Source organism: Atractosteus spatula, chromosome 14 (genome assembly GCF_055471065.1).
Source record: "Atractosteus spatula isolate fAtrSpa1 chromosome 14, fAtrSpa1.hap1, whole genome shotgun sequence".
Lineage (NCBI taxonomy): Eukaryota > Metazoa > Chordata > Actinopteri > Semionotiformes > Lepisosteidae > Atractosteus > Atractosteus spatula.
In genome coordinates, this window is record NC_142719.1 from 17,213,781 (window position 1) to 17,482,618 (window position 268,838).

General features: G+C 47.5%; 10 protein-coding genes and 2 non-coding genes across 32 annotated transcripts; 3 read left to right on the top strand and 9 right to left on the bottom strand.

Moving 5' to 3' along the window:
* The first annotated feature begins 10,065 nt into the window (after nt 1-10,065).
* keap1b (kelch-like ECH-associated protein 1b) lies at nt 10,066-26,985 on the top strand. Of its 4 annotated transcripts, none has more exons than XM_088932146.1 (8): nt 10,083-10,147; nt 14,573-15,866; nt 16,231-16,538; nt 17,356-17,601; nt 19,902-20,587; nt 23,339-23,544; nt 24,206-24,382; nt 25,178-26,985. In XM_088932146.1, the coding sequence occupies exons 3-8, from the start codon at nt 16,233-16,235 to the stop codon at nt 25,339-25,341; spliced, it is 1,785 nt and encodes a 594-aa protein (XP_088788272.1). In that variant the 5' UTR covers nt 10,083-10,147; nt 14,573-15,866; nt 16,231-16,232; the 3' UTR covers nt 25,342-26,985. The 4 variants fall into 4 exon arrangements, with proteins under 4 accessions (XP_088788268.1, XP_088788272.1, XP_088788271.1 ...); XM_088932145.1 differs by adding an exon at nt 11,965-12,040 and having other exon boundaries at nt 10,085-10,147; nt 14,573-16,538; XM_088932142.1 differs by having other exon boundaries at nt 10,066-10,147; nt 14,573-16,538.
* Nucleotides 26,986-29,048: 2,063 nt separating this feature from the next.
* On the bottom strand, nt 29,049-33,569 carry spc24 (SPC24 component of NDC80 kinetochore complex). Its single transcript, XM_088933036.1, has 6 exons — nt 33,496-33,569; nt 31,784-32,044; nt 31,514-31,658; nt 31,297-31,401; nt 30,141-30,217; nt 29,049-29,557 (listed from the first exon to the last, which is right to left on the bottom strand). The coding sequence occupies exons 2-6, from the start codon at nt 31,953-31,955 to the stop codon at nt 29,451-29,453; spliced, it is 606 nt and encodes a 201-aa protein (XP_088789162.1). The 5' UTR covers nt 31,956-32,044; nt 33,496-33,569; the 3' UTR covers nt 29,049-29,450.
* Nucleotides 33,570-40,797: 7,228 nt separating this feature from the next.
* LOC148820790 (volume-regulated anion channel subunit LRRC8E) lies at nt 40,798-46,313 on the top strand. The gene is made up of 2 exons (XM_088931850.1): nt 40,798-40,939; nt 41,957-46,313. The coding sequence occupies exons 1-2, from the start codon at nt 40,799-40,801 to the stop codon at nt 44,264-44,266; spliced, it is 2,451 nt and encodes an 816-aa protein (XP_088787976.1). The 5' UTR covers nt 40,798; the 3' UTR covers nt 44,267-46,313.
* Nucleotides 46,314-46,964: 651 nt separating this feature from the next.
* kri1 (KRI1 homolog) lies at nt 46,965-62,722 on the bottom strand. The gene is made up of 19 exons (XM_088931851.1): nt 62,497-62,722; nt 62,090-62,166; nt 61,154-61,259; nt 60,591-60,693; nt 59,283-59,340; nt 58,466-58,515; nt 57,894-57,984; nt 57,266-57,343; nt 57,025-57,131; nt 55,490-55,622; nt 55,216-55,311; nt 54,753-54,923; nt 54,263-54,338; nt 53,435-53,544; nt 52,094-52,268; nt 51,254-51,384; nt 50,453-50,517; nt 49,399-49,494; nt 46,965-48,074 (listed from the first exon to the last, which is right to left on the bottom strand). The coding sequence occupies exons 1-19, from the start codon at nt 62,579-62,581 to the stop codon at nt 47,597-47,599; spliced, it is 2,286 nt and encodes a 761-aa protein (XP_088787977.1). The 5' UTR covers nt 62,582-62,722; the 3' UTR covers nt 46,965-47,596.
* LOC148820792 (Z30 small nucleolar RNA) lies at nt 51,022-51,123 on the bottom strand. Its single transcript, XR_016094179.1, has one exon. It is a non-coding gene; the product is annotated as a Z30 small nucleolar RNA (small nucleolar RNA).
* A 1,445-nt stretch (nt 62,723-64,167) lies between the features above and the next one.
* cdkn2d (cyclin dependent kinase inhibitor 2D) lies at nt 64,168-67,421 on the bottom strand. The gene is made up of 2 exons (XM_088931856.1): nt 67,225-67,421; nt 64,168-64,605 (listed from the first exon to the last, which is right to left on the bottom strand). The coding sequence occupies exons 1-2, from the start codon at nt 67,360-67,362 to the stop codon at nt 64,204-64,206; spliced, it is 540 nt and encodes a 179-aa protein (XP_088787982.1). The 5' UTR covers nt 67,363-67,421; the 3' UTR covers nt 64,168-64,203.
* Nucleotides 67,422-68,403: 982 nt separating this feature from the next.
* ap1m2 (adaptor related protein complex 1 subunit mu 2) lies at nt 68,404-97,038 on the bottom strand. Of its 3 annotated transcripts, none has more exons than XM_088931852.1 (15): nt 96,938-97,038; nt 94,645-94,684; nt 81,480-82,512; nt 79,998-80,256; nt 78,965-79,121; nt 77,968-78,035; nt 77,369-77,499; nt 76,741-76,888; nt 76,195-76,321; nt 75,459-75,601; nt 74,314-74,385; nt 73,000-73,158; nt 72,227-72,352; nt 71,322-71,397; nt 68,404-69,918 (listed from the first exon to the last, which is right to left on the bottom strand). In XM_088931852.1, exons 4-15 carry the CDS (start codon nt 80,037-80,039, stop codon nt 69,893-69,895), a joined length of 1,275 nt encoding a protein of 424 aa, XP_088787978.1. In that variant the 5' UTR covers nt 80,040-80,256; nt 81,480-82,512; nt 94,645-94,684; nt 96,938-97,038; the 3' UTR covers nt 68,404-69,892. The 3 variants fall into 3 exon arrangements, with proteins under 3 accessions (XP_088787978.1, XP_088787980.1, XP_088787981.1); XM_088931854.1 differs by having other exon boundaries at nt 96,906-96,949; XM_088931855.1 differs by lacking the exons at nt 94,645-94,684; nt 96,938-97,038 and having other exon boundaries at nt 81,378-81,646.
* Nucleotides 80,594-80,712, top strand: LOC148820795 (5S ribosomal RNA). Its single transcript, XR_016094189.1, has one exon. It is a non-coding gene; the product is annotated as a 5S ribosomal RNA (ribosomal RNA).
* A 1,145-nt stretch (nt 97,039-98,183) lies between the features above and the next one.
* On the bottom strand, nt 98,184-117,608 carry ldlra (low density lipoprotein receptor a). Its single transcript, XM_088932718.1, has 18 exons — nt 117,347-117,608; nt 109,575-109,697; nt 109,182-109,304; nt 108,077-108,460; nt 107,403-107,525; nt 107,014-107,136; nt 106,775-106,894; nt 106,295-106,420; nt 105,905-106,076; nt 105,574-105,801; nt 104,973-105,091; nt 104,721-104,860; nt 104,406-104,547; nt 103,929-104,081; nt 103,507-103,650; nt 103,181-103,258; nt 102,756-102,919; nt 98,184-102,632 (listed from the first exon to the last, which is right to left on the bottom strand). The coding sequence occupies exons 1-18, from the start codon at nt 117,426-117,428 to the stop codon at nt 102,597-102,599; spliced, it is 2,580 nt and encodes an 859-aa protein (XP_088788844.1). The 5' UTR covers nt 117,429-117,608; the 3' UTR covers nt 98,184-102,596.
* A 6,900-nt stretch (nt 117,609-124,508) lies between these two features.
* On the bottom strand, nt 124,509-161,617 carry LOC148820797 (SWI/SNF-related matrix-associated actin-dependent regulator of chromatin subfamily A member 4). Of its 16 annotated transcripts, none has more exons than XM_088933232.1 (34): nt 160,678-161,617; nt 156,754-157,017; nt 154,476-154,608; nt 152,038-152,421; nt 150,966-151,064; nt 150,224-150,482; nt 149,109-149,235; nt 148,429-148,602; nt 147,145-147,318; nt 145,987-146,154; nt 145,578-145,628; nt 144,895-145,025; nt 143,304-143,385; nt 142,136-142,260; nt 141,316-141,463; nt 139,698-139,861; nt 139,327-139,393; nt 139,131-139,241; nt 138,497-138,739; nt 138,105-138,218; nt 137,665-137,772; nt 136,618-136,704; nt 135,873-135,919; nt 134,739-134,905; nt 134,424-134,587; nt 133,663-133,890; nt 132,949-133,026; nt 132,298-132,516; nt 131,109-131,371; nt 130,231-130,336; nt 128,620-128,721; nt 127,703-127,835; nt 126,420-126,559; nt 124,509-125,105 (listed from the first exon to the last, which is right to left on the bottom strand). In XM_088933232.1, the coding sequence occupies exons 2-34, from the start codon at nt 156,973-156,975 to the stop codon at nt 125,073-125,075; spliced, it is 4,851 nt and encodes a 1,616-aa protein (XP_088789358.1). In that variant the 5' UTR covers nt 156,976-157,017; nt 160,678-161,617; the 3' UTR covers nt 124,509-125,072. The 16 variants fall into 16 exon arrangements, with proteins under 16 accessions (XP_088789358.1, XP_088789356.1, XP_088789350.1 ...); XM_088933230.1 differs by having other exon boundaries at nt 130,231-130,339; XM_088933224.1 differs by having other exon boundaries at nt 133,624-133,890.
* An 841-nt stretch (nt 161,618-162,458) lies between these two features.
* On the bottom strand, nt 162,459-176,353 carry atg4da (autophagy related 4D, cysteine peptidase a). The gene is made up of 11 exons (XM_088933237.1): nt 176,035-176,353; nt 172,375-172,627; nt 171,501-171,584; nt 170,632-170,805; nt 169,813-170,155; nt 168,990-169,054; nt 168,667-168,815; nt 167,978-168,056; nt 167,809-167,885; nt 166,764-166,883; nt 162,459-166,059 (listed from the first exon to the last, which is right to left on the bottom strand). The coding sequence occupies exons 2-11, from the start codon at nt 172,613-172,615 to the stop codon at nt 165,880-165,882; spliced, it is 1,512 nt and encodes a 503-aa protein (XP_088789363.1). The 5' UTR covers nt 172,616-172,627; nt 176,035-176,353; the 3' UTR covers nt 162,459-165,879.
* An 8,824-nt stretch (nt 176,354-185,177) lies between these two features.
* Nucleotides 185,178-236,443, bottom strand: mast1a (microtubule associated serine/threonine kinase 1a). Its single transcript, XM_088932949.1, has 27 exons — nt 236,318-236,443; nt 220,962-221,050; nt 218,318-218,393; nt 215,693-215,713; nt 214,838-214,916; nt 211,239-211,399; nt 211,043-211,118; nt 210,240-210,449; nt 209,274-209,375; nt 206,714-206,846; nt 206,075-206,142; nt 204,130-204,206; nt 202,931-203,139; nt 201,492-201,630; nt 200,595-200,727; nt 198,578-198,743; nt 196,404-196,505; nt 195,508-195,630; nt 194,741-194,850; nt 193,796-193,956; nt 191,417-191,670; nt 190,299-190,505; nt 189,474-189,703; nt 189,087-189,209; nt 188,513-188,649; nt 187,597-187,787; nt 185,178-186,902 (listed from the first exon to the last, which is right to left on the bottom strand). Exons 1-27 carry the CDS (start codon nt 236,398-236,400, stop codon nt 185,278-185,280), a joined length of 5,085 nt encoding a protein of 1,694 aa, XP_088789075.1. The 5' UTR covers nt 236,401-236,443; the 3' UTR covers nt 185,178-185,277.
* Between the last annotated feature and the right edge of the window lie 32,395 nt (nt 236,444-268,838).

Sequence of the window (268,838 nt, forward strand, 5' to 3'; positions counted from 1 at the left end):
TCACATTAATCCAATTATTACATTAATTAAGGGTTCAATTGTGTAACTGAGCATCATTGGGAGTCTCTGTAATAATCTACTTGCCTCTCAACGCAGTGATGACTTGGAAAGGTACAGTAGCTTCCCAGAAAAGAAGGTCAGTTGCAAATAAAGTGCTTTTTAAAGCTTTTAACATTTTAGTTATTAAAGGCATAAGATGCGTAAAACAAAAGAAATAGGCCTCGTGAATTTATTTGGGTGGCCCTTTTGTCCAGAATGACTTAAATTTATGCCACTTCTCAAACAGATGAGCATTTAGTTGGAGCACCAAGGTGCAACAACAGCACTGACCCCGCTGGGGATCTGAACCCGTGACTTATTTTCCAGTCCAGAAGCTGCACCTCTGTGGCACAGCTGCCTGGTGGTGCCACATGGGGCTGTACATGCGCTCATCCTGCGATACGCGACACATATCCCTTGCCTGGTTTCACAGCCACAATCAGATTCACGTTTACGGCCAATGAAAACCATGAACAAAGTAACTATAGGAATTGTTTAATTACAAGTTTGGGGGGAACTGCCTTAGTCATGCGTTTTTGCTTCACTCAGCATGTAAGCATGCCAACTCATGACAAAAGACTAACGCTAGAGCCTGTAAGTGCCCGGCACGTTTGGGCACGAACTGGGCATTTCTAATCATTTAGCTATTTGTTTTGATCTGGAGGTTCCAGTATCCACCCACAAGCCTAAGCAGCATTTTTGCAACATCAGGTGCATTAATTCAGATCTGTTTTCTCAATCCATTTTATGTTCTTCTGCCAGTGGCCCCCAGCCAAATAGTCTTGAGGACTCCATTAGGCTTTACGATTCCCCTGGGTGGCATTGAAGATTGTTTAGCTCCAGAAGTCTAATTACATGCCACTCCCCTTAGGACAAGGCCCAGCTTCTCTCCATGAAATCCTCAGCCTGAATGGAGATGGAGATTCACTGGCCTCTCTTGTCTGTTCACTTGCCTTCACTCAACATCGGCAATCCTAGTGAGGCACAGACGCCTCTGGGTAAAATCTAATGTTACCCTCTGATGTTCCACAAGGACAGTGGAAAATCAGTATTACTGGGAAGGCTTATCAGAGAAGGGAACAAAAGGAAAAAATTTTCCCCCACAATGCATCATTTCCCTAGCTCCAGTTCGGAACACCACTCTTGAAGAGCCCGCAGACCTAAGCGGTAGATCTTCAGTGTTTTTTCGTTTTCATCAAAATGTATCACAAACATCAGAATTTAGGTCGCAGCTTCTTGGAACAGCTTTTGCACTTTGAAGCTTAGTGCATCTTGCCTTGCAGGCTTACTGCAGCCCCTCCTCAGTGGCTCTCCGAAACGATCACCACAATGAAACCCTCCACACGATCCTTGCATTTTGTTCCCACTGTCATGCATACGTTGACATTTTGCAATTCTGTGTCCTGTTGCAAGTCATATTCTCAAGGAAACATTATGTGCTGGAATTGTTACCTCAAATGCCCTTAAATGTGCAGCTGTGACCCCGACTGTTAAAAATGCAGCATTTAGACTCCATTCTAGTCAGAAATTATCTGCTGACATCCAATTTAACATTTTCCGCAAAGGTTCTGGTCTGGGCTGTTCAGCTACAAGCAGTCCATGGATCAAAGTTCATCCTTCTTCTAACTGCTTACTCCCGAATTCCCAGGTGCACCAAGGCCAGCTGAGAGATATAATTGCCCAGCATCCCAGCAGAGAAGCCTTGTTTCCTCTGCTTGTCCCTGCAATCTCCTTCTTTCGCTCACTACCCGAAGCTCCTGAAAATTAAACTGAAAATACCACAGCCCACCTTGGGGGCTTGAGCAGTCTGGCTCCCAATGGTCCTACTAAACTCTTAAACTACCTGTGAAACTAAATGTCCTTTGCACCCTTTGGACTCTGGCCCTCTTTCAGCACCCAAAACAAAGCTCTGAACTCTTGCTCTCCCAACAGATATCTTACAGGTCAGTGAACCTTGTCGCATCCTGGACACCTGCCTCTAGCATTATTTTTTTTTTAATTGTAAAATGATAAATTATTTCAGAAGATCTACCAAGAAAGGCACCGTTTTAACATAAAAGTTTTACTACTACTGAAAAAATGGCCTCTGGTTACTGTAACCTCTTATATGTCTCTCATTACTCCCTACCATTAATCAAGACTGGTACAAGCTGTTAATGTCAAACACTGTTGGCCCTAGTAGCCAGTTGGATGGAGGCCAGCTCAGGCGATCTCTGCCTGGCAACCCTGGGCACTGTGTCAGCTGGCAATACCAGGCCTCATACCAGCTGACGGCCCAGGTCTCAGGAAAACCAGGGCTGACAAAAGACTTCCCACTTCCCTGTTACAGTGAAAATCTAATGTTACCCTCTGATGTCAAATCGCGTAGGGTAATGAAAATCGCCGCCCACATGGCCTTCAACACATCCCTGTTTCACACATACCCCCCCCACCCCCCCCGTTCGTCTTGGCATTGGCTACGGGTGGCAGCGTGTGCGACAGGAAACAGGCGCCCATTTCTGGCTCGTGCCAGACCTCAGCACCCCTGCCGCGCGATGCCTTCACCACACCAGCCTACCAGCTCTGCTCTGAGACACAACTCCGGGATTTCAGACCGCCCGCCTCAGCAAACCACAGCCCCACGGCTTCAGAAGAACCGAGTCGCTGGGGAGGGCTGCAAAAAAACACGAGCCCCGCGCCTCCTCTCAGGACGTGGGTCAGACGTGTTTTACTGTAAAAGGTAAAAGGCAAACAGCCCCCTGCTCGCACGAAAAAGACAACACACCATTACGTGCTGCCAAAGGAGAGATCGCCCACGTTTGTTTTGCCCACTCTTTGCCACAAACCCAAGCAAAAAAAAAACACATACTACAGAAAAGTTACTCATTTTCGTAAATGGGTCCTTACACGTGAATGGTTAAACGGTTTATTTTTTTTGCCCTATGGGCTGTGACCCACAGGATGTGACCTCCACCATTCACTGCGTTTCTGCAATATTGCACATCTTTTGTTAGGGCAACCTGAATTTGTTTTTGCCTGAAAAAAAAGTTTCAAAAGGTACTGCATAGTTCTTCTGAACCACTCTGGAACTTGTTTTTGTTCTTTACGTGGAGCTAAGCTGTGTAACCTGAAGTGGAAATACAAACTAAAGAAAAATCACAAACAAAAAACATGAAACTGAACAAAGAAAATCCATCAACAGAATATGTCAAAAGAATATAAAGTAGTACAAAATGTTACTAGAGCCATTTAGTGTAATTGGGGCCCAACAGGCCTAGACAATACTGAAAATCTTTACTATAATAGCTGTCATTATTTAATCATGCGGTAGAATATCCTATAATTAATCAAAATGGGCTCCTTGTCTTTTTGATGAGCCAGGAAAGTGAGAGGCTGAAATGAGGGAGAATTAATATTATATTTGAAAACACAGGTAAACCAATTTCTTTTTAATGTAGGACAAAGTCGGGCCTCTATGAAAGCGCTGAAGGTTGCAAGGCAGAATGGGACAGGCACTGAAAAAGCATGGCAACTTATGCTTGGCTTACCTTGAGTGAACTGGGAGGGAGATAGTTTTAGGGGATAGGCGAGTTAGTATTTCTCCAGGATTCCACCCAACTTCACACACCTTAAAATATTGAACCATTCCAAATAGATTTGTCTTTGCGTATAGATCACAAACATTTCAAATGCCAAAAACTTGCAGACAGACAGGTTCATATACTATGACATTTTGAGTGCATGGGGCTGAAATCTGAGCCTGTTGAAGAGCTGCTAACGACAGGACTAAGACAATGAGTCATTTCAGGTCACACTGATATTAAAAATGTCTTTGTGGGAACTGCTTGGATGGGTAACAGTGGCAGAACTTCAGCCTTTCCTTTCTGCAGAAGCTACACTTTTACTCTCACCCACATTAGTCATTGTGAGAAGACATAATGAATCACCAGAGCTTTCTCACCTTGGGCCCTGGGGGCAAAGTCACATCAGACAGGAGCTGGTGTTGTGTAATGGGAACAGAAAAGTTGAGCGCATGACCGCGATTCTGTGGCACAGGTCTGAGCGTGTCTTGGGTGTGCCAAGTGACAGTTGTGCAAAGCTGCTTGTCTGGCACCTGTGCCAGAACCGAGCGGAGCCTATTCTCACCAAATGCTCATTCCATGTGGTCATACAGACACTAACATCCCCATCTCCAGCAACAGGAAAGTATAAAAAAAAAACCCAGGACAGACCCGACTGGTGCGTCTCCTCTCCCTTGGCCATTCGGCTGCAGAAGAATCCCTCCTTTGTTCGTCGACTCCACGGCACCTCTCTGTCCATCCCGTCGGAGCCAGGAAAGATCCTCTGAAACCTAGGAACAAGACAAGTTTGCACACCTGAAATCCAAGCTCTTTGGAATCAAATTCCCAAGCTTTAAAATGTTTTATTCTGCTGACAAGCCCTTTAAGGCCGCTTTATTGCTGTCACAGCCCATACTCTCACTAGAAAGAGAGAAGTTTTACACGTGCTGCACTAAGCAATTGGGATTTTTGCATGAAAAAGGGTCCCAACATAAAAGGACCCCAAAGATGCAAGATGTGGACAAGTGAACCACCTGGCACCCTCTGAATTGCATGTGATTACTGCCGAAAGGGAACCATCCATTTTCTAACCACTTCTGACAATTCAAGTTGTGGAGGAGCAGTAGCCCATCCCAGCAAGCAACGGGCATTGGCAGGATACACCCTGGACTGGACGCCAGGACACACACAGACACACCCACACCAGGACCAATTTACCTACCAGAGTACTTTTAGACTGGGGGAAGAAACCGCAGCTAACATGAGGAGAACGTACACACTCCACACAGATAGCACAGCAGATCTGGAGTTGAACCCAGAGCCCCAGCATTGCGAGGCAGCAAAGCTAACCACTGCGCCACTGTGCCATTCATGAAAGGGAACCAGTCTTAGCAAAATACAGAACTAGGCAAAACAAAAGGAAGTGAACAAGAAGCTACTGGCTTGTCGGTGGTATGAGGTAGATCAGATAAGAACTGTCCAGTGTGGGTGCCCATGCATGGATGAAAAAACGATTCTTCTGCATGAATTAACGAGAACAGGGACACTGTGCACATTGTATTGCAAAAGACAAAGCGATTGAAGTAAGGGTGTGTCCGAGAACCCTTTGATTTTCTGCAACATGCAAAGAATGAGATTAATACGCAATAGCGGTAGCGGCTCAATACCCTACTGAGTCTTCAATCTGATTTATTAGTTGTATAATTATGTTCCAAAAAGTCTACGCAGAGCAGCTTTGATGAATCTTTGAGAAAACAAAAAGACAGCTGAACTGCAGGGCATGTTTTCGCACTGCCAAGACAAGAGGTGGATGTGCAAACCTTACAGGCCTTAATGTGGGTTATGCAAAGCAAGGGCAGGCCGTTGCCTTGTTGCTGGAGTGAAATGAGAAGAGTTTTAACTGGGCATGCCCATTACCTAGGCATGAAATGGCCCGAGGCAGATCAGAGCAGCCATTCAAATACAGCCTAAATGTCAACTCTTCCATCACCAGCATATTGCTTGATTACACAAGATCAAGATTTTATCGCACAGTTCACCTGAGCTATATAGCTCTCTGGGTCCAGGTTCTGTTTACAAATTGCCAGATGTATAAGGGATTCACCCGGATAAATCAAGCCTAGGTAGATCAAGACCAAACCCATGAACTAAGTTATGGTGGGCCCTCAGAATGGGCAGCAGGAGAGGGAGGTGTAGCAAAGATGACTGTCATTACGCAAATGGGCAACACATGACTTTAAAACAAACCTCAAATATCACGACTGTTGGCCCCTCCTATCGCAACCCCAGACTTCCAGGCCGCTTTCAAAATCTCCAGTTGTCCATGTTCTTTCCCCATTCACCCACCCATTTTCTAACCATTTCATCCAACTCAGGGTTAAGATGGCCCAGAGCCTGTCCTGGGAAGCAAGAGGCACAAGGCGGGATACACCCCAGACTGGGACAGCAGTCCATCGCAGGGCACACACAGACACAGACACACACTCACATCAGGACCAATTTTCCCTGAAGCCAATTAACCTACTGGAGCGCCTTCAGGACACCCACGTGAATGGGAGAGAACATTCAAACTCCACACAGACAGCACCCCAGGTCCAGAATTGAACCCAAGACCCCAGGGCTGTAGTGCCGCGAGGCAGCAAAGCTAACCTCTGCACCACCCCGCCACCCTCTTACCCTACGCAAAACACAGCAAATGCCATTTCTTGAGGACAAGCTGGAAAAAACACTCTATAACAGGTCAGCTTGTCATAGGAAGTGGTCTTTGTGATTGTGAATTGTAGATCTTGTCATTAAACGCAAAACGATTGAACAGTTCCTGCAATTAAAAAAAAACATTTGTAGACATTTCATAAACGGAAACACATGGCGCACTAGTGACACCTTGTGGGCATCTTTTTTTTTACAAGTAGACGCTAGAATTGCAGGCGACTCTTTTTAAAACCAGCCGTTTTTAGTAAGATACATAAATTTGCAGGCAGCGTTGGCGTAGACACAGAGCAACAGGTAAGAAAGCCTGATGGCCATGTATAAATACTGTCTGTACTCCTATGGAGGCTTACCATAGGTAACACCGACCCTGGAAGTCAAAGAGATAATTCCAGTCACGTTTCACTCATGATTGCTTTTATCCAGAAACAGGCCAGAGGAAGTCTTAGGCTAACTTCCCACAGACCAGAGATTTAGGACAGATACTGGATCCTGAATCTGGGACTCCATAACACAAAATCCCAAAGGCCCGATACATTCCTGTTTCAACTCGCCAGCAGCCATATCACCCTGCAACCCACTGAAACTCAGCAGGTGTGAGCCTGGTCAGCACCCGGATGGCAGACTCCTGAGAAAGCTAAGGTTCCTCCTGAAAGAGGTGTTAGGGGGGCCAGCAGGGGGCGCTCACCCTGTGGTCTATAAGATCACTTTATTGGCCACATACAATTTCTTGTATTAGGAATTTATCTTTTCGCATACCCCGACTTGTTCTCCATGAGACACATAGACAGGGAGAGAAGCTTGGGGTCAGAGCGCAGGGTCAGCCATTTGTACGGCGCCCCTGGAGCAGTTGGGGTTAAGGGTCTTGCTCAGGAGCCCAACGGAGTAGGAATCATCTGCCGGCTATCCCAGATATGTGGGTCCTGATGCCCCAGTATAGTGATGGGGACACTATACTGTAGAAAGGCACCGTCCTTCAGATGAGACGCAAAACCGAGGTCCTGACTCTCTGTGGTCATTAAAAATCCCAGGGTGTTTCTCGAGAAGAGTAGGGGTGTTATCTTGGTGTCCTGGCCAAATTTCCCATTGGCCTTTACCAGTCATGGCCTCCTAATAATCCCCATCTATGAACTGGCTTCATCACTCTGCTCTCCTCCCCACTGATAGCTGGTGTGTGGTGAGTGTACCGGTGCACTATGGCTGCTGTCACATCATCCAGGTGAATGCTGCACATTGGTGGTGGTGGAGGGGAGTCCCCATTACCTAAAACGTGCTTGTAGTGGAGGGTCCAGAAAAGTGCTATATAAGTGTAAGCAATTAATTAACTCAAAAGGGAGATTTTCCACACAGCGTAACTTATCCCTACACACTCCACTACTGCCAAGACAGGGTCTGTTCTGATCTGATCTTTACCTCCTCTGCAGTCACCGCCCTGCAGGTTATATGGTGAACTACAACCCTTCAATAGCAGACTGTTATGAAAATGAATTAAATCAATCAACAATTCAGTTAAAGCTTCTGTACATCCACGAATTCCTCTCTCTAATTGTCCAGATCCACACATTATTTAATGTGATTAGACTGTCTTCCAAAAAAAAAATTGCATTCTGGAGGGCATTTTTAAAAGACGCTTAAATGCAAGCGCGTGTCACTTCGTATGGCCGAGCCCTTGGCAATCCCAGAATCCTCGCCAGGAACGGGCTGCATTGCTGCAGATTTTGCCCACCCCTGTGTCGGCATGTCACAGCCTTAGCTCTAAAGCAGGGGAGTCCAGTCTCAAACCCAGGGGGGCCACTGTGTCTTTAGCGGGGATTTCCAGTCTTGGTCTTGGGGACCCTCACAGGTCAACCCTGATTTGAACCAATTGCTTGGCATGGGGCTTTTTTTTCCAGACTAAAGGTGGATCTTAAGTTACTTACGAAACAGAATAGCTAAAAGGCAACTTACAACATGTTTATGAACAGAAAACAATGGAAGTGTTCAAATTAAACTTATAATTAGGTCTATTAAGCCTGATTATTTGATTGAGTGTGCAGGTGGAACAGAAACCAGCAGGTATGGGGGTGCCCAGGACCAGGACTGGGAACCCCTGATCTATAGAGCTTCATTCTAGCTCTAGCTTAATTGGATTTGTGCTGCGTGGCTGCTGGGACATAATGACTAAGAGGTGTTAGTGTGGCCAGCAGGGGGCGCTCACCCTGCGGTCTATGTCGGTCCTAATGCCCCACTATAGTGACAGGGACACTATACTGTAAAAAGGCGCTGTCCTTCGGATGAGACATAAAACCGAGGTCCTGACTCTCTGTGGTCAATAACAGTCCCAGGGTGTTTCTCGAAAAGAGTAGGGGTGTAACCCTGGCATCCTGGCCAAATTTCCTCCTGGCTTTTACCTATCATGGACTCCTAATAATCCCCATTAATGAACTGGCTTCATCACTCTGTTCTCCTCACCACTGGTGGGTGGTGAGCGTTCTGGCGCACTATGCCTGCCATCGCATCATCCAGGTGGGGCTGCGCAGTGGTGGTGGAGGGGAGTCCCCATTGCCTGTAAAGCGCTTTGGGTGGAGTGTCCAGAAAAGCGCTATATAAGTGTAAGCAATTATTATTAATAATTATTACTGTGTGTCACCCAGATGCATCCAGCACTTCAGGGCATGAAATAATAATAAAACTATATAGAGCCCTTAAAAGAATCTTCTCAAAGTGCTTGACGGTCAAAGTAAAGAAAACAACAGTTAAAACAAACAAGAACAGTAACAGGAAAACTGCAAACTCAGTAGCCTTCCTGGACCACGAGTGGACACGCGTGCTCGAAAGCAGTGGTCCCCGGCTCTAGTCACGTGTCACCCTCCCCAATCTCTGGGGGTCTTCAATCGCTTAACTGACCTCACGGCACAGCAATATAGGCAATATTCGACATTTTCTTCTCCTGCAAAGACATTTTTTTCAAGTTACTCGCAGATTTTTAGATGTAAAAGAAAAAATCTGACTTCTCCAGGATTGAAAACAATCCAAAAAGGTCCAACTGATAAGAAACTAAAATCTGGGGTTCGATTAAATAATCGCGAGCTAAAATCATCTGCGGAAGACAGCAGAATAAACAGTAATTCGCAACTGATCATTCAAAATCGCAGGTGATATTATCTTCTGTTTTGCGTCTTAAAACCGCAACTGTCACACGTACAGTACGCACTTAGACAAATACAACACTCCCTGTCAGCAATATATACACTGTATTTTTAATAAAGTGTTAGTTTTGCCATTTGAATAAGACAAATCGATGACGGCATCTGCTGGGCACAGCATACGAATGGCAATAAATTACTTCAAGGGGAGTTCCTGTTTTGACGCAGGTATACAATAATGGCAGCACAGAATTAAAAACAAAATACAGAGTAACGAAAGCGTATGCAGTCACTACGTGGTGGGAGGTAGAGATGTTTGGCACACGAACACGGATGACTGACCCATAAAGGGGCTGTTATTCTCTCTAACCAAAGACCGATCTGAACAGTTGTATAGCGCACTGCATTAATGCAATCTGGATCAGGCTAGGCTGCGTCCCAGGACTGAGGGCATTTCTATATTTCCCCTTTTCCTTCTGTATTATTTTCCTGGTCCTCTTCCGTAAGAGTCTCTCCCTTTCTGCCAACATGAGGAAGCCCCAATTGTTGGCGGTGGGGCTCTTATTTTGGCACAGCGAGAAGGTCCGTACAATGCTTAGTCATGGTGAGTTACGTCTTCCCTCAACCCCCCCGCCGCCCTCCCTTCTTGCCCTCCCCCCCCTTTTTTTTCCTCTAAATTCACGGCAAACACTGAGCAGCGATAGAAATGTACGTCTTGTGCTACAAAAGATTTCTGTAAGTAACCACCGCCTGTATCGAGCGAAGGCGTCTTTTAACGCGGTTTGCTATTTGAATGTTCTTCCTGCTGTATCGGGCTTTTTATTCTCGGGAATTATTTCTTAACACTGGTGACTAAAGCATGTTATCATCATAGACACGCTTGCTTTGCGAGCCGCGATAAACAGCTTACAGTAGCAGAACACAGATGGTGTCGGGAGAGCCTGCGAATACTTAATCAACAAAGCAATACTTGCTTGTGAGCTAATACATTACTGGGTTTTTACTGTTTTAGTTTGCTGCATGAAAAACGAAAAATATGAATACCGATTCCTCAGCATTGCTGTTGAAATATTACTCTAATGTAGTATAGTAAGCGCTATGCATCATCGCTGATGTCTTTTTTACGTGTTTGTGACTGTCAGTTGGTTATGCAACAGGATGACAAAACTACAGGGCTGATCGCTTTTTCTTCTGGAGATACTGCTTATAGTACTGTAGCGTCCAAAGAAGTGTTTGCGCTCTTGGCGCTCTGGTACACTTTGTAATCAGTAGTGTTTCTCTCTCCGCTAACTGGTCATGGAAAGGTGAGTCACTAGTGGGGGGGGGAAGGGATTTTATGCACAAAAGAATTAATTGCAGTTTGTTTTTCGATCCGCGATCTTGTATGCTTTAAGAAACGGTGCATTTTTTTTATCCAAACCTTCTTAAAAGTGTTTTGTCTCGGATAGATGTGCAGACCATACAAAATAGACCATTACGTAACGAAGTGTAAGTGACAGTGTTAACTTTAGTGCCTTCGATCATATGTAAGTAGCTTCTGGAACCGCAGACTAACGTGCGTTTTTATACATTAACTCCTATTAGATGCGAGGAGACATTTGTACTCTCATTTTGTGGTGTAGACACAGATTAAAATATTTTAAAGGTCCACTTGAGTCGCTTTTACTGATGTATGTTAACTTTCATTCAACTCGTCCATCGGATGTTTTCTGTGTGGGAAAACATTACCTACGTGATAAGTAAATAAGTTGTTTTCCATAGTCACAGATTATGGAAGAGATCCTTTGCGTTCGTTTTCAGAGTTTTTAGTTAATTTTACACCGAAAGAGGAAACGGCTATTAAAATATTACTGTACTTTGACCGAAACTTTCAATTTGTGTTCCACCTTTTCAGTGTTAAGCTTGGTCTCGATTCATATATCTTATATATGAATATAACACTCGATGACGGGGTTTAATTACCGGAACATTAAAAACAAACGCGAGGCGTGTCACTGTTCCGTTGTTTGCAGCAGTTTGTTTTTCATTTACCGGGGGACGCGTGTTTTCTCAAGCGAAGTCGGTATCGCAGGGTGGGGTAACAAATCTCTACTCTAGTCCGGGGATTCTAGGCCATTATTCGAGTTGCAAGGTAACCCTGTGTATTATCCTGTTTAATATTTATAAGTAACCACATGAAACACTCTTGTAAATATTAGCGAGACGTTAAAAATAAAGGGCAGGTTTGCTGTATAGACTACGGTTAAATAATATAAAGACTTACACCAGACTGGCTGTAACGCGAACATTTGTTGACCTGGTTTTGTAAACCAGACCGTGGCACTATAACCTATCATCGCCTTAAGTTTTAGAATTTTACAGGTATATTATATGGTGCATAAAGCTTCCGCTTGTGAAGAAGAAAAACAAAAAATATTCCAGCGCACCGAGTCCATTTTTTAACCACTGAATTATTTTTTATGCTTGTTCTTCCAAATTCTTTATGCGCCGCACACCAATGCTTATTTCATACACAAAAGTCTTACACAATCACACCTCTCTTATTTTTTCAGTTTTCTAGAGATGACGAAGCTGTACACTACCTGATTCCTTACATCCGGCCCAGCTATTGGAATAAGAAAGTTGCAGGTCGGGTTGAACGATGTTGCTTTTAATATAAATTATATAAGGAGGGAGCACTGGGTCATTTTTACGTGACCCACTGTATTTCCCAGTGCCTCCCACAGTCTTGTGGACACGAGTGGATCACGCCAACAGCTAATTACACGAACGCACTTTTTTTTTCACGTGAAAACTCTTGGCTTTTTAAATGTGTATATATATTTGTGACTTGGCAAGTTTTGAAAGCCCCATTCATGTTAACGAATCATGACACAACTCATTTATTTTATGCAATCTATTTTTTCTCAAGCCATTAAGAGCTGAGGTATAATGGAAAAACAAATTATACTTTTTTGACACTTCAGGACCTGGAGTGATGATCACTGCCCAAACATTTGTATCTTCACAGCTGTAAGCTCTCAAAGGACTGATATAAATTACACACACGTGCTCACTTTCATGCCAAACAAGCTTAATTACTTAATTGAAGCCTTAATTGAACCCACAAGGTGATTGGTTGGAGTACTTGCCGGCCCAAGCCTCCTCTCCCATTTTTTTTGCCATTGTATAGCTTGTCCTGTCTTGGAAGGTCCAATATTAGATGTCCCATTTACTAGTTGAAGAGAAGATTAATAAATGAGAGTTCTTAACTGAACTGTGGGAGGGAAGACAACACTCTGTGCCACAGCTGTTCTAAATCATAATCATTGTCGACATCAGTTCTTGAAAGTTGTATATATCATAAGCAGACCCCACTTTTCACATTTCATCTCTCTCCCGGGGGGGGGTTCCAGCGTCTTGGCCCTGGGGGGCCAAGACAAATTTCTGTCCACTTTCTAACTGCTCTGTCACAATCAGGTCCGCAGCAGAGCTGGAGCCTATCCCAGGAAGTAAAAGGCACAAGACGGGGTACACCCTGGAAGGGGTGCCGGTCCATCACAGGGATAGGGCACACACAGACATAAAAATACACACACACACACACACACACACACACCTGCACAATTTGTGCAGAAATTGACCTACCAATTAAGGGCCAATTAAATTACCACTATGTCTGTGGACTGTGGGAGGAAACCCGGAGCAGAAACCCACATGAACAAGGGGGAAACATACAAGCTCCACACAGATAGCATCCCAGGTCTGGAACAGGACCTAGGACCTCAGAGCTGCAAGGCAGCAATGCTAATCACTGCACCAACATGCAGCCTGAGCCAAATGTCAATCAAAGGCACCTGTTTCTTGGCTGTCATTATTCCTCATGAAGCCACTTTCATGCATGCTTTGTAGTACTGTCCCAGCGTGCTCTCCACAGCCAGCTCTGCATTGTACCTGTTCAAACTAGTGGCAGTATCAGAGGTCAGTACAAAGGACTCAGATTGCAAAACATGCCCAAGGTTTATTGTGTTTTGCAATATACTTCAGTGTTTGTTGTTGACACTCGGCAACAGCACCCGGCAAGTTCTTTTCTTCTGAGGGGAATCCTGCGTTTCACAGCTCTTACTGAAACTGTTTATCCTGAAATAAACCCTTTCATAAACTCCTTTTGTTTAAAATTATGCTGCTTGGAATGAAGCATTTCCACCCCTTTCCTGTGAAATGCATTCCACACGTAACCATGACCAATCACTATTTACTGTCATTAGAGCATTTAATTCCTGGATGCAAACAACAGGAGCAGTGTTCAGCTCTGCAGCTGCAGATGCTGCAGGGTGTGAAATGTTTTTTTTCCCCTGCGATCCAGAGATGAGTTTGGGTTCCCTTTAGGTCTTACATAGCGGGGGTGATGGGCAGGGAAGGATTCTTCCTAATAAAAACTGAAAAATTGAAGGAACACACAGCCTCTTTATAAAAAAATGCATTCTGTACTGGGCAGAAATCTCAATTTAAGAATATGGGTCTTAGACCCAATAAAAACTATTTTGTAGCTCTTTACATCCTTTGACAGACATGGAGAAGGTGCAGTGCAGGAGACGGCTCTTCTGCATATTTTTTCTGAATACTCGAAACAAGCATTTGTGGGGGGCGTGTCGGTTTCAGAGCAGGCAGTAGCTCTCTGCATTTGTGCAGCAAAGTGGAAAAACTAGGAAGTGAACTGACATCGTTTGTGCCTGCTTCCCCCTTTTAAAAATGCTGTTTGTCTCTAGGGGAGCTGGGCTTTTGACACTCAGCTCTGCATGTGACTCTTCAGGTGGAACAATTCATTGTTATCAATTGGGATTATGCTGCTGTCCAAAGCAGTTTACATTTGTGTCCATTTATACACAATGCTGGTCATTTCTGGGGTCAGGCTGAGTGATGTACCTGGCACAAAGGTACAACAGCAGCATTAAATCCACCTGAGATAGGGACCTACAGCCTTCTAATTACAAATCACTACTCCATGCCACTGCCTGATCCCAGTGCATCAAAAATGAAGATACTGATTCTTCATGCCAACGGGAACAGTTATTTCCAGCTGGGATTAGGAATGTAGAGATGCAGCTGTGAATTGGGGACCCGATGCAATCTGAAAAGCTGGCGGATTGAAAGCTGATTTCTATTTTCTCTCCTCCGTAGGTGTCAGAGAAGCCAGGCGCTTTGCCGTCATGCTGGAAGGGATTCTGCAGCAGGGCACTGAGAGGTCAGAGGAACTAGGAAATACAGGAAAGAAAGGAGAAGCACCACGCCGCAGAAGCAGTGGGAAAACGGGCAGCGGCTAACTTCCAGAACGTGTCCTTGTGCGGGAGAGCTACGCAGCGGTGATGCCTTTAGGAATCGCCTGCATCTAGGGTGGACTTTGTTTCCCCCATATCTCTGCCTGCGAGAACACAGCCAGCAACGCCAGCCCCTTCCACTGCAGTGGGCAAGAAAATGATGGAAGGCTAAGCTCTGTATTGCTGACAGGATAGTACATTAACCAGTTTTGATGCCATGGAACCTTTTTTTTCCCAGAAGGCTTAGTTCTCCCAGCTCCTTGAAAGTGAAACGCTCGTGAAAGCCCATCATCTGTCCTGAGATTTGCTAAAGCCATGCCAGAAATTAAACTCTTGGGATTCAGCCCCCCAAACTGACCAGCAGCCCACCAGACTGATGGCGGTGGGGCGGTGGGGACATGGAACGTGCCACTTTTCTAAACTGGCATAGAGCTCTTCGCCGGTTTGCAGCTCACACCCCTGTCCTTAGGCCAGAAATTTACGCACTGTGAGAGATAGTGTGAGATAGGAGGAAACAACGAGGCCCCCAGAGGAAGAGAAGTGGGCCGCGGTTGTTTCTGTAGATTTGTAGGACTTTCCTGGCTCTGGAGCTCTTCTCTTTTTCCTCCATCATGTTTTCTGCTTTGGGGTCCAGAACCTGTGTATGAAATACACAGAGGCCTGCAGTTGACTGCAGTTGAGCTAGCTAGTCCATTAAAAAGGGTGCTGCCTGTGTGATCCAGCCTGGAATGAAATCACCTTCTTTTTAGAATGGAAATGGGTTCCTTTCCAGTCTGTTTTTCCCGATTTCTCCTGTGCCTCATAGCCAAGTAGACTGCCACCAGCCAGTCACAGGACAGAAAGCTCTAAAGAGGTGCAGTCTCACCCTTGGACATTCCAGCATTTTTCCTTCGGGAGACAAATAGTGCCTGACCCCTTTCCTGGTAGCTTCTTCTAACTGGTATAAATAATTAAACAAAATGACATAATTCCCACAGGGTGTAAAAATGGTTTCACAATCAGAGATCCAGCACAACGGAGTACAGAGCATCTGGCCCCTGAAGGGTGAAGTCGGAATTTTTCCCTGATTCCATACAGCCTGGGCCGAATTCATCCTCGCCAAACTGCGTGGTTTTGCCAACAAAACTGGTTTGCAAAAAAAGGACTTTACAACTCTGGTAATGTTAAACATTTATGAGTTATGTAGCACAGACTGTAGAAATATGGGAAGATACTCTTAAAAAAACATCTATTTGTTTATGCTGTAAATCCAATCCAGTACAGCGAATACTAATTAGTAGCAGAGATTTGTACTGAAACCTCCCCGGGTGCTTTTCAGACAGTAAAAAGTGGGGGGCAGGTGTATTGTGCCTTAAATCCTCTTTTCCCTTTGTATCAAGAACACGTAACTACATATATAATAAAAGTGTAAGCCCCTCCCCATCCCCTCCTGCCCCGCCCACCACAACACCCGCTGCCCCGCCCACCTTGACCCCACCCCCTAATCCCTTCTCCCCTGTGGCAATGGTTCTGGTGCCACAGTGATGTACTCGGCAGCTACGGAGTGCAAAGTGGAGGTCACGCCCTCATCGCGCAATGGCCACCGCTTCTTCAGCTACACGCTGGATAGCCACACGGCGCAGGCCTTCCGCATCATGAACGAGCTGCGGCTGGAGCGGCAGCTGTGCGACGTCACGCTGCGGGTGAAGTACAACGACCTGGAGGCTGTGGAGTTCGTGGCGCACAAGGTCGTCCTGGCCTCCTCCTCGCCCGTCTTCCGCGCCATGTTCACCAACGGCCTCAAGGAGTGCGGCATGGAGGTCGTGCCCATCGAGGGGATCCATCCCAAGGTGAGCCCACCGGGCATCGTCCCCCTTCCTCCATAGCTGGGCAGCCTGTTCCAGACTCCCACAGTCCTTTATGTAAAGCACTTCCTGTTCCAAGTCTCAAACTTCCTTTCTCTTTATTTTAACCTGTGTCACCTGTTCCGCCTTTAACTGATCACGAAGAAGTCCCCTGGGGCTTGGCTTGATCCGCACCATTCGGAGTTCTGTATCCATGGAATAACCAACAAACTGGGGCATTAAAGTACTGCAGCAGGCTTGATTGGACTGTGTGGTCCCCCCCAGCACCAGGACTTCTTTGGTTTATTTGCTTGGTTGGGCACAGTGGGGGCGCGGTCGTTAGCATTGCAGCCTCGCAGTGCTGGAGCCGTGTGCTTGATCCCAAGGTCTTGAATTGTCTGTGTGGAGTTTGTATGTTCTCGCTCTGTTTGTGTGTGTTTCCTCCGTTTGCATATTGGCCCTAGGCATGTCAGTGAAAATTGGCCCTAATTTTCCCAGAAGCCAATTAACCTGCCGCTATGTCTTTGGACTGTGAGAAAACCCATATGAACAAGGGGAGAACATGCAAACTCCACACAGACAGCAGCCCAGGAATTGAACCCAGGGCGTGAGCGCTGTGTACCAGCAATGCTAACCACTGCACCTGCTTAAAGACCTGAGAAAGTGTTGACAATGATCAATTATGCAAATTAGTTACGTCCAGCGGTCAAAAGCTCAGGCTTTATTAAAATTGATGTGTAACTGCACTGATTAATGGCGACAGGCAGGTTAGCAGATGTGGGAGCTCTAACATAGGGGGTGCCCCTGTGTGTCTGCACCCTAGGTGATGGAGCGCCTGATCGAGTTCTCCTACACGGCCAGCATCTCGGTGGGGGAGAAGTGCGTCATCCACGTGATGAACGGCGCGGTGATGTACCAGATCGACAGCGTGGTCAAGGCCTGCTGCGACTTCCTGGTGGAGCAGCTGGACCCCAGCAACGCCATCGGCATCGCCAGCTTCGCCGAGCAGATCGGCTGCACCGAGCTGCACCAGAAGGCAAGGGAATACATCTACATGAACTTCAGCCAGGTCAGTGCTGCCCTGGCCCCTTGCGGGTGTCCAGACCCCACCGTACAGGAAACCAGCGCAGGGCATTAAGAGATAAGAACAGAAGGAGGGTTTCAAACGAGAGGAGGCCATCCGGCCCGTTCCAGCCTGTTGGTAGCTAATTAATCTCAGGATCTCATCCAGCTTTCTTGAAAGAAGCCAGGATATTGACTTCAATAGCATGGCTGAGTAGCGCGTTCCACACCCCCACCACCCTTTGTGTAAAGACGTGCCTCTTGTTCTCGTTTTAAATGCACTTCCACCTACCTTGAACTTGTGACCACTGGGTTGACTTTGTTGAAGCCCTTGAGGATCTTGAATATTTAGATCCAGTTCCTCTCGTGATCTCTGTTCAAGACCAAAAACATTAAGTTCTTTTAGCCAGGCAGTGTAGAAGATTTAAAGGACATTGCAAACTTTAATAGTTTACTACCATACATACTACATACTGTACATACTCCACTAGTTATATCATTTCAAATGAGGTACTGCTGAGAGGAAATCATGGCAAAGAAAAGTATAACCACCTAAAACAAGCACTTTTTGGTCGTGTCCTAAAGTTTCACACTTTGAAAATTCTGTTTTGTTGTCCACTAAAATTAATTTTTTCATAATGACTGGAGCTTAACACATGAGAACTCTTAAAACAGTCCTGTGTGAAGTCCGTGACTCGGGCGGTTGGTATTTTTGATACGAAAACAAGCTCCCCTGTCAGTCAGCTTCAGGAGCCAAAGGACTTGTTGTGGTAGTGCTCTTACAGAACCTGCTGTAGAGATCCGTTTTTATTTAACTATAATAAATGCAAAGACAAGTCTTAGAAGTTATGGGGAAAAATAGCACTCCCAAGGAACACAAAATCTTATGTCTACTGACAACACTGGTTATACCTGATTTTTTTTTCAAAAATTTCCCTCTTATGCCTTTAAGAACCTTACTTTCTGGCTCAGACTTGTGAGCCATGACAACGTGGCGCAGTTTTGAGAACTTGCTGGCATTCACGTTTGTTTTCCCTTCCTCAGAACTTGCGAAATCGTGTGTTGAAATGTCCCCCACGTTTGCTTGTTGATGGTTTTGGTCCAGTATTGCTGAGTCACACCATGTGGAATGTGAGCGTTGCTCTGTAACGCTGGGGCAGTCGGTAGTCGTGCTGTTTGGCAAGTTTTTTTTCTCCATTAGGCGACTCACCCTGTAGTGACACTTGTTTTTAATGGCTCAGATGCACTTTGTTGTGCTATAACAGCTAAACACTGTTAATCAGTGATAATACAAACTTCTATGGTTCTGCTTAAAGTCTGCCTCAGATTTATATCATCACCCTGAGACTTAAAGTTTTATCATTCAGTTTTCCCTCTGAGTGTTTGCCCAGTTATGGGACAGAGCATTCTTACTTTCTCAAATTACCTTTATCCATTTCCATCCACATTAGGTGTATGTTACAATAAGGGACTCTCCAAAGCTGTTTGTTATAATACAGCAAAGCTAGGGGAGATGATCACCAATATACAGAATTATAGAAGATAAGATCACTTTATTGGCCATATACAGTTTCTTGTATTAGGAATTTGTCTTTTCACATACCCCAGCTTGCTCTTCATGAGACACACAGACAGGGAGAGAAGCTTGGGGTCAGAGCGCAGGGTCAGCCATCTATACGGCACCCCTGGAGCAGTTGGGGTTAAGGGTCTTGCTCAGGGGCCCAACGGAGTAGGATTCCTCTGCCGGCCGTGGGATACGAACTGTCAACCTTCCAGCCACAGGCGCAGATGCTTACCACAGTGCCACCGCACTGAGATTTACAGATTTCTTGTGCGTGAGTGCAAGTGCATTCAGCTGTCTTTGAACCACAGCAACTTGCATATCTGTCCATTGGCATAGCTGGATAGTTTTCTGCAGCAACAACCTTCCAGATGCAAGTCACCAAATTCAGACTCCAAGGGCTGTTTTGCCTGACCAATGAATTACAATGTTGCCACAGCAGAGGCAACCAGCTGCTTACAGTAAAGAAAAAATTCTTTAGTAAAGTAAATTCAGTATGGTACATTTACTTACGTCCCATATGACGTTACTAAGAGACAGGCTCGCTGTCTGTTCCTCAGGCTGTGACGGGAGGTCACACACTCAAATTGAGTTTCCCTTAGCCTCGCTCGGTAGGATTGGAAGCAGCTCAGATTCTGGCAGCAGTGGGAATTTGGGGAGCTAGTTTAGGGCAGATTTGTCCGATGCCGGAGTATTTCTGTATTTCTGTGGAGTATATCCCGTCCGGCCTCTCGTCCTCCGCGCAGGTGGCCACGCAGGAGGAGTTCTTCAACCTGTCCCACTGCCAGCTGGTGACCCTGATCAGCCGGGACGAGCTGAACGTGCGCTGCGAGTCGGAGGTCTTCCACGCCTGCATCGCCTGGGTGAAGTACGACTGCGAGAACCGGCGGCCCTACGTGCAGGCCCTGCTGCAGGCCGTGCGCTGCCACTCCCTCACCCCCCACTTCCTGCAGCTGCAGCTGCAGCGCTGCGAGATCCTGAAGGGCGACTCGCAGTGCAAGGACTACCTGGCGCAGATCTTCCGGGACCTCACCCTGCACAAGCCCACCAAGGTGCTGTCCTGCCGCACCCCCAAGGTGCCTCAGCTCATCTACACAGCGGGGGGCTACTTCCGCCAGTCCCTCAGCTTCCTGGAGGCCTACAACCCGCTGACGGGCAGCTGGGTGCGGCTGGCCGACCTGCACACGCCCCGCAGCGGCCTGGCGGGCTGCGTCATCAGCGGGCTCTTCTACGCCGTCGGCGGGCGCAACAACGGCCCCGACGGCAACACGGACTCCAGCGCCCTGGACTGCTACAACCCCATGAACAACCAGTGGCTGCCCTGCGCGCCCATGAGCGTGCCGCGCAACCGGATCGGCGTGGGTGTGATCGACGGCATGATCTACGCCGTCGGGGGCTCGCACGGCTGCATCCACCACAACAGCGTGGAGCGGTGAGTCCCCCAAACCCCGAACCCCCCCCCCGCCCTGCCTTTCAGGTGGCCAGCCCGAGCTGGGAAGCGATCTGTGCCATGGTGCCCCAGCTGCATACTGCTAAAACCCAAAACGGGCATCTGTTCATGGATTTAATGGATTTTCTCCTAGAATATCCAGTCCCCTCGAGCCTTTTACGTGCAAATAATAATAATTGCTTACACTTATGTAGCGCTTGTCTGGACACTCCACTCAAAGCGCTTTGCAGGTAATGGGGATCCCCTCCACCACCACCAGTGTGTAGCCCCCCCCTGCCAGTACACTCTCCACACACCAGCTGTTAGTGGGAAGGAGAACAGAGTGATGAAGCCAGTTAATAGATTATTAGGAGGCCATGACTGGTAAAGGCCAGGGGAAAGTTTGGCCAGGACACCGGGGTTATACCCCTACTCTTTTCAAGAAGCAAGACAACAGCGAGTCAGGACCTTGGTTTTACGTCTCATCCGAAGGACGGCACCTTGTTTTACAGTATAGTGTCCCCGTCACTATAGTGGGGCATTAGGACCCACACAGGCCGCAGGGTGAGCGCCCCCTGCTGGCCCCACTAACACCTCTTCCAGCAGCAACCTTAGTTTTTCCCAGGAGTCTCCCATCCAGGTATGACCAGGCTCACACCTGCTGAGCTTCAGTGGGCGGCTAGTTGCGAGTTGCAGGGTGATATGGCTGCTGGCATTCAAACGACGAGCGATTTAAAATACACAGTGCAAGGTGGTGCCAAAAAGAATTTCTTTGCGGTTTTAATGAGCTGTTCCCTGCAGTCAGCTTCCAGGCTTTTTGCCTTTTTTTTATTTCCTGTCTTAAAGTTTAGAATTCAATCCGGATTCGAAACCATTTAGAATGCTAAAAAAAAGTCATTTCCTGCTTTTGACAGGAGGTGCGGCTTAGAGATTCTGCAGGCAGCTGTGAAGCGAGCTGGCCTTCTCAAAGGCTGGTTTAGTTACACGTGGCGCGGATACGAATGGGATCATGGGAATTCTGTGCCCATTGTGGCCATGTGGTTCAGACTCTTCGGTTGGTCCTCACTTTAGTGGTCAAGCTTGACTGTTCTATGCTGCACCAGATTCCTAACAACAGCGCTTTGAGCCAGGCCAGGCAATTCTGCTGGCTCAGAGCTCACAGGTACCACAGCGGAACTGAAGCAGTTCTGCACTGCAGGGTCAGGCTGGGCTTTTCCGACATGCATGACAAAAATGGTGATCTCCGAACAAAGGAATCCACAGGGAGGTAAAGGGGAAGTCTCCTGTAACTTCCTCAAAAAGCCTGCAAAACTAGACCATGGGCCCATAAAAGAACAAATCAAGTGTGGAAAAATTTAAGGACTCTTCAGCCAGTACCCCAAGAATCTCATTCATTTCTACTGACAGTCTATTAGGGTGTTTGTGCTCATCAATTAGCAAAAGGTTGTTTTTTTCCATCTGGCACTGAAAATGATTTTAAAAATATCCAGAATTTGGGACCTGATTAGGAATGGTTTTGTGTTGATACATTGCTTCATGATCCTGCCATTGATACAGGCAAAATAAAAATTCCAATGCTTTAAAGTGCACTGAAATTACAATTAATGTTCCAAATATGTTGTGTTCCTATTAAAATCACACCTGTTTCAAAAAACATATTAAATAAGCAGATACATTTGTAAATGAAGTTTACATTTGCAGCTGATGGGATCACTGATGACATTATTCTGAGCAAATAAATTTAAATTGAAGATGGTCTCGCAGCACTGGGCCCTGGGTTCAATTCTGGACCTGGAGGACTATCTGTGCGGAGTTTGTATGTTCTCCCCATGTTCACTTAGGTTTCCTCTGGGTGCTCCAGTTTCCTCCCACAGTCCAAAGACATGCTAGTAGGTTAATTGGCTTCTGGGAGAATTGGCCCTGGTGTGAGTGTGTGCCCTGTCACGGACTGGCGTCCCATCCAGGGTTGTACCCTGCCTTGTGCCATTTGCTTGCTGGTATAGACTCCGCATATTTAATGAAGTGGGTAGAAAATGGATAAATGATTTTAATGATGAATGATTGATAAACCATTTTTTTTATAGTTCTGTACCCTTTGTGCGATTTGACAGTGCCATTACATGAACAGGTAAAAAGGATAGTTTAATTTGCCGTGAGAATGGTGGGAGAATATACTCAATCAAAGATGAAGCTTTCCTACCAGGTCAATCAGCTCGGTGCAGGCAAGGGTGGTGCAGTATGCTCTGTAGCTTCTTCACTGAGAGTCTGGCGGTGCTCTTGTGCCCCGCAGCTCACTGCGCGATGTTGGACGTCCCACCTAGAGTCTCTGGCACCCACATTTTTCAAAATCCGCTGCCTAACACAAATGCAGAAGACAACATTCGTGGAATCCACTTTTAATTTATCCCCACTGAAGACAGTTCAGTTGCTTTTCGGTGTTAGGACCATAGAGGCGTGTGACAAAAATACAGGCGAATTTAAGATAATTTAAGATCTTGCCCACAGCAGAGCTTCCAGGTTAGCCTGGCCTAACCCAGCAGCAGAGCTGGCAGAGGGGTCAAAGATCAGTTGCGTTGAGCTTTAGCAGAGCACTTGTCAGGCTAAACAATGAGCTGCATGGTGACCAGATTCAGTCAGATGATGGAGTACAAAGATTTTACTCTTATCCAGGGCCTTGCAGGCCGAGGGGTGCTGGCAGGCTCACGTGTGAGTGTCTAACAAAACGTTCCCGCCTTACCTGTGTTGCATCGGCAGGTATGACCCCGAAAAGGACTCGTGGCAGCTGGTGGCCCCCATGCAGACGAGGCGGATCGGGGTGGGCGTGGCCGTGATCAACAGGCTGCTGTACGCCGTGGGGGGCTTCGACGGCACCAACCGCCTCAGCTCCGCCGAGTGCTACAACCCAGAGAGGGACGAGTGGAAGAGCACTGCTCCCATGAACACCGTGCGCAGCGGGGCAGGTGAGAGGAGGGGCGGGGTCGGGCACAGCAGAGGCCCAGCTGGGGAGCCGCCCAGCCTGCTGTGCAAACTGGATTTGCAGCACAGTAGGGGTCTGAGCTCCCTCTGTAACGCTCGGTCGTCTTCCACATATTACTCATGGTCCCATGACACAAACTGGCACAGACGAGCCTGAGCCAGCAGCCTAGAATAGCTGGAAAATAAAGCGGAACATGCTTTATGAAGGGTTTTTTTTCCCCGTGCCTACCATGGCATCAGAACTGACTCTGCTATTGAATTGCCCTATGCTTCTAACAGCTGTTGTCTCCTGCACTGAGAGGGGCCTATGGATTGGTTATATTTGATAATTACAGTATAGCACTTACTTGAGCGAACCGTGCGATTCCACTCTTACAGGGCCGGTAAGCTTCTGGTTTTCTTTGCACCTTATTTACCTCATGGAACTCATGATTTGCTTAACTGGACCAACTGTGAAGTGTTGAGAAACTGCGATTTAAAGAGATCCTGGAAATGGAGCTGGGCACCCTTGCAGTTACAGCACACGGCTTTAAAAGTGAAACCGAGATCCCCGAGCTGGATCGTGACCGTGAGGTGCTTGGCCTTACCCGGGCTCCTGCGGGAGAACGGGGGAGCAGACGTCAGCTGCTGCGCTTCTTTTCCCAGGGGTCTGTGCTTTGGGCAACTCCATCTACGCCATGGGGGGCTACGATGGCACCAACCAGCTGAACACGGTGGAGCGTTACGACATCGAGAACGACCGCTGGACCTTCGCGGCGCCCATGGAACACCGGCGGAGCGCGCTGGGCGTCACCGCGTACCACGGCAAGATCTACGTGCTGGGTAAGAGCACCCTGTTTTAGAACAACCGCCACAATCCCACCCGAGCTGGATTAGACCTCGTAATGAAGACGTCCAGAGTAGATGGTTAGTTTGCAGGGTATGTTTGTGTGTTGATTTTCTTCAGGCACCTCTGTAGTCCTTAGTCCAGTTCACAGCATAAGCTCAAGGTCTGGAGAAACTGCGACAATTGGCTCCATTCTAATTGATGAGCAGTGGTGTGGAAAAAGCAGTCGGGGCTTTGGCCCCGTAACCTGGGCACTGTAGGGTTCTGGACCCTGTTGTGGGCTCCGTTTCGTCAAGCAGGGAGCTGTACTTTACCCAGAGTGCTCTGTGCAAGACTGGCATGCCATTGAGAAGAGACCTTGTATTCTCAGTTCATTTAACCTTTAATTAATTCATTACCCATCCATCTTCTAACAGCTTCTTCCAATTCAGAGTCGCGGTGGAGCTGGAGCCTGTCCCAGGAAGCAATGGCTGCAAGGCAGAGTACACACAGGGCACACACAAACACTCACACCAGGGCCAGTTTTCCCAGAACCCATCAACCTACCAGCACGTCTTTGTGCGAGGGGAGAGCATACAAACTCCACAAAGAGCATGAGACAGGACCACAGGTCCAGAATTGAACCTAGGGTACAGAGGCAGCGATGCGAACCACTGCACCACAATGCCACATCACGTGAATTAATTCTAAGACGGGGATCCTAAAATCACAGGGAACTGGGACACCCCTGACCTTGGGGCCTCTTGTACGAAAGTAAAAGAAAATCACGCCGGCTCTCCTCTCTTCCCTAGGGGGTTATGACGGGAACACTTTCCTGGACAGCGTGGAGTGCTACGACCCGGAGACCGACAGCTGGACAGAGGTGACCAAAATGACATCCGGCCGGAGCGGGGTGGGTGTGGCCGTGACCATGGAGCCCTGCCGTAAGGACCTGGAGCCGTGTCAGAAGCACTAGGAGAGGCGCGGGCCGGGCACGAAGACGCTCTTCCCAGCCGTTTTCGTTTGCTAGTCGTATATTGGGGTTGTTAAGCAAGAAGGCTCCTTGTGTGCTGTGGTCAAGCAGGGTTTGCGTTCGGGGCTCTTGTAAAACACAGGACATGCACTGGTATAGTGCAGTCGGGCCACTGGGAAGACAGGTGGAACAAAGCCCACTGCGTTGGCTCCTCCAGGGAGTTGAAGAGGGGTGAAGGAACCCCTGCCTCGTTCACCAGTGCCCACATCGGTGCTCCTCTCACTACCCACAGCCTGGCAGAAGGCTATCACACACAATGGGTGCTTTTATGGACCGCAGATTTTTGATTTTTGTTTTGTATCATTTAACATATACTGTATACAGCATCAGAGCCTTGATTTTTTTGTCACAGTTTAATTCAAAGGAAGCCTACCTGTGAAATTAATCTCTTTATGAAAAATAGTGTTCAAACATTCTCTGTCCTGACTAAACTTCATGAGATCAGGGTTCAAGGAAAAAAAAACTGAATGTTTTTCTGCTGACCCTTATCCTGTGCGGGTGGAGTTGTAATCCGACAAAACTCAGGCACTTTTTTCTTTTGTCTGTGGACTGATATCCTACATCTGACTCAGGAGTGGAATTTATGGAGTTTATAAGTGTGCACATTCAGTGCTTTAGGAAAAAAACAATCTTCCATGATGATATTCTTCTGTGCCAGCTATTCAGGAACACAGTGCGTGTGTGGAGAGGGAATAAGATGATGCAACTTCAGTGCCATTTCCTTGCCTGACAAGCTGATCAATACACAGGAGGTCCAGCGCAAGGAGTATGCTTAGGTTTTCCTTGCTCTGTAAATGTCCTAAACAGACAGAGCTACTGGCTGCAGGTCAGCAGACAGGAAGCCTGCATGCCTGGATCTGCACTGTGTTGGAATCCAGTGATGTAGATCGCAAAGGCACTCGGGCGCAGCGGCAGGCCAGAATACTAGCCCTTTGTGCAGTAAGAGGCTGGGAGGATGAGCCAGCTGTGTCTTTTGCGTTGCAAAAAGATTTTCATTAATGTGCCAGAAGGAATAGGGGGCGCAACTGCAAGAGATGATCCACCCTGAGCTTGCTGTTAGGGAATGCAAAAATAAATCAGTCGAAAACCCGAAAGATGTTTTTACTTACAGCCCATGTCCTTGCACACCTGTCACACCGCCAAAACATACCTTTGATCTTAAAATTTGTTGCAGACGGGGGGAGGGTCCCAGTCTCTCCCCCACAGTTTGGTTTTTTTCACACATGAAGTTATTTTTTAACAGCAGTTTAAGCTAAAAAAAATAAACTTTGAAAAGGAGTCTGGTGATTTTTGTACCTTGATATTCCCTGATGTCTTGTACAGAATTCTGGAATTTTATTTTTTGTTTCAAATGTCCTTCTTCCACTTTGTACAGAATATGGATTCAGACGTTCAGTGTTTCTGCAAGTCCTGCACGTTGTAATTTAAGGACTTTCTATGTTTGTAAATCACTCCTCTGACTAACTCAAGAAGAGGACTTCAAGGTATTGAATCTGTTGCTGACATTTACAGATAATTTAAAAGAAGCTTTGTAAAATTGTAAAACAAAGACGCATTGTACATTAAAAATGTTTGTCTATTTTTAAAGTCCTTTTCTCTTCTTTATTATATTTAAATAAAGTTATACATTACCAAAAGGGAAACATTACACAAAAGAGCATGAGACTACAGTATTTCAAAAAGCTTTAAAATGCTGCTGAATTCCTAGCTACTTAACTGACATTTCTCATTTAAAGGTGCTGACAGTACCACACGTGTTAAAGTTCTTACAAATTGTGATTCTCAACAGTAACTGATTACTCCTCAAAAATAGGACATATATAAAAAAAAGATCTCTTGGGTTGTTTACAGGGAATTTGCATGGGCAAATTAACGTTGCAACACGCTGTTAACCCCATTGGTGAAACTACTCACTGGATTTTCCCTCTGTACTTTCTGTTGAAGTGATTTCTCCTCTCCCCACCCTGCACGAAGAATGCTTCAATGGAAACATCAAAACCCATGTGGGACATGAGTTGCAACAATGCAGCAATGAAATAACAGGAAAACTCAAAACTGGATTCCCCCTATTTCTTAAGGAACGGCATTTCGGGACTTGGTATATTGGTACTTTTCCCATCTTGGCCTTTGGAATCAGGCAGTTCCCTTGTCCAACTGATTCAGTTCCTGCCCTGTACTGGAAATTCAGTCTGTATTTTGGTCGAGCAAAAATTTCACCAGATCCACATGTATGAAGTGGCCAACAGCACACAGTTCTTTCTACTTGTAATAAGAAAATTAAGCTTCCGATGTTCCAGGTCTTTCTTGCCTAATGTGGGAACACTCTATAACACCAGGTGTGCCTTATAGAGACCATTAGATATAGGAAAGGGCTCTATTTGACCACTGGAGTAGATACTCCCATCTCGGCGATGCGATATGTTGCAAAAAAGTGGACATTTGTGTGGTGGATAACGTTTAAATGTAGTTAAGCCAATCCTAAAGTTGGATAGTTGATATGGCTAGCAGCCATATCAACCTGCAACTCACAACTGGCAGCCCACTGAAGCTCGGCAGGTGTGAGCCTGGTCAGTACCTGAATGGGAGACTCCTGGGAAAAACTAAGGTTGCTGCTGGAAAAGGCGTTAGTGGGGCCAGTAGGGGGTGGTCACCCTGAGGTCTGTGTGGGTCTTTCTGGTGAGATGTAAAACCGAAGTCCTGACCCTCCGTGGTCATTAAAAATCCCAGGGTTTTTCTCGAAAAGTTTAGGGGTGTAACCCCAGCATCCTGGACAGATTTACTCCCGGCCTCCTAATAATCCCCATCTATGAACTGGCTTCATCACTCTGTTCTCCTCCCCACTGATAGCTGGTGTGTGGTGAGCGTACTGGTGCACTATGGCACTATGCTCACTAGTGTCTAAAAAAGTGCTGTATAAGTATAAGCAATTATTATTAAGTTTAAAGGGAGACTTAAGTTAAAAAAATAATAATTCAGCACATCTCTTTGAAATCCAAACAAGCCACCAGCCTTCAGGAAAGGGAACGTCTCTATACATGAAGTCAGCAACAACTACTGCAGATAACTGACTGTCATGACTACCCCTTGCACAGGGGTGTTGTTTGAGCTTCTTCCTTCTGGGCATCGGTTTATGCTACTCAGATTCAAGTGCAATAGAACTAAGTTTTCCTTTATTCCCATAGCTATTAACCTGCCTAAATTGGACAATGTATTATATCTTTAACATATATTTATTTTCTTTTTCATCGTACATGTATGTCTCTTACTTGTTAATAGGTTTGTGTTGAGTCAAACGAATTATGAATTGCTACTGTAGGTCTTTTACCTGCCTGCAAAACACATTCCCAATTTGTTTCCGAATAGAATTAACTGTTCTGCCACTGGGCACCTCCACCCTACCCACCTACCTTTCACCTCCGGCAAACCTAAGCATGGACCGTCTGGAATCAGGGCACGAGTGAAAGTCACACCTGTGAAAAACAGGAAGAGTGCTCTACAGCTCCATTAAGGCATGCCGGTCAGAAGAAAAGCAGGTTCACTCCTGCTGTGTTCCTGGTGGCTGCACCAGGGAACTCTGACACTGCTGTGCTGCAAATTCCCTCTGTAAAATAAGGCCATGTGCACTGTAAGACACTGTAAGACAGCATTCAACTTTTTCTTTTCCTTTTATTTAGGAAAAATTCTGAATATTCAAACAAGACAAAACACATAAAAAACAACACAAAACAAAAAATAACAGACGGCTTAAACGTGCTTGTCCATTTTTACGGTTTTCTTGTTGAAATAAGCACAAAGTCAAAATCTGTGACAGAAGCAATCACAAAATGACTAGATAGGTAACACTTAAATAAGTACAAAGCCCAGTCTTTTCCAAAACATTCAAGAAGGGGACCCCAGATCTAATGTAAGCTTGTTACAGTGTTTGTCCCATAGAAACGTATCCTGTAAGACTTTTTACAAAGTAGAGTAGGTTGATAATTTAAAAAAACAACATATACATGGCATATACAGCTGACGATAACAAGGGGGTCCTCCCCACCCCCTCCTCTATTCTACCACTCCGTGCTGACCAGGCTCCAGAGGTAATCACTGATGAAGCCCTCAGAGTGCTCTCTCGTGTCGAGGTTGATAGGGGTGACAATATCCTCTCCGAAGTGGACTGAGGTCGCCCAAGTTAAGGCAAAAAACCATCTAGCCGCCAGGGTTTTACCAGAGCTCACACCAGGCGGGGACTCTGAACTCCTGTGCCATACAGCTTGTACCAGCACAATTCACCTCATTAATGTACCGTCGGTGCCATCTCTTAAAAGAACTGTGATCACTCCACTTTGCTATGGCCTCGGAAGTCTTTTACGACAGTAAAAAGACAGGAAATGCAACTTACATACCCCTATATAAAGGACTATAAAGCATGCAGATACTCAATACAGACCGTCACTTCCTTACTGTGGTAACAAGGCTATGAGCTTGCACTGAAAGTTTATTCAGTTAACAAACAACATCTATTATGAACTGGTTTATAATTCACATGACCCAGTCTTGAATAACTGTAATCATTAATTACTTGCACCAAGCTTTTTTAATTTCTTAATTACACGTTTAAAAAGCATTGATTGCAGCAACTTAAACCTTTCAAGTCTGCTACCCTGAAACAGGCTATCAAAAGGGCTGTATATTATTTCTTCTCACAGTTCACGTGGAACTAGGAGGAAGAATAGTTTAAAAGCACAGTAAAAGGATACCTCCTCTGAGGATGTCTGGCTCAGTATTAAAATCCCACTTTATCTTCGTCACCTTGTGGTACAGCTGAACGATGTACCTGGAAAACAGAAGCCACACACTTACAGAGAAACCTTGGCATGCCTCAACTTGTAGCCGAAAAATAAAGGCATTGGTTTATGCTACAAACACAGCAGACAGCCAACAAAACAAAACAGTGTTTCACACTGAATGAACAAAACAATTTCCTTTGCTGATAAAGTTTGCTGTATATTCTACACATTAACACCTAGCCTTGAAATACCATGACTCAAAAACATCAATGAGGCTCCATATTAGAAAGAGAGGCTAATGACTTCTCAGGAAGGGTTAACAGAAAGCTTAAATGTCACCAATATAATCATCAGCTGCATTTGAAGATATTTTTACTAAGTGTTCAAGGATAATATTCCATGGAGTTTTAGCGCTTCTCTACAACAACTCTACATTGTCCACACCCCCTCCCAACCCACTGATGCCAACTACACCAGACTGGACTCAAAAGACCCTAAGGCTCATTCGAAACATCTCGATTGTCAAAAAAGTGGCACCGCGTCAGCTCTGTTAATTAATACCACCCGCTCTCCTGAAGGCTCTTCCAGTTTAACAATCGCTATTTCATGTCCCTAGCCGACAGTCAGCAGGACTTCCCAAGAGTCAGACCACATCGCCAGAGGTAGCACTGGGATTAAATTGCCAGGGCTCCGTTTTCAGGCAACAGAGACATCTGAAAGTCTCAGATAACGTGATAAACACGCCACTTCCTCTGGCCGCTGGGCTGTTTGCGATTGCTAAATGGACTCAGCAGGGAGATGTTTTGGAAGAGCCCATGTTCAGTTTCATTCTCCGCTGAGTGGGTACAGGGTCACTGCCACAAAGCCAAGCAAGGCGACAGAATATCTAGAGAGTCTGTTAAAAAAACTCTGTATAATGCTGGAAACGTCTCCTTTAAAGCAAGAATCAGAAAGGCAGAAGCAAGAAGTGAAACTTGGATTCAGGGGAGCAGGTATTAGGTTATTTTGCCCCCCTTTTGACTTTTTGGAGGCCTGGAAATGCAGGAAGATGCAACTTTTCCCAGGATGCACAGTGGGCAAACCGTGTTGGTAGCCAAGAGAAGGCAGTGCTCCAGCCTGACCGTACTTGGTAGAGGGGATGATCTCAGTGGTGTCCTCGTCCACCTCAGCTTGCAAGACCTGGACCTCCCTCTCAGCCTCGCGCAGGCTGTCGATCTCCTTCTGGAGAAACCTGCTGCACAGGTCAAGGCTCAAGAACAGAGAACAAGAGGGGAAGGCTTCACACATTAAAAAAAACAGATCACCTAATGCATCCCGTTTTTGAGGCATGCAGGAAAGGATATTCTATTTCAGCCTGGAGCATGTCCTTCCTCGACTTGCTCCTCTGGAGCTCCTTCTCCAGCTTGTCCAGCTCCTCCAGGACACCGTTCCTCTGGCTTTGAATGTCCAGCAGGTCGTGAGCTACCTTCTCCTCAGTGTGCAGCAGATCTACAGACAAACAGAAGTCACTGCAAAGGGCAAAGGGACACCATGCTGCAGGAGGACAATAATGTTCGTTTCAATACGGGCAATGCAGTACCATCATGCTCTTAAACATCTTGCAGCGCCCGCACCTGAAACCAGCTGTGCTGCGGACTTCCTCGTCTCCAACAGGCGGCTCAGGATGAGGGCCTGCTTCTCCATGGCGGTCTTCACCGTCTTCTCCGCGTTGCTGTTGGTGATGCAGTCCAGCAGCACCTCGCCGACCTCCTCCAGGGCCTGGATCCCCTCGTGCATGGCCGACATGCCTAGGCACTTCCTGCAAGAGGGCAACTGACTTACCGTCCCGGAGGTTCACGACACCCCAACCCGGATGGTGTCAATCAATGGCAAGACTGCAAAACAGGCAGCAGGAGTTACAGGGAGAAAGCAATGCAGGAGGATTACAGAATCTGGCCATCACATCCAAAATAACAATCTGACCATCATTTTTAATTTTTAAATAAAACTGTTGTTATTACTGCTAAAACACTTCCAGGGAATACTGGAGGCGAGGGGGGTGGTTAGTGAGTAAGAAAGTAACTAGGGAAAGGGTGATGGGGAGTGGATGTTTATATTGCTCCTGTACCTTTTATATGAAACTTTTCTTGTAGAAATCTAATAAATATATTAATTAAAATATAAATATATTGATGAAAATGATCTGACGATCACAGGGTACAAAGAAAGCATCATGGTCTTCTGAACACGGAGCCACAGATAGCAGACCACACCCAGGCAAATGTAATTATTCATAGTCCTGCAACAGGTTATGTAGGCCTTATCAAATCAATGACAACTGAAGACCTTTAAAAATGTTAAACTGGTCTCATCTAACTGATCAGTGCAATTACATCATTGAGACAAACCCAGTGACATTGCAGTCTTCCTGGACTGGAGTTGTGCCACACTGCCCTAAACAGTTTTGACAGTCTAGGTACTTTTTAGATTTCAAAGACAATACTGTGTGGTTTGTAAAAAACAAAACAAAAAAGTAATTTGTCTTGTAAGAACCGCCTGTTTCCCAAAGAATCACAACCTCTTTGGAATTTTGAGACGTGAGATTCAGAATATCATTTAAATAAAGTTTTAATGAACAACATACTGTACTTAATATACTGTATATATATTTTACGTTTCAGTACAAATCCTTTACTTATGACTTGGGAAATGCAAAAGATAATATCACTATAAATATCTCTTTGAATGTAATAAATTATCATACTTCAAAAACAATTAAGAGAGTATCCAGGCATAAATTAAAATGAACAATAATTTTAAAAACCGATTAGTTTTCCAGCACTTCACACTTAAATCGGTCATAAATTGACATTAGATTTATGCTGTTCATCCAAAATAAACAGCGATCATCCTGAAGTCCCCAAATTTGTTAAAAACGTATCTATAATGTTATCCAGAATAGAAAATGAAAAGATCTTATGTTTAAACACACAATGATTAGATTAGTACTAATCAAGATAAATCAATCTCTATCGTGTTATTTACTGCCCCGTGGTAACGTTTGTTAATTGTTAATGCAACTCTGCTCTTAACTCCAGCTGTCGCCATCAGTGCATTACTAAGATGTAAAAAATGCGTGTTGTGCCGGCGTTCCTTGATGGCAAACCTTTAAAGACAACAAATTTCAAACTACAAACCCAAAACAAACAGCAACCCGGGCAGCTATCTTGAGATTTCCATATTCGCTTCAAATATAAAGACTCCAATCATCCGCCCTGCTTTCCATTTGTAATTTTCGAGGGAACAGATTGCAACACTAAAAGAAATCCAATTTTAATACGCTTACCTAAACAAATCGCGTTGAACAGAAACAAACTACGGTTGCCTTTGCTTCCGAAATTCAAACTGTAAACTCCCGCCCTACACTGCCGCAGGCGTCCATGTCGCGCCTGTTCAAATGTGATAAAGAGACAAAAGCAGAGGAAAAGTCTGGAACAAAGGTCAAGAGATTGTGGAATTTCACTCGGTAACACAATTAACATGTTTAAGAGAATGGTTTTGATCACAACCTTCACTTTCTTCAAAACTGGTTACGTTTTGTTTTATTTTTGAACAGGCGCCGCTGTGGATTAGCTCAGAAGGGGTCAGTGGCAAAAATGTTCACAAATATTTTGTGATGTGCCCCTTGGGCGTGCAAAAGCAGTTGTGTATTGGATCATGGTCATTTTAAAGTCCGTTTTTATAATTATAATTTCGTAATGATAATGCTGTCGAAGTATAGAAATACTTCAGTGCTAGCCCTTGGCGTTTCAGTTATATAAAGGGCATATTGTGTGGATTTAAAAATAATAGTCAAGAATAAAATATGATGTATGTAATAGTATACATATTTAAAAATATATTACACTTTTGATTGGTTCAAAACAGATTTTGAGTTTAGGTTACAATCTTTGCAATGCAAAAATACCGAGTTATACCAGCTAGTTTTAAGTACCGTGTATGTGCTGTCTCTCCAAACCTTACTGCGCCATCATGAAAACGGTGTCTTAATCTGTTCCTGTCCTCAAATAGGCTTTATATTTTTATTTGTACATTTATGTCGCCATCCAGGGCACATAATACGTACAGTAAAAGCTGCCCTACCAACTCGAGTCCCCAAGTCAGCTGGATGTGGGTCTGTAAGAGTGGTTTTAACAGTATTTTAGATGTTGAGTTTTTTTGTATTTTAATTTTTCTTCTATTCCGCGTGTCCTACAGTTCGAGGATTTCTAGTCCTGGGAACCTCACATCTAGAACCTCACGTGTAGCGGAGCTCTTGATTAAACGAATCCTCGTTGCTTGGTTGGTCCCTTTGCAAGTGTTGTTTTTCCTCCTCAAACCCAAAGTCGGAGATCTTAAATGAAGTACCAAACACAGACGTTAGAAAATACAGCTTCCAACATGTGTAGGAACTGAAAACAAAGAGCTGAAATGAAACCCATCATTTGGTGTATTAAAGGGTTCAATTATTTGAGCGCTCGGGCGGAAAAGAAACCATTAAGTGTGGGGGTCACCAGGGCCAGGATGGGGGAACCCTGCAACTTGAGTGATCAGTTTGTAGAAACGCATTGTGAGAAAATAACCTGGTCCTGGAGAGCTGCTGTCCTGTCTGTTCGAACACCGGGGTGCAAGTATTCTATCAGTTCAGGGGTTAAAGTCTAATCATCTCTAAATGACTTAAAATGAACAAATAACCTGCTTCAGTGAAAAACTAAGAGATGGGTGATTTTAGGGTGACCCATGAAAACTGCTGGACTGCGTCTCTCCAGGAATTGAAGTGGCGTTCGCTGTATACACCCACATTTGTAAGACAGGCACCAATTCCTTTAACTTTTAAAAATAAGAAAAAAGTCCCAGTGGCTATCTCTGTGAAGCCAGAGAACTCCAGACTATGGTACTAGTGCCTGACTGGCGGCAGGTTTATCCGTGACCCCATGAAAATTCCTTTTTTAGGGAGATTAAACGTAATACCGTAGTCAGTGATAGTATAGTGAATAACAGCATTGAACTAACCACAGGATGGCGCTAAAGGAGCCAGTGAAGACTGCTTTCCTATTTGTATCCAAGCCAGCGCAAGAACTCATTAAAAAGATGATCCGCAGTACATTTTATAAAGCATGAAAGAGATGCATTGGAACATATACCCAGTTAAATTAAAAAAACAGGCCCTAACACATCAATTTCTATTAATACAATAATAGTAATATTGCTTATGAGGGGCTGATAGGAAGTTCTTCACGAATGTAACAACTACATGTCAACGGAGAGAGTCGGCTACAGCTGATATCATCAATTAGTTTCATTGCAGTCCATGTGCTTTTCCTTTCTATTCGCGGCTGTTTATTCATGTTTCTCCCACAGAGATTTAAATACAATCTACCAAGAGCACAGCCATTTGCTTTGCACTGGGGCTTCAAGTGACCCTAAAACTATGGTTTTTAGAACTGCAGATCCCCGAAAATCTAAATCCATGCATTGCATATATACTGTATCGGTCTCCTCCGTGCTGTTAGGAGAGTGGCGCTTACTCTGGCCCGTTTCCATACGGAATCAGCGATTTTATTCCTGTAATGGATGGAAACAGACACCAGCTTGTTTTTTTTCTTCTGGTCATAGGATTCAACGGCCAAACCACAAACAGTTATCCAAGACAATGTCCCATCGTTTTATTTAGACACGTACCCAATGTGTGGCCCGTATTTAATTCGTGTTTATCAGAGCAAAATAACTTTTCTTTTTTTAACCTTTTGCCTGCACCCGCATGCCAATCATCTTTAAGATCCGAAAGCGGCGGGTGAGGTAACCTGATCATGGTACGCTCACAGTCTAATTTAGTTTTTTTTAGTGGCTTTAGGGGCGGAGAGGAGACGGGGGCAGGCAGCAATCACCGCAAATACAATGGGGCGCATCATCATCACACGCAACAAGCTTGCCTGGTGATATATCAAGAACTTCTCGGGCCAGGAAAACGCACAAGCTAAACTACTGCTACACCGACAAACTGGTTCACAGACCAGTATAAACAGCACAGCTCGAACCGAGCCGAGCTAAGGTGTAGGGTATCTCTCCATGGAAACAGGAACATTTGAGAAGATTACGCCAAACGCGAGGATCTAGTTCAAACCCAACCGGCTGGCACTGACTGGCACAGGTATGTTGTGAGAACTCAACTTTTACAGTGCTGTCTCTTGAACAGGATTTGAGAAGTTTCGAGTGCACTTTGCAGAACAGCTGTGTATATATCTCCACCAAACGCAAAATAAGCGCTGTGCCGCTAGCATCTCTTAAGTCTTTCTGAACGCAATGAAAATGAACACCGACGTTACCGGTAATAAAAATGTAGTTTAAAGTCTGAAACTATATACCTTTTGGAGGAGGAAGCATACAGATTCTCATTGTTGTTAGTGTTTTACCCGGATGGAAAACTACCTGCATGTGCGTTCATGCGCTTCTCCAAAAGTGACCTCAGCGCGCACGCCAAATTGTTCAACATTAACTCATTTCTCAGCTTGAGAAAAGTAATATAATGTTGATTGTGGTGTCATATTGCTTATGTTTATACAAAATACAGGACGAAGGACACATAAATGAATGTTTAAGTCAGAGTACAGCGCAGTAGTGTCTGTAGTATGGATTAGTTTAAATTGCAGTTTATCCTGACTAACGCTGGCGTATATTCCTGCTATTATGAATTTCTACAGCTCATTATGGCATCCACAATATGCTTGTTTAGCTTGTCTTGGCGTTTGCATGGTACCGATAATGCAGTCTCAAAAACGTTCTGTTTAATTAGCACTACAGTATCAGGGCAAAAGATTTCGGTAAAAGGTCGCCTCGCATTGAAAGGTACCAGGCGATAAGATACTGAGGTGGGCATACGCATTGGATACACCGCCTTTCTACAGACTGCTGTCCGCGTTGAATAGCTCACAGGAAAAGAAAAAAAAATCCTCCTTACAGCTCTCTAGTAGGGGGTCCATTTTCGCTCAGTTGCCTTGTAAGAGATTAGGCTTCTTCAGAAGGATCTCAGGACAACAACTCAAAGCGCCCATACAGTGCAATTACTCAAAAATACGTCCTGAAGCACTGTCAAAGCTGGATCAAACGATCCCACTGCTGGTTCCTTCATTTCAAACTCCTCACAGTACAAATCTCATTTTATATAATGGACGTTTACAATTACATGTTACTGGATTGCATTTTATTTAACTTTCACTTGGTTGTGAAAAAGTGAACGTTTTTCAGTTTCATTGGTACAGATGGAGGGCAACCACACCTTTGAAACAACATTTCAATACAATACCCATCCAGACAAAAAGGTGGCCCTGATAAAACCCTGCTTATCTTTCACTGTACCAGTGGAAAAACCTTCGAAAGAATTTAATCTCTAACACACTGTTTGCTTTTCCCAATTTGCTTGCTGGAAATCATTTCATATTTCTGAGACAGAAAACTGCCAACAATCCTATCTTGTAGCACTTTGATCCATTCCAGGCAATAGGAGCTGCCCACTCTTTTTCAACTAGTTCTGGATGAAGGGTTTTTTAATTTTGGCTTGTTTTGAATCAGACTGCATTGACCCCCAAGCACAACTTACAGATTATTAATATAGACTGAGCATCAAAGTCTGTTTATCATACTACACTTGCATGGAAGTTACTATACTTGCTTTTTGGAAGAAGATCTTATATGGGTATTGGATATTGATTAGAAGTTCTGACATCATTACGACATCTTTTTGACCCTGACGCACTAGTGCCCTGATCTGTTGCATGAGCTCGTCAGATCGTCTGTGAGAGAGGGCGTGACTGGACACCAGCGATCAGGTGGTTTAATGAGGTGAAAGTCAAGGCTTGTGGAAATAAAGAAACGCACACAGAAGGAACCAGTGTGCCCCACTTTTCAAGAGAAGTGATCGATATGTTGGAAACCCCTCTCAGCTAGACAGTCCCTTTTAGAGATGAATGAAGACGTTTTGCAGAGCACCCTGACTGATATCCTGGAGCGTGGCGCAGATGCACAGAGCGATGTGCCAATTGTCGGGTGACAACAGCCCAGCTGCTGAGATCCAATTGTGATGGAACAAGAAGGGGAGTCTAGTCGCTACAGAGTGATTCATGGCAGCCTGACTACACGATGCACACCTTGATCAGTGATTTTACCTGCTTTCACATGCAACCTGTCCTGCAGGCTCTTCCCGATCTTCCAACACTGCAGCAGGACAGCTCCTGTTCTGCTGCTTATAGAAACAGCATTCTTGCAAGATGAGGATGTGACTCTATGCATTATGTTATGACTGTCATGCAGTGTCACTAAATGACTGTCATGCAGAGGATGCCCTGCTCTCCAGACTTGACCCCATTGATTACTCAGTCTTGAATTGATTACTGTAATCGCCTAAGTATCTAAATCCACATTAAACAAACATCAGTATGTCCAGAATTCAGCAGCCACAATCCTGACCAGGTCTTGGGAAAGTGATCACATTACTCCTATCCTGGAGTCTTTGCACTGGCTTCCTATCAGGTTCATCCTATTCCCCACCTCTCAACTTTTGCTCATCTAATTCTGGTCTCCTGTCTGTCCCCCAAGCTTGTCTACACTCTATGGGTGACAGGGCCTTTTCCTGCTGTGCCCCAAAGCTCTGGAACTCTCTCCCCAAGGATATCAGAGAGTCACCTTGCCTGAGCTCTTTCATATCAAGACTCAAAACCTCCTTTTTTAGAAGGACTTTTATTTAAGTGGTTGTGTGTCTACCCCTTTGCTTTCCTACTTTGTTCCAAACCCTAACTGGAATTGAATAATACCACTGTCTCATCTCATAGTATTTTTTTTATTTATTGTAAAGCGCTTTGAGAAGCCTCTTTTATAGGTGCTATATAAAATAAAGTTGATTATTCTTAAGCACATCTGCAGGACGAGCTGGGATGATGAGGGGCAAGTGGGGCTCAGAGACCAGTGACTTCCACTGGTCCCACACACAACTCCTAGCCTAGGACTTTCACAATAAACCCTGCTGATCAACCCTCACAATAATATAAATCAGCAGAATGAATTTACTTAAGTTGTATCTAGTCAATAAGATATCAGTGCACCTGCAACTAAAAAGGATTGTCATTTTCCCCGATAACTGTGCGAATGTTTGCTGTTATAACCAAGTAAACATTCTGTTTTCTGTTGCAACACCTGGGCCAAGGGGACACGTTTAATAGTGGAGGAAGTTAAATTTTAACACTTAAACAGACCTTTTCTAGGTATAACTGTGATTGGTTTACAAAGAATAATTACTGAAATATTGTTGTTAATGGTTAAATTATTAGTGTTAGGAGGAATTCTCCCACAACATGTATCTATGTTGCTGGAGACTAAGGAGAAACAAGTCCTTTTGAATTTTCCCAACAAGAAAACGAGAGGCAAACCCTTACGCTAGTGCCTGGAAATGGAGCATTCTGTCATTAGTACTCTGAAACCAAAAGCAAACACGAGAATCTACAGATTGTTCCCCCTCACACTCTTTCCCTCTTCAGCAGGTGTGGCTGAACTTGTCCTGCAGCTTCTGGACCCTTTGAAAAGCCCCACAACAGGAGCCTTGTGCTTTTGTGAATGGCCCTCCTATGCTGGGACACAGATCTCAAAATCACTGCTGAGGAGTGTGTGCTCACACACCCTTTCACTGATGAAAAAATCCCACTCGGGGCTTGTAAAAAAAAAAGCTGGGAAATTGGGACAGCGGCGCCCAAGACGGTGTTAAAAGTTTACATGCCAAGTTCGTAAATCACACAGGTGCGAATATCTATTTGGCAGAATTGATAAGACCACAGCTACAAACGAAAACATGCGCAGCCGTGCGGAGCAATTTCTGCCAACACGTGTCTCCGCTCCCCTTGCCTTCTGGCATGTAGAGCAGGTCTTGCTTTTAAAAATAGCACCAGCAAAACAGCTGTCGTGATGTTCTTCCACTTACCCACAACCGGAAATCTGGACTGGCTTTCCTGCAGAGTCGCGGGAGGAGTGCGTCCTCACGGCCCTCGATTTCCCAAAGCCGGGACTGGCGAGGTTACTCCTGCAGGCCGCTGGGCTTTTCCAGGGCGGCTCCCAGGGGGAACAGGAGAGGGTCACACTGAGAGGACTGCTGTGCACCTGGAAGTACTATAGAGCCTGCTGCAGGGCTGCAATCAGGGATTCCCAGAGTGCATTGCAGTGGTGATGAACCACATCTGATGGGGCGCTTGGGTAAAGGGGTGCATTGGCAGAGTGGCAATGACAAGTAACCAGGGTGGGGGCCCTATCCCCTTTATAGCTTCAAGAGCTGACTACACACACTCTCATGTACACGCACACACCATGGAGCCCCTGAGAGATAAAAGTATTTAAGAGGGGATACCCCCAGAAAATCGGAAAACATTTTTTTCTCCCAATCAATGTTATTATCCACCCCCACCCCCCAAGTAAAACCTGCTGCTGGCTCTGTCTGAGAGCGGTCTATGTCGTTCCTGGGATGATGGAGGGTTTGTAGCAACCTGACAAACGTGGCTACTTGGAGGAAGGGTGGGAGAAATGCAGGCTGTTCTCAGTTCATCAGCTCTCTCCGGCTCTCTTTCAGCACCGCCATGATTCCAGTGAACGAGCTCCGGCACTTTGCAGTGGACCAGAACCCCCGGCTGCGGGTTCTGAAGCCGTGGTGGGACGTGTTTGCTGAGTACCTCTGTGTAGCCATGCTGATGATCGGGGTCTTCGGCTGCACCTTACAGGTAGGGACTCAGCCCAGCCTGACACCGTGTGTTCTTATTCTGAATGCTGCGTTCAGATCTGGAGACAGGCACCAGTTTAGAAAGAATTTAAAGAAGATTTGTGCCTGATCTCAGGGCACTGTTGTAAAAGGACACGTTAAAGGAGCTTCAAGTGTATAAAATCCTAAGGGTCAGTCCAGGAGAATATTTCAGCCTCTGAACCCCGACAAGACAAACAAGGAAGTGGGGTCATACTTGGAAACTACAGGATAATTTATTTAGGAGGCAAAACAGCAAACGCTTTTCTTACAGAAAGGTGTGGGAGACTGGCGCAAGCTTCCCAGTTTGATTGTTGAAGCCAAAACTCACGTAGATCCTAAACTGCTACACAAGCAAGATGGGCTGTTTGTAACCTTTCTGTTGACCAGCCTGTTACTATACCCTTAAACACTTGAACAGTTACAGTAAGGAAAAATGAGAAAGATTAGGCACGTTTCTTAAGGCAAGTAGAAACAAGTAGAGATGAGTAGACATGACACTGCAGGGAGGAACTAACTTTTTTTTGTGCAGAGGAATCATGCTGATAGTTAACAAACAGGCACATAAAAAATTCTCGAAACAATAGCTCTTCACAGTTTCTCCTCCTACATAAACACTTTGAACTTGGCAAAAAAACAAGGCTTTGGAAGAAGATGGCCATTTCCCTTGGCCGGTCAATATTCAGACACTCAGAAGTCTTCTCAAAAGCTAGAGATCAAAGGGTGACAAAACTGAAAACTGCTTAGAAGAACTAAGCTTCAGCCATCACACCTGTCAGATCCTGGTCTCTTGGTAATTGGTGGGAAAAGCACAAAACTTTATGAAATCTCCTCTTGGTCCTCCTATCAAGGGCTTTCCTGCACATTCACAGACCCAGCCTGCCAAGCGATTCACTCCTTCTTCCAATATAAAAACTCCAGTCAAGTCTAGAGTTATACAGAAAAATCCTTCCCTGCACACTAAAGCCCACTAAACCTTCTCTTCTCCTTTCTCTGGCAGCTGACGCAAGACAAGATCGCATGTCTCCCGACCCACCTTTCTGCTCCCTCCCCGGAGGATATAAACTGTGATCACATCACAGGCAATCATGTCAACAGGAGCCACCTTGGTCTGCCCACCGATCCCGACCCCTCGCCTCACAGCTCAATGGTCCGTGAGTTTTTCGGGCTGAAGAACAACCTGGACCTTCACCAGTATGTCTTCGTCAACCACATCTGCTACGAGATGGCGCTTCACTGGTATGCCAAGTACTTCCCTTACCTCGTGGTCATCCACACCCTCGTCTTCATGATCTGCAGCAGCTTCTGGTTCAAGTTCCCAGGCACCTCCTCCAAGATCGAGCTCTTTGTCTCCATCCTGGGCCAGTGCTTTGACTCACCCTGGACCACCCGCGCCCTGAGCGAGGTCTCCGAAGAGCGCCGGGAGGAGAAACTGGTCATCCTGCGGGAGAACACCTTCTTGAAGTCATCCTCCTCCTCAGCCGACTATGCCGCCCGAGAGGAAGAGGTGGCCGGCCTTCTGCCGTCCGCCTCGGTCAAGTCCAACCCCGAGAAGAAGCTGGCCGAGCAGCAGGCGGACGCCTCCACTCTGGACAAGAAAGAAGGGGAGCAGGCCAAGGCGCTTTTCGAGAAGGTCAAGAAGTTCCGCCACCATGTGGAGGAAGCGGACCTCCTCTACCTCATGTACGTGCTCCAGACGGTCCTCAAGGTCCTCAACGTGGCTCTGATCATCATCTATACTGCTGCTCTGGTCCCCAACATCCAAATTGTGGTGCGGTGCTCCGTACCGGAGGACCTGACCGGCTACGAAATCTTTTGCTGCAGTCACACCAAAGCTCACCTCTTCTCCAAGCTGGCCTACTGCTACATCTGCTTCGTGGGCATCTACGGATTGCTGTGCATCTACACCCTGTACTGGCTCTTCCATCGCCCCCTAAAGGAGTACTCCTTCGATGTCATGCGTCTGGAGACGGGGATCAACGACATACCGGACGTGAAGAACGACTTCGCCTTCCTTCTGCACCTGAGCGACCAGTACGACGCCCTCTATGCCAAGCGATTCGCCGTCTTCCTCTCCGAGGTGAGCGAGAGCCGGCTGCGGCAGATGAACCTCAACCACGAGTGGGGGGCGGAGAAGCTGCGGCAGCGCCTGGCCAAGAACGCCCAGAACCGTCTGGAGCTGCACCTCTTCATGCTTCCGGGGCTCCCGGACACTGTGTTCGAGGTGACGGAGGTGGAGTCTCTGAAGCTGGAGCTCCTGAGCGACGTCACCATCCCTGCCACCATCTCCCAGCTGGCTGCCCTGCAGGAGCTCTCCCTTATCCACTGCCCCACCAAACTGCAGCTGGCCGCCCTCAACCACTTGCGCGAAAACCTCCGGGTCCTGCGGCTCACCTTTGACGGGCCAGAGCAGGTGCCTGGGTGGGTATACACCCTGCAGGGCCTGGAGGAGCTCCACCTGACAGGCTCCCTCACCCACGAGCTCTCCCGCAGTGCCTCCCTGGACACCCTGAAGGAGCTGAAGAGCCTAAAGGTTCTGACCCTGCGGAGCCATCTCCCCAAGATCCCGCAGAGCGTGGCGGATGTCGGTGGGCGCCTGCAGAAGCTCTGCATCTACAACGAGGGCACCAAGCTGCAGGCCTTCAGCAGCCTGAAGAAGCTGTCCAACCTCATCTCGCTGGAGCTGGTGGGGTGCGAACTGGAACGCATCCCCCACGCCGTCTTCAGCCTGAGCAACCTGCAGGAGCTGGACCTCAAGGACAACCGCCTCACCTCTGTAGAGGAGATCCTGAGCCTGCAACACTGCCGCCGCCTTGTTTCCCTCAAACTGTGGCACAACAACATCGTCTACATACCTGATCACATCCGCAAGCTCCGGGCCCTGGAGTGCCTGTACCTGCGCTGCAACAAGATCCACAGCCTGCCCCCTGGCTTGTTCTACTGCACCAAGCTGCGTCACTTGGACCTGTCCCAGAATCTACTCACCAGCATCCCGCTTGACGTGGGCATCCTGCAGGGCCTGCAGTATCTGTCGGTGGACAGCAACTCCCTGGACTCCCTCCCCGACGAGCTCTTCTACTTGAAGAGGCTCAAAACCCTCGTGCTCAGTAACAACCAGATCGCCTCCCTCTCGCCGAAAGTGTCCAGTCTGACCCAGCTGGTCAGGCTGGAGCTGAAGGGAAATAACCTTGAGGCGCTGCCCCCTGAGATCGGGGACTGCCCTCTCCTCCGCCGCACCGGGCTGGTGGTGGAGGATGCCATCTTTGACCTCCTGCCCCCTGACGTCCGAGACAGGATAAAGGACGGCTAACGGGAATCGAGGAGGCAGTGCCATGGCTAAAGGATGAGAAAGCTGGATAACTCAGGGTCATAACACAGGAGTTCCTCTGGGATGCACTACCAGGACGGAATGTCCTACTGTGGGAAAAGGGGGTGATCAGAACTGTGCCTATCCTTATACAGATTACCAAATAGGTCTCCAAACAGTGAACAATGTTGAGCTTTCTCCAGCCTGTTGCTTAGGAGGGTAGCTAATGATCACGAGGTGTTCTGCAATCTGCTGAGGTACCTGATTTTCATTTATAAACTTAATGAACTGAACAGCTTAACATTTAGTAAAATGACAATCGGGAAGGGATCTGAGAACTTTCTGCAAAAACCTCTTCAGGGTTTTTAACACTATTTTTCTTTATTGGCATTGAACAGCCAAAGGTCAAATTTGACTATGCAATTTGAAGAACACTTTTTGTGAATTGCAGCTACCAAGTGTCTTTTTCATGACCATTGATTCACAGCAGCTGATTTGATGAGAAAGGGTAATTACTATGTAATGCTGCTCAGAAATGGCTACGTATGAGGCCGTACCAACCATCATGCTCTACTTCCTGGGAATTTGCTATGCAGACCTAGCTAGGAAAACTGTTTTTAGTCCTATCATCTTAGAGCCTTGTCATCACCTCATTGCTGAAGCGCTGGAATCCCCAACAGCTACAGGACACATCTCATCAGCCAATCCGATGCAATCCTAGACAGGACAAAAGGGTGCCAGTTTCATAGCAAGCCCCACCCTCAACTCTCTCCACCTGAGCAGAGACCCTTGTTCAGGCTGGTATGCACCTACTAGGTTAATAACGATAGGAAGCATTGCAGTTGCAAGTAATGCTGTGCACATTTGCTGTTACTATACAATACCATCAGTTTCAGGGGTATTAAACCTTGATTTGCAAGGGCTAACAGATGAGCAGGTATTCATTTTCTTAAATACGCTCATTACTACTTAATGGGACCAATTTAGCAATTTCTACCAGCTCACTGGATGCTAGTGCTACAGACAGACACGGACAGCCCTAATTTAACTGATCAATCACACCTTACTTTTTCATATTTCGAGAAACCAATATTTTTTCCATACCACAAAGTACCGTATGTGTGTTACATTTTCGACTAATGAAGCATTAAGAAGTGTGGCTGAACACCTATACAATTGGGTTAAAGTAAAGTAAAGTGCCAGAAGAGAAGGTTTCAGATGCTGCTCTTGACACAGCCCATGTGGGCCTTGTTAGCAGCACAGCATTCCAAAGAGAGCAAGGTGTTATAAAACAACAAGCTCAAAATACCACAATATGAGGTCTCCAAAGACCATCAAAACCCTTTAAGTGCTCAGTCAGCAAGGACTCAAACCTCAGGGATAATAAAAACCTCAGGGATGAACTTCTCCTTTTTCCCCTCACTGTTGATAACACTTTCAGCAGACCAGCTTTGTAGAGCTCATAGGGTTGCTGATGAGGACGAGAAGAACTATCTCATGCAACAGGTTTGAGGCTCAGCTGTGGCCCCAGAATGATTTAAATCTCCCTCGTGCATCAGCATTAGATTAGATTAAAAACAAACACAAGTTTGAGTTTGGCCATCTACACAACCACTGATGCACTGCTGACACCCCATTTCAAAATACAGGATAAAGAGAACAGTATCAATTAAAACCTAAATGATTGTTTTATTGCGTTAATAAAAGGGTCACAAATCTTTTCTTTTTCAAAAGTTAAAGTTGAGTTTAGAGATGAAGGTGTCCTCTACTCCTGAGCTCCAGAAGGTCTTCACACTTTCTAATTACAATAAAAAGATCTGGGGTTGCAAAGAATGGTTTAATTGGTCCAATTACAGCTTAATTTTTTCCTTGTTGAGGATTTAAAAATGCCTATTAAACCTTTTTTGTTTTGGTGTGGTTGTTGGGAGGGGGGTGCTCTGCAATAGGACAAGCAGAACAAGCTCAGGGCAACGCGACTAACCCAGCTGTGAAAACCAACACACTATTCCTCAACTGCTTGGGTAGCAAAATAAAATAAACTTCAAGTGCTCAAGCTTACAGCCTTGTTTGTCTTTCCCGCCTGTGCACAGCTACAGTCCTAGAGGTGCCGTAGTTTCTGCAGCTCCATGTACTGGGACGGACTTTCTGTCTGATCTAACCAGTGGCTCAGCTGGACCCCAGTTCAGCCTCTTTCCCCATGAGGTGTAAAGGGAGCAGTAAGGCCAGCAGGCCTGCGGCTCCCCAGTGACTGAATGAAAATCCAACACTCAGCTGCAGAGGAAAGCTCCAGGCTCACATCACCACTGTTGGCAAGTTACAGTAAAAAAAACAGACAGGCCAGTTGGGAAACAACTAAATTATCGGAAAAGATTGTTTCATTCACACCAAATTAAAGTAAACTCAGGCCTGAACACTTACAAAATGCACAGGACTGTTGCGTTTAGGGATGAGTCTTGGTCCAATCTACCTTTGTCCAGTCTGGTCTAGCCCAGCCCAGCCTAATGAAATACATGCCAGCCCAGATCAAGCTCCTCTTCCCCGTTATCCTGGCCGCAGTTGCCATGGTTCTGATGCTGGAGTGGTTCAAAGAACCGCGATTAAGAGAACAAATATGGACCACATAAAACAAATGATCAGTGTATTTGTACAAAAAGACCTTTAAAAAGGTAGGTCTTGCAATGATGGAAAACACAGACCTAGGTAAACAGAATCCATTTTTATCAGGTACATTTTTTAACTATATTAAAATTCAACCCAACATCTCCCAAGAATTCATGCATTTCACTGGGGACGGCAGAACAGGTCCCCACCTGGAAATTCAATTTCTGAAGACTGAAATTGAAATAAAATGATCACAGTGATTTATCTGAAGAGGGGAGCTCTTGCTTTTGTTCTTCTGTGTTGTTCTGTTCAGTTTTGTGCTCCCATAACCCACATCACTCACAATCAAAATGAGCGAACTGCCGGGATACATTTTCAAATGGGTGGAGAGATGGAAAATTGCAAACGCTGTACAAAGCTGCCTGCAATTTCTTTACAAAATGCTCTGGCCCAATTATATTCTCATGACTGCATGAAGTCTTTGCTCAGGTCAGATCAAGACACTGGGCATGCAGTCACCTGCAGAGGTCAGTGTTGGAACACAAGTGTTGCACATTTACGGAGACCCGTTTTAACTGCCATGTAGCCTTAAATTTGACCTTCTCACGATCCCCACATAGAGGATGCACTGAACTCTTAAGAGGGCTTCAATACTTTGGATTTCCGATGGGGATACATTATCTCTTTTGTGTGCTGGTGTTTGAAAACCCCCTAGTTCCTGCAGCCGGCACACTATTTGGTCTGACTCTTTTCCTTCTTCTCCTGATCTTTGCGTTTCTGCCTGTTCAGGTGCTTGAAGTGCAGCCTCTTGGGGTTGAGCCCGTAGGCCCTGAGTCTCTGCCTGGAGAACTCTCGGCCGCCCACTTTCACCTTCAAGGACCTCCGTATTAGGCGTCCTCCTGGCTGCCTGCGTTTCTTGGTCCCGTCCTTTCCCTTCACTCTTCCCGGGAGCCCATTCTGCTTCTCTCCCTCGCTGTCGACCTCTCTCCTTCTTTTCTCTGGAGTGGAGAATCCCTGTTCCTCCTCCGGTTCTGTGGAAGCTAGAGTCTTGTTGGCGCTCTGCGACTCTGCCCCCTCTAGGCTGGGCCCCGCCTTGTCTTCCTCTTCCTCCTCCTCTCCTTCCCTGCCCTTCTGTTTCCTCAGTCGATCCCTCCTCTTCTTTCCCATTTTCGTCTTCCCCTCCGTCTGCACACGTAGCGTTTCTTCCTCACTGCGGTGAGAAAAAATAAAGGAAAAAAGAGAGAAGCGAAAGGGGTGAGAATTTGTGGTGTCTGTGGCTCATGAGAAAGGCTCTGGCTAGCCACCTCCAAGATTTAAAAGGACCCGGCTGGTCCGGCTGGTCCGTCTGGCCCTTCTGCGAGAGGAACTCCCAAGAAGAATCGCAGGGTGTGAAACACCACGCCCGTGCAAAATGCAGGGGAAATTAGGCAATACACAAGAACCAGCAGGCACTAACTAAGGGTGTAGGCTGAGCTCCTAAACCCCTAATGTCCTGTTTTCCCAGCCTGCAGACACACAGCACTGTCTCGCTCCTGCTGGCTTTACAAACACAAGCATTGTCATCAACTCCTCGCCCAGACAATACACAAACGGAGGCAGGGTGGCCTAACCCAGGGCCTGAAAACACCCACAATGTCTTCTTTTAAGATGTTGGTGTGCAGAGGCGGTGAGCTTTGGGAGGGCCAAGCTTAATAACTGTAAATATTGCGGTGTTTGCCTTACAGTAAATAGCCTTAAAGGACATTCCAAAATTTCACAGCCCACAAATACAGAAACACCTATCATCTCAGAGGCCCTGTGTTCACTCTTAAAACTACCATTGCTCATTTCCCAAATATTATCAAATGAAAAAGTGTGTATAAAAGAAAAACTACACAAACAAAAAACAGCACAATAAACTACTTAAATAACGATTATAAATACTGATTTTGTACACTACCTACATAAATGTGGTAGGTAATAAACACAGGCTAAATCTCTCAAATACCTAACCTCGCTTGTTAATATTCATAATAAAGTGCACCGGGTCTCGTCACCACAGAAAGAGGTTTGGCATTCCAAACTGTAACATTTCCTGAAGTTCACACTGAAATACCTCATGGCGGTTCAACACTATTGTATCTACCAGATGCTCAAGACTTGTTTCCCTTGCAGGAGAGAGTAGCGGATTAGAAGTTTGATTTCTGATCTGACACTTTCGTATTCTTGGATTCTTACATGACTCTTCTTATCATTTTTCAGTAAATCCGGTGAAAAGTACACAAGGACAAAAGGAGGTCACATGCTATAGGGTACCGTGTCCTAATGCTGGCATCTGCAAAGCTAAAAATTAGTGAAGACCAAAGATTGCGCTAAATTTTTAAGTGGCCATTCTTACTTTAAATAGTACCTAAGGGGCCTTTTAAATAGGCTTAATTAAACAGATTAATTTAAATACTACCCTTAGAGGCATTTCAGTAATGGTACGCTGGTCTTTCTGGTCCCTATGCAAACACCAGCTTAACACAACAGTTCCGCGCAGAAAGAGTACTCACTCCATAGTGAGGGATTTGAGGACCTGCTTCTTCTTCCCTGTATTCTGGGCCTTTATCTTGTAGTTCTTCACATCGCCCAGCTCCTCCTTCTCTGACCTGTGATGGGCAACAACTAGGCATGAAGTATCTCACACCAAAACAGTCACCTTCAGTGCATAAAGTGACTTTCTACTTTCTAAGGAGATTATATACATACAATACAAATAGCTATGAAATGCAAAAGTGAAAAACAAAAGCAGTAAGGCATAAAAATGCAACATCATTTTTAAAGGGGAAATGCAGTCTCAATGTCTCAGACCGGTTATTAAATCTTGGTAACAAAATAAATTCATTTACGTTTTAGAAAAAAATGACAAATTTCAAATTAAGCACAAAATTGGGACCTTTGTGAAAGTACTGTAAGTCACCATGTTGTCGTAAACTCACATTTGAGCTACCATGAATTGCAACGTGATGCTGCCCTTCCTGCTCACTAGTCTCTGTAATGACTGATGTATTACGAGGTATGAGTGAACAAGAAGAAGTTGAGCACCAGACATTTCACTCCAGAAATGTTCCAAAGTGATCTGCATGCAAAGTTAACAAGTACTATTTGTTGGCAAAACAGAAATCTAAAACAATATTTCTATTGTTTACAATGTAATAGGGCTGCAATACGTCGCCAGAAGTTTTGTTGCCTTGTTCTGAATCGCAGAACATGGTGCTGCACATACCTGGGAATTTAATCTATTTTGTGGTGTAAATGTGAGGTTTTACAAGTTACTGTGTACATTTTACTTTTATTGTGGTTTGAAATGCATTCATCAATGCTCATTCTTTGTAACCCTAAAATATGAAAATAGCCTTGCAGTTCCCCTTTAAATAAAAACACAAGTAGCAAACCACAGAGTAAACAGATGTATGTTACACCCAGCAAAATGTCTTTGGCTCTGTCTAGACACCGAGCCACAGACAAGGACACTGGGATGGTTTCAGTGTTGGAAACTCCTGAGGGCGAGGGCTGTCCCGAAAAGGACTGCACAGAAACGTCTCTTAGCGCTCCTGTGTGGCTCACCTGTACATGCAGGTCTTCTTCAAGGAGCACCAGCGGTTTAGCTCCTTCTCGTCCGCAGCCAAGATCTGCACACAGAAACACCAGCGCTGGGTCAAACTGCCCTGTCCAACAGGTGCCACATCAGGCCTGCCAGCTCAAAGGTCATTGGCTCTTGACATCACTGAAGCGCTTTCCGTGAACATTTCTTTTAATTTACTCAGCAGCATTCCAGCTGTGACATCTGAGCAGTTAGTGCTCCTATACTGACCTCAAGTGTTCAAGAAGTCTACAGGCCAAATGCAGTGTTATTCAGATCAGTGGTGCTTATTACAAGACCAAGGGAGCTCTGGAGATGTTCAGAGCGGTTCTTCATCATGATACCCACAGTCCAGACTCTGAGAAGAAAAACAATTTCTGTCCGGATGACGCCCACTGTGCAGGCTCAAATAGGAGATTAAACTTATTGTGCCCTGATGATGCCCACTGTGGAGGCTTGGAGAGGAGATTAAACTGATTGTGCCTGATGATGCCCACTGTGGAGGCTCAGAGAGAAGATTAAACTGATTGTGCCCTGATGATGCCCACTGTGGAGGCTCAGAGAGAAGATTACAGTGATCATGCCCTGGTCAGTGCAGTTCCCCAGGAGGGGATTAGCAATACCAGGTCAGACTATACTTCAGCTCATCACCGCCAGGCATGGGGGAACACGCACAGTGAGCAGGGGATTTTCAGGGAGCTACTTCTACGACCCTTAGGATCAGGTTCCAGTATAAGCTGCCCACAGTGGCCATACTGCTGTCTCCCAGGCCGAGTGAGACTCACCTCCTCCACGGACAGCCCGAAGTCATTGGGCACCACCTGCCTGTAGCGGAACCGACAGGGCAGGTCGTCGATGATGTCCTCGAAGTCCAGGCGGTAGTACTCGTCCAGGTACTCCTCGAAAGACTTCTCCGCTGAAAGATTGGCACAGGATGCCACTCTCAACAGTAAGGTCGGGGGGCCCTAACCCCGCAACAACAAGCCGACCCACCCCCCGCCCCTCCCTCATCTCCCCAATCAAAAGCTCTGCAGTGCCTGGCTTTACAAAAGCAGAGCCAGAGCAGGCAGCCTGTGGAGACCCAGAGGAGGGTGCAGCAGGTTAATTAAAAACTACCCTGCATCTCCAGTTTCTTTCCTTGTTCTTTTTCAGCTCGATTGCCTGCAAGGTCAACCCATTGAGCAATGTCTTCGCCCTCTTTCACCGCAGCATGGAAGGACGAGCAGGTGCTTGGGCCCAGTAATCAACATTGACATCCTGCTAGAACGGCTTCTGTCTCGCCTTAACCCCGTTGAGAATGTCAGACTATTCGTCTAACACCATGATCGCCACCAGAGTTTTTTTCTGCCTTATGATGCTTTCACTGGCTGGCTGGGTCATCACAGGAGAGATGATTCTTAAAAGCTTGGCACGTCAGTGCAGTGTCATTCAAGAACAGATGAAAGGTTACCAACGAGGGGAGCCACTGGGCCCATCTGGCCCATTTGATGGTCAGTAGTCAATTTATCCAAGGAGCGCTTGTTCCATACTTCGTTTTTGCTTACTTCAAGAAAACATACAGGGCCCAGCTTCATGAGAATCATGTGCTTGCCAGTCCCAGCCAGGAGACAAGTGGCAATACTCACTGGGGTCAAACACCGGCTTGTCCTTTGTGATGACCTCGGCGAAGTGAGACTTGCGGCGTTTCTTCCCCATCTGCGGCACATCCTCCTTCGTCATCTTCTTCTTCTTCAGCTTCTCCTTCTTCTTCTTTTTCTTGGAGGAAGTGGGCTGCTGGCTGGGGTCATAGTCAGCATCCATCTGCAGTGAAGGGGGTCAAGGGTCAAATGTCAAAGGTCAGATCACCTTTAGCCTCCCCCACGGGCCTGGACTGCAAAAGCGCTGCATCATTCGTAGGTGACTAACAACTCTTCCTGAAGTCCTGGCTGAAGGCCAGGAAACACAGAGGGAGTTTAGAATTCAGGATAATAATTAATACAACAGGAACTTTGTGTGGAATGATAACCTCAGCTCTTCACTTGCTGCCACTATAGTGCATGACTTTCAATGTAGTAAGTAATTAATTGGACTGTTCATTGCTTTTCTGTGTCTCTTTGAGTCACCAGCTGCTTAATACCTAAGGAATAAGTCAGGTTGGTTGAATTAAAGGTTGGCTGGTTCAGTGATCTCTGTGGAGTTTGAATGTTCTCCCTGTGTATGTGTGGGTTTTCACCAGGTACTCCAATTTCCTCCAGTAGTCCTAAGATACACTAGTAGGTTAACTGACTTCAGTAAAATTGGCTCTGGTGTGAGTGCGTGCCTGTCTGCGTCTGTGGATGCCCTGTGATGGACTGGCGTTCCCTCCAAGATACCCTGCCTTGCGCCTGTTGCTTGCTGGGATTTAACCTGGCTCCCTAGCGACCCTGAATTGGATAAAGCGGTTAGAAAATGGATGGATGGTTCAGTGATGTTTGATATTTACACAGGTCTGATGTGCTTGGCTGCCCCTGACGTCCCTCTTTTAAAGGTGAAGTTCTGAAACCCATCACTTCTCATTTCTGCTCAAAAAAGACCCAGCTGGAGCAATCTGCAATGAATCCTTGTCTCCTCATAGATCACCATTAAGAAAATCTGACACAAGTCATAAACTATTTCTTTATAAATTAAGTCCACTTTGGCTATGCAACAGCACAGCCCAGACTCGCTTAAACAGGTCAAAATAGATCACTGCTTCCTGTGTTAGTGGTGTGTCTGGGAGCTGTCTACTTAAAAACTCCATAAAGTACCCTGGCTGTGTCTTCTTGGGTCTCCTGTGGTGTCCACACACTTCTACATATACTCCCTGCCTCAAGCCCTTCACTCTAACTGTGACTCTGGCTGGAAAGCTGAACCAGAGTGAGTGAGCAGAGCTCGGCACCCAAATTCTCCTGGTGTGATTGTTTCCACAGGACAGATCTCACGCTGTAACAAGGGAAGTGGGATCTTACAATGAAGTTGGGGTCTTCACAGTAAGGCTCCAAGCCCTCGTACTCTTCCTCCTGCTCCGGTGCCTCCTCTGCCTCGCCGGGCCCAGTCCAGGTGTCCCAGTTCCACTCCCCTGGCAGAGACGGACACAGATAGGGGCACGTTACAGCCTCCACGTGCACACCAACCCACCCGTCGCAAAGCAGAATGACTGAAATTCCCTTCCCATCAAATCCAATGCAATTGTCTCCTTAATTACTTAATTGTCAATTAGCAGAATCAATTTTATAGTTAAGGCTCAGAATACATTAAAATACACGATACTAATGAAAAGATGCCCATCTCTGTTGGAGCACACTTTGCTACCTTAAAAGGATTCCCAGCTTCCTGCAAGCAAGACATGAAATACCATTTACTATTTCTTACGTCCATCTTTTGTTTTCAAACCTTACTTTTCAAAACTGCTATTACTAATTACATTCACATCCAGTTTGATTTCGAAGTAGCGTCACTGGATAGAAACTCTCATCTGGTTCCTAAACTGTAATTTTCTGACCTGTTGATTAAACCTCAAGGCTGTGAGCTACAGTAAGCGAAGCAAAGTCCTGTCTGGGCTGCCATCTCTCGGCAGAGATGCGACTTAAGACCCCAGTTACAGACGAGAAATACAACAATGCAACATGGGATTGCGGAAACAGATGAAGACACTGCAACAGAGGTAATGGATTGTGGGGGACTTTGTTTGAATTAACCCATGATTCTTAAAACGCCTTCATACTGAGAGGAGCAGGTTCACTGAAGAACCTAGATGCCCCTTAAAAGGTATAAGGAAACAAAAAAAATGAACCTACCATCCAGTTCCTCTTCCTCATCGAACTGGGGCTTCTCTGCCTCCCCTTCCTCGTAGTAATCATCTCCGAAGACCCGCTGAGAAACAGGAAGAGGAGAGAGAAAGGAAGAGAGAAGAGAGGCAGAACAGAAAGAGTGCGTGAGGACGGCTGGAGATTTCAGTCAACTGGAGACACAACAGCAACTGCTCAAAACATGCAACACTCACAGAAATGTGCTCCAGTCTAGAAAACGTTATGATAACATTAGACATACTTTGACTTCATGGATGAACCTCAAAAGATGTTGAACAGCAACGCCAGAATTTCAACCTCATCGGGGCTAAGCATCTTGAACAACATGACACCCTGAGGTGGCTGTTACTTCTGGTAACACATCTACCTCTAGCGTAAAACTCCAACAGGATCTTTTTGGAATGAACAACAGGACCCTGGAAACACGGTGTCTTTGAAAGTACAGTACAGTCGTCAGCCTCCCTCAACGGCACCCCACCTGCATGAGCTGGTCGTGATGCTGGGGGTCAAAGTCCCCCTCCAGGTCGCCCTTGCTGAAGGCCAGGCTGGAGTTGCCGGTCAGTTCCTGCAGCTGACGCAGCTTCTCCATGATCTCCTTCCTCTTCAGGTTCTTCAGCTGCTTCAATTCCTCCTGCTTCTGCTCCTTCTCCTGTGAGAGAGAGAGAAAAATACACGCAGGGAGAGTGAGAGAGAGACAGAAGTGCTGTCTGGAGCAAAACTGCCCAACCAACCAAGCTGTTGAAGACACTGAGATTCTTGTATGTCATTAGTTACTATCAAGGCCAGGTGAGGAAACTGGGCCCAACAGCATCATCCTGCTGTTTTCTCCTTTCCTTAGAAAGAAAGGAGACACAGAGGCAGGGAGTGAGGGGACAGGGAGACGCGTAGGCAGGGAGTGAGGGGACAGGGAGACGCGGAGGCAGGGAGTGAGCGGTCCTCACCTTCTTCTTTCTGTCCTTGACCTCCTCCCTCTTGCGCTTCCTCCTGTCATCTTTGGTCCTGACAGAGGTGGCGATGGTGCGAGGGTATGTCTTGATCTGAGGGGAGAGACATTCCGATTCGTTTTAAGACTAAAAGCTTCCTTCAGGGCCGCCTGCGCCACGCAGCAGTACAACCACATGCAAAAAAAAAAAAGAAAAAATGCCAGCACTCCTCTACACAAAGGGTGGGGGGGTCTGGAACAAACTGCTCGGTGGCAGCAACAGTTCAGCTCACCTGCAGGCCATCGGGCTCCTCAAAGCGGAAGTTGTACTTCCTCTCAAAGTCCTCCTGCCGGACCAGAAAGGACTCTCCCTCCTCCTCCGAGTCCTCGATCTCCTCCTGTACGATCTCGTCGTAGGTCGGGATCCTACACAGATGGGCGTGCAGACAGGTCATACCCAGCAAAACACAACATTTAAAACAGAAACAGTTTTTAATGTGACCAGATGAATGTAACTGAAAACTCACATACAGTGGTGTGAAAAAGTGTTTGCCCCCTTCCTGATTTCTTATTTTTTAGCATGTTTGTCACACTGAAATGTTTCAGATCATCAAACAAATTGAAATATTAGACAAAGATAACACAAGTAAACACAAAATGCAGTTTTTCACACAGGGCCATGTAGGTTTGGATTTTTTTTCCCCTTAATAATAAAAACCTTCATTTAAAAACTGCATTTTGTGTTTACTTGTGTTATCTTTGTCTAATATTTCAATTTGTTTGATGATCTGAAACATTTCAGTGTGACAAACATGCAAAAAAATAAGAAATCAGGAAGGGGGCAAACACTTTTTAACACCACTGTATACACAATCTTCCCCTTACCTGTAACAGGTATAACACCCAACCTCACAACGGAGTGCATCCAAAGAAACTGGTTCTGCTCCTCCTCACTAGATTATAATAAGCACCCGACACTATATGCAGAATATGTCCAATAATGATTAACACTTCATGCACATCAGTCACTGTAAAATATGAGAGAATCGATTTGCCTGCCTCACACATCAATTTGAAGTACTCTTTCTCCCAGGGCTATAGCAGGTGATTACATGAGCACTGAATCCACCACAGCCAACACTCTTCATGATGGAGGCTTTCCTCTGCCTTTACTTTGCACTGGGTCAGGGGGTTCAGGCAGTGCAGACAGAGCCGGGTCAGGGGGTTCAGGTAGTGTAGACGGAGCCGGAGGAGGCAGTGTAGCCAAAGCCGGGTCAGGGGGTTCAGGCAGTGCAGACAGAGCCGGGTCAGGGGGTTCAGGCAGTGCAGACAGAGCCGGGTCACGGGGGTTCAGGCAGTGCAGACAGAGCCGGGTCACGGGGGTTCAGGCAGTGCAGACAGAGCCGGAGGTGGCAGTGTAGTCAGAGCCGGGTCACGGGGGTTCAGGCAGTGCAGACAGAGCCGGGTCAGGGGGTTCAGGCAGTGCAGACAGAGCCGGGTCAGGGGGTTCAGGCAGTGCACACAGAGCCGGAGGAGGCAATGTAGTCAGAGCCGCGACAGGGGGTTCAGGCAGTGTAGTCAGAGCCGGGTCAGGGGGTTCAGGCAGTGTAGTCAGAGCCGGGTCAGGGGGTTCAGGCAGTGTTGTCAGAGCCGGGTCAGGGGGTTCAGGCAGTGTTGTCAGAGCCGGGTCAGGGGGTTCAGGCAGTGCAGACAGAGCCAGGTCAGGGGGTTCAGGCAGTGCAGTCGGAGCCGGGTCAGGGGGTTCAGGCAGTGTTGTCAGAGCCGGGTCAGGGGGTTCAGGCAGTGCAGTCAGAGCTGTACCACATACCTCTCTTCCTCCTCTTCGTCCAGGTAACCCTTGTTGAGGATATAATCCCTGAGGAAGCGCTCCTTCTCATCCAGCTGGGGGTCGTTCCAGTAATCCCGCAGGTACTTCTGTCTCACACACACAGACACAGTGAGACAGAAACCAATGCTACTGTGAACACCCCATGCCAGTACTCAGAAACCAAGGCGACTGCTAGAAATCCAGAAAAAACAGTGAAGATACTGAAAATAAATGCACTCACCATGTCCTGGACCCCACCACCCTCCTCCAGCTCCGCCTGCCCTTTCAGCCACTCCACATAATCAGCCTCCTCCTTGTCCTGTGGAAGACCAGCACAGAACAGCACTGGGTGTGAAAACACTGGCCAGAGGTCAGAGGTCAAGTCACATATAGGGGAAAGATTACTGAATACAGGCCTTACTCTCTTATCCATCTCAGGAAATGCAGCTTCAATAGGAATTTTGTTAAGGAAGTAACATAAATTAAACTGCAGAGAACTTGCACTCTGGCTGCTCCAAGGTGTTGTAAAACCTTCAGGTTCAGGGGCAGTGTGCTGGGTAGCGATCACACCAGGAGAACCCTGGGGGTAAAACCCAGTCAAGCTGCCCCTGCAGTAGCCGCAGTGAATAAACCTGAAGATTTTCTATATCTGGTCCTGGGAGTGATTTTCCCTGCAATTAACGCTTCTTCTCTCCAGGGCCAGTCTTAACTGAACTCGATCACTGACTTCAATTATTTACAGGTGGGACCTTTACAAACTGGTGACCCATGAAATGAAGCGGATTGATCCTCTCCAGGATTGAAGCTCATTAGATCTCGATTAAATCTGTGTAGCTACATAGCCCTCTACTGGCCACGGACTGAATTACCTTCTCCTCCTGGGTTTTTACTCTCCGAGTCAACAGTTCTGCGCCCTCGCTGCTGCCATCGTCATCGCTGTCCTCCACAAACTTCCGGAAACTGTGCACGCCAGGAGAACAAGAGGGAGGGAGCGGGGGGGGGGGGGGACATTATTGCATTTCTCATATCCACCTATCCAAAGGTCCAGATATTTCAGTAAGGAGTTATTAATGGGTGACTGCTTCAGAACTTGGAAGAAGAGCTAGCATCAGCTTGCAGCACCGCTTCAAGAGCAAAGAAAGATCAGTCACGTCGACGTGGGGTTATTTACAACCCTGCAGAAGCAATTTCTGAGGCTAGACCACCCCTCTAAGTCTCTCTACACTGCTTTGGACAGCAGCACCTGCTAACAGACTGATGACAATAATAACATTCTACTCAAGCAGTAACTCTAAAATACGATACACGAGACATCTTCATTCTATTTCATGGTTGAGCCTTTATTTTTCTTCCCAACCTTTAATCGTCTGCAGTGATCTTTAGAAGCAGGATCAATAAGAGGAAAAACGGAGTGGCCCACTCGTGCACAGCCAGACCCTACCTGTCTCTCAGCTGCTTCTGTTCCTGGATGTAGCTGGGGCAGGCGGCTCTCTGGAATGACAACACACACACGGGCATCAGGCTGGTGCTGCGCGAGGAGAAGAGACACCAGCAGGGGGCATCGCATCCGGGCCCAGGCTGAACGGCCGATGCTCCATTTACCTTTCAGGCCCAGCTTGAAGGCGCCGAAACCCCCCAGTCGCGCTCCATGGTGGCTCAACCAGTCAAGACGGAGGCTCGGACCTCAAGTCGAGCTCTATTGGCCCTGAGGTCACAACTCTGAGTTTGGGATCGCACGGGGATTCACGGCTGGCAGACCCGAGCCAAACACGACTCTTCGGACCGACTGGGCGCCCGCAGGCGATGTCACCGAGAGACACGCCACACTTCTCCCCCAGTCAGGCGCCACGGGGCTCCCAGAGCGCAGGGGTGGGCGCGTCGGGGAATGGTCCTCGATCTCCCCAGGCAGCCCAGAAAGCCGGGACTTGAACAAGTGGCGCTTCTAAACCAGGTGCGATTACTTCAAACACCTGCTGCCGGTATAAAGAACATCTCCAGGCCCAGGGGGTCCAGGAATTCTCCTCGGCCTGACAGCGCAGGGAGTGCTGGACCCTTTAAAACATCTCAGAGCGGCTCTCTCAAAGCTGCTAGCGTGGCTTCCCGCACTGCAGTCACGGCCTGACTGTGTTCTCCCTGTGTTTCTCTGAGATCTACTGCGCCTCATCTCCCAGCATCTCCATGCGCTCAGCAAGGCTGCCCCATGCTCTGCTCTCGCCATGGTGTACCCCATAATGTATCTCCACCATGCAGCCCCTTACCTCCTTCCTCCTCTTCATCTCCTCATCATCGCTCTCCTCCTCCTCGTCTTCATATTTGCTGCAGTGCAGACAGACGGAGACACAGTCAGCTTCCAATCCTGACACCCCCACGCACTCACTGTGCTGTTTTCATTCATACATCCATCCATTTTCTAACCACTTCTTCTAATAGAGGGTCACAAGGAATCCTGGCAAGCAAAAGGTGCAAGGCAGGATACACCCTGGACAGGATGCCAGTCCATCACAGGGCACACAGAAACACACACCCCAGACAGGACACCCAGGGCCCCAGTGCTATCAGACAGCAGTGCTAACCACTGATTCTTTTCCTGATGCTTTTCACACAGCTAATGATAAGAAAATGTGACCAAAATTATTCTGCATTCACAGAAAGGCACACACAGAATTACACCGAGATGCACACACTCACACCAAGGCCCATTTTCCTGAAGGCAATTAATCTACCAGCATGTCTTTGGACTGTGAGAGGAAAAACAAAGCACCCAGAGGAAACCCACGTGAACACAGGGAGGACATACAAACTCTGTTGCACCCCAGGTCTGGAAGTGAACCCAGGGCCCTAGCGCTGTGGGTATACTGCCCTCATGGTGCTTTTTAATACACAACAACAAAACTTCTGACCATAAAGAGATTCCACAGCCAGCAAGTGTATCACCTTGCAACTTACAGCTGGCAGCCCCACTGAAGCTCAGCAGGTATGAGCCTGGTCAGTACCTGGATGGGAGACCTGCTGGGAAAAACTAAGCTGTTTCTGGAAGAGGACTTAGTGGAACCAGTGGAACGCTCACCCTGCGGTCTGTGTGGGTTCTTATGCCCCACTATAGTGATGGGGACACTATACGGTTAAAAAAAGGCACTGCTCTTTGGATGAGACAAAAAACCAAGGTTATTAAAAAACCTTGGCCAAATTTCCCCCTGGCTTTTACCAATCATGGCCTCCTAATTATCCCCATCTCTGAATTGGCTTCATTACTCTGTTCTCCTCCCCACTGAGAGCTGGTGTGTGGTGAGCGCACTGGCACACTATGGCTGCCGTCGCATCATCCAGGTGGGGCTGCAGATTGGTGGTGGTGGAGGGGATCCCCATTACCTATATAGCATTTTGAGTGGAGGGTCTGGAAAAGCGCTATACAAGTATGAGGATTATTATTATTCATACTCAGCTATTGTAAATATGCTCTTCTTGGCTCTGTCTTTCTTTTTGCAAGAGGTGAAAATAAATCATGCTAACCAATGAATTAAAGTGTTTGTGTACGTTTTGCCTTTTCTTTTAATAGAGTCTCTCACCCCCCCCTCTCCAGAATGACTTTCCGCTCGTAGTCTTTCAGGTACATGGGCTTCTCGGTCTTTTTTGAGCTCCTCGCCTTCTCCTCACCGGCTGAGTCCGACTCTGGAGGGGAAGGAACAGGATGAGAGAGTCACTACTGAGGCAATTCAGCTACACTAGCTCATTAGCTGGGGGTTGCCGACGGGCTAATTCGGCACACACAGCGGACGAATACATAGCCTGGAACAAGCTCTCTGGCCATGTTGTTAAATCCTATACCAGACACAGCTGGATGAGATCCTCTAGTCAGGACAGGAGGCACTTCTTTGCACAAAGGGTGGTGGGAGTGTGGAACAGGCTGCCCAGCCATGTTGTTGAATCCTATACCAGACACAGCTGGATGAGATCCTTCAGTCAGGACAGGAGGCACTTCTTTACACAAAGGGTAGTGGAAGTCTGGAACAAGCCGCCCGGCCATGTTGTTAAAGCCAGTTGGATGAGATCCTAGGATCACTACCAAACAGACTGGATGGACCACATGGGTTCCCTTCTCCTGTCATCTTTCTTAAGTTCTCACACGCACCCCTGTCAGAGTAGAAGCTGGCATCTTTCTGGTAGACCCTGGGGTCCTTCTTCTTGAGCAGGGACAGCGTTCTGTAGAAGTCTCTCTCCAGCCTGGGGTCCAGCTCCTAAACCCCACACACACAAATTTAACCTCAATTTAGATCAGGACTGATACACAGTAACATTTCAGGTTATTTACAGCTATTTAAATCATGTATGTATTTGTATAAATCACTGATTTGTAGATCAATATTTAATTGTGATATTCATTTTCATTTGTCTCACATTTTTAGGACATTTGTGACAAAGTCCATTAACAAAACATTTATTAAAATAACTACAGTTACAAGCTTACCCGGGGTAAAACACCAAATTGCGTTAGCAAAACGGAAAACACGTTATCATCAGTATTGTATCCTCTTACTCTGATACATAATAATTATAATAATTTTGGAAAAGGTATCAGAAGGAGAATGAGAATGAGAATTTTGAGAGAACGTCTCTCAAAATTCAACGGTGTTTGAAGTAGAATATATGTATTTTTATAAAGAATCACTTCAATTTCTTAATAGACAGCTTTGAGCTGATGCGAACACCCAAATCAATTCCGGGGTGGTATCCAGTTCAGTATCCCTGGAAATCTGTACCCCCCTCCCGAAATGCGCATGCGGCCCACAGAAATTTCCAGGATACTTCAACAATACTGACAGCACCTGTCTGCATGCTTGTGCCTTCTGTTAATTACGATCTGGGTGATAAGGGAGCCCGTTGTCTGTGAGCGTCTATACCGGTTTCATGGTGAATTGTAAATTTAACGCATTTACTAGTAATGTGAACAAAGTAAAGCGACCACGTGAAAGAATGCTTAAACCATCTTCACACAGGACGGGGGAACCCGAAAGAAATCGCACAAAGGCTCTGCAGACACAGATAAAAGCCGCGGTCCGACACTGACCACATCGCTGTCGTCCGATGCCGAATCCGAGGAGCCGGACTGGCTGTCCTCGCCTTGATTGCCATAGCGATCCTTCACTGCAATGAGAAAACAAAGCGCATAAAAACGCGTTTTATCACAGTATTCAGATAGTCGCTCTACAAATTCTGGCACTGTTCGACTTGCAATTTGTATTAAATGTGGGGGAAATAGTTCCATTACAAAGAGAAAAATGAAAATATCGCTCTGTACACTTAAAGCTGTGATTCGCCCATTGTGTAATAAATTAAAACAAAAGTCTATTTTCAAAGATCACATAAAATGATTTTTAATCGCATACTCTCTTCCAAAATACTAAATTTAGCAGCACAGTGTCTATAATGTACTTAAAACAGCTACTTAAAACTACTAAAATACGAAATACTCACGTCTCTGCAACTCCTCCTTCTGTCTGTATTTCTCGTACTTCTCTGCGAATTTCTTGTTGATCTTAAATTCTACTTTGTCCGACATATCATCTATCCTTTAATTTTCACTGCTAGCCCAACATAAAAAAATTAAAGAATGAACGGAGATTAATTTATTTTTAAAATATTTTCCAAAGGGGAAGAGATTTCTCTCACATGGGAAACCGTGACCACGTGGGCGCAAGACTCGGGGTCAGAGTGCAAAGTGTAAAGGACGATCAACAACCAATCAGAAAGAATCCGCTGGCGTCATTTTTTTTTAAAGAAACAGTGCGACAATGAGTGGACCTGCTTTTTTATTTAATTAATAGTAATAATTACTTACACTTATATAGCGCTTTTCCGGACCCTCCACTCAAAACGCTATATAGGTAATGGGGACTCCCCTCCACCACCACCCGTCTGCAGCCTCACCTGGATGATGCGACGGCAGCCATAGTGCGCCACTAAACTCACCACACACCTGCTATCAATGGGGAGGAGAAGAGTGATGAAGCCAGTTCATAGATTGGGATTATTGGCAAGGGCCAATGGGAAATTTAGCCAAGAAGCCGGGGTTACACCCCTACTCTTTTCTAGAAACGCCCTGGGATTTTAATGAACCTCGCTTTTATGTCTCATCCGAAGGACGGCGCCTTTTTTACAGTATAGCGTCCCCGTCACTATACTGGGGTATTAGGACCCACATAGACTGCAGGGTGAGCACTCCCTGCTGGCCCCACTAACACCTCTTCCAGCAGCAGCCTTAGGTTTCTCAGGAGATCTCCCATCCAGGTACTGACCAGGCTCATACCTGTTAAGCTTTATTTGTGCAGTAAACCATAAACAGTATTACGTCAATGACTCTCAATTAAATACATCCAAACTGTTTATTAGACCCTTCAAAATTACAAGTATATAAATTCATAAGTATATTAACGTCATTTAAAATAAATACATTTTTTTAAAACCCAGCATTAAATATTTTCTTGAGTAAACCTTTGTAAAACATTAGAAATATTTTTAAATAAATACAACGCTAACAACAATAACACCCTTTAAAAATGTTAATGTACAAAATCCTAAAAGTCATGGTGGGAGGTATATCAAACTTAAAACTACAAATTTGTGAGGTACTGAGAAAACAAGTTTAAATTAATTAAATTTCGCGGACCATTACCCACGAAACAGTAACATAAGTTTAGAAAGATTTCATCGAGGTGTTTACAAACGTGTTAAAATGCACAATGTGTCACACTTGTAAACTGTACAGCTGACGTTGGGTCAGGGTCACGATTTTAGTCCTGATAAGTACTGCGATACATTCTTAAATACTAGTGCGACATTTTCATCTAAATGAAAACTAACATGTTTAAACATCCTATACGACCGGTTTGGTCAAACTGCTTTGCGAATCTTAAGAATATATATAATAAGAAAACCTGAGAATATATTGATAATATGCATCTAGACAAAGACTCGAAAAAGGTGGCATGAGCTCGACACAAGGAACAAGCACCACTTTTAGTAAATAGCAGAAATTGTGGTTAATTTTGCAATGGGCTGAAACCCATACTGCAGTACGCAAAATAGTGCAACGTATTTCTGTCTTTTCAAGTTAAAGTTCTGTATCGTTTACGTAAACCCCACAGAGTCCGTTTCAAAAGTGTTTGTTTAAAAATGCTCATCTTAAAGACATGGCGCTGGGGAGGCCACGAGTTCAGAGCGAGAGGTCAGGCTGGAAGCCAGCCGGCGCTCCGACAGCTGCACAACATCTGGCCGGCAGAGTTGGCGCGCGCTACCCAGGGCCGTCTCCCCGCAGGTCTCGTGGTGCCAGAGGGTGGACAGGGGCGCCAGGAACCCCGCCACGTCGGCGTGCCCCTCCCTGATGGCGACGTGGAGAGGCAGCTCCCCGGACCGGTCCGGCACGTTGACCGCAGCTCCAAACTGCACCAGGACCCGCAGCGTGTCCAGGAAGCCGGTGCGGGCGGCGTCGTGCGCGGGCGTGATCCCGAGGCGGTCCCGCACGTTGGGCTCCGCGCCGCGCTCCAGCAGCTCGCGAGCCACAGCGCTGCTGCCCATCATCATCACCTGGAGCACGTGACGGTCGGACAGATTCAAGGAAGACTACGATTAGTAAAAGGAAATGACTACTATTCATGAAATATGAATGATCTGTCAGCAATGATAGCATCTTATAACCGTATATTGCATATTGAAAAACAATACATGACCTTCGTATATTGTTTTTGAAAATAAAAAATACCATTTGTTAAACAATACAAAACGGTACAAAACTACATCATGTAGACTGGTACACCGAAAAAATGTTTAAAAAAACAATGTTTTACATCTAGACCAGAAAAAATGAAGCATGCTAAAGCATTGTTTGTTTGTTTTGCTCTTAATGAAGCCTGATATGTTTGTAACGCTTTGGATTAAATTGTTTATTTAGTATGGGAACTGCAGTAATGATCCATCTAGAACAGACTGAGGTTTTATAGGGTGCAATAAAGCATCTTATGTACACTGTTATATACCTTATAGTATTGTTACAAAAATGGAATACTACAGAAAATGGATCAAGTGGGATAATCAATAATTAAAGAATAACCCACAAATTGTAAAAGGTCTGCCAAGAATATACCCAAGCAGTTGGTAGAATCTGAGGTCCTTAAGATCTTTGTTCTCTGGCACAGCTTTGGCGAAGGAGTAATAACTCAGAGGCAAACCTCTGATTTAAACAGTATTTATTACAATAACAAAACACTAAGCAACACACATCACAACATTCAAATTACTCTATTTTTCAAGCAAGGTGTCTCAGAGGCCCATGTCCTGACCAATCAGAAAAACACAGACTGTTACCAAGTACTCAACATCCTGTAAAACCCCCACACAGGCCAAAAGGAGAGAGAAACCTTTCTTCTAAACCAAACAAAATATCACCTAGCAGCAATTCTCTCTCTTGTATGTAAAACAGAGTGCTACAAAACGAATGGAAACCTAGCTCCCTATTCTACAACATGCATTCATAAGCAGGAGAGGCCATTTTTAACCAGGGGATTTTTAATGCAGGAAATCAGAGTTTCGCAAAAACAACAGAACAACAGGCTTCCTTAAGAGGATTCAAATACTGAACGAGAAGCTGGGCTTTGAGTTTGATGTGAACAAACACCTCTCGCCTCCGGTGTCTCCCCCTCCTCTACCCCGTTTCTTGTCGTCTGTCCTCTCCTCTCTTTCCATCCTGCTTTCCTGGACTCTTAATGATTTACCCAGAAATTAATTACCTAAAGTAAACCTTGCGATTTATTTGATCAACATGTCTCACAGACAACCTACAGCTCTGCAAACAACCATTTTTTTACACTTTGCTCCCCCTTGCTTCCACGCTCAGGGAACTGCAGGTGTAGACACTAGCTACAGAAGGAGTTGGTCAACATTTAATCTAACTGTAACAGTATATTATACCACACCTGTGTAAGAGTTAACTGTACCCTTGCTCTAAAATCATCACATACTGAACTTCAGTGGAAACTTATATTAAATGACTGATTATAATAATATTAAATCTTCATCTATACAACTTAATCCAAAGCATGACTAAAACTTTTAATTGGGTGATTAAATCTTCTAATGACCTGTGTAATCTGGGTTGGGATTAAAGGAGAGCCCTGTGGATATTGGCTCACAATACCAGTAACAATCTGTTCTTCAAACGCCATCAGTTAGTCTACAGATCTTCTTATGTATAATATACTAGAAGGGCTTTCATCCTCAACTAGCTAGCTCTACCTTCAGAATTTTACTTTTATTATCACATGATTGACAGAACGAGTTTATTTAGTGAGCCTTAGAAGGAAGAAAAAACCGACAAGCTTGTTCTTTTTCTTAGACTAGATGTGCGTTAGCAAAAACATCAACGCACAATTCATACACCGCAGATCGCATCGGTTTGATCACTTTATCACTTCAAACAGTAATTACAGTACCATTTTGTTTTCTAAAACACAATTAAGTGCAATAACTGACACTAGGCTCCAAGTGCGCTACGCTCGCTATACAGTGCAACAAGTATCCACGCAATAAAAACAGACTGAGCAGGAGTGTGAAGGTAGCCAGCAAAATTACTGGAGGACGACAGCTACAGCTGTCAGAAATCTACTGTACATCAAACACACAGTGCAGAAATAATCCCTGACTGTCATGACCGCCCCTTGCACAGTGAATCTGAGCATCAATTTAGACTCCCCAGATTCCACTGCAATAGAACTAAATTATCTTTTATTTCCTCAGCTGTTAACATGCTTAATTTGGACAACTGTATATTTTACTTTATTGTTATTTTTTCTGTCTCATTTATGCGTGCCCGTCTTATTTGTTAATGGGATTATGTTGTGTTAAATGCATTGTGTAGTGTCTTATGTTTTTCGCTTGCGTGCAAAGCACATATCCCATCCGGGACAATCACAGGAAGTCAAACAGCTGTACACAACAGATCAAGGTGCTTCCATCCACCGCCACGCGCACTGTCGCAGCAGATCCCTTGGAGAAGCCGTTTTCTTTGATCTGCTTCTGGGGTCCCCCCCCCCTTTCCTAAGGGGCACGTATTCTTTGAGGACCCCTGACTGACCCCCCCCCCCCCCCATCCCTTGCACAAGATTTCTCGTGAGATGTAACTGAACCGTCACGGTCAAACACCCTCCTCACCTGCAGGGCGGTTCTCCCAAATTCGTTGGGGGTGTCGGGGTGTACCCCTTTCTGCAACATCCTCCGAACCCCGAGAAGGTCTCCCCTCGCCGCCGCAGCCGACAGGATCTTCCCTGCGTCTGGGTCACCCAGGACCATAGTGGATGATGCCGTTTCTTTTACCTAAAAAACTTGGTCCTTCCCGGGAGACCGCTTAAATATGGGCGTTTCTAGAATTGAATTACTACGTTTTAAATGTCCCCTCGGCTGTTAACCCCCTTTTAACCTGGCTCACCCAAGTTATTCTGTATCTCGTCCTCTCACTAAGCGCACCTTTGATTCGAAATGTATGGCTGTTTTTCCGGCTCGGATCAGCCTACACAGTTTTAATCAAATCACGGTCTATAAATATATACCGTGCCGCCCTATATACCTTAGCATCACGCATACGTGACCTGTATGGCTACTCCAGAACCTGAAGAATATGAACCATCCTGACAGACCGTATCCTCCCCTTCGCCGAGTTTCAGTTTTCCTTCTTTTCATCAGCAGCAGAAGTTTTACAATCAGTCTCAAGAACAGCAACAACAACAAATAGCTGCATTTGTTTCCAGTACCGCGTCCGCTTTCGCCCAGTTGCTCCTTTAGCGCTGCGGGACCCAAGAGTGGTTAAATTTAGACAAACCGGCTTTGGATTTTCAGAACACGAAAACTCCGCCTTCCGCCAATCATCGCCGACTGTCGGGAAAGAGTGGTTCCAAATAAGGCAAAAAAGGCGGAGACGGGGCTTGAAGGTCATCGTATCACCTCGGCAACGATTGAACAATGAACCAATAGGAAACGAATATGAGAAGGCGGGCTATTCAATTAAACGGAGTAGTTCAGAAAGTTCATTCATACGGCAGACGTACTAAACCGCTAAGAACTTGAATTACAAGCTCCTACGAAGCAATGAAAAAAGGCGGTTCATAACGCCCTGTGCATTTACTGACATTTTACACCCTAAATTATATCTCAGACTACATGAGCCTTTAAAGACTTAAATTATAATCGTTATATTCTCGACTGTCTGCCTATGCATAAAACATGATCTGTTTATTATTAACGTTTACATTCGGGAATAGCGTTAGTTCTACAAGTAGTGTAGTAGGGGATTTCTTAATGTTTTAGTCTGAGAGAATGCCACATACACGTACGTTATTTTTTCCATTACGGTTATTACGGTATTTTAATTTTAGTTAAAATTACAGAAAAAACTAAGCTTTACACAAACAAAGTCTGGAAAGAAATGATCTGGTAATCATGCATGCTTCTGTGTAATTTTAACAACGCTCATGACTCACACAGTATTATTTACAATCACTCGATTAGAATCAAAGCAAAATTACAACAAACACCATCAAAGCAACAGTATGCGAATTCCTACAAAATGTAATCTAACAAGGCAGTTTATAGGTAACTGCACCTTTAATGTGTCTTGTGTAATTAATCTTAAAAAATCGTCTATAGGTTTAATTTTGAAAACAATCAGGTTAATTAATTAGCTCCTCGGGTTGAAACCAAAAAAAATCTGACAACACAGAACCCCTCGGGTTTGGGACTCCTGATCTAGAGTTTAGCAGATTCCAACCCCCTGCCTTCCTAAATTCATCAATGGAATCAAACTAAAGCCTAACTGGAGCCTGAAGCCAAAACAGGGAGCATTTCCTTTCTTCCTCACATTTCTCGAAAGTAAAAATATGCTGTATATGTTGTTACAATAGCACTATTGGCAGGCTGAAGTGGATACTGTTCAGTTCTTACAACCCACTTGCAAAGCTTATAGTGTATTTAAAAACAGATACCTCTATATAACTGAGAGCTTGGGTAGAACAAAAACCAGGATATACTAAGTCCTCAAGGATTGGAGTCTGACACCCTTGCTCTTGGATATTCTAATACAGGACTCTTCACTCCAGACCCTTATGACCACAGTCTGCCAGGTTTTGGTTCTAGCTCAATTATTTGTGCCCCAGCATTTGACGTGTTTTAAGAATTGCAAAACTTTCTTGAGTAATTTGTAAGCTGCAACCTTTAAGGAGCGGCAAAGATTAAATTGAATTGTGGTCTAATTAAATTACAAGTTCAGTTAAGCCTGTTAAGAGTCCAGCTGGAATGAAAACCAGCAGACAAGGACAAGGACCAGCACTGGAAATCCCTGCCTTAATGATTTGGGAATCGTTAACATGGTTCAATTAAGACAATAATTAGTGGAAATGGGCAGTTATGAGCACAGCAGCCTTCCAGAACCCTGACCTAAAACGATCACAGAAATATCTATCTGGATAGCAGGGCTGCTCAGCTTGTAATCATGCCTCTCCAGTCCAGTGTTTAACTGGGCTCCATCCACTTCCCACATCACTTATCTGATAACCAGGAGGGTCACAGGACTCGTAAGGGCTTGGCTGTACCAAAGCACTGCATGCAGACAAGCTGACCAGGAGGGCAGCCGTGCTGAGGCAGCCCTCGGTGGCTGGCCAAAGGGAGACAGTAGGGGAGGAAGGCAGGCTATACTCAATCAAATCATTCAAAATCTATTCACTTTAAAAAAAAAGTTGAGAAATTTGCTCTTTATAAATACAAAGGCACCATTTTGGTTGCTTGTTCAATGAAACCACAGGTCCTTGACTCTTTTGCCCAGGGAATATTTCTAGGAGTTGGTCCTCAGCTGGTAATCTGAAATAAATGGGAGATTTCAAATAACATGGTTTGCTTTTCAAACTCCATTTTCATCCTCTCTGCTCTGCCCTGACTGGCACTATAACAAAACACTGTCATTTCTTAAAATGCAACTCTGCAACTCACAACTGGCAACTCACTGAAGCTAAGCAGGTGTCACTACCTGGATGGGAGACCTCCTGGGAAAAACTAAGGTTGCTGCTGGAAGAGGTGTTAGTGGGGCCAGCAGGAGGCACTCACCGCTGTCTGTGTGGGTCCTAATGCCCCAGTATAGTGACGGGGACACTATACTGTAAACAGGCGCCGTCTTTCGGATGAGACGTAAAACCGAGGTCCTGACTCTCTGTGGTCATTTAAAAAATTCCAGGGCGTTTCTCGAAAAGAGTAGGGGTGTAACCCCGGCGTCCTGGCCAATTTTCATTGGCCCTTATCAATCATGGCCTCCTAATAATCCCCATCTATGAATTGGCTTCATCACTCTGTTCTCCTCCCCACTGATAGCTGGTGTGTGGTGAGCGTTCTGGCGCACTATGGTTGCCGTCGCATCACCCAGGTGGGGCTGCACATTGATGGTGGTGGAGGGGAGTCCCCATTACCTGTAAAGCGCTTTGAGTGGAGGGTCCAGAAATGTGCTATATAAGCAATTATTATGATGATGATTATTATTATTAAAAGCCTGTTGAGGACGACAGGCAACAAGCTCTTTTTTTTTTTTCCTCAAAATGCACTTGATAAAGAAAAGTGCTGACTTTCGCATCAGGCAGGAAGCGAGAGATATCTTGTTCACACACCCACTGACACATTTGGCGAAAAACCAGCAGCACAGAGACCAACACTGGGAGACAGACAGACGCACTGATCACAAGAAACAAACTCCTCAGTTCACACACCATCTCTTTCCATGGAAGAGAGTGAAAGGAATTGTGGTAACCAATGCCACCAGCTGTTAAATGGTTTTGTCCAGCCAAAAGAAATGTAAAATAAATGAGTGCATTAAGAGGTGTGAAAATAAAATGATGCCAAGGATATGTGAAGGAGGGTGGCACGGTGGAGAAGTGGTGAGCATTGTTGCCTCGTAGCACTGGGGCCCTGGGTTCAGCTCCTTGAGTGCTGTCTGTGTGGAGTTCGTATGTTCTCCCCATGTTCACATGCGTTTCCTCCCACAATGCTGGTAGGGTAATTGGCTTTTGGGAAAATGGACCCTGGTGTGAGTGTGTATGTGTGTCTATGTCTTTCTGTGCCCTGCAATGGACTGGCGCCCTAGCCAGGCTGTGCCCTGCCTTGTGCCAGCTGCATGCTGGGATAGGCCCCAGCTCCCCCATGACCTTGAATTGGAAGAAGTGGTTAGAAAATGGATGGGTGAGTGAAGGATGAAAGGGGTCATGTAAGAAACATCGTACCTCCGCTTTGCGTGATGTATCGGACCCAGGGCAAGGCTTGGTAGCCACTCTTCTCAATAATCTTCATGTACCGCACCTGACAGAAACACACGCCGTTAGTCACATTCCCGCCCGGCAAAGAAGACAGAGATCAAAACCCCCACCGGTGGTACTTAACAAAACATCACCCAGTCAGACAGCAACTGCAGATTAACGAAGGTTTGGGACCTGTTCATAACAGCTTTTCAGAACTAACAGGGTCTCTATGATAAGTCTTCTACAAAACTCATGAGCTGAAACACCCTCATGTGATTTTCTTGGGAAAAAACACAGGTATAAACTTGACACAAGTACCACAAACTGTCATCTTTCTAAAGCTAGTCAAGGGGGCAAGGCATTCTGAGAATGTAGCTTATTACCAACAAACTCCATTACTATTTGTATTTACTATTTGGTCTCTTCAAAAAAGTTCTGCTTTTCCAGGTTTGTGTGGGGATAATGGTAGGTCCTTAGAGATTTGGGCAAAGATAAAGCAAATTCCCCAAGGAGTTAATACATAGCAGGTTTTTGTTTCTTTATTGAACTAAAATTGATTAGAATTTAAATTAAACCACAAGGTGCAAGATTTTTATGAAGGTTGTAAGGTCACCATCTATACATAGTAGATGTTGATGGTAAATTTTGTTCCATGAATGCTCTGGTTTCTTCCCACAGTCCAAAGACCTACTGGTAGGTTAACTGGCCTCTGGAAAGATTGGCCCTGGTGTGAGTGTGTGTGTCTGTCCGCCCGGTGATGGACTGCTGTTCTATCCAGGGTGTACCCTGAACTGACAACAAATGGATGGATGGGTGTTTCATCAATGTGGTCTCTCGGTCTTGATCTGGGGAGGTGTGGGTATATAAATGTATCTCCCAGTGTGAGCTACCTGGATTCCGGACACAGTGAAGTATGGGATCTCGAAGTTGACCGTGATGGGCGGCTTTCCCTCTGCCTCATCGTTCTCCACGCTGGGCAAGCCAAAGTGCGCGCGCATCAGGAACTCCTTCCCTCCCTGGGCGAGGAGCGAGACACAGGAGCAGACAGTCAGGCAAGCAGGACTGCCAGTGGACTGAAGAGAGCTCTAGTTGACAGCGTTAGAGGCTTTTTCATCTCTAGTCCTTAGGGAAACCCTGGTTTAATAATAATAATAATAATTCTCATTTCATTACAATTAATCTCAATGTGCTTCATGTAAGAGTCTTAATAAAAGTGGGGTCTTATGTTGCCAAGTTTCCATGACCTAACAAGGGTCATTTTCTGTGTCTTTCAGTAGTTTCCCTTCAGCTGCCACTGTAGGACTTAAGACTTGCAAATTAAACACTTCTGACAGTAATGCAAGTGTTGAATTTTTTAACGTGTATTTCTCTTTTTTGCTCCGTTACGTCCATTTTGTCGGTGGTTTTCGTTGGAGATCTTTCTCGTCTTCGATCCAGCCTCGTGCTTCTTGCGCCACCATCTTTTCAGGGGCACTCTTGAACCATGCATTTTAATATGTCTTGGGCCAGGCACCAGCAGGTTTGACTGAACATGCCAAGTGCAAAACACCCCAGTCTGTGCGTCAGGCAATAGGCAAAGCTGTATCTCCCCTGGACACCCTCCGACACCAGCCATGATTTCCCAGTTGTGCCAGTGCTGTGGCTTGCTATGAGCCAAGCTTACCGGGAAGGACTTGATGGTCCACACCACCTGGTTCTGCTCGGGCACATACTTGGCGTGACCCGTGCTGGTCTTGAATTTGGGAGAGTCGGCATCACTGGGCACTGGCACCTTGATCTCCACATTGTTGGCGACAGACTGTCTCTTAAACTGGCCTTTTGCCTGCATCAGAGAAGTAAGGTGGGGGGAGAAGGGACAGCAGGGACAAAAACAGGACAATGCAGAGTTTATGGAGGAACACACATTCACAGTGCACATTGTACATGTATGTTACATTGGGACGGTAGTGCAGCTGGGTGGCACAGTGGTACAGTGGTTAGCACTGCTGCCTCACAGTACTGGGGCCCTGAAGTCAGTTCCCAGCGTACTATCTGTGTGGAGTTTGTATGTTCTCCCCGTGTTTGCATGGCTTTCCTCCAGGTGTTCCGGTATCCTCCTACAGTCCAAAGATATACTGTAAGGTTAATTGGTGCGAGTGTGTTTTTGTGTCGGCCCTGAGATGGACTGGCGTCCTGTCCACAGTGTACGCCGCCTTGTGTTCATGGCTTGCCAGGATAGGCTCTTGTTCCCCTGGGACCCTGAATTGGATGGATGGGTGGTGTAGGGCAGTACTCACGGGTCGGACACAGTCGCTAGAGGGTACTACTGCTCGTTTAGAAATGGATCAGAGGCATAAAATGTTAGTCAGGCTTTCAGCTCCAGCTGCTGCCACAAAGACGCTCCACTTCCGACCACAACGAACCTCACTGCTTGCAGTGTCTACCACTGCCGAAGTGGGGACAAAGATCGCTGTCCTCCTAGATCGTTCTCAGCTTGAGGATCTTCAAATGCGTGTGTTTGGCTTTATTGTTTGAGTTCACATCTTTGTTACAAGGTCTGAATTCCACACAGCCCTGCTGATTCATGACACCATGACTTCCAGCTCTAGGGTTACTAATAGGTGTCAGCTGACATCAGAAAAACAGCCAAGAGGAAATTAGAGGAAAATATTGCAGGGGAACGCCTGTCATATTGATTCTCACTCTTACGGCATGAATGCTGCACTTACTCTCATAATACCGTAAGTATTCAAAACTCAATAAAAATGTAGGGTATCCAGTAATTTTTACTCCTATGTTTACGAGAAAAAATAGTATTACTCATTTATAAACATTTGTTTTTAAATAATTAAATTAGAATAAAGGCCTGTAATTTTCCTATTTTGTGTCATAAAATATAGCTCATTTTCTGTGCTCCAAGTACACTTAAGGTGAGATTTACAGTAACCGGGGTGTGAGTAACAGTTTTAAGGCGTTTGGTACTTCTAAACTACTGTACCTTCACCATGATCTCCACTCTGCTGTGTGAAAACTTCTCGATGACAGACTCAATCCAAATCAAAGGCTTCACCTGCAACATCAGAGTCACCAATTAAAACAAGTTCTCCCTCTCAGTTCATTTGTCTGCCAGCAGTAAATTGACCAAAAGGAAGTCTTTTGTCTGTTTCACAGCACAAATAGAACATGAGAACAAACCAGTGCCTATCACATCAATAAGAACTAATGAGACTTTTACTCTAAGCACATTGTAGTCCGTTCTGCATTGTAGAAAATCAATAGCCAGTCCTTGGCAGTAAACATTTCAAGTTGTACATAACTGCAGTAAACAACAGAGAATTATTAGACTTTATTTCTTACATTTCTTAGCTTCTCTTAATGTGCCCATTAGGCTTATACCCTTGAGAAGCTGAGAGGCTTGACTTTGTTTGTAAGCTTTCTTATGTTCTTTAGGAAAACAGAAGTAGTTATTTTCTTTGAGTTTCACTCTTCTAATATAAAATAAAAAACTAAAAGTGCCAGAAACTTTAGGCAGATTTAAATATCAATTCTGCTCAATCACTGTCTTCACTAGATTAAATATGTTCAGATTGGCATTTTCAGAGATCATTCTACAGAGACAGTGTCCAGATCAGTGGGGTGAATCACAGTCTAATGACTTGTCATCAGGCATTGCTATGGAAAGCTCTCATTCCAGCTTTATTTGTATAATTAGGGCTAAATAATGCACGCATGCTCTTGTGGGTATTCAAGCAGTTACAGTATAGTTTAGCATAGGCCTTGAGAGAAAAGTGGGGAGAAAGGTTTTCTCAAAGCCTAGCTCTGAACCTCATATTAATATTTGTTATTAAAATGGTTTACTCCTGTGTTTCCTTATAAAGTATAAAGCACCATGTTCGGAAAAGAACATTCTTGTAATAAAAGTAAATTTAAACGCCAGCCGGAAAGAATATTTTTGGCCCCTAGAAAAGCAAACCTCACACTGTCCTGCTCTCACAGGTTTTCTTAAGAGTTAATAGCAACAAAAACACATCTCTGCGACAGAGACACACAACAGGAGGCCGGCTTTTTAAACACAAAGGAAACCCAGCCTCTGCATCTCAAAGGTCGGCGGAACGAGGTGCTACAGAAACCAAGTCCACTGACGTGCGTGTTGATGCGGTAGGACATGAGCTCGGACTCCCCGTCGGGGGGGATGAAGGAGATGGTGCGGTCGCTCTCGAATCGGGACAGTCGCACGCACTGGTGGAACTTCACGTCCTCCATCACCACCGACTTCCCCTTGTCTCCTGCCAGGAGCGGGGGCAGACATCAGCATCAGCATTTGAATGGCAGCTCTGCAGTGAAGTTCAAGCTCAATGCTCTTACAAGACAGCCATCACAATACACTAGTGCAGCTGGGTCAGTTGTTATTATTAGTTAACACTTTCCGATATCAGGAGTGAATACTGCACACACCTGGGAGTCCTGGACCATTAAACTGCAAGAGTGAGACCAACCAAATCACCTCCTCTACCCAGTAGAAAGTCTCACGCTGTGCAAACTTTAACTGTTGCCCTTTGATGCTGACACCAGAGCAGCAGACGGCTACAAACACTTCACTGAGCAAAAGACATGGCAACAGACATTCTGTTATTTCCTGCTAAAACAATCCAAAGTGTGTGGGGTTAAGGCAAGCTTGTCCCTCACAGGTAATTCGAAAAATAATACTGATTATACTGAATACTGACTTATTAAAGCAGTGAGATCAATTAAGAAATTCTATGTCAATGCCAATACATGACACAGACTGGAAGAGCCCTAGGCCGAGCACAAGGCAAACAGCAGTGTCTGGGCTGTCCAGGCCCAACGGACAGACAGCGGTCAAGCCTGGGGTACGTACGGCCAGTGAGAGAGAACAGCACCCTGTCGTTCAGTCCCAGGCGGAGCTCCGGCATCCCGGACAACATGGTCTTCAGCTTGATGCTGCCTACGATGTCGCTGCTCATCACATTGCCGTTGGCGTTCACCTGTCGACACACTCCGGAGTCACCGCGGCAACAAGGACCCAACACTGAACATGCCGGCGCAGGCGATCTTATCTTAGCTCAGGGCCTTAGGTCCGATCCCAGCTACGGGCGGGGTGGTAGTGACATTTCAGAAAGGGAATTGGGGGACATCTTTGAAGAGTTTAAGTGCAAGCAGACAAAAAATAAAAAAGCAATTTTCTGGAAAATGTTGATGTCAGTACAGATCTTAACACAAAATAATGCCATAATGTTCCATGTTCTTTGTTTAGTTGGAACCCCATTTTACATTCACTAGCTATAAGGCTGGTTTGAATTCCCTGGTCAATGCTAAACTCTGTGTATGCAAGTTAGACAAGCTGTCACTTCTTAAAATTTCAGCCTCCTCTCCTGTAGGCCCTCCAGATTCCTGATGAACCTACCAACACATTGACAGACTCGATGACATCGATGAAGACCTCGTTCTTCTTGTACTTGATGCCCTCTGACCTCCAGGACACCGCGTTGGTGACAGTGTTGGGCACCCGCGACTTGGCCACTTCCAGCTTATTTCCCTCTTGGGTGATATACCTGTTGCCGAAAACGAAGGGAGCAGAAGGGGAGGACTGTTAAGACACTAATATCAACAGGTGGGGGTGGCACTTTGCTGCAGTGGTTAGTATTGCTGCCTCATGGAGCTGGCGCCTGCCGTTCAATTTTGGGGTGTTATCTGTTTGGAGTTTGCCTGTTCTCCCCATGTTCATGTGGGTTTCCTCTGGGTGCTCCAGTTTCTTGCCACTGGCCACAGACATATTGTTATATTAATTGGCTTCTGGGAAAATAGGCTCTGATGTGCGTGTGTAAGCACATCAGGAAGTGGTTAGAATACAGATGGATGGATCAGCAGGTGGAAAACAGCTTATGGGTGCAGAGCGGAGATTTCCAATTTTCAAGGTTTTCCCAGGTGTGGGAAAATGCACTGGTCTTTAAGGCCCATCTTTGACCGTGGGCACTGTGTGTGGAGGTGAAGGAGCGTGTGTGTGCACACACACATACATGGTGGACACTCACTCTTGAAGAATCTTGCTGTCTGTGGTCTGAGGGAAACCAAAGTCCATCAGCTCATCCAGCAGCTCATACACCACGACAAAGTTGTCCTGGATGCTCTCTTCCTCCAGCTCCTTGAAGTACTCTGTGAACACCTGACACAGCCGTGCAGAGACAGGGTCACCGTATTGCATGGGCACAGCGAAACGTAGCTCAGCTGGGCTGGTCATGCACAACGAACTCCCTCCTCTTGCCTCTATTAAAACTTTGGATTTTGTGAATGGATCCCAAAGCCCAATGAAATAAGCATTTTATTACATAAGCATCTCATTGCATATGACAAATAAACTGAACTGAATTGAAGCCAGCAGCCCAACCTGCAACAGCTTCAGACCTGCGTAGTGAACGGAAGTTTTAATGGAGTTATTTTTTTTTTAATTGACCTCATTTAACCCTCTTTCTGAAGTCTGACACTGTTGATGATTTAAGGAGAATCTTAAAACCTTACGTGACTGCTGGAAAACAGAAGCAGACTCACAAAACACAGGAACAGACAAACAGATGTTTGTGTATTAAATAACCTAAGACTGGCACCCTGACTGTGACCTTTACCCTTGACTCACCTCCACCAGCTTGTACAAGAAGGTGTAGACGAGTGAAGCGTTGCAGTTCTTGTTTGTAGTCGCCACCACTGGGTTAAAGGAACAGTCAAGGCACATAAGGGTGCTCAGGTTTTGCCATCAACTCTCGCTTCATCCCAAGAGAGCCCTTGAGTCAGGGTGCATCAAACACCCTTAAATCATGAGTCATGGGTGTCCCAAAACAAAAGCAGATGACCCTCTGCATAGCCAATAATGCCTAACATTTGGATGCACAAGAGTCAGTCCAGAAAGGAGACAGGGAGGGACCTGTTGTTCTGTGCCTCTGGGGCAGTCAGAGTCCTGCAGGTTTAACACGTACTTTTTAATGAACAACAGATTACTAATTAAAAAAGCAGGTTATCTAAATGATTAGTTCAATTAAACAATTAAGGATCAGGGCCGAATGAAACCCAGGGATGCAGGCATTCCTGCTTTACTGTTGACTCCCCTCCCAAGTCAGTTTGGAAGAGCCGTTCAGAGCAGTGCTCTGGTTATTTAAAACAAATACCCAAGGGTATGTTGCCGGGGTGTAGTAAAAAAAGAGCACTGTTGTCCGGGTTCCGCCTTTGACATTAGGATAGCAAACAGGGGATGGGACTCCTTAAGGGCTGAAGTAATAGCTGGTGTCTGGGGGGAGGATTGAAGAGACTGTCAGTCTGGGAGGGGCTGCCCAAACAGAGTTTAAAAGGGAAGGATACCTACCAAACTATTTTAACATGTATTTCCAGAGAGATCCTCTATTCTTTTCCCTATGGTATTTATGTATCCAGTTGGTTTGTGCACTAACTAAACCCACTAAAAAGGGAATTTTTAATGGCTATAACTGGAAACTGGATTGATTACAGAGACCTATCTATTGATCAAGATCTCCAAGAACAGATTTTGGGGCACCCCTTTAAGAAGATGGTATAGCAGACACCCTCCTGCAGCAAATGCAAGTCAATGGAGGAGACGGGGGGTGGGGACTCAGAAAGGATACAGTAGAGGTTGCTGTGTTTGATCCACAGGAAGTGGACGTTGCCATGGGAGATCAAGGGGCACAGCTGGCCCTCCTCTTCCTGTTGCATCAGCAGAGGCATGAAGTGGTCTATCTCGGTCATGTTCACGTCACCCTTGTAGTTGCGACATATCAGCACCTGCGTGACAGAAGCGGGGGGGTCAGAGACAGGTTGAAGAACAGGGACGAGGAGATAACTGCACAGAGTCTAATCCAAGAGGAATGTCCAACCCTGGTCTTGGAGAGCCACAATGTGCTTCAGTTTTTCAAACTGCTCCAAGAGACTGATCTGCAGTCCCTGAGAGTCCAGACTCTGCTCATTGACTCTTTAAGGCTGTTTATATGCCTTAGCACAAGCACTACAATGCACAGGAAAACAACAGCTGTAAACGGAAAAAATGAACCGTTCTGTGCTGAGTCTTGTGATTTAGCATAATCAAAAATAAGATCTTTCAAGTCATGCATGTACATTCATTTTTTCTTTATGTATTATAAATATAGCCTTTAATTGTGCACTGATTACATAAATAACAAAACATACCGAGCCTCATTATCCTGTTCACGTTAAAAACAACCCAGTGCATCCTGGGTTTTCTCTAAAACAAAATAAAAAAACTTGCAAAGTTACAAAAAAGAACCACTTGGCTTAAACAATGTAATACAAAGTTAGAAAATTGATAAATATAAGCTCCCACGGAAGTAACGAGGCAGGATTCTAACAGAGCTGACACAACGTGCTTCTCATTTCAGGAAGTTGATCGTCTTTGCTGAACGGCGCAGAGCTGACAGGTCGATCTGCTGTCAGGTATTGTTCATCGCCAGATCTAATCTCTCCGCGACGGATAGGACATCAGCATTGCTCTGTCCAAAGTCCGAACTAGAAGTCAGTTAACCCAAATTCAAGACGGCTTAAAGCTCGCAACAGTTAATGACAACGACAGCACAAGCGATTTGGCTAAAAAAAAAAAACTTTCTTTCACGACGTTTCCCAAAATTCCCAGTACCAGTCGCTCACCTTTCCTTTCAGATCCAACACAAACACAGCAGAAGCAGACATCTCGCTTTTCAGTGGGGGAAAAGTTTCTTCCTGTATCACGGTTTTTGTCCTATATTAACAGTAAACTCCAATGCAGTTCAAAGTTTCTCCTTTTTTAGTAATCCCATATCCCTCGTTTCCTATTTCCGGAGAATTCTGGCATTATTGGTTCCTTCACACGTCACCGGGCTTTGGGTGAAATATTCACAGGTATGCCCTCTGCGCTGCTCCCACCTGTCTTAAAGGGATAGATTAACAAGTTTCGCCGACAAAAAACAAAACACTGACGTAAGCTAGAAACTGCATAGACCATTTTTAATTAGTAACGAAAAAAGGTATTTTGTTATTCAACAATAAAACTTAATCTGGACCGGCTCCCAGTAAAATAGTGATATCCCAGTAATATTATACTGAAAGTATAATAATGGAATGTTCCAACAGTAAACAAAAGTCATATCTCACCTATATGTACAGAATCTTCCCAGGAATATATTGAGTACAATTTTAAGAAGCTTTTTGAATAGCGAATCCAACCTACATACAGTATATGAATAGTACAACAAAGTGTATTACTCGCTTACGGCCACACCACCCTGAATACGCCCGATCTCGTCTGATCTCGGAAGCTAAGCAGGGTCGGGCCTGGTTAGTACTTGGATGGGAGACCGCCTGGGATTACCGGGTGCTGTAAGCATTTTCCCCGTGAGACAACAGGGGGCGCTAATTCTCCTCTGTTCCGTTGCATTTTAAATACAGTTATCAAGCGTTTTTCCCCTTTTATTTAGTTCTCTTTCTCTTTTGTTTCTTTATTTTTGTATTTGTATTCTTGGCATTTCATATCTGGAGATGACAAAGCTAACTAACTTGTTAAAGAATTTGCTGGATGTAGCTCAAGGGTTTGGGCTGCAGTACACAATTGAAAATTAGTTTCTGTGACCCTCCAGCTCTACCTACGCAGCTCAACCCTACTCAAGCGTGACCCCCATTCTACAAAACTGTTATAGAGCCATGTCCAGGTTTGCTGTTGAGAGATCAGCCCCAACCAGTGATCTGATGAGATCTGATTTCCTAAACAGTACCGATGAGCAACAGACTTCGAGATCTTCGTGTTCAACATGATGTGTGCTGCCATGAAGGACATGGACCTGGCTGAAGGTGCACGCCCAACTACAGCTAGACACAGAAAAGAGGAATTCGTTTTTTTTTTAAATATGCATCCTGCCATTAAAAAAGTGCTAAAAACAAGTTTATGTTGTAGCTGCAGCCTTTCAGTGAAGTTGAAACATAAAGTAAACTGAATGTTAATCTTACTGTTAATTGTACTTCTGAACTATTCAAAAATAAAGTTATTTAGAATACCTTAATAAGTATTTATTTCATTGTATCCAGTTCCTGACTGTGAAACAGTGAATCTACTTCACTGCTGGCTTGCCTTTACGAGAAATGTGCACTGGCTCTCACCAGATTAACCAATAGCCTTGACAACGGAGAGAGTAGATCCCTGCTGACTGCAGTCCTCCTTAGAGCCATTCCAGCCCTCTGTGTCTTGGGAAAAGAAGTAGCATGTTTCTTTTCCTTATGGAGCTTTTTAAGTACCCTTCTACCTCCTCTTCTCTTCCGTTCTTCAGAGCCTGCTGACTGCTGTGAGCTTTGGCTCCATTCCAGTCCTGGGAAAAGTGGTAACATTTCCTGATCAACATCTTCCAGTCACGAGGACAAACCTTCACAGCACATGCTGTAGGACACAACAGGAAAAATCAAACAACGTAACTTTAAGTTGTTGTGATTTGAGTGGCTTGGCTGAATACAGAGTGAAAACTGCTAGAATTAATGTGTGTTGGTCAGGTATTATATAGCAATTTTGTAACAGCTGTCTATCGAGTTGGACACAGAAAGGATCTTAAAATGCTTATTTGGCAACAATATCTAAGTTGCCAATATTATGATGAATGAGTGTTCAGCTAACCTCAGAAGAGGTGTCGCCAATAAGTAAATATAGTTTATGAATAACATGTTTCTCTCAACAAATCAGAGAATGATCTTAGTTCAGAAAGCAGTGGTAGGAGCCACAACTAACACCTGTAATAGGGCAAGTAACCCAAGTTTTCAATGATCCTAAGATGCCATTAGACAGGATTGATTGAAATAGGTCATCTATACAACCCACTTTAATGAAAGTATAAAATACTAATAAAATGTATAAAGTCATGACACATTCCATAAATGTTTATAATAACACTTTGTGAATCATTGATCTGATTGACCTCTGTGTTATTTAACTACCAGCAGGTGGCGCAGGCCACCTGGGCAAATACAAATGTCAAAACTCAGTTTAGTGGAAATGGAGAGAGATATTGGTCAAAGGATATCGCTGTGCTGTCAGTGCATCTCCAAACCAATGCGTTCGTGGCGGGAGTTCCTGATCGGGTTGATGGTCCGAGGGGTGTTTTTGGCTCGGGCAAGGGCCCTGTTAATCACACTGCTGGGGTATCCTCTGTTGATGAAAAAGGAGTACATTTTGAGGGCTTGGTTCTCGAAGTCGATGTTGTCGCTGCACAATCGCTGTAGCCTAAGGAACTGTGAAAAAGGGAGAGAGTTTTTAGTGTGTTTGGGGTGAAATGAGCTATACAGGATGTAGCTGTGTGAATCCGTGGGTTTGTAATAAACCGAAGTGGAGAGTCGGGGGTAGTTGATGGAGAAGTTAATGTCTAGAAACGGAAGAGTAGTATGTTCCTTTGCAGCCTACGCATGCTGACGCAGCTACCCATCTGAACTACTATAGCCTACACCTGCTGCGACCCACTATGCCTTCCTCCAAATCTTTTTCTAGATCTCTTCGTCATACCTTCTCTTCCTCCCTGTGCCACTTGCCTGCTTCTCTCACTAAACCAGCATTCCATCTCTTCACAGCTATCTGTTCCAAGACCAGGCTTTCTAACCACCTTCTATTCCTTTACAGATGTCGTCGACATAATATCATCCCTAAAGGATTTCCCCTGAAATTTAATACCTTTTCTTTTGACTCTGATACCACCCAGAGTAACACTCAGAGACTTCTAAAACAATTTTCTAGGAAACTAATGGTCTCTACCATTTTCTCCCTCAAAAAACAGATTATCCTTTCCGACAACAACATCAAAGAGGCTAAGGAATTTCTACGGCTGATAGCTCCACATCATCTTCCCTTCATAACTAACCTCATTAGATCTCTCAACTCTGAACTCTACCAGTTTCTCACTACAGAGAAGGACAAAAAACTCAGTCACCTTCTACAGAAGAAAACCATCAACACCCCAAACACCTTCACCAATCCTAACCTTGTTGTCACCATACCCTCTGACCTTTCCCTTTCACAGGATGAGTGATCCCTCCTCAGCAAAGGCCTCAGTTTTGTACCAGTTCCCAGGAAGCTGGACATCCCCCAGACCAATGTCGACCTTAACCGCTTTTACCGCAGGATCCGTCTCAGAGCACATTTTGCTGACGACTCCTCTTCACAGGCAGCTGACAACCCGGTTATTGATGTCATTAACAACATTAATCCCAAACAGAGCTGTTGGACTCCCCCCTCTGGCCGTTTTCCACCAGGTGATTATTTCATTAACCAATGCACTAATCAAGCTCCCAAGGCACTCTCTATACCCAGTAAACACAGGTCTAACCTCACCCAAGGAGAAAATCAGGCGCTCCAGTCTCTCCGCAACAGGGATGATATCGTCATCAAACCAGCGGACAAAGGAGGTGCTGTTGTGGTGTGGCGTAAGGATCTATATATCTTTGAAGCCTCTAGACAACTAACTGACACTTCTGCCTACCTCCCTCTCCAACAGGTCCCTACCACTACCAAAAGGAAGTGGTATCCACCATTTCCCTTCTTATCAGCAGTAATGAGCTCCCCCAGGAGGCGAACCGGCTCATCATGGAACATCCACAGGTATCTCAATTTTACCTCCTCCCCAAAATCCACAAACCGGACACCCCTGGACGCCCCATCGTATCAGCATGTAACTGTCCAACTATTTACATCTCAGCCTTTCTCGACAGCCTCATGAGACCGCTGGTTGAAGGTCTTCCCTCATACATCAAAGACACCAACCACGCGCTCCAACTTTTTAATGATTTCCAATTTCAGGGCACCGAATGCTACATTTTCACCATGGACATCACATCTCTGTACACCGTCATTCCCCATAATGACGGCCTTACAGCCCTCAAGCACACGCTGGACAAACGCACAGTGCTTGATCCACCCATCCACACCCTGGTACGCCTTGCAGAATTGGTCCTCACACTGAACGCATTCTCTTTCAATAATCTTTTTTACCAACAGGCTAGTGGAGTTGCCATGGGCACCAGAATGGGACCCAGCTATGCTAATATTTTTGTTGGCTGGGTAGAAGAACACTTCTTCGCTTCCTACACTGGCTATGTCCCTGACCTCTACAAGCGGTATATTGATGACTGCATTGGTGCCGCCACGTGCTCTAATGATCAGCTTGAGTGCTTCCTGCACCATTTCACCAACTTCCACCCATCCCTCAAATATACGGTTAACATATCTTCCGTTTCTAGACATTAACTTCTCCATCAACTACCCCCGACTCTCCACTTCGGTTTATTACAAACCCACGGATTCACACAGCTACCTCCTGTATAGCTCATTTCACCCCAAATACACTAAAAACTCTCTCCCTTTTTCACAGTTCCTTAGGCTACGACGATTGTGCAGCGACGACATCGACTTCGAGAACCAAGCCCTCAAAATGTACTCCTTTTCATCAACAGAGGATACCCCAGCAGTGTAATTAACAGGGCCCTTGCCGGAGCCAAAAACACCCCCCGGACCATCAACCCGATCAGGAACTCCCGCCGTAACAACCGCATTCCTTTGGTGCTTCCTTACCACCCTAACACACTTCCTATCCCCAGGACTATTAATCACAACTTTTCCATCCTACAGGATGATCCCTCCATTGGGGCCCTCTTTTCTGATCGCCCTATCATCTCACGTCGCCGACCACCTAATCCGCGTAACCTCCTTGTTCACAGCTCCCTTGACCGCCCTCAACAACCATCAACACCAGGCACTTTCCCTTGCAACAGAACTCGCTGTATCACCTGCAAGTACACATCCAACACCACACTCATTCAAGGCCCCTCAGGACAATTCCGGATCACCCAGACAGCATCTTGTACCTCCAGCAACCTTATTTACTGTATCTCTTGCAGTAAATACCCAGCCATCTACATTGGAGAAACAGGAAGGAGACTCGGAGACCGCTTCAGAGAACACATCAGGGCTGTGAAGATTAAAGATCTTTCCAAGCCCATTGTTTCTCATTTCACCTCTGACGGCCATGACCACTCTAATCTCTCTTTCTGTCTTCTCAAAGACGGTTTTCCGAACTCATACATCAGAAAGACTACCGAAACCAAAATTATTCTGGAGCTAGGATCACACATTCCCCCTTCTCTTAACGACAGACTACTGTTCTTTTAAATTTTCTCCATTCATTGGTAGTTTCATTTCACACCTCTCTACACCCATTCTGACTTCACACCTCTTGATTGGCCTCTCTTTCTGTCCCCTGCTCCCGCCTCTCACTCCTCCTCCCTCCCAACCTTTGTTCTCCCGCTACTTTACCTTTGCCTACTGCCCTGTCTCTCTCACACCTGAAGAAGGCTCCACGGCCGAAACGTTGTGTTCTCTTTCTTCTTTTTTTCAGCATGGAATAAACCTATTACTTGTTCCTTTGCAGCCTACGCATGCTGACGCAGCTACCCACCTGAACTACTAAAGCCCTATGTGAACCTACAAGGTACAGCATATAAAGAATTTGTAGAATTTGAAGAACTTGTTGTTTTGGAAGAGCAGCCAAGTGTCATCACTCGTGATCAGATTTCCAGATATAATTGTAAATATCTCATCTATTTACTATTATATTACAGAAAAATGGATTTGTCATTATAAGAATGTAGACAAAGTCCATTAAATTCAGGGGAAAATACAGAAGACATGCTCAAGAAAAGACAAGTTTTAAGAAAAATTAGCATCATTTTATACTCTCAAACCTGTCCTCTAGAGTTAAGGCTTTTTCTTGCAGTTTACACGTTCGAGAAACGAGTGGGCTTTCTCACCCAGGGAATAAGGGACAGTATGAGCCCAAGTTTGAAGGATTTCATGTTTATAAACTACTGATATTAAGCCACAGTTTTTTTTTTACAGTGGACCATTTGCTTATTTTTTTATTTCACAAATAACAAAGATAGGGTATGAGTAAAGGCAGTCCAATCCCTCATCAATAACCCTTGTGCTTCCAGCAATTCATTGCAGGAAATACCAGGTTAAATCACTGGGTGGGACTGACTGACCTAGAGAGGGAAAATGACTGTAAGTGGCTAGATGGGAGCTCTGCTACCAAAAAGGAAGTGCCGAGCAACACTCGCCTCTCAACCCACACTTTGGCATAAGACGTTCTGCTCCTTAGTCACTGCAATTTTCCAGTTCTTCCTATTCCAAAGTGTGGAATTAGTCACTTCAACTCTCTGGGCCTTGGTACCTTATTTTAAATTTATTTAAAAAGGTTTCTGCAGAGAGACTTAAATAAACTTTTTTTTTTGCTTCGTCATCTGCACCCTGGACCCTGAAATGGGTAAGAATCCAGAGCCAGTTGAGGGTAAAACCTGGAGATCCAGAGCTGGACAGGAATTCCAAGTCCCTCTTTTCCTCGGTTGTCAAACACTCTGAAAATAACGCGGCCAGCTGATCTTGTGTTCAGCCCCATCATAAAACTGAGAGCACAGATGTCATACAAATCTGAAACCCCCTGTCAGGAGGCGATGGTCAGCTCTAGAGCTCAAGATCTGTTGGTTGCAATGGCCCTTTAACAGCCAAGGTGTGAAAAGAAATGGAACACCTATCAGATTCCACTGTTCTAAGCAACGACAGTCTTATTCATTACTCTTGGAGCTGCACGAGATAATGAAGCCCAGATTCAGATGGTTCACCCACAGCACAACTCCAGTCCTCAAAGCCTCAGTGGGTGTTTATTCCACCTTGGCACCTAATCACCAAACTCCCATACTTACCGTATTAACTAAACCAAGCTATCAGCTTTCAGACAGTCCTGAGTTCATGACTCGAAACATTAAAAACATTGTCTCTGAGTGATAAGCATTCTGGAAACCTAAGCAGCTATACTGTAACTGTAAATCATTACTGTATAGCTCATAGGAATGTAAATCTGTATTCCTACATCAGACATAAAGGTCTTTTACAGTTGATCACACAGGACATTGACTTTATTAAAATTTATAAAAGCTGTATGGAGGGTGAAAATGGATCTAGGAAAGGGTTCCTCACCATGATTACTACCTGCTGTAATTAATGACTAATTAAGGACTCACTTTAAAACGGGAGCATATAAGAGAGAGAAGATTGTGACTTCGGCATTTCTGACAAAGTGAAAACGTAAAATGTAAGTATTTTACATTTCACATTTAATATAGTTGAAAACCTAGGATCATTAAAAACTGCTAAACAGAAAAGCCTTTTAAATCCAGATTAACTTAATAAATTAAGATATACAAGAAAATAATTAAAAAAGTAGTAGAAGCACCCACAATTGACTTAAATTAAACAGGTTTTCTAGATTACTGCTGCACAGCTGATACAAAATGTAACATTTCTGCTATTGTACAGTAGATGGTGCTCTATGCTCATAGTGGCTCTTAACTGAATCCATTTAGTCCTCACATCAGGCTTTGTAAGAACCCATGTTGATGTCTGAAATAACTGAGTTTACCGAGTCCAGAAAGCTTCTTTTACAAAATAATGAAGCTTATAGGAAAGCACATCATGTATAAGGCCTGTCTTAGTAGTCCACATAATCAATTAATTTCAGCCTTCTGGGCTTCTGTATAGATCCACAGCTTGGACACACATCTCAATCCAGGACTTCTGGATAGCCCTGGTGCTGGGGGCCAGCACACCTGCTGGTTTGCATTGCAGCTGAGACAGCTCTACTTAACCAAACTATTAACTGAACTAACACATTTCTGAATAGGAAACACTTTGCTCTTTCTTCCTCAACATATGGAGAGCTTAAGTTACTTCGGAAATGTAGTCATCGTAGGGCTGCCTCCAGCATGTTCACAAACTGAAAATGGTCAAAGAGCCCCAACAACTCCTGTTATCAGTCAGTCAGGGGGTCCAATATGTAACCTAGTGCTCAGTTGGAAACGAAGTCCTCAGAAACAGAATTGGGAACCCCTGTCTCAAGTCATCTGAATTCCAGAACTCCATCAGACAAGCAGACTATCTATTTAGTTCCATAGAGACGCAAGCTACGATGCTACTCCAGTGTCCTCCTTTTGATTACTATAGTTTGACAAGGGGAGTCAGCAAGCGTACAGAACACAGCTATAACACCGATACCACCGTACGACCAAGGACACAAAACAAGGCATTAAACACTCTGGAAAGGGGATTGTCTAGTTGTTATGATACAGGTGGGCACTAGCCTTCTTTATTTGCCTGCATCACTACGGCTATTGATGAAGTCTTGATTAATGTGCTTTATGTACTGTATTCCTAAACAGGCTAAAAGAACTGAATGTCTGAGAGGATATCGGACATATAGACAAAACTGGCCACGTGCATTATTTCAATTTCAGCAATGAAAAAGTAAGTGCATTCAGGAGTGAAATCTGGTTTTAGTGGCAGGCCTAATGGTCAAACAGGGAGTTTGTTTTTTCTATAGAATGTATATTATTAAAAATAGTGTCCCAGTAGTTGTGTTGCTGGGGGAGATGCACAGCGTGGAATCTGTCCTCCTGGATGGTAACCTGTTTTTTCCATCTCTAAGGAAACGTCTTAGATGGCTCTTTCTGCAGTTTTACAAAGACTCGTTTTCTGCAGGATTTTAGTTGTGAAAGCTCTAAAGTTATCACAGTTAATGATAAAGTGGCAAGATTAGGAGGTGTTGCATTTGTTTTTCTCAGAAGTTCAGGTAGTCCATCCTTTGTTATATGACTTTTATCACAGCTGTGAGGCCAAGGGAAAAGGTCACACACCTTTCTGTGAACACATAAATGTTTCTGATCACGTTTTCTTATCATTTAACGGTGTGAAAAGCATCTGGAGTAGCAGGGTGGTGCAGTGGTTAGCACTGGGGCCTTGGGTTCAATCCCAGACCTGGGGTGCTGTCTGTGTGGAGTTTGTTTGTTCTCCCTGAGTGTGTGTGGGCTTCCTCCAGGTGCTCTGGTTTCCTCCCACAGTTCACAGACCTACTGGGAGGATAACTGGCTTCTGGAACAATTAGTCCAAGTGTGAGTGTGTGTGTTTGTGTTTGTCTGCCCTGTGATGGACTGTCCAGGGTGTATCCTGCTGGGATAGACTTCAGCTCCCCTGGGACCCTGAATTGGGAGAAGGGGTTTGAAAAAAAATGAATGGAAGAAAATGGAACTTGAAATTCCAATGAATAAATCAATGTAATAGAACGATTTGCTCATCCTCTTTGCTTAATGATCTTTTATACACAGTCCAACCTTTCACAAGCATCTTTTTTTTCCCCGTTAAGCAAAACTCTACCTCTTTCAGCATTATTGAAAGGCAGGTGGGGATCAATGCACCAAAAGGTGCTTTATAAGTGAAAATGGATTTCTAACTTAGGGTTTGTGTTCAGGGTGTGTTCGACTTATCCGTCATTTATATGCCTTGAAAACACTTGTCAAAAATAAGCTGTCATTTCTCCTCCTCTTATCTTAGACAAAAAGCCAACACCACACAAACCACCATAGGAAGTTTTGCAGCATTATACTAACAGAATCACATGGTACAGTATATATCAACAGCTCTGGAAGGCCACTGACCTACAGGCCTTGGCCATAAATTCTCCTCATTTCACTGCTATTTGTATAAGAAACAAGAAAAAGGTGACAAACAGGCCATTCAGCCTAGACAGCAGAAAGTGAAATGAGACATTTCACCAGCATGTCATTGAGAAGGATATGATTTCCTTGCATGTCCAGCTGCATTATGACATTGCTGGGTACAGTATGATATCAAAACATGTGACTCTAGATTTGGCCACAGCAATTCCACTCCTCCTACCTCTCAGGTGAAAAACACCCCTCTTGTGCAATTTTTAAGATGTGTTTTTTTCACCATGTTAAAACACCCTTCATGCATCCTCTTGTAATCCCAGGTTGTGGAAGGGAACGTCCTGTATCTGATCACCCTAACATCCCTCCACCCTCAAGACATCATAGACAGTATGACTGAGAGGAAAAGAATTCCACTCTATTGGTTTTTCGAGTGTCCCTTCAGAGATTTTACTGCAGGTTTCATTACATTTTACTTACTGCCTCCAGACCAGTGACTTGTCTCAGTGGGTTGAAAAGACTTTAAAACAAACAGAGTATGTATAAATATACCTGCAAGAAAGGTGACAAATAAGAGAAGTCTAACACCGAGTTCTGACTACTATTGCATATAACACAACATGTGCAGCAAGCAAAGAAATAACTGAAAAATACATTTAAACATTATAAGGGTCCACTATCCCGCTTTGTCTACATTTTAAATTTCTGCATGCACTTAGTGATTGCACAAAATTAGATAAAAGTGCAATTAGCTGTTGTCTTTTTAAATAAGGGTTATTTACAATCCTACTTAGGATCTGAATATGGAATCACTATACTAACAAACCTGACAATTCACAGTACTCCTGCTCCTGATACACATTGGTAGTATAGGGCTAATTTTGTTTACAAAAAACTGCTTTTTTAAAGCCACTACTTTGACAGCAGATCTCTCAGTAACTGGCGGTGATGATTTTTATCAAGTCCCTCCCCCTTTCCATGCAGACCTCTATGGTGTGATGCTCCAGTCCCACCCCTTTGATGTGCCCGCATCCAATGGCAGGGATCAGAACTCTAAACAGGCAGCATTCTGAGCTTTGTGGGCGGGGCACTCAAGTTGCCTTGGTGTCTCCACAGCATTCCGACTCTTAGCACTGTAACAATAGGGATGGACACTATTTGTATCTAAGAGCAAGCTTCAGTCTATGTTAGAAAACAACCGAGACAAAAAGGCCTGCTTATGTCAGACACCTCCCAGAGGAATTTAACTTTAAGTGCAGAGAATGTCCAAACACCAAATACCACTGTTTCAAAGTGCTAAGCGATTAAATCTTTCAGATCTTATTAATGGCTGTGCTTTCACAGATTTTGCTTGCAATGTTGCTTTTCTTTACCATACCACAAATTTACCATGACTTCAAGGAGCTTTACTAAACTCAGTTGTACTTTATCTGTTATATACCCCAGCACCTTTAATGCTGGGAATTTGATTCCATTGTTTCTAATGGTTCTAAATTACCCAAACAAGAAAATGCTAACCTGTAATACTTTGCTGTCCAAGATCCGAAATAAAATAATTTAAAAACAGCAAAACTAGGAATGTTACACAGAATTTTTGAAAACATTTTGTGCCAACTAGCTTTGTTTTAGGGTATTACAATATTTAGTATGCTATCAAACCCTAACATAAAACTCTAAAAACCAGTACTTAGGTGTTTGTTCATTAATAGTTTCTGCAATCTTGCACTTACAAGATATTACATGAAATCTTTAGATCAGCACTTGGTGATTAGAATGAAAAATCACAGCTCAAAATTAGAAAGCAACACAAAAAGTCTAGAACTAAGTCGTAATTTAAGAATTGCATGCCATATCCTCAACATGGGGCTATAAACATGCAAGACGCAGTTCTTTTACAGAATTCTGGGAATCATTATTGCCAAGACAGGTTTGGCCAGGGAAAGTCATGGATAATGAATCAGAAATAAAAATCCCCTAACTTGTGCCATTAATTACTGCTGTAAATCCTTCTGTCATTTTACTACACATATGTCAACTCTAAGAAGAATTTAAAAGTGAAATACGTGAAATTGAGGCTCTCTCGTATTCCTCAGTGTCAGGCTTTGAAATACAGTAATGTGTTCTGTACACCTGCCAGTACATTTTCTCTTTCAATTCCTTGACCTTTGCAAGGACAGCAGAGATGCAGACGCTGAAGGCAGGCCGAGTTGAAGTTAGGTGAAGGCGAGCGGTTTCTTCCCCCACGGATACACAAAACTCTTAAACTGCAATTATGTAGACAATACCTTCTCTGCACCTGTTGTTCACTCACTGTTCCTAGCAAGCATGATTAAAGATGTCGCAGTAACCGAGCCGAGATACAGGCTGAAATACAAGTTGGCTGGTTCAGAAGAGATACCAGAGAGAAGCTCATCCTGAGCCCTGTAGTGCAGACATCAATTGGGCCAAAACCTGGGGTTCACTTAATTAGTGGGGGTGGTTTGGGGCAGCTCTCGCTGGTGCTGTGAGCATGACAAGGGGCATGACAAGGGCACCTTTTGGAAGAAGCGTGGACCTTGTCTCCGTCTCCGCAGTGCTAGCTCGAAGACTGCAATTATTAACCCAAAGGGCCCTCACTCCTTTACACTCTTCATCTCCACACTACCTTCTCTGCCCTGAAGAAAAGTCACAGCACTGTGCTGTAAAGGGAACACACATACGAGGCAAATTCATATCCACATGCAAACACACTGGTGCGTATCTTGTAATACTTTACTTGTCTTAATGAATAGCAGCTGATCCTTTCAGCAGCCTTTTCATCGTTTGGTAGGAACACCCTGTTATTATTATTCCTGAACAGAACACTATGTAGTGGCATGTGGGTGTGGAAATGGACAACAAGCTAGACTTGTCAGTCACAGGACCTGCAAAGGAAAACTTTGACGCAAGTCAAGAATGAGAATTGCGTATGCATTTATTTCCACTACTTTTATTTTTCTTTGGATTGCTTCCAGATGAACCATGGAACAGATCTGCTCAGAAATGTAATTATTGATACAGTATGGGCCAGTGGGGGGGGGGGGGGGGGGCAGGCTGCTGGCCAAAACTAACAAGATGAGAGGCAGTGTGAAGAACGCCCACCGTGTCAGCACTCATCACCTCCAGCGTTCAAACAGCCATCACTGCTAACGAGCGTGACCGGACGGGTTAAGGTAGCAGATGAGCCTTTGTACTCTGGCATCTCTGCGTTTCCTCTCTTGCTGACTGGGCGCAAAAAAATGGACACTGTGCAGCTGACAGGTGCGTCAGCTGCCCCCTCACGCTTCCCCCTGGCACAGCTTCAGCGGTCCCTGACCTTAACCCCAGCTGCGTTCGGAGCGCAGAGACCTGCCTCGCATTCAGCAGGAAGGCGGTGCTTCATCCAACGAGCTGCGGTTTGAACGCCGGGAGACAGCACCGTCAAATCATGACTTTCCAGAGAGATGCACCTTTATGCAACTGGGAAATAGTATTTTTCTCTCAAACCACAAATGAACTCCATAGAGCAGATGAAGAAGAAAAAATCAGAAGCCGCTGTGAAGGCTGCCTCATTAATTCATTAATGCACCATGACGTTCAAGCCACTGACTCATGGTGAGCCACCCAAAGTGAGTTCCTGAGCTTCCTGGGGCACTGGCCTTCAGACAAGATGCAAGGGGTTTACTATAAGAAATGCTTAATTTGTTGGTTTTTTTCACGATTCGCCTAATAAATGATCAATTAGGAGTGAATGAGGTTACAGTTATAATGAGCAGAAACTAAAACCGGTTTAGAGGGGTCAAAGCTTGAATCTTCATACGAGACCATCGCGCAAGTACAAGCAGAGCTTGTAGAATACATGGCTTCTGCAACATCGGATACTGCTGAAACAATCCCAAGAAAACCCAAGCCCAGATGCATCTGCAGATGCCGTGAAAATGGCTTTAACTGCACAGCCTGGTAATCACACTTTAGCCGGTGGCCATCTTTTCAGCTTAGATTCAATGGACCACGGCCTTTTCAGCTCTTCAAACATGAAGGTCTTGAAGTGGGTGGCTCTGTCCAGACTGGAACGGGTAGAAAATGATGGGAGATGTGATGAGTGGGGAGTGTAATCAGCATTGCAACAAGGATTGCGAGAGATGGAGAAATATTAATAATGAACCATGGTGCAAACCTCTTACAGAGCTGCCCAATGACAAACAAATCCATCTCATCTTAGTTTGTTACTTTTTTAAAATGTTTCATTCATTACAGTTTGCTGAATTCGGGACTCACATTTCATATTGTTCGATACAAAACAGAGGTTTCAGGTTTCTCTGCTTTCGCCAGCAATTGCAGAACTAGCTGAACACTATTTGAATGCATGCCTGAACCAATCAATCTAAACTAACCATAAACGGCGAGCTGAGTAAATTAGGTTACCTGTAAAATGAGCAGAAGCCAAGACCTACGGTTACAAAGACAAGCACACACAAAAGCACACAAAAAAAAGAGGAAACAATCAAGCATGTAAACTGCAAGATCAAAGCTTATGTGGTTTCCTGTGGCCTATAGAAGAATCCTCACCATAGGTCTGAAAATGCTCAACAGTCATTTCAAGACCTCTGCTGCATTTTTGAAAAGCTGGAGAAGTAACGAATGAAGGCTGCAAATGAGAGAGGACTCTTTGCACAGAGGAGTTTTTGCCCTCGTTCATCAATCAGATCACACTGGTTACATAACTCAGCTGCCCAGTGCTTACCTCTGGGACAGGGGATCAGATCCAAAGTCCCGTCCATGACCTGAAAAAACAGGACAGAAAAGAACAAAAACACCTGTGAGAAAACTTTACAGGAAAATCGAAGTTCATCACTTAAATGTATCAATGTACTGGTGAGCCGGAGTGACACTGCGTTTTGAATAATAATGAAGAACAACATTTGCACACAAGTAGTATTAAACACTGTGGAATCTGCAAAGTAAATTCAAAAACACTAAGACAAAACAGGACTGGCCAGGTCATTTGATAACATTTTATGCAGATGAGTACAGAGTGTTGTGTTGGTAGCAGAAAAATTGTAACCATTAGGCGGGAAACACTGAGCATGAAAAAAGGATTCCTGTTAAAAAGATGTGTTTATATGGGTTCATCGTGACTTACATTTCTTTGTCTAGACCAAGTAAGTATTAAGAAAGGCAAATAGATTACAAGCATATATAGTTAAAAAGTGAAGAAGGAAAATTAAAGAATGTTCTTTTAAACAATGCACTGCTCATGTGTACAATGTTTTTAAAATCCTTAAAGGCATTACTAAGCAATTCAAAATACATCTACAGCATCAACAATGAAACAAACCAGAGGACCCAGCAGAAACTACATGGATGTGCATTCAGAATTGAGAACAGAAAATATTTTGTTGCACAACGAGTTGTGGGAGTCTGGAACTAGCTACTCAGCCATGCTGTTCAATCTGATACCCTGGAATTTCTTCAAGAAATGTCATTAAGAAATCTTTAGATCAATTAGCTACCAAACAACTTAGGCAGGCTTTGTCCATTCTTAAATTCTAATTTTGGGGTTTCTCATGTCCTGTAGAGCCTTAAAAGACTCATGTTTTGTTTCCCCTGTTACTTGCTATGTAGTTAAAACAGGCAGATTAATTAGAAGATTAGAAGAAATTACTAAACAGACAGATCCTTCACAGACCCCCTTTAAACCTCCAATTCCTTCACTCATTTTTGTTGCCTCTCTTGCTGTTGAAAATCCGAGTTTAAAAGAGAGAGACACTTTTGCCAGTGTTCATCAGTGTTACAGTCATGTGTCGCAGAGGCATCAACACAGGCCTCAAGGCACAGAGGAGACGGTATATCTGTGATGCTTCTTCATATCTCTGTACTCTTAGCCACATAAATTATTTAGCCTTTGCAAAGTGCTTTCTCTTGTTAATTGCTACTCTTTGCCTTCTGCCCAAAGACAGGGCTGACAGGCACTTGTCCATTAACCATAAAACATCCTTTAGGTCTCCAGGGAACACGGCATTCCCTGCAGTCTTTTGAGAGACAAAAAATGAGAACTAATGCAGTAAAAATTCTGTAATTATCCCTTGCAAAGCAGTCTGATCCATTTCAGGTGTTATGAAGTGCAGACCATAGCAGGCTGAAGTAGAAAAGAAAGTAATGTGCAAGTACAATTTTCATTTTTGTTTCACCCCAGCATTTCAATTCGTACAAATTTACTCCTAACAATACAGCAGAAAAGCAATGTGTTGCTGTCCGATTAAACTACATTCCTGACGCAGATAAATCCCAGCTCCTCAGCGCTTTCCGCGCAGTCCAAAGAAATTTATTTTAGAAGTTCTCCCCCCAAATTAAAAGTTGGAGAAAATAAAGCAATATAATTTTACTTTTAAAACGTTGCTTCTGCTTCTTTTGGGTCTTCACCACCGAACCACTTCAAAGGCCAGGAGATGCCCAGCCACCGCCCGTTTACAAAGCACCAAGCGGGGTGAACTTTAATCGAAACCTCGAAAGCAAAGTTTGTCAAAACCAAAATGAAGCTTTTTTTAAGTCTCAAGGGCGGCTCTCTTTAAATTGTGAAAACCAAAACTCAGCCCAGCTGTTACTCTTCAAACCGCAGAACTACACACGGACACAAAACGTCAGTCGAATATTATTAACTGAAGTGAAAACACCCTTGGTCAAAGTAACAACGTCATATAATCTTAAAACCAGATTTTAAAATCGCTCAACGTAGAATGAAAATCTTGTGGTCCAACACAAACTCGTTTGCAAAAAGCCTCCTACTACTATTATAAAGTGGTAGTAACCGAGTTAGGCCAAGATTCTGTAATATAATGTAATAATAACGCATATTTTTTTTCTGTAGCTTTACAAGAAGTAAAACAGCGCCACTGTTTAGGTAAATAAAAAAATAAGATTTATACGTATTCAAGAAATGTCAGTAACTAAGCCGCCAAAACATAGACGTCGTAGCATAAAACAGAACCGGACCATAATACTCACCATTTCATGACAAGAAAAAAAACTTTTTTTACCTGTTTTCTCTCTAAATCGGTGTTTATGGTACGCTTTCGTCATCCCATTCTCTTGCAGCCAATAGGAAACCCGTAACCAAACGAGAATCCATGAAGAACCTTAACAACACAGCATCGCCGGGTGATACTGTAATTCTGCCGCGCACCTGAACTGAACACAATCAGTCCCAAGGTTAATTATTATTAAAAAAACAACAATAATTATTTAAATAATTATTAATATTATTGATTAATTAAAACAATAATTATTGCTTTTCCTTACACTTATATAGGGCTTTTCTGGACCCTCCACTCAAAGGGCTTTACAGCTAATGGGGACTCCCCTCCACCACCACCAATGTGCAGCCCCACCTGGATGATGCGACGGCAACCACAGTGCACCAGTCCTCTCACCACACACCAGCTATCAGTGGGGAGGAGAGCAGAGTAATGAAGCCAGTTTATAGATAAGGAAATATAAGGAGGTAATGATTATGAAAGGCCAGGTAAAATTTGGCCAGGATACCAGGGTTACACCCCTCGCGAGACAAACCTGGGATTTTTAATAACCACGGAGATTCAGGTCCTTGGTTTTTAGGTCTCATCTGAAGAATGGTGCCTTTATACAGTATCGAGTCCCTGTCATTATACTGGGGCATTAGGACCCACAGACCGCAGGGAGAGTGCGCCCTTCTGGTCCCACTAACACCTCTTCCAGCAGCAACAGCAAACCTTCCCATCAGGTCTCTCTTCCAGGTATTGACCGGTTCAGTGGACTGCCTGCTGTGAGTTACAGGATGATACAGCTGCTGGCCAATAAACCCACTGGGTTCATTAGTTCCCATTTTAGTGTTGATTTTAATTTCTACCTTCATTTGGTAAAGCAGATAAGAGGGGACTTTCTGTTGGGTCGCACCACGGCTGTAGATATACTTTCATGGAGGACTGGTGAAAAGAGGTGTGAGGGGTTCTTAACCACTTTGGTTAATTTTACTTTTCTCCATGAAACGTAGAGGAGATATCACTGAAGATAGGTTTGTGTGCAACTATAACTTGCTGCTAACTGGTGTATTTCCCACCCAAAAAAATCCCAACAGTTCAGGCTGTTTCAGTAGAGTTTACACAAAAGGAAGTAATATGAAAGCAGTTTTACTGCTCCCCATTCTCCACCACACACCCACACCCACACACAAGACATGCACACAAATGAGTCATACACAAAGCTTAGTCTTCTGTTATATTGAAATAAAATAATTTAACAATCTCATTTTGCAATTTATAATGTACAAGAACAACATATCATTTGTATTTACAATGGAAATCTCTCTTTTGTACAATGTGATAAATAATACATTACATAGTTCTTGCGTTTATAAGAAAAGTTTGAGGGAGAAAAATGAGTTTAAATTTACATTTGCTGTAAACAATCCCCAGGTGTCTTAATTGCTTCCATTTGTTTGCACTCTAAAAACCACAGTACTCTGAGTTTTGCCTGTCACAGTGTTTAGAGAGGAGCACTGACGTAGTGGGCTCTGTGCCCGCACTTCACTTTCATCTTCAATGTGGTCGTCTTCAAAGTTGAACCATACAGCGTGATGCTTCATGCAGTGATAATAGCTATAAAATTACCAAACTAGAAATGGATCCACAATCTAATGCAGTCCCATCCATCCCTTGCGCAAATTTTATTTTTATTTATTTCCTTTTCAAACGGTGTCTTACAACAAAGCGGGTCTTTTTACATCTAAAAATAACTTTTCCGAGTGTGCTTTATGGTCCCTTTTTTAAGAGAGAAAATTCAATTTCGTCTAACCTGGATGTTTGGAGCCAAACTGACTTACAGTTTGCCTGTAATCAAGCAGTATGCTGCTTTGCTTAGTGCACGCTTGCGCTGAACTCTTCTCACGTAAACTTCTCACACAGCAGATGTACCGATTGTTAACCAGGCTTGTGCTTGGAACGGAAAGATCACTGGAGCTGGTACTCAGGGAGACTAAGTCAAGGCTGAGGCGCAGAGCTTAAGGCTGTAGTTTTGTACAATATGCAGCAACACGTGCATCAAAAGCGGCAATCTGTTTCAAGCCAACATTTCAGACCAGTCATTTCTGCCTAACAACCACCCATCTACACATGACATGGAAAATTGCACTTAGTATGTACGCCTTTAGAGCGCGTGTTCGTGAGGTAATGTCACGTATGGTGAGACCTGCTGTTTCACACATCCTTAATGGCTTTTCTTGACCCACTTTTTAAGGCAAATTATGTCACAACAAAATACTGTAGCACCATATTCCCATTCTGTTGAAGCACAGCCTGTGTCAAGACCAGATTGAAGAGGCTGTGGCAAAACTGACATGTAGGCAACAAAAAACACAAATCCTGCTGTGAAAACAGCACTGAGGTGTTGTTTCTTTAAAAGGACAACTTAAAAAAAAAATCAATCGATTGCTGATTGATCACACGCTGAATTTAGCCATTACATTTTATAACCGCAGCAGAAACAAAAAGTACTGAGTGCTTAACGGTTTGATCCAGCTTACAGGAGATGCCTGCAGGCCCTGTACAGACCATTTGAAACAAAACGGGCCAATATCAGGACTAGCAGGCAGATGGTAAAACCTGAACTGGGCCAAACCCCTAAGCAACAGGAGCTCGACTTGCATTCTTATAAAGATCACTTCTCCAATGTTCATTAGTTCCCAGTGGCGAGCCCCTGTACAGAAAGGTACCCATCTGTTACACAGCTACCAGAGTGAACAGAAGACTGCACATGAAGAATAATAAAATAAATTAAATACAGGCTTCGGTCCGCCACTCCTCTCATACAAGGCAATTCTAGGAAGCTGAAGAAAAAGAAGGCAATTTTTATTTTATTTAAATAAATAAATTTGTTATTTTATGTACAGTAACTTGCTAGTTCCAAAATGTACAAACATAACACAAAGTATAAGAAAGGCTGTGCAAAAGAAGGGAAAAAAAACATTTACAAGAACAATTTTGTTTTTACAAAATATTTACATATTCACACTATCGAAAAGAAAAGAAAATAAGGCGAGTCAGTTCTTGTTAATATTTTTTGGACTTTGTTTTAGAAAATAAAACAAATAACTTCCCGTTCACTCGAACGTGGCTTGCCTTTAAATTAAATTAAGACGACAACTGTTCACCTAAACTTAAAATTTGCTACACCCTACCTTAGGGCTGTCCAATCGTGGTCCAGGAGGCCTGGTGTTTCTAGGACTCTTGTCCTAGAAAGTGCACCAGCATTTGAAGAGCTGAGAGAAGCTGTTCATTTGGACCAATTTAGCCAAAAACAGCCTGATTTAAAGTCTGATATATGGATGTTAAACCAACAGGCATCCCAGTACTAGGGTTGGACAGTCCCACTCTACATCTACTCATGTCTCTGTGACAACCAGAATGCACTGCACTTTCACCAGCTCCACCCCTCCCATGTGGTGGCTGGAATCCTTTTCCCCAAGGTCTGGTTGTATTTAAAAAAAAAGTTTCAAGTCCTTCGGTCACTGCTGTTTGGCATGACTGGTCAGTGGACGGAGCAGCTTAAAAGAAACGTTGTACTCGAGATATTTACATTACTTAATCAAAGCTGTATAAGTTTGTGTGTGTTGGGGGGGAGGTGGTTCACGATAGTATCCCAGTCACCTCAAACAACAATTCCTTCATGTCAAAAACCTTGAGTCTCTGGCTACGGTTCTTCAGGATAGCATTGTGGCAAAGTCTGCCCTTTAGAAGGATAACGGCAATTCTGGGACAAGTGAATTGCCCCTATTTTGGCTTGGTGCGCTTACTTCTCTCAACCTGCTTCAAAGAATTAAAAAAATCTAAACCTATTTCACAGGAGGAGGGGACAACAAGCCGTTTTTGAAAGACCGACAGGCGATGAAAGCGTGGACAGAAGGCAGCGGCCACCTGTAACCCTGAGAAGATGCTGAACTGAAGCTTCACTTGTGTGAGATATGGAGGTCAAAGGCCAGCGCGGTCATGTGATATGTTACCCTTGGATTTAATGTCTTAAGGCTCGTGTGAAAGAGAGGCTACGGGTTTCTGGAAGAAGACAGATCAGCGGTTGCCTCACATTGGGGTTGAGAGGAAGACATGACTTCGGAGAAGGACAGCTCATTTAGTCTCGTCACAGTGTCCAGGTTGAGTTCCTTAAGAACAACTCTCGTCTCTTTCAGACATAACCTCTCGTGTGCTTGCGCCTGTTAAACCAGTATATGAATTCCCTCGCCTCCAACGAGAGCTAGTGCTACTATTGCAAAGGAAAATACAAAAGCAACATAAAGCAGAATTAAAGAAAATGAGGCCCTCCTCACGGGCATCGACAGAATAAGAGGGGCCTCACGCTGATGGGCAGAGGTCTGCCCACACAGCGCATAGGAAACACCAACACCCACAGATCTAGGTGCCTCGTTAAACACAAGGACCTAATCAGCCACAGGACAGAAACACTTGGGGGAGCAAAGCTTCACATTTTGCGCATTGAGCTGCTGGGGCTCAGTGTCTCTCTATGGAAAAACAGGCACAAACAAGCTCAACATCCACAGGAAAACCTTCCTCTGGCTACATTATCGTTCCAGTATTGCAAAACTGGCAAATTAAAAGGCTCTAAAGGAAAACTAGAAACAGGGGAATCCTTGCTCAGGATAGATAGACAGGTCAAACTCTGACCCCATAGTGCAGCTATTATAAGTCAAGTGGTCAGGATGTTAAAATATGAGCAATTTTCCATTTCTCTCAGCATTTAACGCTTTGTAGTGCTTCAAAAGCTGATATTTTCCCTTTGAGTGTTTAAGTCTTGTTTGGCACCAGGTCCATCTTTAGTGTCTTTCTGAATATGGCACCCCTGGGCTCTTCGGAATTTCCTCCTTTTAAGGCAAGCAAAAATTAAATAACAACGGCTCTGACAAACAGAACAAGCCAAAAATAGTGCAAGACATGCAACTGTACAATCGACATTTAGAAACGCAGAGCAATAAAACTGCCTCGGACCCAAACCGGACAGGAATTCTATAAACATCAGTGAAAAGGGTCAAGGAACAAACAAAAAGAAAACCCTTCAGTTCAGTGGTAGCCATTCCCTGGGCATCGTCAAGTATCGCAGTCGAATTTTGGCGGAAAACTGTAAATTGTCCTCGTTAACCCACACAGGCTGTTATCGCAAGGCTCTCTCTCGCGGTGAAGGGCGCGGCCTCTTCTTCCCAGGGGACGAAGGAAAGCCTCAGTCTCCTGGCGCCGTCCTGCCATCCAGAGAGCATCTTCACTTCCAGACAAAAGAAAATCTGGTCAGCAGGTCCTCAGGCCCACTCCATCATGAGGAAGAATCCCAATTCCAACCCAGCTGATAGAGGAAGAACAGTTTTCCTTTTTCCTCTGCCGGTGCCGCCCATTAAACAGACAGGGGCCACACGTGTGGACAGAGATTCAACTGCAGACGCAGAGGGCTTCGCGCTTGTTTCGTTTTCTTCATTTAAAAAAAAGATTTTTTTTGTTCCCGTTTTGGTCTTTTAAGTGCACAGCGGTGAGGTCGCGTTCGGAAGCCAGAGTCCAGGGTGGTGGTGGGGGGGTATTAGAGGTTAGAAAACATAAGCAGCAGACAGCCGTATCCCACCGGCCCCCTTCCCTCCTTCTTCGTTTTCCTTCTCTTCCTGCGCGGTCATCACGCCAGGTCCTCCTCCAGACTGACCATCTGCCGCTAAACAGTGGACAAACGACAAAGAAAAAAAGAAGGAAAGGGAATTAGGGAGAAAAGAAAAAACGGGAGAGGGGATTTCTCGCTCACAGGGAATAGGTGGCATTGGGGATCATCCCTACTCACCGATGGATAGGAGTACCCCTCTTGGCTCTGGCTTCTGCATATGTGGACCTCGTCCTCAGTGGTCTTCTGGTACACAGGGTTGTCGAAATTGATGCTGTTGGTGTTCTTCAGCCTCCAGTTCCTCCACAGGAGGACACCTCCGAACGCCATCAGGCACAGGATAACTACAGGGGAGGCAGCAGGAAATGGAGGATTAGAGGAAGACCGGGAAGCAAAGATCTGAGCGCAAGCCAGGCTTTCCACCCAAACCCGCAGAGGAGATGGGATGTACTGCAATGCCATCTGCATGCAAATCAGACACAAAGCATCCGCACCCGTACGTGGGCAGAACGTTCAGGGCACAGCAGCCAAACCGGTCTAACGGCTGCACACGAACCAGATCTCGAAAGATCTGCCCCCTTGGGAAGTCACGAACGAGCACGTACCGATCGGTATAACGATGTACAAGGCCGTCGGGGATGAATGGACTTCGGTGGCTTCGGCAGCAACGCCGTTTCGTGCATCTGGAAAGGGGGGGGGGGACAAAAGAGAAAAAACTCTCAGAGGCTCATCATCCAACACAAATCCGGCTTCTGCCCTGGGTCGTCGTCGATGTGAGAAGAGCCGGGGCAACTGCACGTGTGACCTCGCGGGTACGAGCTGCGGCGAGAGCCGAGGGCCGTGCAGAAACACGCGCGCGCGTTCCTCGTGTTTCCGCAGGCCTCGCGCGAAACAGCTAAGGGGACGGGGGCTTTCCGAATGTGCCGCGTACCTATCTGGGAGAGGGTGACCACGTCCTGCACCGTGGGCCGTGCTGTGGGCCGCGCCGTGTTGTCTGGGCGAACGCGGGGAGTCCTTGGGGAGGCGGTGGGCGTAGCTGGGGGCTTGGCGGTGCTGGTCTTGGGCTCAGTGGAGACTACAGAGAGAAAGAGAGAGAGAAGACTTCAGATGGAGGATTTCAGCATGTATTGACCTGAACTCTGACAACACATAGCAGCAGACTACACTGGTAATGAGCAGAAACAATGGAGTAACTGAAACCGATATTTCTCACACACATTTCTCTACAATCCTCTTATCAATCAATTCTGCACAAGGAAGGTTACGGGATGAGACTACACAGAAGGCACACAAAACAAGCCAGCACGCAGCACAGCCAAGGTGAAAGGAATTGTGGGTATGAGCGACACTGACCTGGCACACACTTCCTCATGTCCGGGCCCAGGGTCAGGTGGTCGGGGCAGGCGCAGGTGTATTTGGCGGAGTGTCTGTTAATCTGGGGAGCCGGCAGACAGAGGTACTCGCAGCCACCGTTGGGCAGTTTGCCGCTCTCACACCAGTTTTCACCTGAGAGCAACGAACGAGAGAGAGTCAGAGAGGGTCGTCTCCATGGCGACCAGCCCCCCCTCCCCCACTGCCGTTTAACACACCTAAGCAAATACCACTGCTGTAGCAGCTCACTACGGCAACAAAGTGCACAATGATGGTGGCACTTCTCATTTGGTGGCCCCCAAAGACTTTGTGTGTCTCCCACAGTGCCCTGTGGCAACGGGGCAGAAGAACACCACAACAGACCAGGTCGGCTTTTCTGCCTCCCCCCTCCCCCCCACTGTTTTCTGGGGCAATAATAATTCTGTCTTCGGTCCAGCTGAACAACATGTGGCCTCTTACCAGTCGGCTGCTTCAGATTGTGGTACAGGACTATGTCCTCAGGCAACGCCACATTCTCCACCACGGCCACAATGTCTCCTCCTGTCAGGCGATTGGCACTCAGAATAGCACTGTTCTCGATATCCGTCCAGAACACCTTCTCCTGTAACCAGCAAAGATACAAAACCACGGTTAGCAAACATCAAGATTGCGGGTAGTGACCGCTGCACCTCCTCGTTCCAGATTTTATTCACATCTGCCGAAACGCTGGCTGCGTTCTTGGGAAGCTGCTTCTCTGTTGAGTATCGCCCCCGACTCTTGGGAAAAGCCACCCACCTCGAAGACGGTGAGGGAGAAGGGGTGAGCGAGCTTCTCCTCGTCCATGATAACCTCCCGCCGGTTGCCTCCCCGAACGTCGATGCTGGACAGGGAGTGGAGCTTGGAGTCGACCCAGTACAGCCTCTGGTTCAGCAGGTCTGTGGAGGAAAGACAGGGGGGGCTCGTGGGTCACAGAAACTGGCATCGCGAGTAATGGAAATCTGATCTGAGCATCAGCAAGCGTCATGTCCCCAGGCTGACGATGACTACCTAGCGTGATGCCATTGGGCCACTCGATGTTCTCCGTCACCAGGGGCACGCGGTCCACTCCGTTCAGGCCTCCCTTCTCGATCTTGGCAGGGGTGCCCCAGTCTGTCCAGTACATGAAGCTGCAGCAGGGAGGGAGAGAAAGGGTCGACCATCAGGCATGATCCTACACTCATCACGGCTTTTCCTGAGCGTGAGCTAATGAGATGGCACAGGAGTACTACCCTTACAACAAACTGACACAGAAGAAACAAATGCAAACAAGACCTAAGAGTAAACAGCTAAAAACAAATCACCACGTTTTGCTTTGAGAGCCCTTCCACCTGTGAAACCAGCACTGGTTTCAGTGGATCAAGCTTAAAGGCATTGGCGAGACGGGGACCTATTTCCATTCGCTTCCTAACCGTTATCCAATTCAGGGTCACAGGGGAGCCGGGGCCTATCCCAGCAAGCAACTGGTGCATGGCGGGTACACCCTGGATGGGGATGCCAGTCCATCACAGGGCACACACAGACACCCACACGTGTATTTGTCTCCCTCAAATAGCCAAGCACACAGGACTCTGAAGTGTTTAATTGGGTGGGAGGTGTGAGTAAGTCGTACTTGTGCACAGGGTCCACCACAATGGCTCGGGGCCTGGCCAGCCTCTCGCTGATGAGCGTCTTGCGGCGGTGGCCGTCGGTGGTCGCCACGGAGATGGTGCCGAAGACGGAGTCGGTCCAGTAGATGTTGCCATGGATCCAGTCCACGGCGATGCCCTCGGGGGCCTCGATGCCGCTCTCGATCACAGTGCTGTGGTGGGAGGAGTTGCCAGCTTTGTCCATGTGCGTGCTGTTGTAGGGTTGAAGACAGGGCAGCGGTCACAGTCCGGCCTCGTACGGGACACGGGGACAGCCGGCTCAGGCCCGACGGCCACATCGCACATCGCACCCACCTGTAGATCTTCTTCTGGGAAAGGTCGGACCAGTAGATCTTGTTGGAAGGGATTTCCATGTCCAACGCCACCACGTTCTTCAGCCGGGGGATGAGGCGCGTGTACTCGCTGCGGTCCAGCGTCATCTTCCTCACCTCATGGCGGTTGGTGAAGAAGAGGTAGGCCACTGTGCCTGCACAGGACAGCACACACACACACCGATTTTAGTGTCAATATTGTACAAGCAGCACTGTGATCAGAAACGGTTCTTTATCAGAAGGGCCTACTCTCTCTCCTCTGCCGAGGTTTTCACGTCGCACGAAAACGCTGGACGGGACCTTGCGCCGACACGGATTCCTGCAGCTCGGCAGAGGCAAGCCCACCCACCCCTCCTCCTCGCGACAGGCTCACCGATAGCTTTGCAGGACTTTGTGACGGGATCGATCTGGTAGCCCTCTTCACACTCGCACTTGTAGCTCCCCTCCAAGTTGACACAGATCTGGCTGCAGGTGTCAGGGTTGGCACACTCATCAATGTCTAAAAGGCAAGGCACAACTGTCGTTCACGTGTGCAGGAAACAGCATTTTTAGCGAGAGCAAAACTGAGGTAAAAATTGCTAAACCCTTGGGTTAAGGTTTTTGTGAACTGGCAGGGATTCATCACCTGTGGTCATCCAGTATCACTTTTTCTATGTAATCCTGATAAGAGTACACAAAAAACGCAGACGGGAACATTCTAAAGTCTAAATTCCAGGTGCAATCCGACTTTTGCACATGCGACTAACGAACCTCCTCCGGCCGAGCCCAGCTGCTCCAAAAATACCACAAACGTTCCATCATTCAGATCTGCTGTGAGATGAAAAAATAATGAGCACTACACCCCAGAACCCACCTTCACAGCGTTTCTTGTCCACCAGGTGGAAACCTTCAGGGCAGAGACACTCGAACCCGATCTTGAGGTCATTACAGGTGTGGGAGCAGCCTCCGTTATTGATCAGGCACTCGTTGTTGTCTGCAAGGAGAGGAAGGGGATGATCCAATGAGACTTCCAGACTGGCGCCACACGCGGGGCCAGACGTAACCAGTGATACTGCTGCCATCCCCCCAGAAAAGCAGAGCAACCCCACTCACCACACTCTTTGAGGGGCTCGTCGGACCAGTCGCGGCAGTCCCGCTGCCTGTCGCACACCTTGTCCACGCTGATACACTCCCCACTGCGGCACCGGAACTTGGACGGGCCCTCGCACTTGGTCACTGTAGCAAAGGAACGGGTTTCGAGTGAGACAGAATCCGAGAAACCAGCTGGTCCCCCCACCACCTGTAGTGCGCATCGATGCCCGCGTTCAGACATTAACCCTCTCAAGCACGACATGTTTCTTCCTGCCCTCTGTCGGCTAGGAGCCTCCACATGCATGACAGGCGTTTGACCGCAAGTTAGCCAAGGCCGCGCTGGGACAACAGGAGACAACGTAAGCCTGCTCAAGGCCGGCGACTCCCGCGCACAGCGGCGGGGATCTTACCGTTGGAGCAGCCCAGCTCGTCGCTCAGGTCCTTGCAGTCGTACTCCTTGTCGCACTGCCGGCTGCCGTGGATGCAGGCGCCGTCGCTGCACTGAAACTCGTCCGGGCTGCACGTGGACTTAACTGAGAGCAGACAGCAAAAGCGACAGGAGGTGAGTCCGGCATCGCAAGGGGGAGGTACTGTGAACTCAAGCATGCGCAAGGTGTATACGTGTCCCACATCACAGCCATGCCCTTCACTGGAGTAATCCCAGTCGGTTCTCCATTTACAGTACACAGCCCTGCCTGCTACGCCACACGACGGTCGGGTCAGTCAAAGCAGGGGTTACCAATCCCAGTCACGGAGGCCCACAGACCTGCCGAGCTGAATGACTTAATTGAAGCCTTAATTGAATTAACAAGCAGCCCGATTGGAACGCTTGTTTTTTTTATAGTTCTATGTTTAGAATTGTATGTTCTTTGCGAAATGCAATAGGCAAAAGGCGACCTCCAATATGTCTGAGAGCTGAAAACAGCCAAACGGGTCCAGATCCTGGGATTAAGTCAATTAAGGATTCAATTGTAACACTAGGAAACAGGCTGGAAGAAAAACCAGGACTGCGAGTCAAACCCAGCCCTGGCCGAGGGAGAAGCAGCAGGGAAATCGGCGGGCACTAGGACCGGGCGCCACTCACTGCAGTTGTCCTCGTCGGAGTGGTCCGGGCAGTCGTTGCTGCCGTCGCAGCGCCAGCTGCTATGAATGCACTGCCCGCCGCCGCACTGGAACTCCAGGGGGGAGCAGCGGGCGGCGTGGGGGGGCGCCGGCCCCGCCCGGCCCCCGCAGGCCGCCGGCCCCTCGTCGGAGCCGTCCGCGCAGTCGGCGTCGCCGTCGCAGGCCCAGAGGCGGGGGATGCACACCGAGTTGTTGCACTGGAAGGAGGCGGGGCCGCAGGTGGGGGCCGGGCAGGAGGCCTCGTCGCTGCCGTCCTCGCAGTCGTCCTCCTCGTCGCACACGAAGCTCACCGACACGCAGTTCCCGTTGCGGCAGCGGAACTCGTCGTCCGCGCACTCCCTGGGGGCTGCCCGCGGGAGAAAAACAAACAAACGAGAGCGTGTTCAGGGATGCAGCAACGGATCGGGAAGCTCTGCCTGGGAAAGCAGACATCACCCTTGTGCCGAGATACTGAACGCGCGACAGTTCCCGGACTGGTCTGCTACTGCATGAGCTACCGACGCAATAGTTAAGAGGCAACAATGGATTTGCAAGGGCCCGGCTGGCGGTGTACAATACAGCATTCACATTTTCAGTGAGGCTGCGGAAGGGACACTGAGCGGAGAAGGGATTCAGAAACTGGACAGGAGATCAAGTGGGGCTGACAGAGCAGGGATTCTGCTTCTGTTGGTAAACAAATTTGCATTTCTTGGAAAAGAATTTGAGGGGAGGGAAAAGGAAAGAGCTGCCAAGGAACAGGTAAAGGTTTATTCCATGCTGAAGAAACCCAACGTTTCGGGTGTGGAGCCTTCTTCGGGTGTGGGGGAGAGAGGAAAAACGGGCAGAAGATAAAGCATGGGAGAACAAAAGCCAGGAGTGGAGAGGAGGCCGGAGCACGAGAGACGCAGTATCGACACTCGGGCGGTGTGAAGTCAAAACCTGCAGAGAACAGAGAGGCAAAGAGAGGAGAAGAGCTGTCCTGGATCGTCAAAATCAATCGTCCTGGTCAAACCGAGGCAAGAATATAGGCGTCCTGGGACAAACAGCCACGGGGATCTGGGGCCGAGAGAGAGAGAAGTCGGACTCACCACAGCTTTCTTCATCGGCACCATTCTCGCAGTCCTTTTTGCCGTCGCAGCGCCACCCACTGGGCACACACTGGTTCAGCCGCCCGCCACAGTTGAACTCGCTGGGCTTGCAGGTCTTGGCCACTAAAACGCAAAGGCGCAAGAGAACAGGAGTCAGGGCTGAGTTCTCAGGGCAAGGTGGGTTGTACGGCTCATAGTCTCTCGCCTTTCTTTCAGCTGCTCTCCAATACATCCAGGTCCCGGTAAATACAAGGACCACAATACCGTTCCAACATGGAGCCCCTATTCGTTTCCTATTGGGTAGTAAGGCTCTTTAGCGTGAAAAAAAAACGAGTTGCAGTGAGGTCCCCTTAGCGGGAACAAGGAGGCCGCACACGGGAAAGAGAGACTCACTGCAGACGGAGGTGACCTCGTCGCTGCCGTCCCCGCAGTCATCGGTGCCGTCACACACCCACCGCGTGGTGATGCACTTCTCATTGGCGCACTGGAACAGCCCCGCCGAGCAGGTGGCCGAGACTGCCGAGGAGAGAGAGAGAGTGAGGAGCGGGATTCGGTCAGAGGAGCACAGCCCCACACAACCCCGCCCAGCTGCCCACTCCCTCAACACGAACCCCCTTCTGGGGGGGCAGTTTTGGTTTTTGCGATTCCCTCGCCCCCCCCAAAAGAGGGCGATCCTCACGATTGCCCAAAAGTGACACTTCATCATAGACAGTAATTGCCGAGGGAGCAGTTGACCGGTTATTCACATTGTAGGGGTTAAAACAAAACTTTCTACAGAAAGAGAGCACAACCCCTCCTCAGATCACAGTACAGGACCTGGCGCAGGCATGATGGTGCAAGATACCATGGAATATTCTCCGGTACTCATCAACTGATTTCCGGATTGTCATACAGGGCCAGTGGCCAGAGCCAGACAGTTCCTGCCCCAGTCAATATGGCTGTCTGATATTTGCTGAAGCAGCTGCTCCCACCTGGATCTGGCTCAGACTCACCGGTTGGCTCAGACAGGTTTCAGGCGGGTCAAAGTTCCAAAAGCAAACCAGTGTCTAAACTGTTTGGGCGAGGAGGAAATCATGTCTGAATCCTCTTCCCAACCAGACCCCAGAAATAGCCGCTCACACCCCGGCACCATCTTATTCACCCTCTCTGGCCCCCCCACATGAAACACTACAGAGGAGCAGAGGTCACATGAAAAACTACTACCTGCTATTTCAATCGAAAAATTGACGAGTCCCGCAGGATTCCTATGGAACTCAGTCCTAGCCAGATTCTGTGAGCTCACAGAAAATGCACTGCTTAAAACAAAAAACAGACTGATTGGTCAATTAAAGGCATCGAACATGTTTCCACACTGGCCAAATCCGGCTGTTCTCTACCTCAGTATGCCCTGTCATGTCTTTAACAGGATCACACTGCTTTATACTGACCTTTCATCACTGCGCAACACAGTAAAAAAGTAAAATCCAATTCTGCCTCTAGTTCAGGAGTTCAGATCAGAATTCCCAGGTTCTTTAAAAATGACCAGGACATGAATATCTGGAAGAATTTAGTGAATTGGTGTAATTAAGCCAATACCGAGGTGATTCGAGTGTTTAAGAGCCAAGCCGGACTGAAAACCTTGCTCTAAATGTCAGTAACGGGCTGTTCACACGGTAGGCAACACACATCAAAGTAGAGTGCAGACACTCAAATGCTACAAAACCACAGCAACAGCCTTGTGCAAACACACAACACGCAGAAATGTGTAACAGTTAGGCGCAGAGGGGAAAACCCCAGAAACGGTCCTAACCGGGGAAGAGTTGAGATATTTTCAGAAGAGCTGAGCTCCGCACGGTTCTCTCCTCAGTGGGTGCACCTGCAGTGCGGCACGCCTTCTCCAGACACTCAGGAGGGAAGGGGCGGGCTTTCATAATCACACCACTGGCTGCCGATTGGACGGAGGGTTAACTCATTAAAATACGGATGTCAGGTAGACAAAACAGGACATGGGTGTGGCCACACTAACAACCGTCAAGTGCGTAAAACTTATATTGGGGCATAGCAACGGAAACCAATGGCAGCTACAATACAATAGCAACACAGATACAGTTATAGAAATGAAGGTAAAGAACTGCACTAATTATAACCACAGTGCTTTTAAAAAAAAGTGCCGACTCACAGAATTCAAGCCAAATCTTGAGACTCTGACTCTCTGAGCTGGCATTATAAATATTTAATCACTTGAAACAGCACTGACTTTTTGCTGGTGTAAAGAAAGAAAGAAAATTCAAAAAGGCCACCAATGAAGGTTAACTGACTGCCAAATAAAAAACAATTAGCCAGATGGGCCAAATGGCCTCCAGTCATCTTTAACATTTTTTATGGTCTAGAAAATCAATTGTTCCCGCAGCGCAATCAGAGTCTGATCTTTATTCAAGAGGTCACTGTAGCAGGTCTGCTCCAGAGATTTCCAAACCTGGTCCTGAACAGCCCCACTCCAGCAGGTTTTGTGGGTCACCATTAAATTGTCACGTTCAAAGGACTTGAAACAATTTCACTTTGATCAGTTAAGCAGATGATCACCTGACAAATCTAGAGATCATCTGGGACCAAAAGCCCTGAAAGGACCTGGGTTCTCTTAGGTATACACATCGCTTGCTCCATTCATCAGTCACTAACAGGTCTAAAGCAGAATCCAGGTGTCCCATACGACAGGCTGGATTGGGGCGCCCCAGGACCGGGGATGGGGGCCATCCCCTTTGGCCAGGATTTTACACAGTGCAGAACAAGGTCAACGCAAGGTGACAATTTGCTTGCGGTGGCAAGGACTAATTAGTCAGCTCTATCCACGTTCACTGACCGCAGTGGGAAATTCTCCCAAGCTGAGTCATCTTTAAGGACCGGCCAGTCTTTCCACTCCAGGGTTTTAAATCCTTCCCCCCTTGTCAGGAGGCGGCACCGAAATGCCTTTCCCATACAAGGAAGGCCCCACGATCCCCCCTCTCCTTGGATTTCAGGCATGCTGATCTCAGATCTCGGCCAACCGCCCGCCCAGGGCTGAGCCAGGAGTCAACCGCAGGCTCCCCTCTCACAGCTGGGCAAGGAGGCCCGTGATCGGACGGGGGCTGGGGCTTTTTTTCCCCCATTCTTCCCAACCTCTGCCCACGCGTATCGTCCAAATTCCCTTCAAGTCCTGGAAGCAGAGAGCTCACCCCTCTTACTCACAGCTCCGGGAGGTTTACAATGAGCCGGTGTGTCATGTTAAAGACAGCAGCAGCCCTGTCTCGGCTTACAAGCGCACACAGCTGACTTCAGAGTCAGAGGCCCAGACTCGGCACTGCGCAGCCTTCAGAGTGCCTAATCACTTTGGTTTCATAAAAAAAAAGAAGAGGGCTGCTTGAATCTGCTTAAAAATAAACAGGGTGAGAATATAAAAGCTGTGTTGACGGAACAACTGTTAGAAGAAGATGATCAAGCTTGAAACACCCTTTAGAATCAAAAGCCCCCCCATGTTTCCTCATTTAACCCGACGGGCAATTGCATTTTGATTTGCGTCTGTCGTTTGCTGCAAAGCTGAGCTCCCATGCCAGCTCCCAACGTCAAGAGCCAGTGGCCAGGATTTTTCTCAAACGAGAGCCACGCCTTCTCCTCTGTCTCCGCGAGCTGGGAAGGGAGAGAAACGGACAAGGCGATGGCAGGGAGGCAGGAAGAGCTTGCCCAAAAGTGCCGGACAGGGGATTTTCCCTGCTAACTACCTCTCTCTCTCAGGAAAAGGCAGATGTGACGATCGTAAGAGATACAGGTAAATGACATTTTCTGGCAGGCAGTTGGGTATTTTCTTGTGTAGGAGCTGCACGCTACTAAAAAGATGCTATTCACTAAAGCAGAAATGCAAATACAGTACATGCCATTTTTTAGTTCCAGTTATGCCAGGACAATTTTCTCACCAGGCTAAAACTTGGAATGGATCAACCCTCTATGTATTGGAAGGTCTTTTTCCATCAGCAATATAGTTGCCAACATTTACTCTCACTTTCAAACCTAACTTTTTTTATTCACCAACTTTACCATTTCAAAACCCTTAAGACGACAGCTTCCCATCTTCAGTATTCTTCATAAAAAACAAACTACAAAAGACAGGTCCGCAGTGCGATAACAGAAAAGCAGTACTGAAGAAAATCGCATTTCATGATCAAGTGGAATTTAGAATTGCTGCTGCTCTGAAAATAACTCAACAGAACCCGGGTGCGATTACGCAGTGAAATACCAGCAGCAAAAAAAACACTAAACTTTTTGAATTAGCATGAAACCTGTTGATGGGAAAAAAATGACACACCAGTGGCAAAAAAAAATCCCCAGGTTTCTGTTTCTTTGGTATTTTCTTTGAGTTTTTTTTCCCCAGTTTAATTTTAGACACCGGATCTAGAATAAGTCGAGAAACAAAAGCCAGGTAACAATCAGAGTGAGTCATCTGCAGACCTGTACCCCTTGGAAAACACCAACATGGGGAAGGAGGGGAAACTTCTGAGTAACTGTAACTGAGCGAGAAACCAACATTGTTACCTCTTTGACCCATTTTTTAAATCCTACAGAACTATACATGAAGGCTCTGCTGAACCAGACCTACAAAGCCCCACAGCAATCAACCCCTTCTTTCTCGAATACAGCACTGCATTTTTACTGCAACGCTGACTACTGTGCCCCAGGGCTTGTATGTCAAGTTCAGGGGAGGGAAGAAATACTGGCCGAGAGGTGCACGACCTGTATTTTATAAACCCGTGGTTAATATTTAACCCTAAAGCACGTATGTTCTCTGTCAGAGCTGGAGCCATATAACGTAAATTGCTTTTAAATTATAACCTCTGCCCACAAAGAGGATACAGATCACGTTATGAAAAGCGGTTAATCTTGTTAGCCTGGACTGTACCTATCGGTTTATTCAAGCCATGCCCAGTTATGAAAACAACCTCCCGGATGCTGTTAGATGGTTCTAGAGAAACTTGACAATCCCCATTAGATTTCAGACATTTTTTTTTAAGTGCATTCCCAAGATCACTCTGCTGTCTGACGCAACCCAGCTGGGATTCTCCCATGAAGCAAAGCATGTTCTTGGAACCAAGAGGAGCATGGTCTCGGCCCAGCCCTCGCACTTCGCAAAAAACCTTTTCGAGCAGAATCTTTCCTGAATCCCCGCCGGCCCCCAGCAAGCACCAGAGTTCAATGTTGTGCAAAAAAAAAAAAACTCTGCATAAGCAAATAAAAAAAGGTTCATGGTTTGTTCTTTTTATCACCAAACTGGCGTCCAATTTTGCGAGGGCACAGCTTCTAGTGTTTGAGGTTGCACAGGGGACAAAGCCCAGCAAGCAAACAGCAGAGCGCTTTCTGAAGAAAACCCAGTGGTGAAACTGACCCTCTTACTCAAGGTGCCTCCTGCACCAGCAAACTGCGATTGCACTGTGAAGCCATTTGTATAACGCATGCGCAGTGAACTGAACAGCCATTAAACAGTTCCGAATCTGCAGCTTAATAATCCCAGGGATGACATCCCAGATCTTGGTCTCCTCAGAGTGCCGAAGGTCGGGCACGGTCTGGGCTGATGCCGCGAACTGCAGGAGCCCGTGCAATCCGTGCTCTTTCACAATCACCAGCTTTGGCACAATCGATATCAGTAGGTGTCAGCCCTCAGACACACGATGGTGATGGGATAACGTCACGGTTTAGCCCATGGAGAAGGGGTGACCCCCCCCACCCCAGACATAAGGAGGAACTGCATTCTTTCATCTTTGATTATGAAATGTTATTGACTGTGTACAAAACACAGCCAAGGAAAAGGCATTTCTCTTTGTGCGCCAAGCGCCACACCCCATCCCACCACAAACTACGTCTTTACCAGTGCCAGGAGGGGGGAGAGTATGCAGATGTACAGGTTTCTCTGCCTGCATATTTCGTGGACCTGTACCAACATATAACTTACAGGAGGGCATGACAAAGTCGGGGGAAAAGGCAGACATCTTCCCAAAGGTCTCCTAGCTTTCTGCATGGGGAAAAAAAACCTGCGGCTCCCCCTGTACATCACCACCACAACAAAGAGCAGGAAATCTATATTTCCTCCAATTGTCCACGGCTGAAACGTTGTGTTCTCTTTCTTCTTCTTTTCAGCATGGAATAAACCTATTACTTGTTCCTGTACAGACTGAAGTCGCTTTCCCACTTCTTGGGACAGGTGTAGGATCTGAGTTCTCGCTACCATAAAAGCTGCACTCGGACCGCTGTTGGACAACAAAGCTGGGCTCCACCCATGCTGAGAAACACTATACCGGTTCTAAACATGAATTATGTTCCACTGGAAGCGCAGGGGCTGTATTAGTGGATAATAAAACGTCACCGAACAAAATGACGGGACTGCACTAGCAAATCCATTTTTACATCACAGGCTTGATTAAAGAAACTTTTTTTTAAAAAATCATGACAACGGTGCGTACGGTCCACTCAGACACAGAGGATTTAAGTAACAGAAACGAACTTATTTAGGAAACATCTCTGCAATAAGCGATATTTCCCCGGGTTACACCCTCCCCTAAACTTCTGCAATGACTTAAAACGGTCTCCCGAGTTACAGAGCAGATAAGATACACTTGTCACAACCCATAGCACAGTAGGTGCCATCGGTATTCGTACTGTTAACACTATAATATGAATCCTTATTTTGTATCATGAGCAGCAATGTATATTGGTTGTTTTTTTAAAAGAGAGATTTGCAGCCGAAACCGTGTTATTTTAGAACCGCAGTCACGTTCATTTACGAAACTACAACGCGGTATAGGAATTTCACATTCTGCAGAGTACGGGAATATCCCCCCCATCTACAAACCTTTGAAAAGATAAAGTAACCATGCTAAATATAAAAGCCCCGGGTCTTTCGCTATGCTTGTTTTTTTATTTCAAGTCCCTATTTCATTATTTGTTTGTCGATAGTTTTTATTTCAGGCTTCCGATCAAGATTTTAAAACGAAAACTTGCGGGGCTTTTTACTTAAATTACTCTGAACATTAGCGCGTCCCCACCCCGCCCCTGCCCTCGGGCCGAGCGGCGTGCTGACAGGGTGACGGATCTCGTGTTTTTGGATTAGCCAATCAGAACGCCGAAGGCGCGTCCATTCATACAGATTTGTAAAGGAAACGCACTGTACAGGATTTCGCCGGCGAAGTTAAAAAAATACTGTATTTGAAACGGCCGGGCCCCAAATTAGACTTTGATGAGTGCTCTGGGTTTTATTTTCTGAATGCTTCTCGCTCAGATCGCCAGGATATTGTTGTATGTTAAGAGTTTGGATTTTGTTTTAAAATAAATGTCCAAATGCCGCATCTCGACACCGCCAGTCTCCACCCTTGTGGACATATCCCATCGAGCGGACAATAAAATCCGTGGCAAACCGATTCCATCAATAAAAGCCCCACGACATGTTAAAGATCACGGTAAATTGCCATTTTAGAACAGAGCAAACTTTATTTCTTTAACTGAGCGACTAGGGTTTGCATCGTCTTCCAAAACAACCGGTTCGGTTTAGTGAATGATCACTTTAAAACCTAGAGCCCTGCTGTACTAAAGTGGCTTTTGACTACTTGCCTGGCCTTTGTTATAACAACATTCACATATTGCACTGTGTCTGCGTGTAACTATATATATATCCACACAAACATCTCCTGTAGGTATCACGACATACATCTGCCTGCACCTGCGGCAGATAACGGGAGGGGCAAACTCGGATGTCGAGGAGCTTTAGCTGCATACGAGACACGCGAGTTTGAGGCTCGCAACAAATTAGTCACTGACAGCTCTTTTCAGCTCACATCGAGAACAGCGCTGAGCTTCGAAAGTAACCCGGCGAGGCGAAAATCCTTAAATGAAGAGCGTGAAAGCTTCCCTTGACCCACTGACTAGAGCTTCCTCAACCCCACCAGCACGAATCTTCCAATATACACACTGCAACGTCCCCTCTACCGCTGGCCATTATAAACTGCACCAAGCACATCTTATAGCACATCCCTTTTTTATCTTGCGAGCGGTTTTTATAAAACTCATTACAGCACAGGACCACCACCCCAGTCACTATATCCGACACTTCACGGAACCCTGAACAAGGAGGTCTTCAAATGAGACTGAAAAGCAAGAGAAAAGCAACTTACGTGTCGGAGTGACGCCGTGGTTCAGGACCACCAGCAGAAGGGCGAGTGCAGGTAACGTGCGCTGCTGCAGGCTAGCGAACATTTCTAATCTGATCTGCGATTCCCCGCTTGGATTTTTGAATGCGCGATAGCTTGTGCGTTGGCGTTAATCTGTATATGTAATATTTATTTACATATAATAATAATTACAATAACAACACATACAGGACCCTTCCCAGCCCTAGGACAGACTGTGCAGAGCGGTGCCGAAGATAATGAGTCAATTTGGGCTCAGCAGCCCCGGTCAAATTGAAAGAGGCTCTGACGTCACGGGAGGGGCGGGGCCACCGTGGTGGTGTGATGTGAGGCAGAAACTCTACAATCGGAGGGGGCGGGGCCTTGAGAGCGCACCATATTACAACACATGGCCGGGTTAACTCCTCCGAGTCCGGATGGAGAGAGGGAGAGAGTTCAGAGGGGTGGAAGAAGAGGTGTCAGCGAGAAAAGGGGTTGAGGGAGGTGGAGAGTGTTTGTTGTTTTTTTTCGGTCTGATAAGCTCGGGCGCTTCCCAATTCCGCTACAGTTGGTTGCAATAGAAGCGCTCTTTGAACACTTGCGGGATTTGAGGTCGAACTCGATAAAAGGAACTTAGCTCGCACTGTAAAATACACTAAACATAGCCCTCACCTAGAAAACACAAACACTAATTGCATTTTTTATGGAAGAATTCTCCATGATTCTGAATTCTCCCCTCAACAAATTCCGATTTAACACTACCAAATTACATTCTAATATAATGATAAACGTATTTAATAACTATTATAATAAACATAGCAAAACCGGATATAATATCTTACTCAAAAGATGTCATTTGTGGTGTCTTCAGTCACTATACAGGAGGGTTAGTCTGGAAGGTCCGATAGAGGGAGAAGCGCCACCTACTGGTACACAAAAACCACACCTCAGAAAAAGTGGAGAAGAAATTGCTTCATCAATTAAATTAAGGGGGATTATACAGATCCCAGAGTGGAATTTAGCCAGGACAAATTCAATTACTACTTGTCATTAGGAATACCACAATACACTACTTTGCCACTCATTTCAGAGAAAAGTTCCCTATAGCCCAATGATATGCTCTACTCTTTCACATTGATTAGTTCTAATTGGAACCATTTGCTTATAACCAGTGAGGAGAATGATGGGACAGGTCATGGTTAGCTAAAAAAGTCTTAATAGCAATGGGAAAACTGCAGATGTTTAAAATTCCATTTGGGAGGTAGAAATTCAGATACAAATGTCACAAAATGTGCAGTTTTTTACAAAGAAGAATAAAGGTTGTTCCTTTGGGGAGCAAAGGGATTGAGGTTCTGAGACTGTTCAAAAGCTTTCTGAGGAGAATGTTCTTTCTGTCTCTCTCTTCCCCTTACGCCCACAAATTTTTAAAACTCCACTTGCGTCAATGTGGAGGGGCCTCACTCCTGCCCTTGACCATCCAGTTCTTGAGAGAGGGCTGCACAGGCCTTATCTGGATCCCTACAAGGCTGGGCCGGCATCGCCATGGAGACCAGGAGAGGGCAAGGCCTGCGCGTTTACCTCAGAGCTTCGGGCCTGAGCCGGTTCAGGCCCCCTCAGGCCTGATATCATTGCCATTAGGGGCTCTTCGGAGGAGGAGTTTCTCCAGCTCTGGTGTCCGTCACTGGCACACAGTTCACCCCAGAAAGGCTTCTGAGAAATCTGTGAATTTCCTTCCTCGTTTGTAGCCTCTCTATGCAGACGTCAGTGGACACGAGTCCCATTTACCCAAGGCTAGCAATACAGTAAGAGTAGCAGTTGTGTAATCAGCACTTCCTGGATGTAAAGTTTACACTACAAATAAATGTGCAGGTTGAGGCCAGTCCTGAAGAAAACATAAAACCATGGCTAAATCATCTTCTCTCTCTTGGTAAGCTTGTCAATATGATACAAATCTTGGCTGGCACTGCAAATTGTTCCTAATGTATTTGGCTGGCACTTTTATCCAAAATGACTTGGATTTATAAAGGCCTGCTTGGCCTTCCAGCTTTGAATCCAGAGCCTAAACCACTCTTCCACAGTGCTGCTGAAAATACTTCAACTGGTCCGCTTACCAATTTTTCCCTGAAATAGACCAATTAACCTACTAATGTGTCTTTGGACTGTGGGAGGAAGCCAGGGCACCTGAAGGATTCCCAGAAGGAGAGAACATACAAACTCCACACAGACAGCACCCCAGTAATTAAGCCCACAGTCAGTGCTGCGAGGCAGCAGTGCTAACCACCTCGCCACCACACCTTCCACATTTATAATGAGTTTCCAAAACCTAAACGTAAAACCACAGGGAAGTGTGAGCAACCTCTCACAGCAGCAGGGCTCCTTACCAAGGTGAGAGTGCAGGCATACTGAGGAAGAAGGCTTTTCACTGCAAAGGACGGGCTCAGCCTGGACTCACCCTGCCTCTCACCCCCTTAAAAAAGCCTGATTGAGTCTGCACCTGTTTCAGGCCAGCTCACCCAGAGATACTATGCCAGCGTAGTCTCGATCCTTTGTCTTTTGTGTGCGGTGAACCATCTCAGGGGAGCGCAGAGTTATTTCAGGAATGTCGAAATGTTGGTGGGTCACTTTGCAAAAGAGGCATGACTCCAGAGATTGTTCACTCGCTTGTTCACACAGGCTGCTGGGAAGAACAAAGCGTACACATGCGCCGCTCAGGGCTCTTCCTGTTTCCTGTTGACATCTCGAGGAGGAGCCCTGACTCACAACTCCCCACCTTCTCCACACAACATCACACCACGGCTCGGCCCCGCCCCCTCCTCTCCTCCGTCATCGGCGCAGGGAGACAGGATGCTCCCTGGAAACTGGATCCACATTCCACAGCCCCCCCTCCCCGAGCTTCCTGGCGCAGCTGAAAGTGGGAAATTCTTTCCATCCGGCTCTGCAACTGAAAATAAATAAAGTGGCTCTGGTTCCACAGTGGCTGGAGCATGTTTCAGGTGATTCCCAGCTGCAGGCTCTTGCAAGGGAGAAATATCTGCCCTGACACTGAATGAACCCCACCCCTGTCTCCACGCATTCAACTCAAATAGGAAAACGTCCAGGAAATATCTGCTACAGTACATGCTGTTGGGTTATCTTTAAGATTAAAAAAACCTGAAATGTCTCAGACTGCTGTGTCTTGAAAGTCACGTTTCCATCCTGGCGGAGAATCTGGAATCTGGGTTAAAGTTAGGTGAATTCCAGGTTAAAGACACCAGGTGCACCTGGAGGACCTACAGCAACATGAATAACAACTGGAACTAGGGTGAGGAGAATTCACACTCTCCCTGATGTGATTTGCTACCAGGCTAACCATACGTCCACCCAGGTGAAAACTGCAGTGCTTCTGCTAAAGGTGATCTTGAATCAACTAAAAAAATGCCACATTCTAGCATTTTATGCATCGTGAAATTTACACAGCCTGAAACCACAGCTGGTATTTGTCTGTGATGTGCAACAAAGGGTTATTTTTTTGTGTTCAAAAAAACATCTTATGACCATTATTTCCAGAAGACTGACTCCCCTAGGCTATTGCTCACATGTGCCTGTGTGTATTTTTGGCTTTGACTTCTAAAGGCCACGAGTCGACAGCGCTGGGTGCCGTCCGGGGTCTCTTGTCCTGAATGAAGGCTCTGGATTGTCCCTGCGCTTGAAGGTCACGTCTTATCGTGTCCTTGAGGATAAGCAAAGAAAAGAGCCCTGTTTTACTGATGATCAAGGCCGCTGGTTAAGATAAGCTCTTCCTTCAGAGCAGCACGAAGCAGCCCAGGGTGCAGCAGTGATCCGGAGCTGTGAAAGCTGCATGAGACAGCGCTTCTCACTGCCCGATCAGGTTTCAGGTTTGAGTAGATCGCTGACGTACTGGTCACGGGTGGGAGTTGTGGCTCTCAGAAGTCCCGTGAGAGGGGAAGAGAGGAGGAACACAAATTTGCTGAAACTTAGTACGGATGTCAGGGGATAGCAGTAGTGAGGGGTGTCAATAGTTAAAGGGGTCATGTGCTTTTCCTCTGATTCCCCACTCGGAACACGATTGTCTGTTAAAACAGCTTAGAGCAGGAAATACCTTGAAAGCCTGCAGGAGGGTTACGTGCTTCTCACAGTGGGCGGTTTTAAGATGCTTTAGAGTGAGACTCAGAGGTCTGTGAGAGGCCTGCCGTGCCCACTCCCACTCCCTGACCCCTCGATGACTGGACTGAAGTCTTCGCTCCAGTGTGGCTCTCCGCCGCCCCCTGCAGGGGCTGGCACAGGACCGAGAGCCTGCTCACAACATCACGTGGGCGAGACTGTCCTGTCACCGGGCCCCACCTCTGCTCATCACATCACAAGCACAGCACTGAGCTACTGCATGGATGCTTTCCTCTGAATTTCACTTCGCCTCTCAGGGTTCCAAGAAATAATACGTTTGTATTTATGATATAACTATATGAAATAATTTGTATTTAAAGTGATGTTAACATGGCATGAAACAGTATTGCCATTGTGTTACGCATTGTTTTGCAACACGACAGGACAACCTTGCACTGTGCTAATTCACTACTGCACACCCAGGCCGGGTCCAGATGGAGGGGGCTCCTTTGTGGTTGTTGGGTGAGGCGCACAACACACTCTGCAGCATCAGTCTTCATCTCTTCTTCTTCATCAGATGTGCACCAAGTGTGACCAGGGTGTGATGCAGGCTCATCCCATCAAACCTCAGGAGTTCTGCAAGGCCGGGTCGGGTCAGTACTGGGATAGTACAGGCTGCGCACATGATGGCCCAGATGAGATTCGTACCCAGGACCAGCAGCAGGTGTGAAAAGTAAAAAAGAGAAGGCAGAGGGCCTGTATCCAGGACAGACTGCTTATTTCCTCTCTAAGAAACTCACTATTGCCAGTGTGGGAGAGAGGAAGGGATGAAGTGTCCTTTGTCTTTCACCTCTTCTGTCAGGGTTGTGCGTTTTTGCTCAAGTCTTTCTAGAGTTCTCCTTTCCTGACATTGGGACACACCAGTGGAGTAATTCACTCAGTTCAGCCCTCTGAAACCCTGTGATCTCACACCCTTCCGGAACATGAACAGGGTAGTGGGCCAGGTTGTGACACACCATCTATTAAAGTTAGAGTGCAGCTCATTCTTGCCTTGCTTCATTTCCTTCTGTGTTTCCATATTCAAATACAAACAGAGGGAGGTCACAGAACCACCAAGAACACCACAGTGCAGGGCCTGACACGGGTACTGACATTATACCACAGGTGGGTTCAGAAGGAAAAATGAACAGCCTCTCACCCACTGATTTGTGGCACTCGTGTGTGAATGTGTTCATTTTAATGTCAGGGCCTTGCTACTTTTAGTTCTGGGATGTCATTTCTCCTGACTTGTATCAGCCCTTACAAGATTCCTTCAGGGTAAAGCAGTAGGAAGGAGCTCAAGGAGACTCAAGCTGGAGATGTACACTGCTCTGAGGCCTATCCATGACATAATATTACACATTACACTTTTTAGGCAGCGCTGTCAAATCCACTCTGCCTCCACCACAGCTTTTCAACTTGCTAAGAAAGTATTAAAGGGAAACAGATTTGGAATGATTTCTGGAGACATTACAGGACAAGAACATACAAAATTTTCATGGTTGGGGCAGCATATCGTTGCTGTTTTATATTTCCAAATACATTTTTCTAAACGGAAATGTTGGAGGATTTCTCCGGTATGTGCCATAATTTAAAAAGCAGGAAATGTAGATTCCAGCTTTCCAGGCTGCTGTATTATAACTTCAGACGCAGAGTTAACCTTGATTTCCCTGAGCACAGGAATGATAACGGACACAGCAAGCACAGAGAGCAGCTGGCTTCAGGCGGAGACGAGCAGAGCGAATGAGAGAACGGAGGCCCTAGGCAGTTCACGGGGGCAAGCAGAATTTCACCCACGGCTGTCGCTTGCGCTGGGAATTCTGGGAGTGCAGTCCAGAGCTCTGGGCACGCGAGCAGGGGCCAGCGAGCGATATCTGACTGAACGGGGACTTAACCGCTGTGAGTCGGCTGCGTTATTAGCTTCCGTCTGCGTCCAGTTGCTTGGAAAGGACTAAAAGACTAAAAGGACTAAAAGGACTGGTCCAAATCAACCAGCCATGTTAAAATTGCAGCGCGCTCCCCAGGATGGGGATATAGGCTTTGCTGTGCCTGCTAGGCCAGACATGCACGAGGCTGAGACAGCGTACCGATCTAGCGGCAAAGTGCAAAGGAACAAGTAAAGGTTTAATTCCACGGAGGAGCCACAACCCCTGCAAGTTTCCATAAATCACCAACTGGGGAAAAACACTTCAAGTGAGGAGACTATTGACCAACCAGGCCAAATCCCTAATAGAGTTAATTTATTAAGGTCTTGGATTAACATGAAAATCACATAACCTGCTATGCAGGATCCCTCCAGATCTAGGACACCCCCAGTGAATCCCTGCATCCCCGTGTCCTGCTGGGCTGCCAGGCTGTTCCAGTCCCAGCAGTGTCCATCTACAGCACAGAAATGGTGCAGGTTTTTGAGCCTGCTTGACTAGCTCCCTGCTAGAGGAACCCCCTGTCCCAGCAGGATCGCGACTGGAGACGTGTGGGCGAAGAGGTGCGCCCTGCACCACGAGGGGGTGCCCATCCTACCCGAAGGCCCACACTTCTTCCCGAGGGCACTGTGCTCAGGCTTATCTCTTTCGGGGTTGTGGGTTCGAGTCCATGGTCATGCCATGAGCCGATAGTGGCGAAGCACAGAGGGCTGAGCTACACCACCGGCAGTGCGAGATCAGTAAGCCAGAGCAGTCTCAGACCACAGTGCCCCCTGTGGCCTAGCAGATGCTTGCAGGAAAGCAGCACAATTGCTAAGGAATATGCTGCCAGGGTTCGATGGGCAAGAGTCTTGGCCCTACATACAGACAGCAACCCCCATCCCAGATTTGCCACATGCCCAGAAACTTGCAGTCTCTATAGGAGACGGATCACTCCAACTGCTGCTTAGTATCCTGTAAGGCAGCTGTGGAGCCCGGGTTCGAATAGCAAACAGTTTGAGCAGTGCAGTTAATTAGCTATTCTCAAACGGGAGGTGATGGGGGGGAAAAACAAATAACTGCAGGTTCCAAAAAAAGGGAAGAAACAAGACAAAAAGCACAAGATCGGTAAGATTTATTTATTGTAGTCTTTGAGATCCAGTGACATTGACACAAACAGAAAGACACCCCCCCCCCCCATCACAAACCCTTTAAATAAAAGCCCTGGGGGAGGGCTGTCATCATGACCTGCTTAGGTTTAAAATACAGAACAGCACATTGGAGTGCATTTCAACTGACAACACACATGCATTCACAGTTTGGAAAACACAGGCTCCTATTACTGTATCTGTACATACAGTACTGCCATGGAAATAAAAAAAATTAAAAACCAGAACTGTTCCCACTGTCACGATTCCGCTGCAGCTTCACGAGCTTGCCAGAAAATGGCAAGACGGCAGAACAGTCCCACGTTCATACCAGCTGCTGTATAAATATGGAAGTAGGTTTCTCTTCTATTTGCTTTTGTCTTCGGTTTTGTTTCATCCATGATTTTTTAAGATAGTTGGTTTTCGCTAAAAAAAAAAATCTGCTCATCTATGACAACTAACCCCTTAACCCGTTGCTTGCTCTACATAAAACTGCGGGGGCTCGAGGGTGACGGGGGCTGTGGGATTGGTCCTTCATGTAGCTCAGTCCTCTTCGCTGCCACTAGCAGAGCGTTCCTGCAGAGAGAGAGGGAGGGAGACAACGGCACGTCAGTTCGGCACTGCAGCCCTTATGATCCCGCCACATGCCCTGGTTCAACTGCCTCGGAACCTGCCTGAAGACCGGAAGGCTGTTATACAAAGATAGGATACCAGGGACCTGAAACAAGCCATCCCAATGGGCCGGGACACAACCTTGGATTGATGAGGGCGGAGTGGTGGTTCTGTGGCTAAGGATCTGCGCTTGTGGCTGAAAGGTTGCCGGTTCAAATCCCGTGGCCGGGAGAGGAATTCTACTCCGTTGGGCCCCTAAGCAAGGCCCTTAACCCCAGCTGCTCCAGGGGCGCTGTATAAATGGCTGACCCTGCGCTCCGAATCCAAGACTAATTCCTAATGCATAAAAATTGTACATGGCCAATAAAGTGATCTCTTATTTGCCACGAGTGCACCAGGACAAGCAAGACAAGCCAAACGGCCCCCTCGCGTTTGCATCCGTGTTTTTTTACGCAAACGAGGGGGAATCGGAATGTCAACTCCGGAATTGCCTGTGGCAGCCTGTAGCTGGGACATTCACAAAGACTCGCACAGTAACCGGAGCTCGTTAAAGGAGGGGTCACTGCGAGATGGGCGACCCAGGAGTTCTGCAAGCGGTTCCGACGGGATCTGACACCTGTGTTCCCGATCCTCAAAGCCAGTGGACTTCTCCAGAACCAGCAGCCCAATGAGAACCGGAGAGCACAGGTGGAAGCGAGTTTTCAAACGGGGAACAGGAGGCGAAGGGTTGAGAAGACTGAAACAAGCTGCCCAGCCATGTTGATGAAGCCAATACCCTGGTTTTTGCTGCATGAGATCCTGGTACCAATTAACTACAAACTACCAAACAGGTTGGATGGGCCGACTGGCTCCTCTTGTAAAAATTATGTTCTTACGAGCGTTAAGGGCATTACTTCCTGCCAACACCCCTACATGTAAGGTTCTTGCCTGACAAAGTTGATTCCATGAGAGGGATAAACTGGACTCTTGTTCAAGAGAACTCAATAGTGGATTTTCTTACAGAATGTGATAAATCACTGACGTACCAAGCTAAAAAATGGCAATAATTACAATAAGTCAACTGTAACCTGCTTTGAATATATTACGTTTGGATAAAATAATCAGATCTACTGAGAGTACACCCTTCCTTTTCTGGTTGAGCAAGGGAAACACTGCAATAATGCTTTACCTGTTCTTGCAAAAGATGCTAAAAACAGCTTCTGCAATTACCCGAAACCAGCAAAGCGATCGTGTTGGTAATTAAACGGGTGGGGTCTGGCGCCCCCTGGTGGCCCTCACCTCCTCTTGCTCCTCCTCGCTGTCGTCGTCACTGACGACGGGCTTGGCCCTCGAACCCCGGCCGGGCCGGCGCCGGCCCTTCCCGCGCTCCTGGCTCTTCTCCTTGCGCCCCAGCTTGATCTTCACCTTCACGGAGCGAGCTGCGCGGGACAGCGGGACACACAACAGGGGCGTGAGGGTGCTTCCAGCACAGCCAAGCAGAGCATTGCAAAGCCAGTAACACCGGAGGCTCCCAATCCCTCAGGAATGACCCCAGGCAGCTTCTCCAGGGATGCCAGAGCCTCGTATTTGCATCACACAACCAATTTCCATACATGCTCAGTTTGTCTTGTGCAAATGTTAATAATTGCAGTTCAGCATGAGAAGAAGCCCAGAGTGACACTGCAGGTGCAAAGCAGCCCTGTGTATTCCTCTGTCACGCTGTACAAAAAAAGCACTATCATGATCCCCCAGCTCTCCAGCAGGACTGGCAGTTTCTCTTACGTTTTCTAGCTACGCAGCCATGTTGTTGAAAAGTCAGTTTGCAAATGTCCACATTTTCCAGGACACGTTTCTACATTGGGAGTATTTACATGTGTCTGGGACAGTGGATTAATCTCCAATTACATCTTTTTCAAACAGCTGTAGTGCTCTTTAGTTTCTCGGTCTCAGGCATTAAGGTGTTGTGACTCAAACTTAAAAAGAACAGCAAAAGGCTATTCTGGCTGCAGTAGAGAGGGTATTTACAATTTCTGCAGCTTTCGCATCACTATCTGTACTAGACATAAAACCAAGGGCCTGACTCTCCGTGGTCATTAAGAAGCCAAGGGCATTATTCAAAAAGAGCAGGGGTATTACCCTGGCATCCTAGCCAAGTTTCCCCCTGGCCTTTACCAATAATGGCCTCCTAATAATCCCCAACTATGAACTGGCTTCATCACTCTGTTCTCCTCCCCACTGATAACTGGTGGGTGGTGAGTGTACTGGCGCACTATGGCTGCAGTAGCATCATCCAGGTGGGGCTGCACACTGGTGGTGGTGGAGGGGAGTCCCCATTACCTGTAAAGAGCTTTGAGTGAGGGGTCCAGAAAAGTGCCATATAAGTGCAAGGATTATTATTATTAGCAGCAGATTGAAACCAAAGATGGACTGATTCCCTCTTGTGGCAGGTGGTGGAATTGCATAATTGTCAACTGGATCTTAAAAGGGACTCTTCCACGTTTAATGTAGTGGTTTCTCTACATGCCATGGTGTTAAATGCATTCAGTCTTATAGCAGTTCAGGACACAGGACCGATTCCTTACACTCAGACTCGGAGCCTTCGTCCACCTCTTCCTCCTCCTCCTCGCTCTCATCGCCCTCGCTGTCCTCCTCCTTCTCGATCTTCTGCCGCACGCTGGTGAACACGGACTGCAGCACGATGGAGTCCTCGTAGATCTGCAGGGACAGGGAGGGGAAACGCTCGCGACTCCTGAACACAGTCACTGAAGGCCGAGCGGGATTCCCGCAGAGCTGGAGACAGGACACAGCTGGTGTCAGCCTCCATGTGTGCCCCGATGGTGTTAATACTGCTTGCCGGGGGGGGGAGGTCAGCTGTACAATGAAACATAGCACCTCACTATCCACAGCTTTCAGCCATGTTTGCAGGCGGCAGCAGATAAGTCTTTCAGAAAGAAAGGAGTTAATCTGCAGTCTGCCCCGACAGCAAACACTTAAAAGAAACAACACTAGTCTGATCTATATGTGGCAAAACCCTGCTATATGGATATGAAAAAATCATTTTTATAACTGGTGACTGTGTGGAGTTTGTATGTTCTCCAGGTGTTTGTGTCCAAAGACACACTGATAGGTTTATTGGCTATTTGGAAAATTGCCCCTGGTGCCAGTGTGTGCTTGTGTGTTCCCTGTGATGAACTAGCTGGCCTACCCTGCTCTGCTCCCCCACGACCCTGTAATGTTCCAAGTACTCATGTTCTATTTTCTAAGGTTCCATGTTTAGTTAGAAACCAGATTGATAGATTACTGGTTGTGAAAGCTCCTTGAAAGTTAAAATAAAACACCCAATCCCTAGTTTTCAACGGCTAGTGTGTGCATTTTAAGTAACTTTTTTTGGGGAGGGGGGGGGTGGGAGACTTCCTCTGCCCTCCTCATCTGCTGAGCAGTCGGGGAGCTGGTGTGTCGGTGTCAGTGAAAGCCCGAACGCGGGCACAGCGTCTCTCACCAGCGAGCCCTCCAGGTTGAAGGTCTGTGCGTTCTGGCACAGGAGCATGACGTCCTTCTCTAGGTCGTTGAGGCTGCGGTACTTGTGGTTCCGGATTCTCTCCTGCGGCAAAAGACGGGAGCAATTTTGGCATAAGATGGCCTACCTGACAGTTCCATCATCACAGACAGAAAGGAAGGGATTTGCAGAGGGCTGGGAAAAATATTATGCGTCACCACGTAGGAAAGACTATACCGCTCTGGAATCAGTCCAAAAAGAGGACAAAAGGTTAACTGATCCTGGCCCTAGAGGAACATCTTGTACCGCTTTAAGGAACTAAACCTTGTTAGTCTTGAACAGAGGAGCCTTTGTACTCAAAGACTATGGACAAAGTCAACCTGGATAACCGGATTTCAGGACTAAAATTAAAAGCCCTTCTCACAAATAGAAACTAAGAAAGAGTTTATGATTGAAATGAAGATTTGTGAGAGTTGGAACAATTTGCTCCCCGACATGTTATCGAAATAAATTCGCATTGGATCCTTCAAGAAACACAGATCCCCGGATCACTGAACTACTAGCAACATTTTAATAGTTAACAAAGCTGAAGCTCTGCAGTGAAAGCATGACTGGCTCTTAACAGAACACGACAATGAGATCAAAGTGTTCATGCTTTAGAACACCGGGCACTGACGTACAGTACGTGACAGATAGTCCCTTTAAGAGCAGGAGACACGGCTCTCAGACTGCTGCTGATTTAGCACTTTGCTTTGAGGATACTGATCCCACGACCATTGCTTACAGTTCTTTAAGGTGCTGCAGAGGAAAGACAGCCCACTATGTGCTGCTAGACAATGCCTTGTCCCCTGCGCCAAACTCTCTTATGCAGAAGCACTCGTCTTCTGCAATTTAACACTTTCAAAAGAAAGACAGTCTACCTTTCCAATAAGCCTTCATCTTAGGGTCAACTGCTTCCTCAGTATTTTTCCACAAAATCCACAGTATTTTAAAACAGTGCTTTATATTAGTACACCCTGTATTCCTAAGGGGTATGTATCACCAGCTCACTGGTAAATGCTTAAAATCTCTTTTCTATAGCTTTTGTTTTACCACATAAAATCTTTAGTGAAAAATGCATTTTCCTTACTTGGTAGACAGCTGATCTGATAAGCAACTTGTCTCAAAGCTTTTCCAGGAAAGCACTACTGAATGTTTCGAGAAGGGTTAATAATTACACATATGCTTGTCCCAAAATACCACAATAGAACACTGATCCTTTAAATCTAAAGGAACAGTGTAAATTCATTCATTTTCATCTGCTTAATTTATCCAAAACAGGTGGACATATAATTTATGTAGTTCAGGTGGGTTCTGCTGGCCTCAAGCCACTCCCCCCCTAGACACACCTGCCTGCTGGCCTCAAGCCACTCTCCCCCCACTAGACACACCTGCCTGCTGGCCTCAAGCCACTCCCACCCCTAGACACACCTGCCTGCTGGCCTCAAGCCACTCTCCCCCCCCAGACACACCTGCCTGCTGGCCTCAAGCCACTCCCCCCCCCCAGTCTTGTTCCAGACTCCCGCCACCCGTTGTGTAAAGAAGTGAAATGGAAGTGTGGGGCTGCTGCCCTACCTTGATCTTCTTGAAGTCCACAGGCTTGCGAATCAGCTCGTAGTACTCGGGCAGCTCCTTGCGGGACGGGAGCTGGATAAACACTTCGCTCAGCTGCCGGCCATTACTGCTGTGAAAAAGCAGGGGGTGGGGGCGGGGTCAGAAACTGGCCATCCAAACTGACCACCACGGGCCTCAGACCACTCGCCACCCAGGGACAGACTATCTTTCTGCATCTATAACCTTCCCCCTCACATGGTTTGCTTGTGACTCTATTTCAAGGTAATAAATAATAAAAGATTGTGGCCAAAGCAGTTCTGGGTATCTGTGCTGTGAAGAGAATGAAGTAAAGGACTACCCCTCTGTGCAGGTCATAAGGCCAGTGCGGGTATTATCCCAGCATTCCTGGTGCCCTGGAGCTTTCTGGGTAGTGTCCTGTTTAGGGATAAAAGCGCAGAGCCCACACCTAGGAGTTGAACCCACCCCTCTTGGGCAATGAGCCCAGAGCCCTAGCTTTAACACACTGCTCTCAAGTCCTAAAGAAGAGAGTAAAAATATCTTATTGCATCTAAGCAAATCCTATAACAAGCAGCTGTTTTGAGCTACAACGGGTCAGGAGAGCAAGTGAGGGAAGGCGGTGGAGCAATGGTCAAGAAAACGTCTCCGACGCGTTCTCCCGGCTGGACTGCAGGACAACGGGCACCAGGGACTGAAACCCAGAAAGAGAACTGAAATTCTGTGTGTAAAAGACAGATCGCAGCGCCTCTCTGCTGAGGAGAGTGCCCACAGTGCACAGATAAACCCAGGAGCTTTTGGCAGGAGAAGGTGGCACAGCTGCCAGGCCTCGGCCTCTCACTGCAGGCACAGGAGCCCTCCCTGAGGGGCAGCCCGCCCCTCACCTGTCCTTGTACTTGATGACGGCGTCGACGATCTTCTTCATCTTCTTGGTGAGGTTGGGGGGGTTGGGGGAGAGCTTCTCGGCAGGCGGCCGGCCACGCTTCTTCTGCTTCTTGATGTCCTCGTCCTTCTCGCGGCTGCGGGTGCTGGTGGTGGGGGTGGAGGGCGCCCCCAGGTCCAGGTCACGGTCGCGCTTCCTCTTGCGGGTCGTCTTCTTCTGCCGCACCTCCTCCTCGATCTCCTCCAGGGTGCCTTCTTCAATTGCCTGCGGGAGGAAGGACGGGCAGCGCCCTGGTCATCTTCTTGACACGGGCGGCGGACGGCTCGCTCAGACGGGCCTACCCATGCTGGCCGAGTGGTTTTATGTCTGGGCTTTGTCAGCAGCAAGACTGAATGAACTTGGACCTGCTTTGTCTGGAACATGTAACTTTTGTCTGTTCACGGTCCTACGTTTTTAATAGACCAGACTTTAACCATCAGCCTCTTAGGCAGGTGTGTCTAGGGGGGGAGAGTGGCTTGAGGCCAGCAGGCAGATGTGTCTAGGGGGAGGGAGAGTGGCTTGAGGCCAGCAGGAAGGTGTGTCTATGTGGGGGAGAGTGGCTTGAGGCCAGCAGGAAGGTGTGTCTGGGGGGGGTGGCTTGAGGCCAGCATGCAGGTGTGTCTGGGGAGGGGAATGGCTTGAGGCCAGCAGGCAGGTGTGTCTGGGGAGGGGAATGGCTTGAGGCCAGCATGCAGGTGTGTCTGGGGAGGGGAATGGCTTGAGGCCAGCAGGCAGGTGTGTCTGGGGAGGGGAATGGCTTGAGGCCAGCAGGCAGGTGTGTCTGGGGAGGGGGGGGGTTGGGGGGGGGGCAGTGGCTTGAAGCCAGCAGGCAGGTGTGTCTGGGGGGGGGGACTGGCTTGAAGCCAGCAGGCAGGTGTGTCTAGGTGGGGGAGAATGGCTTGAGGCCAGCAGGAAGGTGTGTCTAGGGGGGGAGTGGCTTGAAGGCAGCAGGCAGGTGTGTCTGGGTGGGGGGGGGGAGTGGCTTGAGGCCAGCAGGCAGGTGTGTCTAGGGGGGGAGTGGCTTGAGGCCAGCAGGCAGGCGTGTCTAGGGGGAGTATTCCCACATTTGCTCATTCCCCACTGTGTGGGCTCCACTGTGTAGGCCACATTAAGCAACACCTTAACTGGCGACTCCAAAACAGAAGGGTCACCTTGAGCCACTGCTTCTCGGTCAGCGAGTCACTGTAGTCGACCTCCTTGCGCTGGCGGGAGCCGCGCCCGAACATCTTCTCCTCCTCCTCCTCGCAGGTCAGCCGCTCCACCTCGGCGTCGTCCTTCATGATCCAGGTGGGAAGCTCGTCCTCCTCCATCAGCCGCGGCTTGCGCTTCGGGTTCCGGGCCTCCTCGCGGCGCCGGTCCAGGTCCATCCGCTACGAGACGGGCACACACACACGCACGTGAACCCACCACCAGTTACAGGCTGCAACGTCCCGACGAATCAAAATGGAAACGCAGCTACGATAAGGCAATAAGCAGCTAACATAAGCAAGTTAAATAGCAGGTGCGATTTAATTCGCCTGGTGCAGCAATCTATGACAAAGACGCTTGTGCCTCTCCCAAAATCATTACAGCAAGAGTAGTACCAGAGTTGCAATTGCCTCTCATTGCCTGGCTCATGGAGAGCACGGCCATTTAACAGAAACGATACACAAGCAGATGTAACTGTGTGCAGTTTTACTGCCGGGTAGGAGTGAGAGCACGAGAGCAAGGGGTGGTTTTCATGCCCATCCGTGAGTTCATCCCATCGGCAGTGGGGGGGGGGGAGGAAACAGCATGTCCCGGGTTCGAACAGACAGACTCACCATGAAGTGGTCAAACTCCTCTTCGCTCCTGGCGATCATCTGGTTCACCGTTTCGTCGTCCGGCACCTCGTCCTCCTCCTAGGGCGAGAGGGCATCTTAGTCAAGCGGCATTTTTTAGGGGTACCGGAACACACCAGGGGCTAAGGGATCCGCGATTTATAAAAATCTAAACTATACTCAATGAGCAGAACTATAATTTGTGCTGGTGCTGCTAACATACAAAAATGTTCAGCACGTTTTCTTTGAGGACAACTGGTTTTACAGAAAAGGTGCTGTCCCCCCCCCTTTTTTTAAAAAAAAGAGGCAAATCTAAATTATTAAAAGTCACATTTAAATCGAGACATTTCTAAAAACCCGCCTTTAAAGAAGGGGAAAGGTTAGTAGGGAAATGGAAAAGAGAGCACACGAGTATTAAAAACATTAAGGAGCAATAATCAGTAAGGTGTTAAAGGGTAGAAAGTGTCTGAAACAATTGCAATTTTTAAAGGCACAAGAAACAAAAGGAAAATGAGATCTGCAATTGTTCCGCTTACAGTTTAAAGAGAGGAGCTGGTCAGCACCAGTCAGAAGCGCAGAGCAAAGAGAAGAAAGGGACAGCAGCGAGAGAGAGAGAGAGAGAGAGAGAAGGAGGGGGGGGGGGCGTGGGTATGGATGTCGTAGTGAGGTCACACCCACCCACACCCCCCCACTGCGCCACACCCCTTGAGCCCCGACCTCGTCCTGCTCCTCATGCTCCAGGATGGCCTGCAGGAAGGCCCGCCGCTCATGGCTGCTGGATTTCTGATCGAACATGCCCGCCTGGATCACCTTCTGGTCCACATTCAGTTTGTACTTAGCGGCGGCCAGGATCTTCTCCTCCACGCTGTTGACCGTGCACAGCCGCAGGACGCGCACCTCGTTCTGCTGGCCGATGCGGTGCGCGCGGTCCTGCGCCTGCAGGTCCTGGAATGGGAACGAGACGGGGGAGGGCATAGGGGGTGGGGGGTAGGTGAACAGGCCGGCTGCAGGCTTCTACCCCGCCAACCCCCCTCCTTTAAGCCTAGAGCTGGCCGCACCCCAGCTATCAACTCAAGCCACATCAGCAACCCTGCACTGGCTCAGGAAGGCAAAGATCGGGGTGCGCAGGAGAACCTGGATCATGGTTTGTGAGTTCCACCACCCAGACCCAGACCTGCAACCTCAGGCCTTGATCTAGGCCACGCCTGGGAAACCTCTGATCCATGATCCATCCAAGAGCCCATCGCAATGCCTGCTGCAATAATGTAGCTTGCTTACAGTTTCACACATCAGGCCAAAATACTGGGGGCGTTTTCTCTCACCATTGAGCAGGGTGAATACAGAAGCGCATGGTATCTGTGTGAATCTGAGCTCTGCAGAGTGCAGCTCTCATCGCGGACTGAATCGGTCACAAACCGTGCCCAGGAATCCCGCCGCTAAGCCCCCGCGTCTTGGGAAAGAGGGGTGCTCCCTCTCACCTGGTGGGGGTTCCAGTCGCTGTCGAAAATGATCACGGTGTCTGCGGACTGCAGATTCAGACCCAGCCCTCCAGCGCGGGTGCTCAGCAGAAACACGAAGTAGGAGGAGTTGGGGTCATTGAACGCCTTGAGCAGCATCCCGCGATCTTCAGCTTTGGTGGTCCCTGGACAGGGTGGGTGAAAGGAGAGCGGAGAAAAGGTCAAAAACTAAGATGGCGTTTCCATGTTGAAACGGGTAGCGGAGGCTAGCACGTGGGTGTCAACGTGCAAAAACAGGGATACGGTTGCCAAAAAAAGCCATGCTTCCTTACTCACCGTCCAGCCTGAGGTATTTGAAGTTGCGGTAAGCAAAGTAGTCTTCCATGATGGTCATGAGTGAGGTCATCTGACAGAACAGCAGCACCTTGTGATTGGTGGCCCTCAGCTTCGGGAGGATGCGGTCCAACAGCTCAAACTTACCCGAGGCACGGTACAGGTCAGGCCTGCGCCACAGAGACGGGAGGGGTTTTTACTGACCGCGGGGGAGGACGGGGTGGAGACTGCAGTGAGGATTAGCCCAGGTCAAAGCCCTTGATTACTAGCAAGTCCAGTCATTTCAATACGTGGACAACGATGATACAGCAAACCCTCGGTACAACGGACTTCGGATGGAGCGGACAAAATCTGCTAGAGGAGAACTTTGCCGGTAAAATCAGAAAATCACCAATACCGGACTTAAAATACCGGAAGGTAAAATTAAATACTATGTAGGTTAATAACTCAGTAATATCAATGGTGCCCTATAGGGGTAGGCCAGGTGCTGACAATGGGCATTTGTTTTTGGTATGCTTTAGCAAATGTTATAGAGTATATTTATGATATAAAAGAAACAGGAATCATTTTCATTGACTGCAACAGTAGCATTTTTTTTCTTATATAATAGTGTTCCTGGGCTCGTGATTTAATAGCTATCTGGCAATAATCAAGTAGGCAGCTGTGTCAGCATGCGTAGGCTGCAAAGGACTGATTGCATGCTGAAAAGAAAGAAAAGTCTGGTGTCTCCACACCTGAAGAAGGCTCCACAGCCGAAACATTGTCTCTCTTTTCTTTTCAGCATGAAATAAACCTTTATCTGTCCATCTGGCATTAATGAACACCCCTTTCTACTGTATTAGTCCATTACACTGAGGGTTTACTGTACTTCTGTTCAGGCCCCTAAATCCATCTTAAAGCAGACCATCAAATGCCAAACTTCCCCGAGCCTCAGGAAGGCTGCAGTTCGAGAGCCCCGAGAGAGCGCCTAGCGCATGGGGGGGCTCCTTCACAGTTTGTTGGAAACAAACAATACGAAAAACTTTTCAGGACAGGAGCACAGGGAAGGAGAAGCTTAAAAAAAAAAAAGGCATTTCCACAGCAAGAGGGCCGGCGGGGTCCCTCAGCCCGCAGCCGACCGAACAGGACGACACTCACCCCTGTACGATGCCTCCCGTAAAGCCCAAGTGCTCTGAAAAGGATTCCTGCAAAACAGAATTTCAGACCTTAAAACGTCTCACAACAACAAAAAAAAAGGGGTGGACCTGCGAGCGTGTGGGACCCAGAGCTGAGCCCGACGGGCCTCGCCGGTTCCAGATGCTCCCATCTGGAAAGCACCCTGGGGCGCACGTCCTCTCTCTCTGAGAGGCCATTAGGAACGTCACATTCACACCAGGCTCTAGTTATGGGCTTGGAGTCATTGGATTCAACAGGAAATACTATTCTTCTGAACCTTACCCATGTTTGGTAAACATCAAAACAGCTTTTTGAACAGATGAAAAAAGCAAAACCACAACCGAATCCTAACAGCAATTCCCTGCTCAGCTTGTCCTCCTATCGCTGTTCCGCCTGGAAGCCTGAATCAGAAATCCTGCGATTTAACATGATTCAACCGTCGGCCACCTAATTGAAAGCAAAACTGGGTGAGGGAACATCCCAGATCAATCCCATCAGGATAAGGAACATCTGTGGAATGCGTTTCTTCCTGGGGAGTGTGGTTTACAATTCTGACAAGAGGCTGCGATGTGGGGTGGGGTGGGGGGAGAGTAAAAGTTTCAAGGCACGGATGTACTCACTAACCCCCGTTGCCGACTCCAACCCCCTCTCCCTCGTCCCGACCTCTTTACCTCTCGGGCCAAACCAGAACCCAGCCCCGGCAGACCCGGGCCACGCAGCCCGTTACCTCGATGTGCTGGAACATGTAGGGGTGGTTACAGATCTTCCGCAGCTGCATGATGGTGTTCATCAGTGTCTTCGTGCCGCCTTTGCCCTGCGCAAGAGAGCGAGAGACGCAGAGGCCATCAGTGGGCGCGCCAGAGCGGGAGGCGCAGGGGCCATCAGTGGGCGCACCAGAGCGGGAGGCGCAGGGGCCGCGCCAGTGGGCGCGCCAGAGCGGGAGGCGCAGGGGCCGCGCCAGTGGGCGCGCCAGAGCGGGAGGCGCAGGGGCCGCGCCAGTGGGCGCGCCAGAGCGGGAGGCGCAGGGGCCGCGCCAGTGGGCGCGCCAGAGCGGGAGGCGCAGGGGCCGCGCCAGTGGGCGCGCCAGAGCGGGAGGCGCAGGGACCATCAGTGGGCACGCCAGAGCGGGAGGCGCAGGGGCCGCGCCAGTGGGCGCGCCAGAGCGGGAGGCGCGCCAGAGCGGGAGGCGCAGGGGCCATCAGGGGGCGCGCCAGAGCGGGAGGCGCAGGGACCATCAGTGGGCGCGCCAGAGCGGGAGGCGCAGGGGCCATCAGGGGGCGCGCCAGAGCGGGAGGAGCAGGGGCCATCAGGGGGCGCGCCAGAGCGGGAGGCGCAGGGGCTGCGCCAGAGCGGGAGGCGCAGGGGCCATCAGGGGGCGCGCCAGAGCGGGAGGCGCAGGGGCCGCCAGCATGCACACACGTCGGTGGCAGGGGGGCGGCAGCACTTGCCGAACCGCAGCCATGTCTCGCGGAGGGCAGGGCCGCTCGACTAAGGAGAAAGCTCCCCCAGCTTCTCACCGGCCCAGAACCTGGAGACATTAAGTTACTCACGAAACACCAGAGCCCAGAGGCTGTCAACGTGCTCTGAAAGTGTGCAGAGTAACCCCATTCACATGTCAATTAAGCATTCAATTATTTACCAATTAGGACTCAGCAGGAAGCAACACTTTCAGCGTGACGCAGTCTAATCCTACAGAAGCTCTGACCATGCGAATCTCTTACGGTCTCTCCTCTTGTCACCAGTTATATTGGGCACCAAGTGCTGCCCCTCCTACCTTCTTATCCTTCTCCGAGCCGTCCGTGAGCAGCACCCCCTTCGCCTGCATGTGTCTGTACAGCACCCGCTGCAAGGCCGACATGTCGCACTTGATCACGTATTCGACCTGCAACACACAGGCGCAAGGGAAGAAAACAAATCAAAAAGGCACGAGAGCAGGCGAGATCAGACAAGCTGGTACGGTTTAAAAATAGAAGCCTCTGAAAGAATCCCGTCTATCTGCAAGCTTTAGGTTGTAAAAATCCTGGAAAAAAATCAGAGCCTGTTTAATGCTGAGCTGATAGGAGTGGAAGCAGGTGGTCACAGTGCAGGCTCTGGCTCTTGCCACAGAGATGTTGCAAAGAGGAGACAGCGACGGAAAAACCACTCCCAGTCCGAGCCCTTTCCCAACAGATCATGCAACAGGTGACACAGAACTGACACTGGCAAATAATTCACCTTCTCCGGCAGCTGAGCTTCCACCTCTTTCTTGAGCCGGCGGAGCAGGAAGGGCCGGAGAACCTTGTGAAGACGTCGGATGATCAGGATGGTCTCCTCTTCGTTGAGGTCGACCTGGGAGAGCCGGGAGCCGGACACCGTGAGTGAGGGAAAGATCTTTCAAGAATCCCCCCACCCCCACCCGACCCAATTAATTCTGACTGCCAATCAGGGCTTCCGATACATTCCGCAAGCGTGCCCTCGGCACATGGTGAAAGCATGTAATCAACGGGGTGGGATCACGGCACAAGATCATGCTCACACAATCACAGGTCTCACTAGCACAGACTCATGGGATACATCCTTTAGCTCTGTGAAAGGGAAGGGAGCAGCGAGGTGGGCAGGAGCGCTACCTTCTCTCCAGTCATGGCGAAGGGAGCGTTGAACCACTGCTCGAAGGTGCTGCAGCTCTTGAAGATGGTGGGCAGCAGGAAGTTGAGCAGCGCCCAGAGCTCGGGCAGCTTGTTCTGCAGGGGCGTGCCGGTCAGCAGGAGGCGCCGGGGAGCCAGGTAGTGAGTGTTGAGGACCTGGGTCAGCTTGCAGTGGTGGTTCTTCATGCGGTGACCCTCATCCACGATCATGTACTTCCAGCGGATCTGTGCGGGGGGCAGTGGCAGCGAAAAGCTAAGAAACGCCTGAGGCAAACAGCTTTAAACAGCTAAAACCCACTTTGCAAAAGAAAGTTTTTAACAGGTCAACCGACCAGACCGGATCTACTTTATTCTAAATCATTCGGGAGAAGTCAAAATCATGCTTCTATCAGAAAAACATCCATTTTGGTTATTAATTTTTAAATTAATATTATTCACTTTTTCAGCATTTATTGCAAACTTGCAGAGTTTTTGTCCATTTTGAACAATTGCAACACCCTTGGAAAATATTCCTAGAGGTCGATTAAATAATGAAACGCTACGTAAAGAGCCAGAATCGCACACAGATCCTCTTCGCGTGCAGTCCGAATAGGGAAAAGCCAACTGGACGACCCACCTTGGCAAGAACCTGCTTGTCTTTGATGATGTACTCGTAAGTGGTCAGCAGGACGTTGAATTTGCCGCTGCGGAGCTGAGGGACGAAAGCGCGTCTTGCTGCTGGGGAACCCTGAGAAAAAAACACTGTTTGCACCCGCTTCACTGCAGCCGGACATCAGAAAACAAACTCATCTCTCGAAAGAAGAGCTCCTCACCTTGTACGAGACTTTCACGACCGAGGGAGCCCACTTGTCAAACTCGTATACCCAGTTGGAGAGGGTCCTGCAAGGCAAGCAAGCGACTCAGAGCTGGTTATCAATAAGCACAGGCAGGGCTTGGAAGTCACTGACCACGTGCTGGCATCCAGTCACCATGAACCGGGAATCAAAACCTTACAGGACCTCAAGACATTTTCACCGAACCAAAAGACGCAATCGGCACCGATACATATGTGCATTTTCAAGATAAAGTGTCAAACACACTACCTCAAAATTCCCAGGGGCTTTTTTATGCTGAATTTCTGCACTGAACAAGACCGAACCGTCGGTTCGGACTCGGGCTCCTGGGTGCTGAGTGCTGTACTCACGAGAGAGGTACTATGATGAGGAAGGGCCCGTTGATGCGCTTGTACTCCATGAGGTATGTGATTAAAGCGATGGTCTGGATGGTCTTCCCCAGGCCCATCTCATCAGCCAGGATGCCATTCAGGTTATTGTTGTACAGAGACACCAGCCACTCCAGCCCCTTGATCTGAAAGGCAAACAAGAGGTGCCAGTTTAGGCCACAAGACCGCCAAGATGTGGCCGCTCCAATCCCACACTCCCACTATCAAGAGGCCCGCGCCTCTTCACTTAAAAGGCCAAGAGTGACAAGAGGTGCGTGGTGATCACCCCCCTTCTGGTTTCGGAAAAAGCTGTTACTCTGCAAGAAGAGTTCTTTGGGAACCGAAGTCCACAGACACTCCAGAACAAAGTGAAAGTAAACTTTCCTCCCCACCCCCCTTTCACACACCCCCATTCCCCTTCAGGACGCATTGCAGGTTTTGCAAAATAACAGTTGAGACCCCAAAAACAAATGCAAGAGGAAAACGGCAAGCCTGGGGAAGATGTGAAAGTTGCCAAAGAGACTCTGGCATTTATGTGAAAAGCCGAGGGTGGGGGTTTTAGTCCTGAGGGGTTCACAGTCCAGCAGGTCTTTTAAAACCAGCAGCACCTCAAGAGCTGTTAAGCTGCTCCAATTAGGCCAGCAATTAGATCAACTGGCTGGAACAAAATGATGCCGAGACAGGCAGTCCTCCAGGACAGGAGCTGGGCATGCCTGCCTTAAATCCTTCAGCTCATTTGATCGTTTAGGTCCTCCATTTAACTTAAGTTTCATGAATGTTTATTACAACCGTTTCTTGCGGCCAAGCCAGGCTCCCTTCATGCTGTGCACTGTGATATTTTCAAACCTTACCCTCAAACCTGTTTTGCCCCACTCAGGTTTTTCACAGCTGCCGTTAATTGAAAGCTGCCAACCGTGTTTAAGATCCTGCCAAACCCACTGGGTTCTTGCTGTCAGAGCAGCTGCTCTTGAAAGCTGACGGGACAGATGGTGACAGAAGAATGCAGCTCTGCCATGGGAAAATTCAGTCAAGACTCTTTCAACAGGGACCCCAAGACACCCACCCGCCTCCCTGCACAGCTCTCGGAGACACTGTGCTCAATCCAGCGACCTCTAAACAACTTGTTCGTCATCAACTAGGAGGGTGTGTCCAGATGACAAAAATCTGCTGTGCCACCCTGTGGGTTTTATACACAGCTTTCCTCCCACTTATTATGGTTGGTCTATACACCAGGTGAGCACAACTCTGGGCAAGGGCAGCAGTCCAGCAGATGTACACCTTACTCAGGGGGTGCGTTGGAGAGCAGAAATACTACTTGCTTAACAGCCTTCGACAAACTGCTTTGTTCTCCGCGTAGGAGAAACAGCACACATGCAGCTGTGCCTTCAGAACACCGGCAGGCCTGGATGCCTTCAGCCTGAGAGGTCGAGGAGACCGGGAGATAAGGAGATGAGGAGAAACGAAAGGCTCGGAGGTTGAGTAAGTGACAGCCATGTGTGTAAGGAGCTGCTAGTCTGCGTCACTAAGAATCCAATCGCACGCCAGAAGAGGACCCGTGGGAAAAGAGCACCAAGCCGACTGGCACAGCAGTCTCGTTCACCTGGTACTGCTTGAGCTGGCCGTTGACCAGCAGCGAGGACTGCTTCTCCACCTTCTCGGTGACGGCGTGGGCCACCGAGTAATACGACTGCAGCCCTCTGGCGAAGTTCTGGCCACCGTACTCGTCGTCCACGTCCTGCTTGGCGTGCCTGAAGAGAGCCAGGGCGCAACAGGATTATTTTTACCCGCTGTCCCGAAAATCGGGTGGGAGCCGGTTACCGTCGTCGGCCATATTGTTGGCCTGCCCCATTTCCAGGATTGTACCTGTCCCCGCCCCAACCTCTGGTGCTACTGGACGCCAGCAGCGCGGCCAAGCGAGACGTTAAAATGGTTTAAGACCAACTCAGTGCACCTCCAGAGCCATGGGGGCTGAATACTTGAGAACTGTTGTAATTAAGACCAATTTGAATCACCAAGAGCTCATTATGAATGAAAACCAGAATCACTGACCCATACAGTCTTGGTTCCTTAATTACTGGAAAAACCTAATTAGTAAGCTTGTTACCAACAAAGTATGTTTACATTTAAACTCCTAGGACACCCTCCTGTGCTCAGAGGAGGGCCTGACATTCTGAAACTTGAAGTCACTTTTAGTAGTGTTTTTTTCCAGGATGTAAACAATATGGCAAACTTAATCTTAATCTTTCTTTTTTACTGTGTACTAAAATATAGACCAATCATGTTGTGACTTAAATGGAGGACAGCATCATCCCAACCAAGAAACTGAACCCAAACCCTCTGGTCTGGAGTCCAGAGCTCCCCCCACTGCCCCCCGCTGTTGGCTCATCGCTCCCCTATCAGGAAGCCACTGAGGTCCGTACTCGATGATGTGCCGGGCGTCCACTTCAGAAACATCCTCGCTGTCTGGGTCTGGGATCTTCTTCTTCTCCTCCACCGGGGCCTGCGTGGGCTGTGGCTGCTGCTGCTGCTGCTCCTCCTCATCCTCCTGTAGGGGGCGACAGCACACACGTGAGACAAACCATGGAGAGCTTGCTTGAGAAACACCAATCAGGTGCAATTACAAACACTGCATAGGAATCTCAGCCCCGGAGCTTGCATTCAGAAATCCAAACCTTTAATTACACAGAAGAAAACCTTCTGTTCTCCTATATACCTGCACAACTCAAACCTTCCAGATCAACACCTGGCACTGAAGGGGTAATCCATTATGACTGAAGAGCATGGTGATGAGCCATCAGCTCTTATTTACTTTGTCCCAGATGGGAAATTAGCTTTGCAGGCAGGTAAAAGACAACATGTAACACAACATGAACTCATTAACAAAAAACAAACATGCATGATGAAAATGAAAAAAAAATGATGAAGTAAAATATACAAGCAACTGTCCTAGTTAAACTGGTGAACAGTTGTGGGAATAAAAGATAATTTAGTTCTATTGCAGTTGAATCTGGGGAGTCTAAATCGATGCCCAGATAGAAGGAGTGGTTGTCCGCCAATAATTTTACTGGCAGAAAGGCGCTTATGGGAAATGGTGTAGCCAGGTTTCATCTCTCTAGTGTGCTGACAGCTACCTTTCATTACTGTCCTTTTAATTAGCTCCCATTTTCCTCATTCCCAGAGTCTAGCTCTGAATTTTTGGTCCTTTTCTCCATTTGTCATTTTAAAACCAACACCTACAAGCGACAGCAGCAAAGTGCAATTTATTTTGCATCGGGATTTGGACTGCAAGTACAGCTAGAGCTGACAGCTATCCGACAGACCATTTCCAATCCCATTAAAATGTCCAATTAAACTTATTACACACTTTGTGAGACCCAGAAGCACGCGTCTCTCACAGTAACAGATACCCCTCCCACCCACACACAAACAGCTTTGTTGAAATCTGCAAACCGACCCAGCTTTTCAGCTCGTGCATTCTCAGGGTGCCCACTGGAACCTTTCAATGGGCCTTCAGAAGCTGCCCTCGAAAGAAGCGTCTACCAGGAAGGAGGTGTACAGAAAAAGAAGATGAGTGGCGAGGCGTCTTACTGAGTTCCTGATGAATGACTCGCATACCTCCTCCTCCTCCGAGTCACTGTCTTCGCTGTCCGACCTGGGAGCCACTTCATAGCTGTGAATGAGCGCCAGAGAAACAGCCTGTCAGCGGTCAAGCAACCACACCTTAAAATTGGAGGACAGGAACACCACAGGTCCTCCCAGGTCAACAGAAAACCTCTTCATCCCAAACGCTGCATTCCTCCCCCGGGCAGGAGGGAGGGACCGAATTTGCTCTCCGCTCGCTTCCCTACAGGAAACGAATGCCTCATCACACACACAGACAGTGTTTACACTCGTGCTGTTTGTGAAGTGCAATATCGAGCAGTTTAAAACGACGATTTTCTGCTCGCGGTGTGGCAGTGGCTGTCGAACCCTGATCATGCAGTTCTTGGCACTAGAGCTCTGCGCTCTGAGATCAGATGGTTTCCTGTGACTCTTCCCCACTGTGCCGCTTCAGTAATTATCACCCACACCTGCAACCAATGATCGTTAAGGCTGCCATTTAAACCGGCTTCCCTTGTCACTCACCGCTCAGTCTTGGAGTTCGCTTTGGTCTCAGAGGTTGCTCTGCCCGTGTTGCTAACTCTGGCTTTGACCCTCGCCTGCTCTGGATTTTTGACTCGTGTTTTGCCCCGGGCTCGGGGCAGACTTCGATCTAAGGCGTTGGCGTTTGTTTACTTTCTACCTCCTGCCTTAGAATCCCTTCACAATCTCCACACTGTTTTATGGCCTGTAAAATTATGGATGGAGAGCAATGCCGATACTTTGGAACAAGCTTCATGTTCTTTAATCACCTGGGTCCTGTGACAGCCAGCTCTGTTTTGACTGCATTATGGCAATTTAGCTGCGAGTCTGAAGTTCTGCTGGTTAAAAATCCTTATTACTAAAGCAATCCCCTACAAAATAAGAACATAGAAAGGAGGCAAACGAGAAGAGGCCTTCTGGTCCATCTAGCCTAGTTAAGCTAAAGATCTCATCCTGCTGTTTCTTGAAGGAACAACCACAAGGCTGAATAGCTTCTTCCAGACACCCACCACCTTTTTGGTAAAGAGGTACCTCCTGTCCTTGGATTTAAAAGCCCTTCCATGTGGTTTCCATTTGTGTCCTACGGGTTGTGATTCACTGTTGATTCTGAAGAAGTCTGCTGGGGTGACAGTGTCAAGGCCTTTGAGGATTCTGAATACATGCGCTAAGTGCCCCAGTGGTCCTCTGTTCAAGATTAAAAAGCTTCAGTCCCTTCAGCCTGTCATAAACCTCTGTACTGATAAAGCAACCAGTCTGCCGTCATGAGGTGCTGAAGTATGAACTGATTTGTGTGATCGCAGGCACAGCCCGGCTGAGGAGCACAAGCTGGATCTCCCCACCACCCTCCCGAGCTCTAAAACCGCCGTTGCAATCCCACACACCACTAAACCCTCTCAAGGCCCGCTGGAAACAGGGCGAGACGGAGGAAGACTCCAGAACCTTGTGGAGTAACTGCCCCTGCCACTTGTCAAGGGCTGCAGTTCCCAATATTCCGGCCAGCGAACCTGCCTGCTGGGAGACGGAGAAGGAATGAAAACGAAGGAAGGGGGCGACTCACCCCGGGTTCATCTCCAGCCAGGCCTCCAGCTGGCCTGCCTTGGGGGCTTCCACCCCGGTCAGAATCTTGCCGCTGTCCACGTGAATCACCTTCACGGGCAGGTCACTCATCTGGCTGGTCTCATCCAGGGGCTGGGGAAGGGGGACAAGGGGCCGGAGCGGTCAGCCACCAGCAGGCGATTCGGAATTGTAAAAGAACCCAGGATCTACACGTACGGTCTGTGCATCTATCTGTTCTCCAAAAGCCACTTATTCCCGGTGAAGGTCATGGCCATCTCAAGCCTTTTCTGGAAGCACAGGGCGCAGAGTGGGACCTTCTGCCTTGATACCGCAGCCCACCAGAGACACAGCTTGGAAATGCCAATTAACCTAACCAGCCGGGCTTTGGGCATTGGGAGCAAACCAACACAGAGACAGGAAGAGCATGCATACAGAAGGCAGCCCAGGTCAGAATCAAACCCAGGACCGAACAGCCGAGGGGTAGCAGCACTGGAATGTCGAGCTGTCCGGGGCTGTAGTCCTCCTGTGCTCCCAGGATAGTCTCAGGGTTTGCCGTGACCCTCTCCGGGAAGAAAGCGGCTTTCCGGCGATGGAGGGATGGAAGCTTGGCGTTCACCGAGTTCAAAGGTGAACATCGCCCCCCACCCCCCCGACACGAGCTCCATCTGCACCCCACACACTCACCTCCCCGTCGGGACCGAGAGCCGGGGTTTGACCTTCAGGATTCTCCAGCTTCTGGACGGGAGGAAAAAGGGGAAAACCGTTAGACCTTCGGCTCGTCAGCCAGCGGTTCCATTCCCGAGCAAAAAGATGCCGAAAAACACAGAAGTACATTTGTATCACTGACATGTTGAAAAAATTACAATTTTTCTTTCCTGCGATAGCCTTTAACCTCGATACACAAAAGGAAAAAGGGTTTCACAAATAACCAGAGAAGTGCAAGAGTCAGCAAATAATATTTGACGCCACTGTCCCCCCCTGCCAGACCCACACACAGCTGACGTGACAGGGGATCCACAGTGGGACAGACAGGCCTGAAAAGGAAACGGTGTTGCCAGCGGGCGCACTGGCTGGCCCCGGGGGGACCACGCACCTTCTTCTTCTTCTTCTTCTTCTTCTCCTTGAGGGCCTGGGCGGCCTTGTGCGCGCGCACCAGCTCCGTCAGGTTGGCCACGTACTCGTCCGTCTGCTGCAGCAGGTAGGCCAGGCGCTTGTCCTTCTTCTGGTCGATAAGCTTCCTGTAGCCCTCCTCATCCTCAGCCTGGAGGGGGACAAGGTCTGGATTTATACAGCGGACAGCACTGGGACAGCACTGGGACAGCACTTCGATGCGTGATACAACGGCCGTCATTTAGGGAACCTATTTGAAGAGCTGCTTCCTATTGGATAAAAGACTAAACTGTACCTGGAACCACTGTGCGCCAACCAATTTCATGATGGCGGGTACAGACATCAGCAGCGACCCCTTCCCCCCCCCTCTCTGCAGGCCCCCGAGCTGAAATAATCTTTCAATCTAAAACCCTGACTCCTCACTGAAGATCCCACGAAGAGGCAAGGGTCAAAGTTCACTTATTATGACAACTGTAATTAACTCATCAGATTACTGCCTTGGCATTAGGTTGCCTAATCGGGTCTGCATTTCTTGAGGTCTTGCATGAAGGGAAAGACAATAGCTTGTATTTCAGGACTTGAGTCACCTGCCCCCTACCCTGAACTGGAAATCCTCCCGACACCCACTGCACCTCTCCATATTCTAGGATGGATCGGATTCCCCTTTCTAACACCACACGCCAGCGCACAATACAGCTCCAGCAGCCAATTCCATCCCATGGACTAATTGCTGGTAATTAGAAACAGCTGACAGCAATGAACCAACACTACTTTTGGCAGTGTTCCACTGGCGGAGCAGTGGCTCTGTGGCTAAGGATCTGCGCCCGTGGCTGGAAAGCTGTCGGTTCAAATCCCGCGGCCAGCAGAGGAATCCTACTCTGTTGGGCCCCCGAGCAAGGCCCTTAACCCAAACTGCTCCAGGGGTGCCGTATAAATGGCTGACCCTGCGCTCTGACCCCAAGCTTCTCCCCCTGTCTGTGTGTCTCATGGAGAGCAAGCTGGGGTATGCGAAAAGAAATTCCTAACACAAGAAATTGTATATGGCCAATGAAGTGATCTTATCTTTTCAGCTGCTCACTCTTTGGAAGTGCTCTACAATCTGTGCCCGAGCAATCGTGACCCCCCCCCCCCCCCCGCTCACCATCAGCCGGCGCATGCGCTCCTTCTCGATGCGCTCGTTCTCCTTCTTCTGCTCGCGCTCCGTGTTGGCGTGGTACGTGGCCACGGCCTTGGTGAGCTTCTGGATCTTGGCGGTGACGGAGCGGTGGTACTCCTTAAAGTCCTTGGCATGCTGGAGGATGCTGTTGAGGTACTCCTGTAAACAGGGTGGGGTGGGGGGGGGCAGACAGAGAACACACGCTTAATATTACAGAACCTTTCAAACAGGTGCAACTCAGAGGGAGGGGGGAGGAGGAAACAAGGGGTGATTGAGGACATTTGGAGTCCTGTAGGGTCTCGACCTTCACGAGAGAACCATCACAAATATGCAAAGACTCCCATAACCAAGCCCACTCCTATAGCATCTCATGATGTACTACAGTATAGGGTATGTACAGTTAAAAGGCAAATGACCTTCCCTTATATGGCGATTAAAATACTAATGCATTTAAAGAATTTAAATTTGAGCAATCAGCTGGAATAACCAACAAGAAGCACTCCTCTGTGTCCTGCACTTTCTCTCTCTGCCTCTGTGATTAACACCCCCGTCTCCAGCCCGTCACCCCCCACCCTGCTGACACAGAACCTGGAGGGTTTGCTCCAACGCAGAAACAAGACCACGTTGAGATGTGGATGCCAGGTACTTGGGCAGGAGGCGGGGAGAGGCTCACCCACAAGCTCGATTTGCCTACCGATCCTAATCTTTTGCTCCACTACTTTGAAAGCTGCGGAGAGCAACCTGCAGCTCAGTGTCACCCCGCTCGGCTCTTCTTCCATACGAGACCCCGTCGGCCAGCTCGAATCGCGAATAAGCAAAATATCAAACGTGCAGATGTCCAAACCCTACTGTTATTTCCCCAATACAAAAGGACTGCATAGGTGATGTGGCGTTAGCTGGGCTAAAACACAGTGTGGCATGAACCATTAAAGAGGCTCCCTAGCAATGAAGCAAATCCCAGGATCTCAGGAGCTGCAACACCCAGACTGAGCCGCTGTCGTTGCTGTAAAGCCAGTCCAAGACACTGGATGGACCAATTGATTGCCTGTTTGTGGTTTCCAGGTAGGGCTGCCTGGTGGCAGAGTGGTTGGAATTTCTGCCTCACAGCAGTGTAGGGGCCCTGGGCTCAATTCCTGAGGTGCTGTCTGTGTGGAGTTTGCATGTTGCTCCCCTGCGACTCTGAACTGGACCAAGAGGTTAGAAAACAGGTGGACGGTGGAAGCAGCAGGACTGGGCAAGGCCTCCGCAGGGCCCAGTGGCGGCAGTTACCTGGTGCTTCTGCCTGCGCTTGCGCTCCTGCTCGATCTTCTGCTGCTTCTCCAGCTTCTCGGTGATGCGGGCCTCGCGCAGGGACTGCCGCTTGCTCCTCTTGTAGGCCTTGGCATTGAGCGCCGTCTCCAGGGCCGTGTCCCGGCGCATGCACACCACCACCTCTTGGCGTAACTAGAGGACCATGGGAAGGGCAGGGGGAGAAAGGTCATGTCAAGGCCGTAGTCTTCGCTCTCCTGTTTTCAAAAGCTTCAGTGTCTGATGCGTGAGCAAAACGAGGGCGGTGGAGGGGGAATGACTTGTTGGATAACCTCTTGTGTGTTAATAAAATGTCTCATTCTCTGCTGCTTCTAGACAACAGATAGAGGGTTTACTGGGTCTCGCAAAGGTTAAAGGAAGTATGTAAAAAGAATAGGTGAATTATTTTCAGTCGTAACCTTCCAAGTCCCCATAACTATATATATATATCTTATACTCAGCCTTAAAACTCTAGGGAGACTTTTAAATCATTCTTATTTTTCAGATCCACTAATACCCGTTTACTTCTGATGTCTGCTTAGTGTAAACGAACCAATTGATTATTTTAGGCCAAGTATTTAATTCTTTACTGCTGCAGATCACAACCAGGGTCTGCCGCTAGCCTGTCAGAATCTGTGGGCACTGCCCAGTCTCTATCGCACCTGTCTCTGGAAGTTGAGCAGTCTCAGTGCTTTGAGCTCAATATTGGCTTTGGTCCGGAGGTCCCCAGCTAGCGAGCCTGGGAGGTTCTCAAGCTCCTGTATGCGATGGGCGATGCGAGCCTGCAATCTGAAAGGAGGAAAGAGGATCAGCGACAGCCAGACGGCTCCTCCTTATACCAGACAACTAAAAGCAAAAACTAATGAAACTACAAAACGGCAGCACATGGTACTGCAGGGCTCCCCAAGTTCCGTTCTCAGGTTCAGACAGGTTTGCAGGACTCCTTATATCCAGTGGAGATTCAGACCAGTTCAGGAGTTATATTGGTTCAGTTAAGGTTTAATTGAACTACTCTAACTCCTCTGATTTAAAGGGGAACTGCAGTTCCAATTTCTCAGACTCGTATTAAAGTAACATAATAAATTCATCGATGTTATAGAAAAAATGTACACGTAATTTCGAATTAAGCACAAAATCGTGAACTTTGAGAAGGCACTGCAAGTCACCAGGTTGTCGCAAACTCGCACCCGAGTTCCGACGAATTGCCGTGTGACGCGGCCCTTCCTGCTCACTAGTCTCCAGAATGACCAATGTAATGAGACATACGAGCGAATAAGTACGGGCTGTGCAGCAGACGTTTCACCGCAGACATGTACCAATGTGAGCTGAGCACAATGTGTCTCTTTTCTTTTCAGCACGGAATAAATCTTTACTTGTTCCTTTGCACCCTATCCTACTTAGACAAATAAATGTCGGCAAAGCCATCTTGAAATCGAAAGCAATATTTCTATGGGATTAAAAGAGACGTAGTCACAAGCCTGCTTGTTTACAGTGCAATAGGACTGCAGCACGTCACCAGAAGTCTTCTTGCCTCGTTCTGAATCACAGACAACGATGGCATTATGCTGCTACACATACCTGGAAAGTTCATCTATTCTGTGATGTAAACTGGAGGTTTTACAAGTTATTGTGTACATCTGACTTTTACTGCGGTAGGAAAAGCACTTATCAATGCTGATTCTTTTTAACCTTGAAATGAGAACATAGCATTGCCTTTAGGGGACCTCCGGGCAGCTGCTCTGCTCTGCGATACCGGGCCGGTGGTACGGAGACACACCTGTACTCGCGCTCCTGCAGGATCTCCACGGGGTCCAGGCCGCGCGGCTTCTGGATGGGCGTGATGCGGTTCTGCTTCTGGTGCAGCTGCACCATGGGCGCGGGCTGGGCGGGCTGGCCCGGGGACTGGGTCTGGGGGGGCATGACGGGCGAGGCCGCGGGGGGCACGGACGGGGGCGCGGGCGAGGGGCGTCCTGTGGGCTGCGGGGGGATGAGCTTCTGGGGCGCGCTGGAGGGGGCGGCCGCGTTCACCATAGGCCCTGCGGCGGCAGGAAGGACAGGGGAACTGGGGGACAGCTCTGTGCTCGAACCCGGCCCCCAGCTTCTTTATCAAGACACTCAAAGGCAATTAAGGCTTTAAAAGAAATCTGAAACCCTGAATGCAAATATTGGCAAATTATTACAGAAACCTTAGAAATTATCAGTTTTATCCAAAAATTCTACGCTTCCAACAGAGGAATATTTTAAAACAGTCCAGACTGCTTCTGCATAAGACTCCAGATCAATTAGGAAATAGAAGTTAATTCCTCTACTAGAAAATTAGAAAAAAAACAAGGATTTTAACCTCTACTAGTTTTCTTTGCAGTCTGTTTTCACTGCTCATTCTCTCAGGCATTCGAGATGTATTATAGTTTATTTGAAGTTAAATTGTAAAACTCCCCCCCACAAGGACATGTGACTCCCGTCAGAAACTTAACACGTTTACACTTTTAACCCTCCCTGGAAGATCTGCGCCTCCTCACCTTCAGGCCAGGTTTTTGGGGGTCCGTTGGGGGGCTGTCCCTGCATACCTGGAGGGACACCCGTGGGCCCTGGAGGAAGCATGTTCGGACCCCCCATACCTGCTGGAAGCACACGAGTGGATTTGTGTTCAAAGATTGTCCTGTGTCGTACCTTCTCAATGATTCAATAACCCGAGCCCACAAAAAAGCCAGTCAGGACCCAGCAGAGGTTAATTCCACGCTGCACAGTAGAAGAAAAACATTGAGCCTATTTCAGGTAGGAGGGAGCGAGAGAGGAGAGGAAGGGAGCAGGGATATAAAGTACAGGAGAACAGAGGACAGAGCAGGAGAGAAAGAGTGTCCAAATAAAAGGAGATCTGAAATCTGTAAGTGAATGGAGAGGAGTCTATCATTGGGAGAAGGCAGGGAGGGCGTGATCCAGATTTAAAGATCATCTTGGCTTTGGGTGTTTTTCAGGAGAAGGAGTCCTGAAATCCCATTAAAAGGACACCCACAGAATGGTCAGTGGGGCAAAAAAAGAAAAAAAGATATCAAACCTCTTCCCCAGATCCTCAAGAATAAGAAAGCTTAACAGGCGAAACACTGCTTCTACTTTCTCCTGTTCGGCGTGGAATTCAATTCTGCCCATGCAGCTAATGCACACTGACACAGCCCCCCCTTCCCCCCCCTCCCCCGAGCCTCAGTGCCAGACTCCTGCAGACGAGGGTGTTCATCAGCGCCACAGTGAAGTGGGCCACGCTGCACTGCAGGCTTGCTTCACTACAATGTATAAAGCCAGGGCCGTGCTGGGCTGAGAGACTGCAGATGTCAACATGCGGCATTCACCCAGCAGGCCATCCAGAGACCGCCATGCAAATACCGCATAAAATACAGAAAGCACAGTAAATGAAGTATGTATGACCCGCCCCTCCAAAAGCACTGTAATCAAGACTTTTCAGCTGATCGAATGCAGACCAATCAGATGCACGCACACACTAACTTTCAAGTCAAGCATCCTGCTGAAAGCGGTTACGACAGCTCGCTGCACATGCATTGTGGGGAAAGGTGAACTGGCAGAGCTCTTCTTTTTTACCGTGAGGTCTGTTGTAGTTGGAGGGAGCCGGGCCGGGTCCTGAGCTGGGCCCTGCCCCTGGTCCGGAAGGCGGAGGTAGGCTTGGCATCTGCTGCTGCATCCCGGGCATGGGCCTCTTCCCTTGCACGGCCATCTGCAGGTGGTCCGGGAGGGGCTGCCCGCGGGCCAGCATCTTATAGGCCATGATTTGAGCGCGCAGCTGGTGCAGCTGGTTCTGGTTAAAGGGCGTCGGCCCGCCCCGGTTCTGCTGGCCCAGCGCCTGGGGATCCCCTCCGTCTATGGGCACCCCACCAGGGCCTTGGGGCATGAGGGGCCCCGAGGGAGGGCCGTTGGCGGGGACGGGGCTGGGCGCATGCTCCGATCCACCCAGCGGGGAGGGGTAACCTGTGAAGAGGGCATCATCGAGGGTAAGAGCGGCGCCCCAGCTTGGCCGAGCACATCTGAGAAGCCGTCCTGAACGAGGCAGTTACTCTCGAGAGATCGGCGGGCAGGTCCTCACGGGGACAATAGGACTTTGGGTGAGGAGACATCAGACAGAGAACGGACAACATGAGAGAAGACTTTGAGTTAAAGCAGATGGGCAAAGTAATCATATGTTCAACGTTTTCTGGCTCAACAGCGGGCCTATGGTGATGATTACGATGATGATGACAGTATTTAGTCTATTGTCTAAATTTAAAAGCACCAAAACTGTTTTGGGTCTATCCTCAGTCCTTCTTGAGTTTCTGCCAGCAAAGTACAGAACAGCAAACAGAAATGGAATAAGAGCCAATAGCAGGTCCACACCAGATCAGCGAGACACCCCTCAGGCACCAGTGGTTAAAGAACAGGATAGGATGAGATTGTGAAGAAAAAATATGAACTCAGCACCGTAAACACTAGGAAATCCCCAGCTAGGTCACTGCGACGGCTCGGCGTTCAGAGAGGGGAGCCCTGCATTTCTGTAACATCCTGAGGGCCCACACTGCAGACAAACCCAGTCTCCACAGCGAGCGGACCACTAAGAGCAGGGGCGACAGCAGTGAGCAGCTGCTGCTAGAGCTGCAGGACATGCGCCCCGATTAATTAAGCCATACAAAAAAAAGTCACCGAGCCACCCGGATACACCCAAGCAGGACACAGCCTTGTTTAATAATGCTCCCAAGTGAAAACAATAAAAAGGTTGCTTGCGATCATTGGCAAGGAATAAAAAAGGGGGATTTTTGCTTTGAAGTAGTAATTTCATTAGGCATAGATGGAAATAAAAATTTCTCCAATCGCCCCCTAGCAATTCCACTCTCCCAAATTTATCAGCAACAGACTTGCACTGGATCTGGGCCCCTGCAGACTATAATACTACACCCAGATCAGGTATATCGTAATGTATGAAAACAATACCACAGCTAGCAAAAACAGCACCCATTTTTATGAATTCTGCAGATGATGCTAGGATGCTATTTTTTACCCTTTCCTTAGGGCACACGTGGAGGTGGGGAGGGGCTACACGGGGCCGATATGGAAGAGATCTAGGCTGCACGCGAGCAGGGGTATGGTCTGCCCACAGACAGCACGATGAGCGACGCGCTCTTCTGAAACAGCTCTGCACGGCGCGACAGACACACAGAGCTCGCCGAGGAACAGCCCCTTTCCCCCTCCCTCCCTGCCCCCGGGGCTGGTGCTCGTCGTGCACCTGCTCGGCCTTGTGTTTCTCAAAACAGGAAGCGCAGCCAGCCTGCTGTTTTCAGCAAACACAGCAGAGCCAGCAGAGGACAAGAAGCCACAAGCTGTAGGTTAAATTCAACGCCCCTGTAACAGGTTTTTACTATCCAAGTGAACATCTTAACATACAACAGCAGAATGCCAAGGCCTTTCCAATAGTAAAATTTGTTGTCTAACAGGGACACTTCTCATCCATCCTTTTTAACCACTTGTTCCAATTCAGGGTCACAGGGGAGCTGGGGGCTATCCCAGAGCACAACAGGCACAAGGCAGGATATACCCTGGATGGGACGCCAGTCCATCACGGGGCACACACACTCACTCAAAATAGTGGCTTTGGACAGTGGGTGGAGACCCACACGAACCTGGGGAGAGCGTAGTAACGCCCCAGGTCTGAAACTGAACCCAGGGACGCTTATTACTTGAGAATCCTAATGTGCACATCACTATTCTGTGGCTTGCAGTTTCCCCACTTTAGAAGTGGCTTTTAGCTCCTCAGCTGTGTGGCATGAATGACCTGCCCCCTGTGGCACAGCCAGCTTCCCATGGGGCATGTAAGCTCGGCAGCAGTGCTGGTGCTGATGGGAGGAGCTGGTTCTGTTGGCACTGCTAGGAGAAAGCCCATCACCCCGGCCCAAACCGGGATAGGATAGGAAGAAGGGGGTTTGTCTTTGCTAAGAGGCACGTTTGCAGGTGTACACTGGGAACCCCCACTCAGAAACCGATAATGAAGCACATACCTTGTGAATGCTGGTCCATGGGGCTCGGGGGTGGGCCCATGCCGCTGTGTCCCCCAGGTCTCATGCCCATCCCCTTCATCTGCCCGTAACGGGGGTCATCGGGCATACCTTTCTCGTGCATGGGGTCCATGGGCTGCAGGATACCAAGGGCGCAGATGAGGGAGAGATCTCACTTAAAGGAGTTACAGTGTGGCCATGTACCGATCATCAGAAAGGTGCTTATTCTTGGTCAGGGCTGCAGCACTGAGAGCACATGATGTCTAAACTTCCCCAGCTAATGGCAGGGCCAAGAATGAAGGGGCAGTTTCAAGAATCAGCAAACTAAACCCAGCCTAGAACAGCACTCCTTTCCTATCTGTCGCTCGCTCCAGAACAGCTAACACTCTTCCACTGGATGGAAAACAAGGTGGTTTCCCAGGGCAGACACTTCCCTTTATTCCAGGTTCTTCCAGCTGGGGGATGTTGCAAAAACAGTGCAGAAATGCATGGTAATAACACCACATCACGCCTTAATTTTTCCCACCACTCGTGTAATTGGGAGGTTGTGGGTTCAAATCCCAGGTGAGACGGTGCTGCTGTACCCTTGAGCAACATACTGCATCAGAATTACTCCAGTTAAATACCCAGACAGGCAAACAGCCACAAATCGGCAAAAAAAAATCAAATTTATGCGAAATGCAAGTCTCTGAAAGCTGATTTCCAGGACAACCGGTCCAGAAGTTAATCAAAATGCCCAAGAGGCCATTAAATAGGACTCCTCTGCTGGAAGCTGACAAACCTCGACCAAAAGCACAGACAATGGATCGCTGTACAATCACAGGCACAGTAAAGGCCAAATCTGAAATAACAGGGCAAAAAAAGCAGACATGCTGTGAGATGCTCCTCTGAAAATCGAATACCTCTAAAAAAACTCTCCTGATTCACAGAGAAAGGTTTACTATTGTCTAAGGGGTTTAATCTTTTCTGTCATAACGTACATGGAGATCAACAATCCCCTTCTAGTTCAAGGCCTTTTCACATCATTGCCATGAAAAAAACAGGAATATAACAAAAAAAACACATAACGCTGCCTAAGGATAGACCATGCTTTTCAGCTATTTAACACATTGCGCTGCTCATCAGACTTTGTAAAGCAAACAGGTTTAAGCATCTGCCTCTTTGGAATTTTAAAGCTCTGCAGAGTGACTTGTCTGAATCAGGAGGTTCCAACTCTTATCCAGCAGATTTTCGGCATCTCTTTAAAGCAGCACCACCACCTGTAGAACTGGAAGGAACTAAGAAATCACTGTCACTGAGCCACAAATGAGCTGATTTTAAGAGTTAAGGACAAGATAGCCCTGCTGCAGACACACTGACCCTCCAGGACCGGCACTGGACAGCCCTGCTGCAGACACACTGCCTGACCCTCCAGGACTGGCACTGGACAGCCCTGCTGCAGACACACTGCCTGACCCTCCAGGACCGGCACTGGAAAGCCCTGCTGCAGACACACTGACCCTCCAAGACCGGCACTGGACAGCCCTTCTGCAGACACACTGCCTGACCCTCCAGGACCGGCACTGGACAGCCCTGCTGCAGACACACTGCCTGACCCTCCAGGACCGGCACTGGACAGCCCTGCTGCAGACACACTGACCCTCCAGGACCGGCACTGGACAGCCCTGCTGCAGACACACTGCCTGACCCTCCAGGACCGGCACTGGACAGCCCTGCTGCAGACACACTGCCTGACCCCGCAGGACTGGCACTGGACAGCCCTGCTGAAGACACACTGCCTGACCCTCCAGGACTGGCACTGGACAGCCCTGCTGCAGACACACTGCCTGACCTCCAGGAACGGCACTGGACAGCCCTGCTGCAGACACACTGACCCTCCAGGACCGGCACTGGACAGCCCTGCTGCAGACACACTGCCTGACCCTCCAGGACCGGCACTGGACAGCCCTGCTGCAGACACACTGCCTGACCCTCCAGGACCGGCACTGGACAGCCCTGCTGCAGACACACTCCTTGACCCCGCAGGACCGGCACTGGACAGCCCTGCTGCAGACACACTGACCCTCCAGGACCGGCACTGGACAGCCCTGCTGCAGACACACTGCCTGACCCTCCAGGACCGGCACTGGACAGCCCTGCTGCAGACACACTGCCTGACCCTCCAGGACCGGCACTGGACAGCCCTGCTGCAGACACACTGACCCTCCAGGACCGGCACTGGACAGCCCTGCTGCAGACACACTGCCTGACCCTCAGTGCTCCCCTCAGCGGCTCCATTTACCTTGTGCATTTGGTGCATGTTATCCTGAGGGTACCCCGAAGGTCCCTGTGGAGGCAAGGGGTGCCCAGAAGACGGGGGTCCTGGGCTGGGTCCCATCATGCTGTGAGCAGAGCCCGGAGATGGCCCCGGACTGGGGCCCAGCATGGCACCAGGGGAGGGTCCAGGGCCAGGGGAGGGTCCCGGCCTGGGAGTCCCACCCATAGGGGGGTCCGGGGTCGACATCTTCGCCTGATGCAGCTAGTGGGGAAACCAGTGAGCACCGTCCTGCAAGAAGAAAGAGCATGCATGAGAGAGAGAGAGTCAGCGCCCAGCCACAAGCAGGCAGGACCAATGCAAAAACACACAATAAGAAAGGTCTCAAATGAAAGGAGGCCAGTCTTGCTCGTGGAGGAGCTGGGGATCAGGAACCCCTCCAGCAGGTTTTGCGACATGGCTGGGAGTGAGAATGAGAACAGCTTTCCTTGCCCCTGCTGGGATTCGATCCTGGTCACCTCGCGGGCTCCGAGCATGCACAGCACCCCCACAATGGAAGAGCGGTCTCCTGTCTTGCGATGTCTAGATTGCAGTGGGAGGAGACGTCATATCTGTAACCAGCTCCGTGTGCAAGTCCTGTCTCACGCACAGCAGCGCATTCACTGCAGAGCGGTGGCTCTGTGGCTAAGGATCTGCGCCTGTGGCTGGAAGGTTGCCGGTTCAAATCCCGCGGCTAGCAGAGCAAGGCCCTTATCCCCAGCTGCTCCCTGTGCTCTGACCCCCAGCTTCTCTCCCTGTCTGTGCCTCATGGAGAGCAAGCTGGGGTATGCGAAAAGAAATTCCTAATGCAGGAAATTGTATATGGCCAATAAAGTGATCTGATCTGCTTCCACACGGACTGCAGCGCATTCACTGATCTGCTTGTCTAGACTCTTAGTTTGCTAGAGTCTGCTCAAAATGCCTGCCTTCAAGCGTACGGTTCCAGAACAACTTCAGCATTCAGCGCTTTTAAGAAGCAGCTCTTCTGCTCGCTCTCTCTTGACCCCGTCTAAACAGCGCTGAAGTGATCAGGGCAGGAAGAACAGACATTCCCACACCGAGCTGAGGAGAAACTGCTCACATTTACATGGTTACAACCCCAGCTGGATCAGGGCAGTGCTGAAACTGGATCATTACAAACCCCACTTAGCGTTTTAAGAGAGAAAAGCATAAGTGACAATAGCACTCCAACACAAAACCGAAACGAATTTCCCCCTGCTGTTAAATGAATCAGGAGGAGCCAAGCAAGCACTGAAGACTCGAAGACTCAGCAGTCCCGAACAATCATGGCCTGTCGCTCTTGAGATTTTGGTTCATCGAGAAAAACAGACACCGACACCTAGCAAGATCCTCAGTGCAAGGTGCTCCACTACAGAACAGGGCTCCAGAGAACTGGCATGATCCACATAGCCAATATACTGCCCTGACCCCTTCTCATAAACAATCAACACTGAAAAAGCTTTTCACAGGAGAGCCTAAATTCTACATCTGCAACTTCATCAACAGGTACAGGACCTGCCACAGCTGTCTGTCTAGACTGTGCTATCATCTACCCACTCCAGAAGGGCTTGCAGATAAAGCCCTACCACTGTGCATCCACATATTGCTCTGCGTCGATACAAAGTACTGCCCCTATATACCCACATATGGACTTAGTGGTTGTAAGTAAATATCAAACAACAAGCTTTCAGAAAGTTTTCCATATGTGGGTGTCACTGCCTCTCGACACGGTCAGGTCCCTTTTTCCAGAAGAACTCTTGCATTGAATACTAGAACTTTGATACAGACTCATCAGTCACAAACAGATGTCTGGGCTCTCCATCAGACCGACAGGTCAAACTGCAAACTGGTGAAGATGCGAATATGCTGCACCTTTTGTGCAGAGAGCAGAGCTACATGTTCAAAGGGCCCTTCTGTTTACAAGACAGAACTGGATATCTTAATCCGATTCACAAAAAGATATAGAATCTGAATGACCCAACTGAAGCAACTCTTGACTCGGTAAATCAGTGCATCTTGTTGATCTTGATGGGCACGATCATTTGAAAGTGAAAGACACTGTGACGATCCAGCATTTTAGCACAAACGCATCCTGATGAGGTGGTCCTCTTCAGATCGGCATGGGGAAAACTATCCATCCAGCCCAACGTTGCAGCGAGACCCAGAGTCTATCCTTGCAAGCAACAGTCGCAAGGAAGGATTCACCCTGGATGGGACGCCAGTCCATCACACACTTACAACAAGCCCTGGGAGAAAACTATCATTTCTGCAAATAAGACACTTACACATGGAGGTCACAACAACACAAGGGGAGGACTGGGGTTGTGCATAATACAGAAACACGGAAGAGAACCAAAGACCTTGCGCAACGGGCCGGCACTTTCTCTGAGAAAATAAGAGTTTGGTTTAAAACCGCTCTTGTGGCATGAGCAGGGAAAATAGAACATAAGTATTTTCCTTTGACAACCCAGATTAGAGTTCCCTGAACCCATGGCTACAGCCCCCCTACAAAAGACCCCCCAAATATTCATTGATAAAAGCACCCCAAATTTACCTACACAACCTAACGCTGCTAGAGAGTTTCATGTGGACTCAAAAGCTTACAGAAGCTCTCCAAATGATAGAAAATTCTCAATTAAACACTTGACTTTTACACACCCTGGTAGCTGTAAACCTTTAAGAATGACAAATACAACGACTGCGGACAGGACAGGATTGGCGACAGGGAAGTTTACCGAGAGCTAAAATTGGGGAAAATTAAAATACCATCCCGGACTACAACCTTTTACAAGAAAGGCAGAGTGTGACGGGGCTATTACAACTTTTAAATAATGTCTGTGTTGTTGATTTGTTAAGTAAAATGTTAATTTTGAGCCCTCTAACCCCTCAGATGCACAGGCCTTAAATCCTAAAGAATCCTTCCAATTTGAAAACTCGAGTTGAACTGATGGGACAGATACAATCAATCATTTTCAAAGTATAAAAATGACATTTCCTAAAGATAAAACGTACCTGATACTTATAACCGATTGGGGAGATATATATATATTTAAATATTTCTTCTGTATCTTCTATCCTAAACACGTTATGATAATTTGTAATAAACACAAAATGTCTGTCCAATAACAAAACAGGCAGTCTCAACATTACCAACATCAACAAGGAAAGGAAAAAAAAAACCGTCTGAACAGCCATAGTAGAGTCTGGCGGCTTAGAAAAGGCGTTTATTCGTGTTTAGGTGCGAGGAGTACAGTAATAGAATAAATATATTTAAATTATTTCAGCATTAGAAAACGTCAATATTAACCTACCTCACAAAAGCTTGTTCTCATTGTAAAAAGAAACACAGTAACGCCTATACATCATTATCAGACGCTTTTATTATGGAGGAAAAAAATTGTTTCTCTGAACTTGGCCATGTGTGAGAAGGAGGTATTTAAATTCTTCATTTTTCGAATAAAAACTGGAATTTCGTTCAGCTGGATACAAACGGTGAAAATCGGGAGACAAAGAGCTACCAGCCGGCCATGCTGGTTTCTCTCGATTAGCCTACGCTGGATATATATTTTAAGTTGATGTTTTCAGAAATCCCAGCAGCAAAAAAAGGCAAAACGTTTTTTTTTTAAGTGTATTGATCCGCCCGGCCTCCCGTACCCTTCCCGGTCTGTATTTCCCCCATAAAATAATTTCATTCATTTGAGCTGAGCGGTGGCTCACAAGCACACGGACCAAGGAGAAACATCTTTCAGCTGACGAGCCGAGCGCAGGGGAAGGAGGAGGAGGAAAGGGAAAGAAGGAAAAGCTCCAGACCGGCAAACAAATGAACGAAGGGAAAAAAAGCAAAAAATAGGACCCGTTTTCGTGAAAAGGCCACGTAGAGACTCAACGGAGCAATAATCGAGGGGCGCTTACCAGCTCAGGGCAAATGCAGGTCTCACCGGCGCGTCTTCCCCCTCGCTTTCTGCGGAAACAAAGAGCTCCCTGCTGGCTGCACCCCCCTCCCTCTCTCTGTCGCCTGACTGTGTTTCTCCAGCCACACCAACCATAGAGTCTGAGCGTTAGCGCCCCCCCTTCTCCATCTCTCTCTCTCTCTGTTTTGTTTTTTCTAAAACCCGGCCGGCTTGTCCGAGCGCAGGCGCAGTGCCGGCACCACTGCAGGCGGAATGCGCCGCGGCAAGAGGCCGGCCGGTGCGGCTAAGCCGGACGTGTTGGACGAGGTGGGGGATGGGGTTGCTCTCAAACAGCGCCGAGTACGCGTACGCGGCTCGCTGACGTCTTGCACCTGAAGAGCAGTACACTGTCGTTTACCAAATTACCTCCTTTCACCCGTACTCTAGCACCAAAGTAGATTTAGAAATCGCACCGAGAGCGTAAATAGTTTGGTCGCTAAGCGTTTTTACGCAGTAATCGTGCATTTCCACAGAGTCTCCTATTAAGAGGAACTGTATTCGTGCGTGTTGCGAAAGGTACCTTGGCAACATGTTGAAAGTGATCCCTGGAAACTATTATTCCCTCTCCCTAAATTTTATCATCTGTTAAAAAGTGAGAATAAAGGGTCAAGCAAAATCCCGTTTAGGTCAGAGGATATCTTTTTTTTTTAAATGACTAATCAGTTTGGAAAAAAAAAACCAGAAGACACCAGGCTCTCGAGAAACGGAAGATGAGACTCCCGTTCGGTCGCGGGATGGAGATAGAGCCCCAGCGCTCAGGCTCCAGGAAGCCCAGGAATGTAGTCGAAGACCTCGCTCTCCTCAAGGACCTTCCTGCGGCAGCGGCGGCACATCCGCCCCGGCGGAACCGCGGAGCCCGACGCCAGGCCCTCGGCCGACGCTAACTGTCTCCACGACAGCGCGCAGGCCCGAATCCGTGAAGCCGTTTCCTTGACGCACTCAGCACGCCGGCGCTGATTCGGGGAGGGAGGACGGGCAGAGCAGCCGGTGTCTTCTGGCCCTGGCAGCCTGGCTCGACCACCATCCTGCACAAGCCTTAAGGGAATTCTAGCAAGGAGCATAGACTCTCTCAGAGGCTGGTGCCACAGTGCCACTCGCGTGTCTTCCTCCAGCACTGCACCTCTGCCAGGGGACCAGTGCTGCCCAATTACTGACCCTCACCCCCATTCTCCCAACCCGGCCCATTAGAAGCAGTCGAGGAGAGGCAATACAGAAACTGGAACACCTCTCGCTCCAGAGAGTCAAGTAAATCCCACATAGTTTATAAAGCATACACTTTTTTCCCTCCAGTTCAAATGACTGGGTCCACCAAGTACATCGAACCTAGCTCTAGAGAGCTGGAAGCAGATGAACTGTTATGATTAAGAAAATAAAAAGACAATTCAGGTTGTACTGAGCCAATCTGGAAAGAAAACTAGCCGATAAATCCCCCCCAGAACAGAATTAGGTCATTTTGCTGCAGGTAACTCGAACCAGACTGAACACTAGAAATCTCCAACCAGTAGAAATGGGCAACACCCACTGCTCCTGTGTATTTGCATTGGTTTCTATCATTAAACCTTTAATTTATTATCACACTCCCTACTGTACTGTTAATTGAAGCCACCCTATGTACATCTCACTGGGGAGAGATTTTCAATAAAATTCACAGAAACCCACCCTACAGTTCTTCATTTTTCCCCATTAATATAGGGGTAAATCAAGAAAAGGCAATTAAAGAAAATGAGCAGACTCCGTTGTAAATTTGTTTCTTCTTTTAAAAAAAAAACAATTTATTGTTTTTCAGCATGTTTTGTGCAAACTCTTCAGTGCAAAGACACAGGAAGAGGATTAGTTTGCTTTCAGAATCTTTTTAAGTACAATAAATCTGAATGCAAGGAGAACTAGACCTGATGATTTTGTTTGGGGAAAAAAAATGTTCCTAACTTTAAACATTGATTTAAACAGAAGTGTTCAAATATACACAGTACATAAAGTTGTTTTTTTTAAAAAAAATGTACAATCCCCAGGTAGAAAACTGCATTACACAGCAGGGGTCCAACCCTGGAGTCAGATAATTCACACAGTAGATACGCATCAGGGACTATTCTCCCGATACAAAGTCGGGCGTGACGATTGGGTTGTGCATGGCCTGTTGTGTGGGTTTGTGGCTGGAATGACATCTTGGATCTTCCTCCACCATGCAGAGGGAAGAAACAATAGACTCCAGAAACATAGCTGCTAGGAAAAGAAAGCAAACAGATGTGGCCAAGCGTTACATTAGCACTGATTTGCTATGGTCCTCAACAGTGGTCTTTCGGTTGCTCTTTTGTCTCAAATATTTTAGGCCCAATAAATGAATGGTGCATAGTAACTGCAGGCAATATGGTACTCGAACTAGAGCTGCAGGACCAGAGCTTCTCCATGACCAGGAAAAGGCAAAGCTATGGGAGCTCAGCACCTGCACTTCAACCCTGCACTGGGGATTTTTGGTTTTTCCTGGCAGGAGAGCGCGTGCTAGCAAAGCACTGATGCATACAACGACCTAGGCCAGGATCCACTGCCACCAGCAAGACCCCCCCCGTCACAAGGAAAAGGAACGGGGGGGGTCTCTCCATCACCCCACACTCGTTGCTTAGAGTGCCCCAGAGCGGGCGCCTGCTTTCGAGCCAGCAGCGTGAGCAGAGCCGCCCCGTCCGCCGAAAAGATGGGCCGTGTCAGATGAATAACCCTTCATAGGAAGGCTAATGCTGACTTCGCACGTAAGGTTCAGGGCTGTATATTAGAAAGGCCTCGACCCCACACTACAGACAATGCCTGACAGAGCCAGCCCAGACTGTATAGCTATGAAGACGGGGTGACTTAACCATCCACCCCCTCAAGTTAGTGTGCCAAGCCCAGTCAGAAAGGTGCCGACAAAAACTCTTAAAACCAGAAGTGCGGGGGATCAAGGAGAGGGTGTCAAAGAGCTAGGGATGTAGAAAGAAATCGCAAAGCTCTCCGTTGGCACCTGTCAACGCAGAACACGCAGCACTTCCGGACACGACGGAAACTGTACAAACGCTGACCGGGAGAGGGACGGATCTGAACACGCTGCTCAACTTGCTGGTGCAAACCTGAAAGCGCAGGCTGCTAGACAAAGAGGACCGCTGAAATCCAGACATGGGCGGCGGCGGCGGCGAAAGCGACAGCGCCTGCAGAGAGGGGGGACTACTGCTGTACTGCTCTGCTGACTGGACTGTAATTCAGTGCTTCAACCTGGTGAACCAGGCCACTATACAGCACAGAAACAAAATTACCCGAGTGCAATTTGTGATGAAAACCCAGTGGAGAAGATCTGTGTGGCCAGATTCACATGGAAGGTGCTTGTCTGGACAGAAGTCTAAACACGACCCGCGAATATACACATCAGGCTATATTTGCGATGGCAGTTTCGTTTGGCCCGAGAGGTAGGATGTAATTCCTAGACTCGACATATTCAACATGGGTATCCGATCAGGGCATAATCCCACAATGCAGAAGCCAGAGGAATACGTGTTGCAGCTGTACGAGCCAGGAGTCAGCATTAGGATCCTTAAAGGCCACAATCTGCCACACCAGTTTGGGGTCCCCCATTCCAATTCAATAGGTCTGCATGTCTTCCACTCAGTTCTTGAGCCAACTGAATTACAGCAGTGCAGTACCTTTTAGCAGCCCTTAAAGAGCCAGCGCTCTAAAGAAGGCTATAAGATCTAATATGTGCCTGTCCTCCAGGACAGGACCAGCTGAAGACCCACAGCAGCAGGCTTTAGTAGCTCTGAGGATTTTGGAAAGACTAGAGAGTCTTCTGGACTGGGACCTTGTCGACACAGGTGGGCCTGTTTTCTACCTGAAGAGAGGAATGCTTAACCCCATGGCTAAGCGCCCCATTATCTGCGCTTACCATGCAGGAAGGATCCAACTTCCTGAAAAGATGACAAGTTTAACAGCATCCTCCACTCTCTGCTTAGATAACACACTTCGATACTTTGGCTTGCAGGTGAATTTCAGGTAAGGCCTCTGTTCACAGCACACAGAGGGGAGCAGTGACTGTTGAGATCTTTTGCCCTCTTACTATAAGCCTAAAGGTCACTTTGCTAACATCAGCCTCCGAGTTACTTGGTTTTACTCACAAAGGGTGTGTGCAGGACCTTTCCAAGCATTAGTGTTAAACGGAGCTGTGCAATGCAGAATTCATCTTCCAAGAGGGGGAGCAATTCGAGAAGACAATCTTCAATCACTAAAAACTCCTTTGCCGTTATATAAATATAATCACATAGTTAACGAAAGAACTTTGTCCGATTGTAAAAACGTCTTTAAAAAAAGAAAACCGGCTAGATTTGCATACCCAGGGCTCAGCGCTAACCCAACTCGGGAACAACTGCCCTTCTTTCAGAACAGGTTGTTCCCATTTCCAACTCGGCCGTCTGCACCTGCCCAGCATATCCCCGGAACAATTTGCTTTGAAGAAATAAAAAAAAAAACACCACCAAAAGATGCAAAACAAAATCTGGACTCCCATCTTCTAGACTGTACAACTGAGGAAGTCGTCCTTACATTTCCTGCTAGTGTTAACGTGAGCTAACTAGAGTTCATGACTGCAAACTGGCACTGTAGGCCACAGAACAATGCAGCAGTTGAGAGCACCGGAACTATTTGGGTACCAGCCGTGTGGTACAGAGCACACTATCACATGAGAAATCAATAGCAGAGTGGACAAATGTAGACAGCCAGCAGTTCTTCCACTCCATGCAGTTACAAGTACTTATTCCACATGATCCTTAATTTAAGAGTAGTCAGCAAAGGGGTTGGTTCATTCAGGACCGCTTCAATTAACTGGGGAGGGATCAAAGTCTTGCAATGGCATGGATAAGTAGGACGCTGGGCTATTTAAAGGGGCGCCACCCTTTCAAGTTGCCGATTAAAAACAAAAAAACAAAAGACCCTAAAACCAGGATTAGCGACTCCAGTCCTTGCGAGCTGTAACATCTGGGAGAATCGCACAACTGTGTCTCAATGAGCCGCCGATTAAGACCCAAGAAACGTCTCCTTGTCCAGTCCACCGGCTCGCAGAAGGACAAGAGGCCGAAGGAGACTGCCGGCCCCTGTGGGCCGGATTATCTGAAGAACGGGGCGCGCACGGCTCCACGGCGGTCGCCCCGCGAGGTCACAACAAGACAAAGTCATCCATGCTGCCCCCGTGCGTCCTGGACAAGTGTCCCGCGGGCAGGATGCAGCCCCGGTGCGCAGAGGGCATTCCGGCGTGCTCTCCCAGCACGTAGTCCTGGCTCTGCCCCTCTGCAAAGGTGAAGATGGGGTACTTCTCCATGGGGGAGGAAGCCAGCGCCTGCATGGAAAAAACGGGGATCCTGAGCGGACGTCCGGGTCACAGCAACACACCAGATTACACGGTGCAGAATTAAAACCAAGAGCTGAAAGGAGCTCAGCACAATGCATCGGTTCTAGCAAGCAAACGTTTTAAGTGTGATTTAGTTAAAAAAATTGAAGGTGGCCTTCAAAGACTTTGGCAAGGAATTCTATAGTCTCACAACCCCTGTGTGAAGTGTCTGCTCTCCATAGGCAGGGTTCCCACTCATTTTTTACCAACAAAATTCCATTTCCACTACTTTTCCTGCATAATTTACATCACGTATGTCCTGGGCCTTCATCTTTTTGGAGTCACTCCCTTCATTTGGAGACACTTCCTCTCCCTTGTGCTTTTTGCTTCTCCCGTCTCTCCCCCTTCACACCTGAAGAGGACTCGGAAGCAACAATCCCCGTACCCACACAGGAATCGGGGGACAAGAAGACGCACCCCCTCATCAGTGCGACCTGTCGGAGTGGTTTCATTATTTGATACCGGCCTATCAGGCACCGGTGCCCCACAATTAGAGGTTAGAGGAGTGATGCGTCTCAGCTTGGCACATCTGCTCTTCATTAACGGGGGGTATGCTGTATTAGGTCCTAAATTGGGGCACCCTATTATTCTCTCTCAATCTGGAAGCAGTTAAAAAGGAAAAACAGCTGGGAAGGAGCAAACAGGAAACTCACAGCCGTGACAGCTGAACACAGAGACTCAAAGTCCTTCCTGCTCCTGGCGTAGAAACCTATGGTACAGCTGGGGTCCATTCGGCTGAAGCTCATTTTCCGCGGGGAGTTACAGTGAAACGACTGGGGGAGGGGCAAAGAGAGAGAGAGAGAAAATAGGGTCAGTACATTTTCTTAATCATTTTTTTTTAAAGATTTGAGAAAAAGTTCTCATTTCTAAATCCAACCTGGAGGAATGCGAGTGAGGTACCTTATTGAAGAGTACAACAGCTCTGTCTTGCCCTCTCAACAGAGACTTAACTAATACTCCTCAGCGCCACAGCAGTCGGGTTAACAGCTGAGCGACAGCAGTGAAGCATGGCTCTAAACACACACACTGTTGCTGAACAGGATGAACGTCCTAATCCTCCGGTTGTGTAAACACCAGCAATTCTGTCACATCAGTTAAATGCTTATTTCTAAGGTCAGGCCTTACAGGAATATGGTTAGATGAATAATAGGGCAGCACGGTGGCACAGTGGTTCGCAAAAAGAGCAGCACTGGTGCCCTGGGTTCAATTCTGGATCTAGGGTGCTATCTGTGTGGAGTCTGCATGTTCTCCCTTGGTTTGCATGGGTTTCCTTCCACATATCAAAGGCCTACTGGTAGATTAATTCACTAATGAGCAAACTGGCCCTGGTGTGACTGTTTGTCTGTGTGCCCTGCAATGGACTGGCATCCCTTCCAGAGTGTCCCCTGCCTTGTGCCCGTTACTTGCCAGGATAGGCTCCAGCTCCCCCACGACCCTGAACTGGATGAAATGGACGGATGGATAGATTGGTGTTGGTTCTGCCCATAGAAATAAGCATTGCGAGAGGACTGGCTAAAAATGCTCCCCATTTTTGGAATCATCTCTTCCGCACATACAAAGTACTATTAATAAGCACGAGGACGCAGACTCTTACACACTGCAGGCAGTGGGAAGGAGGGCATGAATGATTTCCCCCTGCAGAACGACAGTGGTCCTTGGCTGCACAGTGTTCCTAAAAAGAACTAGGAATGCTCTAACCTCCAGTGGGAAGTGGTCTCTAGTGACGTCCACAACAGCTTGACAGTAGTGCGGGTCCAAATACAGCAACTGCTCATCTGTCCAGCAGAAAAAGGTCAGGAGGAATGGTCAGAGACAGATGCAGCGATGCCAAAAATTCAGATTGTGCCATATTCTTTCCACATCTTACCTTGGAACCCAATGAAGTAGAGGGAGTGTTTGGGCTTCCCCCCAATGATTCCAATACAGCAGTCTAAACTGAGAATGCTCTACAAGGAGAGAGAAAGGGAGACATTCCTGGTGTCATGAGCAGGGCTCACATTTCCAAATTATATCGCTCACTGCAAGACATGGCAAAACACTTTAGATAGGCTAGGAAACCATTCACACAGAGACGTAGGGCACTATACAGAATTCCTCCACTGGCAGGAATCACTCATATTTTAGGTGTTGGCTGCGTAAAAGTCACTGAATATCAAAATCTTCTGGTTGATACTTCATCCAAATTGATCTATAGTTTAAAGCTGCAAAATTTGTATGTAAACAAGAGAATGGGTTTTGGATTTTAGACCTTTAAAGAGCTACAAGTGCTGGAAAAAATCTGGGTACAGCAGCAACATCCACCACCTGGAGTGTGAATCCATGACCCTCTGGTCCAGAGCCTGGAGCCTTGACCACTATCCACACTGCTGCCCAGGAAGAGCAAACAGGCCTGAAGATTCATGTCAACACATGTTCCCCTGCCACAGATTAGCACACCATTCATGAGGCAGGGGTCTTGCACTCAGGGTATTCAATACTGTAAGGTACTGAAGACCGTAAAGAACTTGAACCTCCCCCTGCGACAGGCGCAGAGCCTCTGTTAAGGAATAGCAGTACCTTGACGCACTCCGTGTAGACTGGGTTGAGAGTCTCACCCCCCAGGCGGACAGGAACCAGGATGATGACCGACTTCCAGCTGGGGCTGGGTGCAGACAGGCCCTCCGTCACGCCCTGCTCACACAGCCTCGCCACGTCGCCCTTGTACACTGAGCAGAAAGACACCAGCACAGCTCAAACCCTGGCCTGTGGCAATCGCCTTGCAGCTGCAAAACTGTTAATCACTCCACAGTGACCAGGAGTCAGGCCAGTCTTAAACAAACTAGACATAAGGTACAGGGTTTTGAGGTTGTGAAAGTTAAGGTAAAACGCAGGGCACTCACCAGTACAGTCCTGAGATACATACACCGCCAGATTTCGGATATCTGTGGCGTTTGCAACAGCTTTGCTGGAAAGACAGAAGAGGAATCCCTTTAGAGATGAGCTTCCTTCTAGATTATACACGGCCTCCTAGCAGCGTTGGTTTAATTGGTCATGGAAGTTTTTGGGAAAAGAGATACAAGGTTAAAATCTGCATGAATCTTTCAGGAGAGGTCGGGACATCACTGTAGTTTAAAACAGTTATCTGGAACATGCAACGAGCCCGGACCTTCGACTAAAGTGCCGCAGGAGGCTCTCCTTTGCATACCAAAAGAAGAAAGTATCAGGGAGCACCAGCACAAAGACCTGCACCTGTTTTGATATCAACCCCCCACCCCCTCCCATGATCAGCTGACTGTACACAGAAACCACTATTCAAAGCAAAGCAGAACTATTAATTAGCCAGAATAAGACATGTATACAGCCATCTGGGATAACCAACAATCCCATTAAAGAGCTTAGTCTGACATCACAATAGCAATAAGGGTTGTGTTGTGTTTTATTAGGATTCAGGTACTGGCATTTGAAGAGGGTAGCAGATGTCACAAGTATAACCATCTGTAACAATACACATCACAAACAAAAGCAAGCTTGCTTGTCTGATTCAGCGTCAAGGTCCTGACGAAATATTAATAACGTAAGATTTGGCTCTTGGAGTCAAGTCCATGCAAGTTTGCTCAGCACAAGTGAGCAAGTGCAACATTTCCCCAGAAACTGATGTCAGCTGATAGAAGCACACACAGATCTCTCGGCCCGCGCAGAGCTGGGTGAAAGCTTGGCTCTTACCAGATGATGTGTGCCACAATGGAGGGCCCATACCAGTCCCCCGCCTTCTTCCCTGAGCTCTTGCCCAGCTCCACCAGCTGGTGCACCCCAAAAGGGGCGTGAGGGTGATCCCCGAACCAGGACACCACTTGGCGGTGCACAGCCTCGGAATGCAGGTCCTGGCTGTGCCCCAGGGGGGCCCTCCTCCCTGACCCCTCCACGCCGCTGCCGTGCCCCCGGGGAGGCTGGCAGGGAGCCCGGGAGAGGGGTGGGCCAGGAAACAGCCCCCCGCGGGAGGGGGAGCGGGGCTTCAGCACCTCCATGTCAACGTCCGCCAGCTGATGGGCGCCCGGCCATGTCCACTCTGCAATGACACCCCATTATTTAACGCTAAAGCGGCCGACACCCCTGCAGTAACTCGGCTCAGCCCGAACCTCAACAGGAGAGAATCCCGAGCTCTTCCAGGGGAAGAAAATCTTAGATTCTGCAGATGATCAGAGCCTCGGCCTGCACAGTTTGCTCCAAGGTAAACCTTGGAGAAATCCCTCGTTTAACATGTTGGCATTTATAGATTTTAACACAAATGCCAAATAGTTAAAATCAATGCATCCATGCATTTGCCTCTCTCTACCCCTTTGTGCTAGAATGTGGAAACTGTGAATCTACATGCATCCTTTCATATTCCTCCTGACATGACCCGGTGCACAGGAATAAAACAACTGGAATAAAAATCAGCCGTGCACTTGTACTTCACAGCCCATCGCAGGAGTACAGCTGGTATTTGTTCACACTGCCTGATCACTCCCTGCTGAAAGAGCTGGCCCGGGCAGGCTCACTGACCTGAGGGCAGCAGGTGTGCCAGCAGGCCCTGCGCCAGCAGCATCTGCCCGCTGCGCAGCATGCAGCCCCAGCCGCAGTCCGTGGTCCACACCGAGCCCTCCAGCTGCGGGAACTCCCGCCGGTAGGTCAGCCACAGCCGCGACACGAAGTCCCGCTGGAAGCGCTCCACCTCGTCTGCAAGGGAGAGGGACAGCTGGGTCACGGGGCGCCCGCGGTACAGCCACTCAACCCAGACCGCCGCTACTGCGGTTACCATCGGACATCTCTACCGGGCCTAGCGGCTCGGGGGGTTCTACAAAACCAGGGGGGAGGGTCCTGTGCGATCTTAAGGTTGTTCTCCTGGGAATTTGCAAAAACTGGGGTAATTCTACAATCCCAAGAGCTTTCTGGCTACACTTTAAAAACCCTGGGCCATTTCTGCACACAAAAACCTCAGTGTGCTGTGCTACAGCTAATAAGAAGTTAAAAAAATGTTAAAAGGAAACAATGGTTAATCAGGGCTGGGTTCAAATATATTCAAAAGCTGTTTGCTACAGAATATTCCTAAAAAAGCACAGCCCCAAAACCAACTCTACCCATATTGCTGCATCACAGTCATTTACACATCAACATATATCAAACCAGGCAGCACACATAGGTACTATATAGGCCGAAATCAGAAGTCCTCAGAACAGTGCGCCCCGCTAATCTAAATCTTCCCCACATCAATATCGCTTTCTCACCGTGTTTTCAGATACTATGCAAGACCTTGGACAGTTAATACGATCAATGTGCTGTCGAAATAAATGAAACGCAATATCGCTTGTCCAACACACAGGAGAATGGTGCCAATCCAAAGTGGTGTCCTCCACTGACAGGCGTGAACATACCTTCATCGTTGAGCACGTAGATCCGGCCCAGCAGGATCAGGGGGGAGGTCTTGTTGAAACTGGTCTTCATTTTGACTGACCACCCTGTTGAAGGGGGGGAGAAGAAGAGAAACGAGAGATTTAGCTCAACGAAAGCCACAAGGAAGCTCCGGTGCTAGGAACACACATTTTCCCAACTGTTCCATCTTTTGTGTGGTCCATCACCCTACAGCCTATATGACTCTCTGTTGTCTGTGCCCGACCACACAAATCCATCACCCTGTAATTAAAACGTTCAGCTGCCAGCTATTGTTTCACTACAGAGTTTAACGCAACATCCCATTTTAACACTTGCTTCTGTTAGGTCAGCGCTCCGTGACAATCTCTTTTTGCTCGTATGGGGCAACTAAAATTCAAGAAAAGAAAAACTATTTTCTAAACCAGATGTTGGCAGCTCTGGTTCTGGAGAAGCAACAGTCCTCCAGTAACAGGAAAAGCAGGTTTTGTTTCCAGCTTCCCAATGCAGAATATTACAATCAGGAAAACCAGCCCAACTTCCACAAGCGAAGCAAATACCATGTCCAGTGAAGACACTGAGCTCGACATACTGACATGTGGGCACAAGTGGAAGCTGCGCAGAAGTGTGCTTAAAACCAAGAGCGGGAGACTTTTTTTTCTTACACAAAGAGTGGTGGGGGTGTGGAACTAGCTACCTAGCCATGTTGTTGAAGCAGATACGTTGGATTCCTTCAAGAAAAGGCTGCAAGAGGTCATTGAATTAACTAGCTACCAATGGGCTGGACCAAAGTGTAACCTGTCTTCTGTTCTGATTGAGAGCCAGGGTCACAGATCCCTGCTGCAGCCGGGCTGGGTGCCCTGCCCGTGCTGTACTGACCGTACTTGACGTTGTTCCAGGCCGACATCAGCTTGGCTTTGAGGCGGTCCACCTCATCCGGCTCATCGTTCCCGAAGTAGTTCCTGGGGTCGCGGGGCGGCCTCCTGCCAGCAGGGGGCAGCAAATCCTCCTGCTGGGCCCCGGCCCTGTACTGTGCTGCGCTGGGAGAGACCGAATTCATGGCCTCGGGGATGTGGCTCGTGGGGGGTCCGTGGCTGTCTTCCGTCTTGGGGACTCTCATAGTCTCCGCACCCTGGCAGGAAGGGGGGGGGGGCAAGAGCAATCAGGTCAACTAACAAAAAAAGTCACACCTAACCCAAAAAACACCCTGGTATCAGTTCTTTTATTTCTTGTGGAACAGGCCATGATGTAGATGAAAAAGAATACCAGGAAACACTCAAGGAAAGCACCGCGTGACATGGTTTGTAGGAATCCGCTCTCAGACTGAAGAAACACGAGACGTAGCCCCGGGAGAAACAACACGACACACTTGCACACAGACAGTGAGTCCTATTGAGGCTGCCTATTGCACAACAGGCCGTGACAGGACCGTCATTTAGCGACATGCACAACAGAAACTAAAACGTAGCCCTTTTAACCACAGAAGAGGACTTTGCAAAGGCTGGAGGCCAAGAGGAACACTGAACATTCAGCCCTTCAAAAAAAAAAAGGCACGGGACTTGCACGAGACTGGGAAAAAAAAGCAAAAATTACACACACCCCCACTTGTAAAACTGTGGAACCCACACTTCCTGTGAACAAGATCTCGACCACAATGGGGTTTGATCTTTCAGAAACACCAAGTGTTTCACTTTTGGTTGGATGGCCATTCAGTCTAAATATACTCTCTGCAGTTTACCTTGGGCAAACAGTCACAACAGTAAATCAATTGGGGATTCTGACAAGTGAAAAAAAGGCATTTAACAGCTAATACCTAGGTGTGCGAACTCTTTGGCATTCAGCACTTTGTGAAGGACACTTTCCCTGAAAGGCACTAGATAAGGTTTGCTGAAAAACGTCAATCACTTTAACAGATCAAATCTACAGCTTTTCAAATTCTGCTTCACCAGAAACTGCATCCTGCAAAGGACTGCGTACAGTCCCGAAATGGATCTCACTGCTATGCAATTGGGAGTCTGCTTTTTGTTTCCCTTCCCAGAAACACCCCAAACCCTGTTTGGGAAGTATCATTTCCCAGGTTCTGTACTTGACAGTGTCTGGAGTTATAGGATATTGTAAAATCAATCTGGGCAGCTACCATTCTCTACAACACCACCTCCTCTAATAAGTACTCCGTGTAGCTCCTCAGCTGTCCCTGTGCTCTGCTAAAGGCCGTCATGTGACATTTTGTAGACTATAAACCTACTATTACATAGTATATTACAGTAGGGCTTTTCAACTCCAAGCACATGCTTTCCTGCTATAGAAATCTAGGGCACATAGAAGAGGAATGCTCAATCAATGGGGGCTATTTCACTACAGAAGCAGAAAAGCTCAATAATACTACCTAATTCCTTATACTCAGATAGCACTTTTCTGGTCATTCTACTCGTTGGATTCTGGACTCCCCTCCACCACCACCAGTGTGCAGCCCCCACATGGATGATGTGATGACAGCAAAGTGCACCAGTACACTCCCCACACATCAGCTGTCAGTGGAGAATAATGAAGCCAATTCAGAGATGGGGATTACTAGGAGGCCATGATTGGTAAAGGACAGGGGGAAGTTTGGCCAGGATACCACTACTCTTTCTGAGAAACACCCTGGGATTTTCCCTGACCATCTCATCTGAAGGGCAGTGCTTTTTTTTTTTTTTACAGTATAGTGTCCCCATCACTATACTGGGGCATTAGGACCGGTGAGCGCCCCCTATTGGCTGACTAATACCTCGTTAGGCAGCAACCTCCGCTTTCCCAGGAGGTCTCCCATCCAGGAACTGACCAGGTTCACACCTGTAGAGGTTCAGTGGGCTGCCAATTGCATACAACTGTTTAGCAATCTCACTCTCCGCCCATGTATTCTAGTGCATTTCGTGCAGAAAAAAAAAGGAATCCACCCATCCATTCGCTAAAACCCTTTTTCCCAATTCAGGGTCAGAAGGGAACTGGAGCCTAACCTGGCAAGCAGACACAAGGTGGGGAACACCCTGGACAGGACACCAGTCCATCGCATGGCAGACGCAGACAAACACACACACCAGTATCGATTTTCCCAGAAGCCAGCTAGACTACCATCATGGTATGGACTGTGGGTGGAAGGTGGAAACCGGAGCACCCGACGGGAACCCACACAAACCTGGAGAGAACATGCAAACCCCACACAGACTGTACCCCAGGAACTGACCCCAGGGCGCCAGTGCTGTGGACCACTGTGCCATGCAAACAAAAGCAAGCCGATTCAAATTAATCCCATTTTTCAGTTCTATTTGTGCTTGAGCCGTCTTGTCATAGGTGTATATTCAGTTGATCAGTGTACCAAGTTTGGACATGTATAGTGTTGTTGATTTTAAAGAATTATATTAAATTATCCAACCCCTGACCAAGTACAAGACAACACAGCCCCTCCAGATTAAGTCACAGGAGGCATTGTTCCCTTATCACCTACTGATTCAATCAGTTGGGGGCACTTAAGCCAACACTGACAAGGGATAAGGAAGACAATAGGTAAGTCCATTAACATAACGGGTTCGAGAGCTCCTTATTTACATTCTGGATTCAGAAGTAAAAGAACAGGCTAGGCTTTTCATTCACTGCATATAGGCACTCGGCACGGAAGAAGGAGGGGGAGGGGAGGTTAAAACAGCACCACGTTTCTCTTCTCCCAAAACCTTCCAGGCTACAAAGCTTTTACCAGAGACCAACCCCGGATTAGACAACGTGGTTTATCGGAATCACTGGACTGACCCCGGAGAAAGAGATACCAACCCTCTGAAGAAATCGCCGGCTTATGTTTTAACCTAGAACTAAAATTCCTCTCGCACCGTGCAAAGAGAGCAAAGATTAATCAACTCCAGGCACACCACTAACCATCTTGCGGAAACGTGTACACAACACGACCAGCAGCATAGAATTCCAGCTCCAGTTTTATTATTAGGCTGAAGCCATTTATGGGCAGTAAAGTGGGCGCACGGTGTCACCTGTGATACGAATGAGAATTCCGACATTTCCCCCCAGAATGCACGTTAATAGAAACCGGAGTGGAGCAGCGATCGTGGGGATGAACTGAAATTGTTTTAGCAAAGCTGCTGATCTTAAGAGGCTTGTTCGCATCCCTAGCTCTAATCTAGATCTAAAGATTTCCCAAGCCCTTGAAGAAAAAAAAACACACAAATCTAATTGAGAATGTGTTCATCCTTCTTCATTGATTCAAGCAGAAGGCTGTAGTTCGGAATTTAGTTGACAATGGAAATGCAATTCAAGATCGATACAAAATTATACTCGTTCTGCAGCACATAACGTGTGCGTGAATTGTATTAACTGCAAATGTCCAAATTCGCTAAAAGGCACGCATGTAATACCACAGTATAATCCATCACACATTTCAAATCTAGTTCTATCTCGGCTCGATGAGGGAACAAAACATACAATGCAACAACCGCAGAGTGTCTAACAGAAAAGTACCCCGATATCCAAAAGATTCGTAAATAGAACAGTTCTCACCTAAATTTGCAGATCTCCATCGTCGCAAACAGCATTTACAAGTTAACTTTCCACTTAAAACAGCTGAAGACAGGAAGATCGAAACACTGTTTTGTTTATCTTAGTGCTGGTCAGTATCATCACTCTTTAAAAATACAGCTAAGCAGAAAGAATATCATTTTAGCCTATTTCTGTGCAACACTCGCATCCTTAATAACTGACGCTTCTTATCCGAGTCCAAATGTTTAAGTCACGAAAACATCAGAACTCGAAATTTTCTTGTAAACGCTGTGGCGAAGAAGATAGATGTTCACTGTTCCGGAAATTATAACAAGCCCCTGCTCTGACGAAAACCGAAAGTCCAGCCCATGGCTTTTTCGGATTGGCTAATGCACAATCATACCTTTTATTGATTGGGTAAAGATACGTCTATCGCGATGGAACGCTCAAATTCTGTCTCCCATTGGTCCTCGAGCTCATGTGACCATAAACACCACCCATGATCCCCCATCATCACCGCTTTTGAGTTCACCTACAAAAGATCACGACGTTTTATCTGTTTCCTTCTGGGAAGTGTAGTTTAATGTGTAGCTACATGTCGCAAAAAACAGAAGACAACGAAATTAGGCCCTCCTGAAGTGTGTGTGTCTATGTATATATACAGTACATAAGAAAGTATTCCCCGTGAGTCTGACTACCTATACAACCCAAATGACTGGTACTCCATTTTTTTTACAACAAAAATCATCACAGAGATGTAATATGTTAAAATGGATAGATTGGACACAGTTGGTCACTTATAATAAAAAATATTGAAGGTATCAAAAGTTTTAAAAAAAAGAAAATATGGGCATAAAAAATAAGTCAGCTGAAAAAAAAACGAAACACGCAAACATGGGCTGGCAGGTGAACAGCATTGTGGGACATCAGGTTCAGGGGTAAAAGGTCTGTGTTATACCCAAGGCCACTGGGAAATACCCAAGAACTTCGCTGAGGGAGCTGTGTGGTCTGGAGAAGGAGGACAGAGTCATATTCCTGTCTCAGGTCCAGACTCTCCCTGTGCCATCTGAGTGAGCTCTGTCCTTCAGAAGAGACAGTAATAACCAAGATCCTCTGTAAGGTCTTTAGACAGGCTGCTGATGCCTGGCTTATTGTCAGAGAGTGAAAAAAAAGGTGTGGGATGAAAGCTGTCAGTGACCATGTGGATCTTGATGGCCAGGGTCTCAGTAATGGGGGGCTTTTGTCTTTCCTTGTTCTTAAGCTTCCCACTGATCAAGGCTCCAGGCACAGACACTTGTTAATTGCCACACAGTTCAGATTGTGTGGCCATGTGGGGTTGCAAGACAGGTTTAACTGTGTTCCCTGTGACCAGGGGTGGGGTGGGGTGTGGGCTCCAGACCAGGGTGCGAATACACCATGCATCGCTACACCTGACCGTCTGTATGCAGCCAGTTGCTCAGAGAGCAGCCCTGAGAACAAGTCCCGAGCCCCTGAATTCAAAACGCCCCAGTCAGGAGAATTCAGAGGACTGGAGATGGAAGGATTGCGAGAGTAATTCCAGGCTTGGACTCAGTTGAGGACTCGGACAGCAGGGAGTCTACAGAGAGCAGCTGAGGAAGGCTCTGGCACCATCTCCCCCCACCTGACGTCGGACTCGGAAAAATCAAGGGGGGGCTGTTCAGGACACACTTGGGATTGAGGCAGATAACCAAAACTACATTTCTTTTCTAATAAAATAAATCTTATTCCACAATAGACATCTTACAATGAGTGCGCACTCCAGCAAAACCATACGATTCCTACTATATAGTTCAAGTTGGGAGCTGAACTCCCAACTTGAAGGTTTACTCCATGCCGAAAAGAGAAGAAAGAAACGCAACGTTTCCACACTCTTCTTCTTCTGACACCCAAAGAAAGCTCCAGAGCCGAAATGTTGCGTTTCTTTTCTCTTTTCAGCACAGAGTAAACCTGTACTTCTTCCTTTGCATCTCTACTTTATTGCAAACGTTCTTAAAAGGGTGATTGTCCTTTCTCGAGCCGAGCAAGGGGTTGCTGGGGCTGGATTCGCCCAGGAAAAGAGTCTCTCCAAGCCTTACATAGCTTCTTTACTTTGGAGCACCAACTCACCAGCCAGGAGCTGTTTTCAGAGGACAGAGAGGCTGGACTGTTCTTCTGGGGCCTTGGACCACTGTTCCCATGCTGATGCAACTACTTTACTCTCATTTTTATGCCTTAAGTTTAAAAGGATCCTTATTCTAGGGGACTTTATTATATACATTGATTGACTCAAGGTCACCCAGTCTGGCTAAAGACTTCCTTTCTCTACTGGGATGTTTTGATCTTACTCAGTTTGTTTGTTTTTGCTTAAGACATTTCATTGCCAGCAACTACTGCTGCACTCTGTAATGTTGTGCATTTGATAAATACACTTTGATTGATTGATTGATTGATTGATTGTAACCCTACACATAACAAAGGACACACCCTAGATTTAATCATTGCAAACGACCCTTTTGTCTCCCACTGCTCTTCCCTTGATCTAGGCCTCTCTGACCACTTAGCTATTCTCTTCAATCTGGAATGACCTGTTTCTAACACCTCCCCCTCCCGCTCTGAAATTGTCCGCAACTGCTGATCAGTTGATCAGCCAAGGTTTGCAAAGTCTGTTCTATCCTCCTTATCTTGTTTCTCTAAGGTTTGTTATCTAAAGCTACATTGAACAAACTGTAGAAAGTCCAAAATTTGGCAGTCAGAATCCAGACCAGGTCTAGTGCAAGTGTTCACATTACTCCTATCCTGGAGTCCTTGCACTGGCTTCCTGTCAAATTCCATGTGGACTTTAAAATCCTCATGCTCACCTATAAGGCTCTGCATGGCTTGGCACCTCAGTACCTGTCTGAACTATTATCGCCCTACTCCCCACCTCGCAACCTTCACTCTTCTAATTCTGGTCTCCTAACTGTCCCCCAAGCCCGTCTACACTCCATGGGTGACAGGGCCTTCTCCTGTTATGCCCCCAAGCTCCTGTAACTCTCTAGCCAAGGATATCAGAGAGTCACCTTCTCTAAGCTCCTTCAAATCCAGACTCAAAACTTTCTTCTTTGGAAGAGCGTTCACTTAACTGGTTCCATTCTTCACCCCTCTGCTCCTACTATACTTAGTACCACCATCCACGGTCTCCTCTGTATATTGTAATTGTGTTTTATCTTGTGTATTTTTTTATTTATTGTGGTTGTCATTCTGTAAAGTGCTTTGAGAGGCCACCTTTCTATATAAAATAAAGTTAATTATTATTACTGGTGTCCATGGTGTACTAATGCAGGTCTGGAGCTGTGTCCCTGGGGAGTACTTACTGTGTCCTGGATTCTGTGTTTTTTTTTTGGGTGGGGAATGAATTTCGCAATTAAAGACAATAAAGATGACACATCAATTATAGTGATGCTGGGTAGTCTGTAGGTACGCTGGTGGTTCTGTTCTGGGAGATAAAGAGAACGTGAGGCCAGGGAAAGGGCCCTAGCACCCTTTTATAAGTGCCAGGTGGTGCAGTCATGCACAAAGGAAAAAAAATTCCTGCATCTAGAGTAGGGGTCACCTGTGGCTTCTAGATATAGTAAAGTGGTGAGCATGGCAGCTTTTCTAGCTGTTGTCTCGGGTTCGATTCCTGGGCAACAAAAGGTTTGGAATGTGTAAGGGGTAGATGGATAGGGTTTGATTCATAGTATGGTGATGCCAAATGTCCAGTTCTCCATGTGGAAGACTGGAAGGAGTGAACAGAGGAGTGGCTGGTAGGTCGCGCTCTCAGTTTAAATAAACGAAGATATCGAAAGGACTAAGACTAACCGTCTCCTCTTAATATTCTTTATTTACTTTGTTATTTGCTCTAAATAACGGTGAATTCTTGTAAATTCCTCAGAGTTTATTACACTATTATGTTCATTATATGTGATGTTGGAGTGTCTTAATATTATCTAGCAAAATGTGCAAATTTTGTCATACGTAGCGGCGCGGCACAACTGGTAATGTTAATTCTCTGTTACGTGTGTGAACTTTGTTTCAGTTGCAAATAAGATGTGGTATTAGAAGAAGTTTTTTAATTTTGTCTGTAATAATAAGTCACTGTACGTTTAAGGAAACGAAGATAACGAAAGCACTAAAACTAACCGTCTCCTCTTAAAATTCTTTACAGTTAGGGCGATCCCATGTTTGTATTCACCGGGATAAATTGAAGAACTCTCTGAACCTTTCAGCCCCCCGGGCTCCTCCGAGTCTCTTAAGATACAGGCATCACAGGAGTCACGTGCCTTGTACTGATCTTCTTATACCAGGAATAATGACTGGAGGTGTTTAATTAGGGATTTTAGTGAAAAGGTGTGGTCAAGCGAAGAGAGATCCCAGCCCAGAAGGTCAGACGGATCAATAATTTGTAAAGACCTGGAATACATTTTGATCAACGTAATAAATTAATTAATTGATTCAGTGGAGTCAAGAATGGCCAACAGTGGCCATTTTAATTGCTGTGTAAAGCGTTGGGCTTTTCATTTCATGTTATTTCTAAACTACTACTAATGAATTATGTGCTTCAGCAGTCAAAATGAACCTCTTCCAGGGTGTTTAATCATCCATGATTTAGGGAGACCTATAAGGGTGGGGCAGTGGCTCTGTGGCTAAGGATCTGCACCTGTGGCTGGAAGGTTGCCAGTTCAAATCCCATGGCTGGCAGAGGAATCCTGCTCCGTTAAGCCCCTAAGCAGGGCCCTTAACCCCAACTGCTCCAGGGGTGCTGTAAAAATGGCTGACCCTGCACTCTGACCCCAAGCTTCTTTGTCTGTCTTATGGAGAGCAAGCTGGGGAATATGAAAACACAAATTCCTAATGTAAGAAACTGTATATGGCTAATAAAGTGATCTTATCTTATATGAACTGATAGGATTATGTCCCATGATCAGGGCTGGTCATTTCTGCCATCCTGATCAGAGTCACCTGAGACGAACAATGGAGCTCTTCTATTCATTAACCGAAGAGAGAAGACAAACACACACCACAGTACACAAAACAATCTTTTCTGTCATTTCTCTGAGTTTTTATTACATTTACTGAACTTCAGTTGTCTTCTGCATTGGATTCATACCCAGTCACAACGAAAAAGTGCTCTAGAAAAAACCCCCAGAACAAACCAACGACAAAAAAAACACCCACACAACGATTGAATCAATTGATCAATTAAGTTCAATGAACCGTAACCCCACTGTGCAGTTACTGAAATAAGAATAACGAACAAAATATACAGAAACACGTGGAGAAACAGTCTCACTCCAAGGCCTGCGCTTTTTAAAGCGTCACGCATGTAAACATAACCGATCAATAAATTTAAATACAGTAAATAGATATATGTGGCAAAAAAATAAAGTGCATTTGGAAATTAAAACAATTAAAAAAAAAGGTCTGCCATCACATTATATTAAACTGACGCTACCACGTTACTTTATTCAGACAGAGGGACATCGTATAAACATGAATTGAGCCAACACAATATTGTTTAACAGAAGTGAGCACTTTCTTTTCCACAGGACATCGTGTACTACTGTACTAATTCTGCAACAACCATATTTTTGTCATAATATCTCATTTTTACGTGTTAATAAAACGAGGAAATAAAAGGGCTGATTTTTTCACGTCGAAAGAAACCGAAGATGACTTGAGGGCCATGGCTTTGACCTCCGTAGAGTAGGGAGGCGCTGCTGTCTCTTTAGGGGTGTCGCTAGCTTCTCTAAGATAAGGATACGTACAAACTAAAGACTCAATTGGCCGCCCAATTTGGTATCGGTTGGTGTATAATCATAGCTCACACCTAACTAAATCTGTTGCGCGAGTAAAGCGTGTTACTGCGGTTTAGACACACATAAGAAAGTTTGTAAACCGCTGGTCATTCGGTCGATCTAAGCCCGTTTGGCTGCGACTACAAAAATGATTTTGTCTCCAGCTCAACAACTACTGTATTTGCGCCACGGGGTTTCCGAGCAGGTGCAGTATTTCCTGTTGCAACGCTCGATACCTTTTACAGACACCCGTTTACTGGTACACCACATGATCTTTTCAGCAATTACTTCCCGTTCTCCACACAAAGAGCTGATTGGCGGTGTTATCTAATCTGTAGATACGGTGCGCGTCGAACAGAGAAGCTGACGACACGTAGAAGCGGGACAAGGGGAACTAAAACGGTTTTTAACGACCGGCAGGTGAAGCGGTTAGGATCACGCTATGGCACCAGAAACTGCCTTGCAGTGACTGATTGTGCGCCCGTCAGCGATTGATCACGTGTGCCCCTAGCTGCTTCGGGTTTGCACTTTTAAGACAGTCAAAAAATGTCACGAGTTCTTGGGACATTTCACGGTTTGGGTGTGTGTGTGTCCTCGCAGTACCCCCTCCTTACCTGGGACAGCCACTAGAACTCACCACTAGAGGGCAGCGTTTAAAAAGCCAAAAGAAAAAAAAAGATGAGGACACATACGACTGTGCGAGTCGGTTCTGATGTTCAGTTGACCACAGCCTCGCAAAATTACTTGCATATATCTCTCCTTAATGCCCCTACATCACAAATAACACAGTTTTTTTTTAGAAATTTGTATATGAACACTTTTTTTTAACACCCACACTATTTCATTTTACATAGTTTTTGCATAAAAATTAACAGTTCGGTCCAACAGCCAGCGACGTTGGCATGGATCTGAAAGTTAGCAAGACTTTTGGAAATATTCCTGAAATTAAAGCAGATCTTTTTTTTTATTTTGAAAACCTAGCTGCTTTTTTCTTGCGGATACACGGCTGCTCTTTAACAATCTGCTACTGGAATTCTGACACGATCTACTGTATATACTGTATATATTTCTAGGCTTTCTACTGAGATCTCCTGGGCACACATCCAGCACGGCTCAAAATTTAATATCTGTAGGATGTGGTGAAAACGCTTACTTCAAAGACACGTCATCATCACGGATTTAAACAATTTGGAAGTGTAAGTGAAGCATTCCTGGACAATGTGTCTAAACCATCGAGACCCTAAGGCTCCGAGTTCAAACGGGACACTCTAAGACAGTAAGATTTTTAAAACAGCCTTATGTTAACACATCGTTATGTGGGAATGAAAACTGGTGATTCATTATCTGAAATAACGCGTTTACCGCGTTCCTCCTGGAATTAACAAATTATTTTCACCCCAACATGGGGGTAACGCAGAATTTACGAATGAATGTCCTTCGGTGAGGGCAGTTTTTCAAGTGTGCCGGACCGCTCAGCGTGGACTTTTATGGTCAGGCTAGTGGAGGCCAGTTTGAGAGCGTGATTAAAAACACGCACATCCCGTGACAAACAGGAGAGCAGGGGCCAGCGGGTAGGTACAGCAGGCAAGCGCAAGTTTTCGCTTGTCACATCTGGATATACTGTATAGTATATTGTCGAAAGAGCCCGGCTGCACTGACGCAAAGAAGAATTTGGTGCGGAGGAAAATGAGAAATTTTCGTATACAGGACACAACGACAGGCTATGCTGTGTTAGAATAACATAGACAGTAACTGTCTGGAGTCGAATGCCATTTTGCTGGCGTGCATGACAGTACGCCAGGGATGAACACACATCTGGGGTGTCTCATAAGGAAGCGCATGGCTGCCATCAAGGGCATCAAGCAATCGATTCCACGGCACACGTGTTCATGTTTAAGGATACGTGTGCGTGTCTTCATGGTTAACACTTTGTGCGCACTTTGAGGTACAAACCGTAACATTTCATTCTGACTAACCCCCACGGGAAAGTAAGTTCGTTGAAGCACTACAACCACAGCTCCCGCAAATATAACAGGTTGGTCATGCACTCAAATGATCATTGCTGTCTCACAGTTACGTGATAGCTCAGATCCCCCCCAAGATGGCAGCAATGCGCTTCCGCATTTTAATAACAGGGTCTCAACAAGGTGTAGGACTGAGAAGGTCTCTACCTGACGCGCCGGCGCGATAAAGGACGCTGGGACACTGCGTCTGATGGTAAGATCTTAAATAAGGCAATGTTTTTGTTTTGGGAGGGCGGAGTTGGGGCACGATAAGACCTTGCACAAATCGGGATAAACATAAATAGTATCTTCAGTCCAAACAACAGCAGTTCTTAGCTTCTTGCCTCCCGCTCGCTCAGGTTTTTCATGACAATATAAAGTTGAAAGGAACTGCCCCACACTCTGGCTTGTTCAGCTTTGAAACCCTTAAGATCTTTCCACCTAAAGCTTCTGGGCATTTGCGTTTCTGTACAGTAAGCACTGTAACGTGCATTGTTTTTTTTACAGAAATTACAGGATCCTTGGCATGAGTTTTTTTTACAAGCTTTGGAACAAGGAGCAGAGAAACGGCTCTGTCTTTCTCCCAGTAAAAAAAAGAACTCTGCTATTCCTAACAGCAATAATTGGAGAAAAAAAAACCGAACTGAAAGGTGGCAGCACACAGCTACACCACTAGGTTTCTGTGATGCCTTCTTAGTTACAAGGAAGGATTGTAAATATGATTTGCTGCATGCCCCCATTACCACCCCAAAATATCGCACCTCAAACCAGGTCCAGGTCAGTCTGAAGGAAACCCTACTGTATTAGGTGCAAACAGAAGAATACATTTTCTATACTTCCGTGCACTGTAGCTACTAAGACATCCTGCAAAGAGTTTCAGAAACGGTGCATGCAGTGACCCCTGCAGGATGAAAAATCGACCTTTTTTCCCACAAGAAATGATCACAGCGGTATTTCCTCAGGTTTTAAATACCACTGTCTATCATTGTAAGTCAAGTCTTACTTAATTTACTGCCATTTCTCTGCTTCTTGCTGTCTTAAGGAGTAACACAACCTAGGCTGTCCTAAACCTATTCACATTGCCTGCCCATTTGAAACCAGTGCCGCTCCAAATTTGGTGTTCACAGTATTCAGCACTGTTAGTAGGTAAAGCACTTATCTTTATACTCCTAAATATTTTTATGCCGAGACTGTATTTATCATGCATTCACACAGAGATATTTTCCTTTATATGTATATGATAGAGCACTGGCTTGTATGTACATGATTCAAAACAGCCGCTGAAGCACCTTTACAATCATAGTCTTTTGCTTTAACTTTTTATAAATCCCTTTATTTCTTTTCACATATCCACATGTTTCTTGTCTGTGTGGAAGTTGGCACCATTCTCACACTTTGAAAGGCATTTGAATTTTCAAGTTCCTCCTCCAAACAGCCTTATAACACTAATGATATTTGGGGGAACTTTCTGTTTTATCAGGCTGACTGGTGCTGACTAGGCCCTGCTGCGTTGCTAGGGTAACCGGCCTACTCCCAGTTGGAGCCTCAGGCTTTCCTGCAGAGCTTCCTCTTCTCTCCTCTCCAGGTGGTTTGGGACTATCTTTGCCCTTGACTCCCTCTGCCCCACTGGAGGAACCCATTTTAATGGGGCCCAGGACAGTTTTTGCCACGCTGGTCAGCTGAGTGACAAAACTGGATCTATCACTGGGGGAAACAGGTCTGGATTTGCTAGGAGAGGAGACGGTTGTAGTGTGCTCTTCAACCACTTCCAAAAACCACTTCTCCTCTTTGTCCTGAGCTCCTCTGTAACAGTTCACCGACGCCATGCTCTTGTCTCGGGCCTCTTGTTGTTTGGTTTGAGCTGGGGCCTGACTGCTGCTTCCATTTGATGTTGTTGCACTAGATTCCGTAGTTCTCCCGTTGGGGGCCGAACCTTTCTGTGACCCCTCGTCTTTTTCGTGGATTCTGTCAGCTTTGGCCATCTCTACCACCACAGTAACAGGGGCTTTCTCATGTCCTGGGCTGACTTTCCCTGCTGCGTCAACCTGCAGGTTGCCCTTAGGGGACGACGCCTTGACTTCCTGTTCCTTCTGGATCTCCTTATCCAGGCTTTTTTTGCCTACAAAAGTCACCTCCGTCTGCACTCCCCGATGCTTCCTGTCAGCAAGGCTCGTGGCATTCTCCTGGGACTTGATCTTCTCTGGGGTTTTGGGGCCACAGCCCACGCTTGCTGTCTCCGTTGTGGGTACCCCTAAATTGCTAGGCACGCCAGCAAGTGAAGAGGGTTTCTGCCCTGGCGTTTGGGCGCCAGGGGCCGGACTGCCGAGGGCCTCTCCCTGCTTTCCCACACTGCCCTGTGAGGGCTCGCTCCGGCCGGGGGTTTTCGGAATCTCCGGAGGTTCAGAGGTCACCTCCAGGGTGGGCGACGTTCCTGGCCCTTCTTTCCTCCCTTCTGGGGACGTCCCGCCCTTGTCTCTCCCGGCCAGCAGAGCGTCCCTGCTGAGCGGAGACTCCTGGCGGCCCAGCTTCCTGACGGGCTTGAGAGAGCCCGTTTCGCAGGCGGGGGTGGGGGCGGGGGCCGCGTTCTCGCCCTCGGTCTCCAGCAGGCTCTGCAGGCCCAGCTCGCTGTGGAAGGACTCCTTGCGGTACTCGGCGTGCGAGACCTCCAGGCTGTGCTTGCGCAGCGCCGCCTTCTTGTCCGAGGAGAGCGGGGAGCCCAGCTTTTCCGCTGACTGCACCCGCTTCAGGAGGGGGGAGCGGGGCGGCTCGGCGCTCTTGGGGCGGGGCCGCACCACGGGGGGGGAGGAGTGCAGCTTGGCCGGGAAGGTCTGGGTGGTGTTGGAGCTGCCCACGGTGTGCCCCGGCAGGGGCGGCGGCGAGGACTGGGTGGGCGAGGGCGTGTGGGCCAGCGGAGACAGGGGGATGTTGCCGGCGGACTTGCAGCGGGCAGAGCGGTACTGGCGGTGCAGCTTCGGGGACAGGCCGTGCAGGCTGCTGGGGCGCATGTGGTGGGAGGCGGCAGGGGAGTTCGGGGTGCTGGACGCCGGGGAGCTGCTCTGGGAGGAGGCGCCTGCGGAGGGGCAAAGGAGAAGAAACCCAGGGCAGATGACTGCAGGGCAGGAAGCCCAGGCAGATTTGGCAAATAAGAACCTACTGAATCGGTGGATTACAGCTGGTGGATATAATACATAGTATGCTGTAACACTAAGGTACTTAAATTAGTTTATTACTGCAGCACAGAATGTGACTCAGACCAATGCATCTTTATCATGCTGTAATACTGTGCATGATCTGGCTGACAATATTTCAGCCAGAATAACGAGTTCCAGGAATTGCTATTAGCAGAGGCAGGGAGATACTACAACTCCAAAACTGAAGTTGGGGTGAAGACAGTTCCTGTCCTTCTAACAAGCTGACAGCAAAGATCCTGTCCTGTTGCTGGGGTTCAAGGTTTCAGGTCCTGAAGAACACCATTAAATACATGTATTTTCCTCTAGCTGTATCCCTTGTCAAAAAAAATACAAATTTAAGTTGAGTGTAACATCTGATGGCAAAGTGTCTTCTCTGCTCTGCTCTGGTTTACAGAGCTACTCTGGGTGGAGTGCTTACTTTGGTCAGTGATGCCACTGTACAGGCTGACATACAGTATCCCCCAGTGGGTGTGGCTGTGGGAGGGGTCATTAGACATGGGTGTGGTCTCAAGTTAGATGGGAGCTCCTCATTGGACAGAGGGGTTATGGGGTGTGTCAACGGGAGGAGCTTACCGAGGTATGAGGAGTCCGGGGTGGACCGGTAGCTCTGGGTTGGTGAGCGAGCAGATAGGCTGTGCGTGGGGGAGCCGGGGAGGCTGTCGCTGGACGACAGGGAGCGGTTGAGGGAGGACAGGCTGCGGCTGGTGTGCAGCAAGTTGGACTGCTTAGTGATCTTCCGGAACAGGGAGCTGCGCTTCTTGGTGCTGCCCAGGAAGAAAGCCAGGAGCAGAGATTGAAGTGTGCAGTCAAAGCAAGCGCAGAAATAAGGTACAATAACAGGAAACAGGTTTAACCAAATCAACGTGCTTTGATTAGAAGAACAAATTGATCATGCAAAACCTGTCGGTGATACCAGATGTTGGTTTATGCTGTCATCCATCCATTTTCTAACTGCTTTATCCAATTCAGGGTCGCAGGGGAGCTGGAGCCTGTCCCAGCAAGTAACAGGCGCAAAGCAGGGTACATCCTGGACTCTAGTTCATCCCAGAGCACGCACACACACTCACTCCAGGGCCAGTTTCCCAGAAGCCAATTAACCTACCAGCATGCCTTTGGACTGTGGGAAGAAAGTGGATCACCCAGCAGAAACCCACGTGAACATGGGGAGAACATACAAACTCACCCCAAGTCCGGAATTGAACCCCACACTGCGAGGCAGCAATGTGAACCACTGCGCCACCCTATTTCTTCAGCTATAATGGGGCAGAAACATCCTGTTGCTATTACCGTAACATTTGTGGTTTGTACGGGACAGGGTTGTTAGCCGTGTGCCCAACATGGAGGACCTGGCGCCCAACATGGGACACGAACCCACTACCCTGAGATCATGAGTCTCGTGCTCTACCAACAAAGCTAGCTGGGGTGCTTCAACTATAATAACATTGCCAAAATTGGTACATTCACAAGACTGGGGAATGGCAAACTTTACCTCTCCTGACCCTCTTTGGTCACTGTCTTCTTGTTGCGGCGAGCCATCTTGGACTTGTAGCTGGACTTGCGGGCCGGCCCAATCTTGATGGAGGTGTTCTCGAAGGGCGTGGTGGTGACGATCACCTTGTTACCACTCTGAGGGGGGGCACAGCACAGCAGGGCTTATAACAGGGGCAGGGAACATAAGATGCACAGCAGATCTAGGCCAATGTTTTAAGAGCTTTAATTTTACTCACTGAAGGGGACTAATTACCTAATTAACTGCTCAAACACTCACACCTTTTTCAGATTGTTTACCAGAGGTGGCAAAACGAATGATCATTTGTATACATTGCCTTTCGTGACACAGCATCTCAAGGCAGATCACAATAAAGAAATGGACAACGAAAAGAGCCCTCTCAAGACTACAGCTTTCTAGGTACCTGATCTGTGCGCATGTCCCAATAGCTGTGTCAAAATTAGCTCTTAGCCCAAAGCAAAGTACACAGCCTAAGAGCAACAGAAAGGAAATGTTATTTTGAAATGGTCTCTAGGCACCTTCCCTGCTACCTGCTCCCATCCCTGAGACTGACCTTCAGAATGAGCTCCACCACTTCTGTATGGACCAATCCGTGGACGGATTCCCCATTGACGTGAGTAATGAGGTCACCAGCACAGAGCCCTGCCTCCTGGGCGGGACCTCCTTCCTCCACGTGCTGTGATTGGTCGAGAGGAGACAAGCGTCAGGGACAGAGAACTAGTACAAGTTTGCAAGCAGCATAGTGGGTTCTTGACTTTGAACATGGTCTGGAGTATCGGCGTGCAAATCGTGGGCCACTGGCGAATTTCAGACGCTAGTTCAAGATTACATTACAATGTTGCTCTGGTTCTCCCTGTGCTAGCCAGCTACAAGCAGGGACGCGAGTCACATGTGTCACACACACCTCCCGTTTCCGCGGCGCCCGGCCCCACCCCCTCACCCAGACGATGTGGTGCACGCTGTAGACGTCGCTGTCGCCCATGTAGACGCGGATGGCACGCAGCGTGAAGCCGTACTTCTTGCCGGAGCGGTGGATGGTGATGGGCGAGCGCAAGCTGGTGACGGCTGGGCAGTAGTCGCGGCTAGGGGAGGAGTCCCGGGACGAGGGGTTGGAGGAGAGCGAGCGAGGGGACATGGGGCTGGCCAGAGGGGATCCCGCGTGCTGCTCCACTGTCGACACAGTAAAAAACAACACCCTCGCCAGCTTACAACAGGGGCTGACGTGATAACCCAACCAACATTCACTGCTCTCCAAAATCTCTTCAGAAACTGTGGATCAACCCATGAAACACCTGCCAGGGCCTGGGGTTGAGATGACAGGTGGGCTGGGAATTGGCCAGGAATCGATTATATTACATTCTGTGACTTTAATAACTAATGTAGCCCCACTTGGATGATGTGAAAGCAGCCATAGTGCTCCAGAACGCTCCCCACACACCAGCTATCAGTGGGGAGGAGAGCAGAGTAATGAAGCCAGTTCATAGATGGGGATTATTAGGAGGCCATGACTTTGCCCTAAATATGTAGAAATTGTTTTGCTGTTGCAAAAAAACAGCTGTTGCTGTTTTTTGGGTTTCATCCTTACAAACATTAGCCGATGCATTTAAGCTTCTCTGCTTCAGGATATATTGTGTATCTACTATAAGCGCACAGCAGGTTCAGACAAGATGGCAGCCTTGTCTGGACTGCATTCCCCAGAAAGCTTCATTCTAAAGCAGCCCAAATCATGTCTAAAGGAGGGACAGCCATTTCTTTAGCTGTGTACCTGCAGGGATGATGACAGACAGCGCAGTGGCGGAGGCTGACTTGATGACTTTGTTTCCTGGGCGTGAGCTGCGCTTCTCCGCTGCATCACCCGAGAGCTGCTGGTGCCGTGCCCGCCGAAGGACCAAGTCGCTGGTGGCACGGGGGGACGAGGGATCCGTAGTGTCCTTCCCGGCTGTGGCCATGTCACCTGCCTTCGGGGCTTTATCTGCGGAATTGGAGAGGGCAATTATTGTACGTCAATCCGGAGGTATCACATTCACTTTCTGGAGGAGTGCTGGTCTGATTTTTGGCTTACGTTCCACCCAAACTCTTCATTCCTAATTGGCTTTATTCGTTTGATTAATGCTGTTCTACCTCTGCATCAGGTCCACTGGTTGCACAGGGATTTCTTACTCATCAGTCTTTAAATTGGCAATGAAATAGTAACTATAACCAGCAGCCATATCACCCTGCAACTCACAACTGGCAGCCCACTGAAGCTAAGCCGGTATGAGCCTGGTCAGTACCTGGATGGGAGACCTCCTGGGAAAATCTAAGGTTGCTGCTGGAAGAGGTGTTAGTGGGGCCAGCAGGGGGTGCTCACCCTGCGGTCCATGTGGGTCTTAATGCCCCAGTATAGTGACGGGAACACTATACTGTAAACAGGCGCTGTCCTTTGGATGAGACGTAAAACCTGACTCTCTGTGGTCATTAAAAATCCCAGGGCGTAGGGGTGTAACCATTGGCCTTTACCAATTATGGCCTCCTAATAATCCCCCCCTATGAATCGGCTACATTACTCTGCTCTCCTCCCCACTGATAGCTGATGTGTGGTGAGCATTCTGGCGCACTATGGCTGCTGTCGCATCATCCAGGTGGGGCTGCACATTGGTGGTGGTGGAGGGGAGTCCCCATTACCTGTAAAGTGCTTTGAGTGGAGTGTAAGCAATTATTATTATAACAACTAATTTAACCCAATAATTACATCAATTAATCAATTAAGAGCATGACTAAAAGAAAAGTATGGCTGTCTATTGGAAGTTAGAAATATCGCATCTAAACAGCAAAATAATCAGTATTACTGTCTGTATTCTCTTTTGTAATGAAAGTAAATCACTCTTTCTCTTTCTCTGTTACCATTGGTGGCAGCAGCTGACACTCCATTGCCCTCTCTGAGCAGTTTGGGCTCTGATTGGCTGGTAGGTGTAGAAGCCCCTCCCTCCTGGGCAGGCCTGCTCTGGGCCTGTTTGAGCTGCTGTGTTTCACTGTCGCCCTCTTGTGGCGAGGCGAAGCGTTGGGTGTCCATCAAGGCTGAGAAGCGGCGGCGCGCCCCCAGTGGGGGGCTGGAGTCACTCTCGGTGTAGGAGGATTCAGAGCAGGAGAGGCGCTTCCTGACAGCGGCAACACAGTTTAAAAACAGCTGGTGAATTTTTCATTTCAGATAAACAAAAACACAACTACATCACTTTCACATCTCTGAAAAGCTCATCCGAATTCAAAATTTCTAGCAGCACGCAAACGAGGCAACTGTTTTTTTGTTCACTCCAGTGGAACAAAAAATGTTCCAAAAATGTTTTGCGCTCCAGTTGAGCCGCTAATTTACTATAACAGTGTTCGATTGAAAACTATAATCTTTCATTTTACCACACCTAGACTGTCTGTTGATAGAACTTTACCTCGTAACTGTTTACTTCTAGAAAACAGTGGAGCATTATTTTTATTGTTGACTTTAAGTTTCGTGGTATGCACCACTTATTTTACATAACTCTAAAATGCTATACCGCTTTAAATCCATGGAGATTCTGGTTATCTTATTTCTCTGCCCAGTGGTGATTAATCAAAATTCCCATTAGATAGGAACTGATCTCTCACAGCCAGGCTCTTTTTAAGTCAACCCTCAGTATACAAAAAAGCTTTGCCAAAAAGGACACTTGTATCTGCGTGGGCAGAAAAAGGATGTCACTGTCACGATCGCTACTCCTCCTCTTAAGGGCGCTCCAGCCCTTCCTCGTTCTACCTCATTCCCCACACCTGTCCCTTATCCCAGCCCCTCTTTAGTTCCACCTTAAAAGCCAGGCGTAGACGTCACCCGGGGTTCCTCATTGAATCCCGGAGTCCTGCTGCGTCTGGCTCCGTTATGCTTTTAACTTTCTGTTCCTGATTCCCATCGCCGGTTCTGACCCGGTTCCTGTTCCCCCACCCCCGGATGGATCGCCTGGCCATGGACTTCTGCCTTTGTTTCTGATTACCCGTTTGGATTTCCTTTATGGATTGTTTGCCCCGGACTCACTTCCCCTGGACACCTGCACTCCTTGGACACGCCCCCTTGTCTCCATCCCTTCTCCTGCATGATTTTATTCCTACTGTGTCTTCACCAACCGGATCGTGTCGTCTGCATAGGGCCCGGAAAGAACTGCTACGTGACAGTAACGCTCACCCTTGCTGATGATTGAAGGGGCAAGCTGGCATTGACCTAGCAGCCAATTACATCACCTTCCAGCCTAGCTCTTAGGACCAGTTACCGTGGATACCAATTGACAAGAGACCTGGACCACCTGAAGATGCCTGCTTCAGGGGGTTCAGAACATAAAACCTTGGGTCTGACAGAGATCGGGAGTTTTGGGGAGTATCGTCTGAGCCTCTAGAGCGTTATATTCACTTGATTTGCTTTGACAGGCAAGGACATTGGTCTTTGCTCTCCCCAGATCTGAGCCTCACATCGCTGACCCCGACCACTCTCTCAAAGGAGAGAATATCTCCTCTGTGTCAGATTGACCATGAACTTGGACTGTTTTCTTCCTGGTTTCCTAGTCTGCCACGGCCCGTGCTGTCTGTCTGGATGGACAGCTGCGTTTCTCAGAGTCCCTAGCTGGCTACAGCACTTTGCTGCTTGCGTGCTCAACACAGTTGCTGAGCAGTTCCCCTTTATGTGTATTGGGGAAGTAACGTTTCTCTATGTGACTATCACTGCAAGCTCCACAGCATCTGATAGGAGAGTCAGCATTGACTGGAGGAGCAGTGTGTCTCTCTGTGACATCACTGCAAATTCCACTGCAAGTTCCCCTGTGCGCACTGACTGGAGGAGCAGCGTATCTCTCTGTGACATCACTGCAAGCTCCACAGCATCTGATAGGAGAGTCAGCATTGATTGGAGGAGCAGTGTGTCTCTCTGTGACATCACTGCAAATTCCACTGCAAGTTCCCCTGTGCGCACTGACTGGAAGAGCAGCGCGTCTCTCCGTGACATCACAGCAAGCCTGAAATTGCCCAGCATGTCATGGGAGTTGCATGACACCCCACTCTGGCGGCTCTCACCATTTGTTTGTAACTCTTTAGGGAATCCTGGTCACAGTCAACTAATGACATGACCCAGGCTCAGATCAGAGATGTCTGGGTCATAGAACTCAACCTCAACTTCAAACAGAAGAGGTGTCTCAATGGGAGATAAGTCTGACTCTGACAATGACTTTGAAGATCAAGGTGTGTCTGTAGATATTACCGCTCAGGCTCACTCACATGTCTGGAGAACTTGTCCTCCAGCTCTTGTCCCGCATCCCGAAACTGCCCAGGCTCTCTCTCTTGGTCACTTTGTCCTCCTTCTGGGTTTTGGGTTCCCTTTTGGTGACGGCAGGGGGCTTCTGCTCCAGCTGGGAGAGGTGCTCCATGCTGCTGTACACCTGAGACACACACCAGCAAAAAACAGACACCCAGAAACCAACACACACACAGAACAAATGAACAAATCTATGTTTAGACACCCCTCATGTTAAACTTGCAGGGGATTTTTTCAGTTATTTTTTGCCGTACGTTGAAAGATGGCTATGCCAGGCTTTTGCTTTGCTATGGTTTCCTATATTTCCTTCTTCGGTATTAAAATGCACTTCAATGACCATGCAGGGTGACTATTGTGCATTGTGTTAGCCTTTGCTCTCTCTCCAGAAGAGAAGAGTCCAGAAAAGGAGAGAGGGACTGTGATGATCAGACAGTAAATTAACAGGACCCTAACGAATTAATTAATGGGTGCTAGAAGCCGATTAAGGAGCAGAACAAAAGAGCTGAAAGAGGAGGGAAAGATAAAGAGGGAATAATAGAGACAATGGCTTCTCGGATGTTACAGAGGCTCCAGGGCCTTTGATATTGAAATCAGCAGGCCCAGTGCTGCAGGCCCAGTGTGTTCTTGCAGGGACCAGCGCCAATGCCGTAGACCCCTCATTAACCTCGTAAGCCCACCCCACACACACATACACACTCCCAGCTCCCGATCCCGTCCTGCTTCCCAAGCACTTGCTGTCTTGTGTCGGGGGCAGCCGGGAGGAGAGGGTCTATTGTGTGAACCCACTGAACCTTTTTCCACTGACATAAGGACCAGGATTGGGGAATTCTGCTCATAAGCAATAAGCTGGAGTGACCCACCGGACAGCTAGAGGCCCTGAGGGTGGGGTCTCACCCTGCTGTACCCACCTTGCTGAAGCGCGGCGAGCAGGAGGAGAACTGTCGGATCTCCACGGGCTCGTCGTCGTTGGTGTCGTCCTCCTCGTACGAGTTGATGTGGTGGTAACGTTCCGAGCGAGCTGGAGATAGTCAGGGAGAAGTTTTATTAAGCTTTTATTAAGAACAAGAGACACATCTTTACCCAAAGGGTTGTAGGAGTCTGGAACAAGCTACCTGGCCATGTTGTTATATCCAGGGTCAGATAGGAATCTGATACTCTGGATTCTTTCAATAAGCAGTTGGATGAGATCTGGGGATAAAATACCTACCAACTGAAAAGGGCTAAATGGGATGAATGGCCTCCTCTCATTTCTAAATTCTCAGATTTTTTATTGTTCCAGTCTTGTCCAGATGGGGCCTAATCTTTACGCCATTTTTGGCTTGTGCCTCTCCAAGTTTGTACTCATATGAATGATGTAGGAAGATGCTTTACTGTTCATTGTCCATCCAAACCGATTTAAAAGAATAGACAGTGGTGCTGTTGGATTAGAATCATTATTTTAAAATCATGTACATGCACCAGAAGAGGCACTACTGCATTACTAGAGGGTTGCGGGTTCAAATCTGCACCGTGTGTGCCACAGCTGTATCCCTGGGCAAGGCGCTTTGATTGCATTAGCAAAACCAATTCCACGGGTTACAACATTGCAGAAAAGGACTGCGGTGCCCCATCGGGCATTACGTAGCTGCAGTACCTCCTCCTTGTCACCAGTGGGCGCCGAGCGCTGGAGACTCACTGTCAAAGTAGCTGGTGTCCTCCTCTGACTCCAGGTGTGGGATGAACTCGGCCTTCTGTCGAAGCAGGCTGTTCCAGTCCAGGTCCTTGAAGAACGAGTGCTGCTTCACCTCGAAAGCTGCGCCTGGCAGGGGAGTGGAAGAGAACGAATTGGTCGTGAAAGACCCTTTTCTGGAACCGCAGGGATCTGAATGTGCTTTGCTTAAAGATCAAGGACTAACATAGCCTTGCCACCTGCAGAATCCTTAATTAACCACCCTGCTTGATCAAGAAGGACTCTGTCATTATAGAGTCCTTCTCTATATGCAGAGAAACCACAATATTTAAACAGGGGGTGGGGTTATGTATTTTTGCAAAACACCACGGAGCTACAATTTTTAAATTGTTCCTATAATGGAGCATCAGGTCAGGCGCAAAACGGGTGCCTTCTCTTAACATACTGCCGGAAAGAGCTAAACACTGTACTGAGAGAACTGGACTGCATCAGCATGATGAAAATAAATCCCTCAATCATCAGTGGTCAAGAAAGCCATAATTAATTTTTAATGCATTCCAAATAATTAAATATATTTAATTCATTTAATCATCAATATATTCAAATGCATTTCACTAAACTGAGTTAACTTATTCATCAATTATTAACAAAACCTTATCTGATTAAATGAAATTAATACACTTTAATAAATTGGATCTATTTATCTAATCCATGAGTTATTGATTGATGATCAATCAATCATCATAAATCCATCAATGCATCTAAACTTTAGATGGACTTTACAAAGGGGCTCCTTTGGCATAAAGTCAACACATACAGTGCCTCCTACTGTCCCTGGGCATGTGGCTGCAACTGTCCTGAGATGGGTGTCCTGCTGCATGTGTCCTGGCAGGCTGCCATACCTGTGCCCAGTCGCATCAGGGGGTTGGTCTGGAGGAGGGCAGAGATCAGACTCTGGGCGTCAGCTGGCAAGGCCTCATCACCCTCTGGCCACACGATCTCATCTGGGAGGCACAGCCACGGGCACAAACACACACGTGCACGTGCGCAGAAGGACCAGGCAGAGAGACACAGGGCACAGTTGAGCTTCTTGTCAGAGCCAGTGTGAATCGTGGGTTACACTAGAGAATCAGGTATCATTCCTCCACCCCCTAGCCTGATCTGATCTATCTGATCTTGGAAGTTAAGCGGAGTTAGGCCCAGTTAGTACTGAGACAGGCCTCTGATGAAAGCCAGGTTCTGCTCTGAATGATGTTGCTAGTTCTGATCCAGAGGGAATGTGGTGCTCTTCTCCCTGGACCACAATTTCCAAACCAGTAGTCCCAAATAATGACCATGGACATTTTGCTGTAGGAGCAAAATTTTGATTTTAAGCTGAGGTCCTGGCTACTGTTCGTAAGAGTAGCTGTGTCTTGGTTAAATTCCCCTTTCTTGGTTAAATGCCACAAGCACAATCTGGCCTCCCTTAACTTCCCACTTCATTCAACATGTGTTGCAGTTTCTAACTCCTCTGCCTGACCTGCTGTGCAGTGGGACTGCTGGTTGAATAATAACTGCTGTGTGTCACCCAGGTGGGGCAGATGGTGCAGAGTGGCTGCTGTGTGTCTCTCAGGTGGGGCTGCTGGTGCAGAGTGGCCGCTGTGTGTCTCTCAGGTGGGGCAGATGGTGCAGAGTGGCCGCTGTGTGTCTCTCAGGTGGGGCAGATGGTGCAAAGTGGCCGCTGTGTGTCACCCAGGTGGGGCTGCTGGTGCAGAGTGGCCGCTGTGTGTCTCTCAGGTGGGGCAGATGGTGCAGAGTGGCCGCTGTGTGTCTCTCAGGTGGGGCGGATGGTGCAGAGTGGCCGCTGTGTGTCTCTCAGGTGGGGCAGATGGTGCAGAGTGGCCGCTGTGTGTCTCTCAGGTGGGGCAGATGGTGCAGAGTGGCCGCTGTGTGTCTCTCAGGTGGGGCAGATGGTGCAGAGTGGCCACTGTGTGTCGCCCATGTGGGGCAGATGGTACAGAGTGGCCGCTGTGTATCTCTCAGGTGGGGCAGATGGTGCAGAGTGGCCGCTGTGTGTCTCTCAGGTGGGGCAGATGGTGCAGAGTGGCCGCTGTGTGTCTCTCAGGTGGGGCAGATGGTGCAGAGTGGCCACTGTGTGTCGCCCATGTGGGGCAGATGGTACAGAGTGGCCGCTGTGTATCTCTCAGGTGGGGCAGATGGTGCAGAGTGGCCGCTGTGTGTCTCTCAGGTGGGGCAGATGGTGCAGAGTGGCCGCTGTGTGTCTCTCAGGTGGGGCAGATGGTGCAGAGTGGCCGCTGTGTGTCTCTCAGGTGGGGCTGCTAGTGCAGAGTGGCCGCTGTGTGTCTCTCAGGTGGGGCTGCTGGTGCAGAGTGGCCGCTGTGTGTCTCTCAGGTGGGGCAGATGGTGCAGAGTGGCCGCTGTGTGTCGCCCAGGTGGGGCTGCTGGTGCAGAGTGGCCGCTGTGTGTCACCCAGGTGGGGCTGCACTTAAGAAGTTCACACTGCAAAGTGTGTGCTCTCCTATATGTGAATCACTCTGGGATCCTTTGAGATGAATAGCACCTTACAAATGTGAGCTATTATGGCTCGAAAAGTTTACCATCACAAATGTGTGCAGCTCTTGCGATTTCAGTTTCACACCTCCACTAGGTTATTTATCCCTTATCATCGCTCCCTGCAGCTTCTTTTCCTCTTCATGCATCCAACTTGCCCTCACAAAGTTTTTCTGCTGTATTACAGTGTAGCACGGTAAACCTTCATGAGACATATCAGGCCCACGCAATCCCTCTGTCCCTTTCCTCAAGACAGGAGAACATTTCTTCTTTCCTACAGGGCGTTTTGAAGAAATAATGAAAGCCTCTTACCAGAGCCTGATGTACGCTGACATGGAGACAAAGCTTACTTACACACGACAAGTAACAGCCGAGGAGGAGCCTGTGTGCAGAAATGCCCACAGGTCCTGTTTAACATACACCACCAAGATGCTTGCAACCCCTGCCTCTGAGGATGCTAAAATCCTCCTCCTGTGCCCTCTCGCTTGTCCCTGCCCGCCGCCCGCCGCCCGCCCGGGGGGCTCACCGCTGATGACCTGGCCGAAGAGCTCCTCGGGGGTGTCTCCGAAGAAGGGCACGCAGCCCACCAGGAACTCGTACAGGATGATCCCCATGGCCCACCAGTCCACCGGCTTGCCGTAGCCCTGCCGCAGGATCACTTCCGGGGCAATGTACTCGGGGGTCCCGCACACCTGAGGGCACAGGCGCCAGGGAGAGTGAGTCTGAGAGAGCGGGAGTTCATACGGCATCACTGGGAATATAGAGGACATCGCTGGGAATATAGAGGAGTTCATACGGCATTGCTGGGAATATAGAGGAGTTCATACAGCATCACTGGGAATATAGAGGAGTTCATACAGCATTGCTGGGAATATAGAGTTCATACAGCATTGCTGGGAATATAGAGGACATTGTGGGAATATAGAGGACATCACTGGGAATATAGAGGAGTTCATACAGCATTGCTGGGAATACAGAGGACATCACTGGGAATATAGAGGAGTTCATACGGCGTCGCTGGGAATATAGAGGAGTTCATATGGCATCGCTGGGAATACATTGGAGTTTATACAGAATCGCTGGAAATATAGAAGACATTGCTGGGAATATAGAGTTTATATGGCATCACTGGGAATATAGAGGACTTTGGTGGGATTATAGAGGAGTTCATACAGCAACACAGGGAATATAGAGGAGTTTATATAGCATCATCAGGAATATAGAGGAGTTTATACTGGGAATACAGTATATGTGAGTTTTGTACAGCATCATTAGAAATGCAGGGGAACCTTTGTTTCAAGGATCAGTTGTCACAGGATGAAATATGGTACTTCTCAGGGTTTTAAGGGAGTCTATATGCCATTATCAGTAATACAGGTTAGCATTCCAACATTATTAATATTAGATGTGTTTATAGTTCATCACTATCAGTGTAAGTTTGTCTGTTATCCTTATCAAAACAGCATATGACCATACGATATCTTTCTGACAAAGGAGAGTCTGTATACCATTATTATGATGATACAGGGCTGTCCATATGTCATCATTAGCTATGCAGGAGAGTTTCTAAACCATTAAAATAAACACAGTATACTGAACAATATTCAAGAGTCTATGCGTACCTACCGAACACCCAGTGTTTATAAGTTAAAACACAGTGTACTGCATATCAACAGACACAAAGTGCACTTATAAATATAAAATAATCTATATTCAGTTGGACTACAGGTCAGCAAGGGCATGTTAAAACATTCCAGTAAGGACCAGAGGAGCTCCACTGTGACAGCAATGAGCCCTTCAGAATGGAATGAGCAGGTCGTAGTGCAACACAGCACAGAGATACATCACTCACAATCCTAATACAGGCATCAGCAAAAAGGTTTCAGTTAGATTCTTGTTATCTGAGCAACTCATTTCGAATGTAGGCTGGAGGACCTCTGGAGACGATGTCAAAGCTTGTGGAAAACCAAAACCCATCTCTCTTAATTATGATCTGATAGATGCAAAAGGGTCTTTTTTATTCATAACATGCAAATTAATTCCACATCCAGGAGGGGGGGGGGGCAATGGGCTAGATAATAAATAGAAAAAAAAGAGATGAGAGCAAATACTTAACTGAATTTTAATGTCGGACACATTCTCCCCTCACACAGGGTAAAACAAATGGTGATTTTTCCAAACTGGGTTCTACCGTTGAACCAGATTTCTAGCTATAACCAGGGAAAAAGCATTCATTTCAAGAGCTGAAACACTCCAAATAATTTATGTGGAACACAATTAAGTGATTCAGTGCTCCAGATGAAGGAGATGGGATGAAAGAGTGCGTTAATCAGACACTGCTTTGGGACTGGTGCTTCATATCCATATGGAAATAAGAAGCAACTTCTGCATTCAGTTCTTTCAGTTCTGTTTATTGTTCTACATCTCGGACGGAAGGCAATGGTAGGAATGTTCACATGAAAAGAGCATTAATAAACCGCACTGGTAATGGAGAGACTGGGACACTGGGAAGACCTGGCAGCATTCCTGCGGGATACTCCTACCTGCTTGTCCAGGAACTCGCGGGCGTCCTTCTCGATGTGACCCTCGTACAGGTTGGTGGTCATGCTCATCAGGCCCATCTTGGACAGCCCGAAGTCGGTCAGCTTGATGTGCCCCATGGAGGTGATCAGCAGGCTGAGGGAGAGCAGCACAAAGTGAGGGAGATCCGCGGGGAATCCCGGGAATGTCCGGAGATGAGCGGATTTCTTTAGGCAAGCCAGGAAGAACTTGTCTAAGTCAAAAGAGAAGCCATCTGTTTTGCAGTATGTCACATTCTGTGAACAGTGACATGATCACGCTCAGTAATGAAGCCTTCATGATCCTTCCTGTTGCCTAGTGTTTTGGGGGAAGAAGGGATGAATCTTTAAACTAAGGATGAACAACAGTCATAGTGAACGATGCTCTAGCACTCTTGAAGGATCACCTTGAACATCTGCATTTGCTTCACCTTGATTGATCGCAGCTTTCCAGGATCAGGGCCGGGCTCCTGTGACCTAGAAGATGACAGACTGATTGTGCCAGCCCAGCCCTTCTAAAAACATCGCCATCCAGCACCATTCTGCTACTTCACTCCCCTTTATACAACAGGTTACAAGGATGAAGCACCATGCTCCCTGTCTCTGTGCCTTTGTCCCTGAATTTAAGAGGCTTGTCTTGATTAGGAGTCACTCTTAAAACGTAAGAGGGCACAAGTGGACACCACGTGGAAGTGCATTTAAAACCAAGAACAGGAAGCGCATCTTTACACAAATAGTGGTGGGAGTGTGGAACAAGCACACTTTGTTGAAGCTGGTTCCCCGGCTTCCTTCAAGAAATGGCAGGATGAATTAGATCAATTAGCTATTAACTACCAAACGGGAGCTAGAGGGTCCTAATGGCCTCATGTCTGCTGTTCTTACTTGTCAGGTTTGAGGTCCCGGTGAACGATGCCGTAGTTATGGAGGTACTCCAGTGCCAGCACCGTCTCTGCAAAGTACATGCGTGCCATCTCCACAGGCAGGGCACCGATGTTCTTCAGCAGGGTGGCACAGTCTCCACCTGTGGGACCCACAGAAATGCGAAGGGGGGTTCAGAGGGACGTCGCACCACAATGGGTTGGGGTCACAAACACATTGGACTTACAGGCCCCAACGACGTGTCCAAACCACTTCAAACATCACTACTGCCTTCTGTCGATTTATAGAAACTGGTTTTCTAATGGTTTACAGAAACATATATTGACTCCTGCGATGTTGTGGAAATCAAATTATAATGACTGCAACAAAGAAATGTTCCCCTGTGGAAACTGCAATGCTGCAACCTTGGTTCCACTGACACTTTTGATCCTGTGAAGTGACAGAGGGCCTTTAGGGTTTCTAGAGGCTAAAGACTTGGGAACTTTGGCAATTTAAGGCCAATTAAACAAATAATTGATTCAATTAAGATCAAGTAGAGGTTAATTCCAACCTGAAAAGTATATAGAGAAAACAACATCTCATCCATTCAGGCTGTTGAGACGTTGTGTTTCTCCTTTCTACTTTTCAGCTTGGAATTAACCCCTATTTGATCCTTTGCTACCAAAACAAGAGCCAGGATCACTGCTCTAGAATTTGAAATAATTCTTGCTCTTCATTTGCAACATAACTTCTTCTCCCCTCCTTTTTCTTTCTAGATCATAAAGCAGACCGCATATGTAGGACTTGACCCGACCTGGCTTTGTTTCTGACCTGGCCTGAATGTGTGACATTTTAGGAATAACCGACATGCGGTGATAACCTTATCAGAAACAGCCATTGTACCCTGTGTGGAAATATCTTTAATGTATCAGGTGGAGTGGTGGCACTGTGGCTAAGGATCTGTGCCTGTGGCTGGAAGGTTGCCAGTTCATATCCCACGGCCGGCAGAGGAATCCTACTCCATTGGGAACCTGAGCAAAACCCTTAACCACAGTTGCTCCAGGGGTGCCGTATAAATGGCTGACCCTGTGCTCTGACTCCAAGCTCCTCTCCCTGTCTGTGTGTCTCATAGAGAGCAAGGTGGGGTATGCGGAAAGACAAATTCCTAATACAAGAGATTGTATGTGGCCAATAAAGTGATCTTATCTTGTCTATATGCAACAATAACCTCTAAACACCCATTTGTGGTTATAACAGAGGGCAACTGGAGCTGTACACAGACTATTAAACATCCTGAAAGCTTGGATTCAGAGCACCATTGTGTGTTCTCCTGAAAATGGCCTTTTTCCTCACAAATTAAAACTCATTTCACCTTTGCTGAACTGCACTGTGACTTCTCGCGTCCTCTACACACAGACCCCCCCCCCCCCAGTCCGGAGCGCCCTGGATTCTGTTCCTCTTACCCTCCACGTACTCCATGACCATGCACAGGTGGCGGCGCGTCTCGAAGGAGCAGAACATGCTGACCACGAAGGGGTTCTCGGCGAAGGTCAGGATGTCCCGCTCCACGAAGGCCTGCTGGATCTGGTTGCGCAGGATCAGGTTCTGCTTGTTGATCTTCTTCATGGCGAAGCGCTGCCGGGTCTCCCTGTGGCGCACGAGGTACACCGCGCTGGGGGGGCGGGCAGAGAGCAGATGAGCCCGGCGGACAGACAGTCACACGAGTAGAGAGGATGCTCGGTGCTGCAGTCTGTGTCAAGCACTCTGCTCCTAACAGGCCAACTGTTTGTGCAAGCAGTGAGCAGTGAGAGCTGCAGGCCCTGCGGGACTCGAGACAGTGCGACGCCACTCTCTCAGATTTCACTAGCATTCACATGAGTCAGGGCTTTCCTGAACCCTTGATGGAGGGTGCTCAAAGAAAAAAAATGCATCTTTCTAAAATCTAAAACTTGGTTCCCCCCTCCACCCTTTTTCTGCAGTCCTGCATCTGGAATAGGTGGCATTTTACACAATGCATAAAAACTGGAGTCCTCTCGAACTTTCTTCCTTCCAGCTATCTATCCATTTTCTAAGCGCTTCTTCCAGTTCAGGGTAGCGGGGGAAGCTGGAGTCTATCCCAGCATGCAATGAGTGCAAGGCAATGTACCCCCAAGATGGGAGGCCAGCCCATCACGGGGCACACCCAGACAAAGATGCACCCACTCAGACCCAGGGACAATTATCACAGCAGTCAATTAACCTACCAGTATGACTGTGGGAGGAAACTGTAGCACCTGGAGGAAACCCATGCGGACACTGTGAGAACATGCAAACTCCACACAGACAGCACCCCAGGGTCTGCAATTGAACCCAGGGCCCAGGTGTGGCAAGGCAGCAATGCTCACCACTGCTCAACCATGTAGCCAACCCCCCGCCCTTCTTTTTTATAAAATAAAAGTCTCCAAATGTAAATGTTTGCTATTGCTTTTCTGCGTCCACTCCTGAAAGTTAATTTAAGAGGATGCAGTAGTTATCTAGCAGATAGATGTAAAGGACTTTTGTCTACCAACCGGAGGTGGCCAAAACTGCTGGGGAAGGTGGCATCTGGACCAAACTGCCCAGTCATGCTCTGTGTGCTGAGTCACCTGTGAGAGGAGGCTTGATAGAGGAGCTGTCGACTCACCCGTACGCCCCATTGCTGATGAGCTTGATGGTCTGAAAGTCTGTCTCATTGGGCGGTTTCTTGGCTTTCACTTTCCCCTTTGGAACAGAAACATGACAGAGGGGTTTAAAAACCGATGTGTGCGTGACCAAGGAGGAAACCTATTCAAACAGACAGATGGCTAGCAGACTAGGCAGCTATAGTGTGTTTCAGTCTGATAACTGATACTGCAAAATCCCTGAGAAGAACTTTTCAGGAATTATAATTTTTTAAAGGTTTATGCCTAAAACAATATTAGGCAGTCAAGCGCCACATTTTCAGCATCTCAAATCATGATCAACTTGCAAATATATCAAAAACAGAACCTGATAAAGGGATATATCCTGTTGGACTAGATGATTTTCACATGCATGAATCATTTTTTCTGAATTGTACCGGGGAGCAGTGTGCTCTGTCAGCGTGTGAATGTTCTCAGCCCGTTCGCAGAAGAGATTTGCCATAACCTCACGAGTGAGGTAGCGCATCAGTTTGTGTCGCCTCGTGCAAAGCTGAGAAATCACTGCCCGCTCTCACGCCTCCTCCTTTGCAGCCCTAACAATGTGAGTCACCAGGCGTTGAAAGGCTTGTGGCACGCACATTGTATCTTTGAGATCATCGGAGGAACATGGCAGATTCAGAAGCAAGATCCAGAACCAAGCCCTCAAAATGTACTCCTTTTTCATCAACAGAGGATACCCTAGCAGTGTTACTGACCGGGCCCTTGCCTGAGCCAAAAACACCCCTCGGACCATCAACTCAATCAGGAACTCCCGCCGTAACAACCGCATTCCTTTGGTGCTTCCTTACCACCCTAACACACTTCCTATCCCCAGGACCATTAACCACAACTTTTCCATCCTACAGGATGATCCCTCCATTGGGGCCCTCTTTTCTGACCGCCCCATCATCTCATATCGCCGACCACCTAATCTGCGCAACCTTCTTGTTCACAGCTCCCTTGACCGCCCTCAACAACCATCCACACCAGGCACTTTCCCTTGCAACAGAACTCGCTGTATCACCTGCAAGTACACATCTAACACCACACTCATTCAAGGCCTCTCAGGACAATTCCGGATCACCCAGATGGCATCTTGTACCTCCAGCAACCTTATTTACTGTATCTTTTGCAGTAAATACCCAGCCATCTACATTGGAGAAACAGGAAGGAGACTTGGAGACCGCTTCAGAGAACACGTCAGGGCTGTGAAGATTAAAGATCTCTCCAAGCCCATTGTTTCTCATTTCACCTCTGACGGCCACGACCACTCTAATCTCTCCATCTGTGTTCTCAAAGACGGTTTTCCGAACTCATACATCAGAAAGACTTCAGAAACCAAAATTATCCTGCAGCTAGGATCATACCTTTCCCCTTCTCTTAACAACAGACTACTTTTCTTCTAAATTCTCTCTATTCATTGTAGGTTTCATTTCACACTTCTCTTCACCTATCCTGACTTCACACCTCCTGATTGGCCTCTCTTTCTGTCCCCTGCTCCCGCCTCTCAGTCCTCCTCCCTCCCAACCTTTGTTCTCCCACTACATTACCTTTGCTTACTGCCCTGTCTTTCTCACACCTGAATAAGGCTCCACGGCCAAAACGTCGTGTTTTCTTTCTTCTCGTTTCAGCATGGAATAAACCTATTACTTGTTCCTTCAGATTCAGAAGCAGACTGCTTTTAGTACAGGTGTATGTTACTGGCCAACACTGACGAGTCTCTTGCTGCTATTACTAAGAACTGTACTGGTGTAAATCAAACAGCTTCACCCGGCCCTCCAAGGAATATAAATGTCAGCTTTCTGGAGGATTATCTGCATCAGGCCCTACACTGATGTATGAGGCAGGACTACAAGATCTGGCAGCGATGGTGTTTTCTGCTAGGTGTTGTGCCTAGCTGCTTATTTTAATATGCCAGCTCTCCTTTACCTCCACAGAGTCGTCGGTCTCTGGTGTGTGAGGCCCCTCACTGTCGTAACTGTCCAGATTGACCATCTCTGTAAGGGAGAGAGAGAGAGACTGTCAGAGGAAACATGTCCTTGTCACCACTGCACTGAGGCAAAGAAAGGAGGCAGGAACAGGAATCTGGCTTTTTCAATAACCTCTTAGTTCAATACACCTATGGGTAGAACACAACACATGCCCACCCCATCTATTCACAGGCATGTAGGAAGGGGCAAATTCGAAATGCCAATTAACTGTGCCTGGACAGTGGGAGGAAACTGGATCATTTGTAGGAGATGCATGCAGCCACAAGGAGAACATGCAGACCCACTTCATATCATTGCATGCAAACCTCCAAATTCCATTCCAGGGTAAATGTGCATGGTATTTCTGATAGGTGTTCCCATGATTTTACTGTCTTTGTGGGTTTCTCACCATCTGTCATGCTTTATGTCCTCCTTATCCTTTGCCATGATTGCTCCACGTGTTACTGCATGTTAACTATGACATACCAGTTAGGCATTCAGTAGAGCTAAATAGCATAGAGATAAGGCATTCAAAGGGACAGGAGCAGCAGGACAGTAATTTGCCCATGTGGATGTGTTTGGCCTCTCCCTCCCTCACCCTCCAGCGGATCCCTGGTCAGGCCCAGCTGGCTGATGATGTAGCGCGGGATGTCCGTTTTCACCAGGTGCCCCTCTTTGGCGTGGTCCTCTGCCGCCTCCAGCAGGTGGTAGAACTCCTCCGGGTTGAACTCCTGCTCAGAAACAGCACAACACAACAAAAGTGACACATGGGCGACTTGTGGGGACAACATACAGCGTGACACAGACCCGCAGAGTGGCCACGATCACAGAAAGGGGGACGGATTACAGTGTGACACGCAATCCTGTTGGGGGACCAGTGACAGTGTGACACATAAACCGAGAGAAGACCTGCAGGGGATGATAAGATAATGTGTGGCCAACAAAACACACCATGATCCCCTAAGGGGGACTAATTACACACTAATTACAGTGTGACATGCTGAGCAAAACAAAATCCTTCTGGGGGATCAGTCACAGTGTGGCACAGAAAGTCACACATGATCTGAAACAGAGGACAACAATTGGTGCAACACACAAAGGGACTGTAGGGACTGTGTCAAGGGTGCAGACACACTGTCCCTGTGGACTGCTTGCTTCTGAGTCCTGAGTTTGTGTAGGCAGCCTGATCAACATTCTCCTCTAGCCCCAAGCCTGCCCCATAAGCAGCTGCGAGTCATGTGGCAAACAGCTCCTTCGCGGTCTCTGTACTGAGCCAGCAGGCTCGTAACAACACCGGCCAGGTCTGGCACGCAGCCACCCGGCCATCCCTCGTGAAAGGTGGCACCTTTATCTAGAATTTCCTGACCTCTGCGCCCTCTTTGCATCAGCACCAGCCTGTCACCATGGCGACCATGAAAGTGTGTGGGGGATGTGGGGAGTGACGAGGAGATAAGGGAACGCTAGCTGGCATCTTATCTCGGATCACTAGGGGTCTAACACAAGATAAACTCCTGTCACCACGGTTTGAATGAGTGTCCTAGTTTGCCTGCCCATACTATAGAGATTCTGAATAAAGATTACACCACTCCTTCGTGGAACAATTTATCTGAATGAACGCTTTCCTCACAACAAGAAACAGGCAAAGGTACAATTGCACCAAAATACCTATTTGAGCAAATGTACACAGTATTCAAAAATGTTAACAGTTTTTGTGTAGCTCCCAGGCACTTTGTATACCACACTGAACACATCTAATAATTTCAGGCCTTTATGGCCTGAATTTTTGGTGTTTAAAGTGGTAAGAAGTGCTCTTGTACAGTACTGTAGGAAAGCTTCCTTTGATAGCAAAATATCTCAAAACAGTTGTATAACAATATTTACACACAGTGGGTCTTGGTAATCTTGGCAGGCCTTCTGCATCTATGAATACACTTATGTTGAAGATGCTGAGGTTATTATTTTGTCAGATATTTGTTTTCTACATTATGTGCATACATTGTTTTATTAGATACATGAAATTCGCGTTTTTTTATTATCTCGCAAGGCTGAGTGAGACACATTTACAAAATAATGATTCAGCTCCAGTGACTCAATATTTCAATTACAAATGAACTTCTTATTTTTGTGTGGTGAAACTCGGAATAGCTGTTTCACCACACATAAATAATAGCAGAGGAGAACTCTGCAGAGTTTGCAACTTTAATGACAGCCCATCTTTTAAGCAGCATGCACTTCACCTCTGGCTTTTTGAGAGATGAGTTCTGGCTGGTGTCCACCTCAATTCTGCAGTGTCATGTCTTTAGATATGACTCTGCAGTCCCGCCAGGCCAGATGCCCAGAATCAGAGCTCCCAGATATTTTCTACTGCTGGGAAATTCAAGTCCTGTCAGACTGTACAGCGTTAACTTGAGAGAGACCCTTGACTAAAATTCAGTGGCAAGGGATGCTCTCACTCACAATGGAACCAGAATGCACCAGTGAGACCTCTGATCACCTGTCAATTTGTAGAGAACATCCACAGCAGTTCAATAACAGCAATTCTTCCTCAGTCCTAATGCTGTTATCTTGTCCTGCACATATTCTTCAGCGTTTGAAGGCCAGTCGATAAATTGCCCAACACCGCCATCGATCCCCACTTGCTTTGATTAAATTAGGCCTTAATTAAAACCCCGCACTATCGTCAACAAAACTTGCACTTCTTCTGATAATATGAAATGATACACCTCAATAATATAAATTCAATTTAATACCACAATCACTAAAATATCCCCATCTATTTAGAAGAATATCATTAACAGAATAAGAATACAGTTTTTAGACAGCTTAGAAGTGGTAAAATTCTATGAATAAGATTAGATTTACAGTAAACCTCAACAGTGGCAACTCCTAGTTGTCAGAATTATGGACAAAAGATTATGACTGCATTTTGAGGGGTTCAGTCATGATCCCACAGACGGCAGCTTGTGACCACCAAGCACAGACGCCCACTGTCGGAGCCTGTGGTTCGTGTCGTACTACATAGGATCACTACGGCAACAACACAACCTCAGCAGGGTGAATCGAGCTGGCCTCATGGGAACAGGAAGTTCCAACAACCAGGGATCATACAGTGACGTCGCTTCAAGCACTTGTGATTGGCCGGTGCCATTCCCACTCACCAGGCACTCCAGCAACCTGGCCGGCCGGGAGATGATGATGAGGAGTTTCTTCACCAGCTGTGTGACGAAGGCCACCTCGGAACTCTCCGACCGCTCGAAGGCCTGCCGAGGACGAGAAAACGAAGGAAGTGACGGCGGGGGTGGACCTCTGATGCCTCAGGGGTGTGTGTTTTTACAAGTCCGGTTTGTCCTTTGCACAAATGGCTGCTGCTATATTGTTTCAAGCAGTGTTAATAAAGGAATCATCACTGCATTTTGCAGCCTCATTCAGGTACAGCATGCTGTAAACAACGTGCTGTAAAGTGGAAGAGAAGACAGTCCCTGGAGTGTTGCATTCTGACACGTGGATTGGATTAAACATGAGGTCTGTGAAGAGGATAATATTACATCTGAGAAATAAAATACACAGAGCACAGGATTATAGCCAAACCATGGCCAGGCAGAGCTTACAAACTTCATAAGGGCCTTTAAAACACCTCCCCTGCTACTCTCACTGCAGCTGAGCTGTTTACTTAAAATGAATCCTTCATTGAACCTACAAGTCGGTTAGCTGGAATCTTAGCAATTTATTTTTCTACTCAGATGCTAAGTTACTTGAGAAATGTACCAGTTAAAAGGCAGCCTCCAACAGGATTATATACTAAAACAGAAGAATATGGAATTGAACCTATCATTACGTATTTAGATATATCATTAGGGATATCAGAAGTGGATCAAAATCCAGCAGATGTGGGGTTCCCAGGACAAGGATGGGGCACCCCTGCTTGAAGAGGCTTAGCCCACAGAAAAGATTTGGGACAATTCAGGGGTATCTGGGGGACAGCGTAGGAGAGCCTTGCAAATTGCTAAGGTAAGCTTCTGAGGGTTTCAGCACTTAAGTGGAGAACGTTCGATCTGACTGACGCACTGACTGGCGCTCTGTCCGGGGTTTTCTTGGAGGGGGTGGGGGTTCAGAACCTCACTCACATCTTGCAGGAGTTTATCCAGGTTTTCCTGCAGCTCGAGGAAGTAGACGGTGGTGATGACGCCTTCCTGCGATTTGGTCAGGCAGTCCCGGGACAGCTCCACGATCTGGTGGTGGATGAAGCTGAGGACCCCGTCAGCCAGGGGCAGCACGTTCTCGGGGGAGAAAGCGGTGATGAACTCCGAGAGGCGCTCTTCCATCTGGGCCGTGGCCTGAGAAACAGAAACAGATAGACGTCCCATGCTATGACCATGCTTATACCACCCACTGCAATTGCATCAAGCTTTACCATACCTCTCTTTCATTAAAATAATTTTACTGTACTTTACACTCCTTTCATCAAGGTGTACCACACTCCCATAAGGGCATAGCCAGGAAGATGGCATAACAAATCTGGGTGTATCAAAAATCACAATCAAGAAATGCATCCCATTAAATTTTCTGATGATTATTTTTTTGTAGTTAATATTGTTGCCTAATGACCCCTTGTTTGGCTCTGAAATTCTCAATAGGAAGGATATGGAACACAATATGCAGGTGGTTCAAGAGTGATTGATAGAAAGGATGAGGAAATATACCTGAATTGGCATGCTTAATTAAAAAAATGGCTGTGAGAGGGAGTTAGGTTGAGACAAGATGAAGACTCATTTCTGAACTACATTCCCCAGAAGGCCGTGGGGATCGACCTTCCTTCCACAGTCACCTGACCAGTTAGCATAAGCATTCTGGGGAATGTAGTTCAAACAAGAGACTCCATCTTGTCTGAACCACTACTGTCCTCTTAATGGCACTATGCAAGTCTCACCTTGGGAAAGCGCTCCTTGTACACATGGTTCATCATGACAATCTCATTATCATAGCAGGATGGGGAGCGCCCTGGGCTAGAACACAGGACACATGGGTCAGGGTAGAGCCCCCACACAGGCATGAGAAGAATTACAGAGCCCTGATGTCCACCAGGACCAACTTCAGAAAACAGGGGGTCCCAGAGTGAGAGGTACCTGAGGCTCCGAGAGCGGGGCCGCACGGCTGGCGACCTCCGACCCCCATCGTCGTCAGTGATGCTCTCGGTGCTGCCGAAGTGCTTGGACAGGAAGTGGAGCTCGTCCATTGTGGGCTGGAAGGGCAGCTGGTGGAGCCGCTCTTGCGAAGAACTGGAGGACTGGAGGTGCACAGAGACGCGGAGTGAGACAACGCACTGCTCCTGTCACCCCCCGTCCCCGCCCCCAACCCCCTCCGTCTCTCTACAGATGTGGCCGGATGTGAAGATGCAAGTCTGCTCACTGTACAATTACCTGACACTCACCAGCTTCCTTTCACCCATCCATTTTCTAACCCCTTCTTCCAATGCAGGGTTACAGGGGAGCCGGAGCCTATCCCAGCAAGCAACAGGCACAAGGTGGTGTAAACCCTGGATGGGACACTAGTCCATCACAGGGCAGACACAGACCAAACACAAACATGCACAGACTCATACTGGGGCCAATTTTCCTAGAAGCTATTTAACCTACCAGTACTGTATGTCTTTTGATTGTGGGAGGAAACTGGAGAATCTAGAGGAAACTCACAAGGACACATGGAGAACATACAAACTCTACACAGAAAGCACCTGAGGCCTGAACTGAACCCGGGGCTCCAGCACTGTGAGGCAGCAATGCTCACCACTGTGCCACAGTGCTACCCCAATCACCACTGTGTATTCCTACATATACAGGTATGCATTACTACAGACCATCGTGTATTCCTATATATGCATTTCCGAGACTTATATTTAATTTCCATGGATAAGGTTGAAGGTGTCTTTCCTGCACTGCTGTTCATCATAAAAATAGAGAAACCACTGGGACTGAGGGCTCATTGTGATCATTGAGCTGATCTCTAAACACGTACTTAACTCTCTCCCTAAACAGCTCAGCTTTGCGCAGTCTTTTGAGGGTTTCTGAAAACCAAAAAACACAAGGCTCACAGGAAGGAGGCTGAAAGCTTTGTTTCGTTGCCACAACTACTAATGGGAGTCAAGATTTTAATGATCCGGCTTTGGGGGTGGGAACTCTCTGTAGCTCGCACAAGCGCCAGCCGTTAAGAGGGTAGCCCTTGATTCCCACAACCGCTAAGCTCTCCCTTGATCGTTATCTAGAAACAATTAAACAATGAAAGGGTGGGAAAACATTGCCTGCCAGGAGCAGAGCAGAGTGCAAGTAGCTCTGTTGCCTGTTCCCCCCCTTCTCTCAGCACAGTCAGGTGAAGGATAGACACTGAACACTTTAGATTCTGCTCATGGCGCTGGCCCAGTGGGACTGCATGATCCGGGATCTGAACAGCTACACGGGGACACCAGTCAGGGCCTGATGGCACAGCTCTCACATGGGCTGTGCCAGCTTACATACATGCTTCCTTGGGGACACCCTCCTCTTCTTCCATATGATCAATAAAGGTCTTTTTAACAGCCTTGCCAATTGGACTGTACAGGCAATTTCGTGATACACTGTGAGTGATAACGAGACAAATAAGATTATCTTTTTTGGATTCAGTCTTTTTCACTTATTTGTTTTATCTCCATCTCTGTTAAGGGCCGGTATCATGTGTGTACAGGACCTGTTGCTCTTCACAGCAGGGCAGCCTGTGGCAATGCAAAACCCCAGGATTTATCACTGGTGCAACCTATTGCACTTGCCAACATGATCTCTGCTCTTTGATTGGATAACTTTCTCTGTGTATCAGTGAATGCTTCAGTGGGTTAAGTTCATTTCTAAAACTTTAACTGGGAAAATGCCTTTATGTTTGTATAATGTATTGCATTTCTGCTCTGACCCCACAGAGAATTGATCATGACCTCTCATGGGCATTTCAGGAGCCGCACAGCTGCACACCAGAAGACACTGGGTCTCCCACCATGAGAGAATTCTGGGCTATCAAGATTCCAAAGGGGTGACATCACATTTTGTTTCCCAGTACCACCGAAGTTTCAGTGAGGTGACGTCACCTTCTGTATTCCAGCACCACCAAACCTCCAAACGGGTGACATCACCTACTGTATCAGACTCACCACTGCTGAGCCCTGTTACGCTATTTTATGACTTCAGATATCGCACTTATCAAGACTGAAACCTTCCAAGAGGAGCTATAGTTTTCAGACACACGTGCAGAGTAACCTGAAACTCTTCACCTGTGCATTGTTGTATGGTTAAATAACTCCTGTATCACTTGTTAATACTACCATAACCTATGACGTTGTTTAAAGTTTAAACTGTTTGCTACTTTCGATCTTTCATTGCTTTGTTTTTTTGCTCTGCCTTGGGAGAGCCCCTGTAATTGAGATTAAACAGTGCTCGGAATTATGTGATCTATGCAAATTAAATTGCTAAGACCCATTTCTTCCCTGACGGGTGTTTCTCAGTAGAGTTTCTCATCATGGCCTGAAGCCCGTTTCAGCAGTCAAGGCACAGCTACTCCACAACGATGAGGTCTAATAAGAGAAAGGGCTGACAACAGCAATGTGAAGCAGAAACCCTGCTTCTAATACTGAAATGTGTCAACTTGAATTGCATGAAAACCCCATAGTTCACCATTTCCTTTTACACACTGGAAGGATGGGGACAGAAGGCCAAGGTGGGTAAAAGAAACAGGATTCACGTCCTGTCCTCGCTGATGCAGCCGACACAGGATCACAGTACTGCAGGAATTACTTTGCAGCACTATGGCAAAGGTGGCATCTCCCTGCCTGCTCATAGGATACATCTTGGATTGGAGTCCACAGTCTTCCTACTGTTGCTTAGCAACTACCTATATCAGTACATGAGCCAGATGCAGTATATAACAGCATGCACGAGGGGTTACAAGCCAGCGAACACGGCTGGGATTTTGGAGGGAGCCAGACAAGAAGCGTTGCTGATGGCCGCTAATGGCTCTGATCTCTGCTCTCTCGCGATTATTCCTCCACTCTCTCTGCCCTTCCTGATCAGGGTGCCTGGGGGCAGGGGAGGGGAAGAGCCGACGGGAGCTGTTCGCGGTGCTGAAAGAGTCGCTGCACCTGTGCTGAGTGACCAGAGCTGCGGCAAGAAGGGAGCCCCGTGCTCTGCACGCCACCCACTGCTTCGCGAGCACGGAAAACGTGGTTTCACGTTTTAGTTTTCAACGGCACAACGCCTGAGCCCTGCCCGTATCACACAAAGCATCTGCTGACACATTGCGCGTAGGTAGTGCAAAAGGCAGACATCGTTTAGCCTTAAATTCAAGGTTTCTGCTTTGAATCCTGCCAGAAATCTGAAAACCAATCACACCACAATCTGACGAGTTAAATTGTACCAAACAATATTCCTGCAAAAAGTGCCAAGTACTCTGGCAGTTGTTCACAGAGATTATGTTCAGGGATACTTGATTCAGTGCAAGATGTGATACATTACTCGGCCACGGGCAGCTTTCGTTTTTGCAGAGTTCGATTCACTGGGATTTGCTAATGTGACACACCAGAACTGAAGAGTGCTGGCCAGGTAGGACAGGTGTGGGGACTGTCTGGAGAGGTAAAGTGTAAGTGGAGTGCCTGCAAGGTTACAGGGGGCTGAGAGGGGGGTCAGTGTGTGAAGGTGCTGGACAAACTCACAGATACCGTTGAACTAGGTGTGTTGGTCCCATATCCTGATGAAGGCAGGGAGGCCAGAGACCAGCGTCGCCCGTCCGCTCTGCAAATGAAAAAAGATGGCAGCTTATACCCTTCTGCCTGGGGGGTGAGTGCATACTGACATCTGTCAGCAGCAAATACCACTAGGTCTGCACATCCAGAGAGCAACAAACGCTTATCCAGACAGTAACAAACGCTTATCCAGACAGCAACAGACGCTTAGGACTAATCTACCTCCCTCCATCATGGCTGACCTAGCACTCGCTTCTGCTTCATATATATATATGTTTTTTTGTCACAATTATTTAGTTTTTACTCCTTACACCTTGGATCTGCTTACTGATCCTCCGTTGTCATTTGCCAATCATCCTGCAGACTAGACTTCCTATTTCACCACAAGGAAGCGAGAGGGGGAAGGAAATCAAGGTCGCACAGGGCTCTGAGTCACTCAGACTGGTTGGAAGCAACTATTTTTTTTCCCTTTCAGATAAATTAGGAGGGCAAGTGATCAGCAAGGCGGATACAAGGAGACATATGATTGTGCTAGAATCAAACACCAGAAGCTACTCACAAAAAAGAAAAAAACAAAACCATATGACAGGAAAAAGCCAGCAACAGAATCTACTCCTTCAAAGTTAAAAGAGAAAGCACCATCATGGATATGCACAAGAAATCACAGAAACGCCAGTACCTGGATTCACACGATACCACAATGACCAGAAATCAAATGAGGAACAACACAGCCACAAGTCATTTTCTTTTTTTTTCTTTCTTTTCCTTCTCCTACTCTGTTACAAATCAACTGACTACTTCAACAGCAGGAAGCACCAGGGTTACCTGTCAGTTCTGTGCCCGTGGCTGCACAGGGGAGAGATGAATTAGATTAATACCACAGAAATGCCACAGCGCACACGCACAGAGGTCGGGATCAGGGGACAGAAAAAGAATGAAAGTCTGCCTGCAGGGGCCACAGGCTGGTAAACACAGAACCGTGATAAGGAGGGTTTTGTTCACTAGGGATCCATAAAACGATTTTTAGATCACACGAACGGGGGTATCCCTGGAGGGAGCTGGAAGGACTGTGGGGTGCTGAACCCCCAAAGTTAAACATCAGTAGCTTCGACTTGGTGAATCAGCACTCTGAGTGTTGTAATGAAAGAAACGCGATTCACCTGGTAAGAGAGAGGAAAATAAGACTCTTTGGGATTAATTTCTTTAGATCTTACAAAATAAGTAAAAGTGCACTTTAAGTAAAATGGCCATTTTCCATAGAGTGCATGATCTGGAGCAACCTGAGGAACTATGTGCAGAAGAGAAATCATGAATTGCTCTCCCCCACGCAGGAATATTCACCTTCTTCCAACTAAACCAAATCTGAACGATAAAACATTTGTTTGGGGACACTCTATCATTCACAGTCCTGGCTCAGGGTCCTAGAATATCTGGGATGATAGTTTGCTGGTACTTTCACTGTAGATGTGACCCAGGCATGACTGATCCTGGGCTGAAGGGCTCACAGTTTTTTTAACAAGTATTTGATTGCTTTTTAAACCAACACAAGTACCTGCCACATCAGTTTCATGTTAAAGTAATGTTACAGGATAGGTAGATTGTTGGTACGGTGTATTATCCAGGAATAATTAACAATAAAGAAAAACACAGAATTCCAATCCCCCATCTCTGCACTCGCTAAATAGAGTAAAACTAAAAGAGAAAGAGACAGAAGACACAAAAAAGAGCATAATAAAAACTCATTACACTAACAGCCTGTAGGAAGCAAGAAAATGGGGAAGGCCAGTCTTAACAGCTATCACCTGTAGCCAGTTAGCGCCAGATTAAGGTCTTGGGTGTAGAAGGGAGGCTCCGAGTCTCAAAATAGTGCAGAAATTGTTTAAAAAAACTTAATGGTCAAGCCGCTGAGTGTGTATCTAATTTTCACCAACTTAAGAGGCTGCATCATGCATCTGATCCATTGAACAAGTGTGGGTGGCAGCTTGCTTGCAGTTCAAGAGAATGAGGCGCCTTACTAGAAGAGGAGTAAAAACCAGGCCGTCAGACTGCATTTTGTGTTGCAAAAATTCTGCGAGATCGCACACAGATGCTTTGTGAAAACCAAATCAGAAAGTCAAGCAAACCTATTGCTACTCCTAGTTGCCTGTCGCAGTGTGGAGAATTGGACACGGACTTGGAGGGCAGCTCTGAGAAATGTCGAGGACTGGAAACAGCAATTTGCTATAAAATTTGCGTGCTTGGGAGGGAGGGAAGAAGCTTTCACTTAAATGTTAAACTCAAGCCTTATAAGGATTTCTGTGTGGATTTAGCATTTTTTATCTATGACATTTCACACTAATAGTGTCAGCTTGGCATACCCTAGTAATGTGTGGGCACACAAGCCAGAGTTACAATTTGATGCAATTTTATTTGAATAGGATCCTTCAGAGTCTAGAGTCGTAACTCCGAGGGAAAGTGCCCTCAAAAGGTTTGGAAATGCTGACAGATTGGGCTATTGCCTCACGCAATGACTCCAGCAATTGGAACAAATGGGCAACTAAAACAGCTGTGACAGAGCTCTTATGAAAGTGCGCCCAGCAGTACTTACAGTAATGGCACGTAATTCAGCTTTCAAACCAGCCCGTACGTGTAAGAGGGACCACTGAAACACGTCAGCCTCTTTTTACTAATTCAGCTGGCTTATTCAAAGCAAACGACATTCGCACGATTTTTTACAGCCAGGGAATACAGGTTAAGTACTTGCTCAACGGTACAACCATTTGAGCCCATAACCACCCAGTTATAAATCCGAAGCCTTAACCACTATGCCACATCTTATGCACCTAACACATCTAGTTCTTTTGCTCAGGCTTCAAAGTGTGAAAAAACGGCGGGCACTATTTTCTGGAATGGGAAAGCGTGTGACGTTGTCTGGTGCTCATACTCAACTAGAACAGGGCATCCCAACCTTTGCTTTTAGGTCTCTGTCCTGGATTCCACCATGTTTTTTTTATTTTGAATGTTTAAACAGCAGTTTTATGCTTAACTACCCCAATGTCCAAAGCTGTTAACGTTTTAAAGAGGTGTACAGTAGAACACCTTTGGGATTCAGGATACTGAGGGTTGGAGTTAGGATTTCCTGCTCTACAGCAATGATCCGCACTCCTGGCCCAGCTGAGCCACGGGATCCTTTAATTTGCCTTCCTCTTCAACTTTTAATGACTCGTTAGAATCCTCTACTGACCGAATTGATCTTAGGTACCACAGCTTCAAAGCCTTGCAACTTTGAGAAATCTGAGGGGCTGTGGCTCTCCAGGAGCAGAGGGCTGGTCGTCCCTGTTCTGGACTGTTATAATGATTTGAGAATTAAACAATCTTCTATTTCCGAGGTGTTCGTCAATGATTACCTGATCAGGCACCGGCTTAGACGCTGGCTGCTGACTGGTCTTTGCAATGCATTGTGGGTCTTACCTTCTGGACGAGGCGAAGGAGAAGTGTGCTGGGGTGCTGGGGGAGAAGTTTCGGGGACTGTCCAGGGGGCTGCTTCCTGTAGGGAAACATGCAGTGAACAGGTTGTTATCGACCCCCAGGCATCAGGTGTCATGGAAAAGACGGCTGAGAGCTTAGGGAAAAGTGTTTTGTTGATTAATGGGGGTTGCCAGTTGGATACCAGGCTCTGCTACAGATTTGCTGCCATCCCATGTGAGCGACCGAACATCCGCATGGTCCATCCTTGAGCCTATGGCTTCCGCTGCTCCTCCGTGTGACGAACACAGCTCTCCTGCCCCTGTTGGGATTCGACCCCGGTCACTGGCAGGATCAGAGCCTACACAGCACCGCTTCTTAGACAGCGGACAACTCTGTGACACCAAAAGACTGGGTCCTCTGCTGCGGGAGAATTCTACACAACACCAGTGACAAGCAGAGCACTGCTTTGCCCACACCAGGATTCGATCACGGTCACTAGTGGGCCCAGAGACTCACCACCGACACTCCCTAGACAGCAGGGCATTCTGCTGGACCACATGACTGGGTCTTCCACCGCAGCCGAGCTTTACACTGCTCAGATTTCACTCCTGGAACTGGCTCAGTGCACGGAGCCCTGTTAACATCCGCTCGGCGCTAATTCTCCTGCTATTCGCCGTGAACCGGCCGGTACAGAAAACAGCAGAAGGCATTGACAGATGGACATCCCGGCCACTCGCGAGCTCCATGCATGTCCTCTGCCACTCCCTAGACGGCACTGCCGAGAGCAGCTCTGCTCTGCCCCTGTTCAGATTCAGTCACAGCCTTTACAGGACCCAAAGACTCACAGTCCCATTTGCCACATGGCAGTGACGAGTGCAGCTCTGCTCTCCCTTGCCAGGATTCAGTCACTGTGGCTACCGGGCCCAGAGACTTGCAATACCACTACCTAGACAGTGGCGATGAGCATAGCTCTGCTCTGCCAGGATTCAGTCATGGTCACGAATGAGCCCAGAGATCCACAGCACCACTCCCTAGACAGTGGCGATGAGCGCAGCTCTGCTCTCCCTGGATTCAGTCATGGTCACGAATGAGCCCAGAGATCCACAGCACCACTCCCTAGACAGTGGCGATGAGCGCAGCTCTGCTCTCCCAGGATTCAGTCATGGTCACGAATGAGCTCAGAGATCCACAGCACCACTCCCTAGACAGTGGCGATGAACGTAGCTCTGCAAGCATTGCGCATTCATGGTCGAGGTAGGATTTCATTTTAAATAAACATTTTCAGGGGGTGTTTTAAAAATGAAGCCTTCCGTTCTCCCACATATTATCTTGGCTTGGCGCTACATTTCCATTCTACTGTTATTAAACTCCCTCTCACTCATCATCATAGTAGATGCTATTTCCTGCTGAACAGACAAGTAATAAGCCTGAAAACAGGGAGAGGCCCAGGGTAGTCAGCCCTGGGTAGACCCCCTCTGTGAAACGTGTGACGCTGCCCGGAGGTTTTATGTCATCACTGAGGCAGGGCCCCAGCACCATCCTCCATTTAACTGTGAGACCGAATACCAAAACAGCTTCCTTTAAAAACCTGCAGAACGTCTGAATATCCGCTTCTCTTCAAGACATGGCCATGCTGTATTGTCATTACATAATAGGACTGTGAAACAGACTTTTTATGCTCAGATGGAGCCGCATGCCTGGACCAGAGCTACAGGCTGTGGTCATTCCAGTTCAGTCCTCCTCCAGAGTTTTGTACAAACAGCGCCTTAACCTTTTCATGGATGACCAGCTGCAGCAGTGTGACAGATATTGATTAAAATACTGCAGATTGACTTAACTGTAAGTGCTGCACAGTATTTCTTAGCACGATATTTGTAGATGTGCTGTACAGGACCTTGAGATGTGTTTACATATAAGGCACCTCATTAATTCAAGGAGTGTTAATATTCTAGATGTGCTTTAATCAAGGCCTACTCCGAAGGCTGAAATAGATAGATAGATACTTCATTGACTGCAGTGCAACAGCAGCTTTACACAATTTCCCTCACAGGAAATCTATCTATCTATTTCAGCCTTCGGAATCTACAAATATTGTGCTAAGAAAAATAACACAGAAAATGGAAATAAAACAACACAAAAGAGAAAGGGTTGTGGGAGTCTGAAACAAGCTGCCCAGTCATGCTGTTGAAGCCGACACCCTGGTGTCTTTCAAGAGGTGGCTGGATGAGATCCTGGGATCAATTAATTGTCAATTAATGGGCCGAGTGGCCTCTTCTCACTTGGAATTGTACTTGTCCTTAAAAAAATAAAATGGGAAACGGTATTTTAAGTCAATGAATAAAGTTTGGTTTTTAGGCATGAGGTTTATCTTATGGAATCACACTTCCTGGTGGATGTAGGATGACTGCCAGAGTCCCAAGAGCACAGCCCATGAGGTAGGGGGTAACATGAAGCTTGAAACACAGCATAATTTTAATTGTGACTCTAAATTCTACAGGGAGCCAGGGCCTAGATGCTAAACCTGGTGTAAGAAGTCCAGGTGCTTCACGCTAGCCAAACAACAAAAACAGAAACTGTTTTTTTTAGAAAAATTGGAAGCTTGCACTCCTTGCACCCCCCCTGCAGTCTCTCATTACTTGGTACTTACCAATGTGTCCAGGCAATGGTGAATGTGGGCGGGGCAACGTGGGGGAGGTGCTTGTCAGAATGAGGCTCTTCCTGTTACTGGTGCGGCAACTGTGAACACACAACACAAAAAAGACATGCTTTTTTAATAGTGCTAGCAAGCGGAGAGAGGAAAGTGAGAGCTCTCTGAGTAAAGATTACCCCATTCATTATGGAGTCACATTTCCTCGTGTAGCTAGGAGGCGTGCTCCAGTCTTGACACATTACTACAGAAGAAGTGATTTGCCTTCTAATGAGCTTTACTGAAGCTGTTCAAATTGTAGGCAAATAGGATCAATAATGCCTTGGGTTATTGCTTCAATAAAATTGACAGAATACTATTTAAGCGCACAACCAAAATAGATGGCATGTCAGTGGAATATTCCTATTTGTGATGCAGAAGGAGAAAATAAGATGCCACAAAAATGCAGCCCACATCCTTTCTCCAGGCTTAGGGAGTCTTTCCAAAATGTATTTTGATGACTTCAGTCAGAGAGTAAATTTAGATACATGAAGAGAACACAAATTGAAAAGGAAGATCACAGAAACAATGGTTTCTTCTGGGCTCAGTCCAAGGCTTTGGCATGACTTCCAGAATGGAGTGTCAGTGTGTGACCAGGCTCCCTGTGGCTTGTTCCTGACCTGGGGTTCTGTCTGCTGCGCCACACGGGGCAGAAAACCCGAGTGAGCACAGGAGAGCCAGCTGACAGGAATACACAGGCAATCGCAGATTCTGCTCTCTGCTTGCAAATAAAAACAAAGTTTTTGCCCATTTCGTGAGACAGTTCACTCACCAGCCATTGACCCACGTTAACCCCCAAACCCCAATAACTTACAGAGATCAGCCATAGATTTGCATGACTTTGCTGGCTAAGATCTACCCCCCAGAACAAATGAGAACATGCAGACTCCTCCAACAGTGTTCATCCCAGACTTTAACCAAAGGCCCTTGAGCAGTAAAGCAGTAGCACTACACAGTTGCACGGTTGCCATCTCAGTATTACTATAAATACATTCATCACTGAGGAACACTGATGTCTTTATTACTGATAATTCCTTACACTTATATAGTGCTCTTCTGGACTCTCAAAGCTCTTTACAGGTAATGGGTACTCCCCTCCACCCTTCAACCCAACAAAACAGCATCAGACCTGTGGAGGATGGCTGAACTGACCCAGTTAGTGTTTAATAACCAGGTTTAGTGTATAGTGATAGTGTATGTAAAGGGATCTAGCATGCCTGTAGCATTACTGCTCTCGAGAATTGAAATTGGGTGTTGAATGGAGGGCGGAGGGAGGAAAGGTTCCACAGGTCACAGCTACTACTCAGAAGAGTGCGCCAACATTCCCAAATTGTCCAATAGGTTTAAATCGGGGTGGCCAACCCTGCTCTGACAGAGCGACAGTCCAGCAGGTCTTGTAGGTCACCCTCAGTGGACAGTGGAGGACTCAGCTAGAATGAAACAGAGGATACAGGGAGGTGTTCAGTACCAGGTCTAGGTCTTCTCACAGGGTGAGAAGTTGTACAGAGAGAAGAAACAGCTCTTATCCTGACCCTAATATCCTGCAAGACTGCACTCTGGAGCCCCCTTGACACTTATCCACGGGGGTCTTTGAGGACAGGAGTTTGGAGAGCTGGGGGTATGTGAGCTCTGGGGATTGAGTTAAATTAGTCATTTTATCACGGCTGCAACACACGGACCATGTGGAGTGGTATACGCACCATTACAGACTACAAAACGCAACCCAGCTATATCACACAACAGTCTGCCTCTCTTCCCGATGAGCTAAATTCATTCTATGCTCGGTTTGATGTCAGTAACGCAGATCCAGTCCGGAGGATTCCAGAAATCCAAGACGGAAAGCCACTGATCGTATCCAGAGCGGATGTGTGTAAAGTCTTTAAAAAGACCAATCCACGCAAGGCTCCTGGCCCTGATGCCATCCCTGGTCGTGTTCTGAAGGCATGTGCAGAGCAGCTGGCAGATGTCTTCTCGGACATATTCAATCGCTCTCTAGCTCAGTCTATAGTTCCTTCCTGCCTTAGGAAAACCACCATTGTCCCATATGTCACCATAAGAAACCCAGAGTCAGTTGCCTGAATGACTACCGCCACGTTGCACTCACATCAGTTATCATGAAGTGCTCCGAGCGGTTGGTCAAAGCATACATCGCCTCCTCACTGCCCGACACCCTAGACCCACTGCAATTTGGGTATCGCCAGAACAGGTCAACAGAGGATGCTAATGCCACTGCCCTCCATACTGCCCTCTCACAGCTGGATAAGAAAGGAACATACTGTATGTGAGAACGCTGTTTGTTGATTACAGCTCAGAATTCAATACCATAGTGCCCTCAAAGCTTGTCATCAAGCTCCAGGACCTGGGACTGAACACCTCCCTCTGTAACTGGATCCTGCACTTCTTGGCGGAACGTCCGCAGGTGGTGAGGGTGGGCACTAACATATCCTCTACCCTGACTCTAAACACTGGAGCCCCCCAAGGCTGTGTGCTCAGCCCTGTCCTCTACTTCTTATTTACTCATGATTGTCTCGCCAGGCATAACTCAAACTCCATCATTAAGTTTGCGGACGATACAACGGCCATCGGCCTGATCACAGATGGTGAAGAGTCTGTGTACAGGGAGGAGGTTGAAACCCTAGCGGCTGTGAGCTACCAAACATCCAGGATATCTACTCAGCAAGATGCCTTAAGAAATCCAGGTCCATTCTCAAGGACCCCAGTCATCCCAGACACAAACTGCTTTCTCTCCTACCGTCCAGTAAACATTACGGAAGCATTCGGTCAAAGTCCAACAGATTAAGGAACAGCTTCTACCTCCAGGCAATAAGACTGCTAAACAGCCAACCTGCAGCTCCTTCAGCAAATCACCCATAATGGCTACATGGACACGCAGTTTTCATTGTATTCGGATTCGGCATACTGTACTACTTGGACATAATGTATTGCATACACCCTGGACACATAGCAGCTCTATTTACAGCATATTGAGTTTTGTCTGAGTTTATTTTATTCCATTTCTATTGCATTATTATCTATTATTATGTAACCTTATTTTGTAACCTTCATTTTGTGATTTTACCCCCCCCCAGTAGAAAAGACATTTCATTGCCAGCAACTACTGCTGCATGCTGTATTGTTGTGCTTTGATAAATAAACTTTGATTGCTCGATTGATTGATTGATATTGATGGCAGATGGAGTAATTAGAAGTACAGGTGAAATTCCTGCCTGGCGGGCCTCTGATGGCTTCAGCGTGGAGATAAAGACCTTCAATTTCCCCAGCTATCAACCCGGCAGCCTTTGATGTGCCGCCAGCCAGCGAGGAAAGCAACGGCGGTATTGAAGCAGAGCTCCGAGACAGACGGGGCAGCCCCGCAGACCCGCGCAAAGCGGAGCAGCTGATCTCCGCTCTCCGCCTCCTGCCGCAGAGAAACGAACCCAAATCATCAAAGGGAGCAGAAATTCTGAGGGCCGACTCCGTCTCTGTCTCTCGGGGTGTGGGATTTCAGACTGGCAGCCAGCCCTGGCCCAGGGCCTCCAGCGGCGCGCCTCTCTCTCTCTCTCTCTGCCCATCTGTCCACAGCAGGCAGAGCTTACTTCTCCTTTCTCAAGTCTTCTCGAAGAGCAGTTAGCGCGACTGCGGCTCTCGGCGCTCAGTATTGCTGTGACCCGGCCCATCCGAGACACGAGAAGGGTCTTTCTGGCTTTGAAAAAGACGGCGTAGGAAAGCAGGTGGAAGGCTCTCGCGTGCCGCGACGGTCAGCTGGCGTGTGGCAATGCAACACACTGGCAAGGAGAAAATGGAGAAGATGGAAACTAACATGGATTGCTCTACTGTATAGCGCTGGAAATCAAGAGGAAGGCAGCAAACCTGCAGTGCCCTTCTGTTTCGTGTGCATGGTCTCCAAGGCTCTGATGCTGTTGCCACACTTAGGAGAGGAAAGAAAGGACTTCTGGGGGGACAGGGGCTGTGCCTCGCGCTCTCTTCCAAAGATCCTTCTCTCAAGCTTTTCTTCTTGCTGAGTAGGTGGCATCTGATATAGGTTTTAAGCCCGGCAGTTATTGATAATTGAGTCCAAACACAGTGATCCAACCTTAGTGCCACACAAGAAAGCCTGCAGACAGGCTTCTTTTTCACGTTCAAAAAGGTTCCTTAGGGAGTACAGGGACTAGAGATGCCTGCCCTGAGGGAGGATCGAGCTCCAGGAATCAGACATTGTCTCTTCACCCTCCGCTGGCTGTCACCAGGACGTCCCAAGAGGCCAAGCCCTGGACTGCATTCCTCAGTCTAGATCGCCTGGGTTTTTTGTTGAAACAGCCGCCTTAGTGACTCATCTGGGCACTTGCAGGCTTGCAGCCTCTCCCCCAGCTGACACTAACTGTCCAGCGGGGGGCGCTGTGGAGCTCTATCCATGACACAGGAGGGATGGTTCTGACTGGCGGGGCTTGTCAGAGTAGCATGTTTTTGGGTACAGAAGCGGTAACCACAAAACCGGGTGGGGGTGGTACGTAATCCAAATGATCGGAGATTCCAATTGTTTAAGAAAAAAAGGGAAACAATGGAACTGTAATGAATCCATCAGCAGTAAGCCGAGACTTAGTGATTGCACTAATATAAGTGAATTTTGATTAGTTATCAAAGGTAAGTATTGTTCATTGTAATTTCCCCATCTTACACTAAGAAACAGTGCTGTGTGTCATACCTTGTGGATGGTTGGTGCAGTATGGAGACACTGTTTCCTCTGCTCTCCCACGATCTTATTTTCTTTACCACCATTTACTACTGTGACCAGTTTATTTTAACCAAAGCAACTTATACTTCCACCCACTTAAACAGCCAAGCATTTAACAGAGCAGTTTAGGTGATACACCTTATGACAACAGTAGTGCTTCACTTTAGGTTTGAATCCACAACCTTCCAGTTTTTCTAGGGAGACGAAGATCACCTAATGCCAATACCGAATGCAAGAATCAGCCTGTCTTTCTGATTTTGGTTAATAATGAAGACATAATGACTTCTGAGAAATGGAAAATGTCTTTGAAGCCTGTGAGCGAGTCAGTGCTCCAGCCTATGGAAGAAACAGTTAACAGCAACACATTTGAAGAAAAGGAGGAGTGTGGGCAGACCATATTTAAATATTTAAGAGAAATGCATTAGGTTAAAGTACGTAATCTGCAGCCAGGCTGGCAAGGGAATGAACTTGCCTAATGACTGCACTCAGTAATGCTCCTTGCTTCAGAGAGCTGCTGGAGAGAGGACTGTAATAAGACTGGCAGGGATGTACTGCATTCCTCTGACACTGCCTGTCCCTCTGCCTTAATCTCGCAGGCTTAATGCACTGATGATCCAATAAATTATACACTGTGCAGACTGGAAAATTAAAAGCCCGGAAATGAAGAAGAGACGCATACACATCCAGCAGGAAAGGAAAAGATTATGTGCTAAAGAAAGCAAAGCAAGTAGGTGTCTTCAATTCATTTCAAAATGCTATGCAATAGTCGGATTATATATAGCCATTTACAAAAAGCTCACTAATCACCGTCATGTGATCCTCTGTTTGCCATCAGAAGAACGATCATAATATCAACAGCACTGTTTCACCTACATTGAAGCAAATCAGCTATGCTTTGCTGAATAAATGGGAAGTTTAAGTTTAAGAAATCCATCTCTCAAAGATTACCTTTCACATCATGCCTGCCCTACACATAGACATTGTCTGGTCCTGTTCTGTTTCTGGATTAAGAAGGCTGACTTTCGCATACCGCAAATAAAATTCACATACAGGGGACCTGGAATCTTTGCTGTAAAAAAATAGCTGACAAACCACTGACACCTAGCTACAGCTGCACATTAGAAAAGTGTAAAATTAACAGAACACTAAGAGAACATTTCTGTACAGATCTCCTACACAGGGTCTTTCTGTCACGATTGTAGTCCCCCCCCTTAAGGGCGCTCCGGCTCGTTCACTTTTTAGTTGATTTTGTGCACCTGCTCCCTGTTCCAGCCTCCCTACAAAAGCCAGACGCTCACTCTGTTCCAGGCTCTGCATTGGTTTCCTGAACCAGCCGAGTCCGGGACCTGGAGCGCCTGGTCACGTTCCCCTTTTCCCCCCCGGCCCCTCGCCAGATCCCGCTCCGGCATTTAACTTTGTCTTGTTCGTCTAGGATTGATCACCCGGCTCTGGACATTTGCCTCACCACGCATTTCCCCTTGGACTACCTTTTGGACTGTTCGCCCTGGACCACGCCCCCCCAGTTCGTACCAGCCCTATTCCTCGTCTCTTCCCTTTGTGTGTTCACTCCCTTCCGGATTGTGTCGTCTGCACAGGGTTCCGAAAGAGGCTCCGTAACACTTTCCACATCTCTTATCTAGAGCAAGCATTTCCGATCTGTTACCTAAGGCCTCTTTCCAGATCTTTTACCTAGAGCATACTTTCCAGATCTCTTATCTAGAACAAGCTTACAAGATCTCATACCTAGAATAAGCTTTCCAGATCTATTACCCAGAACAACTTTTCCAGATCTATTGCCTAGAGCAACATTTCTAGATCTATTACCTAGGACAAGCTTTCCAGATCTCTTACCCAGAGCAACCTTTCCAGATCTCTTACCTAGGAGCTGCTACTTTAGATAAGACATCAGCTATCTTCTATGTTTAAACTGTTCGTCTCACAGAACCCCAGAATCTGGCTTGCCATCGCCAGGTGAATTAATGGGCCACTGGTAATGGCTCCTCTTATGAATCTAACAAACAATTAAAGTGGGCAATGAGATGTGAAAGTGAAAATGCTCAGATATACGGGTACTGCAGGCATCACGGGGGCAGAGGCCTCCCTGCCCTATTCCCCTCTCACCCTCTCTCTCACCATCCCCACGCTCAGACCCCCAGACCAGACTGGTTTGGTTACTTTTTCTTGAAACCAGCGGGAGTCATGTCAGTAATCCCAGGGCGTGAGGCAGACACAGCCCTCAGACACAGCAAGATTGAGTGCTGCCCACGGTTCAGCAGGCTTTATGAGTCTCTTTAAAACACCAGCAGCAGCAGACCCTTCAGAAGTGTTCAATTGGTCCATTTAAGCCAATAATTAGAGGTTACCAGTTCAAAAGGAATGAAAACCCGAAGACCCTCAGCAACAGAGCAAGCTTGTTTTAATCAGCTGACGCCGGTAAAAGGTTTGACAGATGTCAAAATTCTAAAGAGTGAACGGTTCACAGCACTTGATAAAAACAGAAAACCCCTCCCAAAATCCAGCCTGTGGGAGTGTGGAACAAGCTGCCCCGCAAAAGTGGGTGAAGCTTATACTTGGGCTTCCTTCAAGTAACAGCTGGATTAGATCCTTGGATCGATATCCTGCTAACTATATCAATAACTAAATTAATTAAGTAATTACATGGGCTTAAAGGCCTCTCGTTTGTAACCTTCATTATGGTCTAAGGTCTAAGAAAGTGCTTTACTGCTGTTGAGCATTCAGTTGAAAATTGTATCTCTTTTGACGGTACCAGTCCCTACTGAAGGAATATGCAGTACACCATGGTATGAAATGGAGTAAAGTGCAGTGAAACAATCTGAAAACAAGTTATCATGTTGGTAAAACATCTTAGAAATAACTGGGGGAGCAAACAAGGATACCAGGTGTATTTCTATGCATCTATAATAGGAGCCCTGCAGGATCACAGTGCATCAGCTTTTCAACTTCTGTTCAATGCATCAACATCCTAACACCCATAGAAAAGAGATTAACTGTTTCAATTAAGCCTTAATGGACTGGATAAGCAGTTCATAGATTAAAGACACTGAGAAAACCTGCTGGACTGCAGCCCTTCTGGACTGGAGCTGTAAACCCCAGTATTAGGACCTAAGTATATAAAAGGGATGGCCAGTCCAGATCCTGCAGAGCCACAGTCCAACAGGTTTTACAGGTCACCGTAAGTGAATCTTAAATGACTGCAGACGAGGAGCAGTGATGCACGATCTCTTGGATGGAAAATGTAAGCACCCAGCTGACTTCCCACATCTTGAGCTGTTCAGTTCCAGAACCCTTTACTCCCAAAATTAATCAGCCACTTAACCTGGCAAAGGATTGCTAACAACCTGAGAAACAAGACCCTTCCGGATCGTGGCTCTCCAGGAGCCGGGGGTGGCCAGTTTGTGAACTGTCCCTGTCTTTCCTGCTCCCTGTCTGGACGAGAAAGCAGATGCTGTGCTTCCAGCTCAGCAGGGCCATTCGTTTCTTTAATGAGTGAAAGAGAGAGAGACAGAGATGTAGGATTACACAGCTGTCCTGCGGAGAGACTCTTGTCTGGCCCGGCAAGAGGGAGGCTACTAGTCGGGGCCCCCTAATGAAAATGATAAACCATAGACGCCAGCCTGGCACCTCTCAGACACCTCTTTTCTTCTCCTCTGCTTTCAGGGTCTCCTACTGCTGTGTGCTACACCTGTCTGATCCCCCGGGTCTGCAAAGAACTTACTCCTTTCAGTGCAAATTTCAGCCTGAGCCTTTCTTTTAGAGGATATAATCTCAGAATGATCTGATTTTTAATCAAACATTTGACAAACCTTTTTTGTTTCTCAATTAGGAACCAGCCATTTCTTTTTTAGCGTGCACCCTACAGCCTTTCTCCTGTTGGCTTCAGGCTGGGCACCCCAGCAGCCCATATGCGCACCGAGGTCAATGGGACCTGCAGGTCTTGACACGCCCCCCTGCAGAGACAGAAGCCATTCGTCGTTTGTTGACCTGCGAGTTCTACAGTGCCTGACAGGACGGTTAGCGCTGAGTCACTGACTGCCGCACCGGAGATGTTGTTTAGAGCTAATGGGTGCCCTGCTTGCTGAAGTCTCTGCTTGCTGCAGTCTCTGCTTGCTGGAGTCCTGCTTGCTGGAGTCTCTGCTTGCTGGTGTCTCTGCTTGCTGGAGAACCTGCTTGCTGGAGTTTCTGCTTGCTGGAGTCTCTTCTTGCTGGAGTCTCTTCTTGCTGGCGTCTCTGCTTGCTGGAGAACCTGCTTTCTGGAGAACCTGCTTGCTGGAGTCTCTGCTTGCTGGAGAACCTGCTTTCTGGAGAACCTGCTTGCTGGAGTCTCTGCTTGCTGGAGTCTCTGCTTTCTAGAGAACATGCTTGCTGGAGTCTCTGCTTGCTGGAGAACCTGCTTGCTGGAGTCTCTGCTTGTTGGCGTCTCTGCTTGCTGCAGTCTCTTCTTGCTGGAGTCTCTTCTTGCTGGCGTCTCTGCTTGCTGGAGTCTCTGCTTGCTGGAGTCTCTGCTTGCTGGAGTCTCTGTTTGCTGCAGTCTCTGCTTTCTAGAGAACGTGCTTGCTGGAGTCTCTGCTTGCTGGAGAACCTGCTTGCTGGAGTTTCTGCTTGCTGGGGTCTCTTCTTGCTGCAGTCTCTGCTTGCTGGCGTCTCTGCTTGCTGGCGTCTCTGCTTGCTGGCGTCTCTGCTTGCTGGAGAACCTGCTTGCTAGAGAACCTGCTTGCTGGCGTCTCTGCTTGCTGGCGTCTCTGCTTGCTGGCGTCTCTGCTTGCTGGAAAACCTGCTTGCTGGAGTCTCTGCTTGCTGCAGTCTCTGCTTGCTGGAGAACCTGCTTGCTGGAGTCTCTGCTTGCTGGAGAACCTGCTTGCTGGAGAACCTGCTTGTTGGTGTCTCTGCTTGCTGGAGAACGTGCTTGTTGGTGACCCTGCACTTTGGAGTCCCTGCTAGCAAGAAAGCTGAGATCACGCCAGTTGATCTATCCCATCCTGTCTTGGCATTGCAGCACTCAGCCAAGTGTGCACTAGTTCCTGTGAGATCTCTGGTCTTTTCACACAGTTTTATTGCCACCTGTCGAGGGTGTGGTTAGATCTTGAGCTGATGATTGTTGATCACTACTGCAGCTGCATTATGTTGTCAAGCAAATGAACGTAACAAATGTTTATTTCCAAATCTGAAGGTCGGAGACCAGAATCTCTGATGGACTGGAAATTTCACTGTGGCATGGTGTTCTAGCCATGATCTATCACTACTGTATATACTGCATACAGAGGTGTAATATATTGCATCTGCTGTTTTGTGTACTGGATCAGTAATTTTGGTATTGCAGCGAATGCTTTCATGCACAAACACAAATTTGTGCTATTCAGCGATCGCTCTCTTTCAGGTTGTTCTGAGGGCACAGGCAATCCCATTTTAGAAGTCTGACTGTGAGTACCCCCTTCCTTGCAGTCTTCCCCCACCCACCCACACTTTCCCGGAAATAGCAGCCTAAAAAATAATGGGAACAGCACAGAGATCAAACGCTAGAGGAGTAGATGGCTAATAAAAAAAACGGAAAGGTGCCAAGAGATAGGAAATAATCCCTCCAAGAGCCGCTGCTCCAATTCTTTTTGCCTTCCTCTCCATTATCAGCGGCGCACAGTTCGGAAAAGAAGAACGAAAATGCCCAGGGCGGGATTAATGGTCTCAGCTTCCTGGAATTTTATAGACCTACATCTCCATCCCAGAGAGTGAGCACATCTGTTACTCTCAAGCCTGAGGCTCTGCAGGTAGTGAACTAGTCCAATTAGCACTACCCCTCCCCCCATGCTCCCCCCAAACCAGCGTTAACAGATGCAGGTACTATGTGCAAAACATGTGGGCTGGTTGCTCTCATATCAACCCTGCTTGGCTTTTAAAGCTACCGCACTTCCAAGAGACTTTAAATGCCTGAACTAAGTACAGAAAGAATCCATTTGGCACATCTGGCTCATCTGGGCCTATTTGGTCGTTAGTAGTTTATTGATAATAATAATAATAATTGCTTACACTTATATAGCGCTTTTCTGGACCCTCCACTCAAAGCGCTTTACAGGTAATGGGGACTCCCCTCCACCACCACCAGTGTGCAGCCCCACCTGGATGATGCGACGGCAGCCATAGTGCCCAAGTCCTCTCACCAGACACCAGCTATCAGTGGGGAGGAGAGCAGAGTAATGAAGCCAATTCATAGATGGGGATTATTAGGAGGCCATGATTGGTAAGTGCCTATGGGAAATTTGGCCAGGACACCGGGGTTACACCCCTACTCTTTTCGAGAAACGCCCTGGAATTTTTAATGACCACAGAGAGTCAGGACCTCGGTTTTACGTCTCATCCGAAGGACGGCGCCTGTTTACAGTATAGTGTCCCCGTCACCATACTGGGGCATTAGGACCCACATGGGCCGCATGGACCACTAACACCTCTTCCAGCAGCAGCCTTAGTTTTTCCCAGGAGGTCTCCCATCCAGGTACTGACCAGGCTGACGCCTGCTGAGCTTCAGTGGGCTGCTAGTTGTGAGTTGCAGAGTGATATGGCTGCTGGCATGATCTGATGTCATTGATCCGATGTCCCTCATTGAAGGACATTCTTGAAGGAACCTCAAAGTGTCAGCTTCAACCACATGGCTGGGTAGCATGTTCCGCACTCCCACCACCCTTTGGGTAAAGAAGTGCTCCTTACTCTTGTTTTTAAATACACTTCCACATAGTAGAACCACCTACGGTTCATGTTTCACTTCTTTGAAAAAATCCGCTTCAAAACTGGGTGGACCCTGTTGATGCCTTGGAGGAGTTTGAATACTTATATGGAGTCCTGTCTTAGTTTCCTGTTTCCACTGTTCGGGACTTGAAAGGTTCGGTCCCTTCAGTTGGTCAGTGTAACTGGCATGGTCAGCAACCCAAGCTGTTCTCTGGTACTATTTCTAACTGCCCTGAGTCTCACGTGTCATGATTAATGAATAAGGAAAATGCATGTTTCTCTACATGAGCAGGTGCAAGAAGACTCTGCAAAACAAGCTGGATTTTTTCACAAGCTCTGGTGAAACTGGCATCTCCGATCCCCTACATCCATCTGTCCAATTGTTTTATTATTTTTTTGCAACGACAACAAAACAGCACCCGTGCCACCTACGAGTACCATACAGGAAGCAGCGTGCAGCCAGAAAGCCTATTAACTGCTTTGCTTGTACACTGGTGCAGGTGAGATTTTCTCTTACAACATGGTTTTAGCTGTGAACTTCAGGTAGAGGGTCAGGTGCTTGTGCTGTTGTGCCTCGCGCTGAAGGCGTTATTTGAATAAGATATTGCTTGATCAATGCTCAGGCAGTGGCTGTTCTGTGTTTGAGTGTAAATTAAATTTGATTTGCCTGGCTGGTTGCTTCCATCTGACTCAATTATAGCGGCGCTTTCATGAGGGAGCTCAACAAAGGCATTCGGCCTTGACATCTTTTTTCTTTCTTTTTTTTTTTGATGTGTCAACCTGAAAGGGTCGGCTGCCTGCCTTAGTATTCCCCAGGAAGGCATGTGCAGTGCTGTGTGGAACACAGCGCCCAGTCATGCTGTGTGTGGGCGCTGACTCACAGTGCACTCATGAGGGGTCACAGGGTCGCTCAAGAACAGCCTGGCTGGCCTGATCCACTCTATAACCCAGGCGAACAAGCTGGGCTGGTGAGTTTTCACTCGCCTCTGGTGCTCTTTCCCAAACGCGTGTCTGCCTGCGTTTCTGTCTCACACTGAGCCTGCGGTAGGCCCAGTCTTGGCTTCTCCAGCCACAGAGCATTAACTCTGGGGACGGAGCTCCAAGGATTCACCTTATTAAGAACGTCTGAGGTGCACGCGGAGAGTGAGGAACTGATCCCCCCTGACTGGAAACCGGGAGGGGGGGGGACACCGCATTGAGGCTGGGCATGATGGGAACCTGACATGGGGAAGGGTGGGGCTGCTGGTACAAGCGCTGTGGTCACATGTTCGCCTGCTGCTTGTTGCTATGGAGCTCAGCATGACACGGCAACACAGCTGGGGGGGGGGGGGGGGGGCGGGAGTGTTGATGACAAACAGAGGGGCTCACACGCCTGAGGGAGGGAGAGACAGGCAGAGATACACACCTGCTGTCCTCTCCCTGCTCTGACACAAGCCGGACTTCAAAATGCTGAATCACTTTAGAAAAACAATCTTGTCTTCCTAAATAGACCTGGAGTAATTAAAAGGAGATATCAACCCCCCATCTTTCTCCCCTACAGCCTTTTGCGATCTGCTCTGTTTTATTTATTTCTGTGACAGCAGGGCAATTTGTTTTTAATTGCTGAGAAGCCGGGAAGCCCGTGCTGAAATATCTGTGCTCTTTCTCAGGGCCCTCACCAATCAGAGCCATGTGCAGTCTGTGCAGTCCTGGCTGAGGTATGTGAAGCCACCAGTGTCAGCTCCACGCCCCACACCCCTCATCCCTTGCCCCTCACAGCTGGCCCCTCTCCTCTCTCTCCATGACCCTGGCCCCTCACCCCTCACGCCTCACCCATCACCTTTCACCCCTCATCTCTCACCCCTCTCCCCTCGCCCCTCACCCCTCACTCCTCTGCCCTCGCCCCTCACTCCTCACCCCTCACTCCTTTCCCCTCGCCCCTCACTCCTCTTGCCCTCGCTCCTCGCCCCTCTCACCTCACCCCTCACCCATCACTCCTTTCCCCTCGCCCCTCACCCTTCGACCCTCATTCCTCTTCCCTCACCTCTCACCTCTCACCTCTCACCCCTTGCCCCTCTCCCCTCACCCCTCGCCCCATAAACCTGGCACCTTGCATCACACCCAGATTCCTGGCCTGTCGCCCCTGAGCCCTCACACCTCACCTGACGCTCCTGGTCCCCGGACCCCCACTCTTTATTCAGCATGACGCCTCCGCACCTGAGTGGCCATCTGAAGCCACAGACGCTCCAGCCACCAGCGCCGTGCTCCCAGAGCACCCGCTGCTGTTCCCATCAGCCCCTGCAGGCTACAACAGTCTCGCTCTCTCTCTTTCTCCCCCGCACTGCGCAGGCCTGCTGCAGCACCGTCTGTCATTCCGCTAGGCGGTCACCCGCACGGGAACTACCTCATCCCTTCCCAGGAATCTCCATCGGTCCAGCTCCCATCTCCTCTCGCGTCTGCGCGCGATCTCCCGACACCCCTGAGGGGGTCGGACTGAGCCGGGGAGAGGGGGGGGGTGCTTTTTCCTCGTGAGGCAGTGGGCGTGTACTGTCCTGCTCGGTACGGTCCCGTGTAAAATCGGCCCGACGGGCCTTGATCTCAGCTGACCTGACCACAGCGCGCTCCCTGTGCCCCTGACCGGCCGCTCAGCTTTCAAAACCGCTGTGCTTTAAAAAAACAAAGGCGCAAGGAGAGGGCTCGCCTGGACTGCTTCCTGGCCTCGAGCTTCTGAAGCTGCAACGAAAACACACCTGAGCCGACAGCCAGGGGACACACGCCTGACTGAGCATCCTTCTCTGCGCACATGAACACACACACACACACACACACACACACACGGCCACTGGAGCGTGCTCACACACGCTCCAGAAGCAGCCTCAGAACCCTTGTCCTTTCGCTCTTCGGGCTGCTGTCCCCTGGGGAGCCCTGGCGACTTCACCTCTAACGGACTGCTTGTTAACAAAAAGGGCAGCCAACCCCAGTGTCCAGATATAGGATGCTACACCTCCTGGGGGGGGGGGGGGGCTGTGGGCATTGTTCCCCCCCTCTGCCAGCAGCCCCTCATCCTGTCTGACGAGCTCGAGAGCGCCTCTCCATCGCGGAGAGACCCCTCACTCTCACCAGAGCCCCCACTCGGCGCACGCAGCCCCCAAGGCAGACCGACAACAACAGCTCCGCTCCACAGCCCTCCGGGACACCGTATTGATCTGACACAGCGCAAGACTAGCAATCCGTCTGCCCTCTTATGACCATTCCAGCGTCTCTTTTCATGCCTTTCTGCACAATAGGTCACATTTTATTACAGACAAGTCTTTAGGACTCGTATATTCTGTAAAGGAACAGTGTCACTCCAAAAACCAAGATGAAATAACATAATACACATGGAAAGACACCCGACACCTCTGTTGATATCACCATGTATATATCAGCACATAAGCACAAAGCAAATACATTTATTTTTACATGCAATAAACATGCCAGAGAATAGTGTGTATTGCATGAAGATGGTTCTGCCCTAAAACCCATAATTTGGAGGAAACTGTTAAATAGGACATCATTATGCAGCAGAACGCTGTCTAAATCCAGCGCAGGCAGAGCCCTCACCGCCCCAGTCAGAATGTCTCGCGTTATACAAAGCCGGAGAGGCCAGCATTGCAAATGGATCGCAGCGTCTTGTAAACAGACGCGCGCACACGCACACACACACACACACACACACACACACACACACACATCAGCACAGGGCCCTGCGGGCGCAGGAGAACACAGACATGGGCAGGGAGGGAAGGACAGGAGCACAAGGACTGCCCGACCCGGCACCTAGAGATCACAACAACGACCGACATAAAACACTGTGGGCACAGGGTGCCGTTACCTTTTTGTGCGTCGAAACATGTTGCTGTCGAAGAAGCGCAGCATAGAGGAATTGGACAAGGCAGCCCAGAGAGAATCAGACATGCTTCTTCGGAAACGACATTGTGATTGTGGCAGCTCGGGCTCTGCCTGTGTGAGCCAGGGAGGGGCGGCAGCAGGAGATGAGGCAGGGAGGGAGAGGGAGAGAGAGAGAGGAGAGGAGAGGAGAGGGCTGATGCCACACCAGAGCCGGCGATCGCAGCGAGAGGGATGCAGCACGGCGCTCTCAAGGGTAACGTGCACAGCCAGGAAGTGGAGAGGAAGGGAATGTGTGTGTGTGTGTGCTTGCACGCGCATGTGGCTGCTGCCTTTAAGAGCAAATCAGAGGCGCAGTCGGATTCCAGAGATCCTGAGCGCTCGCTAATGGAAAAGTGAATGGGAAGGGGAGGAGAGAGGTGTGACCCAAGCAGAGAGAGAGAGAAAGAGAGAGAGAGAGATCATGGTGGGGGGTAGTGACTGGAGACCCAAGACTTAATCTGGCTGTACCAACAGGAAAGATGCAGTTTGCAGGTGTTAATCATGTGTTGGGGGAAAACAAGCTTCAGGAAACCAAGCTGTTGCATTGGGTTTGGCTTGTTTGGAAATGATTTTTTTTTTTTCCAGGACTGAAGCATTCATCTTGTAGCCTTTAATTTCCCTTGTTTATTTTCATCAATAATAAGACTAAGAAGAAAATGAATAATTGCCATGCTAATTTTAAAAGGCTTGTTTTGTCAGAGGGATGCATTTCATTTGGGAAGCACAGGAACAAATGTGAAAGCTGTGTGTGAAGGGACAAGCCATAATACAGGATATTCTACACCGTCATGAGAAGCACAGAATGGGCACTCCTCTCTAAGCTAACACTCATGATCTCACGTACAGCATCACATGCAGTATCTGTCACAGGGCAAAGCACAGAAATGACTGGACTTCATTCAAAATCTCACTACAAACACCAGTCAGCGTCTCTTAGCAGACTGTTAATACGATTGCAGCTGTGAGACCCATAGAGAAACTAGAGCGTTCATTATTAAGTGCCCACTCAGACTTGCTAGTGAATATTAAAAACATCACAGTCGATTATTAGCTGCATGCGCAAAAAATGAACTATTACAGTACATTATTTACAGAATACTCAGAATTAAAAAGGTCAGACACTGGTTGTCTTTATCTTTCTCGGGTCGACTAAGGGTTGTAGTGCTGAGATTTGGGAAATTCGGAACAAGGGAGCATAAAAGAGCAAAAATAACCGTCAATTTAAAAAAGTAGATACATTCCCATCAAAGATTCAGACTAACGACATATCATATGACTTTCATTACTTCTATGTGCTTATATTAGTAAATACAATTTTCACTTTGATTTCGTGACCCTGTTCAGCAACACAAATAAAACAGAGAGAGCGCGGATATTGAGAGAGTTGGACTGTTCCAGCTCACCTGGCCTTGCAGGTGATCCTTGATAAATGCAGAACAAGAGGGAGACAATGTCTTTCTCACTCCTGTATTCCCCAGTCATTCCCCGTCTCTCTCTCCTTTTCCTCCTTTTATATATACAGTACGCTATACTGTTTACTACTGCACAGTGTATACTATACTGCCCAGTGTATATATACTCTACACAGTTCGCTATACTGTATACTACTATGTACTGAATACAATTCTGCCCAGTACATATATACAGTACTGTACTATACTGTATAGTAGTATATGTGAGGCTGAAGACAAACACCTGAAGAAGGCTTCACAACCTAAACTTTGTATCTCTTTTCTTTCCATTTCAGCATTGAACAAACCTCTATACTCTATAATATGTTACACTGTATACCACTTTATACAGTATACTGTACCACTCAGTAAATACTGTATATATACAGTATGCTATTCTGTATACTATATCACTCAGTATATATACTGTATATATAGAATACTACTGCTCAGTATATATACAATACAAATATGCTGTATACTATTATATATTCCATACAGCTCAGTTTATATCTACAGTGCCTTGCAAAAGTATTCAAATCATTTAAAGGATTTCTAATGTTGCTGAGTTACAAATGATACTTATACATCTTTTTCCAATCAGTATTTAGATTGCAGACTCGCACACTCACACAGAAAATGTTTAAGCAGGTATTTGTCAGGAGATAGCTTAAAGAGACAAAGAAAAAAAGTGGAAAACTGAAATTTGCTTTAAAATGCATAAGTATTCAGATCCCGTGCATTAATATTTGGAAGCACCACCCTTTGCCACAATAACCGGTTGAGTTCTTCAGGGTATGTGACTACCTCCTTAAAAAACACAGTGGATAAGAGTGATGTTCACCCATTCCTCAAGACAGATTTGCTCCAGCTCATTGAAGTTTCTTTGACAGAACTTGTGGACCACAATTTATACTATACTGTGTATTTAGTACTAATATGAGTACATTACACAGTATTCATTATACTATACCACACAGTATATATATTGAGTATGCTATACTGTATACTACTCTATATACTTTACTATACTGCACAGTATATATACAGAATGCTATACTGTACTCTACTATATACAATGTACCACACTATATATACAATAAGCTATACTATATACTCACACCTGAAGAAGGCTCCACGGCCGAAACGTTGTGTTCTCTTTCTTCTTTTTTTCAGCATGGAATAAACCTATTACTTGTTCCTTTGCAGCCTACGCATGCTGACGCAGCTACCCACCTGAACTACTACAAGCTATACTATATGCTACTGTATATACTTTATTGTACTGCACATTATATGTAGTATGCTATATTGTATACTACAATATATACTTCAGTATACTGTATAATACTATATATATTATAATGCACAGTATATACAGCAAAGGAACAAGTAAAAGGTTTATTCCATGCTGAAAACAGAAGAGAGAAACAGAAGTTTGAAGCCCTCAAACCTGAAGAAGGCTTCACAGCCGAAACATTGTGTTTTCTCTCTTCTCTTTTCAGCATGGAATAAACCTATTACTTGTTCCTTTGCAGACTACGCATGCTGACGCAGCTACCCACCTGAACTACAGTATATACAGTACATATACAGCAGTATGCTATACTATATACTACCAGATATATTTTACTCTGCTGTACATATATACAGAATGCTACACGGTATACTATTATATATACTATAAAGTATGTATACATTATATTACACTATATTCTACACTACTAACTCTTAAAGCAAAAGGACACCATTTCAGCACCAAGAACAGCAACCAGCCAGCAGCACACCAGCACAAAGGGGAAGTTTCCAAAGCAAGATGTATATTGTATGCTACAATATATACTTCAATATACTGTACAATACTATATATATATTATACTGCACAGTATATACAGTATATATACAGCAGTATGCTATACTGTATACAACTAGATATAATTTACTATACTGTACATATATACAGAATGTTAAACTGTATACTATTATATATTTCTCATTTCACCTCAGACGACGATGATCACACTAAATCTCTCTGTCTGTGTTCTCAAAGAAGGGTTTCATAACATCCATAGCAGAAAGACAACAGAAACTAAACTCATCCTGAAACTAGGTTCACACCTTCCCCCTTCTCTCAATGACCGACTCATTTTCGTGTAATCTTCTCTATTCTCAAGCAGGTTTTGACTTCACACCTTTCTTCACCCCTCTCCACCTTGCACTTCCTGAGTGCCCTCTCTGCCCCTCCTGCCTCCTCCCCTCTCCCCTCTCCCAGCTATGTTCTTCAGTGCTATTTAATCTTTGCTGTCAGCCCTGTCTTTCTCACACCTGAAGAAGGCTTCACAGCCGAAACGTTGTGTTTTCTCTCTGCTCTTTTCAGCATGGAATAAACCTATTATTTGTTCCTTTGCAGACTACGCATGCTGACGCAGCTACCCACCTGAACTACTATTATATACACCATACTATACAGTATTACACTATATTCTATACGTCTAACTCTTAAAGCGAAAGGACACCATTTCAGCACCAAGGACAGCAACCAGCCTGCAGCACATCAGCAATATCAAAGGGGAAGTTTCCAAAAGCAAGATGTCACAAAAGACAGGCAGACCTTTTGAGAGAATTTCATCCCCCACCCCACAAGATGAAAAAAGTGCTTTAAAAAAGCAGCCCAAACATTGCACACAGGATGTAAATCTGAACATCTGATCTTAAAGCAGTACTCACCCACTGCTCTTCCTGGGCAAAGGAAGATCCTTCTGAAACAGAAACAAAAAGATACAAATAATGAATTTCACTCCCAGACTGTGCTCGCACGCAGTCAATCTGTTATACATACACACACACACTGCAATTCCAGACATGGGACTGAAATTTGGCAACATATACAATGTGGATAAATCATTCCAAAGAAACAAGACCTTAACTACCCCACCACAGGGTGGCGCTCCTCTACAAACACCACCTCCTGTCCTCCAGCGTCCTGCAGCAGAAGATTAACACTCCTCCCCTGCTGAGGCAGGCTGTGATGCTGCGCTGGGGAGCTCCTGTCTTAACTAATGGCTTTTGTTTAAAAGCTCACCGTGCCATCCCATGTCCAGAGCAAAGGACTAGAGTGCAGTGCAGTAAAATCATGGCAAATCCAGATTAAGGCACTGCATACGGAGGTCTGAGCAAGAAACGGCAAAAATAAATCAATGCCTGACACAAGCAGGAAATCTCTGGCGGAAAAGCAACCAAATCCCATCCAGATTTGTTCTGATAAAGGTCTCACCAGAGGTCGAGCGCACAATTCGCAGTTGTGCCCTTTTCTCAAATGCCAGACTTATAAACCATCGCCAGTCCGCAGCCAGGTCGGCCAGTCCAGACCGATCTCCAGCTCCTGTCCGTTCGGACCAGCCCGGCGGCCCAGCAGCCTCTTCTTCTCCTCGCCCACCCAGAGCGGTGCTCTCCTCCGCAGCTACACCGACCCAGCCTCCCCCCTCCCCCCCGAACACAACAAAACTGTGCTCATCTGTGTCTGCCCCCCAGCATCAGACAGAAGTGCTGCCAGCTGCCCCATCAGTGACACTCTATACAGGCTAATACGCTGAAAGGGGTCTTTTGGTCTGGCGTCTGCCACTGTAAAGGTAACTACTGTATGAATAAATCTGATTACGCTCCGAGGGAGATGGGCTCTCTGTTGATGCTCGGAGCAGGCCAGACGTGGTTCCTCTCCACCAGTGTATATCGGATTACCACTGATTCTTGTGGATCCTGAACAAAACTGGATGATTACATTAACCTTCAGCGGATGACCGTTCTTACTGTTATTTCAGCCTTTTCTTGTTCCTGTGTTTTAGTATGTCCGCGGACAAACGCGGAGAATCTTCTCTCCAGCCACAGTGGGATCAGAAACTCCGGTACAATACCGCGTTATATCATAGCATGTGGACTTCGTTAATTGCTACGGAATTTGTTAAGTTTAGATGATTGTGGAACCGATGCTGTTTTTGTGTAGGCTTTTGGACATGCTGCCTAAGTTCACGAACAATGGCAGCTCCTGAAAAACTCTTCTCATGATTTAAAGCAATTTTTTTTCTAGCAAAGTACATTAACCAACTGATGCAGATTTGCACATTCATTTGTAACATGACACTCCCTTATTTACATCCCAGCGTGACCTCTTGCGTTTTTTTGCTTTGTTTTGCATCACACCTTACTGGTGTCACGAAACAAAGCTTTTTATCGCTAAAATTAGTGAATGCAGAATCGCTCGGCTGTTTTTATTCTGTTTAAAATCAGAAAGCACAACTTTTCCCAAAAGGTGGTGCTAAACATTGTGATCTTTTAAAAACATTTTGTTAAACTGATCTACAAAAACACTTAAGCCTGACAGATATTCCCAATGGGATCGCCACGCCTTCCAAATTCAGGAATTTTCTACGTAAGCACTGTGCTTCTAGACCTCCTGCAAGAGACAGAAGCATTCTTTAGATATACAAATGCAAATGTGATCTTCCTTCGATGAACTACATGGAAATGCAGAGACTCGCTTGCTCATCTTGCATTTAAAATTTTGATAAAGATATTGTTATATGTTGAAAATCAGGATTTGACTGAGCGGTTTAGTCAATCAGTAAAATAATTTTTCATAACCCCTGACTTGTAAGTGATTTCTAGCAATACAGCAATACACCCAGCACTGTGAGGCAGCAATGCTAGCCACTGTGCCACTGTGGCACCTATTCTGTTACATTATATTTAAAAATACACAATAGTCACATTTATTCCTACGGTGTAAATGTACTGAAAACAAAACGTTTTGCAAATTGAACCCCTTAGACTTTTGGTTGTTTCACAAAACCTCAAAAACATTAATAGACGCTTATGGCGGTAGCTTGGATAACCACCAGGAATTAAAGGAAACTGGACACAGAAGCTAAACACCCAATATCGTCATGTGAGAAGTCACAGAATTATCCGATAATCTAAGGTAAAAGATGATCAACTTCACTTATTCTAGTGGCAGTTTTAAAAACATCCTAAAGGCATCCCAGTGTTGACTATGGTGTCCATTATCTAGACTTTCAAGGTTAAAGGGATGGTTCTCGTCTCACAAAGAACACGTAAAAACATTTTATGCAAATGTTCTCTCAGGAAAGCGGTTTGGGAAACTAACTCACACTTAAGGACATTAACTAGGACCGTTCAAAAAGTCAGTAATCAGGATACAATTCTCTAAGGCTCCTATTTCAGGCTGACGCCATCAATCTGCTGTCTGCTGCAGAGTTCCTTTGCAACATACATAGAAAACCGCAAATTTGCCAAACAGTAACTAGTTTACTCCACCAGCAATGTGGTGTGATCGAGTGAAACACAAATCGGAGGTATACAGTGTGTGATTAACCCAGAAAGAGGAAACTCGTGTTGAAAAGCAATGTTCTGGATCAACAAAATGGATGTGTTTTGCTTTTTGGACGGTTTGTATCCTCTGAGTCTGGTGTCCTAGTTTGAATTCAAGGAGCAAATAAATTACAACCTTTACCAGGATATTTTATCCAAAAACTGGTGCCTTTTGTCAAGAATACAATGACCACATAGGATAAGTGAGCATACATATACACATTTGTCACTAGTCATTTTGGGCTCTAGTAAAGCACTTATGGTACAGGAAGTGTCTCGAGGTTATAAAATGCAACAATCATGAAATAATGACTGCAAAGGTATATATCAATTTTGAAGATCATGCATTAAGGAATACAAGGGACTGTTTGCGACATATACACTATACTATTTATACATCCGTCTGTTTTCTAACTACTTCTTCCAGTTCATGGTTTCAGGGGATCTGGAGCCTATCCCAGCAAGCAATGGGGGCAAGGTGGGGTACACTCTGGATGGGGCACCAGTAGGGCCAGTCCCTGCATCGCCCTTGAGGAACGGGTGCCACCAAGCCTCCTCTGGGCTCTCCAGGAGACAGACTAATATTTGTATCCCCTGCGGCCTCCCACAGTGAGCTGGTCTCCCCCCCAGAACACTGCAGCAGCCAGACTCTTCAGAGGGTTTCTTCAGAGAGACGCACAAACCCAGTCATCGCCATCTGCAGAGATGTCGGGTTCGATTTCGATACCACCAGAGCTTTAAGGCTCTAACACAAGGATCCCTCAGTCCTGGCTCTGCAGGGCCAGCGTGTCCACAGACAGGACCCCCAGACCTCGTTCTGCACAGGTTTTTCAGTCCATCTGAATTTGTAGGGATCTCAATCAACTCACTACTGGCTTAAATGAACTAATCAGACAGCTCCCCCCAGCTCTCCTGGTGCTGCTGATTTAAAGAGACTCAGAAACCTGCGGACAATCTGGACCGACAGTCCAGGACTGGGGGCCCCTATTGAAGACACCCTGACCCTACAGTCCAGGACTGGGGACTCCAGCTGCAGACACGCTGGCCCTGCAGGACTGGCACTGGACAGCCCTGCTGCAGACACACTGACCGACCATCCAGGGGTCCTGCCCTAAAAGAATTTATCTTATTAGCTTAATAGAGGTTTAAAGCTAAAGCTGTCAGCGGTTAAAGAGATGTATTAAATACCAGCAGAACTGACACCTCCACAATGTGTTAGTGAGGTTTCTTCCTGCTTGTGACCTCTGTTGCCTCCTGTGTTTCCTTATAAAGAATAAAATGCCGAGTGAAGAAACTGGCATTCTGTATTTGGGGTGAATGTAGAGTTTAATGCCAGCATTAAAAAGAACACTTCTGAAATGCGAACATCACAAAATCCAGCAATCACATAGTTCTCATCAGTCCAAATACACTTTTTTTCTACTGAGAAAACAGGTGTCCTGCCTTTAAACATGTAAGAAAACCTCTACACTTTACATGATTTGCTTTTACTTTCCTTTGAGGGTTCACCAGGGTAGCAAAGTTGTGACATTTTGTACATAGGAATCACAAGCAAGTTAGTTACTGAAAAGACAATGAAAATGTTAGGACATATAGTTAAAAGCATATAACTTAAATCAAGTGATATAAATTACATAAAATTGTATAATGCACTAGCAAGGCCTTATTTAGCATATAGAGTACAATTTTAGTCTCCACAGTAACAAAGATATAGCTGTTCTAGAATCAGTACTGAGAAGAGCAGCCAAGATACATTCCAGGGACTGTCCTGCACTGACAGGCTAAGGAACTGACATTTGTTCATCTCAAGAAGGGGAGCTGATCCATCTATTCAACATTCTCATTGACCAGTGGAACATGGACCCAAGGATGCATGTGGAAACAAGAGAGACGTGCACTTATTCCAAGAACAGGAGACACTTCTTTACCCAAAGAGTGGTGGGGGTGTGGAGCAAGCTACCCAGCCATGTTGTTGAATCTGATACCTCCTGGCTTCCTCCTGCATCTTTCTCAGAAATCCTCCAGCTCTTTCCAGATGGGTTACTTGAAATCATTTTTTTCCACATTATGTGAAAAAGGACAAGTCTTAGCTGATCAGAAGACAAACCTTGACACCTGCACTCTCAGCCCCCTCAATTAACAGTACAGTCATCCAAAGATTTTTATATCTTGTTAGAAGACAATTTAAAGACCTTTCTGATGTTCTTAAGACTGCCTTCAACTTCAATGAGCTACAGGGAAGCGCGATTAATGTCCTACACTATCCTACTGTACCTCCCTGGGCAGAAGACTCACTCATGTTCATCTCCTGCTTTGTTTAAGCCTGCAGGCTGTACAACTCACCTACACACCACTGCACCTGCACCCCCACGCAATTTATTTAGAGCTCAGCACGGCTGAAACTCTTCTTTGATGATCTAAGGAGACACTTGCTGGGCTTCGCCAATCCTCTGCCCCTGCTACACTCTGCCTTGCTCTGCCTGCTTAACAGATCTCGGACGCATTTTAAAGATATCCTCCCCTGGATTCTTCATTTAAGCAGAGGACTCCTTCCGAATGAAGAGCGAAACACGGGCCAAGTCAAACACAGAGCACGCCCACATCCCGGCTCCGGGAAAGTCAGAATCCAGCAAGCCTTACAACTCACGCTTCCAGGAAACCTGGAGCATGTGAGTTTTGATCAATTCAGCAAGTGAAAAGGTTCGATTCATTCAGGCATGATCATCCATGGTTTTCGGGGCAACAGGGTGTTAGTGTTTTCATTTCATTGCGTCCGTAAAAACCTGCTGCAGTGCGCAGAACACAGAACACAACTGTTGCAGAAACTGATGATTACGCTCAAGGGAGCACAACTCCAGTCCTGGGGTGCCAGGACACTTGTAGGCTTCTTTCCACCTGAGCTCCTAAGGAACTAATTAAGCTCCTTCTTTGCGTAGCAGGACAAGTGGGAGCCTCTCCTTGTTGCTGAGAAGCAGGATATTTCCGAGATCCTACAAAACCCGCCGGGTGGCAGCCCTTGAGGACCGGAGTTGGGGTCCCCCCCCCCCCGATTTAAGGGGTGATCTACAGAGCTAACTGGTAGGGCTGCTTTAAGACCAGCCCTGCTTCAGACCACCAGTCAGGAAAAAAACACAACAATTTACCATAGCAACCTTCTACAGAGAAGCTGCAAAGGCTTTGCAAAAACCTACCGCAATCAATCAGGGCACTATCACAGCAGCGAAACGTGAGGGAAAGCCGCAGTGCATGTGCAAAGTCACCATGTAAACACGCCACAGTCAACTGCCACACTAAAGGCTGAGCTCATGCTGCTCAGAGTTCCACAAAAGTGCCCCCTGACCTGTATTCCCAGGGTGCAGCGTGTCTAGCCATCTGGCACTGAAATGGAAGCCAGCGTGGGTTTAATGGACACATCCTGGTGTCTGCAGACCGACAGCGCTCTCTGGGGCATTCAAATGCAGGGCTTCTTTCAGTCAAGCTATGAGCCAAAGAGCCTGTTCTCCTTCAGCCCCGGGTATGAGCTCCTCTTAGTTACTCTTGGGGTCGATTAACCCTTCCAGCGCCCGGGACTAGTGAGAGGCTGCGTGGGGATTTGTCCGACTCTCCAGTTGACTGCCTCCCTTCCCGTTTTTAGACACATGCGGGAAGAAGAGACAAGGGTCCAGGCATCAGGGGCTTTGAGTGAAGGTGGGACGTGCACCACTGGCTCCTCCCCTCCTCTCCCCGAACCTTCTATCACATTGACACCAGAGCCCACCCTGAGCGGCGCCCGGCGCTTTCTCCTGTGTCACGCTCCTAAACCCCTCCTCTTAAGGACGCTCCAGCCCTTCCTTGTTTTACACTCCTCTCCCACACCTGCCTCCGGCTCCAGCCCCCCGTGCTGTAAAGGCCAGGCGTTCCTGCCAATCTGGGCGCAGCTTTGGAAGATGGCCGCCCGGAAGCCCGCCTACCCGCGAGTCCAGGAGCGACTCGGCGGCATCGGCTCCAATGGTGTCCTGGCCTTCTGGGTCCGGGACTGGAGTGTCTGGTCCCGTTACCCCCCTTTTATTCCCCCGACCCTCCGCCGGATCCCGCTCCGGCTTTTAACTCTGTGTGTCTGCCTCTGGATGGATCTCCCGGTTTTGGACATAGCATCATTCATGGATTTGCCTCGGAATTCCTCGGACTGTTTGCCTCGGCCACACCTCCCCCTGAACACCAGCGCACCATGTTTTCCCTGTTTTCCTTCCAGCCCCTTTGCATGCCTTTTCCCCGTGTTTTCCTCACTCTTCCCCGGATTGTGTTGTCTGCATAGGGTTCCGAAAGAACGATCGTTCCCCCTTCCTGCCATTCCTCCCACCCCTCCCATCACGTCGATTGACATGATTCACTTTAAACTATTCCAACGCTAAACCCCGTGATGGATGGAGCGAATCGAGCGACCATCACTTCGATACTTCTAGTTTCTAGAACAGCCGCTAGCGTGTGATTATTGATTTGGAGCACCTAGAGTCGATCGCAAGCACGTTGTTTCAGCTCGTTTTCCGTTAGTCGCTCGTGTTTCCCTCCTTCGTAGGCCCTCGGCACCGTGCCTCATGGGAAATCCAGCACTCCCCCCAGTGAGACTCTGACCAGTACAGACCTCGGGCCAGGGCTGATCACCAAGACGAAACGCACGGGCAGGTGGGCTGCGAGTTTACCCGAAGGGCCGGGGGTGTCTTTAACACAGGGCCCGCCCGTGCTGTCAAAGAGGGCTTCCCTGGGAGAAACTCCGGACAGGCCCGGATGAGACCAGGCCACCAAATGTCAAAGACGGGCCGGATGGCACCTCGTCGGTGGCCGCTCGTCATTTTCCGGTGTTCTCCGCAGTGGGCAAAGTCCGGCCGCCTGCCTCCTGCTGTGCTGGGAGCCCAGCAGTGCCCGCAGCAGGGTGGGCACAGAAAGGAGGACTGGTGCCGCTCTCCGATCCCACTGGAGGCACTCCTCCAGTGCGCCCTGGGGATATGGACTGGTCAGCCGAACTCTGAGTCAGAGCTCCGCGCCGCTGTCTGGGCAGCTCAGCTGCAGTCCGGCGATCGCAGAGCTGGCGTTCCCACAGGCCTCAACAAGCACGTGTGCTTAATACCCGAGCTACTCATCTACCAGCTTCGTTCGGCTTTGGGCGCTTGTGCGGGAGTGGGGACACATCCCCCAGCCCAGTTTAAAAAGAAGGATCTTCTGGAGCACATAAAAAAAAGAGTTTTCACCTCGCATAACGACACAAAGGCCAACTCGAACAGCCGCGAACACAATTCTCCCCTCTTCTCGCAGCCCAACCACCGAGTGACTTTCCGGAACAGCGCGAAGCACAGCTCATATTGCAGCCAGATGAAAAAGAAAAAGGATGACTAACAACTTTCCGAAATCGGAATACACGCCGCTCAGCAGTGAGCAATCGCAAAGAATGTGCGTTTCGCATGCTGCTGCAACTCTGATTTTAAAAGAACGTGTTTCAAATCCCATAGGCGCAAGCAGAAACGGCAGTTCTCATCCTCGTAAATTCATTTTTCGTGAAGTTAATGAATATTGAGCAAGCTTAGTAACACTGTCAAGTGAATACAGTTTCACATTTACGCTTCACAGAATAACGATCACATAGATAATGGTATTGACTGCATGCCTTTTAAGCAAATAGGTTTACTGTACCTTGAAAAGTCGAAATATATGTCTTTCGTATCAACCAAATATTAATAGGTTTAATATTTCTTGCTTTGTAATGAATCATTTTTTATAAAGACCTCTTCCAGAAAACTACGTAGACTATTGCCATCCTTTGACCGAAAACTATTTTCTAATACCTCGTATTCATGACATGTTCCACGCACCGTCCAAAGTCCTGCATGGACAACAAAATAACATTCGCGAACATAATACACATCACCTTCGACTAAAGTGGCGACGCTCTCCTCTCTAGCGGTCGGGAAACAGCGCTAAGCGCTCTCGCGCGCTGACCTGGCAGTGCGCGAGCGCCGCGTCTCACCTGCAGTCTGCGGCGCCGTATGATCCCCGAGTCATCCATGGCGCGAGCCGCCGGGTCCTCCGCCGCTCGCGCGCCCCTCTCCCCCTCCTCCTCCGGCCTGGCTCCTGTCCGACACCCCCCAGGCTCTCGCCCGGCCGCCCCCGGCTTTTACTTCACGGCCAAAAACCACGCCGCACCGTGAACGGGCATTACTGCTGAGGAAGCAAGGCTGTCAAGCAGCTCCCAGTCGCTCGCAGAGGACTGGAAATAAATCGGGACGTCGGTATTTGTGACCTCATACACAACAACAGGAAAGGGATAAAGACCAAAAAGGGGTCTGGAAAACAAAAATCTACTGGGGGCTGAAAAAAGACACTTCCTGGTTTTCTTAAAGTCTCTCAGTTCGGCTCATTCTTACGAGAGCTTAAATATTTTTTTTAAAAAATCAAAGATTTTGAGTACGGTGCCCCGCGAAAAAGTAAAAGTGACAGATGACGATTTTTGTTCATTTGCTGCTTGTCGTCTGCTTTTAAACTCCAATGAAATCTCCCTTGTACTTGCCCTCGGATCGCTTTTACCTTTTGACCGGGTTTAGACTATGCCGTCGCCTCTCTCCGGCGCCGGATAAAAGGCAAATACCGAAAGGAAGAACTGAAACGTCAAGACAAGACTGGGCTATCTGTCCGCTCCCGGCCTGCCCCGGCGCCGCATGCTTTGACGCGCTGAGCGCTCCCGGGCCGAGCGAGCGGCGACGTTCCGTCGACGAGCCGAGATCTCGTGCGCTCTAACCCACAGAGCTCGACCCACTCGGTCCCGCGCCGTCCTCCACCATCCCGGGGAGTGCGCTCGCGCTAGGGAGGCACTCTGCAGCTAGATGCACGCCTGCCACGCGCCGTGATCGCAGTAATACTAGCACACGGAGTAACAGAAAGCCGTAGGAGAAAGTGTGGTGACATCAGTAGACGCGTATTGTTAAATGAACGTCTGCTTCTGCATATGCATCGTGCCCGTCACACAGCTGGCCCGGACGCCGGCAAACTGAGCCGTCTCTGTGAAACTGGAAACACGTGCATGGTTTCTGTCCTCTTCTTAGACACGTAGTGCATCTGCAATATGGAGGTGTTATTGGTGGGTCTGCCCTACGGGTATCCCAGAGCGACAGCGCGCCCGCGTCGGTCCATCCTGCCCGCTACAAAGCTGTAAGGCACTGGGGCTCACACGGCTCACGTCCTCACTATCCTTTTCCTCAGCGGATGATCGCCCCCTCCCCTCGTCTTTCTGCCGTTCCTATCCCCTTTCCTCCCCCTTCCTCCCAGGCAAGACAATGGCAATAATATTTTAACCCCCTAGAGCCCGGACTCCACCGAGCTGTACTCCTTAACCGCACTGGGTAGCAGCGAGTAACCTCTATACGGCTTCCTTTGAAATGACGGGGCCCAGCGGCGCTCTCATCACTGCCACCAGCTCGCCAAGCAGCCGGGTAGATACTGTATGCGCAATATTCTGCACAGATGCAAAATCATTCAAGAAAAGTCGTACTACTTGTTAATATTGAATAGGATCTGATCGATTCTCATTCAAATCAATAGTGATCAAATCAATTCTGTTGCTTACTAGATATATTTCCGGATATTCCCTTTGAATTCTTTCACCTAATGACAGAAATGGTACTATTTAGGTGGTGGTGGTGGTGGTGGTGGGGGGGGGGGGGGGGGGGTTATACATCGCCAAAAACACGCTACGGAAAACGATCCGTTCTAAATTTTGCGTTTAGATTGCTATATCATAAGAATCGGTTAAAACTTTATACTATGCGTCTTGAAAAAAAAAGACGTGTATGTTCTTCGCACAACGTGATACAGCGAGGGTCTCCACCGACACGGAGCTGTCAGGCCTGTGCAGGAAATGGCTGGACAAATCGCTAAGACACGTCTAGGAACGGTATAAGGTTTCTGTCCCCGCGGGTTCTGTGGCTTGGTTTCATCAGTCATCTGTACAGTGACAAATTCAAATATCTTCGTTCTGTAGTTTCAACAGATTAGAAACAGATCTGGGGCAACGTGTGCTCGTGAGCCCCCGCTTTTACTTTTTACTCTCCACCGTCTCTCTCTTTCGGTAAATGGCATATTGATTACGGTTACCTTTTTTTTAAAAAAAAGTTTGGTTTAATACAATTCAGTCTTTGAAAGACTACATGTTCCCGCTGCCTTTGAAGAAGACTCCCACCCGAACGCGACAGGCCCACGACGGAAACGCTAGACGCCAACGTGGAAGCTCGCTTGTAGTTGTAGGGCCCCGGTGTCAACATTAATGAACCGGTGAAAAGTATTTTCTTTAAAAAATAAAGGGTTCGTCTATCCGGTAGGCGAATCTTTGATTTCTCCCCTAGAACTGCCGTAAGCTTCTCTTACACCTCGGGCAGAGCCTTATAAGGCGAGGTGTCTCTTTTTATGCAACAGTACCAAGGTTACAAAGGCAATAAAAAACGTCTTAACATACACCCTTTCTGCAATGAAATCGGGAGTCAGAGCTAGATAAAAGGGGCGAGAATCTTTTTTTTCCGGTAGAAAAACGCTTCTGTCAAGGGTAAAATCGTTTAATTGCTCAGTACAGCCCCTTTAATTCTTGAAACTGGATTATTTTCGGCGTCTGCAGTCACAAATAAAACATCACGGAACTTTGCGGTTAAGAACTGTGACCGATTTAGCTCATTCTAAATCGGTTTCCCTTGTAATTACACAGGATGCCCTTTCCAACACTGCTTGCTATGCCGTTTACTTTGCAATCTTGCCATCGGTGATAAAAACCGATCGCAGCATTTGCCTCCTTTCGGTATTAAATGCGATTCTGTTTCATGTCAACACTACAGTCTGCGAAAGGAAGTTAACCCTCTCGCCGCTGCCACTTCTCCGTGCTGAATGCAAACAGTCCTGACACGATTATCCTTGGTTTTTTCACCATCGCTGTAACCAGGCAGGGTTCCTTCTGCATCCGCGCATACACTTGCTTTTAGGCTAACAAGCGTTACCGCTTTGTCCAATCAGAGAAGAACTCCCCGGGCGGGCGGAGCCAATGGGAAGCGAGCAGAGTGTATCGGGGCGGGCTCTCGAGAACAGGGGAATTCCAAGAGCCAATCGTTTCACAGCACTTCGTCTCATCACTCAATAACCCTTAGGAGCTGATACGTATTTTTTTTGTAATATTTACCTGTGTTTCTTCTAGAAAATCTCTACAATAATCACAGCGGTTCTATCTGTTGCATCAATAACAGTTCTTGAGGTGCATCATCTCAAGGCGCTGTACTAGATTTTAGTAATTGTACTTTGTCAGTCCCATTCGTTTCTTAAATGATGTCTTAAGATTGTGAGTTATTACTAAGCTGTAGTGTTCTTCCGAAGTTTCCCCAAAGAGTGTAAGTAATGCAGGCCTGGAATAGCCTTATAATTTGACACAGGGCTTTTATCAAGTGGTACGCTGTTGTAACTTAACTGCAATTCTTTTCGGTCCAAGTTTTTCTCCTGTCTCTGGCTTTTGCCTGCCGAAATCCTGAATTATTGAGCTGCCTCTGGGACAGCTATTGTCTTGTGCCTCGGGGTGCGAACATGGAGTCGGCGCGAGAAGCTGGGTTTTGAGTACTTAAGCCCGCTGTGTCCTCATAGCACCCTGACACAGGATCACTGAATTATTGAGGGACTGTAATTGCAAAGTGCACATCACTAGAAAGCATGCATGGCTGCGCCGTCCTCTTCACTTATCGAAAATGCATGTTCAGTACATGTCTAACAGGTTCTGTGCACCGCAGGGACACCATGGAGGTAAGGTGCTACGCATCCCAACGCTGTCCGCGTTCACAAGCCAGCAGGCTGGTTATACGCTTTTAATTTCTCATTTCATCACTGTTCTCACTTCTTTTTTTTACCAGCTGTCTGATGACCCCTCTCACACGAGCCAAACGTTTCCAACACTTACTGTATTGTACCGGGAACAGCAACATCCAAGGATGGACTGCCTTGTGAGTGTTTGGAGGGCTTGGTGAGATCAGCTTGGCCTCTCCCGCCTGGTTACTGGGTGACCTCCTGGCCCCAGGACGAGGAGGCTCGATCTCCATTCAGACAGAGTGGACCAAGGCGCAGCCACAAGGCTGAGATGGGCTGGAGGAGACGAATGCGAAGGGAGGAGTTTGAGATCAGTTTATGTGGCTCACTTCATAAGGACGGTGCTTAGGTACAGCTGAGTGAGGCTGACTTATCACTGTTGTCCCCCCAGAACGTCAGTAAATAACATCCATTTCAGCTGCACCTTGATACTCTTACAGGATGGACAGAAAAGAGCTGAACAAAACGTCCCTCTTGCACCATGAGCACGTTGCTCCATGGACTGACTCGATTTTTTTGCAGCTGTCCCCGGACACCGTGACAAATATATATCATACACGCTTTCATAACTAATCCACCATCCAGAGAGAACATGGGACACCTTGAACCCGATAGGTGCCAGGACTCACGGTCCTCAAAGGCGCTGAGAAAGCCAGCCCAGTAGAGTACGCTGAGGGAACAGTGGCACACGCGGCAGGGCAGGCGGGTGCAAGCTTGGTGGATGCGCCTTTAAAACCAAGAACACCGAGGCGCCACTTTGCACAAAGGGTGGCGGGAGGGTGGAACAAGCCGCCAGGCCATGCAGTTGAAGCCGAGCGGCCTCCTCTCGGTTGTAACCATTCTCGTGATCAGGAGATGAAAAAGACATTCGAGACTTTTCCTTCCTCCCAGCATTCCCAAACCCGATTTGATGCTGATAGAGTCCTTGCGAATTAACCCAACAGGGTCTGCACAGAGCTTACCCCACCTACATTAGGAGGCACGAGGGAGTAAGGGAGCCCTCTGGCTGTGTTCCCCTCGAATCACAGACAGAAGACTGGCTCTATTGACCTGAATCCATAACAAGGCCAGGGTCCAGGGTCCTGGATGTGCTGGAAACGATGCAGACGCAGTATTGATTTTTGTTTTAGCGCTTTATTGACTAATGGGCAGCTGCGCTGGTAAAAGGCTGGCTTAGGGCTTTTCTTCAGCCAGGGATTTACTCAGAGCACATCAGTCTGATTCGTTTTAATAGCCTTTGCTCATCGATTGAAGATGTTGAACCAGCAGGCGGCCCTAGCAGAAACACAAAATCAGGCAGAAACAAACAATCTTTAAAATGTTGATAACACAAATTGTTCCAGGGATATTTTTACATTTCTAAGCATGAGATATAAATCGAAACCTCCAGGCAGATCCTCCTCCTCCTCCTGAATGTTGCATGGGGGTCCTGGAGCTCTTGACCTGCGTATTTGTAATTGGATCTTAACAGATGTTTTTGTGAAAGAAAAGCAATATTTAATACGAACTTTATGTCCTAAAAGTGACAGATGATTCTTCTGGGAAGAAACACTTTTGAGTTTTTAATTGAACATCCCTGAATTACCTGAATTTGTCTCAGCTGACCCACCATTAGTTTGTTCCAGCCTCAGCCATTCCCTATGCTGGTACGGTATGGTAGACGACTTCAGGTTCAGTTAAAAGGCTGCAAGAAAACGTGAAGTTAATCACTGGGCTTCATGGATCAGAACAGTGTAAAAACAAAGAAAGGGATGATGGGGATTTTCCACAGAAGGGGAATTTATTTTGTGTGTATAGTTTACAGCAGGGGTCTCAGCCACTCAAGTTCTGAAAGGTCTGGTGTTCTCTGGTTTTGGTTCCACCTGAGTTCTCTGTTACATATTTGGTCAAATTCTATTAATTAATTGTGGGATTTTAATACCTAGAACCAGGCTTTGTGGTGAACATGTAGGCAGCTTTGTGATTAATGAAGTGGGCGTTCTGAGTAATAGAGCTAGGAATCCTATGTGTCTAACAAAGAAAATCAGTGCATTAATTGTTTAATTGACATGGAACCAGAAGAGACCATGTCCCCGACTTTCTGCAAAGCGAAGCCAGGAGAAAAGAAAATGATGCTGTTTTCTACCACTGCGTGACCGTATATTCTGAATCAGCATGATGAGATGTTGGAAGACTCAGCAGTTGGGAGATTGAGGCATGTGGCTGCCCTCCATGGGTTCTCTTGGGATGCTCCCAGGATTCTTCATGGATACTCCAGCGATTCCCCTTGGATACTCCAGGATGCCTGATGGAAGAGAGGCAGAGCTGACTGCGGCACTTACATTGTTGAAGGCCTGCAGGGGCCCGGTGCATCACAGGACTTTTCCCAGAAAGCCGATATTCCTGGAATTCTTTCCAAAAACAGCCGGATGAGGTCCTCGGATCATTGAGCTGCAATAGTAGCTGCCAAAAGGGACTAAAGTCCTTGTCTCCCTGGATACCCTTCTTACAGTTTGTCCATATGGCAAGCAGACAGGGCCCAGGCTCAACTCCCAGTCTCAATTCCGTGCTGGAATTCAGCACTCAGTTCACCCCCTCCCCCCTCAATTCCACCACTCGAACCTTGGTTCAAACTCATCACCTTTATCCGCTGAACCACTCGGGCCTGATGTCAACATGACGAAACTGCAGCGCATTGTTTGACCCATCAGAGCCCAGGAAGAAGAGCCTGTGGAGAGGACGGCACCAGACAGCCCTGCAGCCCCGTCCTCGGACCGCAGACAGACACCGCCAGAAGGAGGATAAAGACACAACTGCAATGCTGGCAAGAGGCCCAGGGATCAGCCCGTGCAATTCCTCCTGCAGATGTACAGTAGCTGACACTGTACTCCCTAAATAATAAAGAAGCCCGCGTGAATTTTGCATTTTGCCTCTTTGTGACACCCAGACCCAGTCTGGGATAGAACCCCCCTTCGCAATGCTCAGGCAAAATCAGAGCAGAGTGCACATGGGTGCAGACAACTGGGAGGAGGGGTGTCAAAATTGGACTTGGATGTTTGAGAGGGAAGATTACTATACGTGACAGACAATGTGATTGAGAATTGACACAAATCCTACTGATGTTTCTTAATGTCTTTAAGAAGGTTACCTCACAGCAAAACTGAAAGCCCCTCTCACTTTTTAGGTATGCCTTGAAATGGGTGATGTGTCTTTTCCTCTGCAGTCCCAGGGCCAATTCATTTTCTCGGGTGTCTGCAGATTGCTGTCATTTATCACCTCATTGTTTTTGGAGGTGTTATTCCTTGTGACAGTGCCCGCAGCATTCACGCTTTCGGTTTCGCTGCCGCTGGTTATTCTGGTGCCTTTGTCAGTCAGAGCAGGCTGCACTTTTCACCTCACACCGATGTCTGCTACTTTGGGCAGTACCGAGTCACGCAAACCCTCATCTCACCTGAATCCAACCCTGCTGTTTTGCCTTTGTGCACCACAGACAGGGCTCAACCTAGGTGATGTCAGCCGGGCTGTGCCCCGGGCTCCTTGCTCAGTATGATGTCCGCAGGAGGAGTCAAACTCAACTAGTTGACGTTTCTTTACCCACCGAAAACACAGAGAATCCTCTGATGTCAGCAACCCCCCACACGTCAGAGTCAGAACGCCACAACAGTATGTGGAATTGCTCCTTGGCAGTGGTGGGATGAGAGGTTTGTCTTCTTCCAGACTTGATCTACCAGGAGTGCCAAACACCCTTGACCTGGTCAGGATCTACCGGAGTCCTGGCCAGGCTGGACTGGACATACAAAGCGAAAACGAGCATTTTCCACTCCGTGTTAGAAAACAGATTCCCGTGTTGGTGTTCAGTTGAAAGCATGTGTATGTGGATGAGTCCTGGGAGGCCATGCAGCTTGTGATACTTGCCACCTGTTTTGTGGAGAAATGGCCAAGGCCAATACCGGCCAGGTGTTGGTGCCGTGACATGAGGAAGGCTGAGCAGACAGCAGGGCAAAGGAGAGTCAGTGCCTGGTGCCCGGTGTCTGCCCTCTGACTGCTTCAAGTTCAAATGCACAAAGTGAAGAGCAGTCAGATGGTGTAACACTGCAAGGCTCAAAGGATTCCCAGAATCCCTCATGCGGCTCCATTCCCATGGTGCTCTGGTGATGACACTAGTTAGCCTTGATGTGACATCAGATTGAAGAGCAGATTCAGTATGGTAGCCAGAATATTATAAATTGGATTGCACAAGGTGGAAAAGTTGAGGAGCTGTTGATTCCATCCTGATTCTGTCCAAGTATTTTTGAAACAATGGAATGGTTTTGAAGCGATGGCCTGGCATGGTTCAGGTCACACTGTGAAGCTTCACCTTGTGTGGCCGTGCTGGAGAAATCTGACGCAGGCCCAGGCTGGTGGATGTCTGCCCCAGGACCCTTGGCAGGGCTGACAGCAAGGTGTATGATGGTCCTTCCAGCTCTGCAGCTCTGCCCCTCAGTGCTTCTGCATGGGGGTGGCATCCCTGCCTACCCCCTTACCCCCCTCCCACCACACTCACCCCTCCCTGCCCCTACCCCCTTACGCCCCTCCCTGCCCCTACCCCCTTACCCCCCTCCCACCACACTCACCCCTCCCTGCCCCTACCCCCTTACGCCCCTCCCTGCCCCTACCCCCTTACCCCCCTCCCACCACACTCACCTGCCCCTACCTCCTTACCGCCCTCCCGCCACACTCACCCCTCCCTTCCCCTACCCCCTTACCCCCCTCCCGCCACACTCACCCCTCCCTGCCCCTACCCCCTTACCCCCCTCCCACCACACTCACCTGCCCCTACCCCCTTACCCCCCTCCCGCCACACTCACCCCTCCCTGCCCCTACCTCCTTACCCCCCTCCCGCCACACTCACCCCTCCCTGCCCCTACCTCCTTACCCCCCTCCCGCCACACTCACCCCTCCCTGCCCCTACCTCCTTACCCCCCTCCCGCCACACTCACCCCTCCCTGCCCCTACCTCCTTACCCCCCTCCCGCCACACTCACCCCTCCCTGCCCCTACCCCCTTACGCCCCTCCCGCCACACTCACCCCTCCCTGCCCCTACCTCCTTACCCCCCTCCCGCCACACTCACCCCTCCCTGCCCCTACCCCCTTACCCCCCTCCCGCCACACTCACCCCTCCCTGCCCCTACCTCCTTACCCCCCTCCCGCCACACTCACCCCTCCCTGCCCCTACCCCCTTACCCCCCTCCCGCCACACTCACCCCTCCCTGCCCCTACCTCCTTACCCCCCTCCCGCCACACTCACCCCTCCCTGCCCCTACCTCCTTACCCCCCTCCCACCACACTCACCCCTCCCTGCCCCTACCTCCTTACCCCCCTCCCGCCACACTCACCCCTCCCTTCCCCTACCCCCTTACCCCCCTCCCGCCACACTCACCCCTCCCTGCCCCTACCTCCTTACCCCCCTCCCGCCACACTCACCCCTCCCTGCCCCTACCCCCTTACCCCCCTCCCGCCACACTCACCCCTCCCTGCCCCTACCTCCTTACCCCCCTCCCGCCACACTCACCCCTCCCTGCCCCTACCCCCTTACGCCCCTCCCGCCACACTCACCCCTCCCTGCCCCTACCCCCTTACCCCCCTCCCGCCACACTCACCCCTCCCTGCCCCTACCTCCTTACCCCCCTCCCGCCACACTCACCCCTCCCTTCCCCTACCTCCTTACCCCCCTCCCGCCACACTCACCCCTCCCTGCCCCTACCTCCTTACCCCCCTCCCGCCACACTCACCCCTCCCTGCCCCTACCCCCTTACCCCCCTCCCGCCACACTCACCCCTCCCTGCCCCTACCTCCTTACCCCCCTCCCGCCACACTCACCCCTCCCTGCCCCTACCTCCTTACCCCCCTCCCGCCACACTCACCCCTCCCTGCCCCTACCTCCTTACCCCCCTCCCGCCACACTCACCCCTCCCTGCCCCTACCCCCTTACCCCCCTCCCGCCACACTCACCCCTCCCTGCCCCTACCTCCTTACCCCCCTCCCGCCACACTCACCCCTCCCTGCCCCTACCTCCTTACCCCCCTCCCGCCACACTCACCCCTCCCTGCCCCTACCTCCTTACCCCCCTCCCGCCACACTCACCTGCCCCTACCCCCTTACCCCCCTCCCGCCACACTCACCCCTCCCTTCCCCTACCTCCTTACCCCCCTCCCGCCACACTCACCCCTCCCTGCCCCTACCTCCTTACCCCCCTCCCGCCACACTCACCCCTCCCTTCCCCTACCTCCTTACCCCCCTCCCGCCACACTCACCCCTCCCTGCCCCTACCTCCTTACCCCCCTCCCGCCACACTCACCCCTCCCTGCCCCTACCTCCTTACCCCCCTCCCGCCACACTCACCCCTCCCTGCCCCTACCTCCTTATCCCCCTCCCGCCACACTCACCCCTCCCTTCCCCTACCTCCTTACCCCCCTCCCACCACACTCACCCCTCCCTTCCCCTACCTCCTTACCCCCCTCCCGCCACACTCACCCCTCCCTGCCCCTACCCCCTTACGCCCCTCCCGCCACACTCACCCCTCCCTGCCCCTACCTCCTTACCCCCCTCCCGCCACACTCACCCCTCCCTGCCCCTACCTCCTTACGCCCCTCCTGCCACACTCACCTGCCCTGCAATCTCAGTGTGTGGTATTTCTGTGGATTGTCAACCAGCATAACTTGCCTCTCTCTGGATAACTGGGTCAGCGAAAAAACTGGGTCAGGCAGACGAGCTTCCATATTCCTCACCAGCAGCTCCCTGGAGCCCTTATTAACAAGAGAACTCCAGGCTCCGCAGAGGAGTCTTTATTTTCCCAGGCAAACTGCAGGGAGTGGGGGAAAAATGGAACAACCCAGAGCAGATCCAACCCTTAGCTGGATCGCGATGAGATCGATATCTATCTTCTCTGCCCAACACTGGTCGTCCCCTGCGGGTGTCTTGCCTGTGCAGGAAGGAGCCAGGCTGTGTTTGGTGAGTGATCGGAGGAGTGCTGTGTCCTGGGCACCTGCTTCCTAGGGAGGCCGTTGGAGATCCTGCTGAGATTGAACCATTTCCTTTAGTTTCCTTTATTGCGAGCAGTCCAGCACGGACAGCTGGACGTAGCTGCCCAGCAACCAGACAAAGCAGTATTACTAACTTACAGTGTTTTGTGTTACGCTAGTCGCCAACAGTGCAAGAACAGGTGAGTCTTCAGCATGTGTGTGTTTTATTCCTGCAGCCTGGCCTCTATGCTCTATGCAGCCTGAAATCAGTACTGGGTTTTAAACAATTTAAAATTGAACGGATTCCATAAAGCTCTGGGTGAAAGAGAAACTAGTGTTGAACTTCAAGTATCCGCGGGTTTTGAAAGAGATCCCTGGATTAATGATCACCTAGTGACCCAGCAGGCTGGAGGGCGCTATTAGCCTGCTCTCGTTTGTAATCTTTTTTATGTCCTTGTGCAAGGATCTGTCCTGATTGGAAAATGAGCTTCCTGTCTTGATTAATGGTGATTCACGTCCTGCAAACGTTAGCTGTGTGTTTAATTTTTTTAAACTGAAAACAGTTCAGGACCTGAAAGCGGTATAAGGTCAACGCAGTTGCGCTACTCGTAGTGAGGCACGAAAGTGCCCTCTTGTGGTGAGAAAGCCTCATAACATGAAAGGTGGTCCTGAGCATTTTCCTGTCGGGCTGTAACTGACGTGCGCTGAGTTTACAGCCCACTATCCTTAAACTGTGGATGAACTGCTTTTGTATCAGGTAGGAAACTAAACCCGTTGCCAGGTGATGATCATTCATGATCGTGACTGTACTCATGAAATCAGCATTTATATCACCCTGCAACTCACAACTGGCAGCCCACTGAAGCAGGTGTGAGCCTGGTCAGTACCTGGATGAGTGACCTCCTGGGAAAGCTACGGTTGCTGCTGAAAGAGATGTTAGTGGGGCCAGTAGGTGGCGCTCACCCTGCAGTATATGTGAGTCCAAATGCCCCAGTATGGTATTGAGACACTATACTGTAAAAAAGGAACCATCCTTCGGCTGAGACGTAAAACTGAAATCCTGACTCTCTGTGGTCATTTAAAATCCCAGAGTGCTTCTCAAAGAGTGTAGGGGTGTCACCCCAGTGTCCTGGCCAAGTTTCCCCCTGGCCTTAACCAATCAGGGCCTCATAATAATCCCCATCTATGAACTGGCTTCATCACTCTGTTCTCCTCCCCACTACGAGCTGGTGTGTGTACTGGCTGCACACTGGTGGTCGTGGAGGGGAGTCCCCATTACCTGTAAAGCACTTTGAGTGGAGTGTCCAGAAAAGCGCTATATATATATAAATGTTAGGATTATTTGGATTATTTATTATTTCTATTTGTTTGAAGAGGCTCTGCAGACAGATATGTTCAAGCCTGTCAGGAGCGCAGCTATTTCCGTCTGCAAGCTGACGTCACTGTTAGCAGCCCGCTCCAGCCCCGGTCCTCCGGGAGCAGCTTGGGGCCAATCGAGGGATTGGGAGAGCAGGGGGGACAAATCAGCCCAGCAGGGTCAGCAGCTGGTCTCCTCTGGGGTTGTAGGTGTAAACTGCAAGCGAACTGCCTCGCCTGTCACATCAGAGTTCAAAGAAGCCACTGAAACCACCGTCTGCCCCCCAAGACAAACAGCAGCCCTGCGTCTTGAATCAGCATTGAGTGGGACCTAGTGTGCTGTTAATCAGTACAAGAACTCAATGAATTGCATGAGACCTGACCAAAATAATAGCACTCCTGCTTTTGCACATGTCTCCGTTCCAAATGACACACTGTAGCTCCACGCTCCAGCTGCTTCAAAGGATTCATTCCTAGAATGATTAGTTATTTAAATTTTTGAGCTGAAAGCCCTCTGCTGCACCTACAGAGACAGCTGGACAGTGAGCCCAGACCCAGACAGTGACCTTTGGCCCCCACCCCTGAGCTCTTGGTTGTGAGGAAGGGAAGAGGGATCTTTTTAAAGCAGGATCAGACACCGGCTGGTCCTTGTGACCCTGCTTTGCTCATCGCATTAGCACCAGCGGAGAGTCTTTGAGTGTGTGCGCGTGTCTCCACCCAGGTAAATCCCCAGAGACGTGCCAGAGAGCATCAGGATGTCAACGTGCCTTAGCCTCTCCTCCCATAACCCTCGGAGTGACACCAGCCAGCCTTTTCCATTCACAGAACCCAGCCGAGCCCGTTCATTCACAAGCCACCCAGTGTAACTGCAGTACTGGCAATATCGCTCTCTGCCCTTATTAAAGGGGAACTGTAGTCCCAATTTCTCAGACCAGTTATTAAATCTTGGTAACAACATTTTTTAAGCACAAAATCGTGAACTTGGTGAAAGTACCGTAAGGCACCATGTTGTAGCAAATCCGTGTTCTTGACAAGGGTAGGAGCAAGAGTTTGCACAAATTGGGAAGTGGCCCTTCCTGCTCACTAGTCTCCATAATGACTAATGTAATGTGATTCATGAGCGAATAAATACAGGTTTTTGCAAAATTTTGCAAATTTTGCAAAATGATCTGCGGAGTTAACAAGTACGATTCATTGGCAAAACCATCTTGAAATTGAGAGCAATATTTCTGTTGGATTAAAAGAGATGGATTCACAAGCCTGCTTGTTTGCAATATCATAGGGCCGTTTCACCTCACCAGAAGCTTTGTTGCCTCATCTGAATTGCAGAATATGGCGTTGCGCACGACTGGAAATGTAATCTATTTTGTGATGGAAACTGGAGATTTTTACAAGTAACTGGGTACATTTTACCTTTATTGTGGTTTGAAATGCACTCTTGCAAACCCCGAAATATGAGAATAGCGATGTAGTTCCCCTTTAACAACGTGCGCTAGTGAAACACGGCACCTGCAGGGGGCGTGTTTAATATACAGAGGGTGTCTCAAGCAGAGAAATTCACAGTCACTTTTCAGTGTCCTCCAAGAACATTTCACCCTCTCTGACACAATGCTGTATCTGGGTTTAATCAAATATTACAATGGAAAACAGGCCAGGTGACTGAAGTAGATAATAAAGTAATTCACTTCTGTGCAAAAATCTCTGACCTCATTTATTTAAATCTATGGACCTTGGTAATTACACAACATCACTTTAAATAGGTAAGTAATTTAAGGATCAGCTTCCTGGAGGAAAAAAGAACTGCATTTATTACTGAGCACTGTGAGTGCAGGGCTGGTGACTTCACTCTGAGGCTTGAACTGGTCATGCTTTTGTTATGACGCCTGGCCTTACAGCTTTCAGCTGAGCCCCATTGCTTAACTGCAAAGACACAGAAACACCCCTGGAGTGGGCGAGACAATGTGTCTGCATGTTTTCTCGTCTTTTTTAAAGCACTGGAGCCTGCAGAGGTGGGAGAAGCTAGTAAATTGGACCAGTAGGCAGAATTTAAATGACAGTTTTTGAATGTGCACGGAGCTCGTAGGCTCCCCTCAGCTAGTGAGGCGAGGAAGGACAGCTGGGAGTCTATGGCAGCTTTTCACAGCGAGGTCCTGCAGAGTTAAAGCAGGGCTGTGCTGTCAGGTGCTGACGTGAGAAGGCCCTGCGTGTTTCTAGCCATTTTCAGCAAGTCTTGTGTGCGTCCGGAGGAATTTGTGAGGACCATACCCCTCAATTTTTGTGCCCATCACTCACATTAGTTGCAAACGGTGTTCCCCAATCATATTGCTGTGGTATAAATGTATGTATGCTAAATAATACGTCACAGGGGGAGCGAGTGCCTATCCCAGCAAGCAACGGGCGCAAGGCAGTATACACCCTGGATGGGACGCCAGTCCGTCACAGGGCACACACAGACACACACACACTCACACCTGGGCCAGTTTTCCCAGAAGCCAATTAATCTGCCAGTGTGTCTTTGGACTGTGGGAGGAAACTGCAGCACCCAGAGGAAACCCAAGCAAACATGGGAAGAACGTACAAACTCCACACAGACAGCACCCCAGGAACTGAAACCAAGCCCCCAGCGCTATGAGGCAGCAATGCTCGCCACTGTGCCTCCATACCTCCAAAATAATATACAGAATTTCAAAAATCGTCAAACTGCGAAGGTCAATTATTTAGACATTTGAAATCGAGCGGTTTCTCGAGGAATCGGGAGATCAATGTCTTCGACGCGTTCGTGTCGATCATTTTTTTTTTTTTTCGTTGTCAAATACAGATCAGACGTGTTCGCCTGGGTTTAGAGGCGAAATCGCATTAGGGCCACTCAAGCGGTTAATGGAGGAGCTGCAGGCGGACGTGTCTGTATGACACGCGCCCGGCCGGCTGCTGTCCCTGGTGCTGACATCGGCTGCCCGCCTCGCGCGACTCGCCGCTGCTCTTCCGCCGGGGAGCTCGCGGCGCGCGGCTCGCGGCCTCCAAGAGAGAGCAGGCTGGGAAACCCACGAGCTCATCCGCTCCTCACTGGCTTCAGGCGGAACTCGCATTCTGATGTTTGACATTCCCAGTCCTTCATAACATGGCGGTCATATTTCTCACAGCTTGAAGTTATTTAATAATTTGGGGTTAATTAAAATGTAACGATTTGTTCCCCGCTGTGTAGGTCCATAAACACATGAGATAAGCCGAACTGAAACTATGCTTGTCAGAGCTTGTTAGGCCACAATATGTGTTACTCCGGATAGGGCCTGTAGGTTATCTATAGGGGTCATTAAAGAGCGGTGGCTCTGTGGCTATGGATCTGTGCCTGTAGCTAGAAGGTTACTGGTTCAAATCCCGCAGCTGGCAGAGGAATCCTACTCTGTTGGGCCCCTGAGTAAGGCCCTTAACCCCCAACTGCTCTAGGGGTGCTGTACAATGGCTGAGCGTGTGCTCTGACCCCATGCTTTCTCCCTGTCTGTGTGTCTCATGGAGAGCAAGCTGGGGTATGTGAAAAGACAAATTCCAAATGCAAGAAATTGTAAAGGGTTAATAAAGTGATGCTATGATTATGATTATTAAAATAGTTGTTCGGGAAGAGAACTTTGTTACAGTTCAGTTTTTGTCATACGTATGATAAACACATGCTCATGTTATGCTCTTTAGTTTTCGGCGGCCCGAGATACAGTCTCTGCTGTGCCTCTTGGACGCCAGCCCGCAGTGTCCGTGTGGCGATCTGATTTTCACGCTCCCCGCGGCCCTGTCTGACGGACGCTGTACAGTCTTCACAGAGATGTCCCCGCCTGGCCTAGCGAGAGAATTAACTCGGGGCCGTCGCAGGCCACGCGGCTTAGTCCTGGGGTGTGCGGCTCAAACTATTTACAATCGCAGTGACGCAGAAGGGGGGGGGGGGTAAAAAAGCTTGAAAACCCATTTGGGGATTTGACGTGTGGAGTTAAAACTCCGCGTGGAGTATAAAAATGCGGCAGGGGAGGTTGAGGGGGTGAGGTTTAGGAATACGAAAGGAAATCGGGCTCAACGTACCGGGGGAAACAGCTCGCACGCTTCGCGGGCGGACCTGCCGCTAACGCCCACCCTGAACGGCTCGCCAGCGCCAGACTGAGCCCGAAAGGCTGTGGACTGCACCCACATTCAAAGCCGGCCGCTCGCAAAAACCCCGGAATACAAATGGAGCCCGGCGCCCCGACCACCACAGCAACAGGGGTCCATTTCCCTAAGCGGGCCGTCAAAATGGCGACCCGGGGGGCGTCCTCGCATTTTGTAGGCAGCACGATCGTGATCCTGTCGTCGTACGCCGTGACCACGCTGGCCATGAACTGCGCCAAGCAGATCAGCGAGAAGAAGCACAGGCCGAGCTCGGACTAGCGCCTTCCGGGACTGCCACTCAGAAAGAAGTTGTAGCCTCTTGGTTTTTTTTGTCAGTATCATGTCAAATTATTCGCCGCAGCCCGAGGGCGAGCAGGAGCAATCTCAAGCTCTGGGCCTGGATTCAGAGGGAGGGGACATCGCGGGGTTTTATTTAGCAAGGTATTATCTGAAAGGAGGAGAGGAAATATCACCATCTGCAATGGACATAGTTGCTATACCAACGGCAGTCCTTGGCAACGCTACAGTACGGGGAGCCGTGAATCAGACGTGAATGTGCTTTAACTGAGCGTTAAAAAGCCAAATGTGCAAACAACTCAACGCAGAAGGGTATTAATTTTCCAGTCAGCCTAGATTTGTTTGTTTCTTAATTACGGTTTAAACTGTTTGACAGTCTTTACACGACGTGTACATTTTTAGAACATGGGGGAAAGAAACGTTTGAGGCACCGGGTGCCTCACTCCAGGCTGCTTTTTAGACGTTCTTTTATTTTTAATTATTTAAACCCCCCAGTCACACTTATAGCCTGTGGGGCCAGAGGACAGAGCCTGTTTTGATCAAACACGCCACAGTCTCTGCGATGCGGCCCAACAAGGACAGAATGAAACTGATCCATCACAACAGGACAGACTAAGCCTAACGCGTCGACCTCATGCAGACCGGTCGTATGACTGACTCTAACAACCACCGTGGGGATAGCTTCGCTTCTTCAACGCAGGCGGCCGCTGTGGTCTAAAATTCAAGTGGCTCTGTGCCATGCTTGCACAATGATTTCAAGATTCATAACGTCAACCCTTCCGTGTTCAGACAGCGAAGATCGCCGTCAGCCGATGCCCAGATGCCTTTCTGTACCCGTCAGAGGCCGCCCTACAATGCCAGGACGCGGCTGTGCAAAGTTCGGAAAGTGCAACACAATTTGCGAGTAAAAGACGGTCTGCGGAGCTGCAATGCTGGACGTTGCCACAAGGGGGCGCCACTCAAGTTGCCGGAATCTGGACGACATGACCTCGCAGTCCGGGTCACATGCGGAACAGGCAGAGAACAACCCTCGGAAATGAGCAACCCCGTGAGAAGCGGGCTTGAAGCGGCTGTCCCAGCTTCAGACCACCTGGGGAAACACAATTATGTTTCAACAGGACATGACATTAATGAGAAAGTTAAAAAGAAACGTTCTTGTGGTCCGTGTTTTATATCTCAGACCCCGTGCGCTGCTTTGAGGCTCAAAGAGTGATGTTTTGATTTCATGTATTTCATTAGCTGATGTCTGTTATAAAAAGATAGCCGGTTGCTAAGAGATATTGCAAATCGCAAATAGAATTATCCTCAACATAATATGATTGTTTTCTATACTACAATAAATCATTTGAAGTCATACAGATAGCGCTTTTTCCCCCCAGAACTAGCTCTCTGTGTTTATTGGGTCATTAACTGCTTGACTGCCTTTTTCTTTCTATACAGAATACAGTACATACCGTATATCGATCTGTCTGTGACCTTATTATGCACGAGCAATCCCAAGTCAAGTAACGTCAAGAAACACCTTGAAAAACGACAGTATAACGTCATAAAGGTCAGATATTATTTCCACTGTTTTCCCCACTTGGAGATCAGCTTTTATTCACTTACAAAAGGTACGCGTTCTCAGGCAACGAACTGAGACGGGATGGCGGCGCAGAGATGGGCATTGCTACCTCTCACTGGCCCTGGGTTCAATTGCAGACCTGGGTGCCATCTGTGTAGTTCGCATGTTCTGCCCGTGTTCACATGGGATTCCTCTGTGTGTTCTGGCAAGACATACTAGTAGGAAAATTGGTCCTGGTGTGTGTCTGTGTCTGTGCCCCGTGATGGACTGGTGTACTGTCCATTGCCAAAAAAGCCCTCGTGTTTCTTTAATGTAGAAAGCAGGCTTGAGCACCCGGAATAAATGCCGAGAAACGAACGATTACTCAGACACCAACACTTTCCGTTTGTCCCTGTGCCCTACAGCGCACAGCTGGGGCTCAGGTGCGATGCCGATCGCTCAAAGCACACGTACCTGACACCTGGTAGCAGGTAAATACAGCCGACACACCTTAAGAGGCTGAGCTGGCGAAATGCTGTGGTCTTTCTTTCGACTTTTCAGCGTGGAATTAGGCTCTGCGTGTTTCTGAGGTAAAAAAATACGGCGCATGCAGTTTCCTGAAAGTAACCCCAACGGAGCTCTTCAGATGTTTTCAACTAGACGTCAGAAAGACCTACCGGTCTGACGTCCCTCTGAAGAGAGAGGCTCGCTCGTTCGTCGGATTAGACTCTCGTACTCACTGGTCAGCGAATCTGATTGAATTCGGATTGAAATCTGCAAGACTTGCATTCCCGCGGAGGGTTCGGTAGGGCGATAGCAGATTTCGGCGGATTTCAGCTGCTGCAGGTCTTTATTTCAGTACCAAGGACAGAGTCCGTCGTGAAATCCCGGAACGCATCAAAAATGTGTTCTTCTGTATCGTTTTACCTGCGCTCAGGTGATAAATACTGAAGTAAATAGGTATATTTTTGTGATATATTACAAAAAATATACATTCACTTTGATAAAAGTTTTGAATTGGTTGAATTACACGGATGGATCAATTGAATAAGGACTTCGCTTACTGTGAGGTTAACACGGGATTGAAAACACGATATTTAAGATTGTATTTACATTTATAATACCACTGTCTTTATCTGTGTTTTCGTGAAAAGTGACTAGCAATGAAGGGAACGACCTTAACTTTTTTTTCTAACACTATCAGTCCCAAGCACATTCAACTCCTTTGATATTTCAACACATCAATACCCGGTCAATAAACCAATGTTCGATGCGTTTGTGTTCGTGTCTGCTCCCTTTAAAGGTTCGGTGTTGTGCCGCCTATTTGTTAACTATGCGTCACGGTGGATCAATTTCGTTGGTGGGGAACGGCAGCGTTTTGTTTCGCGTCTCATTTCCAGACAGTGTCACCAACACGTTCTAACCCCACCCACCCATTTTCTAACTCGCAGCGTGGGAGCCGGCGCCTATTCCAGC

Excerpts from the sequence above, each read along its gene's own strand:
- keap1b (XM_088932142.1), top strand. The coding sequence starts at position 16,233 with ATGTACTCGGCAGCTACGGAGTGCAAAGTGGAGGTCACGCCCTCATCG. Across the intron at positions 16,539-17,355 it reads TCGAGGGGATCCATCCCAAG|GTGATGGAGCGCCTGATCGA; the intron begins GTGAGCCCACCG and ends TCTGCACCCTAG. Across the intron at positions 24,383-25,177 it reads CGGCAAGATCTACGTGCTGG|GGGGTTATGACGGGAACACT; the intron begins GTAAGAGCACCC and ends TCTCTTCCCTAG.
- spc24 (XM_088933036.1), bottom strand. The coding sequence starts at position 31,955 with ATGTCGGCCATGCACGAGGGGATCCAGGCCCTGGAGGAGGTCGGCGAG. Across the intron at positions 31,659-31,783 it reads CGCAGCACAGCTGGTTTCAG|ATCTGCTGCACACTGAGGAG; the intron begins GTGCGGGCGCTG and ends GTTTGTCTGTAG. Across the intron at positions 29,558-30,140 it reads GCCAGACATCCTCAGAGGAG|TCCACTTCGGAGAGGATATT; the intron begins GTATCCTTTTAC and ends GGGCGACCTCAG.
- LOC148820790 (XM_088931850.1), top strand. The coding sequence starts at position 40,799 with ATGATTCCAGTGAACGAGCTCCGGCACTTTGCAGTGGACCAGAACCCC. Across the intron at positions 40,940-41,956 it reads TCTTCGGCTGCACCTTACAG|CTGACGCAAGACAAGATCGC; the intron begins GTAGGGACTCAG and ends TTTCTCTGGCAG.
- kri1 (XM_088931851.1), bottom strand. The coding sequence starts at position 62,581 with ATGTCGGACAAAGTAGAATTTAAGATCAACAAGAAATTCGCAGAGAAG. Across the intron at positions 61,260-62,089 it reads CATCGGACGACAGCGATGTG|GAGCTGGACCCCAGGCTGGA; the intron begins GTCAGTGTCGGA and ends TGTGGGGTTTAG. Across the intron at positions 55,312-55,489 it reads AGGAGCCCGATGGCCTGCAG|ATCAAGACATACCCTCGCAC; the intron begins GTGAGCTGAACT and ends CTCTCCCCTCAG.
- cdkn2d (XM_088931856.1), bottom strand. The coding sequence starts at position 67,362 with ATGGTCCTGGGTGACCCAGACGCAGGGAAGATCCTGTCGGCTGCGGCG. Across the intron at positions 64,606-67,224 it reads TTGGGAGAACCGCCCTGCAG|GTGATGATGATGGGCAGCAG; the intron begins GTGAGGAGGGTG and ends CACGTGCTCCAG.
- ap1m2 (XM_088931852.1), bottom strand. The coding sequence starts at position 80,039 with ATGTCTGCTTCTGCTGTGTTTGTGTTGGATCTGAAAGGAAAG. Across the intron at positions 76,889-77,368 it reads GACAGCAAGATTCTTCAAGA|GTATATCACCCAAGAGGGAA; the intron begins GTGAGTGTCCAC and ends TTTCGGCAACAG. Across the intron at positions 69,919-71,321 it reads ATACATCACGCAAAGCGGAG|ATTACCAGCTGAGGACCAAC; the intron begins GTACGATGTTTC and ends CATTTATTTCAG.
- ldlra (XM_088932718.1), bottom strand. The coding sequence starts at position 117,428 with ATGTTCGCTAGCCTGCAGCAGCGCACGTTACCTGCACTCGCCCTTCTG. Across the intron at positions 107,526-108,076 it reads CTCCGACGAGGACAACTGCA|TTAAGTCCACGTGCAGCCCG; the intron begins GTGAGTGGCGCC and ends GTCTGCTCTCAG. Across the intron at positions 104,548-104,720 it reads TCTCCCTCACCGTCTTCGAG|GAGAAGGTGTTCTGGACGGA; the intron begins GTGGGTGGCTTT and ends TGCTGGTTACAG.
- LOC148820797 (XM_088933220.1), bottom strand. The coding sequence starts at position 156,975 with ATGTCGACCCCGGACCCCCCTATGGGTGGGACTCCCAGGCCGGGACCC. Across the intron at positions 151,068-152,037 it reads CAACTACAACAGACCTCACG|CAGGTATGGGGGGTCCGAAC; the intron begins GTAAAAAAGAAG and ends GTGTGCTTCCAG. Across the intron at positions 126,560-127,702 it reads CGAAGGCTCCGAGTCTGAGT|CTCGCTCCGTGAAGGTGAAG; the intron begins GTAAGGAATCGG and ends TGTCCCGCGCAG.
- atg4da (XM_088933237.1), bottom strand. The coding sequence starts at position 172,615 with ATGAGAGTCCCCAAGACGGAAGACAGCCACGGACCCCCCACGAGCCAC. Across the intron at positions 171,585-172,374 it reads CTGGAACAACGTCAAGTACG|GGTGGTCAGTCAAAATGAAG; the intron begins GTCAGTACAGCA and ends CCCCTTCAACAG. Across the intron at positions 168,816-168,989 it reads TGTATCTCAGGACTGTACTG|TGTACAAGGGCGACGTGGCG; the intron begins GTGAGTGCCCTG and ends CTTTCTGCTCAG.
- mast1a (XM_088932949.1), bottom strand. The coding sequence starts at position 236,400 with ATGTCTGATTCTCTCTGGGCTGCCTTGTCCAATTCCTCTATGCTGCGC. Across the intron at positions 196,506-198,577 it reads CTTCGGCCAGGTCATCAGCG|ATGAGATCGTGTGGCCAGAG; the intron begins GTGAGCCCCCCG and ends TGTGCCTCCCAG. Across the intron at positions 186,903-187,596 it reads CCCGGACTCCTCATACCTCG|GCGCCTCCTCCCAGAGCAGC; the intron begins GTAAGCTCCTCC and ends GCCCCTCCGCAG.